The 245,812-nt window shown below is 42.6% G+C and overlaps 8 protein-coding genes, 1 long non-coding RNA gene and 1 other non-coding gene across 13 annotated transcripts; 5 read left to right on the plus strand and 5 right to left on the minus strand.

Moving 5' to 3' along the window:
* Window positions 1-30,605: 30,605 nt before the first annotated feature.
* YWHAB (tyrosine 3-monooxygenase/tryptophan 5-monooxygenase activation protein beta) lies at window positions 30,606-50,526 on the plus strand. The gene is made up of 6 exons (XM_074347330.1): window positions 30,606-30,773; window positions 43,051-43,353; window positions 45,677-45,800; window positions 46,622-46,785; window positions 47,715-47,810; window positions 48,582-50,526. The coding sequence occupies exons 2-6, from the start codon at window positions 43,054-43,056 to the stop codon at window positions 48,636-48,638; spliced, it is 741 nt and encodes a 246-aa protein (XP_074203431.1). The 5' UTR covers window positions 30,606-30,773; window positions 43,051-43,053; the 3' UTR covers window positions 48,639-50,526.
* Window positions 50,527-50,666: 140 nt separating this feature from the next.
* PABPC1L (poly(A) binding protein cytoplasmic 1 like) lies at window positions 50,667-70,927 on the plus strand. Of its 3 annotated transcripts, XM_010958690.3 has the most exons (15): window positions 50,667-51,825; window positions 52,055-52,256; window positions 54,162-54,355; window positions 57,852-57,967; window positions 59,386-59,525; window positions 59,676-59,770; window positions 61,558-61,695; window positions 62,019-62,114; window positions 65,442-65,708; window positions 66,499-66,583; window positions 67,107-67,235; window positions 67,752-67,858; window positions 68,667-68,760; window positions 69,994-70,124; window positions 70,583-70,927. In XM_010958690.3, the coding sequence occupies exons 2-15, from the start codon at window positions 52,064-52,066 to the stop codon at window positions 70,649-70,651; spliced, it is 1,854 nt and encodes a 617-aa protein (XP_010956992.2). In that variant the 5' UTR covers window positions 50,667-51,825; window positions 52,055-52,063; the 3' UTR covers window positions 70,652-70,927. The 3 variants fall into 3 exon arrangements, with proteins under 3 accessions (XP_010956992.2, XP_045375305.1, XP_074203429.1); XM_045519349.2 differs by lacking the exons at window positions 66,499-66,583; window positions 67,107-67,235; window positions 67,752-67,858; ... (1 more) ...; window positions 69,994-70,124; window positions 70,583-70,927 and having other exon boundaries at window positions 65,500-65,834; XM_074347328.1 differs by lacking the exons at window positions 50,667-51,825; window positions 66,499-66,583; window positions 67,107-67,235; ... (2 more) ...; window positions 69,994-70,124; window positions 70,583-70,927 and having other exon boundaries at window positions 51,836-52,256; window positions 65,500-65,834.
* A 1,593-nt stretch (window positions 70,928-72,520) lies between these two features.
* TOMM34 (translocase of outer mitochondrial membrane 34) lies at window positions 72,521-90,206 on the minus strand. The gene is made up of 7 exons (XM_010958689.3): window positions 87,622-90,206; window positions 83,795-83,894; window positions 82,467-82,619; window positions 81,846-82,015; window positions 78,836-78,983; window positions 73,664-73,790; window positions 72,521-73,420 (listed from the first exon to the last, which is right to left on the minus strand). The coding sequence occupies exons 1-7, from the start codon at window positions 87,746-87,748 to the stop codon at window positions 73,316-73,318; spliced, it is 930 nt and encodes a 309-aa protein (XP_010956991.1). The 5' UTR covers window positions 87,749-90,206; the 3' UTR covers window positions 72,521-73,315.
* An 829-nt stretch (window positions 90,207-91,035) lies between these two features.
* On the plus strand, window positions 91,036-169,080 carry STK4 (serine/threonine kinase 4). The gene is made up of 11 exons (XM_010958688.3): window positions 91,036-91,186; window positions 96,245-96,325; window positions 102,330-102,458; window positions 104,962-105,076; window positions 108,813-108,977; window positions 112,379-112,546; window positions 114,619-114,756; window positions 117,260-117,388; window positions 118,083-118,269; window positions 136,795-136,952; window positions 164,970-169,080. Exons 1-11 carry the CDS (start codon window positions 91,152-91,154, stop codon window positions 165,126-165,128), a joined length of 1,464 nt encoding a protein of 487 aa, XP_010956990.1. The 5' UTR covers window positions 91,036-91,151; the 3' UTR covers window positions 165,129-169,080.
* An 8,845-nt stretch (window positions 169,081-177,925) lies between these two features.
* Window positions 177,926-182,221, minus strand: KCNS1 (potassium voltage-gated channel modifier subfamily S member 1). The gene is made up of 3 exons (XM_074346906.1): window positions 182,152-182,221; window positions 180,662-181,704; window positions 177,926-178,403 (listed from the first exon to the last, which is right to left on the minus strand). Exons 1-3 carry the CDS (start codon window positions 182,219-182,221, stop codon window positions 177,969-177,971), a joined length of 1,548 nt encoding a protein of 515 aa, XP_074203007.1. The 3' UTR covers window positions 177,926-177,968.
* Window positions 182,222-187,174: 4,953 nt separating this feature from the next.
* On the minus strand, window positions 187,175-192,678 carry LOC105071990 (WAP four-disulfide core domain protein 5). Its single transcript, XM_074346907.1, has 4 exons — window positions 192,541-192,678; window positions 188,395-188,535; window positions 188,161-188,301; window positions 187,175-187,789 (listed from the first exon to the last, which is right to left on the minus strand). The coding sequence occupies exons 1-4, from the start codon at window positions 192,623-192,625 to the stop codon at window positions 187,785-187,787; spliced, it is 372 nt and encodes a 123-aa protein (XP_074203008.1). The 5' UTR covers window positions 192,626-192,678; the 3' UTR covers window positions 187,175-187,784.
* A 13,397-nt stretch (window positions 192,679-206,075) lies between these two features.
* On the plus strand, window positions 206,076-208,994 carry PI3 (peptidase inhibitor 3). Its single transcript, XM_045519237.2, has 3 exons — window positions 206,076-207,490; window positions 208,327-208,595; window positions 208,833-208,994. Exons 1-3 carry the CDS (start codon window positions 207,409-207,411, stop codon window positions 208,857-208,859), a joined length of 378 nt encoding a protein of 125 aa, XP_045375193.1. The 5' UTR covers window positions 206,076-207,408; the 3' UTR covers window positions 208,860-208,994.
* Window positions 208,995-210,475: 1,481 nt separating this feature from the next.
* On the minus strand, window positions 210,476-214,110 carry LOC141573992 (uncharacterized). The gene is made up of 3 exons (XR_012500479.1): window positions 214,004-214,110; window positions 212,066-212,150; window positions 210,476-211,766 (listed from the first exon to the last, which is right to left on the minus strand). It is a non-coding gene; the product is annotated as an uncharacterized LOC141573992 (long non-coding RNA).
* Window positions 214,111-222,517: 8,407 nt separating this feature from the next.
* On the plus strand, window positions 222,518-224,097 carry LOC123617909 (WAP four-disulfide core domain protein 15A). Of its 2 annotated transcripts, none has more exons than XM_045519236.2 (3): window positions 222,518-222,746; window positions 222,875-223,033; window positions 223,615-224,097. In XM_045519236.2, exons 1-2 carry the CDS (start codon window positions 222,665-222,667, stop codon window positions 223,030-223,032), a joined length of 240 nt encoding a protein of 79 aa, XP_045375192.1. In that variant the 5' UTR covers window positions 222,518-222,664; the 3' UTR covers window position 223,033; window positions 223,615-224,097. The 2 variants fall into 2 exon arrangements, with proteins under 2 accessions (XP_045375192.1, XP_045375191.1); XM_045519235.2 differs by having other exon boundaries at window positions 222,560-222,746; window positions 223,611-224,085.
* A 4,664-nt stretch (window positions 224,098-228,761) lies between these two features.
* On the minus strand, window positions 228,762-228,833 carry TRNAS-GGA (transfer RNA serine (anticodon GGA)). Its single transcript has one exon. It is a non-coding gene; the product is annotated as a tRNA-Ser (tRNA).
* Window positions 228,834-245,812: the final 16,979 nt, after the last annotated feature.

Genomic DNA, 245,812 nt, shown 5'->3' on the forward strand with positions numbered 1-245,812 from the left:
GGACTGTGGCCCATGCAGGATGGTACAGGACCTCTTGAATTGAGCAGTGACCCAGTTATTGAAACACCAGCACATTCCCTGACAGAGAGAAAAATGGCAAAAGACCCAACCAGGCAAATTTCCAAATGAAGAAAAACAAATGGCCAATGAAAAAAAAAAAGAAAGAAAATGTTCAACTTCACTAGAAAGCCAGAGGACAATAAGGAATTTTTCCCCCTATCTGATTGGCAGGATTTCTTTTCTCTTTTCCTTCTTCTAGCTTCTTGTTCTTTCTGTCTTGCTCGCTCTTTCTTCCTAACGACGATACTCATTGTTGAGAGTGGGGAAAGGGCACTCTCACACACAGCTGGTAGTTCTGCGAATTGGCACAGCTTATCTGGAGGGCAATTTGGCAGACTATTAAAAACCCTACAGACAAGCATTCTTTTTGATCCAGCACTTCTACTTCTAGGAATTTTTCCTACGGAAAATAATTAGAAGTGAACACAAGGATGAATAACAGCAACTTAGCATTTACTGGGTGTTCACCCTTTGCCAGACAATATGCTAAGAACTTGACACTTTACTCATTTAGCCTTTGCAACAACGTGCAATGAGTATGCTTGTGTCCATTTTCAGGTGGGGAAACTGAGGCTGGAAGAGGCATAGTAAGTTGCATACATTCAAGCAGCTAGTAAGTGATAGGCTGGAGCTCAAATCCTGATCTCTTTAACCATGCTCTGAACCACCTTTGCTGTGCTACCCTCTAGAAAACTCTGTACTAATGATGCTCCAAGGTGAGGGGGAGGTATAGCTCAGTGGTAGAGTGCGTGCTTAGCATGCACAATGTCCTGGATTCAATCCCCAGTACCTCCATCAAACATAAATACACAAATAAACCTAATTACTTCCCCTCCCCATCCCCTGCCAAATAATAATGCTCCACATGGTACTCTTTAAAATAGCAAAAATTCAGCAATCATTTATTTGTGCAAGAATTGAGGGATAATTAAATAAATCATGTAGAATATTATGATAAAATACATAGTCATTAAAAATAAGTTTTGAAAAGAATTAGGACATGGGGATATATTTATGATAAAATAAAAAAACATGATGTAAACAAGTATGTCCCATTTTAATTTTTAAAATGCATATATGTCATTTTTATGAAGTTCAAAAATAGGAAAGACTAGCCTATGGTGATCAAGTTTTGGGGTGGGGGAGTCATCTGTTGGGAAGGATGCTGGGGCACTGGAAATGTTCTAGATCTTGATCTGGCTTGTGGTCAGCTTGGTGTATTCATACATAAAAATTAGTCCAGTTGTAGAGTTAAAATTTGTACTTCATGTAAGCTTACGTGTTTTATCTCACTGAAAAAGAAAAAAAAATGTATCATGCACAGGAAAAAATCCTGGAGGAAAAGAATAAAAAAATGTTAGCAGAAAAATGTTAGCAGAAAATAAATAGGAAAATGATTGTTGCTAAGTATAAGTTTCATTTGATTCTTTATACTATTCTGTTTTTTATTTTCTTTCTTTTTTAATAATAAGCCTGTATTACCCTAGTATTTAGGAAAAATAATGCCAAGTTTATTATTGGAGGGGAGTAAGGAAAGAGGACATGCACATGAGAACCAGTTGTGGTCCAGACCTGGGACTCTGAGGGTGGACAGAGTGTTCAAAGGTCCCCAGTCCTGGGTGCCCTCCTGAGTCTGGTCCTGCAGGCAGGATGCCGTGGTTTCAAGGATAGAGAGAACGGAGGAGAGAAGCCCAGTGCCCAGCCCTGCTTGATAGGTAAAGCTGAGTGACCGGCCCCAAAGATCCCAGAATGGACTAGAAGCTATACCCTTAAGACAAATTCCTCCAACTTTAAAATCCTGCTGAGTGGGTGCTGCACGGAGCCATCCCAATCGCAGCAACAACTCATCATTCTGCTGCCAGTTGAATGTCTTGTTGCTCACCGGTGATGACATCAGACCTCCAGGGAGCACATTGGCTGTCAGTCAGAAGCTGTTTCTGGTGGCAGTGAGCCACCTCTGCCTCCTCTCTCTTTTAAAGGGACAGCTTCTTCCTGGATAAGGGAACCAGGTTTGGGCTACCGTGATGCTTTCTTTCTATTTAGAGTCTTGATTCCAGGGCAGTGGAGAAATTAGGGTGGTACAAGGCAGGTTTCTGTAGATGCTTCCTGTGATCACCCTGACAATGAAATCCTGCCAACAAAGAGGAGAATCAAAGAATTTAGGTATAAAGTAGCTTTGGTATGTAAGATTATAATATTTAGTATTATAAATGTTAAATATACTGAAATAAAAAAAATAAGAAAAACTAAGAATTAGAAGTTCTTCCTTTCTTTCTTACTAAGAAATACCAATTTTATTGGGGCCATCAAATGTGCCCCAATAGTGGAAAAAAAATCCCACATTTCTTAGCCTCTGCTGCAGCTAGGGGTGGCATACAACACAGTTATGGCCAATGAGGTATAGACTAGGAATTTGTGGAAAGCTTTCCTTTCCTGATAGAGTCCTTTACTTCTTCGTTAGTGGAACAAGAACATGATGGCTGGAGCTGCAGCAGCTGTCTTGCAGTCATGAGGAAAATCCAAGAAGAATTGCAGAGAACCCAATCCTGACATCCTTGAGGCACTGAACCACTAACAGCATCTGCCTAACTCTTCACTATTTGTTTATTTAAGCCACTGTCTGCTCAGGTTGTCTGCTCAGTTTTTCTGCTCAAGTTTCATTACTAAAAGCAATCTTTAATTGACCAACCCAACAATGTAAAAATAATACAAACTAATATAAAACAAAACTAATACAAAACAAAATACGTAACTAGTACAAAACAGGACATTTAGGGGAAAGAGATGGGGAAAAGTGTAACAATGCCAATGTTTCATTGCAGGTAGTCACCATCTAAAATTGAAATATATGGTTAAAAATGATGATGGCTGCAACTTCTTGTTTTCCAGAGAGGTCTTTGGGAAGCTAATATCTCTTGTGGTAGAAAAATAGCTATCAAAAGTTCAGAAATTCTTTCATCTTTACTTTCATTTATAAAATACTGATATTTACAAGTACAATCAATGAAATATCTTTCAAAATTTAAGAAAAGTATAATATGAAATTTTTTTAAATTTAGGAAAAGTATTATAATATAAAATATTTTTGTATAAAATTATTTCTGATGATCTATCTAAATACATGCTTGAAAGATGTTTGGCATGATTGTTCATCTCATTTGAATTACGTAAACTTCAGACTTGTTTGCTTTTGTTTTTAAACTTTTAATTTGGATGATTGCATATTTCCAGAAGGGTTGCAAAGATAGTATAGAAAGTACTATCCTATTTACTCTTCACCCAACGTCCTCTGGTGTTACATCTTATATCAGCGTGGTACATATCAAAGTTAAGAAACTAACCTGGTAATTGGTATGCTGCTATTAACTAACCCAAAGACTTCCTTCAGATTTTTCCACTGATGTCCTTTTTCTGTCCCAGTTCCCAAATCCGGATACTACTTGCATTAGATGTCATGTCTCCTTGGTCTTCATTGCCCTGTGACAGTTTCTCCATCTTCCCTTGTCTTCCATTGCCTTGACACTTTCAAAATGTAGTGGTCAGATATTTGGTGAATAACCCCTCAATTTTGGCTTGTCTGATGTTTTCTCGTGATTAGACTGAGGTGAGAGATTTTGGAGAAGAAGAGCACAGACATGATGTGTTTTTCTCATCAAATCATATCAGGGGCACATGATCAAGACATGACTTCGCCACTGGTGATGTTGACCTTGATCACTTGATTTCTTTAAACTTCCTTCTTTGTACTTTTCCATATTGCTTTAATTCCTATAATAAGTATGTGAAAACAGTGAATCTGGAAGTGCTTCGTAAACCAAAGAGCTCCACAAATGTGAGGGTTAAATTTTTTATTTGAAAAAGAGAATTGATGTCCAGGGCTGGAAGAAGGGAGAGGAGATAAGTATAGCTAGGACATCAATGTTTAATTGCTCTGGAGGTTAGCCAGGGTAGCAGGGAAAGATGGAGATGACTTTGGCATTTATGTAAGTGCTAGCAGAGCAAAGAATTAGGGCCTCATCCAGATATTTTTGATATGATGTATTTCTCTTGACCCGATAGCCCTGGGTAAGAGTGAAGGCCACCCCACTCACTCAGGTGGAAATGGCAGAACAGAGGAGAGCTGATTCTGCTGGAAAAGCAAATGGGTTTGGGAACGAACACTAACTCAGCACCATCCATGTTCCAGATGCTTCCCCTCATTCGCTGAATCTTCACAACTCTGCTGGCTACATATGATGATCATCTCGATGTTATGGATGAGGAAATTGAGGCTCAGAGAAGTGACTTGCCCAAAACCGGTTAACCATCACATGCTGTTCAGGCAACGTATTGGGTGTGCACAGGAAAGCCACTGCTTGAACCTAGAACTCTCTAACATCCAACCTACGCTGTGTCTCTTCCTGGACCTGCTGCCCAGGATGAACTGTGGGTGAAAGAATTCCAATTGTGGGGACAGATGATTCGGTTTGGTGACTGTCCCTCATCCATAAGATTTTTCGTATTCTTCATGATCTCTGTCTCCTCATTGATCAGAGAATCACTTAGGCATGAATTCCTGGGTTCAGGGTCCCACTACCCTCCAGATACATTGAATAACTACCATTTGCATTCAGATGGGGCTAATGGTCCGGGGTGGCTGAGAAAGACTTCCCTTAGCCCCTCCTAGGCAGGATGCTAGTATGCAGAGAGAAACAAAGAAAGAGATGGAGAGAGGGGAGGGGGAAAGAGAGAAAGAGAAAAGAAAAATTGCTTGGTATTGGATTCCAGACTCTTCTTTCAGTCAGCCCTAAGGCTGGCCCAGGTTTACACCTCCTAAGAGTGGATTTGAACCAATGAAGAACTCTTTTTACTGAAGCTAGTTCAAGTTTGGTTTCTGCAACTTGAAACCAAAGTATCTTTATAAGCATGTTCTACTTACTCCAGTTTCTACTCCCTCCTGCATCACCGTGTCTGTGCTTTTTCCCTGTCTAAGCCCCCAGCTCTGCTTCATGAGTGGCTATGAATACAGGCTCTCAAGTCAGAAAGACAGGGGGGTTGAATCCCAGTTCCTCCACCGAGCTACGTGGTCTTGGGCAAGGACTTTACCTCCTTGAACTTGTATAATCTGATTAAAGGGGGTGATGATATTCCTACAGGGAGTATTATAAGAATGACACAAGATAATGCATGCAGAATGCTTAGTGCAACACAACTTTAGCTTAGCCTGCAATAAATGGTAGCTATGATTATTACCTTCATTCAACTCTACTTGCCAATTGACCACAGTTTATTGATTTCCCAATTGCATGAGACATCTGCTGGCCTAAGCCATTTTTTCTCACCAGATCACATAATTCATATGTCACTGGTAGCTTGTGGATAAATCTCTCCAGGGGAAGGAGTCTATCTCAGCCCCTTAAGTTACAACTTAGGGATGGAATTCCAACAAAGGTTTGGAATCATATGGCTGGCTTGTGCCTGGTAATATGCTGGTGCAGCGTATGTTTTATGGCACAAGAAAATGTTTTTGCCAATGCCCATGGTTTAAATACTCCCATCATGGCTGATTTCAAGCTATCAATGGGATGCCCCTGAACACAGAGTTGGTGAGAACGTGAGCGATTGGCCTTCACGAGCTAGAGCTGGCCAACTCCAGCACACCACTGCCTGTGCAGGCAGAATTCTCTCAAGGCAATCATTCCAAAGCATGTCTACTAGAGCAGTAATTCACATGGTGGTAGTGCGTCTTATGTTGGGTTTCTTGAAGCAAAGTCTGAAATGGGATTCTTGTACAAGTGATGGATCGAGGGACTTCTCAGGTGAAACCTGTTAGGAGATGATGGAAGCAGAATGGGACAGGGGAGAAACCGAGGCAAAAAATGTGGGTTCATCTTAAGTCAAGCCTCAGCCTCATCCTGCAGAGAGCTTTGGAGTGTGAAAACTGTCCTTACTTAATGATGGTTGGACTTATAGATGGTTCAACTTTACAGTGGTGGGAAAGCGATATTCACCCTGTAGAAACTGGACTTTGAATTTTGATCTTTTCCCAGGCTGGCGATACATGGTACAATACTCTTGTGATGCTGGGCAGTGGCAGAAGCCTCAGTCCCCAATTAGCCGTGAGATCATGAGGGTGAACAACCAATACACTTAGAACCATTCGACACAAATACCTCCATTCTGTTCTCTTTCAGTACAGTGTTCAACAAATCACATGAGCTAGTCAACACTTTACTATAAAACAGTGTTTGTGTTAGATGACTTTACCCAACTGTAGGCTCATGTAAGTGTGCTGAGCAGGTTTAAGGTGGAGCTGGCTAAGCTGTGATGTGCAGTAGGTTAAATGCATGAAGGCATTTTCAACTTACAGTATTTTTGACATATGATGAGTTTACTGGGATGTATCCCCGTCATAAGTTGAAGAAGATACTTGCTACCACAGAATCATCCCACCATGAGGCAAGGGGGTGGGAACTTATACAGCCCAGTTAGTCAGTCACTGGGTACAGGCTGCCTTCAGGGGTATGACTTCCCCAAGGCATGTCCTGGCAAGGAGGTCGGTCCCATTGGCTGAGGGGAATTCTCAGGAGAAGGGAGTAGCTGTGGCCTCTGAGCAACCAACTCTCACAGCATCTGGGGAATGAGTGTACCAGCCAGGTGGGGCCCCAGTCTCACTTACTATGTAGTGATAACAATGCTGATGACAATTTTTATACTGAAGGTGATGGAGATGCTAGATGTGGTGAATGTGGTGCTGGTGATTCTTCTGTCGCTGGGCATTGGGCTTGGTTGGGTTGCTGTTGATGGTGTTGGTGGTCATTGTGGCATAGTGGTGATGGTGGCAACACTGGTGGAGTAACTAGTGAGAAACTGGTGGTGATGGTGGTAGTAATAGCGGTGGAATAATAGTAGTGGGGGATGGTGGTGGTGGTAGTGGTGGTGATAATGATGGTGGAGTAACAGTGGTGGGTGAGGTGGTGGTGGTGGTAATAATGGTGGAGTAACAGTAGTGAGGGATGGTGGTAGTGATGGTGGTGGTGCTTCTGAGGATGTTGATGAATATGACAAAGGTGCAGGTTATTAAAGGGACCAAAGATACCAAAATCCCTATTTCTTCAAGGTTTGCCTCTTTCTTCTATGCTTTGTATTTTTGCCATGGCCCTGGGGAACAAAATTATCTTAGAATTTCACTTCATCAAGCCATGGATGAAAACATGACTGAGTTGACATCAGTGTGTGTGTGTGTGTGTGTGTGTGTGTGTGTGTGTGTGTGTGTGTGTGTGTGTGTTTAAACAATGAACACATTCCCCAGGGCTGTAATTTATTCTATTTGCCACTATATGTCATGGCTCACTGTGAATGTAGGGTTGTGATGACTTCAGACGTCTTAACCCATCAAACCTATGACTTGAGTTTAACATGCCAACATTATGCCAGGAAGTCCTGAAGACTGCTAGACTGGATCTACCCCACACTCAGTGTGGGGTGGTTTTTTAGCTAAAGAGCCTTGCTTGCAAGGATGAGGGCAGGTGACTGTGATGTCAGGATGCTGGTGGGAAACATGTCAGGGAAGAGTCTACAGAGTGTACATCCTTTGCTCCATCTCAGTGTCTGCCTGGATCTCCCCCAGCTCTTCCTCCCTCCCCAGAGTAAGGCAGTGAGGCAGGAGGGGGTGCTTACTTTCCACTCCGAGTACCTCTATCACATTATATTTTCAACAAAATAGCTCACTATCTAAGAGGTATTCTGGGGCAAATGTTCACTCGTTCATTCAATAAACATACATTGAGCATCAACTACAAACCACACACTAGTCTGGGCGCTGGAGATACAACAGTGCGGGGGAAAGACAAAAATCTCTGCCCTCAAGAGCTTATATCTTGCTGGATTTAAACATGTCTCACTCCCATCACACACAGATAAGGAAATTGATACTTAAAGAGGGTAACTGATTTGACCAAAAACAGATAGTAAGCTACAGAGCTAAGACCTTAACTCAGGTCAGCCAGCTCCCCAAGCCCATGCCCTTGACCGATTCTAGATTATCTGCAGGGGACATTTTTGTTTGTTTTTACCACTCAACTTCTTCTTGTCCATCTTCTGGTACTTGAACCCTCGGGTTGCTGCAGGAAAACCACTCTCCCTGATACCATCTAGAAAGACGGTCAGTCGAGGTGTCTGGCTCTCTTGTAACTGTGGAGTGACCCCAGCTGTCACCCCAACACTTCTTTCTGCCACCCAGAACTCCTGGAGGTCTGTTTGCCTGTGTGTCCAAGTTAGTTTTGCAGCCTTGCCTGCAGTCTTGTGACCCATCTTATATTCTTCCCCCAAATTACTTTTTTCTCCAGTTACAGAGTCCACTTGGTTGCATGCAAATAAGTAACATAACACATGGTCACACCACCCTCTGGACCTCAAGCAAGTTGTATTGTCTGCTAAGTATGACACCCACCTTGCAGAAGGCAGGAGAAAAAGAGATCTTGTTTCCTAGAGCCAAGACTTGCCAACATCCCTGGGTTTAGGTCCTTTTCAGACCCGAACCTCCCAGAAGAAGCTTCCCCACTCTTCACTGGGGCTGCCAGACGTGAATATGCTGCAAACTCAGCAAAAGCAGTGGAGGAGCCTGAGCTATATTTGAGCTTCCCCGAGAATACACAGACGCAGCCTCCTGTGCTCTGGCTGTCTGGGGAGCGTGTAATTAACAGCACTCTTCGTCTGAGCATGGATGGAACAGGTGATGACTCAGCAAGTTCAGGATCACGTCCGTGGCCAATCCTTCCTTCCCCTAGGTCTATTTCTGGGTCACCAGAGGTGCTTATTAAGGCCACATGTCAGGGCTACAGTGCAGGGGAGAGGCTTTCTTGGAGAAATTGTCAGTTACCATGGCATAGAGTTGCATGTAACAGAAATCTGACCAAATAAAGCTTTCTTTTTCTCACATAACAAGAAGTCTAGAGGTAGGCAGTCCAGGCTGGTACAGAGGCTCAAAGAAGCCATGAAGGACCGAAGCTTCTTCCATTTTCCTGCTCTGCTATCCATAGCAGGTGGCTCTCACCCTCGTGGTCACAAGATAGCTGCTTCACTTCCAGAAATCTCACCTACATTCCTGGCAGAAATGAAAGCAAAAGCAAGGAGGAAATGGTGTGTGCCTGCTAACTTCCCCCACCCCTTCATATGAGGAAGACAATATGAGTCCAGGAAATCCCACCCAAATTTCTACTTACATCTTATCAGTCAGACCTGGATGAGAGGACCATCCTTAGCTGCAAGGAAGTATGGGGAGGTATTTTTAACTGGGCACATTTTATCCAAACAAAATTGGGATCCTTCTATATATAAAATAGATTAACAGCAAGGTCTGACCGTATAGTACAGGGAACTATATTCAATACCTTGTAATAGCCTATAATGAAAAAGAATATGAAAAGGAATGTATATATAGATATATAATTGAATCACTATGCTGTACACCAGAAATTAACACATTGTAAACCAATTATACTTCTAAATAAATAAATAAACCAAAACTGGGATTCTGTTACTAAGTAAGAAGGGAAGAATAGCTGTTGAGTAAGCAACTCGTAGCGTCTGTCGCAGAAGGTGAGATGAGGAATCGTAAAGGAAACCTCTGAGGGGCCGGGTCGGAAACACGAGAGATGGACCAGTTTCCAGATCCCTAATGTGGAACGTTAGAGAGAGCTGGAGGATGGCCTTAGGGCTGTTCGCAGCACACACACCCCCGCCCCTCGCATCATCCTTCCTACGACTGACAGGGAAAACCAGCAGCAAGGTATATGTGTCCTTTAACCATGGCATTTTCCTCCGAAACCTATGAAAGCTTTTTAAATCCCTGCTCTGCCCAATACCCACTCTATGACCTCGGGCAAGTCACTTAACCTCTCTGGGCCTTTCAGGTGTATCCACTATAGAAAATGGGGATGACATCTTGGCACAGTTTTTCTGTGGCTCCAACAAGACTATAGGTATAAACTATACATTGTAGGTATCCAACAAATGCGAGTTATTTGGGATTTAACGACCTCATTTTCTACACAGTCAAAATGAAGCCCAGAGAGGGAAAGCAAGAAAACCTAAGTCACACAGACAGAGACAGAGCTGGGACCAGAGCCCAGCCTTTCTGACGTCCAGCCTGGAGTGGGTTCCATTTCACCACCGCCTCTCCCTGTTAAAAACTGATTTAACTTTCACCAAAGTGTGAAATTAGGCTTAAGTAGTGGAACAAAGCAGCTGGTTCAGAATTTTTTTTTAAAAAAACTGTGAACAAAGTGCTTTCATATGCTTAGGATGCCAAAAGTGAAGCAGAAAAGGAAGAGGCATCCTGGTGTGCCCCTTCTGGTGAATTCCAGTCTTTGTTATTATCACTGTGCTGGGATTTGTTGAGCACAGGAACCATGTGTCTGACAGAATGCCAAAGGCCATACCTAACGGCACGAGCTAATCTTTATTGAGAACTGTGTCGGTTTCCTATCGCTGCTGTAACAAATTAACACAAACCTAGCGCTTGAAACACCACAAGTGTATTCTCTTTCCATCCTGGAAGTTGAAAGTCCTGAAATCAAGGTGTCAGCAGAGCTGTGCTTTTTTTGGAGAATCCAGGATAGAATCCATTTCCTTGCCTTTCCCAGCATCCAAGGGCTTCCCACATCCCTTGGCTGGTGGCCCCTTCCTCCATCTTCAAACCTAGCAGCGTAGCACCTTCAAATCTCTGATCTCTGCTTTCATTTTCAAGTCTCCTTTGCAGACTCTAACCCTATTCCCTCCCTCTTTCACTTACAAGGGCCTTATATTGAGTTCACCTGGATAATCCAGGCGCCTCTCCCCATCTCAAGATTCCTAATTACTCACACCCGCAAAGTCCCCTTTGCCATGGAAACAGAATGTGCCATGGAACGTGCCATGCCCTGTTCACAGGTTCTGGAGATTAGAATGCAGACATCTTCCGTGGGCCAACATCCCATGTACCACAAGAATGTATGATGTTCCTAGCACTGCTGTGAATTCATGTAACCCTCCCAACAAACCTATAAGGTAAGTACGGCTATTTTGTTGATTTTCAGATGACAAGGTGTATTAGTTTCCTATTGCTGCTACATCGACTTACCACAAACGAAGTGGCTTCACCAATATAAATACACTGTCTTACAGATCTGAAGGTTAGAAGTCTGGCACCGTCCTCACTGAACTAAAATCAAGGCATCAGCAGGGCTGCATTCCTCTCTGTCTGTCAAGGGGAACATTTAGTCCATTGAGTATATTTAAAATCTTTGAGTAGTAAGTCCAATGTCAGGGTTTCCTCAGGGATAATTCCCATCAGTTAATTTTGTTCCTTTGACTAGACCATATTTTCCTGTTTCTTTACATGCTTTGTGATTTTTTTTCCTCCTGAGAATGGGACATTTAAATATTATAATGTGGGAACTAGAAATCAGATTCTCCTCCTTCCTCAGGGGTTGCTGATCCTGACTGATGAAGGCTGCAGTCATCCATTTGCTTAGTGACTTTCCCAAACTATTTCACAAAGGCTGTATTCCTGGTCGTATGTAGTCCCTGAAGTCTCTTCCTTCAGCTCCTGTTCAACTAGTCCTCTGACAGAGCTTTCCTTGAACACTAGGTACTAAAAACCAAACAAACAAAGCAGAGCAAAACAAAACAGACTTCTCAGTCTTTGCAGATGGGCTCTGCCCTGTGGTACTCCTTCAACAGCCAATGGGCTATTTGCAACTCTGCCTTAGACCACACTCCCTGCTCTCACTGAGCCATCTTTGAGTTGCTTTTTCTTTTGATTCAGCACTCACTCACTTGGTTGCTGTAAACCTTGATGGTTTTCCAGAGGTCTGACAAAGTTGGTTCTGATAGTTTCTGCTTCTTTTTTCAATGTTTCTATGGAAGAGACTGGAGTGCCTGGTCTTAGCAGGAGTTTGGGCTGCTATAACAGAAATACTATGGACTGGGTGGTTATAAACAACAGAAATTTATTCCTCAAACAGTTTGGGAGGCTGGAAGTTCAAGATCAGGATGCCAGTATGGTCAGATTTTGGTGAGATTTCTCTTGCAGGTTGCAGACTGCCAACTTCTCACTGTATCCTCATATGGCAGAGAGCAGAAAGAGGAAGCAAGCTCTCTTGTGACTCTTATAAGGGCACTAATCTTATTCATGGAGGCTCCACCCTTATGACCACATCTAACCCTAATTACCTCCCAAAGGTCCCACCTCCTAACACAATCACATTGGGTGGGCTGGGGAAGTGGGGAAAGATAAGGTTTCAACGTATGAAGTTTGGGAGGACACAAACATTCAGCCAACTTGAATGGCACCTACTCCGCCATTTTGTCTTTTTTAAAGCTTCCTCCAGTGAGTCTAATGTAGCCAAGTTTGATAGCCACCATCCTGGGAACAAATCTTTAGCATCACTGCATTCAACAAGCTCCTCAGGTGATTCTGATGTAGCCATTCTGAGCTTTGAGATCCTGCTGATTCAATAAACCCTGGGACTGGGCTCAGGAAGTCTATATTCTCATCAGCCTCCAGTTTCCGGGTGCCAAAACGGAATGAAGAGCTCAACCTCGGTGGGAGTGGCGCTCCATCCACCAACTACAGCCCGCGGTGCCATGGAGACACCTAGTGGTGAGATACCGCACTGGCGGGTTAATGAGAGGAACTGGCTCACTGCTCCCATTTGCTTCACAGAGGAATCAGAACGGAAATAACCAGAAAGGAGCCCAGGATGCGCCAGATTCCTGCCTCCAAGTGTCACAAGGGTTGCGTTGACGTTTTTCAGCAGTAGATCTCTGCTGGGTCACAGCATGTGGGTCACCTGCACCGGAGCTAGGAATCCCCTGAAACCGCTAAGATTTCTAGTTATATAAGTGATGAACTTTCAGGTAAATACAGCCGAGTTGATGAAGGCGTCTCAGCCCAGCTGAACTCCAGGCTTTACCTCTTCACAGAATTGAGGTCCTTGAAGAGGAAGTAGTTCTGGGATGACCAGGAGATTTCTTCCTCTCTCACCAGGTGTGATCATGGACAAGGCTTTGATTATCCGAGTCTCATTTTCCTTACTTGTATAGTGAAAAAATGCTTACCTGCCTCAATTCTTATTATTGCTATAGAAGATAAACACAATATATTATTTAGTAAAAGAATAAAAAATAAAATAATAATAAATCCATACTTTGATCCTGTTTTTGTTTAAAATTGTGTATATATCTATACATATGTTTATGTTTATGTAAGTTTGTGTGGGCATATATGCATATTTATGTATGTTTGCATACAGCGCTATCTAGAACAGAGTTCACCAAACCATAGTGAGGTTGGAGGTGATTTGTGCTGCCCTCTTTGTGCTTCTCTAACTTATTTATAATGTGCATGTACTGTTTTTACAAAAGAAAACTGAACTTTGGGGTCAAGAGGGCTGATTAAGCACATCTATTCATTTCTCCTCCCTCCAAACATCCCACTGAAATGACAAAGTGAGCATTTCCAAGTACTAATGAAAGGTATCAAAATAATAATAGTAACACCTACTCTTAGAATGATGAGGATTAAAATCTGGCACATCATACTTGATGGCTATGACCTCCATTCCACCTCCACTTGTAGCACTAAAGAGACCATTAATACAGGGATCCTTGACCCTTTTTCTGCCATAGACCCCTTTGCAGTCTGGTGAAGCCCATGGACCTCTTCTCAGCATAATATTTTCAAATGAATAAACTTCCATAATAGGATTACAGGGGAAATCACTTATATTGAAATGTAGTTATCAAAACTGAATTTTTAAAAAAAACCCTCAAATCTGTCATATAGTAACTTATGTGCTTCTATATTAGAAGATTTTGCAGTGGGTCTAATAACTAGCATAATTTCAAAGTCATGATGGGTAGAAATGATATTCTGAGATACTTCAACAATTGCACTGTGATGGGAAACAGATGCACCTTCAACAGATGCACTGCGTGATCTGCTTTCTCTTGGTGATGAAGTCACAGGAACTGCCAAGACTACTATGGCTTGTTGCTTATGTTCATCAGTGACGGAAATGCTGAATTTAAGCTGAATTTAGTGAAAAGAAGGACCATTTTTCCTGTCCAACTTTATGGTCCCCCTACATTTAATAAAATACGTGCTTTCATAGGTCTTTGCCTAAGTCAGTTTGATCGCTTTCTTATTTGCATCTTTCCTCAAATATGTGATGATCCTTGATCATCTGCTCACATTGAAGGGCAGGGACCTAGACTAAAGTTGATTGGAAGCTGGATGCCCGTAAGGAGCCCTATGTTAACCATGAGCTTTGTGTGGCTGTCCGTTACGGAGCTCCCAATATCAGTATCCTTAGGTCTTTCCTCCTGAGCTGGTCAAATTCTCCAGAGATATCTCTTAATAGTATCTTTTTAGGAGAGTATAATCGGCATTTTGAAATCTAGGCTGGGAAAGCAGCCTGAGTGGGGAAGGTTGGGCAAGGCATCTCAATCTTCCATATGTAAATGTTCACTTAATCTCTCCACTTTCAGAAAGATGCCCCATGATTCACTGTGCATGGCGTCTCCCAATCCAGATCCCCTTCTGTTACTCTCTGCAGCTGCACTAGCCAATACGGCAGCCTCTGGTCTCATGCAGCTATTTAAATTTAATTAAAATAAAGTAAGATAATCTTTTAATTCCTTAATCGCACTAAGCACATTTCAAGCACTCAAGAGCCACATGGAGCTAGTGGCTGGCGACTATATTGGACAGTGCATGTCCTTGTCACTGCAGAAAGTTCTCTTGCAGAGAGCCGCTCTAGAGCAAGGGTTGGCACATGTTTTCCTGTAACGGGCCAGATAGTAAGTATTTTGGGCTTTGCACACCATATGGTTTCCATTGCAACTACTCAACTATGTCATTGTAGCCCGAAAGCAGCCATTGACAATACATGGAACACACATTGGAACCCATGGCTAAGTTCCAACAAACCTTGACTTATGCACACTGAAATCTGAATTTCCTAACATTTTCATGGGTTGTAAAATATTATTCTGCTTTTGATTTGTTCCCAATCATTTGAGAATGTAAAACTATTCTTAGCTTACAGGCTGTACCTAAATAGGTAGCAGGCTAGATTTGGCCCATGGGCCATAGCTTGTTGACCTCTGTCTTAGGGTATTATATTATTATTTTTTTAAATCCCTGTACTGTTATTTTAGTAGGTTCGGAGAGGAAGCAGAGGCTGGTGTGCAGTCTTTTTTCTTTTTTCTACCTAGAAGTCTCATTATCTGATCTGGGTTTGTCTTCTCTGTGTAGCTCCATCTCTCCTATGGAATATTCTCCACCTTGGGTCCAGCCTGGTGTCCAGCACAATGCTTGACATGTAACAGGCTCCTGGTCAGCAGGGCTAAATGGTCAGATGCTCACCAAGCCATCTTCTCTTCCTTTATCTTACATAAATTTACTTTTCACTTAGATCTGCCTTCAGGAAAGAATGTCCTGGTCATGCTGATGAGAAAACTGCTGTCTGTTTAACAATGCTGTTTCTTGTTATCAGTGAATCCATTGACGTTCTGATTTTCCACGTCAGTCCCCCCCATGAGCTTGGTAAATGTAATTCCTCCTCTGAGAGAAGACATCAACCCCTAAGCTGGTGTAGAATCAAACAAATCTTGCTTATAGAAGTGTAGGTCTCAGCTGAATCTGATAAAAGACTTGTAAAGAGAGGGGAAGTAATCTGGCGAACACGAGCCCTTGGAGATTTTAAATGCTAGGCTGAAATTGCCTTCTTAGCAAGATAAGGAAGAGAAGGTTATAGAATGTTAACATTGCCATGACAGTAAGAAGACAATAAACCAAGGGCACTTTTGGAAACCCGTTGGATGGGGGCAAAAGCCACAAGTTAGATTAAAACTATACATGCCCCTAAATTTCTACAAGATAACAAGACAAACCTTGGGTATAATAATAACTTTTTGGATAGAACACCAAAGGCACGATCCAAGAAAGAAAGAATTGATAGACTGAACTTCATTAAAATAAAAAACTTCTCTGCAAAAGACAATGTGAGGATAATGAGAAGACAAGCTACAGACTGAGGGGGGGGGATATCTGCAAAAGGCACAGCTGATAAAGGACTGTTATCCAAAATATACAAAAACTCTTAAAAACTCAACAATAAGAAGACAAACAATCTGATTAAAAAGTGAGTCAAAGACCTTAACAGACACCTCACCAAAGAAGAAATACAGATGGCAAATAAGCATACAAAAATACGTTCCATATCCTATGCCATCGGGGAAATGCAAATTACAACTACACACCTATTAGAACGGCCAAACTCCAAAACAGTGACAACGCCAAATGCTGGTGAAGATGTGGAACAAGAGGAATTCTCATTCATCGTCAAAAGAAATTGTTCCTTTCCTACTTAGTGGCTTTCCGTCTCCCAGCCTTCCCATGTCAGATCCTTGGACTATAGGCTCTCTGATTAACAGATGATATGACATCTTTTTATGCCATAAGTCCACCACTTGTGCAAGTGATTTAAGGTACAATGACATATACAGATTTAACACACATATACTGAGTACCTATAATCTGCCATGTTCTTTCAGTTATATTTTTACTCCCAATTTACAGCTGAGGAAACTGGAGCTTCAAGAGGATAAATGACTTGTTTATGATTCCATTTACTTAAGTTTCAAAAAACAGAAGGAACTAATTGACAGTGTTAGCACAGGAGAATGGATAACCTTTGGGGAGATAGGTGGGTAGTGATTGGGAGGGAACACTAGGGGGCGACTACTTGCTGGTTAATGATCTACTTCTTGACTTGGGTGTCATCTGGGTGTGTTCACTTTGTGATAATTCATCCATTTGTACACTTATGATTCATCTTTTTTTCCTTTTTCTTATACTGATATAAATATTATTAACATTTCTTAAACATATATTATTGCTAAAATGTAAACTTTGATAGATGACTGAAATTTAAAGTTGAAGAAAGTCCTGCCAACATAGAACAAAAGGAGAGAGAAGAAAAGTCCAGGAGAGAGAAAGTATGAGGAAAAGTTAAGACTGTTTCAGCTGCAATACATTTTAAAGATTTTAAGTTTCCCATGGGTTTAAAAAATATTCATCTATGAATGAAAAAGACTCTGAGCAGAATCAGATACCTCACCAGAATTCAAAACCCAGTTGCCAATAGTGCAGTATTTTGAAAGTTTTGAAAGATTTTTAGCCTAGAATTCTATCCTATTTTAGGTTAGAATTCTATTCCCAGCCAAATATAGTCAAGTGTGGAGGCAAATAAAGACATTTTCAGACTTGCCAGGACAGAGATAGTTTGTCTTTTTGTAATGTTATTGTTTAAAGTATGGACAAAACATTGTCTTGGTTGTAGTTGTAGGACAGAATATAATGTCAACTGCATCAGTTAGAATGTGTTTGGTTATGCTGCAGCAACAAATAATCCCCAAACTCTCAGAGGCTTAGAACAACAAAGATATATGTCTCTCTCATATTACATGTGGACTATGTATTATAGGGGGTGGGTTGCTTTGCTCTCCTGGGACCCAGGCTGACAGAGGCTCTTCCATGTGGAATGGCAGCAGGTGGGAGAACATGTGTGTCTGGATCTGGGGGGAAGGAGCTCACATCCACCATTAAATGCTCCAGCCCAGAAATAACAAACATATTGGCCAGAATTAGTCACCTGCTTACATGCAACTCAAAGAGGTAGGGAAATATAATCCTCCATGTGTCTGAAAGGAGAGAACTGGATAGAGGGGAACTTAGGACGTCTCTACCACATTAAATAAAATGACGCTTTAAAAATAAAAGGGAGGCTGACAAAATGTGGAAAATAGAAGCAGCGAGGAAAGGCGGAGAGAAAAGAGATACCGCGCATACCTTCATGTCAGAAAGTGGAATGTCAAAAGATACGGTCCATGAGATAAAATAAGAAAATAGAGGTAATGTTTATTGAACCTATGGAGGAGAAATGAGAACTACAAATAAGTGTATAAATGCCAAGCAGTTGAAGATGGAGAAAGCAGGGATTACAAGCCACCTTTACAGATAATAAATATTGTTGAGCTATTATTTATAGTTAGGGAGATAATCACAGAAAATTAAAATGATTAAAAGAGGTTGCCTCAAGGGAGTTGGGAAATGGGGGTGAGAGTTTGCTTTTCATGGTAAACTTTCCAGTGCTGTTTAATTAATGTTATCCTGTATATAAACGTATTAGAGCTCTCCAGAAAAACAGAATCAGTAGGAGATATATGGGTAGAGATATACAGATACAGATACAGGTGTGTATATCTTTATCCACAAAGAGATTTATTATAGGACTTGGCTCACACATGATCTGCTGTCTGTAAGCTGGAGGACCAGGAAACCCAGTGGTGTGATTCAGTCACTGTCCAAAGGCCTGAGAAACCGGGGAGGTTCCAGGGTACGATCTGTTCTGAGTCTAAAGGCTTGAGAACCAGGAATGCCAGGAACCAAGGGCAGGAGAAGATGGAGGTCCCAGCTCAGGAGAGACAGCAAATCCCTTCTTCTGCCTTTTTATGCTAATCGGGCTCTCAGTGATTGGAAGGTGCCCACCCACATTGGTGAGGGCGATCTGTACTCAGTCTATTGACTCAAATACTCATCTCTTCCAAAGACACCCTCACAGACACACCCAGAAATAACGTTTTGCCAGCTCTCTGGGCATCCCTTAGCCCAGTAAAGCTGACACGGAGAACGAATCATCACAATCAGCTCCATTTCGTTTCAGATAGCATCCCTTTGGAGGTCAGACATACAAGCTTCCCCAAATTGGGCAAGTTGCCGTCACTTAGCTTTCATGGACTTCAGCTTCCTTCTCCATAAAGTAGGTGAGAATTTTACAAGGATTATGTGAGATCATGCATGATGAGAGCTTGATACAGTGCCTGGCACGTAGCATGTGCTGGCTGCTGGACGCCATCATGGAAGTCGGGTCACACTGGCTCTGTGTGCAAGAGATTTGGGCCCTGCATCCTGACAGAGAGGGTTCTGCGAGACCATCCAACATACTTGCCTGTGCTACAGTTGGGCATGTGTGGCCTGGTCTTATCCAAGGAGGCAGGCCTTGGGACCAGGATGAGAACCAGCTCCTGACTTCCAGCCCAGGGCTCTGCGGTCCACCCTTGGGGTCTTGGAATCATAACTGCATTTGTTCTGGGCTTAAAAGAGAGCCCTTTGGGAGGAACTGAAACATTACCTCCTGTGCAAATTGTTTCTTTTTACCCTGGCAAGGCCAAGGTGTTCTGACAAAGGTCAAAAGTATTTATTTTCTATGTAATTATTTATTTCACTCTCTAGGGGTGAGAGTGAAACACACAGCGGTGGGGTGAGGGGAGGAGAAAGAGGAATTTGCCAACTTTGAGAGCTGAAAGGGCTTTTTATCTCAAGAAATGGTTGTTTTTTGGGCACAGAAACAACCTCTGGTTTTCTAGCAGAAATTACAATGTGGCAAAATTAAGAAACAGTTGAACAGACACCAGATGTGGTCAAGGCCACTTTCCCTCCCAGCTTCGTCTCACCGGCCCCCCACCCCCATCGGACCCAAAGCTTTGTCAGCCTGCTGGGTTCCTGACCGTGAAACTCTCCTGGACTATTACCTCTGACGGGACCCCCCCACCCCCAATTTCTTGGCCTGCTGAGTCCTCCTCTAGGACTCAAATCAGGTGCCATCTCCTCCTCAAAGATCCCCCTCCACCCCAGCCTCTCCTCTGTGCCCTATTACATCATGTCTTTCTGTCTTTGCACTTATCAAGCTGTGTCAAATCTGCCTGTACACCCATCTGTCCATCCCTCCCATTGGGCTTGGGCTCATACACTGGACCCTCAGGTGCAGATCCGGCACTCAGACAGACTCACCTTTTATGTGGCCCGTGCTGTTTGGGCCCACATGGTGTTTTTAATCTTTTTTTTAAATTTTATTTTGCATTCATTGCCAAAAATTAAAAATCAAGAGATTTCAAGTAAAAGTCCAGATTTCTGGCTTCTTTTGACAAATTCGAAAGCCAGCTACATGAGTGCACTTCTTCACCCTTATGACAGGGGTCCCCTTTGGAGAGAGCATGTTTTCTCCATTTCTCTGCAGTCCCCACCATGCCCTATTGTCTCAGCATTGAAGCCTTCTATCAGAGCCATTTGTCATAAATCTTGCAATATTGTGTGTGGGAATCTTTTCTTTTCTTTTCTTTTCTTTTCTTTTCTTTCTTTCTTTCTTTCTTTCTTTCTTTCTTTCTTTCTTTCTTTCTTTCTTTCTTTCTTTCTTTCTTTCTTTCTTTCTTTCTTTCTTTCTTTCTTTCTTTCTTTCTTTCTTTCTTTCTTTCTTTCTTTCTTTCTTTCTTTCTTTCTTTCTTTCACAGTGGATTGAAGAAGAAAGTAAACATTTCTTTTACCCATGTTCCTTCCTCATGCCTGGTCTACTTCCCTCATGTACATCACCGGACTAGATCCTGTGGGTACCTGGGCTCGATACCCTTGCTTTCGGCTGGAAGCTCCTTAAAAGCAAACACTGTGCTTTGTTCATCTCTGTGGCTCCAACAGCAAGCACAGTGCCTGGCCCTAAATGTTTAGTGGAATTATGTAACTCTTGCTGTTAGAAGAGATCCTCTTTCTAAATTCTTTCATCCCTTTAGGGGATATTTAACAAATATTGACTGAGTTCACCCGCATGTCAATTTCCCAGAATTGATGTTCTCCTCATCTTTGGAGTCCTGGATCCTCTCGTAACCCTGAAATAATCAAAACTGCCTTCTAGATTGCTACACCAAGCACCTCTTATAAAACCTTGTTCTTGGAGGTTACGTAAGAGAAGATCATAAAGAACCATTGATAGGTAGTGGTTGTATTAATATCAGTAATAAGTAGTTATGATTTATTGAGCGCGTCCCACATACCAGGAACTTTGCATGCACTTCCTCATTCAAGCTTTACAACCACCCTGTGAGGTGTCATTAGTCCTCCTATTAGTCAGGACTGTCAGATGCACAGAGCAAAACACACAAAACCAAAACCACCATCTCTCAAAACAGCTTAAGCCAAAAGGTTCATATAACTGAAAAGTCAGATCTAGAATTCATTAAACCATTATAGGGCAGACGCAGTTCTGAGAATTTTACACGTATTCGTTCCTTTAATGTTCTAAACATTGGCTAAGTCTGGATTCCCGGCCCACCCCTGTATTCAGAGCTGGTCTCACCCAAATCAAAGGGAGTCAGGTAGGAGCTGGGTGGGGTAATTCTGAAAAAGAAATGAAGGGGAGAGATACCAGGCAGGCAAAAACAAAAGCTGTCCACTAAATCCCTGCTTTTAAAGGGAAGAAACTGAGGCTCAAAGAGATTAAGTAATTTGTGAATCAAGCAGCGAATGGAGGAGTTGGAATTTGAATCCTAAAGTCTCAGCTTTTGTTGTTACTTTTCCCATTTGGCTTGCAATAGTTTTCTTGGTTTTGTTTTTTTTTTTTCAATCCACTCTCCTGATTTAAATATTCTCTACAAAATGTTTACATATATTAAATTATAAGAAAGAAAGTAAAGTCCCTTGTTATCTCATTATTGTATGATGGCTACTGTTAATAGTTTAGCGGGCATATTTCATGCATGTTTTTACATGCATGGGCAACAGAAGTAACCTTTTATATAAATCAAAACAAATAATAAATTTTTTTTAAAGAGAAAAAAATTACTGCACTGAATCTATAGACCAATTTAGACAGAACTGACATCTTTAATACCGAGTCTTCTAACCCATGAACAAGGAATGTCTATTTATTTAGCGCTTCCATTTCTCCCAGTGATGTTTTAAGTTTTTCAATTCATGGATCTTACACATATTTCTTTAGATTTAGTCATAGCTATTTGGCTTTTGTGATAACAAGTAAATGGTACTTTTTTTCTTTTTGTTGCTATTAAAGTTTTATGTTAATTTTTTATGATAAGTAAAAATATAATTGACTTTTTACATTGACTTTGTATAGGGTGACATTGCTAAATTTACTTTATTGGTAGATTTTGCTTGTTTGTTTTTTCCCTCATATGTAACTATGTTTGTAAATTTCTGTTTTTTTGAATCTTTTATTTTTGCACTGGCGAGGATCTCAAACACAATGATACATTGAAATGGACATACCAGAAATCTGTTTCTTTCTTGATCTCAGTGGAAATGCTTTCAATATTTTTCCATTAAAATGCTGGCTGTACATTCTCTTTAGAAAATCTTTGTCACATTAAGGAAGTTCCTTCCTACACCTAATTTCTCAAGTTTTTTTTTATTCATAAACTTGTATTGAATATTTTCAAATGCTTTCTTTGTATCTACTGAGATAGTTGTATGACATTTCTCCTTAATCTGTTAAAGTGCTAAATTACATGAGCTCATTTTCTAATGTTAAACCAACCTAACTTTCCTGAAATAAAGTCATATTGGTTGTGATGTAAAATAATAATTCTTTTAATCATGACATATTTCTTTAATGTGATTTTTTTCTTACTTATTCCTTTCCTTCTCTTTTCCCATACCCTATTAATCTTTTTAACTTACTCCCCACCTTGTGGCTCAAGATAACCCATGTTAACAACAGATGTGCACATTTATATACAGACTTTTCTCCAAGTTAGTGTAATCACACACACATACACACACACTTCTATATAAAACTCCTGCTCTTCATTCCTGCAATATTCTTTTTAAGGAACTATGAATCACTAATGGCAGCATTTGAGGCCCAGAGATGGGTTGTTGAGAGAGAGAGAGAAGGATTTCACCCCTGGAGGGAGCCCTTCTTGGCTGAGGTGATCTTCATGTTAGATCATTCCCCCACTGCGTTGGGGTGAATGAGAGGAGACTGAGGGCAAGCACCCTCTGTCCTACCAGGATCTCAGCTAGGACCCAATCTCATGGCTTCCAGGAATGCTTGCTGGCTGCTGCAAAGCTGAAGGAACTGCAAAGTCACTTCTGTCAGGAGCTTCTGAATCCAGGCCAGCTAACTCCTTCTCCCCGCTAGCCCTCAACACCTTCTTTATGGATTTTTTTTTTTTCTTGGCAATTTTAACCAGTCCAAGGACCAGTTGCTCTGCCCTCAGATCAATAGCCCTTGGGAAGGACTGCAGATGGTCTCTGGGGAGGCACCTCAGCTGCTCCTGCAGAAAAATCATTTCCTTCTTGACTCAGTTTCACTCAAATCAAGCCTCCTCCGCTTTATTGCTTTATTAAAGCAGCCTCCTTCAAGAACGTGAGTTGGCATCAAGTCAGGACTAGAACAAAATCAGTGGCTAAAATTTGTCTTTTCATCTCTAAAAATCCAGCTTTCCAGGGGTTTGGAATTTTATTTTATTTTATTTTACTTTATTTTGTTTATTTTATTGTTTCTTAGTCAATGTTTTAGAATGTTTTAAAACTGCTCTTTGGCTGGAATAAAGTAGCATGTGTTGAGAAAGGGGTGAAAGAATAAATGATGGAATAGTCAGCATTTGGTAAATGGTTGCTGAAGGAGAATCAAATGAGATAACGCATGTGAAATTGACGTGTAATCTGAATAGTGAGAATTCTAACTGAGCTGGACAGGACTGCAGCCTTAGCCCCTGGCGCCATCTGCTGGAAATAAGTTAGCACAACAGATTCGTTTTTGCTTTAGTGAGACTGGCTTTTGGAAATGCAGGCAAAGAGCTGAGTAAAAAGGGAATACATTTCAGCAAAATCTAACATGTGCCAGATACCATGTGATTTACATGCATTATTCCTTTTCATCCTCGTAATTATCAGAGACATATAGTATTATTATTTCATCTTTACAGGTTAAAAATCTGAGGTTTATTGAGGCTTATAGTGGATGTATAATGTCTAAGGCCACATCACATAAGCTGGTGGATATTTGGGATAAGACTCAAAACCCAGTTTCATCTGACTTCAGAGCCTGTTGTGGTTTGGGTTCCCCAGGAATCAAACTCCAACGTGGAGATATGCATGCAGGAGGATTATTACAGGATCATAGGTGGAAAGGGAAAATCAAATTACATGCATCTTCAGCAGAGGCCTCAGCTGATGCCAGGGAGAAGTATGGAGCTGGGATGACAAAGAGGTTGGAATTTGAGATTCCCAGTTCATTCAGTCATTGGATGTGAACTTGGGCAAGATGCTTTCTTCAGCCAAGGGCAAATTCCCAAAAGGGACTCAGTGGAGGGCTGTCAGCAGCCTATGCTCCCAGCAGCTGGGGGAATATAAGGCCCTCAGTCCTGGAGTGGGAGGTCTGAGCAGTGTGCCACAGTATCCCCTACATAGCCCCTGTATCTGTCCCACCTGTGCTGCTGCTCAGACAGGGGGGAACAGCTGGTAGAGAGCCAATGTCAGTGTCATGAGTAGTGGGAGGGGGGACTTAGAGAGTGAAAATGGTTCTGCCCACTGTCCACTCAGTGAACCCGTGACCCAGTCCATGCCTGCCATCCAATCACAATACCAATGTCTTTTGACTAATTCATACAGAAATAATGCATAGATTATTTTATGGATTTCAAGCCATTGACAAAGAAGTAAAATGCAATGTGCAACTACCTGGGCAAGGGGTTGGTGATGGATTCCTTGACATCTTCAAATAAGAAATGGAAGAATTTGGGACCACAAATTGACTAATGCATTAAAGCAATTGATTTTAAGAATCATTTTGTGGCAAATTAAAAACATCGCACTCCCTCTCCCACACCACCTCTATAGGAGGAGTGAATTTTTTAATGTTGGGGGATGTTGGCCTTGGTCATGTAATTTATTTAGCTTGGTAGAAAGTGGCATATACTTCCCCACCCACTGAACTTAGGCTTGGCCTTGTGACTTGCTTTTCCCAATGGGACGTTAGCAGTTATAGAGATAAGCAGAGGCTTGAAATGAGCTTGCGTGGTTGGGCTTACCCTCTTGTGCTTCTGCCATCGTAGAGAACATGCCCTGGCTAGTCTGCTAATATAAGAAAGAAGAGAGACACATAGAGCAGAACTTGACCCAGCCTGTTGCTTGGAGCCAAGCCCAGCTGTATAGAGCCTACAGCTGAGCATAGCCAAAATCAGCCAAACTGCAGAAGTATACATGAAAGTAAATGATTATTGTTTTATACCACCGAGTTTTGAGGTGGCTTGTTATGCAGCTTTGGCTAATTGATACACATTTACAAAGTTATGGAGGATAACACACCTGGATGTAGCAATAATAATTTTGACTGTATATGATTTTTTTCTTAAGAACTGTCTTTAGACCTTAGTCTCCATATAGGATGTGACTCTTGTGCTTAAACATGGGGGAAAAAATGAGCCAGACTTAATTCTCAACAACTGTGGCAGAGACCACTAAACGTCCCCTAATCAAGGTCACTAAACTTATTTCCTTTATAAAGCGATGAGAAAATTCAGGGTCCCCAAACTATCAGGAAACAGGGCTATAACAACTGTGCAGTCCCCCAAAAGATGACACTACTGTCTATTAAATTTGGCCATAAGGATATTAGACAAGGGAGAGTGTCCTCAAGGGAAGAGCCAGAGGTCATGGAGGTCAGAGGACAGGGACATTCCTATTAGAAAACAGGACCAACTCACCTGCCTGAGAAGGATGTCTGTCCAATTCCTGAGCTTTTAATAGTATTTATAGGTCATCTTTCTTGTGCCTAGGCACATGGTCCCCCAAATAAATGCTAATCTTCCCAATCTTCCTTATAGACAATTATGGCTATGTAACTGAATTCTGTCCAATGGGATGTAAATCATAATGACATAGCAGATTCTAGAACCTTCGTTAAGAGACAGCTAGGTTGCACCCAATACCTCCACCTTTTCCCCTGGTCTCTTCCTTTTTTCCTTTGGTTTGGATGTAGATGTAATGGCAGGAGTTGAAGCAGCCATTTTGGACTATGAGATGAGCTTGGTCCAAATGAGCAATTAATGTAGAATGAAGCAACAGGACTAAAGGATCCTAAGTCCCAGAAGACTTAATGGCACAAACCACCAAATCAACCCTAAACTTCCTATCTCTAACTTTTACAGGAGAGGGGAAATATAACACCTTCTAATTTGTTAAAGTCAATGATATTTGTCATCTCTGTTATTTCAGACAGACCTAACCCTAACTGAAGCAGCATCCAATTACTGACAGTTCATAGTCCTTACATTTAATTAAAAAGAAATAGATCTTTTTGTTGTTGTTATTACTGTTTGTAGAAACACTAACACTCTGAAATTTTATGTTTGAAAGTGGTTCAGTGTGCTGGAAGAAAAGGCTATACTGGAGTTTAAAGAGCCAAGTTCTTCAGCCAGAACTGTTGCTGATGAACTGTATGCACTTTGCCATATTTCTCTCATTGGTGAATTGAAGGGGCTGAATAAATATGGGAAAGTCAATCAACATAGGAAAAGATCCTTACCATCACTGGTAATAAGAAAAATGCAAATTAAAACAAGCAGATACAAATTCATGCCAACCAGATTGGCAAAATTGAAAAGCCTAACAATTCCAGGTGTTGGTATGGATGTGGGGGAAATAGGAATTTTCAGGTGGAAATGTAACTTGGTACAACCAATATAAATTAACCATTGTGGTAAAGCTGAAAACGTGTGCATATCTTGGGATTCAGCAGCTCAACTTTTTAAAAAAAATTTATTGAATTATAGTTGATTAACAATATTCTGTTAGTTTCAGGTGTACAGCAAAGTGACTTGGTTATAAATATATATATATATATATATTCTTTTTCAGATTCTCTTCCATTATAGGTAACTACAGTCAACTTCTAAATATATTCCATAGAGATTCTTACTACTGTGTCCGTGAGATGCTCTAGGATGTTCGCTGCAGCATTGAGGAAAAGACCTATGATCTCAATGTGTATTACAGAAATAAATTAGGTAAGTACACTGTCATATATTCAGGCAATGGAGTAGCATCACGATATGAAAATGAACCATAGCTGTGATTTTTGAGCATGTTTAGGTCTTGAGAACCTAATGCTAAGTGACAAAAGCAAAGCACAGTGATACATTTATTTAGTTACTTTAATGCAGATACTGGGGATTGAACCCAGGACATCATGCATGCTAAGCATGTACTCTAACCACTGAGCTATACTCTCCCCCTTCAGAAATGCACTTTTAAGTACCACTTCTTTGTTTATAATATTGGTAAACAATTAAGTCCTTTCCTGTTCTTGGGTAAGAGAGTCGGGTGGATATCTTCTATTTGCTCCTCCAGGTTGACTTTCTGTCCTCTCCACCTCCTCTGTGTCCCGGGAGGCAGGCCAGGATAGGCCAGATAAACAGATTCCGTGGCTGGCTGTCATCTGGTTGAGGTCAGCCTAGTAGGAGACCAGAGGGGAGAGAGCGGTTTGAGGCATTTATTCCCTTGGCTCCTTCCCTCCGGGGCCATATGGGGCCGCTTCGTCCCTTTCCACGTGACTCTCCTCACTGCTCTCTCCTCCTACTCCTTGCTGTTACCAGTCCTGGGGTACTACACTGTTCTTTGTAAATTGTCCTTGTATTAAACTCTTTGGAATTCTCCTAATGGGTGTGCTGTATTAGGATACAGAGAGAAAACTGGCAGTTCCTTTGGAATTATTCATGAGCCTTTCATGAGCAATTCCACATCTCTGTACCCACCCCAGAGAAACACTTGCACATATGCACAAGGGGCAAGTACAAGGATATTTGCTATATTTTGTTTGCAATTATAAAAAATTAGAGACAATTTAAATGTCTTCAAATAGGGACATAGCTAAATAAACTACAGTACATCCATATCATGGCATACTCTGCAGCTGTTTAAAAAGGAGATGGATCTATTTGTATAACATGGAAAGACTTCTAAGACATATTTTTGCATAAAGAAAGAAAAGTTCAGTATCATAATAAATTATACTAAAATGATATCTATTTCTATAGTTTCATGTACTCTATAGGAAAATGTTCACTGCCCTTCACTGTAGAAAGATTATCCCTACCCAACTGAAGTAGGCTTGGCCATATAATTTGCTTTGACCAAGGAAATATGGGTGAAAATGACATGAAACTTCCAAGCAGAAGCTTTAAAAAATTCCACTATTGTTTCTTTTCCCTTTGCCTTGAGATTAGCATATCTTACCTACTTCTTCAACCTGTGTCCAGAGATACAGCTAAAGCCACCCCATGACAAACATGTGTGAGGATCAAGAAATAAACCTTTGTTGTTGTAAGGCACTGAGATTTGGGGGCTGTTTGTTATTGCAGCAAAACCTAACTTCCCTTGACTAATGCATGCTGCTATATAATTGATACTTGGTTACTTTCTGGGGAGGAGAAATGGCATTGGGGGATGATGATCACAGAGGACTTTAGTTTTCATCTTTAATATTTTCATTTTCTTACAGTGAAAATATATTCATGCATCACCGGGTAATAAAAATACACAATTTAAAATGAATACAGCAGGTGTTTTCTTCCTTAAAATTAAATGCTAAAAAATATCATTCTTAAAATATGCACACAAACACCCCAAAAATTAATGGTTCTTTTTGCCCAGCTGGCACTCTGAGGAAAGAGACTGGAGGCGGATAGATCTGTGAACCTTCTAAGGCTGGAAGACGTCCTGGAGCCATGACGATGCCTCGCCAGTTTCTCAGCAGGTACAAACTTGCAAAGCCTAGACACACTAAAACTAATTTCCAGTTCCCAGTTCAGCTATCATGGATTACTGATCTTTGGTTTGCCATAGATGGATTCCCATAGGGAAGTTTTGCACTTAGAAAACTTTCCCAGGACTCAAATCCCGTAGTTTTGGTGTCAAATCCATGCTATTTACATTACACAACACTGTCTTTCAGTCTTGCTCAAGTTAAAAGATGGCATAGTACAGGGGTCACTGGCACAAGTGCCTATATGACAGACAGTGTAAATTAGGAAAGTGGACTCAGGTCAGGAAGGGACCCTGGCACTTTGACAAGTCCATGCCTAATCTAAAGTGGGCAGCCCCTCCTTGGCTTCAGCAAATTGTCCAGCACAGAAATGTGGACACAGGGTTGCCAGACAAGGCAGAGAGGCAAATTTCTGTTCAGACAGAAATCTCTCAGTCCTTAAAAAATGTTGGCAACTAACACAAGTGGTTTAGAAATCGTGGAGCTGGCATATTGGGAGGATAAGGACTCATCCAACTGAATTGGGGTTTTATGATGGGGGAGAAATAGGGGAGGCTGAAGAGTTAGGGCAGCTTCTGGAGAACCCTGATTGTCACATTCAAGGAGCTTATCAATGTCTCCTAGATCTGAGTAATCACTGAAAGATTTAAGCAAGAAAAGGACACAATTAGAATGGGATTTAAAAAAAACAAAAACCTTTATTGTGGTATAATTCCTGTACTGTAAACGACACATATTTCAGATGTACAATTTGATGAATTTTCATAAATGTATACATCTATGAAACTACAACCTGGCAAAGCTGTGTTCACATTTCTGTGCTGGACTGTTGGCTGAAGCCAAGAATGAGATTTTTAAAAGATCACTTTGGCAGTTGATAGGGGTAAGGCTGAGGGCAGGGAGATGAGTTAGAAGTCTATCATTAAGCTAAGTAAGGGTACATGAGAACTGACAAAGGCCAATTTACTTGGTTCTGTCTCCAACGACTGTGAACTCCAAGACGGCAGGGCCCCGTCTGTCTTGTTCTTGCTGTGTCTCCAGCACTGAACACAGAGCCTACTCAATAAATATTTGCTGAAAGAATGAATGAAAGGGAGGGAGTGGAGGTGAGAGACATTTTGAGAAACTAAGTTTAATAATCAACTGCCTGGGGAAGAGCGGAATGTTGATAAAAGATGAGATCAGTCACGGGAGTGGGAAGCCTGGATGCCTGTTTCCTTTCCTCAAGATTCCTCTAAGGAGAGAAGGAGTATTAATTAAGAGATCGGAGACACAGGCTTGCAAAAAAAAAAAAAAAAAGACCTTCGCCGGTTGATTCCTGGCTTCCTCAGTCCTCAAAAGTTGGAAATTTTCAGTACCTTAAGAACTGAAGGCAGAATTAAGCGAAAATTTAGAGGTGAGCAACTTCCGTCCTCCCCTAAATCCAGTATTCCCAAAGCACCCAGCACACTGACTTCAACCTCCGACCCCGTGACGATTACTTATTGGGTAGGGTGGGAACCGATAACCTCGGAGACTCTGGGCCTGGCCCCGGCGAGTTCCGAGCCTAAACCTCAGGCCGGCCCAAGCCCAAACCTTGCCCAGCCCACCTAGTTCCCACACGTCCTCTTTCTAGATTTGCGTGGGCCCTCCCCCAACTCCGCCTGCACTCCTCCCAACTCTTCTTTCCGCTCCCCGCCCCCATTTCCGTCCCCCTACGCCCGCCTCCTTCTCCCTCCCGCCCGGGACCCCCGCCCTCCCCCGGCCTCAGCGTCCCGGCCCTTCACTCCCCTTCCTCCTCCCTCCGTCGGCGCCCCTCTCGGGCGGCCGGGGCAACCCCGTGCCCCTCTCGCCCAATGAGGAGACGGCGCAGGGGCGGGGCTCGGACCGGAGCGGAAGTGGTGATCGGAGCGGAAGTGGAGCCGCCGCCACCACCGCCGCCGCCGATTCCGGAGCCGGGGTAGCTGCCGCCGCCGCCACTGCAGCCGCCGCCGCCGCCGCTGCCAGAGGAGTGGGCTTGGGAAGGAAGTGGTCACCGCGCTCGGAGCCCCGCTCACAAGCGTCTTTGCCCCCTTCAGTCCTCCCACGGTGAGTTCGGCGCGGGGTCCGCTCGGGGCCCCCGGGGGCCCGAGCCCAAACCCTCCCCCCTACCGGCGGCGGCGACGAGTGCGACCCCGTGGGCTGGCCCGGGAAACAGCGGCGCGCGGCCTCCTCGGCCCCGTGCGGCGGCCTGAGGCGCGGGCTCTGCCTTACCGCGGCCCCTCCCTGTTTCCGGGGCCGGGCCCTTGGCTCTGGGAGAGGCCCGGGCGGCCCTCGCCGCCTGCGGCCCTGTCCGGCGGGCGGGGTCCGGCTCCGTACCGGGCCAGGAGGGCACCACACCTCAGACCCCCGACCCTCCTTCACTACCCATCTTCAGTCCCGGCTTGACCCCTCCCTGCGCCTCGGGCGGCCAGTACCGACCCTTTCAGCCCTGTCACCCTTGCTCTTCGCTTTCCAGTTTCCAGAAATGAAAATATAACCAAATGCGGGCGAGCTGTCGGGCCCCGTAGCCCCTGCTCGACTCCCTCTGTATGGGTAAGGGGTTTAACCTTGGGAGAGAGCAGAGGGAAGCCCCCCTCCCACTTTGCAGTAAAGCCATTTCATCATCGTTCGCTGTTCTGGGAGCCTGGCAAGACCCGAGATTCCTTGGGAGACACAGGGTTGAGGTTTGAATCAAGAAAATGCATTTGTTGAACCCGGTAACTGAGTCAGGCCGGATCCCCAGAAAAAATGCCAGAGGCTGAGAATCGAAAATTTTTCCCACGATATTTACCGTCATTTAATGGCAGTCTTTTTGCCCTCGCCCCAAATTCCCCCATACTGTGTGTTAGCACGTTTTTAGGACTAAAATTTGCCTCATGGCCTCCCTGGTGGTGGCCAAGGGGGTGGGAGTGATTAGGCCCTTTTCCTGCACAAGATGAGTACATCTTTGTCTATTGCAAATGGAGAACTCGCGTGTAATGGGGCGTTCAAAGGTGGCAGTATTAGTAAGACAGTTTGCCAACCTTTCTGTAAAAATTCATGTCTCTTGTCCTTGCTGTTGGTGCTTTTCCCTTTGGTAAGGCTGGATAGCATCAGGTTCTGATTTTACTTGCCCTGTGTGGGAGACAGAATTTGGCAAGATGGTGTTATGAACATATAAAATCTAGCGGCCACAGGAGCTAAAATAGAAAAACGAAGCATTTGGAAGAATATGACAATTGTCTGCATTTCTCTGTCTATCTCAGTTGTTCATATGAAACCACACACATATGCAGTTTATAGAACTAGACATGTGAGTACTCAGCTTTTTGCTTTTTCACATTAGAAATTTATATGTGTTAATATTACTTGGTTCTTGGTCATTTCCTTCTTAACTGCTTCCAGGGCACTTCATTTCTTATTTAAGAATATGTCGGTTGTCTGAGCCCTCATTTTTCTTGGATCTATGTCCTTAGCACACGTGGTGAGGGTAAAACCTATCAGTTTTACTGGACCCAAGTTAGAATTTTATAGGTGATTTTCAAAATGGAAGGCTAATAACCCTGTAGCAACTGCTGAATTGTTTTCTAGCCTCTCCTTTCAGTGAGATAAGAAAACCATTCACCCATCTTTCAGATGAAGTCTTTATGAGAAATGAGATGATTTGGCCTAGACCACACCCTTGGTTTTCAGGTTGAATATCCTCGTTCATCAGTAGCAAATATTTATGGCCTGTCAGCCCCTGGAGTTTGGCTCCTACCCTATAATCTTCTGTACATTTCCCATCATGCAGTGCTTGTGTTACGTTGAAGCCATTTTAGAATTGCAGCTCTATAGATCAGGGAGGCAGCCTCCATAAAACCAGGCTGAGCACATTCCCATAGTGCTTGTTCTCAAGGCAGAGTCTCCAGAGGTTTGGGCCACTGCAAAAAATGCATTTTACCTATTTGGCTGTAGATACAGAAGGAGAAAGAGCACTGGACTTGGAGTCAGATAAATTTGATTCTGGTCTTGCCTGCAGCATTTTCTAGCTATGTGAGCTTCAGTGTGCTGCCTAATCTCTGGCTCCTGGTTTCTCTAACTCCAGAATTGTCAAGAGACCTTTTTACAAACTGTAAATTGTTAATTATAAGCTTTTGGTTTTGTGTTTTAATCACAGAGGTCACTATTAAGGGCTTTCTTTTTTCCTTGGTTGCATTCTGATGAGACCCAGTCCTACTTTGTATACATGTTGCTTTCCGAAAATGATACATTATGATATAACTTGATTTTTGTGTAGAGCATCTCCAGTCTTTCTGAGCCTATTTTCTTACCTGATCAATGCAAGTGGTAAGTCTTTGATGTGTTATTGTGACAAACTAAGTAATTAAAATAAGGGTATGAGATACACTCGCTGTTTAATAAATATTATTTGACATATTCATGAATATACATGTATGTAGATTAGACATGCATATATGCTATAGAGTATATATAGAGTCCATCCATTTGTGATTTATTTACCAATTGATGAGGTAGCATCAAGCTATAATAATAGCTGCCATTTATATGTGCCAAACTTTGTTCTGAGTACTTTACACATATTAACTAAGCCTTCCTAACAACCAGTACTGTTAGCCCCATTTTACAGTTGAGGCACAGAGAAGTTAAATATTTCCCAGGGGCATACACACAGCACTAAGTGCTGGAGCCAGGAATCAAACCCAGGCGGTCTGGCTCTTTGGTAGAACAAGACATGTATATCTTTCATGTTAACACCTCTTAGTAGTTAATTTTTCTTTGCATGTGTCATGAAAGTAAATATGTTTGGAGAGGAATTTTAGCTATTTTTGAAAACAGATATAATGCTATTTATTGGGGGTAATATATATATTCATCCTGCATGCAGCGAAGATAACTGCTGGTTTATATTAGGAAGCAGAGCTTGTGAAAAACCCAGTTTTTCTAGTATTTGCTTCATAGTAGAGAGAAAATTCATCAGTTACTTTGTGGCCCACTGTTTGATTTATCCAATCCTAGGTTATTCTAATAGAATTTGGTCAGGACTCACTAGATCTGCATAAGTGGAGGAAAAATTCTGCATTATAACATCTTTTTATGCTGCCTGCTGTTTCAGTGGCATCAAACTAAGCAGTTTTTCTTTAAATGAGGATACCTTAGAGAATGAACCAAATTTTACTTGTAAAGGGAATTTAAGTTCCTGGGTTCCTGCGTTTTTCTAGGGACAAGTAGCGACAATTTACGCTAGCTAAGAGGCAAGAAATTCGTTGTATAACAACAATTTTAAGCTTTAGAACCATCTTGGTTTCTGCACGAATAGGTCCTGGTCTTCTATATGTTATGATGGAGAAACTAACAGCTGGGTTCTAAGGGGATTTTTCTAAAAGGAATACTTAGGAAAAATGGATGAAAGTACATTCTGTTTTGTCATGTATATGCTAAAAGCCAGTCACCCTACTGCTTTCTCTGCTAAAACATCTTCTGACATAGGCATAGTTATCTGTTTCTCATACTTACAATGAGATGAACTTGATGGATGGCCTTGAGATCAAGGCATTTCCAGCTGACTGTAGGTTAGTAAGGTGACTTTTTTTCTTTCTTAAATAATCAGGCCAGGCCTCTGTTATGTAAGTTTTTTTCCTGCACTGGTTAGTTTATTTCATTGTTTTCCCTAAGAGACCCAACAATAAAAGTTATTTCTGAAAGGCCTTGACCAGGACAGAGATTGGTGGCGACAATAAAGTAGATATGAGCCCTGGCCATTGTTATTGTTTGCCTAGAAAACTCACCTTAAAGCTTGTTTGAAAAATCTGATGAGTTTTTGGCATTTGCTGTTTGATTTTGATTTTTAAAACTGGAGAAATTAAAGCCAATTCTCAAACCTCACTGTAATAACTGTACGGTTCTTCAAAAAATTGTTCATTCTATCTTTTCCTGAAGTAATAGTTGAGAATCATAATTGATCATTAGCAGATGCTGCTACATAGATGAACGAGCGTGTACCAAATAGACCTGTGTGACACTGGACAGGTTATTGGCATCTATAAAAGGGGGTGATGACACCTACTTCATAGAATACTGAGGGGTTTATATCAACTCCTTTAATCCTAACCGCTTTGCACATTTAGGCAAACTGTAAGTGATGAGTATTTTTGTTGTTGTTTACTAAGCCAGTAAGCTGCTATGGCTTTTTGTATAGCTAATTGGTTGGACTTTTGAATAGAGGCGTCCGAGGGCTTTTTGAAACTCAATTTGAATCTGTAACTATAACAATTAGTACCTAAGAAACGATTGGTCAAAAAGCATGGTATTGTCTCCTGATTGGAGCTAAGATGGCTCTTTTCAAAGAGTAGTTTTAAGACAGAGTATAAATATATCTGTATTTTATAGGTCAGGTGTGGTCTGCTTGCCTCTGTCCGCAAAGGAAGCAGCCTGTTCACTTCTTTAAAAAAAGTTGACCAGGTAGTTTTGCATTCAGCGTGGCAGGCATCGTGCTGCATGTTGGGTGCCCACAGAGAAAAATCTGGGTTCCTGCATTAAACTCAGTCCAGTGTGGGAGCCAACAAAGGCGTTTACATTAAACTATGATAAGTGCTACTTTAGAAACAGGCATAGGTAACTTAACATGTGCATTCCTTTCAAAAGTCTTAAAGAAAGCCATCTGGGTTTAAAAGAAATGGGGTATGTAGTAAGTGTGCCTTCACTGGCTGACCATTTGTAGACTTTCGTGGGGAATACACTGTAGCTGCCATTTTAGTGCTCACATTGTGCAGAGACTGTGCTAAATGTTTTGCATCATAAACTAATTTACTCTTTAAAAGAACCCTGTTAGGTAGATTTGCCTGTTGTATGCACGAGAAAATGGAGACTTGAGTTGGTGTGGTACTGGTAAATTGGACTGGGTCATACCATTATGTTGGTGAGCCCAAAGGCTTTGTCTAGTCACAAGGTTGACCAATTGGATTATCTTTATGGGTCAGAATTAGCATATTTTAAAATTCTGTTTTATTGATCACTTCAAGCCAAGAGATCTATTTATTGTCATCTGCTCTTGATTCACATTGTATGACTTTGGACATATCACTTGACACCTCCATTGTTTTAGGTTTAATTCTGTCTGGGTGTAATTAACAGTGATAATAACTGAGATGAAAGAGGGAAGGGATTTTGAGATAGACATGATGTTTCACTCCACAATTCAGCGTTTGTTGGACATCAATGATACTGTCTTTGTGTTTCAGACATACTGTATTTCATTTTCTAACAATGCCTGCAAATGTGTGAACGGAATTACATTTATTACAGGACTCTGAATTTTGTGTGTAGACTGGCACACAGACATTTTTAGAGCGGGTGTTTTCAGTGAGTAGTTTTCTTTAAGAGCCAGGAGTACTTAATTTTTTCTGGGTAACACCTGCTAAACACCTGGTCCTACTGACTTTCTCAGTCCCTCCCACAGTAGCTTGACATCTGTTTTTTCCTTCAGCAGAGTCACTCCACAGCTGTAACTTTGACTTCATGGTGCTATGCATGCTGTGTCTGGGATGACACATCAGTGAAGTCTATTCCGAGTTTACTGTCATTTCCTTACCCCGTGGAACCTTTTGAGCCTGGATTTTAAGATGCTCCTGTCAGTTTCGTCTCTCCAAATTTATAACTATTCTCATTTCCTCATCTACTCTGGCCTATGATTTCTGTTTCATGTAGAAAAACATACATGCTCTTTATTAATACATCTGTGTTTTGTGTCTCTACCTGGAGCCCCCTTTTTCTCTCCTACATAGAACCCCTCCAACTCATAAAACCAGTCAGGACCAGCCACTTTTAAACTAAACCTCTTCCCTCCAGTTCTATGTGGTTGCTTCTTCAAGGAGAAGCTTTGTAACCCTTAAATATGTGCTCCTTTCTCATGTTCCTATAATGGGAGTTTAAGCTCTGAGGGGAGGACCACACTATTCTGAACTCCAAAAAAAAGTTCTTGGAAATACCAGTAGATTTTTCATTTGCAGTTATTTCAACGCATGTTGAATTGTATACATTATATCTTTGTGAAGTAGCTTGAGAGTAACAACATATGCCTGTTGAGCCTTTACTCTCACCAGCACTAACTAGGCACTTTATGGATATCAGCTTATTTGATGGCTGTTAATATTTCATTTTAACACTTGAGAATTCAGAGATGTTATTTTAAAAATCACCCAATTTCTCCTTAGAAGCCCAAATTTGTTGCATGTAGGGCTTTCCTAAAAACAGGCCCCATTCAATGTGTTTCACGTTAGAGCTTTGGTAATTCTGACATATGATAGATAATGGGATCCTCGTTTTAAAGTTCTAGCAAATTACTCAACTTAATTAAAGGTCAGTATTTTATAATTGAGTATGTTCTTTTCCTTGAAAACAAAACATAGCTGAAAGTTAATACTTCTGAAGGCCATATTTCATAAGGTCCTTTGCAGTGCTGTGTGTGTGTGTATGAGCAATGGAGAGTCATTTTTATCTTAATCTTTTTCCCCTCTTATTCTTGGATGTCTGCTTCAGGCCACTGGGAAGTGACCTCTTGATATTCTGACCCTGGCTAGAAAGATATCCTTTAGGCAAAAAATTGAGATAGAGAGGCTGGGTTGGCTCGTATATACTCTTCTTTCAGCATTGACTGTCTGGTTAAGGGTTTCGTTTATTTGAGGGAAATCCCATTATTTCATGGGCACCTATAGAATTATTCTTCATAGTATTCTTTATGGGATATTTTACAAAAATGAAAGACTGTTGTGCAGCAGCCCACCCCCATTATATCTCTTTAACAAATCTTTCAGTGACATTAAATCCCTTCGTTTGATGGCCATGTAATCTTGTACCAAATATCTCTTTTTAACAGCTCTTCTGTTGGATGTTTAGATTGTTTCCCGTTCTTCACTAAGCAGTTACTGGTTTAATCAGCAGATGCTTCCTAGTCCTCTAAAAGGCTGCCCACAGGGGCTGAGGATAGATAGACGCCCATTGTCATCGTGTGGCTGTGCTTGTGGACTCCTGTTCTGAGGCGTGTCAGTGTCTTCCTGATCCGGGAAATCTCTTGGCCCCGGGTTAGACCTCTTGTGGCCTCTTAAAAGTTTGTTGGCTCTGGTATCTTGACTGCTGTTAGTGCCAGGTCTGCTGATGAGACAAGTCTTTTAAGGCTTCTTAGGAGCAGACGAAGGCTCTCTTGCTGATGTTTTTCTTGATGGGACCTTGGTTCAGAAGTCTCAGGAGAGAGGTAGGACCTGATTATAAACCATCACTGCTTGCTGTCTCCTAATTAAATTAGGAACTGATGAGTGAAAGTGTTACAGTTAACAAGTGTGTCCATTTTTTCAGGATGTTGAGGGGTGGCGTCTTATCTGGGAATGTTAACATTGTAGCATATTCACTTCCTGTACAAGATAAATCTAGACTTGCTTTTGCTTCTCAGGGGTTGTATAAATTTTTTTTTGAATTCCAAGCCCACATTTGTGAGCCAAACAGTGACATGTAGGTCTTGTGAGAGGAATAATAGTACTTCCAGTTTGTTTTACACTATGTGCATTTTAAAAAATATCTCCACGTGTATCATTCTGTGTTTCCCTGATGCTCATCTTCAGCACATCTTCGGAGGTAGATGCCGTTACCTCCAGTTTATAGATTGGAAGACTGAGGTTGACCCAGCTCGCAGGCTGTGTAGTGGCAGATCCCGCTCTTACACACAGTCCTGGTGCCTTTCTGCCCTACCACATATAGGTGGCCTGTTTTCTTTGTTCTCCCAGGAGTGACTTGTTGAAAAAATTCAGATACTTATTTGAGTATTAGTTTGTACGTGGCAAAATTTTAGGCATTAAATGAGAAAGAAATGTGAAGCTTTTCTTTGAGAACATACATGTGTGAAACTGTGGTGGTACACCAATTATCACCCATCCCGTAGAACAGAGAGAATGTGAGCCTAGGGAAGCCCTGGGCTTTGTGAGGGGCTACAAGTGTATTTGGATTCATAGTAGAGTAGCCCTGGGTGGATGGACAGAGTTTGCATAGGCAGGAAGTAAATAGGAGAGCATTCTAATTTGTTCTTTTTTTCAGTGGAGGTACTGGGAATTGAACCCAGGACCTCATGCATGCTAAGCACACACTCTACCCACCCCACCCACCCACCCCTTCCCTGGAGAACATTCTGGATGAAGGGAACTACAGAAGTAATTTCAGGCATGTGTAAGCATGACATTTAAGGGTATTGGGTGATTGATGTCCACACTGGGGGGAAGGTGCATATTGGAGAATAGTGGGTGAGAAAGCCTAACAGGTATGGAGAAGCCAAATTATGAACGACGTTGCAAGCCAGATGAAGAGTTTAGATGTGATGGAGTAGCCAAAGAGAGTCACTGAAAATTACTAAGTAAGGGTGGCGGCATGACTAAGCCATTTTGAAATAGGGTGCACAGGTACATGGAGTGAAGTACAAAAGTAATGAGGATTTAATGTGCTTGTGAAGAACAGGTGTTTTGAAGAAGAGGGAGAACTCTACCAGATTTGCAACTTTAGGATCTGTTCCTTCATTCAGCAAAAATTTGCTCATACTGATTATGTGCAAGGTGCTGCGGGGGATGTGCCTTAAAGGAGTTTGCAGTGTAGGAAGGGACTTAAGGGATATATACAAATAATTTTGGTACTGGAGAAATGTGGTAAGACATTAAGAGAGGTATAGATGAAAGGCTTTGTGAGACTCTTTTCAGCTTAGAGCAGGGCTGTCCAGTAGAAATAGAATGCAAGTCCCATGTGATTTAAAATTATCTGGTAGCTACGTTAAAAAAAGTTTTTTTCAAAAAAAAAGTAAAATTAATTTTAGTAATTAAAAAAAATTTAACTCCATGTGTCCAAAACAATTTCAACATGTGGTTAGTGGCTGTCTCACTAGACAGCTTAGGTTTAGTGGCTTCAGAAAGGCTTCATGGAGGGGATGCCATTGGAGGCATGCTCTGAAAAATTTTATATGCAGAAGAAGTGGGAAAGGACATTCCAGGTAGATGGAGTATTTGGTGAGCAAAGACAGAGACAAAAAAGCATACTTTGTAAGAAAACCATTTTGGCAGAAGCTCACACTGTGGAAGGCATGTTTTGGGAAAAGGCTGGGAAGATAGCTTGGAAAGCCTTCACTGATGGGAGGAAATCTGACTTTAAGTGACTTCATCAAAACTTTAAGAATGGTTCTGATAACAGAGAAGGGGGCTAATGAGAGACCAAAAGCAGTAGGACTAGGGAGATTATGGATGGGAGGTTTATTAGAGATGTAGAAATAGGAACAATTTTATTTCTCCCATGTCTGCTGCCTTCCTCCAAACTGCTGGGTGTTGTGTAACCCGTTTCCTGTTGCAATTGGTCTGGCTGCTTCAAAATCCATGTTATATAAGTCAAAAGTTACATAAGCAATAGGCATCAGGACATTTAGCTATGGGTTTTGTTTGTTTTAAGTTGTTTTTTTTCTGTATGTATGTAGTTAAACATCTTTAAACAGATACAGTATTTAAGGCATGCATTCAGTCTTACCATATCATGGTTCTCAGTCTCCAAGAGCTCTTGCAGTGATCCCAAAGAAGCTTGAGAGAGTTGGCTCCAAACCAGAAAGGCTGCATTTTATTTTGAGAAGTAGGGCACGTACGTTTGGGAGGTCCCAAGGAGTCAGGATTCTTCAGTAGGTATGATTTAACTTTCAATGTTTTGGAAAAGAAGTGTGGGGGTGAGAGGACCCTAATTTAAGGGCCTGGTAAGGCCAAAGAGTTCCATGGCATCCTTTAGCTGTGCGATCGTTCATGTGTCTCTATTACTCTATTGAAAAACTGCATGGGATAGTTTAGCTTTTTTTTTTTTTTTTTTTTTTTTTAAAGTGGAGGTACTGGGGATTGAACCAGGACCTCGTGCATGCTAAGCATGCACTCTACCCAACTCCCTTTTTTGGGGGGAGTGGGTGTGGCTCAGCTTTGAATTGGCCTTGGCCAGTACTTTGATTAATTGAAATCTTTCCTAGGTAGAGTCGCGCAGGTGCTGTTTTATGAACTTTGGAGTGGGCCACTAAGTGACTTCTAACTTTGCATTGGTCTACGGTTTGGAAAATTTCGAAAGTTCATTGAAAGTTGGCTTCTGTCTGCCTTTCGCTTTTATTAGAGACAATGAAGTAGGGTGATTTAATGATGGAGATAGTATCCTGATCTGTAAGACGTTATGATCAAGAAAGTTAGACATACAGAGAACATCTACATTTTCAAGAGGATGAATAGTGTATTTTTGTATAAGAGTGGACTAGGTTGTGTTGTGGTAACAAACTGCCCTGACCTCTCAATGGCTTAAACCAACAAAGGTTTATTTCCTTTTCATACTGCATGTCCCCAGTGCAGGTCTGCAGGAGTCTCTCCACAACACAGTCACTTGGACTCAGACTACAGAAACTACTGTTTTGTGACAGCACTATTAGATCACATGGCTGCTGTGAGAGAAGAGAGCCTGGTGAACCTCACACGGCTTTTTGCATTTCAGCGCCTGGAAGTAGCATCATTTATGCTTAATGTTTCGTATGACCCGTCCTGAGTGCAGGGAGGTTACTGGGAAATGTAGGCAAGTAGATGGATTATTATCTCTGTTATAGTCTCATTCTAGTGATGTGGGTGGTGTCAGCCAAATCAAGGTGAGACCTGCTTCACTGAGTATAGGGTTAGGATTAACAAGCTTTATCTAGGACACAATTCCGAACATGATTTAGGTAATAAGTGGTGGGAAGAAAAATCATAGTTCTGAACCAGAAGAACCAGCTCTTTCTGAATTGTCTAGATTTGAGGTATATCTTAAAATTGTGCTCTATCTAACAAAACATTTTTATGTGGTTAGGGTCCTGTCTGTAGAATTCCTCCCTTGGAAATACAGAGATGACTTCTGAGGCGAAACCAGAGTCTTAAATTATACCATATATAGAGTAAGGAAAGAATTTGCCTTAAAATTCTTGATATCCCTACTACTGTTAAATTATACCATATATAGAGTAAGGAAAGAATTTGCCTTAAAATTCTTGATATCCCTACTACTGTTTAAAGTAGTATTTTATCTTTTCACACCTTTAGATATTAGTGTATTTTTACACTGTGGCACAGATGGATAAGCTGTTGAAATTTAAACCAGCAATACATAAAACTAACTCTTATTGGTTAATAAATAATTTTTTAGCTATGTATTATCCAAAAATTACTGCATTCTCTCAGTGGTGATTATTGTAGTGGGGAATTGACTAAGGTGAGGTGAATAATTTAAGAGGTTATTCACTAAGAGGTGTAGAGGGCTTGATAAAATGATAAACTGAAGTCACTAAGATTTTTGTCTATTTCGGAAAAACTTTTAACTGAATTCAATTATGGTTCAAAGTTGTGTTGCTGTGCATCTTGGTGAATACACCCGTATCTCTTGCAACGTCTGTCACGTACAGAATTAGTGCCTGGTATTTGTAGATAATACTCTACGCTTTTCACAGTGCCTTCACATAGAGGTCATTGGCTCCTCACAGCAGCCTCGTTGGGGGTTGGTAGTGTTCTTACTCTCCAGCTAGGAAGTGGAAGCTCTCAGAGGCTAAGTGCTTTGCCCAGGGTCGTACCACCTGTAAGTAGCAGTGCTGGTGCTGCATGGGGCCAAATCTGCCCACCCTCAGTCTGTGCTCTTGTGGACAGTGTGTCCTTGTAGCAAAGTTACTGAGTTGCAGAAGATAAGGCTCCTGTTTTTTAGGTACCAACTGTCTGATGGCACTGCAAATATAAGACTGGAAGTTATATCTTTTGCTTTCAGGTTGATTGCAGCACTTGTCACACCTAAGCTGTTTACCTCTAGACTACGGGAAAAAACAGATTTGGTCAAAACCAGGCAATTCTTGAAAGAAGTAAAGAACATGTATTTACCTAAGTTTCTAAAGACAAGCAATCTCTGTGTTTTGGAGGCAGATTAGGAAAGTGGCAGAAAACAGCTCTAGAGACAGAGACTTGGAGTTTGAATTCTGGCACTCCACCATCTCCCAGCAGTGTTGTCCTGGGCACGTCACTTACCTTCTCTGAACCTCCATTTCTTCACCTTAAAAAGGGGGAAGGGATTGTTGTGAACATATCTACCCTATAGGACTGTTAAGAAAATTAATTGACCAAAATGATAAAAAGACCTGAGCAAAGGTCTTTATATAGGCGCTCGTGGTCGACATTGTTGAGGGCATTTGGAGGTAGATGTTCCCACTTAGGTGTGTTTCTTTCCAGATGAGTTGGAAGGAGATTTGCACATGGATTTCCTTGGCCCTGAAGCCTGACATTTGCTTTCTCACTCTTTCTCTCGCTCTTCCTTATTCTAGGGAATGACCATGGATAAAAGTGAACTGGTACAGAAAGCCAAACTCGCCGAGCAGGCTGAGCGCTATGATGACATGGCTGCGGCCATGAAGGCGGTCACGGAGCAGGGGCACGAGCTCTCCAATGAAGAGAGGAACCTGCTCTCCGTTGCCTACAAGAACGTGGTTGGCGCCCGCCGTTCTTCCTGGCGTGTCATCTCCAGCATTGAGCAGAAGACGGAGAGGAACGAGAAGAAGCAGCAGATGGGCAAAGAGTACCGGGAGAAGATCGAGGCTGAGCTTCAGGACATCTGCAATGATGTTCTGGTAAGAGGCCCGTGTTTCTGTTCCAAACAGCAGTTTCTCAGTAGCATTCCTTTAATGTACAAATGCAAACTCTCAAGCAGATAGTGCGAGAAAGATGTCTGAATGTACTGGAAAGCTGCAAACCACTTGCAACAAATTTTCAGTATATGATTTGATTTTTTCCTCACCTCTTACCTGGTCAAAGGTTGCTCATCGCTTAAGGAGTATTTTCCTCTCTCTTCCAATGACCTGCAAAAAACAGGAACATTTGGTCAACATCCCTTCATCTTGTCTTTAGAAATAGAGGCTAAAGGCAGAATTTTTGATAGATGCAGCCACAGAGAGAAGCTATTCTCTATGTTGGTCCGAGTCACGATGCCATCCCTGGGAGGGGAGATAGAAGCCAAAAGCTGACCTGCCTTTCAGCCTCGCCCCAGTCATGCCTGCACAGTGGAGAGTCCTGTTTCTGTCTGAAAGTTACCGTGCCCGTCAGTTCGGCCTTGCATTCCGAGGCCAGAGCAAAAGTGGTTTGGGGATTCTCTCCTGTGTTTTATAGAAACCTTAGTCAGATGATTGATTCCAAACTGCGTTCACTGTAGCCACTACCTGGGGTTGGATGGGAGGGGTGCGTATCCTAGAGCAAATCATGATGGTGCTGTCTTTCCCTCGCATCCTGAGCCCACTGGGAACTTTCTTTTTCTTCCAGGTGAAATCAGGTAAAAATGAACGGTGAGGGCTGCTTTGAAGGGAAAAGGAATTCACACTTGTGGATCTACCTCCTCCCCTGCTGGCTGCCTCTCTGAATTACTGCCCATGACACCTTTCTTTTGAAAACCAGTACAGAGCTTGTCAGCCATCAGGCAGTACTCCTCATCCCTAACCCATAAGGAGTTACACCCTGTCTGTCCGCAAAGGATATTAAAACGGCTGCTGCCCCTGCATCTTCTCACTGCGATTGATTAAATACCCTCACAACTAAGCTTTTGCCTTGAGCTGCTCTTTTTGTTAGACTCATGGTGTAAGAGTGTCATGGCTAAATTTGTTGCCTTGTTGGTAATTTGGGGTTTGTTAATGGTGCACTAATTCCTGAATGTTAGGTCCATCTGGTATTCAGATGACGTATGGCATGCATTCCAAAGGCAAGAAAGTTCCATACTTCCTGAACTGCAGCTTTTAAGAGCATCTGAAAGAATGTGAAGAAAGCATGGTACTTACTGCCTCTTAACCAGTTTTTCAGGATGCCACATTCTAAAACAACTCTTCGAAAATATTGCTCTGTATACGAAGCGTGGACTCCTTCAGAACTGCTTTTGTTGTAAGCATAAATGTTTAAAGGAATTTATTGTTAATAATAGTATTAGCGACTTTTGGAGTGCTTACTACGTGCCCAGCAATGTGTTAGGCACTTTATGAACGTTGGCTCATTTATACTCATGACTTCCCTAGGAGATGCTGCAAATGGCATTATTTTATTTTATTTTTTTATGGCTGAGTAGTATTCTGTTGTGTGTAGCCGAGGAAGCTGAGGCTCAGGGCGATGAGGTCATTTGTCCAGGGTCATAGAGCTAGTAAGCAGCAGAGGAGGGATTTCTTTCCAGGTCTGACTGATTCTTAGTTCCTGTCAGTTTTGCTCTGTTACCACCTTTTTTCTCCCCAAATGGAAAGATTTTTTTTTTTCTTATTGCAGAAATAATAGAAGTTCATTGTAAAAAAAAAAAAAATCACAGGGCAGAAGAGTATAACTAAGAAAGTAAAAAATCACTTCTAATCCTACCACTTAGAGAATCATTAATAACATCTTGATAAATATCCTTCCAGACTTTTCCCTCAGGTATTTGTGTGCGTGTACGCATATATGTGTTGATATTAAAATAGAATTCACAGGGTATTTATTATCTGCCTTTTTTCCCCTCCACTCAGACTTCTTTTTTGAGAACCTTCTCATGTTACCAGTGTAGTTCTGCATCATCATTTTTTAAAGCTTTTTGAGGGTGGTTAAGTTTATTTATTTATTTACTTATTTATTTAAATAGAGGTACAGGGGATTGAACCCAGGACTTTGTGCATGCTAAGCATGCACTCTACCACTAAGCTATACCCTCCCCCATCATCATTTTTAATACTTTAATCAACCCCTTGTGGATGGTCAAGGTGATTTTTTTAATAGACATCTGTTATGACCTGGGCTAAAAACCATTTAAAAGCTTTGGATGAAAAATACGTTTTTTTCGATCTTCCCAAAACATTATTTAGAAGTGGTAGTGTGTATATCTTGACTCTCAAACGTAATTTTAACATCTTGTAATATTTCTAGTTTCTTAACAGAATGTGAATCATTTTTTAGGAGCTGTTGGACAAATACCTTATTCCCAATGCTACACAACCAGAAAGTAAGGTGTTCTACTTGAAAATGAAAGGAGATTATTTTAGATATCTTTCTGAGGTGGCATCTGGAGACAATAAACAAAGTAAGCAATTTTTTTTTTTTTTTAAGAAATTTGACCAGTAGTGGTGCCAGTGTTCATAATAATTTTAAGTTTTTGCTTTGTCTGTGGTCAGAATTTAAAGGATCACAGCATTGTGCTGACCAGTGACAAACAGGCTCATGGGGGTTGACAAATGTATCTAAGGGGCAAATGTGGAGGGCGTTAAAAATCCAGTGCAGTGGTGCATTGAAAGAGATCTTTGTTTTAAGGACTATTTGGTAGCTCTCTTTTTAGAGGTGAAACTTTAAAATGTTTGATAGAATGAAGCCTCCATCGTGAAGTAGAGATGCGTTCCTTCTGTCACGTACGTGCATTACTGCGGTGGTGATACTTAGAGCTGTGCTGTGTCTCATTTAGTCCTCACACAACGCAAGGAGTGTAGGTCCATTTTTTCTGCTAAGGAAATCAAGGCTCGTGGGAATTTTCACTCAGTCTAAACCACACACCTAGCAAATAAGAGTTGGGAATTCCAGTTTTGAGCCTGACTCTGAAGTCCGTGGTCTCTCCATTAGAGCATGCTGTTTTCCCTGTTCTGTCTTGTCCAGGGTTAGTTCTGTATTTCCTAACTGCTTTTGTAGACCTTGTCATCATTGTCTTTGTTTTCCCTCAAAGCATTTAAGACAGTACTTAGACTAGAGTAAACATTTAACAAACGATTGTTAATCGACTGGTAGAGACTAACTGACCCTTCATTCGATAGGGTATTTGCTCCAGCCCAGTTTGGTAAAACAATTTGATAGTGGAACCAGTGTATGATGCAAGTGATGAAAGACCCAACCTTTAATATTTTTTCTTTCTTGTAGCCACTGTGTCGAACTCTCAGCAGGCTTATCAGGAAGCATTTGAAATTAGTAAGAAAGAAATGCAGCCCACACACCCAATTCGACTGGGCCTGGCACTTAATTTCTCCGTCTTTTACTATGAGATTCTAAACTCTCCTGAAAAGGCTTGCAGCCTGGCAAAAACGGTGAGAAAAATCCTCTGTGGTTTCTAATCATAGTAAAACTGTTTGTGCTTTGTAACACCTTCTTTTTATGACCTGAACATAACTTACTGTCTCGGACTTTTGTGAAGATTTTTTTAAGGGTAGGAGTTTCTCTTTTATGAAATAAATACAGACCTATTACTTCTTAATTTCTTCTCAGTGCCACTTGCTGATTTTCCTTTGTATTGTTTGATTACTGTTTGGGGGGATGGTTGTGGACAATCCAGGGTGAGGGTAGGTGGTTGTTTCTTGTCATCCTTGGGGCTTTCGGCCTCTGCTCTACATTGTCATGCTTGCACCAAGATGTGAGGTTGCCGCTGTGTTAAGTGAAAGAAATCAGACCTTGTCTTCTTTGTGCACTGATTTTCCTCCTTTCTTCTTTTAGTAACTCAACTGCCTTTTCTACATATTTTTGTAGTCTTTCACCATGCACACTAGTTAAACATTTTTTAATTGGTAAAAAGTGTGTGAAATGAATGCTCAAAGTTCTATCACTTAATTGAATCAGATTTAGTGGTGTGAACTTCTGTTTTCCCTTTATCCCTTGTTATCCAGACCTTTTGAGTTTCAGCTTAAAGAGGGGGGAAGAGGGGATTACTAGAAAGGCCTTTGGTAATTACAAAATCATGTGAATTTGCTTAGAATGAGTGTGCTGGGGTAACAGTAATGCCTGCTGACTTAACAGGTACTGTACAGTTCTTATCTGGGCATTTTTGTCATTGTTGGTTGATGCTTTATAAGCCAGCATTGTATGTTTGCTGACCTAACTAGCAAACAAGGTAACAATGGCCTGAGTTTGCCCAGAGTACTGTACAGGAAGAGAAATGATACTCACTTGTTAGCAGGAAAGGTATTGGACTAAACTGGCTCCAGAGAGCCTGTGACTTCTTTCTAAAGGCTCTTTGTTTTAGGCATTTGATGAAGCAATTGCGGAATTGGATACACTGAATGAAGAGTCTTACAAAGACAGCACCCTGATCATGCAGTTGCTTAGGGACAATCTCACTGTAAGTACTGCTGATTCCGTGACTGCCTCTGGAGGGTTTATAGCTCGTTCCTATCCCTCTACCTCATAATTTACTATTGCCCAAGACTCAGGAGGGGATTTGTACCCTGTAAGTATAGTTAAATTCTTAAATTGTTGAATTGATTATAAATGCTGAAGTTTTTTTTAAGTATAGTCGGTTTACAATGTTGTGTTAATTTCTGGTGTACAGCATAGTGATTCAGTTATACGTCTATATATGTATTCCTTTTCATATCCTTTTTCATTATAAACTGTTACAAGCTATTGAATATAGTTCCCTGTGCTATACAGTAGGACCTTGTTTATCTATTTTGTATCTAGTAGTTAGTATCTGCAAATCCTGAACTCCCAATTTATCCCTCCACACCCTCCTCCCCTCCACATCTCTGTAACCATAAGTTTGTTTTCTATGTCTGTGGGTCTGTTTCTGTTTTGTAAATAAGTTCATTTATGTCATTTCTTTAGATTCCACATATAATCGATCTCATATGGTATTTTTCTTTCTCTTTCTGGCTTACTTTACTTGGTATGACAATCTCCAGGTCCATCCATGTTGTAGCAAATGGCATTATTTCATTCTTTCTTATGGCTGAGTAGACTGCTGAAGTTTTGACCTTTCCAATCACTGTCTACAGTGATGTGGGAAGAATTTTAAACAGTTGAGTGAGATAAGATGATACAGACTGGGCCACCTCCCTGAGTACATTTTTAGTAGCCCTACATTGATCATAGCTCTGTTTTTCTCTTGCAGCTGTGGACGTCGGAAAACCAGGGAGACGAAGGAGATGCTGGGGAGGGAGAGAACTAATGTCTGTTGTGCTTCGTGATCTATTCAGTGTCACTCTGTACCCTCCATATATATCCCTTTGTGCGATAAAAAAAAAAAAGAATTGTACGTCGACTTCCAATTTTTCACAGCCTCAGCCTAGCAAAAACGGTCCATGGGATAAACAGCTGGTATTTGTATCTAAAACTCAGATTGGTCACATAAATGCCACGGCATTCTGAAGTTTTGATTTTGATTAACATTGACAGGATTACTGTGTGTTTAATTTTTAAAAAAAAAAAAACTGAACACTGTGATTATGGGGTTTTGTAATTTAGCAGAACTCTTACTGGTAGAAAAAAAATATAGACCTGAATTATGTATAACTTTTTCGAAAGTTTAATCTGATATCAAAACAGTCACTGAAATACAGTTCCATTGTAAAGTTGTACAGAAAGTTATAGAGATTATATGGTGACACTGGGACTTGGAGTGAGACCCTGCTCGTTTGGCATTCGAGTTTCACAGTGATTCATGTTCATTCTCTGCCTGTTCTGTTCAGGGCTTGTAGACACTTGGCCTGTTGGAGCTGTCGCAGCTCAAAAGTTCGTGCCCACAGACATCCAGTGTCTTCCTCTGAGGAAACTCGAAGCCAGAAACGAACATTCTTTGTGGCAGATACCTGGGTTCTAACACCATAGAAAGGTCCTGTGCTCACAGACCACACGTGACTCAGGCCCCTCCTACAGCAGCAGTACGTCACTGATTGGCAACTTGTGCTTCAGTAGTGGAATCTGTTTTCTGTGTAACCACAAGCTAAAGAAGGGGGAAAAAAAAAAGCCGTGTATCTTATGAATGGCCTTATCTGTTTCCTGGGCAATACCTTTAAGAATAATGTTCTGCAGAGATTGCCTTTCACTTGAGGAGTAGTACTCCATCTTTGGGTTCTTCCTAGCTCGGGGCTTTTAAGTTTTGAAATCTGAACATTCTTTCCCACTGTCCTTTTTGACCATTGCCTTTGGTTTTTTCCTTCCCTCTGTATATTTCTGTCCTTCTGCTTCCTTGCCTTTTGTTCATGGTTTAATACTCTGGGCAGGGACAGGAGGCCTGGAGGGGGTGAGAGATGTTGGTGAGCATGTTGGTGAGCCGGCCTCGCTTCGGAGAGTTGAAAAGAGCTTCCAGCATCACGGCTCTGACTTCCTCCAGTTCTCAGCACAGTTGTTGCTCTTCAGTGACACCAAGATCTGAATCAAAAAGAATAGTCTTAAATATCCATGATTTCTCCTTGTACTGCCATCAGCCCTTATGATGCTTGTTAGCACCTGTCACCAGCTCTCCCAAGTGTACCCATCCAGCCAAGTTCACAGACATGTTTCCACAAGACCCTATAATGCAGGGAAGTTGCATGCACACTGCAATGGGGAGAGTCAGGAGTAGCCAGGCCTACCAGTCTCACAGTACCCCGCTCCCTTAACATTCCATGTAGCTCTAGTGTCCATCTGTTTGTCCATCTGCTGAAATGAGAAAAGAAACATTCATGCACTGATTTCAAACAAACCAAAAGAAAAAAAGAAAAAAGCAACAAAAAAATCCCTCTCTCCTTTCTAGCTGAACAAAAATGTGCAGTTAATACTTGGCGCTTGGAAATGCAGTAGTGAATGTGGAACGAGCCTGTCTGTATATCTGGTAGCTCTTTCTCGCTTTGTTTTTCCTTACCAGTATTCTGCCTCACGTTTGCTTCTGTGATGGTTATATTGCCTAGCAAGCACACCCGTGGTTGTGAAAATAGTATAGCAAAAAAGAAAAAAAAAATGTTTATTGATGTACTAGATTTGTGTATGTCTTTTAAACAGTTCTAGTTTCCACCTTACACGGAATAATCAGGAAAAGTGTAAAAACTCAAAAGTGAAATAAAAACTTTTATCAGTTAGTTGTCTTGTGCGTTGATGTGTGGTGCCACCCGTATCACTACCAGAACTAGCTGACTATTCTGATCACACTTAAACTTAGGACTCTAAAAGTAGGCAACTGCTTTGTTTCATCCTTTAGAACCAGAAGTCAAGGTGGTGTAAAGGGGAAGAAAGTGCCACGAATTAACACACAGCCTCTCCACCTTCCACAGCAAACTGTCCAGGGCTTAGGTCTGCTTTTGTGGCTTCTAAGATTTGGTATGGACTGTTTGCACCCCATTCACACACCACTCCCTCTACTAAAAGTCTGAGGTGTAACCAAGCCAGTGAGAGGTGGTTGCCTAAGTCCTGGTCATCTCCGAGGTCATAACAGCTGTCATCTGCCCTAATACTGTTTATGGTAGCCTGCAGCACGGAGTTTCCTCATGGGATTTCCCCCCCTCAAAAAAAAGAAAAAAAATCCACACTCCCACAAGAAGAGGGGAAAAGATAGGGAGTTATTCAAGCCCAAGATTAGAATTGGTGCTTTCTTGCTGTTGTAGGCTGGGCAGCCAGACTAGCTCCTGCCCCTAGTTTCCCAAGCTGTTCACCTGTCACACTCAACCAAAGGTCAGTGGGAACCTACCTGTTTTACTGAAGCCGGAAACCAGGAGAGGCAGTGAAGTATGGATCCATAATGAATGGGACTCGTTTTTTCAAAAATGACCCTACACCACAGATTGGGGCTGTAGGCTCAGACTGACAGGGGGTCTTGATGCTCAGTTTGGGACCACCGCCATGACCTTGTTCTGTGAGGTCCCTACTGTTCATTTCCCTTGAGACGGGGCCCCAAGGGACTTGGTGAACCTTCCTGGTGGAGCGGAGGGAGAAGTGGATTCCTTATGAGAAAGAGGTGCTCAAAGACTAGCCCACAAAAAGGTCTTGTCAATAGAAGAGCCAGTGTCAAAAGAAATTCTCACATGGAGCCTTCAATCCTAAACCACCAAGCAGGTTCCAGAAAGGTGGGACTGGATCAGGCAGGCTGTCTTTGATGAGAAAAAGATCCCTTTTAGGAGGCAAGGTACACAAGCTTTGAAACTGGGCATCCGGCTCGCAATTCTGTGTGTAAAACGTATAGAGCACACGGTCTCCTTTAATTTTTGCGAAGAGGGAGTCCTCCCCATTTCACACAGAAGGGAAACGGAACTGGCGCAGATGGACAATTGACATAACTGGAATTAGAACCCAGGTCTCCCCGCCTTTCCGGTCCCCGCCCTCTCTGCGCTGTTGGCAACGGCTCGGAGCTCCCCCCAGGTCCCGGCAGCCCTACCCTGGGCCAGGTGAGGGCTTTCCCCGCTCCTGTCGCGGGGGCAGAGATGCCCCCCACCTGGGGCTTCTAGAAGCCTGAGAGGCCCCAGGTGCGGGGCGGGACCCGAGCGCGTCCGCGATTGGCGCCTGGGGCGGCGTGGGTGGTAAAGGCGGGGGGCGGGCCTGGGTAGGAAAAGCCCCTCCGCCCCGCGCGCCCCCGCACGCCCTTTCGGCTCCTGGATTTACACGCAGTCCCCGCAGCTGCCCACCATGAACGCCAGCGGCCCCGGCTACCCGCTCGCCTCGCTCTACGTGGGCGACCTGCACCCCGATGTGACCGAGGCCATGCTCTACGAGAAGTTCTCACCCGCCGGCCCCATCCTGTCCATCCGCGTGTGCCGCGACGTGGCCACCCGCCGCTCGCTGGGCTATGCCTACATCAACTTCCAGCAGCCGGCCGACGGTGAGCCCTGGGAAGCGGGTAGGGGGAACGCATGGACGGAGAGATAGCATCCCGGCCACCCGCGCTTTCATCTCTGGCTGCTGCGCCTTCATCTTCCATTTTGCAGGCAGAGAAACTGAGGTCCAGAGATACAGGGCGTTGGAAGGGATCCTGAGGGGGCCCCTGAAACAGGAAGTAGCAATTAGCGTGCGCCTATTGTGTGTTATACTGGTGCTCCTGTTTACGGAGTAGAGGTGTTAAGGCTAAGTGCAAAGAGCCAAGGGCTTTGGGGTCAGCCAGACGTGGGATTAGAAAGCCTGCAGCTCTGCAGTTTTTGAGCAAGTAAATCAATCATTCTGAGCTTCACTTGCCTGTCTGCGAAATGGGGATGGTACCTGCCTTATACAGTGGTTGGGAGGGTGCGAAATTCAAAGCACCTGAAGAGGATGCCCCGAGACAACGAGTAGAGAAGCCAGGCGGGCTGGGCTTGGGGCTGCAGGTGTTCCCGCCCGGCAGCGTTTCTACCTTCGGAAACCGAAAAAGCTGCCTTCACTTCAGGCTCCACAACCCATTTCTCAGAGCTGATAGGATTGATTAGTTTGCCAGCTGGGTGTGTCCCCACTTCGGTTGAGTCGATACATTTAAGAGCGAGCCTGGGGTTTTGCTTAATCTCTGCCACTAGGGTGCGAGCTTGAGCAAGATTTCACACTTGGCACCTCTTGATCTGTAAAATGGGGCTAAGGCTTATTCTCCAGTACCACAAAGGAATGGAGAACTGTGTGAAGTATCTCCAGTATCACGTGGTGCATTGAAAGCTCTTAGTAAGTGCTAACCTAAGAAAAATCATAGTAACTGTAGCGGTCAGGTGTAAGACTCCAGAAACCTAACTAGGCCTCCCCTAGCCAAGTCCAAAAGGGGGCACGTTTACTCTGAGTCTGCCGGGAGGATGGGGAGGTTCCCTGCGCTGGGAGTTTGCTGAGGTGGTTCTGCCAGTTTCCCAGCAGGTGGCTGAGCTGGATTCTTGGGAGCCTTCTTACCCACCCACTGCCTCTTGCCACCTTCCTCCAAGCCCTGCAGCACCTGACCTCTTTTGCCAGACTTCATAGATGGGGATACTGAGCTCCAGCGAGGGGAAGGATTTTCCTCCTGGGTGTTTATGGCAGGATCAGATGGAAAACCCGGACTTCTCGAAACCTGCCCACTGAGTATTCCACAGTTCCCCTCCACGCATCTGAACCAGAAGCATCCCTGAAGCAGGGGACAGCGTACCACCTGGGAGGGGGACAGGCTGTAGCAGTGGCAGGAGGATGGGCATAGGCTGCTGTTTTTAGACACAACCATTTACCAAACACCTAATGTGCCGGTTATAAAGTACAAGGCGCCTTGCACACCTTGTTGCCTTTCAGCCTGTCTGATAACCTGGAGGCAGATGGTATTCTCTCCCTTTGTTAGATGTAGAAAGGTGGGTCATATCATCATCCCCTCTTTACAGGTGTAGAAATGGGCTCAGAGAGGTGATATTTACTTTCCTGAAAGCCATACCCCTTGGGATCAAATCTCGACTCTGCTGCTCAGTACCTCTGACCTTCAATTTCCTCACACTGCTGCCACCCTTGTCACAGGGGCCCTCCTGGTCTTTCCCCTTTCTGAGCCTCAGTTTGCCCTTCTGTAAAATGGGAATAGGAAGTCATGCTCACATGGCTATGGTGAAGAGTTGAATGAGATCCTACCTGGAAGGTGGGAGGAGTGCCATACACGTTAATTCTTCCTGTTTATCACTCCTGAGCCTTCAGGCTCTTATCTGAAGTGAGACCCAGAGCGTGGCTCCTTTTTTTTTTTTTTTTTTGGCTCAGCTCCCAATCAAGCTCTCTGGGGCCTGGGGAAAAAAAATCTCCTCAACTTGCCCCTTTCTCTCTCTCTGTCCAGCTGAGCGGGCACTGGACACAATGAACTTTGAGGTGATCAAAGGCCAGCCCATCCGCATCATGTGGTCCCAGCGAGACCCAGGACTTCGCAAGTCGGGTGTGGGCAACATCTTCATCAAGAACCTGGAGGACTCCATTGACAACAAGGCCTTGTATGACACCTTCTCCACCTTCGGGAACATCCTCTCTTGCAAGGTGGGTGTGCCTCTTGGGGGTTCTGTGTCAGACACCTGTGTGCTAGAGAGATACCCAGCAACAGCTCACTCTGTAGTTTACAAGATCTTGTCAGTAAAGTTCCAGGTACAACAAGCACTTGAATGGTGGTAGTTCTCAGTTTTATCTTCATAGAACTATCCGTGGTCACATGTGTATCAACTTGGTATTGCTGTGTCCCCACCTTATAATTTAGTGGCTGTCAACAACAACTGTTTATTTTGCTCTTAATTCTGCAGTTGGCAGTTGGAGCTGAGTTCCAATGGGCAGTTCTTCCACTCTTGGCTGGGCCCCTTCAAGTGCCCCCTGAGAGCTGGATGGCTCTGCTTTTAGGGAGTGGGTGGCTGTCAGCTGCGGTGTCAGTTTCCTCCCTCTGGGTTTTCATCTCCAGCAGGATAGTCCAGGGTATTCTCATGGCAATGACAGGGTCCCAGGAGACAGAGAATGCAAACTTGCTAGGCCTCTTGAGACCTGGGCTCAGAACTGGTATACTGTCACTTCCACTCATTCTATTGGCCAAAGCAAGTCACAAGAACAGCCCAAATTCAGAGTGAAAGGGCAGCAGAAATTATAAGACAAGGCGGGTGGATACAGAAAGGCCATTGATTAGGGCCATGGTGGCAGTGGACTACGCCTTGTATTTGACATTTCTCTTACAGTAGAATGAAGTTCCATAAGAGTAGGGATCTTGTTCTTATTCACCACTGGATCCCAGTACCTAAATAAGATGTGAAAACATAGTAGGTACTTAATAAATATTTGTTGAGCTAATGGTGTATAATTTGAGAAGGGCCATGGTCATTCCTCTGACTTTGTAGTTGAGGGCTGGGGGCCACGCAGCAGGTCAGTCAGACCTGACTGAGGGCTTAAATCCGGTGATGAGAATAGCCAGTCAGTTACCCTGCAGCCTCTGGCATGTCCACCCTTCTGGGAAGGTCGGGGGGGAGGAAGGAGTTTGGGGGGTGATGGCTCCTTGTGTGTCATTACTCCTCCGTGACTAGGACTGCGCCTGACATGTAATAGTAAAGTTCTCAAGTGAGGCCTCACCATCTCCCTGTGAATGAGGGGATATCCCTCAGAGGAGCAGACAGACTAGAAGAGCTGCAGTGGCTGCTGTGGGCTCCCCATGATGGACAGAGAGGGGACCAATGGAAGAATCAACTTTGTGCTAAGTGCTTACAATAATAATAGCCGATACACATCCTCACTGAATTGCCCACAACAGCCTCTTAAGATGTAAATAGGAGGATCCCTGAGTTACCTTTGAGGACAGAGAGCCTGAGCTGGGGTCCCTTGTCCACGATGATATGTTATGGGGGTGGAAGATAAGAGACCAAGCCAGGATCCGAACCAGTGGATCTGCCAGCTTAGTTGAGGTTAACTCGACAGGGAATAGTATGTCTGTCCCCCATTATTCAGGCCTTTGAGCCTTCCTCTGGGCCACTGGGGGTTGGACAGGAAGCTCTGTGACTCAGGCATCTTTGCAGGCCTAATGAAGCCCTGTTGTGGGCCTGGTTAGATACAAGGCGTACAGCGTGGTCCGTCCCCCTGGGCGTTTGCCTTTAGATTTCATGAGGATGGCTGGTCAGTTACCCTCTAGCCTTTGGCGTGTCCACCTTTTTGGGGAGGTGGTGGGGGGAGAGGGGTTGTGGAGCAATGGCACCCTCTGTCTTAGAACTCCTCCTTGAGAGCTCCTGAGTGCTCTCGGGCGGGTTGGGAATGGTGGGACTTTGAGGAACAGCTGGAAATTGGGCTCTGACGGAACGGCACAGTGGCCCATGGAGCCAAAAGCCCAGGGAAGAGAGTGCTCCATGGCTGAGGAGAGGTTTCTGAGGCGCACTGGGATGCCACGAGGCCTGCAGGCCAGCCACCTGAGAGCAAAGGCCAGCCCAGCCTACTGAGCAGCGTGGCAGCATGGTGTAGTTGGTCAGAACTTGGACTTCGGGGCAAAGTGTCCTGAGTTCAAATTCTGCCCCTTTCACTTCCTGGCGGTGTGACCTTGGGCTGGTTGTTTAACCTCTCCACCCTTCAGTTTCCTTTAAAAGGGGGCAGTGGTAGAACCTACCTCATAGGGCAGTTGTGAACATATGTGAACTCAAGTACCATCTTCACAACACGGATGGCCCTTGAAAGAGTAGCTGGCACCCCATTAAGCATCTAAATGGTAGCTACAATAATAATCAAATAGTTGCTTCTACTGGCTGGCTGATCTCAGACAAACCATTTATTCCCATTTTCCCCAATCCAGCAGCTGGGGTTCAGAGATTAAGAGTTGCTTGAAAGGATTCTTAAGACAAGCATAACAGTATGTGATGCCCTTAGCAGGTGCTTGCCCCCAAGTGGGGCCCCATTGATGTGATTAAATCTGAATGAAGGATCTGGGCTTGAGTTGAAAGTGGAGTGACCCTGCTTGGAGCCGGAGGGGTGCATGTTGGGTGTGGATTTAGAAGCAGGACTTGTGCGGAGCCACCTGGAGCGCCTCAGATGCCAGGCTGGTGTAGTTCTGTGGATGGTGGGAGCTACTGGAGGTTGTTTCCCGGAGGGACGTGGTCACAATTATATTTTAGAAAAAGCGTCCCAGTGGTCAGGTTGGAAGCTGGGTTGGGAGCTGGCGTGGTGGTAATGGCATGAGCTGGGGCAGTGGCTGCAGGGATGAGCGGAGCTGTGCACCCCATGAGATGGTCGTCAGGGGTCTTAGTGCAAGTTCAACCAGAGGGATGGGACCTACGTGAACTGAAGAGCTTTCCCGTTCGCAAGGTCTGTCCTTCAGACGAGTCAAGAGCCTTACAGAATGGGGGTAGGATGTGTGTGGGTCTTTTAAAAATTTGAAACAAATTTGCTGTTGAAATAATAATGGGTAAAGTTTAAACAGTGTGGAAAGGAATAAGGTGAAAAAGAAGGTTCCGTTCCTTTCAACTCTAGTTCCCAGAAATAATAATTAAAGTTTTGTGTGTGTCTCTGTAAAATTTCCAAGGGTAGATGCCCACTTTAACCCAAATGGGCTTGATTTTTTTTTTCCATTTAACTACCTTGCAGATAACTGTCAGCTGTGAAACCTACCATGCTCTCTTCAGCTACGTACAGTGTGAATGTACTGTGATTTGTTTAACCAGTCTCCTCTTGGTGGATACTCAGGTTGTTTCTAATTTGCTGTTAGAAACAAAGATTCAGGAAAGGGGTTTGAATCCAATCCTTTCATCTGTCGCCTTAAGAAGATCATTAAAAGCTGGTCTGTGGTATAGACGAGACATGTGCAATTTGAGGACTCTATCCCTCCTTACCGTGTGATCTTAAGCAAGTGGATTGACCTCTCTGAGCTTTTGTTTCCCATCTCTAAAACAGGGCTGTTTTGTGACATGGGACTGTCTTCACAGGCACAGAGCAAGCACTCGGGTGTTAGTCCTTATCACCATTGTCATTCTTTTCTACGTGAACCTTATGATGGGTGCTCTCCATGTTGTTTTCCCCCGTGGCCCAGGTGGTATGTGACGATCATGGCTCCCGAGGCTTTGGCTTTGTCCATTTTGAGACCTATGAGGCTGCGCAACACGCCATCAGCACCATGAACGGGATGCTGCTGAATGACCGCAAAGTGTGAGTGGTGGGATGTAGGGGCGGGGCCGGGGCTAAAGAGGCAGGATCATGGCACCACCAACTGGAGACTGATGCTACCGCCAGTCTCCTGGGCCCCAGGCACTGAGTAGCTACCAGTACTCTTCCTGGCAGTGTGACCTTGGACGACTCACTCTATCTCTCAGGGACTCCCTTTGCTCAAGGAAAAATTCGACTCCTGGTGTGCATTAGAAGGTGGTTCTAAGCAGTGCATCAAGTGATGCTTTTGAAATTCCAGCAGGAACAGCTCATGGCCAGATCATCAATGGACTTAGTGATTTCATCTGTTTTCCAGCCTTCTCAGTGTCACTGATTTTTTTTAAAAAAAATCTTTTGTTTCCTGGGATTGGGGGACAGGAAGGAAGGTGGGCATATGCTTAGCCTGCTATCTTCATGCCTTTCAAGCACAGATGGGAAAATTGAGACACAGGTGCTGGAGAGACTCCGCTCTGGCGGTTCCCTCCCTCAGTTCTGGTTCTGCCCATCTGATGACCCAGCCTGGTGCCCAAGGCTGAGCAGTGGAGGAGGCTTTGAGCTGGAACAGGCACCGAGAGTTATTCTGTCCAGAGTTTCTCAGGAGAGGCTCCTGTCAGCAAATCTGAACTTCAGTGGGCTTTTCCCAATTCTCAGAAGCACTTTTTTTATCTTTGTCAGCTTCAATTTGTCCAAGTTTTCTTTTGACTCAGTTTCCTTCAATTTTGGGGGCCAGCTACGACTTATTTGTGCTAAATGTCTTATAGATACCATCAAATTTTCTTATGCTTGATTTTTTCTTAATCTAGGATACTTTCCTAGATGTGTTTATATGAACTTGAAATCACAATTTAAAAAATTCATGTTGTATTTAAATGATCTCATTCCCCGCCCCCGGTAACACTGGCATAAACCACATCTGCTTCTCTCACAACTGCTTCTCTAGAGCACCCAGTACGTGCTAAATGAATAAGCAAATCCCCGTGATGTGAGCTTGACCCCTAGTTTTATAGGAATGAACACTGAGGCTCAGAGAGCTTAAGTCACTCGCCCAGGGTCACATAGCTAGGTAACTGCAGAGAGAGGATTCCAGCCCTTGTCTGTCTGACTCCCAAGTTCATGTCCATATCTCCGGGGCACTTAGCTGCCTGGTGTGCGGGAGGAGACCTTCTGCATTTGCCACAAGATTGAAGTCATGTTAACCTTACGCTGGAATGTAGAATCTTAGCTGTTGGAGGTGATCGGGCCTTGGATATATTCCATCTAAGGACTATTGCTCTGCCTGGTCCCCTGATGAGGGGTACAGAGGCCTAGAGACCGGTGGCAATTGACCCAAGTGACTCAGGGTTGCTGAGTGAGCCAGGGTTGGGATGGGGGTGGCTGGTAGTGGCCATAGGCAACTGCCTACCCTGTTTATGTGTCCCCAGCTTTGTTGGCCACTTCAAGTCCCGACGGGAGCGAGAGGCAGAGCTGGGAACTCGGGTTATGGAGTTCACCAATGTCTATGTGAAGAACCTCCACGTGGACGTGGATGAGCGGCGCCTGCAGGACCTCTTCTCCCAGTTTGGTAGGCGTGTTCCCCAAGGGAGTTGGGATCACTGTCTCTTCCGCTCCCAGCTCAGGCTGGGAGGGGGGCCCTCCTGGGGTTTCCTGAAGACCTAGGGGGACATCTCTGGGCTTCCCCAACTCCCCTTTGAGCCACTTTGGCCCTTCCCAGGGAAGATGCTGAGTGTGAAGGTGATGAGGGATGACAGTGGCCACTCCCGCGGCTTCGGCTTTGTCAACTTTGAGAAGCATGAGGAAGCCCAGAAGGTAGGAGTCTCCCCCTGGCCCTGTACAGAGGAGGCGTGGAATCAGGACTGGGAAGAAGGGAGATCAGGAACAGAGGGCTCCAGCTGCCTGGAGAGGAAAAGAAAGTCGCTCTGCAGCCAGGGCCCTTCCTGCCTACCATATAGGCAGGAGCCTTCAGCCTCCTCTGGTCGCTTCCGTACCTTGAGGCCGGCTGGCTTTTCATAGATTCTTGCTGTTTAGGAAGTAGTAGGGGCCTTTGAGACAGTCACCAACCTCTTCTTGAGCTGATGGTGCGATTGAGGCCAGGGAGGGAAAGTGCCATGTTACTATTTATTATAAGCTGTTGAGTATAGTTCCCTGTGCTATACAGTAGGACCTTGTTATCTGTCTGTTCTGTATGTAGTACTTGGTATCTGCTAATCCCAAACTCCCAATTTACCCCGCCTCCTTTCCCCTTTAGTAACCATAAATTTGTTTTTTATGTCTATGAGTCTGTTTCTGTTTTGTAAATAAGTTCATTTGTGTCATTTTTTTAGATTCCACATGTAAATGATAAATATTTGTCTTTCTCTGTCTGACTTATTTCACTTAGTATGATAATCTCCAGGTCCACCCATGTTGCTGCAAATGGCTTTTTTTTAATGACTGAGTAGTAGTCCGTTGTGTGTGTGTGTGTGTGTGTGTGTGTGTATCACAAATTTATCCAATCATCTGTTAGGGGACATTAGGGCTGCTTCCCTGTCTTGGCTATTGTAAATAGTGCTGCTATGAACATTGGAGTGCATGTATCTTTTTGAATTAGAGTTTTCTCTGGATATGTGCCCAGGAGTGGGATTGCTGGATCATATGGTAAGTCTACTTTAGTTTTTTAAGGAATCTCCATACTGTTTTCCATAGTGGCTGCACCAAATTGCATTCCCACCAGCAGTGTAGGAGGGTTCCCTTTTGGATAATGACCTTTAAGACTGATGTAGAACAGGCAGTTATTAGGGTACCAGAGTGTTTTTACATATATTTACATATATTTGCATGTTCAGGTAGGGAAGCAAGTTGTCATTATGTGAAAATGTTTACTAATGAACTGACCACTTAATAAAGTCAGTGCCCTTTCAAACATTTCTCCTCCCTAACACCAATGTCTAATCTGGACCATTGAGTCAGTATACACGTGGGACAGCCTTTTGCTAATTCTTGCAGATAAATCGATGCAGATTCAGTTCAGTATAAATGGATTGCAGAGAATCATTGCACGTTTTGGCAGAAGATGTAGGATTTCATGCAATCAAAGCCACTGACAATTTGGGATCTGGCAGGCTTAGGCCAGTTAACTGAAGAAAAGAAAAATCAACAAGGGTTAAGAAGCCAACGTTTCTAAACCAAAGCCCTCATAGTTAGCCAGGAGGGTTCTTTGTGCTGTGAAACCCAACAGGAAATGAAGGATGTGGATTATGCTGTCACGCCATTTTGAAAGAATTAAGTTTGTTGCTTTGTTCAAACCATTGGTGTGTATTTACAGTTGAAACGTAAATATTAAATATGGCAAACTTGGCAAATTTCAATTCCACTTTTTAAAGTAGATCAAAAGTTTTTAATCCGTAATTTGCTCTGAAGTTTTGTCCCATGTCTTTAAAAAGTGGGTTCACTTTAAATGGCCTTGATCCTCGTCCTAATTATTCTCAGCTAACGAGGATGGCCTGGCTTGCAGGTGGCCCCCTCTGGGCCCAGAAGACGGGACTGGAGGCCACGGCTGAGGCCAGCGCCTCATCAGGATGGTTACCAAGCACTGTCGCTGCCTCTTCTCTGCACAGGCTGTGATGGACATGAACGGGAGGGAGGTGAGTGGGCAGCTGCTCTACGTGGGCCGGGCCCAGAAGCGGGTGGAGCGGCAGAATGAGCTGAAGCGCAGGTTCGAACAGATGAAGCAGGATCGGCTGACCCGTTACCAGGTGATGGTCAGCTCTCCTGGAGGCAGCTGCTTCCATGTGAAAGTGTCTGTATGTGATGGCCCTGAGTGTGACTCCCTCCTCTAGCAATCCCACTTCCGGGAACGTGGCTTTGGGGATGGTTGAGGGGGAGCGGGCTGCAGCTTCCAGGTGATGGGAACGCTGGGTGATGGGTGGGGTGCATGGGTACTTCGGAAACTGGGGACTGGAGGCTTGGTGGGCGGGGCTTCCAGTGCCCCCATGGCCCATATTGGTCCCTCCCCCACCCCAAGGCATTCTGGGGCTTGGAGGGGAAGGGGTACATCTAGTGTATCCTTGGCTTCCAGGGCGTGAACCTGTATGTGAAGAACCTGGATGACTCCATCAATGATGAGAAACTGAGGAAGGAGTTCTCTCCCTATGGGGTCATAACCAGCGCCAAGGTGAGGACCAGGGGCACCTACAGGGGGTAGCTTTCCCCTCCCATCCTCACTGCCTGCATCCCCCCATCCCCGCCCTGTGGCTTCCCGGCAGTTGGTGCTGTGCTGCTGCTTCTGGAGTTTGGGGGATGTCTGATTCCATTGGAACTTGTCACCCATCTGCACCCTTGTCTGGGCTGCAGGGGAAGAGGGTAGAAATACAGTCCCAGTCACACAGCTGGACTTACTGGACCTTACTGTAACCTAGGTTCATTCAACAAGCATTTATTGAGTGCCTTCTGTATGCCAGATTCCAGAAACTTATGTCTCTGAAATTCCACTGACTTCTGTTATCTGGCCTTGGCCAGTGACATAAGCCCTTCTGGGCCTCAGTTTCCCCATCTGGGAAATTAGAGGGTTGGGCTGCATCATTCTTCATATTCTTCCCCATTTATTGAGCATCTACGTGTGCCCAGCCCTCTTAGCACCTGAGATGTGATGTGGGCTCCATGATCTTGAGCAGATGTCTTTGGTGCCTCATCTATAAGATGATGGTGGTGGGCTTGCTGGTTGGTTCTGAACCCTGGCGTCTCATTAAAATCCCCTGGGGAGCTCTTAAATAGACACTTAAGTCAGATAAACAATGTAAATCTCTGAGAGTAGGGCCTGGGCATTTTATTTTTAAAAGCTCCCCCAGGTGATTTTAAGATGACCCACTGTATGTCCATTCCATACTCAAGCACCTGCTGTTTTGCCAGGCCCCATAGGAAGCACACAGGACCGAGTCAGATGTGGTCCTTACCCTTAAGTAGCTTGTAGTCTAGTCGGATACATCACTAACTCAAGTCTATTATAAGGTGTGGTGGGGGCAGGGCAGGTATAGGAGGCAGAGCTGCGGTAGCTCAGTGGAAGAGAAAAGAGGGCTTCCTGTAAGAAGTGGCAGTGGCAGCAGTGTTTGACTTGGCTGTGAGGAGGTAGGGAGCTGCAGGGAGGAATAAAGAACTTTCCAAAGAGATCGGAATCCGTGATAGGGCTGGGGGCCTGCACCTGTGGTGTGATGGTTGGGTTCTTAGGAAGTGGTCTAGAAGTTCTTTGGCCTGTTGAATCCCATTTTAAGCGTCCTTTAGGGAGCCTGAGTAAATTTGATTCAGTTTATCAATCAGTAAACTGATAAACTTGATTTATAAAAAGCTCTGAGCCCTCTTCCCCAGCAAACGCATGCTTGATGTCGTACTGTGTTTGGAAGCTGGGATTATAAAGTTAATCAGAACTAGATCTAAATCCCAGTCCTACCGTTAACTAATCGTAGAGCCTGAAGGAAGTGATTTTGCCATTTGGACCCTATACCCATCTGTGAAATGGGAGTAACACTACTCACTTCTAAAAGTGTCCTGAGAACTAAAGGGCCTGCATGTGGAGCACCTGCCCACGATAAGCAGTGTAATGATCTAATTTTTCACACACGTTGCATGTAATTTCAGAAGATTCACCAACCTCCTTGAGGACTCCTCGGTTGAAGGGAACTGTGAAAATCCAGATTGCTTACAGTTGAGGCACACCTGGGGTTACTATCATGTTATAAAATGGGGATTTCATATAAGTTTATGTATATTTATGTAATTTAATATAGTTTCTATTATAAAATAGTGATTGTCTCATTTTCAATCTATATAAAGTGCTTACAACACTGTCAAGTTCATAGGAAGCTCTGCATAAGTGTTAGTTGTACTAATTTTATCTTTTTTTAACTACCTAAGAGAAGTTCTTATTAACTTAAGACAATATTTTTGTGTCAAAAAATTTTGGCTATCTGTTGGAGCCTATGGATCCCTTCTGAGAATATTTTTAAATGCACAAAAGAAGCTCATAGGATTACCAAAAAATCATATTGAAATACAGTTATCAAAATACTAAGGTGACAGCAGTAGGTGCTGCTTTATTAATGCATCAAACTATAAGATCTAATAAAGCAGCAATGAGCATAAATGAGATTTTGAGATCAGCAATAATTAATGATATGAAAATATTTTATTCTTCCTGACAAAGTCACACGCACAGAGAATACTATATTTTTCATTGCTAATATTCAAAGTAGAAGGAAATGCTAAGGTGAAAAAAGGCCATTTTCTCCCCTATCTTGAGTTCACAAACCCCCAAATTCTATCCACTGACCTCCCCAAGGGCATCTGTGAATGCTCAGGCAAGGCCCTGTATGAATGGGTAGAAAAGTGCAGTTGAAAATCATTGGTGGAGAGCAAGGGCTCCAATAGAGGAGATTTTAGCTAAATGATCTCAGCTCAAGTCCTTATGGAGTGATGGAGTCAGGCCAGTGTCTCGACCCTAAAAAAAAAATCAAGAATCATAAATGCAATTTGGATTAGATCCTTGAAGAGAAAAATATTAGAAAGACCAGTGAAATCCAAATGAAATCTGCAGTTCAGTTAGTAGCATTGTATTAAGAATCTCTTCCTCAGGTGCCTAAAGAACTTGGCTTCATGCCAAGGGAGGTTTACCAGAATGGTGCATTGGGTTTGAGTCCTGGCTGATGTGTGACCCACTGGCTAGGTGACCCTGGGTTTCACTTTTTTTTTTTTAAATGGTAGTAAGGTCTTTTGTTTCTATTAAAAAAAAGAAAATTAACATTATAAAGCACCAAAAATATAAATTCAAATTATTTTCCTATTCCATACAAATTTCTTTATTGGAGTTGCTAGGAAATATAGCTCTTAGGAGCATCTTATTTTGTCCATAATCCACAAATGAACTAAAGAACTGTATGAGTAGTTTAATAAAACCCAAGGAGTAGTTGAAATGCAGACTTTCATCACAGTGACCTCAATCAAAGGGTTTAAGATTGTGGCCCTGGCCGAAGACCTCTGCCCCATTCTTAGATTTTAACCAGTCCTGGACTACCATCCCAGTTCATCATAGCGGATATTGTAACACTTGAAGCTAGTCTTCCATCACAGCTTAGGAAAATCCTTTAAGAAAATTTAGAGATAACAATTAACTCTGAAATGCAGCTGTTCTTACTAACTCTGGGGAATGGTCTTGTAAACAATGAGCAACCCTCAGTTAGTGAGCGGACGGGTCTCGGATAAGTCACTCTGAGCCTCATTTCCATCACCTGTAAAGCGGGTGGTGGTGCCTCCTCGCTCAGGTGGCTGTCCCTTTGGACTTGAGAAGGTATCTCAAGCATCTGGCATGCAGTGGGCCTCAGTAAATGTGGGAGTGACAGGACCCCCTCACCTTGACTGCAGTTTCTCCTGGGTCCCCAGGGAGGGAGGGGAGCATGGCCCTTGGAGTCTTCCTTCCCCACCCCGAGCAGCCCTTGTCTTGTCTTGCTTTTAGGTGATGACAGAGGGTGACCACAGCAAAGGGTTTGGCTTTGTGTGTTTTTCCTCTCCAGAAGAGGCGACAAAGGCCGTGACAGAGATGAACGGGCGCATCGTGGGCACTAAGCCACTGTATGTGGCACTAGCCCAGCGCAAGGAGGAGCGGAAGGCCATCCTGACCAACCAGTACATACAGCGCCTCTCCACCTTGCGGGCCCTGGGCGGCCCCCTCCTGGGCTCCTTCCAGCAGCCTGCCAACTACTTCCTGCCCGCGGTGCCCCAGGTGACCGCCCGCCCACAGCCCCGCCACACCCTTTCCCACCAGCCAGGTAGAGCAGGACGATCAGAGTGGCGCAGGCGGACACAGAGAGATTCCTAACTTGCTTCTGCCAGAAACTCGCTGGGCAGGCGGCTGTTTCCTCCCCATCTCTAAAAGGGGTAATAGTGTCGCTGTCAAACAGCGCTTCCTAATCTGGGAGAGATTTGTGCAAAAGATTTGCTGAAAAAGATTCTCCGCGCTCAGATACGTTTAGGAAATGTTGCATTAAACTGAAGAAGCCTAGATCTCTTTACTTCTTCTGCCCTAATGTGCCTAGTGTGTATGCACTGTGACTTTCCCTAATTGGCAAAGAGTGTGTAGCATTTCCCCAACTTAAATGATCATTTTTGTGGGTTACTTGCTAACGTCTCTCCTGGATGTTAATGTTCTGAGGAGCATGGTTTGGGGAAGGAGCTTGTGTGATCTAAAGGGAGTGGGAAGATGTCGGTTGAAAGATGAGTGGCTCTGAGGATGGAAACGTTCCCTCCCCCTTTAGCAGTTATTTTAGGTGGGACAAGTTACCGTGGGATGCGGCCCCCTTTATCCAGGTCGTTGGACTGGTAACTGATCATCAGGGGCAAGTGCTCAGCCTAAGATCTTGCCCTGAAGGGCTCCGGGCTAACAGACCTCCTGAGACAGGAGGCAGGAGCCCTGTTTTGTGGTCTTTACTAACCAGTCCCCTGCGGGGACGGGAGTTCCCACAGTGGTGTCCCCTGCTGAAACCCCCCTCATGCGAGATCTTTTTCTCCCAAAGCCCCCAGCCCAGGCTCCATACTACGGCTCTGGCCCACCAGTCCAGCCTGCCCCCAGGTGGATGGCCCAGCCACTCAGACCCTCATGTGAGTGACCCAGCCCCTCCCCCCATGTGGGCCCCACAGAACAGTGTGTCACACAGACTTGAGGGCCAAGCCTGGCTCTGTCACTTCCCAGGGTGTTAATCTGGGTGGATAACATCACCTCCACTGTAGCCGTTATCTTCAGTGAACTCCGAAGGCTCTCCTGATTTGTGATGGAGATTCTTGCAGAGCTCAGAAAATGTCACTCCTTTGGCAGTACTGTTGATGAATGGCTCTTCTCTCAGAGTGAAGTTCACCCTGACCTGAAGCTCCCTTAAGCAGGGAACAGGGCATGTGGTCCTGGTGCCTATGCCTCTTGGGGCTCTAGGTAGACATAAGTTGGCTTTGTAACTGCAGATTTCCACACCCCTGCCCTGGGGTTCTGGGTCTGCCAGTGAATTCACCCATCTAGACTGTTCTAGTTCTCCTCCCCACCCACTTCCTCACCCTAGAACCATCACAGTGCACTGTGCCCCTCCGACTGTCCCCTCCACCCAAACTTTCTCCATGTTTTCTGTGTCACCAGCCACCTACCCACCAGCTGCCTCAGTGGTCCGGCCAGCAGCTGTGTCTCGGCGACCCTCAGCCCATGTCGGCGGTGCCAGGCAGGTCTCCACCCACGTGCCTCGCCCGGTGCCCCACACCCAGGGAGTGGGTGAGTGTGGGCAGGGCTCAGAGGAATGGAGCGACAGGTGGGCGGGCTGGGGGCAGGGGCTTGCTGCTGGGGGTGGTACTGGAGGGGTCAGAAGCAGCCTCCACGGTGATCCTGCCACCTGCCCTCTTGGAGGCCATGTAGTGCAGCAGTCAGCATGGGCGCCGGGGTCCCACAGACTCAGCTCCGGGGCTGACTGCTTCTGTGCTCTTGCTGACTACTGTACCCGATCGCCCCTTCTCTACAATCGGAGTGAGAACGGCCCATTTTGTCGTGTGGGTGAACGTGATCAGGGGCTCAGCACCAGATCCGATCCTGAGGAGGAGCTGCAGCAGCTGTGAACAGGGGCACAGGTCTTGGCTGTAAGGCAGGCACATCTGTGCCTTCATCTAGCAGATGTTTGTGCATCGGTGAGCCGGCCCCGTGCTCGGCATTGTGGGTTCTACGTGAATGCTGGTCTTGAGGTTTTATGCCTTTAGGTTGCTGCCCGGCCTGACCATCCCTGCTTATTTCTTACAGCCAACATTGGTACCCAGACCACAGGACCCAGTGCAGCGGGATGCTCTACTCCAAGAGGGCCTCTCCTGGCACACAGATATTCCTGGGCAGCACACAACACCCCCAGGGTAAGGCTGGCCCAGCTGCCCTCTTAAGTCTGGGCTCCCACGGGCCTGGCTCAGAGGGCATTGGCCCTCTCTGGGCCTTCGTTTTCTTTTCTTGACTCGTAAAGTTTCACTTACTAACCTGTATCATCAAGAGATTCCCCTTACTAACTGAAGGGAAAAAAGGGTGAGGAAAATATTTTGTTTATTCATCATGATTTGCTTTGCCTGGATTATTGTCAAAGTTAATCTAGATTTCTTTAGTATTTATGCAGTGAGTAGCAAGGATGTGATTAATCTGCAAAACAACTGAAAATATCTCCTGTAATTAAATTAAAAGCTTGTGTATTTATCTCCCAGCCCCCTGAAAAAGTCTCCAACTCAGCATTTTCATATCCTGCCTAGAATTCCAGTGTATATACTTTGAATTGTTTCTTGCAAAATGAGTAAGAGTAGTCTTTAGGGAGCAAAATAGTTTTAAAGTTACCAAGATGTGAAAGGGTCAGAAATATGCTAGGGATGTGGCCAAAAAGCTACTTGATGAAAAGTGCTTTTTATTTGGCACCAAGTGATCAGTAACACGTGGCTTTCACTTGGCAACGTGCATTTGGGTTCCTAGCACCACGGAAAACGTCGGCATTAGAGTGTAACTCTGTCGTCTAGTCCCCCATGCCCTTGTTAGGGATTCTGTCCCACCTGATGGTCCATACCCTGCCCCCTGCTCCCCCTCCTCCAGAGCCTTCCTGGAGGCCTGTGCTCACCTAAAGGGTAAGTGTTTCGAGGCCTTGCCCATCCCTGTGGTTAAGGGGTGTGTCCTTGGCACCATGTGCAGGTCCAGGAGCCCGCTGTGTGTATCCCCGGGCAGGAGCCCTTGACTGCATCCGTGCTGGCTGCAGCCCCGCTGCACGAGCAGAAGCAGATGATTGGTGAGTGGCTGGTTCCCCTACCCTGGAGCAGGAAGGGGCACTGCAGCCTGGCTCACCTGGTGGGAAACACCCTGAGTGGAGGTCGGATGTGAGAACAAGGTCCAGCCTTGCCAGTAAACCACCTGCCGGATGACCTTGCCCGAGTCGCCTTCACTTTCTAGGCCCCTGTTCTCTGGTCTTAAAACACTGATCAGATCAGATGGTCCTCACGTGTCTTCCAGCTCTGCTGTCCTATGATTTTGACTCGGGCTGGGAGAGACCCCAAGATGTGAGGCGATCAGGGGCCAAGAGGAGGAGTAGGGTCTTGGGTTTCTACCAGGAAATGGCCCATCGGGTTCCTCACACCTCTCCTGGTGGGATGAGCTGTCAGCACATTTCATCAGTCTCTCAGTGCCCACTGCAGAGAGGCAGGAAATGAACATGCATTGGGGAAATAAATTGTGTTCCCTGCTGGCCCCTGAACGCCTGTGCAGTTCATCCCCATCCCAGTGTCTGCGGCAAGTCCTGCTAAACTCGCTACCTGTTGAGTGAATGAACGAACTTGCTACTGGTTCACCAGTTCTTTCCTGCACCAAGCTCTCCAGACTCTTCTTGAAAGGCCCCCGTTGCCTCCGCCCCTTTGTTTCCTCAGCTCACTTGGGGTTTTGCCACTTTACTACTGGCCCCTCAAAGAAAAATTCTGAGTGGGCTTAATAATGGTCGAAGGTTCTATAAGCCATTCTCTGTGAACATCCTCACTCTCCTCGTAGGAAAAGCCCTCCTACTCCCACTGAAGGCACCCGGCACCCCATCCTGGTTATACCCCCTACATGTGGCCAAGACGGGCTGACCACCAACATGAGGCCCTGTCACTAGAGGTGCCCAGAGGTGGAAGGTGAATTTATCTTGTGTGTATGGCTGTCGTATCCTGTCTAGAATTTCAGTGTGATACTTCAAATGACTTCTTGCAGAATGAGCAAGAGTAGTCTTTGAACAGCAACCAACTTGGTGTTAGATGCTACGCAGTGTACTTTACGTATATCAAACTGACTCTTCAAACTAGTCTCCAAGGTGGGGTTTGCTATGCTCGCTTTATGGTTGGGGAAGAGGCTCCTGAGAAGGAGCAGTGACACACATAGGAGGGGCAGTTCTGGGACCAGAACCCAGATGCCTCTCTGCCCCGTTCCATCCCACCCCGGGATGCTGGGCCGTCCGCCAGGTGTGTGCCTAAGCATCAGAGGCTGTTCTGCACAGGTGAGCGTCTCTACCCGCTTATCTACAATATCCACGCCCCGCTGGCTGGCAAGATCACGGGCATGCTGCTGGAGATTGACAACTCGGAGCTGCTGCTCATGCTGGAGTCCCCGGAGTCCCTTAATGCCAAGGTGGGCTGGAGCCTGGGAGAAGCAGGCAGCCCTGAGGGCGGTGGGAGGAGACTTAAGGACAAAGGCATCTCCTAGATGCGTTAGCAGGCTGCTGCTTGGACAGATGATGCTTATCTTCTTGCTCAAACCAGCTAATAAGTCCTGCTGAATCTGGGAGGGGGAGAGGGCCTTAATGAAGGGCTGGCTATTCCAGGCCCTCCACAGATTCCCTGCAGCTCCACAGGCAAGAGCTGTGTTCCAACTCAGTAGAAGGGTTAGGACTTTCCCAGCTGTCTAGCAGTGTAGGTGGTGGCCGTGCGTCTGTGTCACGGGAGCTGGTGAGCAGTCAGAGGAGGGCTCTGCAGAAATGGGGTGGCGAGAGGGGAATTCTCGGATCTGGCTGAGGCAGGGGGAGGGCAAGGCCCTCCCGGGACCCCACTGGGGCAGCTGCACGGGCCCCTCCCACTTGTGTCCCGCAGGTCGAAGAGGCTTTGACAGTGTTGCAGGCACACCAGGCCCCGGAGCAGACCCGAGTGAACGTGCACTGAGACCAGGTGGGTGGATGGAACGGTGACAGCAGCTGAGCCCAGAAGCCATAAGGAACTGGGACAAACTCACAGCAGGCCCTGTGGTGTCACTGGTTTTCTCAGAGTCACCAAGGAGGAGTTCAAGAGAAGCTGTGAAGGTCAAAGGCCAGGAGGACAGAGTGTCTGGAATGGGCGCTGACTCCGGTGCAAAGTGAAGGGAGTGTTCTGCCAGCTGCCCGCCATGGTGGCCTCTCTGAGAAGCTTGGCTTTCCCCAGGCACCGCCTGCCTGGAGGCCTGGCGTGGTCTAGTCTATGTCCTTACTTAAAGGCTGGGGGTCTGCCATACTTAAGAAACATTTCTTTTTTTCCATCCCCAGAAAATGGACTCGTTTGGCTGACAAAAGAAAAGTGTTTCCTGCTCTTGGCTCTAATGCCCTGTGAACTGTAACTTCCCAGCTGGGCCGGATCTGTACTTGAGCTTCCTGTGGAATGAAGGCTGGTCACCCAGCCAGCCTATTACCTGTTGCTTTGTGTATTAAAAGTGCTGCAAACTCCATCTTGTCTCCCAGGAGGCCTCCTTGTGTCAGAGGGAGGTGGGCGGAGCCACGGGTAGGCTCGACTGGGTGGGGGCTTGGGCTGTAAGGAACAGAACCCCACAGTGTGCCAACGTACACAGAGTTGTGCGAACCAGGCACCCGAGCAGGACTACCTGTAACAGCCCGGGAGGCGCAGCTGCCCCCCACCGGCGGTGCTGAGCAAGTGAGCTGAAGCGCAGGGGCCCAAGTGTGACGTGCAGGGCAGGTGAACACCCTGGAGGCAGCAGCTGCTTCTATGCTCCAGGCTGGCGGACTGAGGGGTTGGGTGACAGCTTGACTCCCGCAGAAACACTTTAGGATGCCTTCCCAGGGCGTGATCTTCCTCCCCTACGGGAGGAGGATGGCTTCAGGTTGTGCTGGCCTGCCATTTATGTTTTCATTAGTAAATCAAGATACTTGCCTTATGGACCTCGTGAAGAGAAAGGTAGTCAGTTGTGATGAAGTGCCACCTCTAAACCTGCCTCAAATCAGGTAAGAGTCACACCTGCTTAGGACGCAGCAAGAAAAGGCATGCAGCTCCCTGCTGTGAAAAGGTCCCCAGGCCAGGCCCACGGAGTTTCTGTGACTCTAAAGTCCACTTCAGGATGGAGGCCTGATTGTCAGAGGGCAGAGACCCGGCCCTCAGACAGGGCGGAAGCTTCGTGCTAACAGCTGACTTGCGCAGCACCGAATATGACGGGGCAGCAGAGGGACAATAAAAACCTTGTTTGCTCTGCTTTATGGAGTGGTCAAACCTCTACTCCATTAAGGAGAAGACAGTTTAACCCAGGACACAGCCCAGGAAGGGGAGGTGGCCCTTTGTTCTGCCCAGATCCTCAAGCCTTAACCCCCACCGCCTTCTGTGAGGTTGAGCCGCACTTCCTGGTCCCAGGCCTCCCACAAGGGCCTTCGCAAATGCTGCTCTGTCTGCTTAGATTGCTCCTCGCTCCCCTGTCTTCAGCTGCTGGCCCCCCTACAGCAGAACTCAGTTCAGACTTCACTGCGTCAGGGACCCCTTTTTCTCCACAGAGACACCTCCCTACTTAGGGAAAGTGTTGAGTGACCCCTCCTTTAAAACATGTAAGTCACTGCAGTTTCACTCGTGTGATGAACCTCTGATGCCCCACTGGACCGTTGGCCCCCCCAGAGCAGAGGCCGTGTACCTGTCCCCTGCTGTCTCCCCAGCGCTATACACAGGGCCTGACCCACGCAGACATTCCAGTAAACTTGTTCAAAGAATGAGTGAATGCTCAATAAGCAGTTTTTTAAAAAATTACTGCAAAGTTCCAAAATGAACCAAAGTTGAAAAAGCATAAAAGTTCAACAGACATTTATGTAGAAGACGTTTGATGCAACAGCTTAAACACGCAGTTCAACAAAATCAGTCAGTTCAGTTCAAATTAACTTCAACATATTACAAAGAATGAACAAGCCCAGAGGGGCCAAAAGGCAAGTCCCTGCAGGGAACGGAGGGACACTAACTTCAAGGAGGCCTTTCTCCCCATCCCACCTTCAGAAGCAGCAGCCTCACCTCTGGGCTCTTGAAACAGCTCAGGCACCTCCATGCAGGCAGCGGCAGCACACAGCCCCAGACAATGCCAGCCAAGAGGCAGGGTCTGCATCCCTATCAAAGGAGGGCTTGGCCAAAAGGCACTGGGGCTCAGCACACGGGGCACTGTGCCAAGAGGAGCAGCCCTGGAGAACCAGCTCAACAGGCTGCTTTGGGTAGAGGTGGGCCAGGGTCTGTAACTGCCCTGCCCCTTACTCCAGCTCAGGCTGCTCAGATGGACCATGGTGAGGGGGCCTGGTGATGCTCGAAGGGCAGCACTCGGGGAGCATGCTGGGCAGAGACAGAAAGAATCAAGGGCTCTGCTGACAAGGACCCGTGTGACCCGCGAGCTGTCTGCAGCAGAGAGGAGTGCAGAAAAGGGAGACCTTTCCAATAGAACATCTGGTTTGTGACTACACTGACCTTAATCTGAACAAGCAGAGCCTCTTAAGGGGTGGGAGGCCATCACCTCTGAGGGGCCAAGGAGGGTGCACGCTGGGTCCTGGAGCAGGCACAGAGGAAGGAGGTCAGGCAGAGGTGTCCTGCTGCCCCTCTGAGTTTTTACTTTAAGCTCCGGTTAACTTCCTGCCGCAATTTCTGTGCAGGGCCATTCCTGGGCTCAATTTGCAGGAGGCTGTTGATGTCTGCGAAGCTGGATTTATAGTCCTAAGAAAAGAGAGAGGGTGTGAGGCTGGAGCCCTGGCCGAGGCAGACCAAAAGGCATGGGCATAGCTGCTGACGTGGCACAGGGTTTTCACACCCCAGCTTGGAGACCTGCCCTGAGTACCTGGGGCCCCTGGACAAGAAGGGACGCGGCAGGTGCCCCTCACCTTGACCTGGCTCTGGAAGTGGCACTGCAGGCACCACTGTCTGTGGCTCTGCTGGTGCCTCCAGTCGGGGTCTTTTTACCTTGAGTGCCTTGTAGGCTTGAGCCCGTCTGTAAAACGCCTTCACGTTCTTTCCGTCCAGCTTGAGGGCTTCCGTGCAGTCCTGCACTGCCTCCTTGTACTGCTTCAGCACCAAATGGCACAGCGCTCTGAGGGGAAAGATGGGGCAGAGGTTCCAGGGCACCCTCGGCCTCGGGGCCGCCCACCAACCACGAAGCAGTCTGAGGAGTGATCTCCAACACCTACTGTGCTGGTTACTTCACACCTTCTCCAACCCTCACAACCGCCTGATCCCTCTGACAGACAGGGACTGCTGGCTCAGAAGGGCGGAGGGACTTGCCAACATACCACCAATGAGGGGCAGACCTGGGGCTCAAGCCAGGTTAGAATGGTTCGAGATCCTGACCATGTTCAGCACTATCCTTCTGTCTGCCTCACACTCCTACACTATACTCTTTTCAAGCAAAAAGCAGCTTCCTGAAACCTTCCCCTTGATTAAAAAAAATGTACATACATTTACCTTAAGAAAAAAACACAAATGCTAGACTCTAGTTAATTAGATGCATGCTGACGTGTTGGGGTGAAATGTAAGGATGTCTACAACTTACTCTGAAATGCATCAAAGGTGATCTGATGGATCAATAGACGGCTATGATGAGAAAGCAAATATAATACTTTTTAAAGATGAGGTACAGTTGATCTCATAACAATGTTGATGAATTTAACTGGGAGCTATACAGATGTCCAATGTATAATTCTTTTAACTTGTATTTTGAAACTTTTCATATTCTGCATCAGTAGGGGAAAGGTATGTATGTGTATCTTTCTCATTCAATTTTAGTCCTTTTTCCAAAAGATAGTCACTAAAAACAAATCAGTCATCCATTTCACCTCGCTGTTTTCAACAGGTGCGGAGTATTCACTTGTATGCACCATAATTTATTAATTCCTTATAAGTAGATTTTTTTATTGCTTGCAGTTTATAAATGATGCTACCATGATCATCCTTGTGCATCAATCTTAGATGCCTATTAGAAGGCACTGCTGGGTCAAAAGATACATGCATTTAAAACTTTGATTATTACCAAAATGCTCTCCAAAAGAGCAGCTGACTCTTCAGCAACATGGGTTTGAATTGCACAGGCAACTTTTTTTCAATACTACTACAGTACTACACGATCTGCACTTGGTAGAATCCGCGGATGTGGTAGAAGTGCAGATGTGGAAGGCCAGGCCGACCGGAAACTAGAGACTTTCTGACTGTGCAGAGGGTCAGCGCCCCTAACAGCTGCCTTGTTCAAGGGGCAAGTGTGTTTAGGACAGTTACTGACTGAGCCTATTTTCCCGCAACTACACCAACCCTGGGACTCAACCTTTAACTTCTGCCAGTATGAAAGAAAACAGTGTCTGTTTTAATGTAGCTGCTTTAAGTATGGGTAAAGCTGAACATCTTATCTTTACATAAGGTTTCTGTAATCTTATGAAATAAAATTTATCCACCTTCCCCTTGAATGACTTCAGTGGGTCCTCTGTCCACCACCACCACATGTAATACCTTCCCCACTGCAAGCTAATTAACCCACACAGCATTCTAGAACTTAATGGTTTTACTTTTTACATTTGAAACTTGAAGTGATCCCTTAGAATTTATTTTAAAATAAGGAGTGAGGGTAGGGATTCAGGTTTCTTTCCAGCCAACCTGACACCATTCACTGGATAATCCTTTTCCCCCACTTTATCATACACTAAATCCTCTTCTGCTATTATTTTTTTCTGATAAACTAGGGAATTAAGACCAAGAATTAAGAAAAAATGTAGTTATTTTTAATAAGAGTGCATGGAATTTATAAATTAGAAAAAGCTTCCCCTTGTATCAATTTAAAAGTGGGCACAAATTCTGTGGCACTCTTCCCATGGAAGGGGTCCTCTGTTCCCTCTCCTTGAATTTAGGCAGGTCCCGTGACTGCTCTGACCAGCAGAGTATAGAGGAAAGGACCCAGTGTGAGTGCCAAGCCTGGGTCACAGAGGTCCTGGAGCTTCTGCCCTGGTCTCTGGGAACACTTGCTCTCGGAGCCTTTAGCTGCCACATCAGAAGCCAACTACCCCGAGGCCACCATGCTGTGAGGAAGCTCAAGCCAGCACATGTGTAAAGGCTGTCAGGAGAGAAGAAGAAGGTTCCAGCTCGCTCCATCAGTTCCATTCCTCAGCCACTTCCGCCATCCCAGCCGTGGTACCAGATATGCAAGGCAAGACCTGTGATGACTCCAGCCCCAGCTACCATCTTATGGTAGCTCCTGAAGGAGACCCTCAGTAAGGACTGCCCTTTCTGAATTCCTGGCTCACAAATCAGGAGCGAAACAGAATGGCTGCTGTAAGCCACTAAGTTTTAGAATAGTAGTCCCTGATTTAAATCTGAACATGGAAGTCTAAGGAAACTGAAGTGTTCCCCCAGGGGGCTCTGACAACTTAAAGAATTAGCTGAGTCTCTGGGAAGTGGAGGAAGCACAGTATAAGCACTACGTGCTATTTGGTGACTTCAGAATATAAATGTCGTTAAGAAAATGATTACATACGCGTTCTAAAGATTATATTTATGATGTTGAAAATGCATAGCTTTGGCCTATAAAATAAACAGCCTTGGTTTCTGGTAAACAGAACTGGATTTTGTATCCAGTCAGAAGGGCTGTCATTACAAAGGAGTCTGGGAGGTAACATGAGTGAGTGAAAAGAAGCCCGAGCTTTGGAGTCATAAAGACCCGACCCAAATCCCAGCCCTCCCAGGTATCAGCTGTTTAACTTTATGATCACTAACTCTGAACCTGTTTTGTCTTAGGTAAAATGGGACCACGACCTAACCTGAAGATCTGTTGTAAGTATTAACTGAGACCCTTCTGGAGGCCCATTCGGGGCCTGACAAACTGTAGGTGCCAAGGACCTGAGTGGTGATGTCTGCTCAGGTATCAACTGCACAAAGCCTGACGTGATGCACTGGTCCATGCAGGTGCGTACGCACGAAGTGGAGCACTAAAATGGCATCCAGGACGTGGTGTAATTTCAGCCACAATGGACAGAAAATTCAGTTATGTATAAAGCTATCAGTCTCCTAAATTAAATTTATAAAAGCAATGTAATTACAACCAAAAGCCCAAGATATGGCTTGGAATTTGTCAAAGTGAGCCTAAGATTTGGCTAGAAGAACAAACCTGGGAAAACAGCCAGGGATGCTCTGATTAAGAGTAAGGAAATGACCAGTCCTACAAGATATTACAAAGTAATAGTAACGAAACAATGTGGCACAGACACATCTACATGAAAACCAGTATCTGAACAAGACACTGTCCTGAGTGTGGTAAAAACCCAGGAAAATGGGTTACTAGGGGTCTCTAGCAGTATGAGGCAAGCCCGGCCAGAGAGCCCCCAGGAAAAGGAGCTGGAAGATGCTGCTGCACAAACATGGAACAAACAGGCTCCAGTCCTTTCTCCCAAGTTAGCCTGGCGGAGGACCCCTGGGTTCAACAGTCAGTAAAATCAAAATGGTCCAAATTCCAAAATTCAAGCTTTAAAACTAAAAGTTCCCTTTGCAGCTCATTTGGCAGCAAAACCTGACCTGCTCTTAGATGAGGCTGCTTAGTCTTTCTTTAAACCACCCCACGTGAGTGTGGAGTTTCCCTGGAGGAATACTAACAATTAACTTCAGCAAGCTGCCCCAGACCCTACCGGAGCATTACATGACTCAGTCTAAGGACCACTGTACTGTACCAAAATCTGAAACACATTTTATCCTGAGTTTTGGATAAGGAATGGTGAGCCTACAGGAGATCCAAGATTTTTTGAACTAAAGAATAACATGTGTATGTTGGTTGGGAAGGAGGAAAAGACAAAATTTATTCATAAATGTTTTATAAGAAATGTTCAGGTCAGATCTGGTCCCTTGCTGAATGTTGCAAGCTTCTGACAATAAAATTAACGGACCTCACTGGAGCCAGGTTCCAATTCTGTCTCTGCCATTTACTGGCTGGGTGGGTTGAGGCAAAGCCCTTCGTGCTCTGAGCCTTGGTTTTCCCGACTTTAAAACAGGAAGAGCACGTACTACCAATACCTTTGAGCACTGATGCAGGGCAATGACTCCCACGCAATAAAAGGGCGGTGCCCGCAGTCCCAGGCCTCACTGTCAGTGGTAAGAATCACTGACCACTGACGGCAGCTCAGGGCACAGGCACTTTTATAGCCCCTCAAGTCCAACCTCTCAGGCTAGACTGGACCCCTGTCTCTTGCTCACATCAGGCAACAGTTACTTTATACCCTGGGCTCTGCCCTGGTGCTCCCAGACAGCCAGTCCAAAATATCTAACCAGAGGGTCTTGGAAAAGCCGTGGGGTGAGTCAGGGAAGGTGCAAAGGCTTTGACACTTGTGTTGAGGTTGTGTTTCCACAGTAAATCCACAGCTTTTACTAACATCCTGTGCTTATCTGAGTGGTTAATGAAAATTTGGAGGGTGGGGGCTAACGAGCCCTGGCTCCCCGTGGGCATCCCTCAGTTTCTACCTCTTTGAGAAAGTGAACGCCACTGGCAGCGCCCATCTCATGGTGACCGAAACAAGCGTAAACGTGCATTTTGAGCTGTAACATACAGGCATGCTTTGTTTTACTGTGCTTCACCAATATGCTGAAGATACCAAAATTGGAAGGTTTATGGTAACCCTGTGTCGAGCAAGTCAACTGGTGCCATTATTCCAACAGCATTTGTTCACTTTGTATCTGTTTCACATTTTGCTAATTCTCACAATATTTCAAACTTTTTCATTATTATACTTATGGTGATCTGTGATCAGCGATCTGTGATGTTACTACTACAACTTGCTGCTCACACGATAGTTGGCTATTTTTAGCAATAAAGTATTTTTAAATTAAGGTATGTACGTTGTTTTTTAAGACATAATGCTATTGCACATTTAACAGACTGCAGTATAGTGTAAACATAGCTTTTATATACATGAGGAAACCAAACAACTCGTGTGACTTGCTTCACTGCGGTATTTGCTTTACTGCGGTGGCCTGGAACTGAGCCCACAATATCTCCGAGGTGTGCCTGTACTGACTAAACGCTGGGATGCAGAGCCCGTCACAGTCTCAGAGAAGACTATGGAAGAATATCCGGTGTCCTGAAATCCCCCAGGCCAGCCGTGTGGAAGGTACCTGTTGCTGTACGTGGCGGATTCCAAGTTACTAAACCAGAGGCTCTCACTGTACTTCTCAATTGCTTGCTTATGGTTCCCCTTCTTTACAAGCTCATTGCCTTCCTCCTTCAGAACTTTGGCTCTCTCCACATCCCCAGCAGAAGGCACTAGATACAAATTCAGAAGAGGAAAAAACCATGGAGCAGGTGCCCAGCTGAGATCAAGAGCTCTTGGACACTGTTCTAAGCTGTCTACAACCCTCTGTCCCCAGAGGTTTTCTGCTCTGCGTAAAGCATCCTTCCTGAGTAATGATTACTCCAATCAATGGCTTCTGTGAAATTAAACACAGGTTTTCATTCAGAAGAGACCGGGGACTCTGATATAAACATATTTACACACACACAGACTCCTGATATAAACATACACACACATACACACACGCACGCACACACTCATATATACACGGTAAAAAGTAACCCAGGTTCTGGCCTTGGCACTGCCACTCAGTAGCTGGAAATCTTGTGTAACCTACCTAGCTCCTTTGGACCTCAACCTCCTCACACCTATACGGTGGGGGCAATACCTATTCCACACAGGGCTACTGTCAGGGTGAAATCTGAGACTACTCGAGAAAGTGCAGAGCTCCCTATAAATTTAAAGCAGGAGAATAAACATTTAAATAAACAAACATCTGGTAAAGAAAGGGTGTAGCTTCCAGGCTTTCAGAAAAGGGCAGAGGAGTCCGCTACTCCTCAGCCGTTTTGGTCTGAGACTTTGGGTGCCCTCCCGCACCTGACACCTGCAGCTCTGCCCCCGCCTTCAGGAGAGCAGGACAAGGTGAACTTCAAGCCCCTGCACCTGGCCTCAGGGCCCTTCACTGCGAGGCCCCGATTAATCATTCTAGCCCCAGCCCCTGTATCACTCACGTTTTCAATTTTTAAAAACTATCTTTATAAAATACTGAATATTTATGACAAGGGTAAGGTTTTAGGAATAGAACTAATATCCTTGAACTCTCCCCTCATGTTAAGAAACAGAACATTTACTAAGACCTTTGAAGCCCTGTGAGCCCCTCCCTAATCAATCCACCCTTGGAGGAAGCCATTATCCCCAATTCTGTGCTCCCTCCCCATCCTCTTTTTTTTTTAAAGTACATATGATAGTATCTAGAAACCACTTACTGTTTACTTTGCTTCTTAATTTCAAATAAAGGAACACATAATTCTGTGTAGTCTGCTATGACTTGGTTTTCTTTTCACTCGAGTTTCTATTCCTGAGAGTCACCCATGAGGGTGCACACACCTGTAGCTCCTTCATTCTCACTGCTGCGATGCAGCAGATTTATCCGTTCTCCTGTTTACAGATTTTTGCTTTTTGCTCTTACCAACACTCTGCTCTCAACATCCCTGTACACGTCTCCCTGTGCACATGCGTATGAGTTTCTCTAGAAGCAGAGCCAGTGGGCTGCAACATGCCCCACGCCACTGGCCACCAGCGATACCCTGCACTTCATCCTCTAACTCCTTCTACTGTTTCTGCCAAAAGTCCCCTTTCCTCTCACCTGAAGAACTCACTCTTTAAGGTCCAGCTTCACTTGTCACCTCCACTGCCACCTTTTCCACGAACCTTTCCTCTACTCCCCCAAGCACACTGATATCAGTTCCCAGTCTGAACCCCTCAAACACTGAAGCCCCTAGCGCACGTGCTCTCCCTCCTGTTTTAAATCACTGTTTACGTATCTCAGTCTCTCACTGGACTGAGAGCTCCCTGTGGGCCGCTCTGCGCCACACCGCTTAGTACAGAGCCTGGGACACACGTGGCTGCGACTCTGAAAGAATGAAATAAATGGTAGGTGCACCGAAGCCGGCTAGTTCACTAGTGCCCCACCGTCTCACGCTAGGGAGGAGTGGGGAACACTTGCCAGGCTCCCACAGATCAGAGGGAAGGCTCCCCACGGCCAGACAGGCTTCCCCCTGGGAAGGGGAGTGACTCCCACCCCGCCCATACACCCGTGGCAAGGCTCCAGCCCCGACCCCTCTGTACCTCCTACCCTCAATACCTAGCCTGCTGGGCTGGGAGAAGCCCCCGGGAGCACTGTGAGAGTTTCTAGAAGCCTGTACCTGAGGAGTGGCCTCTGTTTTACAGCCTAGGTGGACGGTCTCCTGTTTTGGGCCCCCTGGCTTTGCTCTCCCTTCTCTTGTTCATCCTCTTCCAGGGACGCATGCAGTGCGTGTTCCTGGGGAAGCGTCACCCTCGAGCTACGGTAGATACTTCAGTGGAGCAGACGGCTGAGGGCTGAGCTAATCACAAGATCTCAGGCTCCGATCACAGTGACTGGTTTAGGGAGTGGCCTGTGACCACAGAGGCCAGAATAAGATGAGCTAGGGATTTTGGGGAGACACTCTCTTTCTCAGGGACCTATCAGAAAAAAGCCCTTTTCCTCTCCCTCTAGGTCACGAGGCATGCATGGCACGTGGGCGTGAGGCCGGGAACCGCCACAGCTGCTGCACTTCTCAGGAGGGAAGGCTGCCCGGAGACAAAGCCGACACACCCCGGAGCAGAGAGCGGAGATGTGCAGAGCAACGGAGTCAGGGTCCCATGAGGCAGGGAGCTGCGGGAGCACACCTTGCCTGGACCTGAACTCTTCAACACGAGCCAATAGGTTCTCTTTCATTTCACCACATAGAGTTTTCTGTTCTTGCAACCAAAAACATCCTAAACGATACATCCCAAGTGCTGCCAGAGGAATGAGACAGGAACTAACAGCCTCCACCTGTGTGCCAGGGTGGGCGCTCACCATGCCTCAAGTCCCCTAATCCTTACACCTGTGCGGCAGGCGTTCTCATCGCCTGTTAGAGCTGAGCAGACAGTCTCTTAAGAGGTTAAGGCTTTTTTGTTTTGTTTTTTACTTTGTTCACAAGATTTTAAAAATAACTCTTCTTAAATGAGGCCAGTTTTTACAGGATTACTCTAAAGAAAGTGGCTATGGAGAGACTGCACGTCTCTTTGGGCAGGAAGTCACAGCTTACCTCTGCTCTTTGCAGCTGTGGTTTCTTTGGACTTGCTTTCAGCTGTCTCTTTGTGGTTTTCCGAAGGCAAACACTCCCACCTCTTCTGAACTGAAACAGGCACCAAGGGGATAGAGGGCAGCTTCAGGCGCCACTCGGGCCCGAATGAGTCCATGAGAGCTCTGGTCATTCTGGAAAGGCAGGGAGGATTACAGAGAGGTTTCCAGCTGGGTCAAGAAGATACTCCTCCTTTTAAAAGCCCAAAGGAGGTGTAGGAGAGCCAGAGTTATCTTCCCTGGTTTGAACCATCTCTTTATATCGTTCAGACGCACAGCAGGAAAGGCACCGGAGCCTGCCACCCGTAAAGTCTTCTCAGGTCAGCCACCACGATGCTCCCTCCTTGTCTGGCCTGCGCTTGGTCACACGACGGCAACTTCAAAGTTAAGGGGTCATCTTCTGACCCCTTAAAAACCTGCCAAATAGGACAGCAGATTCTCCTCCCACACTTTCTCTGCGTGACCACTAGGAATTTCTAAGCCTGGCCCAAAGGGATGCCCCCAGAGGACGACCAAAGCAATGTTCCAAGTCAATCAGGGACGACAGGACGTCCCAAAGAGACTGCCCGCGGGGACTTGGGCTCACCTGCTGCTGCCTTCCAAGGCCGATGTCACACTGTCATTAATCTGCAGCACCGTCATGTAGTCAACATAGGCCAGGGAGTACTTCTCCAGGGCCTCATAGGCCGACGCTCGCCGCAGCAGGGGCTTCATGCTGAAGGGAACCAAGGCCAGCGCTCTAGGACAGGAGGCAGAAATGTCATCTGCCTGGTGAGTCACCAGGGCTCCCCTCGCAGCATCTTCCAGGCAGGGTCATCTGCAGCATTCAGTACATGGGAGGTCACTTCTGGCGAAGAGACACTGCTAAGAATGTCAAATCTTAGAAGAGGGACTTTTCAACTCAGACTGAAGCGGAGAAGGGAAAGAGGACAGAGACGCTGTACTATTGTGAAATGTGTGTGCACATGCACCAATTTTCACAGCTGCGATCCCTCCGAAGTCAAGAATAAGTGTCTTGTAGCTTTCATGGTTCTATGTTTTTACAGAGTGCGGCCAGGTCAGGATAAAAAAAAAGAGGCTTTGGAGTCAGAGGGACGGCTGTTTGAATTTCACCTCTGTCACTAATCATGTGACCCCAGGCAAATCACTTTATCGCCTCAATCTTCTACAACCCAGTTCAAGGCTGGGAAGGATGGGAAACTTACCCCCCACCGAATGGTCATGAGCACTCCAAGAAGGAAACCTACACAGGGCCTGAGACAAAGCAACCGAGCACAGGCTCCACAAGCGTGCACACCTCTCCCCTCCTCTCCGGTCTCCCACCAGGGCATGACTCTAAGGCAGTGTCACAGGGGGTCAGATATGAGAACACATTAAGGTATGTGTGCTAGTTTAGCAACAATCAAAGGAGGCAATATCAGACTGGCTTGAAGAAGAAAGAAGTATGAAGAATTGTTTAACGTCCTCTTCGTCTGGTCATTGATGGATACCATCTTCTCCCCTCTCCTTGCTTCTTTCGAGGCTATCTATTAACCTCTGTCCCTCTTTCTCTCCCTTCCTCCCCCTCTTCCTCTCTCATACACATCAACCCCAGAAAACACCTGAACAAGCTAGTCACTAGTCTGCAAATCCACCTCATCCCCAGGTCCCAAATCTCACAGAGACTTTAAGGCCTACCTCTAACTGCCCACCCTACTCCCTTTCAGCAGCAGAGCTGAGACTCCAAAGACATAAGTCAGGGGCCACAAGGGCCAAGGAGAGCTTTCTATTCTCAGTGAGCTGGTGACACTCAGTGACACATCCTGATATCTATCACAGATGTAATGGGTGGGACCAGCCCAAAGAAAATGGCCAGATAAGCCCAGCCCCCTCTTCCGAGCCTCCAGGCACCCCAGGTGAGCCCCGCCCACTCACGAAGTACAGTCTTTGATGCAGTCTGTGCAGTTCCCGTCCTTCAAGTGGCATGCTGCCCGGTTGGAGTAGAGAACACTTTCTTTTTCTGGGTCCAAAGAACCTGCCCAGGAGCAGAAAGGGTGTGATTATCAGGCTGGGAAATGGATGCCTCAGGACATCAGGGGTGCATTTCACACCCTGAGCTCTCTGGGCTTTAGTAAAGGCAGCAGAGATGACTGTAACCCGATCAGGCTCGTTGGTCTGATGGACTGGCAAGTTTGTCACAGGAGCGAGCTTCCTGTTATTCCCAAGGATCCAAGCATCTGCTCATTCAATTACTCCAGCACTGAACTTGGTACCAGGCAAAAGATCAAAATGAAACAGCTGGCTTCTGCCTCAAAGAAATCCATGCTGTTAACTACTTGGCGTGTGTGTCTGTGTGTGTGTTAGTTTTACTACAAGAAGCATGTAAACCCAATATAGAAAAAAAAGAGAAGAAAACATGATAAATGCTATGATAAATGGACTGAACAACTGTTGCAGGGAAAAGTTCTCTGGGTCTGGCAGGACTGTGGAGAACTTAATCAGGGGAAAGACTCAAGTTATCCCGTGGGCAGGAGAATTATCAAACATCTCCCTGAAGGCAGTCCTTATCCTCAGGAATCTCAGAAGCTCAAGTCCTTTACTGTTACCACAACAACTTTCACTTTTAAAAATATTTTTTCAACCACTTCATATCCCCTAGCATGGGCCATAATGAAAACAAATTAAAAAATGGAAATAATCAAGTGTCAACCCAGTGATTCCATTCCTAGGCATATACCCAGAAAAACTGAAAACACACTCTTTTGAAAATCGTAAACACGTAGAAAACAGTGTAACAGATACTTGATATCCATCACTAAAGTAAGCAGACATTCCATTTGTTTCCCATCTTTTTTATTTTTGATATGGCTAAAGCTCCACTCATTCCCACCCTTATCCTTCTGCTCCCTCCCCAGGCCCCCAGAGATCGGCACAATCCTGAAGTTGTATGTCACACCCTCGTGTGTGTCTGTACACCTTTATTATACAGGTATTCACAGGAAAGACACAATATCATTCTCTAATTTTTAAAGCTTTTCCTAAGTGGCATCATATTGCCTCTTCTTCTGCAACCTGCTTTTTTCACTAAGAATCATGTTACCCTACTGATGCATGATATCTTTCATTCAATACCAAACATCATAAAATAATAACTTTTTTTTTTCTTATTTTGCCAAGCCCTGAGTGAGACAGCAAAGTACAGAGATAAGTAAAATATACCCTTGCCCTTAGGGAGAAAGCGCAGGTATTCAAAACTTGTGATCCATCTCAAGTCGCCAGAGCATGGTTGCTCAGAAACAGCAGTGGTGCAGTACAAAGGACATCAGACCCTGCAATCCAGCCTGTGGTCCTGCGCAAGTCATTCAATCCCCTTGATCGCATGTGCTCACTTATCACATGAAGATATCATTTCAGACTTGCTGAAAGGGTTCACTGTGTTAGGTTGCTCTCTGCTGTCCTTCCAAGATCAGGAAAACTGACCAGAGAAATCAAGGGACTTGCCCATAAATTACAGAGAAGCAGGATCAGAATCAAATTCTGGTCCCCTCCTAAATCAAGACATCAGGCCAGCTCTTCTCGGGACCCAGAATAAATCTATAAAAAGCCACAAGTTTTTCCAGACCAGCTGGCATAGGATGAAAGAAAAAGGCAGAAATATCAATACCTCAGACTCCTGAGCAATTTTAACAAGTTGAGATGAGGAGGTGGGCCTATAGAGAAGTGTTCTAGGAAAAAAGACCAGGGCAAAAGAGTGGCTCGAAACTGCAAAAGTTCAAAAGAAAAAGACTGGAATTTGAAGAGGATTTGGGAAGAAGTCCAGTAAAATGATTTAAACTTTGGACTTGGGAATCACTGAGACCCATATTCAAATCCTGCCTCCGACACGTCTTCATTGTGTAACCCTAGAACAGGCAATTTAACTCTTCTGGATCCTTCATTGATAAAGCATCTTACCCACAAGTAATTATGGAAAAGGGATAATATTTGATAAATACTCAACAAATAGTAGGCAAGGAAATGAGAAAGAGAAAGAAGACAAGGGAAATAAGAACTACAGAAAAGGGGTTCCAATGAGGGCTCTAGGATAAGACATTTTTGGAGAGGCTTTGGGCAAAAGGCAATATGGTCGGCCAAAATGAGCTGGAGGCTGGGAGAACTGTAACAACATGCTACTCCTCTGTTTAAAACTCTCAAGGGCTTCCCATCAGGAAATAAAATGCAAAGTCTTCACCTTGAACTACTGTGAAAAAGGTAATAAGGTTCTGTCTGTGAAAATGACCTCAAGACTTACTACTCCCTCCAGTGGCTCCTGAAATACACGTCACTAATTCTGTCTGGGACCTTTGTAACTACAGTTCCCTCCACCTAAAATGTTCAGCACCCAAAACTGTGCACTTGGCTTCTTCTCACCACTCAGATATCACCTCAAATGTCACTTTTTTCAAAGAAGTTGTCCTTGACCTCCCACTCTTTATAAGGAACTCCCCAGTCAAATCTATCACATCACAACATCTGTCTTCTTCAGAGCCTTAATCCTTACAGCCCAGTTCTTGTTTACTTCTTTACTAGCTTAAGAGCCACACCTGTGCCCCTCCTCTCATGCATGATCCTTGAAAGAAAGGACCTGCTCAGTCATATTATACACTCTTTACATAAATGTGCAGAACAAATGTTAATTAAAGACAGAAAGTTGAAGAGGAGGAGGGATCACAATGAGGCTTGAATATTAGAACAGCGTAAAACAGGATGGTTAAAAAGCAGGCAGCTCACACCCCTATCAGGAAGGCCGCCATCAAAAGAATAGAAAATAAAGTGTTGGTAAGGATGCTGAGAAGTTGGAATCGTTGCGCCCTGTTGGTGGGAGTGTAAAATGGTACTGCGATTACAGAAAATGGCATTAAGGTTCCCCTCCCCACAAAATAAAAACACAACTGTCTGGTCCAGCAATCCCACTTTTGGATATACACTCAAAAGAATTCAAAGCAGGAATCTTTCAGATATTTGCACGCTAATGTTCATCATAGCCAAGAGATGGAAGCAATCCAAGTGTCCATTAAAGGATGAAAAAAGAAAATGTGGTATATCCACACAATGGAATATTATGCAGCCTTAAAAAGAATGAAATCCTGCTGCATGCTATGACATAGCTTATAATGTCAAGGACATTATCCAGTCACAAAAGACAAATACTGTATTATTCCACCCATTTGAGGTATCTAAAGTAGTCAAGTTCACTGACACAGAAAGCAGAAAACTGGACAGCAAAGGCTAGAGGGAGAGAGGAAATTAGTTTAGTGGGTACAGAGTTTCTGTGTTGCAAGATGAAAAAGTTCCAGAGATTTGCTGTACAGCAACGTGAAGATACTTAACACTACCGAATTTTGCACTTAAAAATGGTTAAGATGGGAAATTTAATGTCTTTTTACCACTATATAAAAAGTGATAAAACATCTATTAATATGGCAATGTTTCTGTTATGTCTTTAAGTAAAAAGAACCAGTAATAAAAGCATATTACAATAATAAAAAAAAATGCGGAAAGAAAGGCCAAGTAAGTTTCTCCTAGAATGCCAAAGGTGGGGGTGGGAGTGGGGTGAGGCCACGGGTTAATGGGCAGGTGGTGGGAGGGCCTGGTGGGCCAGCTGGCCGCGGGGAAAGGAAGCCCCAGGCCTACCGGGCCAGAGCGAGGTCCGGGTACCTAGGGTCCAGGGAGACAGGAGGGAGAAGCAGGCCTGACGGAGAAACGGGGGGCTGGGGTCGTACCTTGCGCCTGCAGCGCCCGCAGCGCGCGGCTGTAGAGCGTGGCGGCCTCAGCGAACTGGCCGTTGCGGAAGCTCTGGTTGCCAGCGGCGCGGAGCTCCTCCACAGAGTCCGGGCGTTTGGGGCCCATCCCGGGGCCGGGCCGGTAAACTAGGGGGCGCCTCCGTTCCTGGCGCAGAGACGTACCGAACGGCCTCCGGGCGGAACCACAGGCTGCAAGTACTTACGTCCCACTAAGCGCAGCGAGGGTGGGGCCTGTGGGGACCCTAGGCCCCGCCCCCTACGCATGCTCAGTTCGGAACGTTCGTTTCTGAAGCGCGCAAGGGTCACTGGAGTGCGCTGGGCACCGTGGGGTGCTAGAACTTTGGGGATGAAACCGTGAACAGGTCCCTGCTTGCCTGGAGTTTATATTCTAGTGGGGACTGACAGGTGATTAATTCATGAGCGAATGAAGACGATAATCTTATAATGTGATTACTGCTATAAGGAAAACAACAGTAATGCAATAGAAAGTGACCACGTGGGTACTTTTTAGGCAAGGGGCAATGGGGAAGTCCTCTTGGAGAGACTAATAATTGAACTGAGACCTGAAAAGATTTAGGCAATTGCTTTTTCAGAGAGTTAGCAAGTATAAAGGCACTTAGGCTAGAAACTGCTATCTGGTCATCTAGAGACAGTCATCTTATGAAGGAAAGCACTTACAGATTGATGTGATATTTTGCTGAGGGAAACTTCAGCTTATCTTCAGCCTCATCTGACTTCACTCTGTGTCCCAGTTAATACTCCAATTTTTAAAAACTGCTTGTTGCTACCAGTGCACATTAAGCTGTTTCTCTTCCTTTCTAAACTTTGCTTATGCTTGCCCCTCTTCCTGGAATTATTTTCTACTTTTTTTTTCTTGCCTAATCCCAATTCAACCTATAATCAACTCAAGCATCATCTCCTCCATCATCTCTCTCTTCTGCCCCTATAGCTTTTGGGTTTTATTCCTAATTTAGCACTTATACTGTGATTGTCAGTGTCAATGAAAATTAATCAATAGCCAATCTACAAAAGAAGTGGAAAATTTTATTTGAGCCATAATATAATTTGAGGATTATAACCCAGGAACAGCATCTCAGAAAGCTCTCAGAACTGTTCTGCCTGCTATAAGTTTTTTGAGATAGAGGACTGTACATTAAATGATGTATTATTAACAGTTACACAATGCAGATCTAAGTGCCTATTATGGCCCCTTGTAAGATCAAGAAGAAATGTTATCTTTTAAGGAGTTGTCTTGTTGATGCTAGGAGAATGTTGTTCTTTATGGTAAGCAGGTGTTTCTGCTGATGGGGGAGGTTTGGTTGATGCAAAATGTAGATACACAGTGCACAGTAGGGGGAAGAGAGGAGGCCAAAGGGCAGAGCAAATTTTTTATGTTTAAAATTTTCTTGTCTTGCTATAAAATATGAACTTTATTTCACATCAGTCTACAGTTTTTCTCAAAGATTGTGAAGTCTTTAAAGGCAAGAAGGAGGTCTTCTTTATCTTCCTCTCCCTAAGCCTAACAGGATCTGGCACCCAACATGCACTTATAAACGTCTGTTGACAAAAACTTGGTCTCTGCTATCAGGTATTTAGTTATACAGTTGACCCTTGAACAAGGAAGGGGTTAGGGACACCAGCTCCTGCACAGTTGAAAATTTGTGTGTAACTTTACAGTTGGCCCTCCTTGTCCAAGGTTCTGCATCTTTGGTTTCAACCAACCTCGGATTGTGTAGTACTGTACCGTATGCATTTATTTTAAAAAATCCACAAGGACCCATGCAGCTCAAATCTGTGTTGTTCAAGGGCCAACTGTAATTATTTGTGTAAATTCATAACCCAAACAGACCGTAAACTTTCTGAGCGTTGGATGGCTGTTCCACCTGAATCCTCTCAGCCCAGCAAGAGCAAAGAATGAACACTTAGTGTGGTGGGGAAACCGAATGGGAAAAACGCACTGCTAGTTATCTACTCAACATCCTCCATCTTTACTTCCAGAAGTCTGAATATTGCCTAAGATTCTTCTGGCCCAGGAAATGAATCGAGATTTCTCTAAACCAATCACAATATCTCATTCTCTTTTGCCAGTGATTGGTCAAGGGGTGAGCATGTGACCTTGATCTGGCCAATGAGATAAGAGGATGTGTGCTGGGTAGAGAGAATTCTTACTTCATAGGGTTTTGAGAATTAACTGACAGTCTATAGATTTGTTCCTGGCACATAGCAGAGTCTCAATAAATGTTTTCCTCCTGTCAGGAGAATGGCCCCATTACTTCATTTTTAGCATATGGAGTCCCAAAGTTGGGTAACTCTGAAAGGTGGCTGCTCAGGTGTTAAGTTCTGTCGTTGGCATACCTTTAGGGAAAGCCAGACAATTAAAAACAGTGAGAAGTTGCTTTGCGTCAATTTTCTCCTGTAGCTTTCTCTGTGAGGAAATTGTGTGGAATCTTCCGTTTTCTTAACCCTCATTGATGGTGGTGGCAACGGAGGATTGACGAATTTCCCTAGCTGGAACTGGAGCTGTACTGGAGAGGAAGCTCTGACTCTCCTGCCCAACCAGAGGCCACAGTGGTTGTCCAGTTTGGTGGTGCAGGCTCTGGAATCAGACCCATCTGGATTTAAATCCCCAAACCTATATACTTTTAGCTTTGTGATCTTCACCTCTCTGACCTTATAAAATCAGAGTAATAATAGTAGTTACCTTACAAGGTCGTTAGGAATATTAATTAAGTTAATACTGGCAGAGCACAAGAGAACGTGGAAAGTAGTGTCAACTAATATAATAGATAAGATTGGGGATAACGTTACAGGCTTGATATGAGGATTAAATTAAGTAATATATGAAAGCAAGTACATTGTAAGAGTTTAATAAACATTATTTTACGTCCACAAACTGACTCAAGGGTGACGCTGTTAAGAGGGTGAGGCAATTTGCAGGCTGATGTTCTGTGACATCCAAGGAGAGGTGATGCACGTTCCAGCCTCCACTTGGAACAAGAATTCAACCAGGTAAGAACGGTAGAAAACCACAAATACCTGCAGGAGTCCCTGGAGCAGCGCTTCCCAGGAATCCCGTAGAACTTGGCTGGTTAAGAATCGACAGTTCTCACCACGCCGGCACTTAGCAAGAAGCCTTAGTATCTTCCCCTGAAAATTGAGGGGCCGGGTCTAAGGCAGAGATGGGCTCCCGGTCTGGGCCCGGGTGTCTTGGGCGAACACTATCGCAAGAAACAACGACACCGTCTGGATTCGGGCTGAGGACACCGCCGGGAGCAGCCGCCTGCACTCCTCAGCTCCGGGTCATCGCCCGGGGGCATCACGTGAGCTCACCGCGCCACGTGACCCAGGCCCGGACCTCGCGGCCCCGCCCCGCTCCCCGCTCCCCGCTCCGCGCGCCGCTTCCGGTAGGGGCGGAAAGCGGAAGTGTGGGAGGGTCTGCGGGGCGGGCTTGGGGAGGTCCTGGGGGAGGATGGAGCAGTGAGCGGGTCTGGGCGGCTGCTGGCAGCGCCATGGAGACGGTGCAGCTGAGGAACCCGCCGCGTCGGTGAGGGACCCCTGGCCAAGAGGAAGGGGGTAGGGGAGGGAGAGGCGGGATCCGGTGGAGAGGAGACACAGGTGTGCGAGCCCCTTGAAGGGATGGATCTGCGGGGCGAGGAGACCCCGCTGATAGGGCACCTGCTGAATGGGGGACCTTTGGCGGATGGGGGTTCAGCCGATGGGGGATAAACGTGGGGCTAGTTAGGGAGACTGCTTGCTGTGGAGGGACATCCAAGCGGAAGAGAGGATTGCTGAGGGGCGGAGTTGCTGAGGAACGTAGGGACAAGTTAGGGAGAGCACCTGCTGAGGGCGGGGGCCGCTGGGTGAAGGCTATACTAGAAGGGATTCAATGAGGTAGAGAGGATGCTGGAGCAGGATGAGAACCTCCGAGGGGATCTGTCCATGGGATGGGTCGGGAGCAAGCAGAGAGAAAGGGTGGATAGACTTTATAAGGGAGAGAGTCCCACCCGAGGGGTGCAGTGGGGAGGATCTGTTGAGGGGAAAATGTTTGCGCCTGAAGTGGAAGCTGTACCAAGAAAGGCTGACGGTCTAGCAAGGGAGGCTTGATGGAAGACAGCATTTAGGAAGATGTTTTGGGTAGTGCCCCCACTCTAGGATGATGATGGCACCTTTCATTTCTGATGTCCAGTCTCTTCCTAATTTTCCTCACATCCAACCTTGGGATGTAGATAGGGAAGTAAGAGAATATTTTCAAGATGGGCAAATTGAGGCCCAGAAGAGTTGAGACCCAGTCCTCTGTGTTTCCTTCCTTGCTCTAAGTCTGGGTCACTGGACCCAGCCAGACTGTGCCCTTTTCAGGCCTCTATTGTTTTGTATCAGCTCCAAATTCTACTGCTACCTGGAATTGTTTTAAAAGTCAAGATCAGGGAGATGGCTGATCCTAGAAATTCTGATCTCTTGGGTTGGTTGCAGTCGTATCAGTGGTTTGCTCTGTGGACACCAGGGTCTTCTATCAGTCTGCCACATCTGGAGAAAAATCGAGAGTGGAGATTGAGGTGCTAGTGCAGTTAGCATCTGTTTCACAGAGACCTCTGACTTCCTGCAGCCGAATGAGCTCTAAAGTAGGAAGTGCTCAGCGTGCGGGAGTGCAGGGCAATGAAGAGGTGAAGAAAGGGGTTGACAGCCTGGGCTGCCTGTTGGATTTGTTTAAAGTGCACAAACAGTGCAGAAGGCAAATGGCACGCTGGGACAGACTCAATTCACCCTCCTGTAGTGTGCTGAGACTGAAATTAAATGATTATTACACTCATAGCACTTTCTGGGTGCCATTCTCAGCACTTTCCTGAGCACTATATGAAGTTACCAATATTTGACTGTTTTTGATATATAAAAATGGTGGTTTCGTATGGTTCAACTTATCATTTGACCCTCACAACAATCCTATCACCTGTATCTCTATTTCACAGGTGTTGAAACTGAGGCACCGAGAGTGATTTGCCAGAGATCCCACAGTTACTAAGTGACAGAGCTGGGATTTTAATCCAAGCAGTCAGGTCCAAAGTCCATGCTCTTAGCTGCTTCACTCTGATGCCTCTCTGGAAGTACCCGTTTGACAGGGCCTTTGTGCATTTTTTGCTATAGGACTATAGGTCCAGTTGTAAAAGTACACTGGCTGTTTTTCTTTCTGAAATATATTCGTTCTTTCTCCGAGGCCCTGGTTTAATTGAAAAGAGAATTAGGAATCTGAGTTTTGTTTTTGCCTTTGCCTTGTATTGTACAATCTTGGGCAAAAGAGTAAGCCTTTTTGGTTTTTGATGCACTCATTCCTGTGCCTTTTGGATTTTAAAATTTTTATTAAATACGCAAGAGAAAAGCATTGCAGGGCTTAATTCTTGAAGGACTGGTGCTTTCCTGATCATCACAACTGGTGATCTGCCTCATTTGCAGCCGATTAACTTTATTACCATTTGTATTGGTTTGTTACTACTGCCATGTCAGTTTCACAGACTGGGTGACAACAGAAATTTATCTTCTCACAGTTCGGGAGGCTGGATGTCTGAGATCAAGGTGTCAGCAGGGTTGATTCTTTTGAGGCTTCTTTACTTGCCTTGTAGATGACTGTCTCCTTCCTGTCTTCACATGGTCTTCCCTCTGTACCAGTTTGTGTCCTCATCTCCACTTATAAGGACACCAGTCATGCTGGATTAGGGCCCGCCCATTTGACCTCATTTTTTACCTTAATTACCTCTTTAAAGGCCTTATCTCTAAATACAGTCACATTCTGAGGTATGGGGGGGGTCACATCCTTAACATGAATTTGAGAGGGTGGAGGGGGAGACACATTGATTTTATTATCGTTAAAAAAAACTTACTTATCTTATATATTTGTTGTAACCCACATCAAATTCTGTATGGAAAGAGGGATAGTTATATATAAATAAAATGAACCTTACAAGAGTTCTAAGATGGGAGAAAGAGGTTTGAGAGTTAGCCAAGCCTGTGAGTAACTACTTCATAGACATCCTTATTTGTGTTTGGAAAGATAGAGGTATCTTTTCAGAGATTAAGACGGCATGCGTTTCCAACAAGGGATGGCGATCCCAATGCAGGAAATGATCTCTGTGTTCATGAGTTTGACATTGTGTGTGACTAAGTGAATGGTGATGGATCAAAGTTGATGGTTTAAATAGGAGTTTATGATTTTAAAAAGTGAGTTGCCATGCATTTCTGGGATGCTGGCCATCCACGTGGCCATCTGACTTAGGAGAGGAGCATCCACCTGTATCTGGTCCATGGAGGCTGTGCAGGCCAGGCCTGTTCAGTTATTAGCAAGCAGTGAAACTACGTAGGACCTGGGGAAGTACAGCTGGGAGGGCTGACTCATCAGAGTTGGGCCGTTTGGTTATAGTGCTTCTTCCATGAAGACTCACCGTAGAAATCTTATGTGTTGATAACACAGTAATACTTTTAGAGGCGGGCAGAGAAGGTAACTAGTTTTATTTATTTATTTACTTATGTACTTACTTACTTATTTAACAGAGGTACTGGGGATTGAACCCAGGACCTCATGCATGCTTGGCATGCACTCTACCACTGAGCTATTCCCTCCCCTCCCCAACACAGTCATACTTTTTGGGGTGAAATTCTTTTTTATCTTGAAGCCTCACAAAGATTGCCGAGAAAGGTTTATGATTCTCCTCATTACATTCATTAGTCCATTTACCGAACGTTTTTATTGACCACCTCTGGGTTATCAGGCACAAGAGATAAAAAGATCCTTTAGTCCTCAGACCAAAACCAAACAAAAGCCCACTTAGATTGTATCTGAGCAGTCATATAAAGTTTGTCTGTCAAAGTATTATCGGAGGCTCACAGCTGTCTCTCATGGCAGTGGCCTGTTTCCTTTGTTATGCTGTGGTCCCCATAATGGTTGAAATAGAGTTTTGCGTATTGTAAACCACAAGTCAACACTTCAAAGGAACATGTTTGATCTTCCTTTATATAAACTGTTTATAAAACTTTAATGATACTTGAGAAATGAGGTATTGTCCTTTGTTTATGTAGTTATAAACTCAGTGCTTCACCAAAAAACCCCGTAGGTTATGAGATATTCATTCTCGTTTCTGAGGTCACAGAAATTTCACTTCTGGAGTGTAAGAGGAGTTTCACTTCAGCTCTTTTTGTCTTGAAGCTGGAAGTTTTGGTGATGTCATTGGACTTTAATTTTTAGGACCTTTTGATTTTCAAAGGTCAGCATGGTCATTTTTTTCAAGTTACGGCAAATATTGACTTGGAACAGTTCTCCATTTCTCCAGTCTTTTGATGTTTATAAAATTCTATAAGATTGACTTTTTGAGATCAGCATTTATTGGTAGAAGCACTTGATGTGTTCAGGTGTATGGGTTTTGTTTGTTTGTTTGTTTTGCTTATGCTTTTGCTGTTTCCTCTAGAAAGGTACACATTTGTGTGTGCGTGTATTTTTTTTAGTTCAAGTCTTTTCTTGTAAAAATTGATATTGTCCAGTTAATTTAAACATTTTTCTTTACAAAGAAACCCCCAGAGGACTGTTGCCATATTTCACCATTTCCTGAGCTCTCTTTTCTTTGTTATGCCTTGTAGTTTCAGGAAGCCATTGTGTAGAAGATACACACACACACACACACACACACACGCAGACTCACATACATATTCCTTAGCAAGCTCCTTCTTTTAAGCCTATTAATAATTTTCAGAGGTCTCAGAGTTAAAAAAAAAAAAACACCCCATTCTTAATTCATAACCTCCCATGTTTGTCATGGTTTGTCATAGTCAGAAAAATCTGAATTATCTGGAAGTTGTAAGCAGCATATATCTTTTATTTGGGGAAATAGTCAGGTGCCCGGCTGCCCGTGGGATAGTCTTTGTGAGACTGTTTGAAACGCCCAGCTGCCTGTTTTTCACTTAGGATTACACCTAAAGGTATGCTCTCCACTTTCTGTTTCTATGATACCTATAGGATCCATGTGTTTTGACAAAATGACCAAAATCTTGCCAGTGGAGAGCAAGACTCCTTTACTACGTCTTCCTTGGCCTCCAGTCTGAGTCTGTGTTTCATTTCATAGCTAAGCTTGTGTTAAACATCTTTTCTGACCAGATAGTTATGCCGTCTTAATTCCTGGAATCTCAAGATTTGAATAGATTTTGAAGGTTATAGTTATTGCTTGAAACCACTCTTCAACATTCCAGCCACATCAGGACTCATTTTCTATTTAGATTCTACAGTAATAGGGATCTCGGGACTTCTCAAGGTGGTCTAAACCATTTTAGAACAACATTTATTGTCAGAAAATTCTTACACCCATGGAACTGAAGTCAGCCTCCTGGTAGCTCATCACCCTCTGGTCTTGATTTTGGTCATCAGGGTGACCCAGAACATGTGTAACACTTCTGTAGAACCACCCTTCAGCTTCCCTTAAAGGTCTGTTCACTTGGCTTTATTGTCATCTACTAGTAAAGACTTTGTAGAGAAATTCCAAAGGTGCTAATTATAAAAGAAATAATGCATTTTGTGTTCTAGTTGCTAGCAAGTAAAATGTGTTTTGTATTTATATTTCTTCATTCACAGGCAGTTGAAAAAGTTGGATGAAGATAGTTTAACTAAACAACCAGAAGAAGTGTTTGATGTCTTAGAGAAACTGGGCGAAGGGTAAGTGTACAGAAAATATGGGTGGACTAGTGGGTCCCAGTCTTTCTCCTGCCCCAACACCAGGGGGACATGAACCTTTGTCATGACAATTAATTTGCAAACCTAAGGAGAAGAAAGGGGAATGTTGCATAACAGCACTCTTCTGGGTGGGATGGGAGGTAAACATATGGTTTGGAATGCCCTTTCCCTCTTCCCCCAATCACTACTATAGACAGATTCAGTGATCCTGGCCTTTTGAACAAGATGGGCATCTATTGTTTTCGCTCTTGTAAAATCTGTGGTTTGTATGATTTTATCTATTTAACAGATAATACTAATCAGTTTGTACTTCATTTTAAAATTTTTATTAATCAGACATATTTTTAATTTTTTGTTCATGGCCTCTGAGAGATATGGAATAACTTGTTTTATTTAAAAAACAATGAGGGAGGATATAGCTCAGTGGTAGAGTGTGTGCTTAGCATGCACGAGGTCCTGAGTCCAGTACCTCCATTTAAAAAAAAATTACTAAAAAATAAATAAACCTAATCCCCCCCCCAAATAAAGAAGGGAAAAAAGAATGTATAAAAATAAATGGAATTCAGTCTTTTAGTTAGTACAGCTTTGTGAAATACAGTACATAAATCAAGGACTGTCCCTGCCTTTACAGCTTCCTAAGAGATCCAGAATCCCACGTTGGGAACCAATGGACTTCTTGAAACACAGATTTGTAAATGAGTTACTAATGAAATACTATTTGGTAACAGATAATAGTGGACATCACTGGCTTTCATGATAACAATGAAGGTTCCATCATAATTTTTTGTACTTTTACATGTATTTTTTATTTAATCTTTGTATGTTTCTTTCTTTTTCTGTAACGACCAAGACATGAAAATATTAGAGACATTCTTTCTTAAGTTTTTATTCTTCCTTTTTAAGTAGGTAATCAAGTCATATGATTCAAAATCCAAAAAGCATAAAAGTGTGTACAATGAAAAAAATCCGCCTCCTATGTCTGTCTCTCAGCCACCCAGAAGTAACCAGTATAGCAGTTTTTTATGGCTTCCTCAGAGATTGTTTATGCCTATATAAGCAAGTAAACGTGTGGATATTTGGATATTTTTAAAAAATCTCTTGGGAGTACTTCTGGTTCAAGAGAAGACCTGAAATACTAATTTATAAAATGTCTATTGTCTAATTAATGTATCTTCTTCCAAATAGGCTTTTATGCATCATTAGATTATTTTGAAGTTTAGTGTTTTTTATGCCTAATATAGATAGCACAATGTTAAACCCAATCCTGGATCATGTGGAATAGGTTTTCATGGATTATCTCCTCGTAAAAAACATTAGTCATCATCTTTTTGTAAGTTGGAAAAAAACTCTTTGGAAGCAAGCAAGAGATCAAGCAGAGAAGGGAAGTAAAAGATGACACCAGCTGTGCTGCGAAAAGACAAGTGCAAGATGAATCTGAAACCACAAGTTGACCTGGTGTCGTTAAAGGTAAGAGAAGAAAAAACAATCCCTCTGTGTCTCTTGCCTGCTGTTTTCAGCTTTAGCTTGATATCCTAGCTTGATATCCCTAGGTATTTTCCTCAAGGCAGAGTTCGAAGCCCTTAATCTCATCATGCTCATATGTTATACTTGAAATAAGATAACGAGTGATGGGCATAAGTGATTATGTGTACAACTGACTTGTTTCTTTCATCTTTAACAAAAGAACATAGACTGAAGTCAGACATATCTGGGTTAAAACTCTTGCTCTACTGTTTATTGGTCATAAGAAACAAGTGAGCCTGAGCAAATTGCTGAATATTTTGAAGCTTCACAAACCTGAGCTATGAAGTGGGGATACTGGCATCTCCCTTACACGAGAAAATGGGAGTAGAGTACTGGGTACAGCTCTTGTCCCCTGATAAATGCTCAGTGAACAGCAACTATTACTATTACTATTTTATTTTTAAAGGTAGCAACTGAAATATTTTTCAGATCTTCTCCTGTTAAATCAAAGTTAAGTCTTAAGTCTTAAAGTGTATTTAGGTGTTCTTGAAGGGAGCTCTGTTTGGGTTGATTGGGTTTGGGGAATGTCACAAGAAAACTACAGGTAGAGAATTACTAGGAATATAAAATAAGGAAAAACTAAGCTAATTATGATTATTTTAAATTATATTTTAGATGTATGGCTGTCTTCATTGAGGATCCTGGAAATTTCCCTGGAAGATATCACCAGGGAGAAAACAAATAAGGCTTCAAATCATCCTGTGTTATTACCATATTGTTCTTTTAAATGATACCACAAGTGCTTGGATTTCTGTCATCCCGATTGAATGAGCCTGAACAAGCTTTATTTAACTAGTGGAATCCCAAAGCAAGACCTGCTCTGCACTTCCTTTCCAAACACAAACTTGCCACGCCATCCTTACATGATTCTGGAAAATGAGTAGATTGTAAGCTCTCCCCGCCTTGTGCCTTGTGAAGTGAGCTCTGGCTAAAGGATTGTATGGGATTCCTGAGGCTGCAGTCCTGCATTTTGAGGAAATCATGTGGATCTGTGGCAGAGCAGAGCCAAAGCTCCAGACCAGGATGAATGGACAGCATTTGGAAAGTGTTTTGAATTAGAGCCTACCACCTTTTTTCCTTCTGTTATATTTAAAGTTTTATGCATTGACTTACTATGTTTTTATCATAGGATAACAAAAACATCTTGCCCATGGTTTCCTAGCTGGTGAATAGTATTGTTAAGACTTGTGTCTGGTTGATTTGGCCTCAGATACTGTATGATTTCTATTTTTCTGCATTGACCCTTGCCTTGTATAGCTTGGGTGAAACACTTACTTCTCCGCCATCTTTGCTCTCTGCCAGTTCAAATTCATTGAGTCACTGAAGTTTTTGTTGTAGGGAATCAAGTTTTAAGGGACCTGCCTATAAGGTAGCATGATTGCTGAAGCCTTCTAAATCATCTGTACTGTAAGTGCAGTCTGTGGAATCATGAATCTTAATAGTTCATTTGAGCTCTTGGAGTTTTCTTTGCTGTCAAGATAGCATAGTGGGCGTGGAGGGTGTTCTGATCAAGACTGCTGAGTAAGTGCATGCAGAGACCTCTCCTTTTGATTTCAAACATATAAGAATAATGAATGAAAGTTAATTTTTTATATATAAGAATACATAGCCAGCTACAGACCAGGGATGGAAAAGGTAGCTGTAATGAGGAGGGTAAAGCATGCCCTGCCCTTGCCGGGAGATTATAGGTGGGCTTCCTGTGTGAGGTTGTGCTGTTATTTGCCTGTGGCCTGGGGAAACAGCAGAGGGACTGGTCTGACTATAGGAACTGGGCCTGGACTGCATTCAGTTACGGTATCATGAGGAACAAAACCCCCAAATCCTCGTGCAAGACCTGGTTTTAGTTGTATGGCCTAGATGACTGGGCTAAGGGAACCATGGAACCTTCATGACATCATGAAACACTCTTGACAGTGGGCATTGTGTAGAGGAAAATTATTCAAAATGAAAGGAAACCCATACAAGGAGATCTACTGCCACGAGATAATCAGCAGACCTAACAAGCGGGAGAAAACTCACAGCCAAGGAAGCAGAAATAATGGAGCAATCTCAAACAGGATTTAACGTTTGTTTATGATTTTCAAAAAGATAAAAGGAGGGAATCACATCCTTAAAAGAAGAACATGAGATTATTAACATAAACATTTAGCCCCAAGAAAAAGAAAAAAGTTGGGAATCTTGACAATGAAAATACAATAATTGATGTTCTAAAGCCCAGTAAATTTCAGGACAAGCTGAAAAGAGAATTTGTGAATTGAAAGCCAGAAATGAGACTGATCACAAAAGCCAGGACAGAAATATCTTGTTGGAAACCAGGAAGACATCACGGATTGAGGAGGTCCAGGATCGGTCCAATAGGAGCTGTACAAGGAGATATTAGAAGAGATAGGAAATACTGAGAATTTTCCAAACTCAGAGAAAGACATGTGCCTTCGGATTGAAGCAGCTTAGAAAGTGCCAACTAAATCGACTCCTAGTAATTGCACAGTAAAATTATGTAATATTAAGGGCGAAGAGGAAATCTTAAAAGCTACAGAGAGATTACCTATGAAAAATGATAATCTGGTGATAACTGACTTCACAACAATAGAAGCCGTAAAACAACAGTAAAAGTGCTGAGGGAAAGCTATTGTTAGAGAATAATTCTCCATTCAGCAAAACTCATTCCAGAGTGAAATAAAGACATTTTCACATAAGTGGGACCTAGGCTATCAAGAATAACTTTGGATGAAAGTAATAGAATACCCATCTAACAGCGGCTAACCGAAAAGGGCATTTAATAACCAAGTAACAATAAATCTGGAATAAAGATTCCAGAATGGCTAACTGGCTTGATAATGGTTTAGCATTTGCATAATTCTCATAGTCTCAAGATGGCCATGTTTGTTTCAAGCATCATGCTTCACATGATAGTGACCAAAGCAGAAAAGGAAGAGGCAGTTAACAATGGACTGCCTAGTTTACTTCTCTGTTATCAGGGAAGAAAGTCTTTCCCAGAGACCCAGCAGCAGAATTCCCTTCAAATTTCATTGGCCAGAACTAGGTCATATGCTTCCTACTAGTTCAGTCACTGGCAGAAGGAAGTAGAAATCCTGTGACTGACTTGGTCCCCTGGGACTAAGCATTTGCCACCCTCACAAATCAGGGGGTTATCATATCAAGGAGGAAGGGTCAGTGGTTAGATCTCCCACACATGGTCAGCAGTTGCCTTTCTCTGGCAAAAAAAAAAAGTTCTATGCAAAATTTAAGAATCATAATGCTAGTTTTCCCCGTATGAGGGATTCTGATGGAATGGAAATTTTTTATGTGCTCTGCATAGACTTTTTGAAGACTTTTATGTTACTTTCACATTGAAACAGTTCTTGAGCATCTTTTTGTTAGCTAGAGCACTCAACGACTTTGATGTATTAGTTGGCACTCTTTAATCTTTTCTTCACCAAGACAGTATGAAGAAGCAGGTGTATTTGGGAAATATGAAAGACAGTTTACTCATTATTTCACTGCCAGCTGTCAAGGATTTCAATGAAAATATAACCTATGTAAGATGATGATGATAATACATTTAACCATCACAATTGCTTTGTAGTTAGTATTTTTGCCATGAGAAAATTGAGGCACAAGGTTAATAATATGTCTGTAAATGATAGCTAGTATGTGATGTGGTAGGACTCCAATCCTGGGTGTTTAGATTTTAAACCTACTGCTCTTTTAGCACCCAAATTGAATGGATACACAAGCTTTTTATTTATTTTGATAATAAACTCTTAAGGAAAGATGGAGAAAAAAGGCAAAAAGAATTTGTATGTGCTCTGTTCACCTGACACTAGCATTAAAGAGGCTTACAGTTTTAGTTTCCATCATATTTTAAGTATTATTGCAAGTAAGAGGAGCAGGGTCTAAAAGACATCGTGGTACTAGGGTGAATGCAAGGAAACAGAGACCCCCATTTTTGTGCCCCAATGTAGATGTGGAGAGAATGTAAGCTTTATATTCTGATACACCTGTATTTATATTGTGAACTGACTACTTACTTATCACTTCTGTGACCTTGGGCAAGTCACATAACCTCTCTGAGCCTTTTCACATTTATCTGTAAAATAGAAATAATGACCCTCTTCTCTGCTTTTTGGTAAGGGTGAACCTCTGATGATGCACAGTTTCTAGCAGACATCAGACATACAGTACATGGTAGCTACTATAATTATTATTATTATTTCATACCAATACATTCAGTAAAATTTAAATGTGGTTTTTAAGGTACCATTTTAAGGTACCATTTTTAGTTCTCTTACTGACAATTTTTTTCCCGAAGTGCTTTAGCTATCTCAGTTTTGCAAGTGTAACTAGGGATATATGTCTTGGGCACTTAAGGATATAAATTAGAACTGTGAGTTGCTTGTGTTTTACCACTTTTTGTCTCTTGGCTTTGACTTTATGAATGTTCTCCTTCCCCCAATTATAGGTCCTATGGCAGCGTCTACAAAGCTATTCATAAGGAGACCGGTCAGATTGTTGCTATTAAGCAAGTCCCAGTGGAATCAGACCTGCAGGAGATAATCAAAGAAATCTCTATAATGCAGCAATGTGACAGGTAAAGGTATCTGGTGTTACCTTGGAGATAACCTGGTTTTGAATTTGCTGTGATTATTTAGAGCTTGACACCTGGAATTGCATTTACTTAGATATTTTGCAGAAAGGAGACTTAGTGGAATCACAATGCATGTTCTTTTCAGAAAAAAAAATGAAAAAGCTTGTGTGTTTAAGTAGCTAAACTTTCATAGTTTCTATTTTTGCATAGTTTTGTTTTGTTTTTTTCAAAACTAGGAAGAGGCAAAGAGGCAGAAGGTGGTGTGGCTAGCCTTTTTTTTTTTGATAATGATCTCTCTTACTTCCTATTGAGAAAACATTTCTGCAGAGACAGCTAAGAAGAGATAATTTAAACGCTTTTAGCTTCAGAAACCTTAGACTATCAAATGGCCCTATAGAAAGAGAACACTCATTTATGTATTACTGTTCGGTTCGTTCCATCAGAATTTTAAGAAATTATTCAAGCTAAGAGTAGTTAAGCATTTTATTTTTGAGGAACTAAGATTTGTCAAATGCTGCAAGCAGGAAGTCAGGCCAACAGGCGACCGCAGAAAAGCACGTGGTTTGCTCTGAAGTTCCGTGACAGCATGGGAGGTCACTGTGATGGCGCATCCTTCCTCAGTTTAGATTGGAGAGAAACACGAACTGAGGGGCAGTGCCAGCTCCAGAGAGTTGAAAGCAGAATGAGAACATCTTGCATCCTGAGGCTGCCCTCATCCTTCTGAAGCTCTTTTGATCAGCAGATCAACTTGGTACCTCCTGTTTATAAAGCTTCCACATTAAGGCTGGTGGGGCTCCCTGCTGGCAGACTTGTCCAGGAGCCCTTAGGTCTTGCAGACTTGTGAGTGCAGTCACTTCTTTTCTCCCTCCCTCCCATTCTTTTATTCTTTATACTTTTGTGGTTGCTCTCTGCTGGATAAAAACCCTCCTATTTCTTGATTGGATGGAGCAGAGTAAGGTAGTTTTTCTTTTCTTCCTTCCACATTATGGAAGCTTTTTCCAGTTGGCAAATTGGAACTTTGCCACTTCCGATAGACTGTGCAAGAGCTGTGTTCCAAACAGGGTGTGCAAATGTCTCTAATTAACGAAGAGATATTTCAAAGAGCCTACTCTGTGCTAAGCACCGTAAGAAATACAAAGAAATACAGGGCAGAGTGCGGGTCCTCTTGGAGTTTACAGACTTTAATTAGACAGGCCAGGCTTATATAGGTACAGGAAAATCTAGTTGACAATACATGGTTGTATAGAATGTATTCTATTCAACCAGCAGTAAGTACCTGACAGTAATTGCCTTGTAGAGGCAATAAATGCTATAGAAATTTAGGGAAGGGAGAGCAGATGTGATGATCTGTATCTTAAGAGAATTATTCATTCATTTCTTCATTAATGTTCATTTTGTGAGTGTGTGTGGTTTTTCCCTGCTGTGCTTGTTATTGGCATGTTTCCCAAGGATGAAGAAGCATTTGAAATTCTGAGAGTTAATGAAGCTGAGATGGTTTTAGCATCTTCAGTTACTGTTTTATGCAATATTTAGCCCTGGTAACAATCTAGCTAGTTAAAGCTGGTAGCTTCAGAGGATGGATTATTTCATTTTCATGAGAGGTTTGACTTTTTTCTGAAATCTCTCTCTTTTTTAAAAAAATATTTTATTTATTGTTGTATTATTTATTTTATTTTGGTAGCAGGGGAGGTAATTAGGTTTATTTTTTAGAGGAGGCACTGGGAATTGAACCCATGACCTCGTGCATGCTAAGCATGCACTCTACCACTTGAGCTATATACCCTCCCCCCGAAACCTCTCTTCAAGCCCCCAAATTCCATGTCTGATCCTGAATATTTTTTCTTTATAATAATAGATTGTAGTGTGATTTTTATTTTTTTCTTATTATAAAGTGTATGTGACTTCTTGGGAAAATGCAAATAAGAAAAAGAAAACCACTTTTCCCTTTGGAGAAATAATCATTGTTAAATACAACTTGGTATGCACATCCTTCCATATCTTTTTTGGAGTTACACTGTGCTTACTATTATGTAACCTGCCTTTTTTGGTTTATTTTTTTAGGAAACAATATCTTCTCATATTATCAAGTATTCTTCTATAACATTTTCTGTGGCTTCATGGTTACTCCATTATATAGATACTTTATTATTTCTTAAATAAACTCCCTAATGTTGGACATTTAGGTGGTATCAAAATTTTCTCTTTTATAGACAGTACTGTGATGTTAACTGTTTCTTTTTGTGTATCTGTAATTCTTTTCTTAGGATGAATCATAGACTTAGAAATTCTAGGTTAAGGGACCCACACAATTTTTGCACTATTATTACTTATTGCCCTCCAGAAATCAAGACTATTTTACGTTCTTATCAAGAGGGTGTCCATTTTAACCTTAAATATGGATAATTGGTCTTTTGAGCTGAGATATTAATTTTTATGTATTTAGCAGCATGAATTAGTAGAGATGTTTGAAGGCTGTTCCACTAATTTGTATTCTCTCTCTCTCTAGCCCTCACGTAGTTAAATATTATGGCAGTTATTTTAAGAACACAGACTTGTGGATTGTGATGGAGTACTGTGGGGCTGGGTCTGTTTCTGATATCATTCGATTACGAAATAAAACGGTAAGTTTGCCTTCTAGGATAATGCAGCTGAGCTGGTCTCTTACACCATCTTCTTCTCTCCGCTTTTTATTCATGTGCACTGTCTGACTTCTGATGACTGTCAAATTTCCCCCTTTCAGTCGTTCTTTCCCCCTCTGCTTTTTGATGTCTCCTAAATGTGGGAGTTGTGATACCAACCAGCCCAATCCAGTGAAATGCTTTGCTAATTTCTTACTCAGGAGAAAAATTACTATCAAATCTTGGTTAAGCAATGAGTTCTGAGTGTTTAAATTTGGCATGTGTAAAATTCCTCCTCCTACCCAGCATGTCACAGATTAACTTTCACTAAATCCTTGTAATCAGAGAATATTCTCTGTGAAGGAAGATTTACTGTTACTGTGATTGCTGGGATAAAAGCTAGGAGTCGTGGGTTTAGTTCGGGTCCAGTCGCTTAAACTCTTTGTCTGTTCATTCAGTAAGTATTTCTAGAACCCTGTTCTAGGCCTCAGGGGTCCAGTAGTAAATAAGACAATGACCCTGCTCTCATGGCAGTGCATTTTCTAGTAGGGCAACAAAAAGCCAATTAATGGTAACCAGAAAATAAATACCAGATGGAGATAATTGCTGTGAAGAAAAAGAGTGAGAATAAAGTGATGGAGCATGCTCAGTGGGCTACCTGAGAGTAGATGGTTGAGAAAGATCACTCAGGGAGCTGATATTTAAAGTAAAACTTGAATGACCAGAAGGAGCTATGAGTTCTAAAAGAACATTCTTGGTACGGGAATGACCAGTGCAAAGACCCTGAGGCTGGAATGAGTTTGGCATGTTTCAGATCTGGAAAGAAGGCCACTGTGACTGGAGGGGACTAGGTAAGGGGGAAGCTGCAGGAGATGAGGTGAGGCAGGACTGGAATCTGTTGGGTGTTGTCGGCTGTGACAGTGAGTTTGAATTTTATTCCAAGTTTAATGAGAATCCATTCTAAGCAAGTGAATGAGCCATCTGATATACATTTTTAAAAAGATAAGTGGCTTCTGTTTGGACTGTATATGAATGAGTAGAAACAGGGGATATGTTAGCCTTTAGTTTTTGTTTTGTTTTCTTTTAATAAGAAACATAGGAACAATAATACCTATATTAAGTATATGTAGAATTTTGAAAATTAATTTTGTGAAAATTGTGAGGTGCTATACAAATTATGAGGTGGGACTATTTTATTTTATTTTTTATTGAAGTGTAGTTAATTTACAATGTTTCACATGTACAGCAAAGCGGTTCAGTTATACATATATGTATATATATTTTAGATTCTTTTCCATTATAGCTTATTACAGGAAATTGAATATAGTTCCCTGTGCTATACAGTAGGTCCTTATTGTTTATCTGTTTTATATACAGTAGTGTGTATCTGTTACTCCCAAGCTCCTAAGGTAGGAGTATTTTAAAGCTCAGTGTAACTTGGATTATCCATACTACTATATATCCTTTTCTTAATTTACATCATTCAGAGTTAGCATGCTTGTCTAATTAAATAGCAAATTCATTAACTGGGAATCTTTAATTATTATGTATTATTTTGTGATATGTTTTAACTCTGCATTGTCCAGCCTGGTACTCACTAGCCCCTGTGGTTATTGAGGACTTGAAATGTGTCTAGTCTGAATTAAAACATGCTGTAAGTATAAAATGCCAGATTTTGAAGAATTATTACTAAAAAAAGAACATAGAAAATCTTTTTTTTTTTGTATATTGGAATAATAATACTTTGGATAAATATGGTTAAGTAAAATATATTATCAAAATTAATTTTGCTTCTTTTTTTTTTTAAATGTGGCTCTTAGAAAATTGAAAGTTCTATTTGTGGCTCACATTATATTTCTATTGGGCAGTGCTGCCTTAACTGATCAGCCCAGCTAGTTAGAAGAAGGAGTCAGTAAGCAAGTCACGAGCTTTGTTCTCTTTGGCCACAGAAGGTACCACAGTCTCTCACTTGCCACTGTGCCAATAGTGTCTGCTTGGATTTTAGTGAAAGCTCTGCCACTTACTAGCTCTGTGACCTTTGGCACAGATTACTTGTCTGTGTTCAGTTTCATTGTCTATAAAATGGTGATGATAACAATACTACCTACCTCATTCAATTTTTATAAAGATTAAATGAGATTATAAAAATAGTGTCTAGCATAAATAAAAATGCTTAATAGTTGTTAGCCATTTTTGATAATATTAGCATAATGCCTGGCTCATAATAGATGCTTATTAAATATTTGGTGATTGATTGATAGTATAATAGTTACTAAACCACGTGTAGTCTTGCATGCCTTATTATATCATTTGATTTTCATGACAGTCTTGATAAAAGGTGATTTGCGTATTTGATAGATTGAGAAACTGAGACTAAGCGACATTAGATAACTTGCTTATGTCACACAACTAGAAAGTAGAGCCAAGAGTGAAAAATGAGATCTTTGTAATCCAAATTCCATGTTTTTTTGCACCACAGCATATTCCCTTCTAAGTGTGAGTTGTTCGTCATAAGGGAACTGATTGAGAGTTTGTTGATTGAGCTTGTTTAGGACTGGGGTTGAATCAGCACAAAGTTGGACTAATCAGATATTCTGTGTCAGTCTCCAGCATTCTTGCTTACATTTATTTGCCATCATTCAAGAGCTACTGTGTGCCATGTGGCTTTCTTGGTGCTAGGGATACAATAGTAAGCAAATCAAAGACATTTTAAAATGGAGCTTATGTTTCTAATAGAGAAGACATCACTTAAATAGGTATCCAGATAATGTATAACATGTCAGATGGTGATAAAGCTACGCTGACCAATACTTAGGATAAGGGGATAGAGATGATTCAGGGATGGAGGCAGCTAGTGAAGGCCTCTCTGATTTTCTGATGAGGTGACATTAGGTCAGAGACAGTGCGTAAGGGACCAAATCATACAGAAATCTAGTTGAAGACTACTGTCCCAGAAGTGGGAGTGTGTTTAGAGTGTTCAAGGAGCAGCAAGAAAGCCTACGTGGCTGAAACAGGATGAGCAAGGGAGAAAGTGGTAGAAGATGAGGGTAATGGGAGCCAGATCACGTAAGACCTTGGTGAGGACTGGCGTTAATTCCTAGTGACTTAGGGAGCCATTGGAGGGTTGAGAAGATCTGGCTTACATTTTAAAAGGTTCATTATGGCTGCCATGTGGAAAATACACTGTAGAAAGTCAAGGGCAAAAGCAGTGAGACCAGTTAGGAGATTATTAGAATAGTTCAGGCAAGGAGGGCATGATGGTGGCTTGGATGAGGGTCATTACCAAGGATATGGTTGCGTGTATTTTGAAGATAGAGAAGAGTCAAGGATGACCTCCAGGTTCTTGGCCAGAGCACCTGGAAGAATGAAATTGTCTTTTATTGAGAGAGAGAAGACTGGGAAGAGTAGAGTAGGGTAGGTAAGGAGAGGGGTGTGGCGGTGGTAGAAATAAAGAATTTGATTTTGACATGTTATGCTTAAGATGCTTGTTAGGAATTCAGTTGGAGGTGTTGTGTAGGCAAATGTATTAATCTGATATTTGGGGAGAGATCTGGGCTGGAAATACAACTTTGGGAGTGAGCAGCCTAGCTATGGTAATAACAAGCTGTCAAATGCTGTTCACAAGTTGAATAAGATCTTATATTTACATTCTAGGAAAGGAGTTGTATCAATTTTTTTTTCCTTTTACAAATGTGCTTATGTGAACTAATATAATTTTAATCTCTCATTCTTTTTTCAGTTAACAGAAGATGAAATAGCTACAATATTACAATCAACACTTAAAGGACTGGAATACCTTCATTTTATGAGAAAAATACACCGAGATATCAAGGCAGGAAATATTTTGCTAAATACAGAAGGACATGCAAAACTTGCAGATTTTGGGGTAGCAGGTCAACTTACAGTAAGTAAAAATGTTACTTGTGTAAGTAACTTTCAGCTCTGTCTTGAGAAGGAGCTCTTTTTGTTTATTAAAAATTATTTGAAAACAAAACCAAAAAATATTGATTTAATTATATTAGTAAGAAAATTAAAGAATGTACCAATAGGTTACAAAAGAGCTGGTAGATTATTTTAGATTCTTTCCTAGAGTTCAGATACCATAGTTTAAGTTTGTTTAACTTTGACAAAAATAAAAACGAAAACCAGAAATGAGAGTAGAAGTTTAAATTCTATTGGGCTACAGCATTATGTTTATAAAAGGAGGAAAAATTAAATCTAAACTGCTTTCCTTGAAAAAGACATAATGTCATCTCATTCAGCCTCCAGGTAGCAATTGCTTTACTGAAAACACTTTCCTCATTTGGTTCCAAAATGCAAACCCTTGATTTTCCTCTTACTTCAGTAGTGCATGGCAATTAAAAAAACCATGTTTTCAAAACAGGAAGTCTAAAATTATCTGATTTTGTAAAATACATAAGTGTATGTGAAGTGTATATGTAGAAAAATAGAAACAGTTCTAGATATATGCTAGAATTTGCAACATTACAAATCAGTTTTCTTGGGTAGTAGAATATGTAAATATATATATATATATATGTTTAGAGCTGGTGTTATGTACAGGTTTTTTTTTTTTTTTTTAATTTTAAATCTGCCTGAAACATGTTAGGGAATTTCGAAGTATTGTAACAGCACAAAAATTGGATTGATGTTAAAAAAGAACCCAGAAACTTACTGCATATTGTGATTTGTGGGCCTTTCAAAAGATTCTGTGGTTAGCGCATAAGTAAACAATACTAAACAGTATTATCTAAATAAGGAATCTTAACTAAGGAAACCAAATTGAAAAAAAAATTCTTCTGGTACTGAGTAAAAGGTATATTATAATTTAAAATATCAATTGCATTTAGTAATTAACATTTTTTCACAAAAGTAGAAAATAACAATCTTAAAATTCACATGGAACCACAAAAGACCCCAAATAGCCGAAGTAGTTCTGTGAAAGAAGAACAAAGCTGGAGGCTTCACATTTCTTGATTTCAAACTATATTATAAAGCTAACATAATCAAAACAGTATGGTATTGGCATAAAAATAAACCCATAGACCAATGGAACAGAATCAAGAGCCCACAAATAAAGTCATGTTTATATGATCAACTAATATTTGACAAGGGAGCCAAGAGGAAAAAGATGGTTTCTCTAGTAAATGATCTTGGGAAAACTAGATATTCATATGCAAAAGAATGAAACTGGGCCTCTTTCTTGCACCACTCACAAAAATTAACTCAAAATGGATTAAAGACCTTAATAAAAGACTTGAAACCTGAAAGCTTCTGGAAGAAAGCATAGGGAAAAAGCTCCTTGACATTGGCAAGTGATTTTTTTTTTGGATATGTTACTAAAAGCACAAGCAACAAAAACAAAAAAAGCAGGTGGGACTTCATTGAGATTTTGGCTGGGATTGAATTGAATTGTATTGAGGTTATGTTGAATCATAAATCAATTTGGAAAATATTGCCATCTTAATAATGTCATGCTTTAAAAGTTCTTTTTCTGCTCCAGCATTATGTAACTATTCCTCTATACTTTAGTACTTTTTGGATTTTGTTCTTTGTATATAAATTTTCAACCTATTTGAACTTACTCTGGTGAAAAGCTAAGATAGGGATTTAAGTGTAGAGTTTTACAAGTGAGTAGAGAGATGCCCAGAGCTTTTTAAAAAATAATCTGTCCTTTGCTTGCTGATTAAAAATGAGATTTTAATCATGTCTTAAATTATACATATATATACATATAGGGGTATGTGTGTGTATGTGCGTGTGTGGTTGTGTGTGTGTGCATGTGCCATTATCTGTTTCTGGATTTAATATTTCCCATTGCTATGCTACTATACTAATATAACTTTGTAGTACAGATCTAGTTAGGTTAGTATCTACTCTTTACTCTTAATTTTCAAAAAATGTCTAGTTATCCAAATATCCATTTCTAATTGGAAATAATCCTTGAGAACAACTTTGACTACCACCATGAGAATGGTGCAAATTTGAAGTTTCAGAGCAAAGGAAGCGACTTAAGCAGTAAGTTAGTTTCTGTGTTAATTCTTTACATAGGACTGACAAAGTGAGACCAGTTTAAAAATATTACCTGTCATTTGCTCCTGACTGGCATAACCTAACTTAAGCCATAGACATTTCAGAAGGAAGATGGGCGATAGTGATGAGAAGTCCTGTTGTATATTTAGTTCTGTTTAAAAATCTTTCTCTTCCTAAAATACAGGAATTCTAGAAAGGTTCTCTTTCATTAGGTTCATGCCATTCTGGGGAAGTATGCAAATAGTTATCTGCCCATGTGTACTATATCCATATATTCTTTAAGCCCCAAACTAAGATCACATATATATAATATTATATAAAATATGTATACATATTAGAAAATTATATATACATAAATATGTGCATACATATATATAATTTTTTCTTTTTTAATTTCCTGATTGCACATGTAATACACAATCACATAATCCATCCAAGTGTTAGCAAAGTATACGGGATGGAAAATAGCAGTCCTTAGTGATTCTATCTTCTAGATATAACTGTTGTTACTGGTTTGGTGTATGTTATTTGGATACTTTTTTTGCTCTCCATATGACAACAATATTATTATTGCTTGTTTTATTGTTGTTCTGATTATTCTTTTTTTTAAAAGACAAGGCTATATTATATATAATCTTGAACCTAATTTTTTTCACTTCACAATGTATCTTGTACATTTTTCCCATGTCAGAAAAATGTGCCTAGCTCCTTTTTTTTTAAGGTGCTGTTTCATTGTACGGATATTTACTGTATTAACTTACACCCTTTAATTGGTCATTTGTGTTGTTTCCTTTTTATTTTCTCCCCTTAGAAATATTCGTATAATGGTTTTGCATGTATCTTAGGGTACTTACACATTGGACACATTTCTAGAAATAAATTTGAATCAAAGGATATGAACATTTAAACTTAACAAATATTGCCAAATTGCCTACTAAGCCACTTTACCAGTTTACACTCCTGTAACATTGTATTTCAGTGCCTGATTTTCTATGCTATTTATCAGCAATAGTTATTATTAATCTGTTATGTTTTTGTCAGTCTCATTGTAGTGTTTTATTAATTGATTGATTGTTATTTTTTGTGTTTTTATAATTGATTGAGAATCTTTTATGTTTCTAGGTCATTTGAATTTCTTTTGTGACTTGCTTGATCGTGCTTGAGTATGGTTTTTGTGTGTATTTCAAGACAAGACAGTTCTTATCGTTGAAAAGGACTCCTTTTCTCATTGGTTTTAGTGCTTAGTGTTGATTTCTCTCCTTCCTATTTTAGGATACCATGGCCAAGCGAAATACAGTGATAGGAACACCATTTTGGATGGCTCCAGAAGTGATCCAGGAAATTGGGTACAACTGTGTGGCAGACATCTGGTCGTTGGGGATAACGGCCATAGAAATGGCGGAAGGCAAGCCACCTTATGCTGATATCCATCCAATGCGGGTAAGAAGATGGATAGAAAACCAATGGGCTGGCTAGTTACCAGTGATCAATGGAAAGTTAAGTTAAATGACTTACTTGGTTAGGTGCCAAACAATAAATGAATTAATTGTAAATAATTGATAAATGTCAGTCTGGACTCCAGATGAGATACTTCCACTGGTTGTAGTGACTGATTAATTCAGGTTTAATCTACTCTTCTCCATTCCAGAGGTTGTGTATTGATAGCTCTCTGGCAGGACCTGGGCCAAGAATTGCTTGGTTTGACTTGTGCAGCATATAAATTTTTTTTAATGGTTTAGGTGCTCACATTTGAACATAACAACATTCGCTGGAGCTGAGGAGCAGTCCTCTCCCTTCGCATCTGCTTTCCACCTTGTCAGTCTCCATGAGTCCCTCTTCATCAGGTGTCAGTTGTCACTCATTTCTGTGTTTTTCTTCTAGTAGTATGAAGAGGAAACAGACTATTGTTTGAACTCATGTCACCAACACCCAGCCTGAATCGTTTGCCTTTTTCCGCCTGGCCCTCCTAGGGATTTACAGATGTAATTTCTGGAGGCTCTGTACTCTCCAGCCTCCATCCATTTCTAAAGGATGAAAGGCCCATAGATTCAGTCTCCATTGAAACTTCTTCAGTGTTGATACGCTCAGCAGTTTCTAGGCTTTACCCGCCCTCATCACAGCATTGTTAGGACCTCGACCCTGCCTTCCTCAGGGGCTCCGTAGTCCTGTCCACACCGCCCAACCCAGCTCCTCCTCTCCTCTGATTAAGTAGTCCTGTTCTGTTTTGTTTTTTTAATGGAAGTACTGGGGATTGAACTCAGGACCTTGTGGATGTTAAGCACACACTCTTCCACTGAGGTACACCCACCCCTAAGTAGTCCTTCTATTAAGACTTACGTTTTTTTAAAGTATTCATGAGCCCAAAGATAAGCTCCCCTCTCTTTTGAGGGGCAGAAGTGGAGAAGGGTGTGAAGATTTACTGCTTATATTTTTAGATTTAAAAAATATAGTTTAAGCTGCTTATTGCAAAGAGTTTTTTTTTTTTTAAACTGCACCTCTTTTATTGGAAACTCAATAAATAAACCAGGTAAACCCCATTTTATTGCCCTTCACTTTATTGAGTTTTTAATAAATGGGATGTTTGTGGCAACCCTGTGTTGAGAAAGTCTCTTGGTGCTGTTTTTCCAACAGCGTTTGTTCATTCCATGTCTCTCTGTGACATTTTGGTAATTATCACAGTATTTCAGATTTTTTCATTGTTATTTTATTTGTCATGGTGACCTGTGATCAATGATCTCTGATGTTACCATCACAGATTATAATTCACTGAAGGCTCCAATGATGGTCAGCGTTTTTAGTAATAAAGTATTTTTTTAATTAAGGTATATACATTGTTTTTTTAGATATAATGCTATTGCACAGTTAAGAGACTACAGTATAGTGTAAACTTAATTTTTATATGCACTGAGAAACCAAAAAATTCATGACTCGCTTTATTGTGATATTCACTTTATTGCAGTAGTCTGGACCCAAACCCTCAATATCTCCAGTAGTTTTATTTTTTCGAAATAGTAGACTTTAACTACAATGTAGTGGGCCAATTTTTTCCCAAGTATGCAGAATTGATATGGCTTGGAGGTTAGTGAATCTCTTGTGATTTAGATGATTTCTGGTTTTACGTTCTCCTTGCAGTCCCTGCTTGACACTCAGGGGTGATGGTAACTTTTAGGGAGGCCAGAAATTTGACAACTAGGGGGCTGAGGTTATCATCTGTAGGGTATTGATGCTCTTAGGTCTTGCCTTTTCACTTTGAAAGGCAATGTACTGTGGTTAGCAAAAACCAAAAAAAGCTTGCTGGAAATCATGAGATTCAGGAGGGCAAGAATACATACGAAAAAGAGGGAGGAGGAGAGTGAAAGAGAGCTGTTTCAGATTCTCTAATTGTCATACCTTCTACTTTGAGGTAGACTTTTGTTGCAATTTGGGTGGGCTTATAGTGGAGAAGAGAAAAGTCATTTTATCAAATTTTATTGGAGCATCACTTTTATTTTGCCAATTTTTTTTTAAACTAGGCAATCTTCATGATTCCTACCAACCCACCTCCCACATTCCGAAAGCCAGAACTGTGGTCAGATAGCTTCATGGATTTTGTGAAGCAGTGTCTTGTAAAGAGCCCTGACCAGAGAGCTACCGCCACTCAACTCCTACAGGTATGATTCGCCCTGAGATGCTGCCTCTCTCTGTTTCATTCACATGCTGACCCCAAGATGCTGTTAACTCAGCCCCAAGGAGACGGTAGAGGCATAAGACATTTGCTGCCTCTAGGGAGGTTAAAATGTGACTGCTTAAGAGAAGACACAGAAAAGAGTGTTAAATCACTGAACAGGACAATGCAAGAAAATCCAGGGCTCCGTGGGATTAGAGAACAGTAATTGACATTTATTGAGCACCTACTGTGTGCTAGATACTTGGCACATTATGCCATTTAATCATCACGTACACCCTGTGCAGGATGACTGTTATTTGACTTTCATAGGTGAGAGAATGAAGGTTTAGAGAGGTTAACTCATTTAGAGCCACTCAGCTGGTAAACAGCAAAGCCAAGATTAAGACCTAAGTCTTTTTGATTCCAAAGCAAGAGTGCCATCACTTATAACCAATTCTGACAAAGAACTGGCATTAATGGTAGGTGCTGTTGTAGCTCAGGGTGGGAAGAGACCACTTTGACTAGAGATACCAGGAATGCTTTCTTGGAGGAGGTAACCTGTGTGCCTGGGCTGTGAAGGATGGCTGGGATTTGGCAGGCAGTATGCTTAGTGGTTAGGAGCTTGGATTCTGGAGCCCGACTGCCCAGGTTTGACTCCTGGCTCCCTATTTACTAGCTTTATGCCCTTGGGCAAGTAACATGACCTCTTTGTTGCTTTGGGTTTCTTATCTTTACAGTGGAGATAAAGTACCTACCTCATATGCCTCTTAAGATCACTTAATCTTAAACCATATAGTATGTGTAATTTCAAACAATGATTTACACATATTAAAGATAGTGTATTATGGATCTGACAAATATCTGCTGTTGTTATTGGGCGGGGCCGATGGTTTTCAATCACGTCAGATCCAATGCACCCTTTTTATAACCTATATATATATTTTTAATACTCATTATCCTTCTGGAATGAAACTCATAGATGGTAAAATCTGTGCTTATAATTTATAAAGAATCAGCATAATATTCATAATATAATGGAGAAGTATAAAGATAATAATTTATAATAAAATAGTACATATGTTAATAAAGAAATGCTCCAGCTTTTCAACTTAGACATAATTAAGTAGTTTAGTTAGACACCTGTACCTAGCATCATGAATGAGTTTAGATTTAAGAGCAGTAAGAAGAACAGGAACTATTTCATTCAAGAAAGACAGGAAAATGAGTGAGTGGACACTAAAATAAATCTAATGTTAAGTAATATCACAACAGGCTCATTTGTATATGACTTAAGAGGAGGGTAATGATCTTACAGACTTCCCCAGTGGAGAGAACAAGGAAATATGATATTCTTGTGCAAGCGAGCTGGGTCTTATTTCTAAGAGTAGCGGCAAATTCTTTTCCTGCCTGGATGGGGTACTGATGAAGTTCTGTGGAAAAGCTATCTCCTGTATTTCGATCCTACCACAAGTTGAAGCATACTGTCCATCTCTGGAGTACTCGCCAAGACTTTGGAGACCATATCCTTTGATGGGTGGTGGGTAGCAGAGACTGGATTGCAAAGAGAAACACTGGGAACAATATCAGAGTAGGTTTGGAAAACAACAGGTAACCCCCACCCCTGCTCCCCCAAAAGAATTTCCATATGTAACTTTCACAGCATAGATTTCTTATCATTGTGTTACAAAGGCAAACAACAAAAATGTAAGATGGCATTAATTTTTAAAACTTTAAGCCATTTCTATAAATGAAATTCAGCAATATCCCTGGGTCTCAAGTATCTTTGTGGATTGAATAATATCTGGACCTACATCTGTTACATATTTGTGACCAGTTTTAGTATTTCTGCAGTGCATTTTGGCACTAAAATCCTTTTTACCTAAATATGTGGTTGGAAATGCTATAGTGCGTTGACTAGAAAGAATAAGCAAGATGAGTAAATTATTCAGTGATTTTTAAACACTGTCTTTATTCTGTTTAAGCCCCCTCTCCAAAGTCATCTCCCAAATTACTAGACTTTTTTTTTGCTTATCTCGAGCAAATTTGTCAGTATTATTTATCAAAATGTCTTTGTACTATGAGATATTTGGAAGATGTGCAGAACGTGCTACAATTTATAGTTGTGCAGGACTGTTGCCCATTTTTGCAGGATTGCTTGTGCCCCTGCCCCCGCCCGGTATTTGTGTTCTCCAAACTTTCTAAGAAGCTCCCAGCACGTTTACAAAACTTCCTCTAGGGGGCGATACCTGCCTGCTGAGAATCTCTAGAGCTGGTAGAGAGAAATGGAGGCAACGTTCCTCCCAGCCGAAGAAGGTGGGCAGAACTTGAGTGCATACGCTCAGAGTTACAAAGGGAGTGTGGGTTAGCTGTTGTCCAAAGCATAAAGAGAGAGAGCCATCCGATTCAATGGTTCAACAAGGATTATAAGTACCTACCGTGTGCTAGTCCACGTTTTGGCACCAGTGCGGTATAAACCATCTCAACCGTCTTCCACTTTCTTGTTTAAGCACCCATTTGTCAAGAGTGCTAAAGGAGTGTCTATACTGCGGGACTTAATTAACGAAGCCATGGACATGAAGCCGAAACGCCAGGAAGCCCAGCAGCGGGAGGTGGACCAGGACGATGAAGAAAACTCGGTGAGCGACGGGCATTGGGGTGGGCTTGGGCGTTAGCGCTTGTTATTTCGCGATTGCCAAGCCAGGTGAGACAGTCGGAGATGTTGGGTCAGCCTGGAGCTGGAGACTCTTCTGGGACGACTGTGTCCCGCCCTGGACCAAGGCTTGCCAGGTCTGGGCTTGATCTTCTCACTGTGCTTCCTAAGACACTTCCAAGTTTTATCCTTTTGCCTCCGTATCTTCTCTTCAGTTTAACTCATTATTCGGGAAGGAGAATGCTCAGGTCTGAGACTGGGTTTTTCTGTGGGGCATCTAGGATCCATACTATGTATGTAGCTTTTACACTTAAAGACTCCCTCACAACCCCAAGATTCCAAGGGTGAGAGCTATGTTACAAGATTCTATTAAGAAGGAGGAAGGGGAGAGGGAGGGGGTCCTTTAAGATTGCAGCTCTCATGTGGGTAAATTTATGACCTTCTTTGGTTAAATAAGAGTACTCTTAATGGAGTATAACCTTTAAAAATTGTGAAGCAATTGTACACCTGTAACACATATAATACTGTACATCACCTATACCATAAAGAATGTTCTCAGTTCTGCAAGGTGGGTTTAGAACCTGAATAAGTGTCACATCCATAAATATTTATACCAAGATGAGAAAACTCACAACCTTTTGATCACATTAGCCCTAATTTGAGATTTTGTCCTTTCACAGGAGGAAGATGAAATGGATTCTGGCACGATGGTCCGAGCAGCAGGGGATGAGATGGGCACCGTCCGAGTAGCCAGCACCATGAGTGACGGAGCCAATACCATGATCGAGCACGATGACACGTTGCTGTCCCAGCTGGGCACCATGGTGATCAATGCAGAGGATGAGGAGGAGGAAGGCACTATGAAAAGTAAGGCTCTGGTTAGACAGACTGACTTCTCAGGCAGACCACACACACCCCAGAGGAAGCAGGTTCTCATGGCCCACGTGGTCCGCTCAGCCTTGAAGCCCTCTTCTGTTGCCACTTCCAAAGGGGTAAAAGCATTGGAGGGTGGGTGGGGGGTGAAGGGTCTGGGAGCAGGGAAACTGGCACATGGAGTCAGAGGCAAAAAAGCATCAGCAACAAGAAGGGATTTACTTTTGAACCTGAACGGCCGTTCTCTTGTTGAATGTTGTCATTTTTTCCGTCTTTCCCTTGATCTGCGGAGGCAAGCACATGCATTGTTTTGGTGCAGAGTTCAAAGCATAACAAATTTCTGAGCTATTTACTGTACATATTCTCTTTAGTCTGTTTTCATGATTCTCTAACTCAGGTTTACCAATTCTCAATCCTTTAAGGATGACCGTACAAATTTAAGAGTCCAATCAAATTCCTTCTAGTTTAAACCCATCTCTGCTTCTTTTCTTATCCTGGTGATCCTTTTTTTTTTTTTTTTTTTTAAATCTGTGACTGAGGCCTCACACCTGTGCTCAGTTCCCATTACAGAGGACCATTCTCTCCTCTCCCCTCAATGGTTTTCTTTCCCCTTACTCTGTGCATTCCAGACCAACTCACAGAGGAAAGGAATTTGGGAATACAAAGTGGTAATAATTGAGCTTTAAATGTACAATTTAGCCTGAACTTTGCGTAGGTTTAAAGCATTAAGTCTCTGATCTTTTCATCATCTTTTTTTCCCCCTGCCTTTTTTTTAAAAATTAGAGCTTCTTCTAAATCAGGCATTGATTGGCAAACTATGGCCACAGACCAAATCCAGTCTGCTACCTGGTTTTGATAATAAAGTTTTATTGGAACACAGACATGTCCATTCCTTTGCATATTGCCTATGACAGCTTTTGTTCTCCAGAGGCAGAGCTGAGCAGTTGTGACTGAGATCGTGTGGCTCCCAAAGCCTGAACTATTTGCTGTCTGGTCCTTTACAGAAAGGAAAAGTTCTTTCAGCACTGCCTTAGACCCTCAGCTTTGTGTTTGATGAATTCATCAATAAAGCTACCTTCAGTGCCTGCTGTATCCCAGGAACTTTGCTAGATGCTGAGGATACAGCAGGAATGAAGATGCGATCCTTGCCCTGAAGGAACTCATTGTCTAGTGCGGGGGACAGACTGTTAATTACACTTTGGTGTATGAAATGAGCTTTAAAACAGAGGTAATCCAAGGGTGTTGGCGAAGCAGAGTGGGAGAGTATTCAACTTAGACTGGGGCTTACTGACAAATTCCTGGAGGAAAAAGAGGGCAGAAAGTTTGGCAGTGAGTAGGGTGGGTGGAGATGTTCCAGTAGAAGGAGCTGTGTCCACAGAGTCCAAGAGGCGAGTGAGCGGTGCCTGGGTTCAGGGGAACTGTGGCTGGTTTATTGTGGCTGGCACAGACCGTTCCAGGGCTGTGGCTGTCAGGCAGCCCCCTCTAATTTTCACCTTTCAGGTCTGTGTATATAAATAATCAACCCTTTGTTTTTGAAGGGAAAAGATTTTCTTTTTCTTTTTTTTTCCTCCTGTTTTGGGGCCAAGGCTCATCATCCGTGCTTGGCTTCTGGTCAGAATTATACAGACGGTGAAAGACTACTACTGTTGATGGATGTGTAAATTGGTGTAACTTTTCTGGAATGCAGTGTGTAGTTAGAGTTTAAAAAGTTCAAACCTATGACCCAGTAAATTCCACTTCTAGGAATTTGGTCTAAGAAAATAATTGAAGATACAGACAAATCATCTGTAAGAATTTTTCAAATTATAAGTGTTACTTATAGTTATAAAAAAAATCTGAATGAACTTAAGTGTTTAGTAGCAGTTGATTGATCAAATAAATTATCATACATCCATAGGATGGAATGTTATACCATACAAAAACATTAAAAATCCTGTTTTTGAGGTGTACATAATGAGTTGAGGAAATACGTTGTTGAGTGAAAAAAGGAGGAGTCAAAATTATATCATGACTCCACAAAAAACAAAAGAAAAAAAATTACAGCATGACTCCAGCTTTACAGAAGTAAAAAGATAAATTAACATGTTAATGCGTGCATAGAAAAAAGACTGAAAAAACAATCAAAGGCTGGAGAGAAATAAACCAAATACTAAAAGTAGGTAATGGGATTATAGGTATTTAAATTTTTATTTATTTTCCAAATTATTTTCTGGAGTTGTTATCAGAAAAAAAATCTCACCAAAAATATTGCTGGTGTCATAGTGTGTCCTGTAAATTAGGACTTTGAATTCTGCGTTGCCTTAAGAATCCTTTTTTTTCCCTTCCTTCTTCCTACTTGCACTGTCTTTTATGGCCTTAAAAATGGTTATTTACAAAGAGTTTATAGAAACATTGTCACTCTCTGCTAGTCTCTTTAAATTCTTATCCTATCAGTGTTTTTAGGGTCTGTTTCATCCCCTAGACTCAAGATTTGTTGTTACATAAATTATCCAGTGAATGCTATGTACTAAATTTAGTTTTTCATTTGCTCTTTTAAGTTGCCAGTGTGATTTGTTAGGAAGGTTTGTTTTGCAGTAATGAGCTGCTAACTTCTAGTTTTTTCATTGACTCTGAATGCTCTATCTTCTACTTGTTTTAAGGGCTTTAATTATGCAGATGATTATAATCCCTGTGTAATATAACGAGGCTGACCCGCTAACTTGTGTTGTGCCTGCACGTGTTATGCAAAATATGCCTTTTTTTTATGTTAAGAATTTTGTTCCAAATATAGTTTTCATATTTCAAGGACTCATTAATTCAGTGGGTTGTTTGTTCAGTTTCTGAGCTTGGATAGTTTTAGCATGTCTAATGAGAAACATATGTGTTTAATTACAGTCATGAGTTTTAAAAACCCATTTAAAAACCTCAGTAGTCACAGCTGAGTGACATTAAATAAACAGTTCATAATCTGCTGCAGGTCTTATAATTCAATTTTTGAGTCACAAGTTCAATAGATTTGCCACTTATTTTGAGATCTTTACTCATTATTTTAGGGGTTATTTAAAGTTTTCATTATGGAAAATTAAAATATCCACACAGTTATACAGAATAATATTATGACCCCTATGGACATATCACCTAGTTTCAGAAATAATTCACTACCCATCATATTTCAGCTCCCCCCACCCCAAAGAAAATAACAAACTGAATTAATTTACAACAACTCTCAGACATTAAATCACTTCTTCAGAATTGATTTTTAAACATTTGAAGAAGGCTATCTGACCAAGCTTGGCTCAGCTACTACCTTAATCAATACAATTAAAAGGTTATTCATCTTATTTATCTTACTTGTCCCTTATAGCTTTAGTAATCCACATGTTTATAAAACTGTAAGACTCATGACTAATACAGAACTGGAGTTTCTTTCTAGTTAAAATTTGTGTAAATAGGCTTTCTTCTAGTACCTTAGAAAAGATATTTCATTTGCCTCTGTTCTCATTTGCTATATTAAAAATTATTATACCAATGCAATGTTAGTCCACTGTTAGAAAAGAAAGTAGTTTATCCCCAAGTCCACTCACTCCATCAAAGAACCTTAAAACTAATCTTGATGGTTCAGTTTTCCCAATGGGCCACTCAGCTTAGTGCTGTGGGTTCCCTTCTTGCTTTTGCCATCTGCAGGCTTTTCCTGTCCTGGTTTTGAGCACTACAATAATTTTGGTTAGTTTTGTTTTTTAAGCCTGGGTTATCTATATTGTTGGGAGTGAGAGGGGAGACCTCTAGTGCTTCAGCGCATTTGATCACCTTGACGTGTCTACAGCGATGATATTTCTAAACTTTGTAAGGGAACAGTTTCCGAGAGGTTGTCGGAATCTGTTTGTGATCATGTGCCTAGTAAACACTGGAGCTGGGAATTGAAAGAACTCAAAATCTATGCTCTTTTCATTCTACTGAACTTCTGATTTGTTTTGGAAGCCTAACCTTGCATTCATGGGCATTCGATCCATAATACAAAACTCATCAAAATTCACAGTAAGACAGGTGCTGGCTTCTGAGGAGATTCCAGAGATACTTTTTTTGAAACAATTTTCTTATATATAAGTTATGTATTATACTCAGGAGGTTAGACATTATAACTGTTAATAATAATCATTAATCATTAGGCACTTAATACATACCAGGCAGAGTGCTTAATCCTTTATAAGCATTTCAAATATTTTAATCATTACAACCACGCTGTGTGGTTTTTCACAGCCACTCCCTATTTTATAGCAGCAGAAACTGGATTGCAAAGAGATTAAGTAACTTGCTCATGATTACATGGTAATAGAAGAGCCAAGACCTAAAGCCAGATTCATGTGATTTCAAAGCTCATGCTCTTAACTATTACATTATCCTGCTCCCCAGCAGAGCCCCTTTATTAAGTTGTTGGGGGAAAGGACTAAGGTTCATGTTAAAGGGCATCTGTTGGCAAGTCTCAGCCTGCGGTCATCTACCTCTCTTTGCAAGTTGTTTCAATAACTGGCACCTCTACCTGTTGCCCCAGGATTTCCAGGGGCAGTGGGCACGTGGTTTCCAGAGGAGACCTGCCTCTGATGATAGGCTGATGATTTTGTTACATCTGACATAGTATGTTTTGGTTGCGTGTACGTGAGTCTACCCTAAAGAGTCAGAGTGCAGCTGGAGGGAGGGGGTTAGAGTCGCGTGAGATTCGACTGCTTTATAAGAGACCCCATCTGTAACATCTGTAACAACCAGAGAGGTAAACTGCGGCCCACACTACTTTGAAAACCCACATCTGGATAAAATATCAGTCTGGAAATTTTGGAAGTCGTCTTTTATTTGTCTATGTCAGTGGTGTTTTTGGGGTAAGGGCTTTAAAAGAACTCTGTCTCCGTGATTTGAAGGGCATGTAAGTGACTTGGGAAGTTCTGTCAGCTCTAGGATCCTTGTACTTTTTCTGGGCCAGCAGAGGGCGCTCTGTAATAGGTTATGAGTTAAAATGCTGTTCCTATTTGTGTCCACAAATACCCTTTCTATGTATGGTAGGCTTCATTCTAGATCAAGACTATTATTTATTTATTTTAACATCTATTTTAAGTAACCACAGCAATACTAGGGCAATGTCTCTATTTTATTTAGGTAGGAGATTGGATACCTCATACTTGGCAAAGTTCAAATAAGACTGAAGTCAGTCAAGACATCTCAAAATAGTTTAAACTTTTCCTCCCACTTTCCGGATTTCTCAGTAGACCTTAACCAGAACTGATGTTTTTTCTTTGTGCGACAAGGTACCATGCATATAGTTTTGAAACTATCATCACCTAAAATGGCCCTAACAAAGTAATTGAATAAATTTTAAAAATAAAACTTATAATTCTTGTGCAGAACTGACTTAAGGAAAGTTATTTTCTGTATCAAAATAAACTAATGATGACAATTTATAGCTTTTGTGGCATAGCCTTGTTAGTTTTCACCTAATTTATTTCCACGTTGACTACACAAAAGTCTAATGCTTTTGGGGGGAATAGCCTTTGCTTTTTTTGTTGTTGTTGTTGTTACTCATTTGCAATGGTTCTTTATGTGTTGGATACTTACTTTTTGTCAGTTATGTGCATTGTAAATCTTTTCTCCTAGCTTGTGACTTGAGCTTTTAGTTTTGCAGGGTCTTTTCTTAGAAAGCAACTTTCATTTTCATGAAGCCACATTTGCCTCAATTTTCTTATACCTTATGCTTTTTGTGTCTTTAAGAAATTCTTAATAATATTGCAATAATTTTGTATGGCGATAGATTGTTACTAGACTTATCATGGTGATCATTTCACAATGTATGCAAATGTCAAATCATTATGTAATACACCTAAAACTAATACAACATTGTATGTCAACTATATTTCAATTAAAAACAAAATTCTGTGCTATCCAGATGACTTAACAACAGTCTTATATTTTTTTTTTTCTAAAAGTTGTAAAGATTTACTGTTCATGTTTAGGATTTCCTTAATATATCAGGGATTTGTTTTTTATTTACAATGTGAGCTACAGTCGTCTAATTTTATTTTTTCCATCTGAAAGACTTGCTTTGTTCCTCCATTCAGGCCTGTAGTCCTGTTACCTTCTCAGGCCTTCCTAGACCATTTATCAAAAATAAATTGTCCTTCCCCTTCTTATTTTTCTTTCAACACAGATTACTACTTGAAATGTATATATCATTATTCTTCCGTGTAAATTTTAGCATCAGTGTATCACATTTTGAAAAATACCACTGGAATTTTGACTGAATTGCATTGATTAATTAGGCAGAATTGCCATATTTATGATGTTAATTTTTTCTATTCATGAACATAGTTTATCTTTCCATCTGTTTGGCTTATATGTTCTATTCTTAGATAACTTTATAGTTTTATCCACAAAGATGTTTTAGATCTTTTTGTTAAATTAATTTCTATGGAATGTTTTATTTGTTCTAATAGGTTTTCTAGAGATTTTTAAAAAATGAAAACAGTCGAATTGTGAATTACAACCTTGGTTTTTTCCTTTTGATCTTTATACTTAAATATTTTACTGTCTTACTAAGACCTCCAATAATAGAGGTGGTAGTGGGTGTTCTTATTTTATTCTTCATCTTAAAGAAAAATTCTTCTAATGTTTTACCATCAAGTCTGATTTTGTAGCAGAGTTTGGTATAGATACCCATTATCAGGTTAAAGAAGCTCTTGTGTGTTTCTACTTTAAGGGATTTCTTTTTTTAATCAAAATTGATGTTAAATTTTATTGTTTGTTTTTTGAGTTGAACGCTTAGCTGTTTAACTTTCTTGCTTACTAATGTATTCAGCTAACATTGTAATTTTTCCTCTAAGTTCTATTTTCACTGCATCCCCTAAGTTTCACATGTGACACATTGTAAACATTTTTTCCCAGCTTGTGGCACTTTGTGATTTTTATATATTTCTTTTGTAACCCATGAATTTTTCAAAAGTATTTTTTAAAAGCCAAATCATATGAATTTTTTTTAACTATTAATTTTAAATCTTCAGTTTCAGAGAATTGTGGCTAAAGAACATGGTCTGTGTGATATCAGGTCTTAGTACTTTCTTGAGACACTTGTGGCCTAATGTATCAGTAATTTTTGTGAAGTGTTGTTTGTGTGCCTTAGGAAGAATGTGTGTTTTCTAGTTATTTGGTGCAGGGATCTATTTGTATCCAGTAGACTTAGATTGCTAATTGTCTTCAGATTTAGCTATTCCCCACTAATTTTTGATGTTTGATCTTTTGGTTTCTGAGGGAGATAGGTTAAAGTTCTTATTCTGTGGTTGTGAATTTGTCTATTTTTGTTAATTGTGAGATACATATTTTTTGAGAGGAGGACTTTTATATTTTGAGGCTGCATTGTCCGATGTGTGTGTAGATTAGAATTGTTAACTCCTCCTGGGAATTGTTCCTTTTATATTCGACTTTCCCAACTTCCCTGAGATATGGGTCCATTAGGTATGAGCTTCCTGCCATACAGGATTGAGGAAGTTCAAGTTAAGAGAAAAGTTCAGCATCTTGTTTGAAGTCACACTAGATCCCAAGCCTTTGACTTCTCATCCTCGTTGCTACTGTGGTGCAGGGCTTCTTGTCAGATATTGTGAAAAGCCTGACTTTCTTGTCTTTTGACACCTATTTCTAGGATTTTCAAACCTAAAGCTTTTGTGATGTTAGTGTTTGGGGTTATCTAGACTTACAAATGTAATAATGAACAGACAAGGTTTTATAGCTAGCTAGCTAGCTAGATTTATTGAAGGATGATAACGGAAGTGAGATAAAATATTAACATTTCAGGAATCTGGGGTGAAGGGTATCTGGATAGTCTTTGTAATACTGGAAGTTTTTGTACATCTGATATTATGTCAACATGAAACATTAAATGATTTTTTAATTCATGATTTTCAGTTCTTAGGAATAAGCCTGAAGAGGCTAATCTGGGATAGTTCATAAATTGAAAGAGTTTCACTTAAGAGTCTCCTAATAAAATAGTATCTTGAGTTGTCGGTTTTTGCTGATTCAGCTATTATATCTGTCATTGATATTGATAGAAATATGTTCTTCAGAAAATAAAGCATATCACACACATTTAGGAAAATGTTAATTATTAATATATGTCATTCAGAGTAATATATTGGATGCTGAATATCATTAGTAGTGCTGTGAAAATAATGAATATTTGTACATATTGCCTTTTGTGTATTTCATATTAAATTATATGTGGGGGTTTTGGGTGTGTCTTAATGTGCAGAAAAACAGTTTTACCATTTCATTCTCAAGCAGTCATCTTTTTTTTTAAAGGAGGAGAATTTCTCCTGTTTTACTTGGTCATTATCAAATAGGATGTTAATATTTAGGAGCTAAAATGAGAACTTCTATGCTGGAAGTATAGAGAGAATCCAAGCTTTCAAACACATACTAGAATACTTTGTCAAATAAAATATATTATTATACTTTAATAATAAAGTATCTTTGAAAAAAAAGAATTATTTTCAGAGGCAGAGATAACTAAAAAATCTTGAATCAACTGAGATAGCCTGATTTGCACAAATTTGTAGTTTAGCAGTTAAATGCTTTTGACTCAAATGAAGAAGTGACAGGCCAAAAGTGGCCACTTAAAATAATATGTACCTCATCTTCTAAAGATTTGACACACAACAGTTCTCCCTCCCAAGACCCATTGGCTATGATACCGTGGTTTTCTTGTCCTCATTCCCAAGAAATGCATAGCAACCAGTTCCCCATCCCTGTCTTGAGGCTTATTAGGCCAATGGGAAGCAGAACATGGACCACTGCATTGAAAGATTGTTTCCACAGACTCAAGCCTTTCAAATTAGACTCAGTGAACTAAAGGGAGTGAGTGGATGATTTCCATTTAAAACTTAAATTTCTAATTGTATTCTAATTACTCTCTTTGAAATGGAATTTTAAAGCATCACGGCATAATTAAGTTAGAGCAACTCAGAACCAGATTTTGGGGGAACTACTGTGACTGTATTATGTGGTAAAAACTTTATGTATTTAAAGTTTCCCAGAAAGTCCTGTGTTTCATGAAGGCACCTATTGTTGCTGTCAGTTTCCTCGTGTTAAAACCAAAGTCCAGGTTCTTGTTGAAATGATTTTATTTCAGCACCATCCGTCAGATGCTAATTTTGGAGCTGCATAAGATGGAAATTTTTGATTCACAGCCTGTTTTCTTTCCACCTGCAGTTGTTTGAAGGGGATCGTCATTACATCGCCTCCCTTGTGTGTTCTCTGTCTCGTTCTCTCTGACTCAGGTTATAACATTTGCAAGGACTGTAAATAGGACATAAAGTACTGCAGGTATTTTAACACTTCTTTTGCTGCAGTAACCTTGCTGTCTGATTTCACATCCCCTCAGGATGTTTAAAACGGTCATCGGAGAATATTAAGTGTCTGTGTATCTTTGCCACTCACAGCATCACATGAGAGATTCAGATGGCATTAGTGTGCTTTACATACCAAAGCTAAAACTTAAAACATTTAGTTTTGTTAGAAACATATCTCTCAATAAGGGTAAGAGAAAGACAAAGGAGTAGTGGAAAAAACATTAATTTTTAGAATCAGTCTTTGAAACTTGGCTCACATCTTACAAACTTTGTCAGCTTCAGCAAATCATTTCCTTTTTTTTGAACCTCAGTTTCCTAGTCTGAAAAAAATGGGGCTTAAAAGTTCCTATTTTGAAGAGTTGTTAAGTTAATATACGTAGAATGCTTAGCACATAAATGCTTTAAAATGGTAAGTAGTATAGTAATTCTATGGATCTTTTAATGTATGAGAGTAGTTTTTTCATTGGACCTAAAAATTCCTTCAACCAGAGATACTCTTCTGCCTCCTAATTCCTTTTCTTTTGCTAGTAATGTTTTTTGTGTTTTTTTTAGTTTTTATTCTTGATGTTAATGGTGTTTTATAAGTGTCACTTCTGTGTCTGAACACTGGCATGAAAATGGTTGCTCTAAATAAAGATCACTTGTCAGTTTCAGTAATGTCTATAAAATGGGCTGAGGAGAGAGAGAGATTGATTTGAATTCCTTGGCAACAAGATGGCAGATGTTTTGAGAATCTGTTAAATAGCTCAAAATACAAGATGATAGATTTTAAAGAAGACTTTGGATTCACGTGAGCCTTCCTTTGTGGAGTTTCAAGCTGTTCTCTTAATACCGTGAAATTTATTACTGACTGGGTTTTTTTTTTTCCATCCCTGAAAGATAATCACTGTGGTTCACTGTGCATTTATCAAAAGTCCCTTCTAGGGTGAGATTTACGATAGAAGAGCAGAGATCTTGGTTCTTAGACTTTTCTGACAGTTGCACAAATAATTCAAGGTCATCCTGCCTGAGTGGAGACTAAATCCTAATTGTGCAGTTGTTCTAATTATGTCCAGATGTTGGGCTGACTTTTATCTTTGGAAACCAGTTAACATTCTTGATTCTCTTGGGATGAGCCAAAAAGCACAGAAACGTGGTGCCTGAAAATTCATTTAAAACACCCTGCCAGACCACATATTAGGATATGAAAGTATTGGATCTCAGTGTAGCTTGACTTAAGGGCTCAAAGCCTGTATTTCGGGCAAGATAAGGCGCTGCTCCGTTCTAGTTAAACTGGTAAAATGAGACCTGAGAATAGCCACGGGGGAAATATATTTTCCAAAAGAGGGCGGTAACATGGTTGTCATGAAGAACAAACGAAAGAGTCCAAAAGATATACTTTGGCTCTTATGCCTCAGAGGGAGATAAATCAGCTTTGATCAGTTAGGGGAATCTACTTCTCTCGAGCTCTGAGCTGTTCTGACCTGCTTACTCTTATTCAACAAGAAAATAGAGATACATTTTGATTCATTTAGATGGGTCTTTTTTTTTTTAACATTTTTTATTGAGTTATAGTCATTTTACAATGTTGTGTCAAATTCCAGTGTAGAGCACAATTTTTCAGTTATACGTGAACATACATATATTCATTGTCACATTTTTTTCATTGTGAGCTACCACAAGATCTTGTATATATTTCCCTGTGCTATACAGTATAATCTTGTTTATCTATTCTACATATGCCTGTCAGTATCTACAAATTTTGAAATCCCAGTCAGTCCCTTCCCACCCCCCCGCCCCCTTAGATGGGTCTTTAAAGAAAAAGTAGATGACTTTCTCAAGTGTTTATGCTCTAAAAAAATATCAACTTGGAACCAGTGTTTGTTGAAAATAAGTATGTAATACCCACCAAGAAGTGTTTATTCATCAATCACTATGTGTCATTACCATGTAGTATATATACAAAAACCAAATGATATGTTTACTGCCAACCAGGAATTTACAGGTTAAGAGGGAAAGGTGACATTTGTCATTATCATTACCTAATATTTATGGGGTGCCTACTTTCTAATTCTTTGTATGTCTGGAACATCACCCCAGGGGCTCCAGATAGTGGCATTTGATGTTGACATAAATTAGTTGAGAAGATAGGACCTCTACATATGAAGATAGTAATATAACATTAGGCCAAATGCTGAGTAAGTGATTCAGAAACGTGTTAAAGGATTTGTGAGAACTTAAATATACAGAAAGGCTGGGGGAGGATGGCTGTTCCAGGCAGGTGCAGAGTCAGAAAGGAGGAGATATGTATCGAACATTCAGTTTGGCTGAAGTGGATGTTGCCCAGATATTGGAGGGCCTTGAATACCATAGTAAGAACTTTGAACTTGATTTTGTTGGTAATAGAGTAGTATAAAGACATTTTGACCAGAAAAGTGATATAACAAAGGTTTTTAGGAGAGTCAGTTAGATGATATAAAGTTTGAAAAGACCAGAAAAGGTGAGACCAACTAGGAAATTATTGTAACAATGAAGGTGTGGATCATTCTCACCTGTGAACCTTTTGTCTCTCTTTGAATGTGCTGCCTCTATTACTCTAATTAGTAACCCTTTGAAATTCAGATTTAGATCTCTTTGAATAGATATAGGGTAGCACCCTAGACTTAAAGAACCAGAGCATCATTGCCCAGAAATCAAGTTAATTTACATAGAGGCAGTTACCAAAACAGGTTACTGGAAGAGTTATTCTAATTGGACTCCAGGGAATCTTATAACTTATGATTCCAGCAATTCTTAGTGATTTTAAAGAACATCCGAAGGAATATTTATGGCCATATACAGAAACTTGGATAATAACTTGCATAATTAAATGAATTAATACATGTAAAGCACTTAGGTGGCCAGTCACAAAACCAAAACCAAAACCCACACATACATAATAAATGTTAGATTAAAAAAAAATCATCATCTGCCACTTGGGAGGTGCCAATAAGTGCAAATCCTCTTCCCTCCTGCTTTATTTACATGGTGTTTGTGAAATTTAGATGGGAACGTCCTGTGGAATCATCTAGTAAAAAGCCTGAAACTTAGAAAGTATTCAATAAATGTTAGTTGAATTTGAACCTGAGTTCCAAAAGAATGGAGCTCTTTTTGTAGATATAGATTGATGTGTGTGTGTGTGTGTGTGTGTGTGTGTGTGTGTGTGTGTGTGTGAGTGTGAGGGAGAGTGAGAGAGATAGACAGACACTGTATCAGTTAGTTTTTGTTGTGTAACAAACCACCTGAAACCTTCGTGGTCTGCTGGGGCTAGCTGACTGTTAAAGTCCTCGGCTAAGACAGCCTCATCAAGGCTACTCTCCACGCAGCATTTCACCATCCAGCAGGCTCACTGGGTTTATTTACATGGTAGTTGGATGTGCAAGCACTTTTTGAGCCCCTGCTTGCAATCCATTTGCTATTGCAATGGCCAAAGCAAATCACCTGGCCAGACCTAGAGTCACTGTGTGAGGGCACTACGAAAGGGCGAGGATCCTGAGGCTACTGGGAGGGAATTGTGGAGGCCATTTTTGCAAGCATCCTGTCTTAGATGCCAATTAATGATAGTGATGCAGATCTGTTTACTGAGAATTATTGTCAATCTATAAAGTCAAACTGAGAACAGGTGCTATAATTTAATTACAGTGTTACTAAGAAAATGTTGGTCACAACTGGAGTGCTGTCCCTATACACTTAATACATGAGTGAAGCACCTCCACATATAAAGAAAGAACCATCATGGTGTAGGCAGTTAATTTCTGGAATCACCAAATACAGGGATCAAAAATACACCTTTTTTTGAATGCATGTTGTTTCTTGCCAGTTAAGGTGTCTTCCCCCTACCAGTTGATCCATTCATTCCTTCAGCTTTAGTTACACAAAACATTTTTGTAACCTGCATCTCTAGATGATATTTTTATTACCATTTGGGCTAAGGAGAATTTAGTCACCTCTTCCATCTATTTAAAAAAAGCGCCCAACACACCACTAACAACAACAAAAAGAAACTCAAAGAATCAGAGACAGCCTTGTCACAAGTATTTGTTGAGTCCTAATGATTTTTCAGTTTGGTCTGGTCTTTGGCTTACGCCCATACAAGTCTAATTTGTGGCGTATTTCAGATTAGAGTCTATCAAGCATCGTAATCCCTCTTCTTTTGAATGCTTATCAGTAACTAGGCATAAAGATGTTTTCATAAGCTACTGTCAAGTGACAGAATCATAGAATTTTCACAGCTGCGATGGGACACTAGAAATAATGTGGTCCATGGGCTCTTTTTGTAGACTGGAACCTGTGATTTTCCCACAATCATATAGTCAGGACCAGAATCTGGACCTCTGAAACCCCAAGACAGGGATTTTTGTAGCGTATTGTGCTGTCTTCAAAATCAACTTTAGCTATTTTGTAATCTGGTACATGTAACCATTTAACTCATTTCACTATAGTTAAATCTCATATATGTGGTTCCATTTTATTCCTAGCTTATACTTGAATGTTGATTCGATCAAAACTACTCTTATTACAAAAGTCACTATAGATTTTGGAACTTCGATTTCTAATAAATATTCCCTGATACTGATATCAAAATGAAAGTAAAGATATTTTAGATAGAGTTTCTTATTTCTGACCCTTAGTTGTTGAAAGGGACAAAGAATATTAGGTATTTTAACTCCAGAAACATTAGAGATCTTTGAGTTGCCAAGGGCTGTCGACATCAAATAGAGAAGAATTAAATATGTAGCAAGTGTTCTCATTTTCTCATCTAAACCAGGATAGAAATTAGATGAATGATTATACTCTAGCTTAAGAGATATTTCTTTGATCTTTATGACATAGTTTAGAATTAGACTGTAGAAATGTCATCTTTAGTGTTTCATAGCCCTGGTTTAAGGGCTTGAATTTCTAAAATCCATCTGTGTTGCAACTGAAAGGAGTTACTGAAGCATCGCAGAAGTATATTGTACCAATTATACAATTTTTATTGTTAGATATGATTTAAAAAAATTATGTCTATGATTTTTGTAACAATTCCACAGAAGAACGTATTTTAAATTACCTATTTTATTTCTCTTGCTGCATAATAAGTTACCATTTTTAAAAACTGAAGTATAATTGTTTTACAATGTGTCAATTTCTGGTGTATAGCATTATAGTTTAATCATATATATACATACATATATTTATTTTCATATTCTTTTTCATTATAGGTTACTACAAGATATTGAATATAGTTCCCTGTGCCATATAGTATAAACTTGTTTATCTATTTTATATATAGTAGTTAGTATCTGCAAATCTTGAACTCCCAGTTTATCCCTTCCCACCCTCTTCCCTCCCCATAACCAGAAGTTTGTTTTCTATGTCTGTGAGTCTGTTTCTGTTTTGTAAGTTACCATTTTTTATTGATGTTACCATTTTTATTAATGAACTCATTTCAGTTGTTTCTCTGTGCGTATATAAAGATGGCTGTATAAACAGACATGAAATGGCAGAAGTAATAAGGAGAGGTTGGTGCATGGTATATGCAACTCACCCTCAAAAACTGGGTGTATTTTCTAAGAAAGGAAATATTCTGTTTTGTGTGTATTTCCTGAGAAAGAGGGTACAGTTGTGCCTTGGAAAGGCGGGGGCTTGTTTCCAGGCCCCACCCCCACCATGGGTACCAAAATCTGCAAATGCTCAAGTCCCTTATATAAGATGGCATAGTATTTGCATATAACCTTTGCACATACTCCCATATACTTTAAATCATCTCCAGATTACTTATAATACCTAATACAATGTAAATTTTATGCAAATAGTTGTAAATATAATGCAAATGATATGTAAATAGTTGCTGGCTTGCAGCAAATTCAGTTTGCTTTTTGGAACCTTCTGGACTTTTTTTTTTTTTTTTAAATTTTTGATTCCTGGTTGGTTGAATCCACGGATGCTGAACTTCCAGATACAGAGTCAGCTGTAGTCTCTTGTTACCACAATACAGTTGTCAAGTGGTGATTTTTCAAAATAAGGGCTTTTCCCTTCTCCCCTCACCCCTTTCACTTTTAGATTATTACTCTGAGCTCATGGATTCTTTTTATTCAGTGTTTTTTTTCTTTTTTTGGTGCTCAAAGCATCCCAGAATTTACCAATGGGAATCCCTCAAGGTGGTTTCTGTGTCCTACTGATATGTCCTTATCGGTCTTTGAGTGCTTGTTTGCTTTTTTTGGCACAAAAAGATGTTGCGGGCTCACTTTGTATTTTTCCTGCCCGAGACCTGGAATCAGCTATTTCTCTTAAGAAGCCTTAGTTCCTTTTAGTGGGGAATGGTACTTGGAAACCAAGATCCGAGCAGGGTGTGCTCATTGCTAACGGGATGCTGTTGACTCAAGACCTTTTAATGAAAAAAGCTCAGAAAAAAGTTGATAAATTGTGAGTTCATGTTAATTCTTCTGTTTAAATACAACACACCAGCATTTTTCTGTACCTTCTTCAGTCTCATATTTCGATATTTAACTATTGCCAGTCCCCTTCATAAGGCTTGTACTACTTTGCACTCCAATTCAGCAACGTGTGACGGTGCCGGTGTCCCCACAGCCTTACCAGCAGATAGGGTATTGTCATGCTTTTGAATGTGTCCCAAACTAAAGTGTAAGAAAGCGCATCTCTAAGTAGTTTTGAGTTTCTCTTATGAGTGAACCTAAGCATTTTTTTCATATTTAAGGACAAATTGGGTATCTTTGTGTGTGTACCATCTTTTCAGGTCTTTAGTCCATTTGTCTACCTTTTTGGGGAGTCTTCCTGGATTTTAGGAATTCTTTATATATTTGGGAGCTTATCTCTCTAAGAGATAAAGAACTCTAAAAAAAATTTTTTTTAATTCTCTTAAAACTTTTATAGTATTTGTTGCAAATATTTTCTTCCAATTTGGCTTACAGTGTATGTGTGCTTATTAATTTTTTAGAATTTATGATGTTTTCATCATACAAAGAAAACATCTCTTCCCTTTTATTGCATCTCGGGTTTTATCATGTTATGTTGGAAAGCCTCTTTCCACATCCAGATTTTAAATTAAAGTATTGCATTCACACATGTTTTCTTCTAGGACTTGTGGTTTCCATTTTTACAGTTAGAGCTTTTATCCATCTGGAGTTTTCCTGGTTTAAGGTATAAAATGTGGGTACAATTTAATCTTTTTCCAAACAGCTATCCAGTTGTTTGGCTATCCATTTGGGCTTTCTATTTTTGTTTCTAGGCTTCCTATTCTGTTCAGCTGGTCTGAACCTAGGATATAGTCAGGATATTTTGTATGAAAGTACACTGTGCACTGCGTATGTTAGCCATCCATAGCACGGTTCCAGTTGCTCGGCTCAAGGAGGCTCTCTAAAGCCCCCTTTCATGTGTCAGATTATGGATGGGCTCTCTGCCCAGTTGTCTCTGAGCCAGCCTTCTCCATTGGTGGTCCCAGAGGAAGGGACTGATCAAAAGGACTTCGCATCCTAACTTGCCAGGAAACCCAAAACACCCCCGTTTTCACAAGTTTTATTTTGTTGTAGTTCCTCCAGAGCTGTATAATGAAATAATACCTTAAATTTAATTTAAAAATGAAATAAAATAACCATGAAAAGCACTTAACATCGTACCTAGAACAGACAAAATAGACATTCAGCACCTAATAATTGACTAGTCCTAGTAAATATTGTGTTTAATCCCAAATAAATGAGGAGGTAACAGTGAAGTAAGCGTTGGCAGTGCCTGGAAGTGGACAGATCTGGGATTGAATGCTGTTGAAATTGGCCATGGTGAGAGTGAGTAAGATGACCAACATCTGAGAGGCAGTCAGGGTGCCGGCTTGGAACTGGACTAGGCAGATGTCAGGAGATAAGACTGCATGGAACAAGACTGCTTGGAGAGAAACGCTTGCTGTTCTTTATCCTCTGGACTCCTCCCTATTCACTTCTTAAGACTCAGAACCCTAGTCTTTTTTTCTGGTTACTAGGGGAAAAGGGCAATATAAATGCATGATCATGGAAAGTACTGGGGGAAAAAAAAAACCTTCTGTACTTCCCAGTATGAGTACTAATCACAAGTACAAAGCAACTTTACCACATGAAATAGTTACGCTAACTAGGTTTTTAAGTCAAGGTAGGTGAAGTTATTCTTCTTGCGATTATAACTAGTTCTAAGTAGTAACTGATCTATTCTGCTCCCATATGGTAACTGCTGTTCCATAGCTACTGATTCTGCTCTGCGGTTGGGCTGCCCTGCTCTATGACTGTTGATTTCAGTTCTCAGCGATGGTTTGAGACCCAGCCTAAGGTCTTTTCTACTTGTCTTCCCTGACCACCCTGCTTACAAGAGCTCTCCATCTTCTGGGCACGTGTAGCTCTTACAGTCAGTTTGATCTATTTAATATTTATCCTATACTATCTTCTTTTAAAAAATATTTAAAAGAATTAAAGAAAACATCTATAATCCTACTATCAGAGACAAGTGCTGTTAACATTTTGGTATTATTTTTTTCTAGTCTTTTTTTTTCTCTTATATATATCTGATTTTACAGAGTTGAGATCTTATGTATATATATATATGTATCCTGTTTTTTTCTTCTTAACTTTATCATAAACCATTTGTAAATAGTATTTTAAAAGTTTCATCATATTTCATGAAGTGGATTGTGATTTACTTACTTTTTTATGTACATTTTTCTCAGTCAAATTATATCATGTGGTTACCAAGGGAAATTACTGTATGTTATCATCCCCTTTTCCCTATTCCAGCGCCTGTAGAACATACAATATATGTAGATGATTAATAAATATTTGTGCTTGCTTCTGTTTTCAGTCTAAAGGAACTCTTTGCTATAGGGGATCCAAAAAGTATTCCTTGCACCTGACTCAGAGTCAGTACCTCGCCAAGTCTTTCCATTTAGAAAAAAGGACCCTAGGAATATCTTTGCATGTATTTTAGGGGGGCCATGAATCCTCTGAAATTGAGAAGCATTTTGAGTGAGCACTTGTGCATTTTCCTGTAGTTTTCATTAGCATCTTAAAGGGGTCCTTATATGACAAAAAGCCACTGATTCCGTGACGGTAGCCCATCTGGACATAGGCCTTATCTGAACCGAAGAGACTCTATTTCACCCTTTATTTTTCTGGGTTTTCAGGAAGAGATGAGACCATGCAGCCTGCAAGACCATCTTTCCTTGAATACTTTGAACAAAAAGAGAAGGAAAACCAGATCAACAGCTTTGGCAAGAGTGCGCCTGGCCCCCTGAAGAACTCCTCAGATTGGAAAGTTCCACAGGATGGAGACTATGAGTTTGTAAGTAGTGCTGGAGGCAGGTGGCCACGTCTGCCGGGGAAAGTTATTTGAAATATCACACGTCCAATTTTGTCGTTTCACTGAAAGTGCAGAGTGCCTGAGCATTTTCTTGTGCAGCTCACGTCTCCTCTGAATGCCCCCGGCGGCAGCTCTGGGGCTGAGGGCCTCAGGAGTTTGAGACATTTTGACTGACATTTGAGCCTTTCCAAGGCCCCCTACTAGTGGCATCTTTTTTGATTTAAAAATTATTTATTCACTTGCCACTTTTCTTTTTGTTGAGTTTGAAATTGTTAATGATAAAAGGAATATTCAGTCATCACATGAAGATGCACCGTCTTTGATAGTCTATCTGGGATTGTGATTTTGTATTTGAGTTACACTGGGGGGCAGTTAATGCTGTTGTAGTGTGTTAGTTGTTTTGCTAACCATTAGCCTAATTTTAGACTCTCTGAGAGGATTATTCTGAATTTTGTCTGAGGATGAATACTAAATTATTCCAAAGTTTCATAGGAAAAACTGGGTGTGTTTTTGCTTTTTCTGCTGTGGAACACTCTCCCTCAACCACAGACACTTGTTAACACTCACAGAGACTTAATGAGTAGAGGCAGTAAAAATTTTGGAAAAAAAATAAACTAAGGAGTCTGCATTCCTTTTCTGAATATTTTTAGAGAAGAATTTTCTCCTTAGGAATATTTAATTTTTACATTCATAAATTTTGTCATAATTCTGTTGTTTATAAGAACATAGTTTGGGCATTATATTTGGATTTTGGGAGGGCTTCCTAGTCCTGGCTTGCTTTTGGTCCTACTGATGGGCCTAGAGGAAGTGATATCATTCTTCCATAACATAGTTTATGCTTTTGTAGAGGGGCAGGAGTGTCATCATTTATACAACTAATGATAGACATCTTCTGGGGACCAGAATAACTCACCTGAGGTTATTTAACCGATTAGTCACTGAACCCACGTTAGAACTCAGGTTTTGTGTATTATCTTTTTGCTCATTCACTATTTATTCATCGTCTACTGCTGTTCACCATCATCTCTTACTATCATTTATTTGTTCAGTTAATTATTCATTTTTTGAGTGCCAATATGTGCTTGACACTTTTCTAGGGATAGAGTAGTGAACAGAACAGCCAAAAACCTATTCCTCATGGAGGTTTCATTTTAGATGAAGGAAAATAGGAAGTAAAAATATTTAGTGTGTCAGATAGTGGTAAGTGTTGTAGAAAATATAAAGCAGTTAGCATGCACGAGATCCTGGGTTCAATCCCTAGTACCTCCCCTAAAAATAAATAAACCTTAATTACCTCCCCCCTCAAAAAGAAAATATAAAGCAGGAAAGCCAGATTGAAAGGGGAGAGGAGGGAGAAGGAGAGAGAGAGAGAGCAGGTGCCTACGTGTGTGTGTGTGTGTGTGTGTGTGTGTGTATGTAAAGGTGTAGCAATCTTAAATAATGAGTTAAGGAAGGTCTCATTGGTAAGAAAATGAGGGAGTGAAGTATGAATATGCAGAGGAAGAGCTTTTCAGGCAGCTGGAATAGCAAAGGTAAAGGTCCTGAGGCAGGGACTTGCTGTTTTTGCAGAACTGTGAAGAGAATAGTACGTCTGGAATGGCATAGGGGGAGCAGGTAGCACTGAGATAAGAGACATAATGGGGAGTGAGATAAAGTAGGGCTTTTTGTGTAATAATAAGAATGTTAGCTTTTACTCTGAGTGAAATGGAAAGCTATTGGCAAGGTGTGACTTGATCCTACTTATGTTTTAAAAGTATCGTTTCTGTTGCTATATTAATACACTATAGGGCTAGATTTTCTGAACACAGATGTAGTGTTGTTATCTACTGTAGAAAGGAGTTCAAATAAGGGGCATGTCTGCAGCTGTTCCTCCCTTCTAGGTCTTTGGCATTCATAGTTTTCACTGAGTCAGAATTCAGCTTCAGAATCCTCCTTAACACAGTGTTCCAGGCTGCCACTGTTAATTAGAGTAGATTCATGAGATTTTGAATCATGTTTGTTGTTCCATGTTGCCTCTGTAGTTGTCTTGAACATATTTGAAAGGACTGATTTTCTCAGTTTAATGAGTCTTTAGGTAAAGATGAAACAACTTCTGGGTACCAGATCACATCGCCATTGTGACAGAATGCTTAAGAATCCTCAAATTTGTATTACGTGGTCTAGTTAGTGATCCTGAAAGTCCAATCACTTTAAGCTGATCGTTAATTTTGGATCAGTGGTTCCAGTATTTGATGAATTCACTTCTCTCTTCCATAGTTTTCCTGTATGAAGATCATTGGCAGAGAACTTATTTTGATGGGTAAGCTACTTATGCACATAGGCTTTAGTAGGCCTTTAGAGAGAGTGCTTTTTATTTTGGAAGTAGATGACTGCTGGAGAGAGTGGGCCCATGAGCGCAGTGACGAGGTTAGCACGTTGCCCAACCTGTTTTATTCTTGGTCCATGCAGCAGAAGAGTCCTGAGACTCACCAGAGGTTATAAACTGGCATCATCCAGCCCATAGACCTTTTTGTGTGTCCTGTGCAGTGTTTAATAATTTTAAATTCTAAATCACGAAAAAGAACACAAATAACAAGTGTGGGCGAGGATGTAGAGAAAAGGGAACAGTTATGTGCTGTTGGTGGGAATGTAAATTGGTGCAGCCACTGTGCAAAAACAGTATGGATGTTTCTCAAAAACTAAAAATAGAACCATATGACCCAGCAATCCCACTCCTGGGTATAGATCCAAAAAACCCTCAAAAACACTAATTTGAAAAGATACATACACCCCAGTGTTCATGGCAGCATTATTTACAGTGTCAAGATATGGAAGCAACCTGAGCATCATCAACAGGTGACTGGATAAAGAAGATACGGTGTATATCCATATGGGTATATGGAATACTACTTAGCCATTAAAAAGAATGAAAATTTTGCCATTTGCAGCAATATGAATGAACTTGGAGGGTATTATGCTAAGTGAAATAAGTTGGATAGAGAAAGACAAATACTGTATGACATCACTTATATGTGGAATCAAAAAAATAGAACTAACTAGTGAATATAACAGAAAAGAAGCAGACTCAAAGATACAGAGAACAAACTAGTGTTTACCAGCGGGGAGAGGAAGGGGCAGTATAGGAGTAGGGGATTAAAAAGTACAAACCATTATGTATAAAATAAGCTGTAGTGATATATTGTACAACATGGGGAGTATCACCAATATTTTATAATAACTGTAAGTATTGTATAACCTTTAAAAATTGTGAATCACTGTGTTGTGCACATATAATATTGTATATCAACTATAACCCAGTGAAAAAAACTGGGAAAAAAATACTGACATTGAAAAAAAAAATTTTATGTAGTTGCCTGGGTTTAAATACTGAGAGCTTTTCCATAAAATGTTGGAACTCTGGCTTATTTTGAAAACTTGGAAGATCTGGCCATAAAAGACCTACATTTTTGATTGTTAGTTTTCTGGAACTGAGGAGCAGCTGCCCTCTTTGGATCTAACCTACTTCGTTCACTTGTAATAATTATCTGACCTGTTTGTCATTTAGGGCATTTGATATTGGGACTCTTGCTCTAAATTACTTAGATTTGTGTATGTCCACATTGTGCCTTAGCCAACTCATCCTGACCTATAGATTTTATTCTATTTTTACCTTCAAAATTTTAAGAGAATTCACTTTTAAATTCCTGTTGTATTTATAAAATTGAATTGCCTTATTTGCCAAGTTGAAAAAAACAGCAAAGATTTCCTTTGATGTTTGATATATAGTGATTAAAGAGTAAATAAAAGGTGCTTGAAAGTGCAGTATTCTCTAAAATTAGTATTTCATACTCTATAAGCAGATTTCATTTTTGAAAATGAATGTTGCCTTTATAAGAATTCAAACCCTCCCATTTTGCCATCGTGAATTCACAGAAAGCTGTAAAGCTAAGCCCAATTTGGCTCTTGGATCTTCCAAAAAAACACTGCAGTGTTTTAGTGTAAGAAGGCTGGAGTGCCAAGAGGGCGAACAGGACAGACAAGTCCCAGGCTCTCCTGGAGTTGACAGTGAAACAGACATTAAGTCAGGTAATATACCAGTTCAGGTAATCATGGCTATTTTTTTAAAAAGCACAGTTAGAGATAGTGTGAGAGAAGGCCTTGCAGAGAGACAGGTCATTGAACAAGACCTGAATGAAGCAGGGAAGCAAAGAACAAGTACAAAGACTCTGAAGCAGGCCTCGGTAGGTGTCTGTGAGGAGCAGAGTGACACACGATAGTGGTCCATTGTAAACACATCAGTAATCACAGTACTTGTGAGCACATTCATATCACCTATTAAAAGATGGAGATTCTTTGGATAAAAATAACAGTCAAAATTCAGCTAGATGCTGTTTGTAAGAGATCTAACTAAAATAAAAATATCACTGAAACGCTTAAAACAGAGGAATGGGAAAAGATACACTAGGCAAATACTAGTGTAGAAAGAAAGTAGGTGAAACTATATTAATATCAGATAAGATAGAACCCAAGACGAAGGAATATTACGTGGGGGAGAGAGAGATTTTATTTTGCTCAAAGGTGTGCTTGATCCCAAGGAGGACGTGAGTCATGAACCTATACAAAGAACCTGTATGTTTCTCCCAAACTGATAGAAATACAAGGAGCAGTGAGAAAATGGCAGTCATAGTTTATGGCTTACATATTCTTCTCTCAAAATTTGACATTTCAATTAGACAAAAAAAAAAAAAAAAGAAGACTAACACAATTAACAAGGTTGATAAAACCAAAAATAGGAACACATCAAATATTCATGAAACTTTGAAAACATAACTCTAGCTGGAGAGGGAGGGAAAGGGGAGAGAGGCTAAGAGAGGGAGGTGTGTGTGCCGAGGCATTAATGGCCCGGAAGCCCTAGGTGACTGTTTTTGGAGGGTAGAGGGTGTGGGTGTGTGAGGAAGCGGGGAGGGGGATGCACACATGCTCAGTGTGCCCTTATTTTTTTCTGGAAATATTTAGTACTCTTTAGATTTTTTTCCTGGTGTATCAGAGAAATAAAAATAGAATCCTAATGCAGCACAAAGAGCTAAACTGATACAGCTCTGAAGCTGTGTGATAATGGGTCCATCAGGATATAAAACCACCAAACTGTTCATTCAAAATTAATTCGATAAAACTGACAGAACCTGAACATGATTGCTTGTTTGGATTGCGTGGAGAGTTAACAAGCCATTCAAATGGCTTTTTGTGGTAAAGAAGGATAAATTTTAGCTCTGATTCTTTCCTGGAGGATGACAACAACCTATGTTTATGAGACTTTATCTTAACCATTCTCTCTTGGATCAGGGCTCAAAATATGATGGTTAAATAGAGATTTCTTCCGATTTTTATAAAGGAGCTTTCCTGAATTGTCAGGACATGGTCAATTAGTCATTTTTTATTAGATTGCACTTTTTGCTTTTGGCTATACACTTAGAAATTAGACACTTGGTGGAGATGAGATTTATTGCTACCCTATTTATAATTTAAATTCATGATTGATATGGTGGCAAAAATGTTTTATTTACTCATGTTTAAATTAATACTCTCAAGGATGCATCTCAGCGTTTTCTGGGAACCCAAGTATTTCCAACTTGAAACCTTATCTGCCATTTTATAGAAATAAAGGAGACACTCCCAAGACAGTCTGTCTTTAAATTTATTGTTCATTTGTTTCAAAACGAGTTTTAAAAAAAAAAATTGTGTGTCCTTAAATACCCCAGCCTCCATTGCTAAGATAGAATCTAATGAAGTTCCCATTACTCAGCTATAACAGTCATCAGCTCTTGGCTATTCTTATTTCATCTAATCCTCCTCTTCCATTATTCTTGGGACATGAAATGTTGAGAAGACAGGGGAAAGATGCCAGTTTCCTTACCCCCATCCAGAGACAGAATCTCTGTTAGAATTCTCAAAGTAGTATTTGCATTTGTAGCCTAGTGCCTTTGAAGGAGAAAACATGATGTAGGACTTTTCTCATTCCCTGAGATGTAATCCTCATACCACTTCCCTCCCCTAACACGACCACATTTACCTAAAAATCCCCACACTCTGCCGCTGAAACGAAATACAGCAGAATTGCACATCTTTTGTCTTTGACGACATTTTCTCTCCAAGCACAAATCATTCTGAATGGACAGTGTGTGTTTTCCTTTCTTCTTCTCAATGTTGGAGTTCGGTGCTGATGTTACCAAGATTTTGAGCTGACACTGTGAGGAAGAAGGGGTATTGAGAAGAGGAGGAGAAAGCTGATGGATGATAATTTATTGTGTTGTAAAGACACACCTCGTGTGTATTGGTTGTTCTGTCCATTCATATTTTTGCAGGAAAGTGTTAGATTTCACATGTATTTAGAGGGTCTTACAAAGCTGCAATTGGGTCTTTTTGTAAGGAAATATATTATGCCTGGGTGTACTAGGTGACTGCTGTTTTGGTTGCAGTGATATGCCTGGGTAGTTTAGATCACCAAAATCACGCTTTTAGGTTTCTAATCCTTGACTTTACCATCTATTGATTAATTTGGGGCCATTTTCTTCTCTTGGTGCCTCAGTTTCCTCACTGTAAAAATGGAGATCATACTAGTACCTATAGGATGGATTTCGTGTGTGAGTGAGAATTGTGTGGTAAGGCTTATAAAATGCCTTCAATGTAATAGGCACTTCATAAATGTTAACTTCCTCCTCTTTCCTCCCCTCTCCCTTCCTTTCTTGAAACATTGTCCATGGAGTAAATTTCAGTAGCCTAAACCCCTTTCCCCAGTGACTTGCTGTTATAAAACCAGGGATACATTCCCAGAGAAAACTTGCTCCCAAAGAGACTGATTTTAAACTACTCTCAAAGAAAGGAGTCAGAACTGTTACCAGCTGGAAATTGATTCCCCAGAGTGGTTGTGGGTACCGTTTCTAGAACATCCCCACGCTTGCTTGCTGTCTCTTGCTTCTCTGTTCCATACAGTTTTTATTTGTATCCACTTTCATTTCATAAACTAATTAACATTACCGATTGTTTTCAAATCTTGAAGCACTCAGATTACTTCCACTGCAGCAAACACTTTTCGCCAATAGATGCCACCCCCTCACTGCTTGTGTGTGAAGGCCTCCTGGGTGGAATTTCCTTGTGGTTTGGAGAGGTTAGGGGCTTTGTAAAATTAGTGATAATATTACCTCATCAGGCTGGAGGTTCAAAAGACATTCATATTTTCGTCTTTAATTTGGTGATTCTTACAGTGTTCCTGTGAGGAGGGCAAGATGAGGTGGGTTTTTTCTTTTTAACCCCTTTTATAGTTTGAGGAGCTGAAGTCTAGACACTAAAAGGCAACCTTCCTACTTAATGCCAGAATCAAATCTAGAACCCAAATCCCCAGGTTGCTTCCTGAATCTGTTAACTCTTGGGTATTTTCCCACATGAAAAACAAAACAAGCAGATTGCAAGCTCCAGGGACATCCTAGGTACTTAATTAACATTACAAGCCAGGTGAAAGAATCCTCTTTCAAATAATATGTAATGGAGGCTACAGTGACCAGGAAGAATGGTTGCAGGTTGATCCAGTCTTACTGGGAATTTTGTAATATTTAGAAGAGTATTACTGACTTGAATGGTTTTTTTCACACTCATTGAGAACATAATGCAGATTGGCAAACTTTGCATTTCATTAGTTACTTACGTAAATCCCTTCTTGGAACAATATAACTTTTACCTTATTTTGATGTTCTTTATTAATTGACTTTCTAACCATGGGTTTTACAGTAATTGTGCTGTTGTTCAGGAAATGCCATGCAGACTGAAAAAATGCATTATTATTTTAAGAACACTTTGATTTTTGACCTAATATAACCTGTGAAAACAAACGTCTCTATTGTAGAGGCATCTTAATGGCCACAGCAAACGGTAAGCCTTCTGGGGACATCTCTGTCACAGCGTGCCACACAGTCTCCTTCAGGCACTTACTACGAAACCTTTCCTCCCTCATAGACCCTGTTATCTCTTTAATATTAGCTTTTCTGTAAATTTTCTTTTCTTACCTTAGTGGTAGATATTGTATATTTTTAGTAATCTTCATGTTGATTGCTCATTATCTTGTTTCATTGTATTTTTCTTGTTTCCTCTCACTCTCACTATTATTATTATTATTATTATTATTATTATTATAAAACCATTTAACATAATATGTACCCTCTTGGCAAATTTTTAAGTATATACAATACAAGATTGTTTACTGTAGGCACCATCCTCTAGAGGAGATCTCTCAGACTTCATCTTGTGCACCTGGAACTTGTACCCTTCGACCAATACTTCCCCGTTTCCCTATTCATCTCGTCTTATTTTAAACTAATCGGTAGGAATACTTGCTCTCTTCAAGTGGTAGAATTTGAGACGAGTTGTGGGGAGGGTATAGCTCAAGTGGTAGAGCACATGCTTAGCATGCATGAGGTCCTGGGTTCAATCCCCAGTGCCTCCCCCATTAAAAAAATAATAATAAACAAACCCAATTATCTCCCCCCGGGGGAAAGTAATTTTAAAAATTTAAAAAAAAAAAGTTTGAGAAGAAATGATGAAAATAGCATTACTGAGTGCTTATCGTGTGTTAGGTCCCTGCCAGTGTCCTGTCCCATTCGCCCCTCACTGCATCTCAGACAGAGAGGCTTAGAGACTCTGAACCGTGTCTCCCACCCACGGCACGTGATTGGCGAGGGATGAGGTTAGGCTTTAAATGTAAATTTTCTGATGTCAAGACCACTGTTTTTCTCAGAACAACCTGCTTCGGTCATGAGAAGTGTTATACATGTGCTGCTGGTGAGTGTTCATCTGATTCAGGTGCTGAATTTTCTTCCTCCGAGGGGCCCGGCACTTGGCAAATCGCCACAGCGCACAGGTGCGCAGAAGGTGGTATTTGATTACCTTCTCTGAGCCCATTGTGCCTTTGAAAAACACTCCAAATCTTTTCATATTTTCTCCCTATACTATCCACTCATCTGTGTGTATAGGAGCGTGATAATCAGCTTGTAAATTTGACAGATGTGAAGTTTAAGCTTTTTCCCCCTTCCATGATAAATGTTCTTATGTTCATCAGATGAACTTTGATGGGAACAGCAGTGTTAGGAATCCCGTAGGTCAGCATTGGATAAAGTATGTTAGGCATTTAGCAAGGTGCCTGGGATTCCTCCTCTATTATTAATTTGTTGGTTCCTTTCAGAGTGAGACTTTATAGTTAAAGAGCACCCTGGGTTGGGAATCAGATCTCAGCTCTGACAATAACTAGCTTTGTGTCCTTGAGCAAGCCATCCAATCTTTCTTGGGCTCTTGTTGCTTCATCTGCTAAATGAAGGTGAAATTAAAAAGTCTTCAAGAGCCTTCAAATGCTCTCAGCCTTTGTTTGCTAATCTTTAAAGTGGAGATCCTGCATACCTGTCTTAGGGGTTTTTTGAGCCTGAAACAGATAGCCTGTGTGAAGATGCTCAGTATAAAAGATGCTCAGTAGAGGTAAGGGTTTTCCCCCTGCCCTTTTAAAATGCAGAGAGGTGCTCTGAACACCCTGGAGAGGGAAATGAATACAGGTGGCAGAAAAACATACTGACCAAGAGTCAAAGAGACCTGGACTCAATCCTGGCTTAATCATTGATGAGATCTGTAACTCGGGGCCAGTCATTTAATCGAGAATGAAGATACTAATCATATTTACCTCAGGGTTATTGAGATTAAATTAGAAAATGTGTTTAAAGTGTTTAACAGTGTGCCTGACACAGAGTAGGCATCCAGTAAATTTTATGCACGTGTGTAATACTTAGGTGGGAGAGAGGAAGGAGCTACCAGGGGAAGAATTAACGATAATGAGGTGGGTTGCCCAAAACAAGAGGGATAGGAGGCAATCCCCAAACTTATTTCACAGTTCTGTCTAGAGCCCTGCTACTGTGTCTCCCACTTCCTAGTTTAATGGTGTTTGCTTTGAAGTGTTTATTTAATACCTAAGATGAGCTTAATTCTTTTGTGACTTTCTTGTTCATGGGGTTCAAATATCAAACTTACTGATTCACACTGACCTTTTGTGCCTTATCTGATCAGATTGCTTCCCTTTCTGTGCCTGCCTGGAAGCTTTAGGACTTGGAAAGTCCCCACATCTGTGTTCTTTTTCAAAACAGTTTTGAAGGGGTTGGGGTGGGTAGAGCACAGTGGTAGAGCGCATGCTTAGCATGCATGAGGTCCTGGGTTCAATCCTCGGTACCTCCACTAAAAACAAAAAATTGTAACCCTGATGAGTGCAGTTGTTAATATGAAATAGCTCCTGTGTATGTGTGGGAGAGAGAATGAAAGAGAGAAAAAATGAGATAAAGAGACCCAGACAAACCGATAGCCATATCTGAGAGCCATCACCTGCCACCTGAGTGCTCCTGCTTGTGTAGTTGAGTTGATGTTGCACACGTCAGATCCAGAGGTGGGCGGCTGCTGAAAGAGTAAACTCAGATCTCCTTTACAGACCCACCAATTACTTCCATTTGCTTTTTACCTAGGGCAATCATAGTCAAGACCATTCTAGGATTTTGTAGCCTTCCGACACAGATGTATCTTTTAAAAAATCTTATTTATATTCCTTTTCCAAAAAATACTAGACTGTGTATTCTGAGATAATTATGGATTCACATGCAGTTTTAAGAAATGATGCAGAGAGATCTGTGTACTCTTCACCCAGTTTCCCCAATGATAACATCTTGCAAAAATCATAGTACAGTTTCACAACCAGGATACTGACACTCATTCAAGATGGATGATGCTCATCCATGAAGATGAAAGAACAGTTTCATCACCATGGGCACCCCTCCTGTTGGCTTTTATAGGTACACCCTCCCCACCCCATTTCCTAACTCATGGCAACCACTAATCTCTTCTCTGTTTGATGTATCTGTTTGGGAATTTAAAAAGTCTTAAGGGAGTGGTGTTTAAAATGAAATCAAGGCAAGAAATTGGCTGTCCTCTCCCAAATGTTCTTATTCCCAAATATGGCAGGACCAAGCACCAAGTTATTTCCACTGGGAAGACCTGTGGAATCTGGAATGGATTCCAGATCCAGGTGGGCATTTTCTGCTTTTTGAAGAGACTATAATTACAAACTACAACCATTCTAGGATGAATTTAAACCAGTTCGTGGGATGAATTAAGATCTTGTGATAAAAATACCATAGATCATCTGTCACATGATTGGTGACAACCCTTCTCTGTACCAGCTTGGTCCGTGAGGGCAACAGCTGCCCACAAGTTAATTGCTGAAGGAATCTTTAACGTTGGTGCCAGGAATTCATTTTATGTGACAATTTTAAGAAGTAGTTCCTCGTATTTGATCAGTATGTGGAGTTTTATGTACAGATACATAGAAGATATGTGGGTCAGAGGATTTTGTCTTTTTCTCATTGCCCAACCTCTCCTCCTATCTCAGTTTTGTCCTTATGGGAAATGAAAATCCCACAGGAAAGCCTTATTCCTGGACTACTGGCCTTCCACCCCGTCCCTGCCCTCCTCTTCCCCTGTCTGCTTTCTGTACCTGGGCCTGTTCAACAAGGAAGAGTGACTGTAGCCTCAAGGAAACATGTAAACTAGATGACCTTTAAGGTCTGGTCCAATCCTGAGGGCCAGTGATGCTGCATCAGTGAACTCTTTTGTAGCTGCTCCAGTGTGATGGAATAGACGCACATTCCACATCCACAGTAAAGGGATGAGACCAGGCTGCAGTACATCCGTCCGTCCCCCACAGCTGTGGGTCACACATCTAACCCTGCGGGGCTGCGGGGACGGGGTAAGGGAGAGCCAGTTTGGCCATGGCGCATGTAATTTTTACAAATTGAATTACCGAAATGGTTCTGAGTTTGCCACTTCACCACAGATCACACCACTTCCTGTTTCCTCGTTTTGAAACTGGCCAGTTGAACTCATTTTTCTTGCCTGTGCCAGCCCCTGAAAACATCTGCATTTGTGACCTCTAATTTAAGTAACCCCTGAATCGTGGACCTTTAGGTGGCTTTTGGCTTTTTAATATTAAACATTGTTTTAATGAACATCTTTGCATGATTTGTGTCCCTTAGAATTCTTTCCTGCAAGTAGAGTGCTTGGGTCAAACTTTATAAATTTGAGATTGTCAAATACCCTATTGTTTTGGTGTGCTATTTATTCATTGAATTATCAATGGAATTCTTATTTTCCTTATTAATTTCAAAGAGTCCTTCATATATCAGATAAGGTGATGAACCTTTTAAACTTACATGATGAAAATACTTGCCCAGTTTTTAAAAACCTTTTAAGTGGTGTCTAACCATTCAGGTGTTTTAAGTTTGTATGTATTTTGATTTAGTTTTTATGTACTTCTCCTTTGTGGTTTCTGGCATTTTATGCCATGTTTAGAATTTTTTCACATCCCAACATTATAAAAATATAATTTTACTTACTTTGTTTTAGAATGTTTATTTTCTTTTTCGTATTTATCCTGTCCAGAATGTGTCTTGGTGTAGAGTAAGGTCACAATCCAGCTTCATATTTTTCTAAACAGCTAGCCAATTTTCCTGACAATCAATGATTTTTAATATACATGGTGAATTTGGAATTACCAAATCTTAATGGCCTCTAGTATCTGCAACTGGGTTGTTTTTACAGATAACAAGTTTCCACTTCAGACTTTGAGTTTCAATATTTTTCTACTTTTAAAACCTCTCGAAAGGAGCTGTGAACAGAACACCATATTGGTTTTGGCATTAACTGTAATGCATCTCAAATAGGCTGATTCTACAGATTTTGATCCAAAGTACTTCTCTGTCTTGATGCCTTTTTTGCCAAGGAAAATGGATTCTTCCTGACCCAAAGGCTTTCAGTGCTGGACCAAAAGGAGTCAGTGTGTCCTCTTAGGCTGGTTGCAGGTTATATAATTTGGCATCAAGTACAATGCTTTTTATTTTTCTCCCAAGCTTCTTTCTATTCTCTCGCCTCCAGGGGCCAATGCCTCTTGTCGCTGGGGACTTTACATTTGGGGGGCAAATTCAGATCCTCTCTGTCCAAGTCCTAGTAATTATAACTTTAAAATGCTTTTATTTTTTCTTGGAAGTTTGATGAAGAGATGGCAGAGGGCTTGCTTTGACAGTGACTCCCAGCTTTCTCTTGTGGAATTTAGCTGTGGGTTGTTTTCACCTGCAGTGATGATTCACTCTTTCACATTGGTTCTCTTTATAGATTTAATTAGAAATGCTTTTGGTGCCTCTGTGGAAATTTACTTGAGTGTCCTGTTACCTTGGCGGATTCCTCCTCATCATATTCTCCTAAATTATGATAGCATCTTTTAAAGAAGATTTTATCATTGATGCTGGTTTTTAGGTCAAGCTTACAGGCAGGGAGCAAATTCTGTCGTTGTGGTCGAGAGGCAGTACAGGGAGTGGTTAAAACCACCAGTCATCATGTAAGGCTTCCATCTTCCCCACCCTTATGTCACTTGGCTAACCTTCAATTTCCTTATCTGTCAAATGTGGATAAAAGTCACACCCATCTCATAGGGCTGTTGTGAAAACCAAATGTCATCACACATTTAGAGCACTAAGGACAGTGCCTGGCAGGTAGTAAACATTTAATAAATTATTTCTTGGGGGAGGTTATAGCTCAGTGGTGGAGTATGTGCTTAGCATGCACAAGATCCTGGGTTCAATCCCCAGTGCCTCCATTAAAAAAAAAAAAAAGAAATAAACCTAATTACCTAAAAAAAAAAAAAAAGACTTCTTGTCTTCTTTTTCAGTGTTGGTTTGTTCTTCTAGGACATTGCTGTGCTATTCCACCCCCAACCCTTTAGTTGTAAAAAGATGCATGCCCCTTGGATAAAGTTTAGATTTTTTTTTAACATTTTTATTGATTTATAATCATTTTACAATGCTGTGTCAAATTCCAGTGTAGAGCACAATTTTTCAGTTATACATGAACATATATATATTCATTTTCACATTTTTTTCTCTGTGAGCTACCATAAGATCTTGTATATATTTCCCTGTGCTATACAGTATAATCTTGTTTAATCTATTCTGCAATTCTGAAATCCCAGTCTATCCCTTCCCACCCCCTGCCCCCTTGGCAACCACAAGTTTGTATTCTGTGTCTATGAGTCTATTTCTGTTTTGTATTTATGCTTTGGTTTTTTTTTTTTTTTTTTTTTTGGATTCCACATATGAGCGATGTCATATGGTATTTTTCTTTCTCTTTCTGGCTTATTTCAGTTAGAATGACATTCTCCAGGAGCATCAATGTTGCTGCAAATGGCATTATATTGTCGGTTTTTATGGCTGAGTAGTATTCCATTGTATAAATGTACCACTTCTTCTTTATCCAGTCATCTGTTGATGGACAAGATATTGAAAAGCTTAGAGAAGAAAATTTCTCCCACAGTTCCACCACCCTCAGCAATAATCACTGTTTATATTTTAACGTATTTGGTTCCAGTTTTTTATGCTTATATATTATTGCACACAGCTGAGATCATTCTGTGTGTGTAATATGACATCTTGATTTTTTTCACTTAACATATCAAACATTTTCTCATATCATTAGAAACAATTATAAAATTATCATTTTGATTATTACATAATGGTTCATCACATTATGGTATTTTGCTTGACCTCATCATTCTCCTTTTATTTGGTATTTAGTATTGGGAGGTATTTTTGGTTGGAGTTAGGTTGCTTTGAGATCATTCTAAGTTACTTAGCCAGGCTTTTTCTTCTTGTCAGTGGGAGGCTTAGGGGTTGAGGCTTCGTATTTGCTTCTGTTGGTGGTTTTTGTCTGTTGAGTGTGTGAATGAAGCCAGGATTTTAAACCTCAGATGCAACCCTCTCTGTCTCTTGCCATCTTTCTGTTCTGGGTATCTCCATACCTGTTTGCTTTTTAACCTTCCTCTGGTGAGTTTCTTTTCATAACCCTGGGCTGGAAGAAAGATGAATGGAGACCATAATTAGGGCTTTGGTCTCTGACTCAGGGCATTATGAGTGCCCAGGAGCCAGCCAGGATAAACACCATCAATAGATCTTTACTGAGTTACCCAGGCCGAGCGGTTCCTGGTGAGAAGACTGTCCTAAATTGTTCCTGACAAGGTATATACTATTTTTGTCTCAGATTTCTTATTTTTCCTGTAAAGCTGAGCTTAAAGTATGTTAAGGCTGAATTCATTTGTACTTGGGAATATAACGAGGTCTTGTACTTTTTACTTTCAGAAAACCAGCCAAGAACAGCAGTTGGAAAAAGAAATATGTATCCAAAATTGCCAGGGAAACCTGCTGTTTAGATCTGCTTTCTGAGAAACCACATGGCAGATGAATGTCGCCTTTGTCTCGAGTCACAGCAGCCTCGTTCTGCTGGTGAATTACACAGGCTGATGGAAGCTTGGTTTTTAACTCAGTTGTTGAAAGACATTGAGGGCAAGACTTAAATGCCGTGGTTTGTGACCCCAGAGGGTTGCTTAAAACGAAATCAGCCTGTGTGCGCTTGACATTGGTTCTCATTTCCTTTGTTCGGTTCTCACACTGCCTGATCCACAGCTGCTCAGCAGCCTTCTTCTTTCAAATTCCTTCTTTGTGACCGGTTATTCTCTGCTCTTATAATACAGGATGGTTTTATCTCAACTACGTGGTAAGCCAAAGAGCTGAGTACAGACTACGAGTTTCATGAATTTGGGGAGCGGCAGTATGAGCAGTGGTGAGAAATAGTTTAGATCCAGATGGCTGAGAACAGAAGATCAGAAATGGCTCCCAAGACCTGCAAACAGAATCTTGGCCCCTTAAGGCCTAGGAAGGGCTCTCCTGAGGTCACTTCATGTGGCTTCACTGAAAGCACAGGGGACAAATGACATGTGTCTTGAAGTCCTAGAAGTTACCATCTCTCTCAATTAGCTGTCTGGTACTGTATCAGTCAGAGGATGCCAGGCTCAGGATGCAAAGGGGCCTCAAAGGACGTGTGTTCTAGCTCCTGGTACGTCTCCAAGAGGCATCATCCAGCATTTTTTTGAACCACTTCTGGTCATTTCTGAGAAGGGGGGATTCCACAGTTGGGAAGTAGTACATACCATTGCTTGCAAAGCTCTGCCTAAAGATACTGTTTTTTTATTTCAGCCAAAATTTGTCCCCAGGGAACTTCTCCCCTTGAGTTTATTTTGATTATTATTCACAGAAACTGTACAGAAGGTTAGTTGGAATTATCTGGACTTTCCATCTTACAGAGGGAGAGGACTAGTTAGTTTTGGTATCTGCCCCTTGCTGACTGTGGAAACTCAGACAAAGTATGTAGTTCTGCGAACCTCAAATTCTCCATCTGTAGAATCAGGTTAGTACTTATAGCTATAAGATTTAATGAGGGTCAAATGAGATAATACACAAAAAGTTCTTCATGTAGTGACCGGCTAATAATAGTTAACAAATATTTCATAAATGCTGGCTTATATTATTATTATTGTTATTATTACTATAATCATCATACAACAAGGTCCTTAAATCCTGCCCTCTCACTGAAGCAACCCAGGAGGGCTTCTGCTTGTCCTTGTATCTTACCTTTCTTCACGTTTTCTTGATTTACCGGGAATAACACTGTTAGTATTATAAGAAAGTGGAGTGAGCGTGCAGACGATATTTCTGGCCCCTGGAGATATCCCTTCTTTCATAGGAGGAAGTTTCGGGAGTCGTGTCAGCAGTCCGCCTTGTTGCTAGAACTGGAAATTAGGAGTTAACTTTTTCCCCCTCTGCTAATGGAGGAAGCACCTTTGCTCAGTAATATCACGGTTGTCTCTGTTTTCAAAGAGTGTTCCATCCTCTGTGGCTCTACTATGTAAGTATAAATTTTAACAGTCCAGTTCATCCTTCATCCTTGTGGTCCAGATTTCTTACTGGATGGCCTTTTTCATTTTATTCCAGGTAAATCTAGGGGTTTTCCCCCTTAAAATCTTGATTTCATGTATGTTTTGTAATTTTTTGGCATCAAATTTTGGATTTTAAAATTTGTAGGATCTGTAGTTCCAGCTTACTTTTTGGCCCTAATATTTGTTTCTTTTCTTTTTCTTGTTCAGACTCATCAGAGACTTTCTGGGGTTTTTTGTTTGTTTTGTTTTATTTGTTTTAGTCATTTGAAAGAATCAGCATTTCGTTTTGTTGATCCTTGCCATTAAGCATTAGCTTTTATATTCATAAATTTATATGCTTACTTTTATCTACTTCCTATGGGTTTATTCTGGTTTTTTTCTTCTCTAATTGGATATTAAACTCAATTTTAAATCATCTCTCTTTTCTAATATCTGCATGTAAGTTTATAAAATTCCCTTTAAGTATTACTTTAACCACCTTCCACGATTTTTTGTATGTAGTTTTTTGCTTTGTAAAGTCAGGTTTATTGAGTTTTAATTTACATACCATAAAATTTGCTTATTAAGTGTACAATTTGATGAGTTGTAACAAATGTATATGGTGTTTAAACACCACATAATCAAGATATAAAACATATCCATCACCCCAAGAGTTCCCTCACACCGTGGTTTTTGTCCTGATGGTTTTGTCTTTTCTACGATGCCATGTAGGTGGACTCATATCGTATGTAGTCATCTGTGTTTGGGTTCTTTTATCCGGCATGCTGTTTTGAGATTCATCCATGTTGTAGCATGTGTCTGGAGTTGTTCGTTTTGATTGCTAAGTAGTTTCAATTACATGGATAAACCACAATTTGTTTATCTATTCACTATTAAGACAGTTTTCAGTGGGAGCAAATGAGAGTATTTTAATTCTGCAGTTGGGCTGTAAATAAACACACTAGACTATTCTGGATTTGAAACTGAGCATTTTTCACATTGAAATTTTTCTTTGGGGTTTGGCAGTCTGGACGTTTTTCCATTGGTGGGCAAACATGTGCTCATCCAGTCAGGAGATAGAAACCACAGAGTAGGTTAAACAGAGGAGGTTTCATGCATGGAATTCTTACCTTTGATAAAAGAGGAACTGTAAGGTATGGTTCCCCAGGGCTGGGGGAGTGGACCGAGGAAGGACAAACTACCAGGGCTTCAGATGTCAGTAGAGAAGGTAAGGTTCAGCCCAGGGCATAGCAGAGGAGTTTGCTGGTTTGATGAGACCCGAGCTGACCTAAAGGCTCTGGTCAAGTATAGACAGCCTTCTGGAATGCAGGCAAGGAGCATGCGGTCAGCAGCCAGGGCCTTGGACATGCACTAGGGGTCTGGTACTAGCAGGGGTAGGAGGCCTTCAGAGCTGATGAGCCATTCAGGGGCTCTACTGTCCACATCGACTGGGCTGCTGGAAGATTATGGCCAGGCCGAAGCTGCAGGGTCACATGGAAACCAGGTTCTGGGCTATGGCTGGGCCACACTCTGCTGACTGTCCTCACATCCACACTGCCTACCCCGGTGCTGGATGCCCCTCTCTATCTAGACCAAATTTTTTGTTTGTGACACTGCAGGGAATTGAGGTCCCAAGACTTGGTGGCCATTGTAGAAAGATTCTGACATGCCTTGCAGATAGAACTTACCTACTTTTGTTGCAGAATTGTTTTTTTCTCAAAGGATATTGAGAGAATATTTCTTTTGGGGTACTTAGGTTGTAAATCTCGGACCCTTCATTACATAGGAGTGTCCAGCAGTAAGGCTTACAGAGGTTTTATATACTTTCCAGAAATTGAGTGCTGTTCACTTACATGCTTTCCCACTTTAGGAAAGCCCAGAGTGTTAAAACAAACAAACAAAAAACAAAAACTCAGGCCTGCAAAGGAGCTTATTACTCAGAGAGCTTTTACTTTCCTTCTTGACCAGTTTTCTGTGAACATTTTGTTCCTTCAGTGTATTTAAATTGGATCCCCTTTATGTCTGAAGATACCTTTTAAGAGTACCTTCATTAAATCAAGTGAGATTAATTTGTATTTCAGCTCTCAGATTTTTCTTGGGATTCTTTGGGCTGCTTTGATTTGGCAAGATGAGAGAGACAAAACCCGGACTTTTTGTTGCCTTGGAAATTTCCAGCCCAAGAAAGTATACAGAGGCACGGCTGACAAGGGTTCTTACGTGATGAGCTAGCTTTTTTACTGATCCAGCTACATTAAAATAGCAGCTTGGTGCAGTTGGTGTTTTAGGTTTTCCTATCATCTGAAAGATTAATATCCCGCAAGAATGATGATACTGTTGGTGTCTCTCTTTCATGCTCCAAGTATCAGGAGCATCCTGTGCTGCTCTATTCCCACACTCTACCTTCTGTGGACATTTACAATTACTTTGGGACGTTTAATTATTGTAGGAGTTGGGGAGAGTACAGCTCAGTGGAGGAGCATGTGCTTAGCATGCACGAGGTCTTGGGATTCAATTCCCAGTACCTCCATTAAAAAAATAAATAAACCTGATTACCTCCCCCCTAAACAAATAAAAAAAAATTTAATTAAATAAATAAAATTTAAAAAACCAAAGATTGAAAATCTTAGATTAAAAAAAAAGATTATTCTAGGAGAGTAGATGTTTGCTAACTTCCTGAAAGTTTTCCTCTGTAGTTTGGCTTCCTTAAGTGTGAAATTAAATTAGAGCTACTCTTAAAATAGAATTTTTCTTAAAGAGCAATCATTAGCAGTCAAGACTAATGTGAATTTTTATGTCCATTTTTCCTTGTAACGTTTTATTTGGTGAGGGGTGGGGAGGTAGTTAGGTTTACTTATTTATTCTTAGAGGAAGTACTGGGGATTGAACCCAGGACCTCCTGCATGCTAAGCATGCACTCTACCACTTGAGCTATCCCCTCTCCCCCCATTTTTCCTAGAAACTGTATTGTAATCATGACACTGGACGAGCTGTTCATTTTGACATGGGCGTGCAGGGATCAGTTTGGAGTAACTGACATAATATTATTTAACACACTTATACTCTGAGGCTTAATTATTGAAGACTACATATTTTCAAAGCTTCCGAAAAGCCCAGTGTCTCACCAGTCATTGAGGGAACACAGTAAAAAGTCATTTTCAAGTGAAGGCTTCAAGATTTATGAGTATATTTCATTATTAAACATTTATGGAGAACTCTCTTCTGCTGTCCTGACTCTGAAACTATATTAGATATTAGATATAGTTCTACTCTGAAATAGCTCCCACTCTAGTAAAAGGAAAAGGTAGTTGGGGAGGAGAGGGGGTGGAGCTTGAACTGGGTGGCAAGCTCGAATGGGCATTCCCTACACTGAAGACAGAGAGAATTCTATTCTGCAGAAGCATGGAACTGTGAAAAAATGGGGCACCCGAAGGAATTTTGAGTTGCTATTAGTAATATTGACAGATGAACTCATAAATCCTTTCATTTATATAATCTGATTTTATCAGTTCCCTGTATCTTAAAGTGTGATAGTTACTTGAAATGACAAGACTTGCATTTCATTTTTCTAAATTCTACAGTTCATACTTTTCCCTGAATTTGAGTGAGTGCCCCTTCTTTGCACTATATATGTATAAAAAGGCATGGTCTCTCTCTCAGAGACTCTTGATTCTTCCTGCTCTCAACTGTAGTACATGTTGCCTTGACATTGGGCTGGCTCGGCTTTGCACTCAGACACGCGAGGGCTCATATCCTAACCCAACCACTTACACCTCCTGGCTCTGGGGTCGTGGGCAAATTCCTGTTTCTCTCTGAGCCTCAGTTTCCACCTCTGTAAATGGGTACTGCTACTTACGTCATGGACTGTTCTGAGGATTACAAGAGCTGATGCATATGAAGTGCTGAACACAGTGCCTAGCATATAGCATTCAATTAAAAGTAGCTCTAATTAGCATTGGCAATCACTGGGCACTTACTCATAATGCCTCAGTTTGTAGCTTGCTTTCATGACAGATTTACCTCGTTTATCTCTACTTCTAGTGTGAAGGGACCCTGCCATACACTTTCTGTCCCATACACACCCTTACTTACCTAGACCCTCTAAGACCCATCCTCCTGCCCAGTCCGGGCCAAGCCCCAGTGTCTGACACAGAGCAGATATTCATTGCATCTTTATAATTAGAATGCTGCATATTAGCAGTGCAGTGCTTTTTGAGATCCATTATTCTTTGGTATTTGGGGTATGAAATTTCTTTATGGGTTCTTGCTATGGAAAGCCAGAGTCATGATGGTAGGGAAAAAGCTGGGTTTGGTCAAAACTTTACTACCTTTGGCCAATGGCTATTGTAAAACTCACGGAACAAAACCAAACCAAAATAACCATAAAAACAAAAAGCAGGTGTTTTGTGATTTTCAGAGTCAGTTGTGAATGTTCACACCAGAAGAGAGCTAGAGTAAATTCTAAGCATGTAAAAGTACTACCTCAAAAATTAATTTTGTCATGGAATTTTCAGGATGACTCTCAATAAATCACAAATAACTAAGAGAATGCAAGTTTTATACTTCATATTTTAGTAAAACCCCATTGTTTAAAGAAAAAACCTTTTGCTTTTTGTCTTTTTGTTTATGTCATTTATCAGATTACCTCCTTTGTACACACACAAGCACACACACAGTTCCTACTGAGTCCTGGGTAGGTGGGAGTCTGTCTGGATGTAGTCTTCGGGTTGTTGGAGGCCAGTCTTCTCACCCACATCAGAGCTCTTGTCTTTATATTCCCATGTCTGCTTGGAGCCAGATTTCTTTGTTTTACTCAGGCTGAAAGACTGCATTTCATTCCGGTCATCTTGTTAAATATTTTATATGCCTGTGGTCATGTTTCCTTTGGTTGGAATTCTAGTAACATTTCCATGTATTGATTCGAAGTAATCATCAACTCAGAATAGGACTGAAGTAATAATTCACTGTTAACAGTTTTGCAACTTTTCTTCCTTGTTGGAGAAGCATTAGGAAGATTTTATAAGGGATTAATGAAAGCATGGCTTGGCATGACCATAATTTGAATCAGAGAACTCTCTCATTAAAATTTTCACACTTAAGGAGCAAGATCTTTTGAAATTGAGTGGTCTAGTGCTTAGTTCATCCACACAGGCTGTGATTTGACTTCCTTGCTTCTCTGCTTGGCTATCTTCTCACTTATCTGCTGAAAGATGACTGCATCACCTCAGAATCTTAATCTTACTGGAGTCACCTCTCCCCAGCCTAGACCCCACCCCTGGATAGAGACAAGGTCACATCGAGAGAGGGTACTTATTTTTGGTGGCACTAAATCAGTGTCCTCGATGCCTTCTGACTGACCTTCATGTGTTTTTTCTCTGTGGCACTTTTGCTAACCTTCTCGTGGTAGGTTTTAAAGGTATGGGGTGCCATGCTGGTGGCATCATCTGACTTTTCAGCTTCTGTCAAGCTTCCTTGTCATCTTGCTAAATTCCAAAGGTGTGTTCCTTCCTCATTCTTGGCCACAGTAAACCATCCCCTGACACTGGGCATCGGCCTGACTTACCTGCCCAGAAGGGATGAGGTGTTTGAGAAATCCTGCTTGTGACACTGGAGGCAGAATTGTGCGTGCCAGTATGTGCAGAATCGAAGCTTGTCCTCAAAAGCTTTGGCAAGGCTCTCTGTGAAGGTTTTTGAGGGGCAATCATGACACCGTTTGCACAACAGACCACAGAGAGTTTCCAGCAGCAGAGGAGCAGGACTTTGAAATAGGTCTAAACGCTGTACTTTGGATTGTTTGTCACCGAGAGCCCTGTTGCAAAGCTCTGCTGTACGTTCTGATGTGTTTACTTTAGCCTGACTCTGCTGATTCAAGATAGGCTCGTTGTCATGTGATTCCTCTGATTTATCACTTGTGATGGAACACCAGCCGGATCTTCTCGGTTGTTCTCCAGGCCAGTTGTGCAACTGCCATTGACACGGTGTGATCCAGAACTTCTGGGTTGCTAAGGCTATTTGAGAAGAAGTCGGTTCCCATCAGACCTCTGTATCCATCCTAATGTTAGGAATCTGAGGACTTTGCTGTCGTTGGGCTGAGAAGAAATAAGCCAGGTCCATCTGATTCAGGGTTTCACACACAGTGTTCACAAGAGACGCCTCTGTGTGTGTGGTATGTGTCCTACACCACGCTTTGAGCTCATCAAGCTCCGTTCTTACAGCAACAGCAGCTACTATTTATTTAACTCACATATTTCTTCTATTTTCCAAAAAAAAGGATTTAAGGTGGTGGCTCCCACTTACCTGCAACATATGTGTCAACAACACCTCTAAACCTCATAGCTTCCCTTGTAGGAGAAATACTGTTGTCCTCTATTGAAAAAGCAGGAAAGTGAGGCATATATTAGAGACTTGCCCAGGGCCACCCAGCTGCCAAGGGCAGGGCTTCCATGGAACCCCGGGCCATCTGACTTGAAGCCAGTGCTCATGCCCTAAACCCAGCTGCTTCTCCAGCAGCCTTTCTAGATAAGATGCTCAGAGAGGGCTTGCTCGAGTTCTCTGAAGTGTTCACATCTGAGCTAAGGCCTGGAGGATAAGGAAGAACTGGGGATGAGGCATCCAGACAGAAGGATCATTAACTGCATAGCCCTTGAGGCTGGAAAAAGTGTGGCCCACTTGAGGATCTAAAATAAAGCGTGGTTAGAGGGTAGGTAATGAAGTTGGAAGGGACGATGGACCAGAGATGTAGGGCCTTTGTAACCCTTGATGAGCTGTTGGATTTTTTTCCAAGTGCAGTAAGTGACAAACAGGTGACTCATTTCTGTATTTTTGATTATGTTTGTTGCTGTGAGATGATGGTAGCCTGAATTGAGGGGTTGGAGGCAGAGATGAAAAAAGTGGTTGGGTTTGAGTTATACCAGTAGTTCAGAGATTAGATCGAAGGATTGGATGTGGGCAAGGGGGTGGTGAGAGAAAGAGGGAGAATCAGCTGATTTTGAGCACCTGGGAGGGTAGAGGTACCATTCCTGAGATGGAGAAGGCTGAGAAGTAAGGAGAAGAGGTTTGGAGATAAGGGAGGGGTGGGACTAAGAGTTCTGGTTTAGATGTGTTAAGTTGTGAATTTCCGCAAGATACTCAGGGACTAAACTATCCAGTGGGATCTGACTCAGATGTGTGAGTCTGGAGTTCAGAAGAGAATTTGGGTCTGGAGATATAAATGTGGGGGTCGCAGCGTGGAGAGGATGTTTGAATCCTGGGGGACAGACGAGATACTAAAAGGGGCTGTTTCCTTTAGCTAGTGAAAACAGCTCCAGCTCCCTACGTGGCCGGTGTGAGAATTTGCTCCATCAGGACGCTGGCTGTAGCCAGTTGTCAAACCACACCTAGTTTACTGCAGGATATACATTTGAAATTGATTTATGCCACCGAGGACCGGGAAGGTGAAATGCTACACTGGGCGCCATAAAACCATTACCTGAGCTTGTTTTCGGAAAAAACCATATCTGGATGGTGTGACTGGCTGGCTGGCTGGCTGTGTTCTAAGAGGTCAGGTGAAACTTCAGCCCCAAAGGCCCTAGGGCAAACAAATTAGTCTGAAGGTGGTTGAGATAAAGCCACGGTGCTTGCTCTTGCCCCCAGATTAGAATCAAGGGCGAAAGAGCTGCATAGAAATTGGAAACCTAGGAGAAGCTCTGACCAGAGACAGGCAGCAACTACTTTGTGAGAATGAAGGTCAAGTTATTTGTCCCGGGTTCAGGTTACATAGCCAGGAAGACAAGAAAGAAGATGTAGGATCATGCTGATCCAACTTGAGGGCTTAGAAGAAACCCCGAAATAGCTTCCTTAACCTTCGAAGATCTGTGCCTCTCCTCCTAGGAAGCCTGATCAAGTAGCTATGGGTTAGGGCTCCGGAGTCTGTATTTTAAACAGATGATTCTGATGCAGGTGATCCATGGATCACACTTTGAGAAACACTGACTTTCAAAAGACCTTTGAGATCGTCTAGGCAGCCCTCTCCTAACTCGTGAGGAAGCTGAGGCCTGGGGAGGGGGAGGGGCTTGCTTAAAGTGGCAGAACTCACTGGAAAGCCAGTGCAGGTCCACACACTTTCATTCTTCGTTTGACAGTTGAGTCTTTCTCCTAATGGATGTATCAGAAGCAAGCCTTCCCTCCCAGTTCCCAAATCCCCTTCCTTCACTACATTTTTTTTTTCTTTTTCATATCACCTTCAAATGTAAGAGTCATTTACTAATTTACTGTGTTAATTGGGACTTGTCTGTCTTGCTTCACTAAAAGGAAAGCTTCATGAGGACAGTGATTTTCATTTTTGTTTTTGTTTTTGTTTTCATCAGAGGATCCTCTGTGCCTTGGACAGTGCCTGGCCTGTAGGAGGTGTTCAGTGGATATTTGATAAATGGACGGATGAAAAATATTTTGTTAAACTCTAAAGAAGTTAACCAGCACTGTGGGAAAGTGCCCACCCTTAGGCATTATTAACCCAAAATAGAGTAGAATATTTTCTTTTTCACTTGTTTGCCTCTGGTTTGGATCAGAGTTTACAGGAAGAGCTTGTTCATGGGAGATAGAGATTTTCCAATATTATTAATAATGATGATAACTTAGTAACAGTAACAATAGTAACAGTGACTAATAACAACAGTGATAACCACCATTTATGGAATGCTTGCTGTCCACCAAAGACATAATGGTATGAGGTTCGGTGCAAAGAATGTCACCCCTGTCCTGAACTCATCTAATTCTCATCACAGCCCGAGGGTGGAGGAACCTGTCTATTTTCCAGAGGAGGAAAGTGAGGCTCAGAGGTTACACAGCCAGTGCCGAGTTAGGATATGTAATCCTGAAGATTAAGTCCTTAACTACCAGTAACGTTCAGTGTTAGATTTGGGACGTCTTCCCTTTGGAGAAGGAATTGAAAAGGCAGAAGACTAGGCAAGCATCACTCATCGGAGTTTCCCTAGGCCAAGAACACCAGCCCCCAAGATGGCATAAAACCACACAGGCTGGAAGGCAGGATGGATTTTCTCAGCCTGACTTTCCATCGTTTCCCCACACCCTCGAGTCTTTCCACTCTCACGTTACAAAGACCCTTTCGTCTTGAACTGTGGGGCTTTTCTCACATCTCGGAACACCTCCCTGAAGCAGGCCAAGGAAAATTCCTGTGGCAACAGGTCACTAAGCCATTTCTGGGGAGACCACTATGGCACTTCACATGCCTTCACACCCCACCCTCTGAAGGGAGGAGGGACAGAAAGAGGCTCCTTCACCCACCTTTCGGTGCCTCTTCCCTGGGGAGGCCTTAGGAAGGGGCTGAGGGAGCTGGTGATTCTATAAATCTCCCGTGATACTTGGGGAGCCTTGTGAGTTCTTGAGACACGGTGCCTATTAAACTGGCTGCAAGCTTACAGAATTTATCACCACTTGTGGTGGATAATGTTAGCATTCATTCCGCCCCTGCCAGCCCGGACTGGCCTCGCTTGGAGGCAGTGAACACTCTGCACAGACGGCACTGGTCATGAGGCCACCTGCCTGACAGCTGCAGACACGGGGGCAAGATGGTGCGCCCCAGGGCTGCCACAGAGATGGAGGTTGTTACCTGCACTGCCATCCTTAAGCACACAAGGCACCATGCGCTCTGCCAACAGCCTGACAGCCACGGTCTATCACAGCCATGTGATAAACATGATGAGACACTGTGGTCCCACTTCTGTAGATAAGGAAGACCTGTGGAGATCCTAACTTGCCTGAACCTTGTAGCATCTGCACAGGCAGAACCACATTTCAAACACAGGTTGAGTCGGTTGAAAACCTGTGCTTTTGCGAACCTGCATTCCTCCAGTACTGGTTCAGAGCATGGGCTATGGGTTTGAATCCCGACTCTGCCACTTAGCTTTGAGACACTGGGCAAGTTACTTAGCCACCCTCTTTCTTGGCTTGTTAATCTGTAATGTAGGATAATAATATATTCAAATCGCAGGACTGTCATGAGAATGATGTTAATCAGTATATAATGTGCATAAAGCCCTTAGTGTCTGGTGCTTACAGAGCATTATGGAAGTGCCAGCCTTTATTTTTAATTTATATATCATGTCCTCTTTTTTCTCTCTGCATGGTGGAAACTTCATCTCAGGTTTCAGGGCTGCTCCAACTAACCCCTTCTCATAAAAGATTGTGTCTGTATTCCCAAGACAGTTATGTGGATGATCCATATAAAATGCTTAGAGTGGTGTCACCGATAAATGCTAGTATGGCAGTGCTGAGGAAACATTGCAGCAAAGTGTGTTACAGCTCAGTGTTACAGCTCAGTTGTGACAGCAACCTGCATCTGGGTGAGAGACCAAGCAGCACTCGGAGGGTTGGAGAACTCAGGTTTATTACGCTGGCAGGCCCAGAGGAGTTAACACTCCAAGCTCTGGACCCCGTCTGTAGGTTTACACAGGCTTTTATAGGCTGCCGGTTTATACTTTGCAGCATCATATGCAAATAAGGTGTAACAAAATTGACTAATTAGGAACGAGCTTTGTAGAAATGGACCAATCAGGAGTGATAGAAATGGACCAATCAGGAGTGGTAGAAATGGACCAACCAGGAGCGAGCTCCATGCAAATGAAGTGCTACAAATGGACCAATCAGGAGTTAGCTCAGGGATCCAATAGAATCTTAGGGGTAAGTTCCACTTTCCTAGAAGTAAGCCGTTTCAGAGGCTAAAAGTGAGATAATGGGGCAGGGCCCGGGAACGGGATGGTGCTGGCAGGAAAGTAGTGGCCCTGCCTGGGGGTCCTGCTGGTCTTTTTCATGGGGCTTCCCACCTCAACACTGAGGGTGTAAGTGAGGCAGGGCCAGAACTAGGAGGCAAGTATTATATCGCATCCACCAAGTTACTGTTATTTTAGTGCCCTAATAATGAACCTACATGTAATTAATTTACAAGCTAGGGGGGATGAAAGTATTATTGATTAAGTTCCTGGTCAAAGAACAGTAAATTAAAGAGATTAGCACTCAGAGCTCTTCCAGGGATAAGTCATCTCAAGAAAGCTTAGTTGTATGTTCCTCTTCCTGCAGGGTGCCTGGAAAGGCTGGGCTTCTCAGCCGTCCTGTCCCTGCCCTGGGCTTTGTCATGACTATACGTTCCACTTCTCTTCTAGCTTAAGAGTTGGACTGTGGAGGACCTTAAGAAGAGACTCTTGGCCCTGGACCCCATGATGGAGCAGGAGATCGAAGAGATCCGGCAGAAGTACCAGTCCAAGCGGCAGCCCATCCTGGATGCCATTGAGGCTAAGAAGCGGCGGCAGCAAAACTTCTGAGCGAGGCCGGCCCGGGAGGGCCCCGCCTCCACCCCAGGCCCGCAGTGAACTCTGGACCACTCGCCCCTCCAGCCAGCCACCACATCTGCTCCATCGTCTCTCCAGAGCACCTTTGTGAACTCAGGAATGTGCGCCAGTGGGCAGGGCCTCCTTGACGGTCAGTGCACCACCCTGATGTGTGAATTTAAATTGGTCAAGTAGATTGTTTCAAAGGATTTATGTTGGCGCTTTTAAACTCAGAATTTTAAACCCCAGAAACAGAGACTCCTGGTTGAGTGAAAGCTGGGAAAGTTTCACATTGTCTTTTGTTTTTTCTTCTCCTAATAGCTTTCAGTGGTTCTTTCTGGAAGACTTTTTAAAAATATATAAATATGCATATATATATAAATTATAACTAGATTCCCCACTTGGCGTGGTGGCATCTCTGTACAGGTACAGTTTTAAACAGTTGCCTCTTTTCTGTAAGATTATGGTACTGTGAGACATGAAGGCAGAGGACACCAGGAGGAGGCTGCCGGGGCCACTTAACCCCCCAGAGCAATCCTCACTCTTTTTCAGGGCTGCATTGACAAATTAGGTTGGGGCCAGTTCCTTTACGATGCTTTCAGCCTTGTGTGGGTCATCCCTGGCCTCTGGAGCTATTGGTGATGTCCAAGGGAAAGCCTTGAGAGTCTGTGTTTACTTTCTGAGTCCCAGGAGAAGCCTGCCACCCTCTTTGCAACATTGGCCTTTGTGGTTTCAGGGCCTTTCATCCACCTCCACTCTCCCAACTGCCTAGAGTCACAGCACAGACACTGCCCAGTGCCTTAAGAGGAGATGTGATTCAGCGAGGGGACAGGCCTACCAGGAACTCCCAGCAAAGTGGGGCTGTGTTCAGTCTGCAAAACGGAAAGGGTTTTCTCATTGTTCATGTGAAGATCCCACACGTGGCATTTTGCTCCACATTGCTTACAGACAAAGGTAGAGGGCATTGCTTTTGTGATCCACATTCAAACATGTGACTGTTTTCTCTTTTCTTTTACTGCTACAGGGTCTAGAAGGGGTAAATGAATATCAGACTAAGATTTGTTCTCCAAGAGACTCAACCCAGACATGTAGAATACCAGACCATAGACATCATCTGGTCTGACGGAGGCTTAGAGAGGGGAAGTGACATGGTCCAAAATCACAAAGCAAATTAAAGCAAGAGCTGGGGCTAGACTTTGGGGCTCCTCACTCCTGCTTCACTGCTGCCCCTTCTCTGAGGGAAGAAACTTGTGTCAGTTTGGGTGAAGTTATCCCCGGGAACCCTGCTAATGGAAACAGAGTTCTTGCTTTGTCTCTAAAGTAGGCAACTGGCTATGATGAGATTCCCAAGGGGAGCCAGATCGTTCAGTTTCAGCCATTCCATGGGCTCTGCAGCATCTGCCTGGTTGCAGACAAGCATTATGCAGGCAGCAGTCAGGCCTAAAGGAGATCAGAGGGCTTTCCAACAGACAGCACAGAGCCATCCCTCTGCAGCCTTGGCTCAAGGGCAGGTGTCACTTAGTCACACAGCAAACAGCAGACAGTTGGGAAAGGCAGCTGTCTTTTTATTTTCTAGTCCCTCTTCCCCTCAGATAGGGAAGCCCTGACCGGGTTGCACCTAAGGATACTGTAATTTGATTCCATAATTGCTTTTGCTACCCAAACCTGGGAATCAATGGAGAGGCAGGGAACATTCCTCTTCTGTGGCCGGATTCTGTTCTTTGCAATTACAGCAAGTTTTTAAAAATGCAAGAGGCTGTTGTTGTTGGTCTGCAGGGCTTGGCCAGCTAAGCAGCTATGTGGCAGATATAGAGAACAGAGGACAGTTCGATGATCTTGCTACAGTAATGAATGGCAGCTAACAATCATTGACCACTTCATATATGCCAGGCACTGAGCTAGGTAGGTAGGCTCTTGATGTATATCAGCTCCAAACTTCACAATAACTCTGTGAATTAAGTATGTTGTCTCCATTTTATAGATGAAGAAACAGGTTTAGAGAAAAAAAAATTCCCTCCCAAAGTGGTACAGCTAGTAAGTGGTAGAATCAGCATTGATAGCATTGCCATGTGAGACCAGTATTCACAAGGAAAAGGAAAGTCACAAATCTTCTTAAAATGAAGTGACCACTTTTCTTGCACAGACTAACTCTAACTAGCATTTTTAGATTGGGAAGCCACTAAATTAGTAGTCAAGTCAGCCAAGTGAGTTTTAGAAACGGAAGTATGGAACGTGCATTTCCCCACGCCACCTGCTGTTCTGATTCCTGCCTCAGTCTCTCTCGCTATTTTTTTTTTAAAACAACTTTGCCCTTGGCCAAGCAGGAAGGGAATGCCCATTTTCTCCCTCCTTAAGCTAGATCCAAGTAAAAGAAGGCTCACTTTTTCCCCATAAATATTCTTGGGTCATGAATCTTGATCTGGAGTTTATTTTGTTTCAAGCATGTATGCATCCAACATGCTGGTCCAACAAAGGGCATTGCTCTCCAGTCTAGCTAGACAGGGCCCTTCGGCCAGAAGTCCATTTATTTTGGATAAGGTAAATTTCCTGACCAGGCATGTTTGTTTTCTTGTGACAGGAAGGCAGAGAAGCAAATCCTAGTCATTTTTTCCCTTAAGTTCCAGATAGGTCAGTTAGCTGCCATTGAGTCCTGAGCATCAGTCATTGCTTGAGCATTTGTGACTCAAGCTTCTAGGGGACTCTGGGTCTCTCACTATTCCTCTCCTAAGAAACAATGACCCAGACCTAACTGTATCTTTTAAACATCTCAGAGTCTCTAGGAATATCTTCATTGCTTCCTCATCTGTAATTTTGAAGCAAATTTCTATTTTTCTTTTTCCTTGCCCCTTTTCCCAATCACCAATTGGATGGATGGATCGATTGGTAGATGAATGTTTGACTTGATGGTTGGAAGGATAAATAGATAGACAGACAGAACTGTCTCTGAAGCAACTTAAGGACAATAGCCTTGTCTCCTTGAGACTGTAGATTCTGATCCAGGAAACATTTATTTAGCACCTGATGCAAGAAATTTATTATACCATTAAAACTCGATAGCAGTTACCAATATTAGGAATGAGACAGGTGACATCATTATAGATCCAGCAGATACTAAAAGGCTAATAAGAACTTTATGAACAACTTCATGCTAATAAATTCAGCCACTTAAGATGGACAGATTCCTTGAAAGATACAAACTACCAAAGCTCAGTTAAGAAAAAATAGATATTCTGAATAGCCCGGTATCTATTAAAACTGAATAGCTCTGGTACATATAGGTCTTGTTGTCCTCATTTTACAGATAGGGAAACTGAGGCTCAGAGAGGTCAAATCTGTTGCTCAAGGTCACATAACTAGAATACGGCAGAGCCAGAATTCAATTCCAGGTCTTCTGATTCTTATTCCAGTGCCCTTTCTAGCATACCAAGTTGCCTCTAAAGATTGCAGCTCCTTATTTACTGGAAAATTGTTCCTGCCCAGTCCACATCCTCTCACCCCATCCTTTCTTAAAGCACCATGTCTGTGTTTTCATCAGAATTATAGTCATTGTATTTGGAATCCATGTTCTTTTTGTGTGTGGGGAAAAAAAAAAAAACAAAAAACCTCTTCCACCAGCTTGCACTCGGACCAACTTGGAAAAAAGAGCTTAAATGCTGTTGCAAATGTACAACTTAAAAATGTGAAGTTTGTAGCTTTAACTTTTTGTAACAAAAACTAATAACACTGGCTTAAGTGCTGACGTGAAATGCTATTTTATAAAGTTTAGATGTAAATAATCAATTGAGGTCAGCAGTTTGTATATGTATGAGACACAGCTCCCTGCGTTGCCTTTTTAAAAAAAATTTTGAGATGCTTCCTATGTGCTTTTATGTTAGAATTGTTCTCCCTCCTTCCTCCTGCGTGCACCTTGTCACCTTGTTTTAAATAAACTGTCCTTTGGACCAGAGTCTGTCCTCTTCTTAAACATGAGATCCTCCATCTACAGCCTAGATAATGGTGCTGTGAACCTTTGTGACATTGACACTGTGGTGTGTTTATTCTGGAATCCAAAGCCAGGGGAGAGGTAGGTGGTGGAGAGAGTAAACTTTTGTTGGACACCTACTGTGTGCCAGGTACTGAGCTAGTTGTCAGGGATCTAAAGGTGAACCGGACACAGCTCTTGCGGACCCCTTCGGAGTCAGTCCAGCTCACAAACACACAACATTGGAAATACTGTGGTACAGGGAAGTATACAGCCTGTGAACACATGAGGACAGAGTGACAATCGGTCCTGCTGTAATGTCCAAGGAAGCTTTTCTAGAGGACGTAATATATCTGGAACTTAAAAAAATGAGGAAGAGATGGCCAGGTGGAGAAAGGGTGGGCAGTGAAGGAGAGGAGGCATCGTGGGCAGAGGGACCAACCTACACAAAGGATCTGGTTTGAGAGTCTGGATACAAGATCACCTTGGCATCCTTCATTCCAGTCTCTTGTTGATGAAACCGGGTCTGGCATTGCCCAGCATTCCAAGAGGATAGGCTGGGTTCTGCCCTAGTATGGCTCATCCTTCTCCAGAAAAAATTCCCTAGCTTGAGCCTGGGTTCTCTTAGCCCTACAAGTTTACTCCCCAGCCAGGAGGGACCAGAGTTACACCAAAAGTAAGTGTAGGTCTCGAGTCAGATTGCTCGAGTCCAGTGTTTCAAATAATAGTTTCATCCATTATCTGTTTGTGTAACTGTCATCCTATTCTGCCAGCTCTTCTGGGAGTTGAGGTGATGTGTTTCTTGTTGCCTAATGTACTTGCTCGCTCCCTGAAATATTCAGCCTACCTTCCTTCCGTTGCCAGGTTTGATAGTAGCTGTTCCCTCTTGGTCAGACTGAGAACTTTTGGCCAGAAGAAGGGGAGGAGAGATGAAGTAAATTCATGTTTACTAAGCCCCTATATGCCAGACACAATACAGAGCCTTTTAGGTTATTTCATTTTTTTCTCACAGACGCGAGGTACGTAGTACTACACCCTTCCTATGGCTTTGCAATTCTCCCAGTGTGCAGTACTGGAGATGTGTGAGGATTTTTTTTGTGACAAGGATTACAGGGACCTATCAGCATTTAACGGGCAGAGGTGGAGATGCTAGAGGTCCTGCCATGCGTTCTGGGACAGTCCTGCACGACGAAACAATTGTCCTACACCCAGCAACACATGCAGGTGTCCCGCTGGATGTGTATGTTGGTGAGAAACTCATTTAGAAACACCTGGTGCTAAGCCAAGCCTCACTGACATCTAAATACAAAGCACTTTGGACCCATTTTTATTAGTTTCCCCCAAATAAACCTATAAGGTTTTGTTTGGAGATTTATCAAGAGTTGGTCTCCATTTCAGAAAGATCACGTCATGGGTGGCACGCCTGCAACATCTGAGTCACTGGTGCAAAGCAACACACTAAGATGCGTGGAGCTTTGTAGCTTACATTCCCAGTGACCCTCTGTAACATGTAAACAAGTAAATGATCATTTCAAAGAATGAGGAAGTGCCATAAAGAAGAGAAAGCAGAATAATGAGATTGAAAGTGTGTGTGTGTGTGTGTGTGTGTGTGTACACGCAGGGAGACGCAGCTCTACACAGAGTGATCTAGACAGGCCTCTGGAGAGACGACCTCCAAAAGTTTAGTTCATTTACAGTGTTATGTTAGTTTCTGGTGTACAGCATAGTGATTCAGTTACACATATAAATATACACTTTTTTCAGATTCTTTTTCATTATAAGTTATTACAAGATGTTGAATGTAGTTCCCTGTGCTATACATTAGGACCTTGTTGTTTATCTATTTTATATGCAATAGTTTGTATCTGCTAATCCTAAACTCCTAATTTATGTCTGAGTCGCTTTCTGTTTTATAAATAAGTTCATTTGTATCATTTTTTTAGATTCCATATGATATTTGTCTTTGTCTGACTTACTTAGTATGACAATCTCCAGGTCCAACCATGTTGCTGCAAATGGTATGATTTCATTCTTTTTAATGGCTGAGTAATACTCTGTTTGTGTGTATGTGTATATATATATACATACACACCATGAGACCTGAATGACAGGAAAGAACTAGCCAGGCAGAAGACATGGCTAACACACCTTTCAAGCTGAGGCAGCTGCAAGAACAAAGTCCCTGCAGGAAGAACAAAAGTTGGACTTGCTGGGAGGATGGCCACCAGGCCTGGTGCAGAGTGTACGAAGGACACAGTAGAGGGCAGTGAGAGGTGAGCGAAGACAAGAGCATGCAGAGCCTTGTGGTCCATGGGATGGGGTTTGGGTGTTATTCCTGATGAGATGGAGAGCCGTCAGAGGGACACTACCCACCCCCGGGCAAATGGAAGCGGAAGGTACTCTCAGCCCTTAGCATTTGTCTCAGTCAGCATCCTGCTTTGACAGATGATATTAATGAGACCCCAGGTTTGGCCATATCGAGTCTGAACTCAAATTCAGGTTTCTTGACCCCACTGTTCATTCTGAGATCCCAACTGTGGCCTCCAGGACAAGACTGAGTCTGGTTTGTGATCTCTGGCCATGCAGACTGCTTTCTTTCCCAATGCCCTCCACTCAGAGTTGCTTTACCGTTCCCACAGAGAACAAGAGCGCTGGTGGGGACAGCCAAGCTCTCTTTCCTTCCTATGTGTTTTTGGGGGGTTAATATTTAACACTGATTGTACCAGGCATTTTCACATACATTATCTCACTTGAGCTTGATATTAATGCTCTGAGTTGATATTAACAACCCCTGTTGATTAGATCAAGGGAAGTGAAGAAACAAGCTCAGAGAGACAAATTCAACCCAGATCACACAGCTCCTAGTAGTAGAGATTTAAGCCCAGGACTCTCTGGCCTCGGGGCCCACATTCTTTCCTCTGCACCACGTGGTAATGCTCACAGTCTCCCATTATATTCAAGTAATGCCCATAACTCCCCACCTGAGAGTGAAGCCAACACAGGAATGCAGGGCAGACAGAGCAGCAGGGAGAGAAGACCCGACGACCTCAGTTGAACCTCCACATCGCCTTGTTCTAAAGCCACCTTGCTGGGTTTGGGTCACGTGTAACTGAAAGATTCCTTACCAATCCAAGAAGGGAGGAAAAGGCGGGCAAGGGCTTTGGATGCCAGCCCGATTGGAGGTTGGAGGCTGGCCCTGATCAACAGGTCCCATCCAAGGTCATGCAGCTGGTAAGTGGCAGGACAAATATCTGAACCCACATCTGACCCCAAGAACAAGGTGTGCACAGCCCCTCCTGAATGCATGAATTTCTGAGGGTTCTGCACCCAGTCCTTCTGAACAAAGTCAAGCACCAGTCCTCCTCATTTCTGGCAGCTGTGCTTCTGAAAGACACTGTCCCTTTCATCTCAAGCTCCTAACTTATGAGATAAGCATCTCAATTTATTAAACTTTCTGCAGAATTCTTTCCACACTCAGGCACAGAGCCGAGCTGGCCTGAAATAGGAGGGCTGGGAGTCATTAAGAACCATCCCAGCCCGTACCTAAGGGCTGCATCCAGAGCCTGAGGAGAGAAGAGTTTCATAATTGGACCCATATTTCAAAGCCACTTCCTTCAGCGGTGCCTGGGCAGTTCAGTTTGCCAAACAAAATGATAACAGTGGACTGTGAGGCCAAGGGTTAGGAAGTTGGTGTAACACTGGTTACAGTCCAGTGTTACGAAGCCCAAAACTGACTATCTGACCGTGGGCTATGGCTTCCTGAATCTGCCCAATAATGATCATACTATTTGACTATTTTTGCTGTGGTCTTGTTATTGTTGTTGTGAGAAGTATATGAGATAAAGGGTGAGAAGTCACTTTGTGAACTGTAGTGTGCCACAGACACGTGAAGGGTGGTTATTATTATTAGTTGATAGGTCATCGTCCATCTTAGGAACCTCAAAAAATACCTTATGAGTCAAATAGATTCCCTTCCAACTCCATTTTCTGGTATGAACACCCTGCTTGGCCCTTATTTCAGCTAAAAAGCTCCTCTCCACTCAAATGGACTCAGCTATGACCTTGGATCTCTCTGGGTCTCTGTTTTCTGATCTGTAATATGGGGCTGTGGAGGGGGCAGAGCTTAAATCTGATCATCCCTAAGGAGCATTATGTCTCACCTGGGAAGTCCCTACCCTGAGGTCATAGCAAACAGGGAGACACTATTGCAGACGTCACATCCCAGAGCTCTGGACATCCTGAGCCATCCCATGTGCTCTGCAAGCCACTGTGATGGTTACAGAACAACACCCAACACCTGGGCTTGAGTTCTTTCACTGATCTAAAGCCCTTTGAATGAAGGATACACTACTTGTGTGGAGGAAAGATTCTGCCGTAATACTGCATGAGTGTAATGTGAACACTTCTCTTTTCTCCAAAGGACCTGTGGCCGTTTACTAGGGTAACTGGATGCTTGAAGAAAGGGAAATACCCAAACCTTTCCGGGAAACTTGGATGAAGACTTTGAACTAATACTAATTTCTTGGGTCTGAGAGTACCACTATAGGTCCACCAACCATGTGAAAAATAGAGTCTTGACCTTCGTCTATGTCACAGGAGGTCTAATGGGATCCCAAAGCTATCCCATATCTCCATTCCTGGATGATTAAAAAAGATCCCCACATTGGCTCCTTGACCCTTGGAGGCCATTGTAATATAAAAAAGGTCAACAGAATCCAACTGAACAACCATTTAGAAATAGACAACTCAACAGCGGTACCACATCTTTGGGCTGCAGAGATCAGTGGTTCCACCAAAGCTCCTGCAGGGGGATGAGACTATCAAAACACTGTTAGTTCCCCCTGTTTGGCTGGTGCAAAATTAGACGGGTCTTAGAAAATGGCAGTGGATTACTTTAATCAAGTGACGATTTCGATTTTACCTGCTCTTAAGTACAGTCCCTGGAGCTCATATGCATCTACTGGTTTCATTCTCTTTTCCAAGAAACAGAAACCACCGGAAGCATTCTGCTATTAGCTAGACGGGCTAACAGTTGTCCTTTACTCTTCAACTCAGGGATACCTCAGTTCCCCAGCTCTGTACCAGAAAGACTTCAATTCCCTGATTATCCCTATTCCGCACGAAATCAAACTGATCCACTGCGTTGATTAAATCACACTGATAGGGCCTGGAAAGCAAAAAGTATATTTTTGATTATCTACAAGATAGTTTTCTTATGTTAGAAACATTTATAAAATTGTATGGGAAGAAGAGGTGAGCGTAGGGTGTGCTGGGCAGCTGGAGGTAGGTATGTAGTAGACACCTACTGTTTTTGCCTATTAACATCCCTTCCCTTTCTTCTGGTGACATCACCTGGCCTTTTCTTTGGGTAACTACCTTTCTTCCATCCCATGTGGTCTGCTGTAGATGTTTACCCAGATACCCAGCCCTCCATCCCCATCAAGGAAGAGGCATGACTCAAGCTGGGCAAATCTACCTCTCTCCTGGGATAGGGAATGTGAGCAGAATGATACTGGGAAGGACAGTGATTGGAGGGGGGTCATTTGAATAGCAGTGTCCTCAACAGAAGGTTCATGGATCCTGCTCCTGAGGCCCCGAGAGCTCCCCTCATGCCTATATTTCCTGAGGCCTGGCCAGTCAGCTTTTCCTAAAGCTGTCCACATCCTAACCCCTGGAACCTGAAAATATTCCCATACTTGGATAAAGGATCTTTTTGCAGATATGTTGAAGATAATGATCTCGAGATTAGATCATCTTGGATAATCCGGGTGGGCCCCTAAATGCCATCAAAAGTGTCCTTTTAAGAAAGAGGCATTGGGAGATTTGACACACACAGAGAAGGCAATGGGATGACAGGCCAAGAATGCAGAGACCAGCCAAGGAATGCTGGCAGCCACCAGCAGCTGGAAGGGGCAGGGGGAGGACTCTGCCCTGGAGCCTCTGGATGGAGTGTGGCTGGGCTGACATTCTGATTTTGGATTTCTGGCCTCCAGAACTGTGAGAGAATACATTTCTGTTGTTCCAAGTTTGCTGCATCCAGTTTGTGGTAATTTGTTACAGCAGCCACAGGAAACTAATACATCTTCCAATAAATTTTTTTTCTTAAGGTAGTCAGTTTCTGTTGTTTGCAAACAAAGAGCTGGAACTGTAACAGCTGCTCATCACTTCAGTTATTTATTCTAATAAATTACCCTCTTTGACCAAGTTAGTAACCAGCTGGATCCCTATCACTAGCAACCTGAGCCAAATCCAAGATTGGAACCAGAGAAGACAGATTCTGAGTCACTCCACGTCATCACCCACCATCCACAATCACCCAGAAAGCACACCAGGCAGCCAGGTTCGTGCAGGCAGAAATGGGTACCCGGGCCCAGCCTCTTTATTTGCATAGTGGTTTTTATTGATACACGAGAGTGGAGATGAGTTGTTGCTTTTCTGCCAGGACCACACATAACCTCATGATGGATGCAGGTTGGACGAGTCTCCCCTGAGCTCTCCCCACACCAGCTCTAGGGGATTCAAGTCTGGAAGCTATCTGGCTCCTTGGTATGTCCAGCAAGACTATAAGGGTGGAGTATGCAGGCCTCCTGGTCTCTGTGCCCCAAGCTGGACAGAGCTGGGCCTACACGTTATGAGGTGAATGTGCAGGAGGGCCAGCGCGTGCAGGGTGAATTCAACAGCGGCCCCTTGGCTTAACTCCAGTCTCTGCTCCAATATGGGGACTCAGAATCCATCCACATGTGGGGATCTACTAACAGGTACCAGGCCCTGTGTATGACACAAGGCCTTCACACATACTGTTCCCTCTGCTTAGAACACGCTTCCAGGAATCCTCATTGCCTGATTAGCTATTTAACCGTATGATGGCAGGTTAAATCGTCACTTGCTCAGGGAAGTCTTCTCTCACCTTCTCAGCTACATTACACGCTTACAGCTCCCTTTACTTCGTAGAGCTGTTACATATTTATGTGATTATTGGATTAAAATCCATCTCCCCTACTAGTCTGTAAGTCTCACATGTATAGGGATATATATTTCCTTCCCCCTGGTATCTCCTGAACCTAGTAAGCAGTCAATAAATCAGAGGCCAGGTGGGTAAAGTAAATCTGGCAAGTGGCAGGGCTGACACAGTGGTGCCTGTGTGTACGGTGGGGCGGGGGACGCCATGGGGAACTGGAGAGTGCATGCCTCTCCCAAAGGCATTTGAATTAAAAAAATATATTAAAAACACTGTTAAGCTAAACAAAACACATCTGCAGGCCACACATGAAGCCCCAGCTCATGACTCTTCTGAAGGATATCTGTTGAATGAGTAAAATGCCTACAAGGAAATCATTTTAAAAGCCTCAAGAAGCAAAGAGGAAGAGGGAGGTAGAACGGAAAAGACCACCTTTTCGGTCTTGCCCCCGCCCTCTTGAGGACGAAGTCTCTCTTTGGCTATTTCCTTTCTCCCCAGTGCTCAGCTCGCGGTAGGATGTACGAATTGGTCGATCCATTTGACGTTTCCTAAATACCTACCCCACACCAAGCTGGTTCAACCAGACAGCGTCTTCCATCTTGGAGCTCAGTGTGGTGGGTCAGTCCGAGCCACAGTCCAGCAATGACAGCACAGAGAAGGGTGTTCCAGCCACAGGATGTGAAAAGGGCTGCGGGAACCCTTCCCTCCCAACTTCCTTAGAAGCAGAGAGAGGACTCAGCAGGAGGAGTATTAGAGATGTGGCCAAAAGTGACAGGAGTCTCAAGCATTTGCCAGGATGGTAACCCAAGGGAGGGCTGGAGGTCTATGTTGTGGGCAGAAGGGAAATGCCAAGATCAGACTTGGGGGGGGGTGCCCAGGAAGCGGCGGGGACAGGTATCCAAGCATGGCAGCTCCTTGCCACCAACACTTCAGAGCTGAGCTGGCTTTATATCAGTGCTACCCCTGCTCCACTGAGCTTTCATCTCCCCCTGGGGCAGAGACGGTGACTATTTGATAGAAGAGCTGGAATCTGGAGATGGAGTAGATTCCAGCATAGCTGGGTCTGGACCTAGGCCTCAAGCCAGGGACCCTTCAAATTTTCTGTACTGCAAGTCCGCCCTGGGAGGAAGATACAGGACTGTCACTTAGCAAGTCTTATCCATCTACTAAGGAGGCAGGTCCCTCTTTCCTCCTCTCGGACCTCATCTCTGAGAGCTGAGTCCTGCTGGAAGCTCCCAGAGAGGAACCACAGCTGAGGTCCAGGGAACATACATCTGAATCCCCTGCCTGGGCCTTTCCTCAGCTCTCACAGAAGGTTCTACCCCTATGAACCAACTCTGGGGGACCATGAACCCCCTAAAACCACATGCAAACTTTGTGAGGGTAGAAGAAAGACCAGTGGAATGAACACTGGTCTTGGTGACCAATGAGCTGGTATTCAAAACTTGGCTCCGCCACTTCTAGTTGCGTGACATTTGGGCAAGTCACTGTGCCCTTCCGAGCCTCAGTTTCCTCATCTGTGAAATGGGGATGACTCTCATCCTCCAACGCAGAACCAGCGTGACATGGCTGAGAGATAGGAGATGCTCAGGAATTGTTGCCTTTTGACTTTCCCTCTTTGGCTCATGCCTGCTTCCTTGGTGACCTGGAGGTTTGTTTATAAAGGTCTCTGGATTGCCCCAGGCTCACAGAACCTAGGGTAACACTATGTTGCCCTGTGTCTCTGGAGGAAGAAGCCAGCCTTTGGGTGTCATTTCCAAGGCCAGAGTGAGTGATCCTGAGAGGTCACGCTATTATAAAGAACTTAAGCAGGGGAGGAATCTCTGCTCTGTTTCAGCTGACTGCAGGGGTGTGGGAAGGGGGACCTGGAGCCCTGGTTTTAATAAACCTGAGAGTTAGGAGGCCCATTGGAGGCCTAGGCCTCCAGGTCTTCAGACTTTCCCTCCTGCGAGGTCTCACGGGATGTTTCCAGCGATCCCTCCGACACCCCATCGACGCTGCTCAGCAAGTCCTCAAACTCCTGGTGGCCGCTGTTGCGCACGGCAGCCTCCAGAGCCTTCTGGCGCCGGTAGAAGTGGGAGAACTTGTTGAAGATGATGGTGATGGGAAGCGCCACCACCAGGATGCCCCCGAGGATGCAGCCCGAGGCTGCCAGCTTGCCAGCCACCGTCACCGGCACTATGTCCCCGTAGCCCACCGTGGTCATGCTCACCGTGCCCCACCACCAGCAGGCTGGGATGGTGTCAAAGCCCATGTTCTCCTCCTTCTCGGCTGTGTAGGCCACACCGGAGAACACAGACACCCCCACGGCCAGATACAGCAGTAAGATGCCCACCTCACGGTAGCTGTGCTGGAAGAGAATGCAGGAAGCCATGTCAGAGCTGGCTGGGCTTACAGACCTGGTATGGGGCATATGGGGAAACTGAGGCCCAGAGAGAAGAACAGACAGGTCTGAAGTCACAGAGCAAAGCAGAGCTGGTGCCAAGACCTAGGTCTCCTGCCTGCAGACTGAGACCTTTCAACTACAAAAGCCAGCAAATCACCCAGGGATTGAACACAGGCCTGATTACTGTCCAAGGTGCCTGCCTGCTAAGCCATGGCTGTTTCTTCAACCGCAGGGGGTACTGGTGGCACCAGCTAGTTAATGGAAAGCTCGCGGTTTTTAAACTGCTGCGGAACCAAGAGAGAACCATTTTATATTCCACAATGCAAAGAGTTGGTTTCATGTCCTTTGAACTGGTCTGTCCCTTTGCTGATAAGTACAGAAATATTTTCTGCCTCTCAAGAAAGCCAAGAGGATGTGCAAGTTCCCCAGACCTCCCACTGAATGCACTTGCCTCTGGATGTGTATATTTGTCCTGCCCCAGATCCAAGCCCTAGGGCACTGGTTCTCAAATAGGGAAATTCTGCACCCCCACCCCAGGGGACATGTGACAATGTCTGGAGACACTTTTGGTTGTCAAAACTCGGACAGGTGTGCTACTGGCATCTAGTAGGCAGAGATCAGGGATGTTAATCCATATCCTACAATGCACAGGACAGCCACCCACCCCAACAAAGAATTATCTGGGCCCCTAATGTCAACAGTGCTGAGGCTGAGAAACCCTAGGCTGGAACAGGGCTCCCAAATTGTAATGTGTGGAGAAATTATGTTGGGGAACCCAGTTGACTAGGTCTGGGGTAGGGCCAGAGATTTTGCATTTCTAGCAAGATTCCAGGTAATGAGAAAGCTACTGCTGGCTAGGGACCTCGCTTTGAGTAGCAAGGTTCTCATCTGGAGTCTTACACCCAGGTCTTGGACCCTGCAGCCTCGATCAATACTCTTCTCCTTCCTGGCAGAATCAGCTAGCAACATCAGGCCCTGGTTCCCTGCATGGTGGAGGCAAAGCAGAGTTCTGGGGGAGGAGGAATCTTCCCTGGAGAGATGCTGAGTTCAGGGAGTCTGGCTAATGGAATTCCCTGCACCTGCCCTAGCATTCTGCCCAGGTTACTCTGCCTGAACCCAGCATCCTGGCTGCCCTGGCAGAAGGGCACACAAAAGGCTTTCCTATGCAACGGGTGGAAGGCATCTTTCAGCACCTTTCAGGGATTCTTAACAGGGTTGCTTTAGAAGAAAGAGCACGAGAGGCTGGAGTCAGGACTAGCTGGTTTCTTCTCTGGGTTGTACCCCTTACTCACTGAGGAACCTTTGATAAGTCCCGTCCTCTCTTGGGGCCTCAGTTTCCACACCTGCAGAGTAATGACAAAAATATTTGCCCCTGCTTAAGCCCCTCACAGGATCTCCCATTCCCATGAGATCAAGTCCAAAACTTCCAGGCCAAGAGTTCATGGCCCTTCGGTATCCAGCCCCAATCACCTCTCCAACCTCATCAATGGGCACACCCTTCCCGCGATGTCCCCCTCCGGGTATCATCCTGTTCCCTCTCCAGCCCTTAGTGCAAGCTGTTCACATTTCCTCCCTCTCCAAACCAGCCAACTTCCCCTTGAAGGTAAGCTTGCCAGGGCTGTGATTCGCCCCCAGTGCAGAGCCTGACACAGGGCAGGCACTCAGTAATTGCAACCAGGCTTAAAATAAAGCTAACCCTCCAACCTCAGCTTCTTCATCTACGGGAAGGGAATACATAATAGCATCTTCCTGAGGAAGTTGTCCTGAGGATGAAATCAATAACGGATATGAAACTGGCACAGAATTAGTATTCAGTGTTAGCTCTGAGGCTATTGATAGACCTAACCTATTAAGGGTGACCTCTGATAACCTGTGCTCCCCAATAATCTCAGCGGAGAAGCCAGTTAGCATCCTGCTTTGTGTATTTTTGTGATGTTTGACAGATAGATCCAAAGAGACCTTTGTCTTGGTTTTTTGTTTTGGTTTGGTTTTGGAAAGAAAGACAAACAAAGCTCTGCCTCGATTTTCAGTTTCTCCCCTAGGAAACAAAACAGAAAGCCCTCCTTATAGGGCCACTGGGAAGGTCTGATTAGACGTGAAATTCACACCTGGTGTCTAGCCCTGTGGGCCTGGACGCCTCAGGCTTGTAAGTTCACCTGCTAACCTGTCAGATGGTTACACCCACCTCCCCGCAACCTCCAACAGGGCCTCAGAAGCCCTACCTTGAGCGTGGCACCCAGCGAGCGCAGCCCAGTGGAGTGGCGCGCCAACTTCAGCACGCGGAAGATGCGCATGAGACGGAACACCTGCACCACCTTGCCCAGGTCTCCGAGCTCCTCGCCGCCCGCACCGCCCCGGTCTCGGAGTGCCGCGCCGGCCAGCAGTGTCAGATAGAAGGGCAGCACAGACACGATGTCGATAAGGTTGAGTGGGTGGCAGAAGAAGTTGCGCGTGCTGGGCGCCAGCAAGAGGCGCGACGACACCTCGAAGCTGAACCAGGCGATGCAGAAGTACTCGAGGTGCCGCAGCACCGGGTCGTCGCGCACGCCTTCTGCGCTGCGGCCCGCGGCCACCGCGGCCACGGCGGCCGCCGCCTCGCGGGCCTGGTACTCGGGCAAGCTGTGGATGCACATGGCTGCGATAGAGGCGAGCACCACGCCGATGGAGACGCAGCTGAAGAGCTTGCTAGGCAGCGAGTAGCCCGGGTTCTCCATGGTGAGCCAGAGGCGGCGGCGCAGGCGCCCGCAGCGTGCCGCGCCGTAGCGCGCCAGCTCGCGCTGCACGTCAGAGATCTCGTCCGGGCACGGGTCCACGCTGCTCGGCGTGTCGCTGTCTTCGTCCCAGGCGCGCGGCCGTGCCACGCGCCGCTCCAGGTAGCGCGCGCGGCAGCACGTGGCCAGCACGCTCTCGCCCAGGCCCCAATAGTCGGCCTCCTGGCTGAAGGCGAAGACGCACAGCTCGTCCAGCACGTGCAGGTGGCCGGTGCGGTAGAAGTGCAGCAGGCTCAGGAAGAAGCCCGGGTGCCGATCGAAATAGAACTCGCGCGCCGCCGCGTCGTAGTCGTCACACAGGCGCCGCGCCTGCTCCTCCGACGCCGCGGCCTGCAGGCGGCCCAGCCGCGTGCCCGGGAAGCGGGCCACGGCACGCGCGCTCAGCCGGCGCCGCACGCCGCCCACGTTCACGCGCAGCACTTCGTCGCCTCGCTGCCAGGAGGCCCTGGCGCCGGGCTCGGGGAACTCGCTCACCGTGGCTCTGGCGCGCCGGCCTACGGACATGGGAGGGGGCTCTGAAGGGAGAGAGGGAGTGTCCCTGGATCACCAGCTGCATCCACCACCAGCCACGGGTATTGGAGGCTCTGTATGCAGCGTCTGATAGGCCGCAGGCGCACAGTGTCAAGTGCCCTCTGGACTCAAGAGTCACACTTGAGCTTGAATATTCTTCCCTTCCGACCGGGGTTCTCAGCCAAGTCACTGAGCCTCCCCTCCCGCCACTTCATTTACATAAAGCAAATGCCAAAATCTACCCTGGAGGATTTTGAAAGCTACTGCTGAATGGCTGAATGGCAGGATGTCCTGGCACTCTTGGGTGCTCATATAGGACGTCTCCTTGCCCAAACTTGGATTTTCGTATACCAGAGGCTTATTGTGGGATCTTGGACGAGCCAGCAATCTGAACCTAAATTTTCTCTGCAAAATGAGGTAGTAATGCTTACCATCTAGAGTTGCTGAGAGACTCAGTTTAGACCGGAAGTTCTCACGGTGTGTTCCCTGGACTAGCAGCATCACCACCACCTGGGAATTTGGCAGACATGCATATTCTCAGCCTGCTCTGCACTTGCAGAATCAGAAACTCAGGGGATGGGGTCCAGAAGTCTGTTTTAACAAGCTTGGAGAGTGAATCTGATGCATGGTCCAGACTGAGAACCATTGGCTTAGACTATTTAAAGCATCTGTAGAGTCAGTCAGATTGAGTTTTGGCACTTTTGCGTGACCATAAGCAAGTCATGTCTCCCACCCCACCCCCCAGCTTCTGTCAAATGGAGATAGAAATATCCATCTCCATGTGTGGTTAAAAAGATTAAATGACCTAATGTCTTGATCAGGCCTCGCTCCCAAAAGGGGTGTAGTAAATCATCCACTAGTTTTACTGTCTCCTGGAGTCAGGCAGACCTGGGCTTATCTCCACCCTTGATGCATCTGAAGCCTTGAGGAAGATGTTTTCCTCCAGCTCTCAATTTCTGGCATAAGGCACAATTCACGATACAGACAATATCACCTGCTCCCAAGGAAGGCTGGAGGGTTAAGGTAGGTCATGGAAGTGCTTGGCTTTAGTGGATACTCTGGAAATGTTAGATCCTTCCACTGCTCACTGTCCCCAGGCTGTGCTGGAACTGAGGGCCAGTGACTCACCTCCTGGCCTTCAGTAGCTCATCTGCACTGTGGGTTCAGTAATGCTTGCTTCCCAGGGTGGACAGGGGATCAAGCAGCTGGCCCAGTGCCTGGCAGGAGCAGGCAGAGTGCCCCTCACTTACCCTAGGCTTGGCGCTTAAGAAGGTCGGGGTTTTGTCCTTAGCTCTGTCACGTGAGTGACCTCCAGCCAGTCTCCTCCAGTTCTGAGTTGTAGAGCTCTTATCTACAGAATGGGGATAACAGCACTGCCAGTGAAGGGTTATTGTGAGCATGTGTGCGAAGCCCCTGGAACACATTAGGCGCTCAATAAATGTTAATCCCTTGCATTTCCCTTATCCGACCTGGGTTCAGATTCTGAGTCTGCCACTTACTGACTGTTGACCTTGAGCAGAATCATTCCCCAATCTGAGCTTCAGTCTCTTTATCTATAAACTGAGGAACATTGTACTTTCCATGAGAAGTTTTGAGGATTAAATGAGGCAAGATGTTTATCGGCAGCTCAGTCCCTAGCATATAGTTTGTGCACATATATGATGCAACGCCACTCTTACCCCTCTACCTGGCATCAAAAGGTGGAGTTTTTAATCCAGTTCCATCACCCATTAGCTGCATGACTTTGGGCAAATCCCCTTTCTCTTTTTTCTGGAACTCACCTTCCTCTATGAAATGGGATTATTAATTCAACAAACCTTCCTTGACAAGAATCTGAATATCAATAAGAAAAAATTAAGTCATTTTCTCAAAATTAGCCAGCTAGCTCAAGGCCCAGTTGAGGTTGGAAACTAAGCTTTTTGATTCAAGGTTCTCTCCACACATTTATTTTGAGCACCTACCATGTGCTGGTCACTTTGATGGGCTCCAGATACACTTCCCTCGGTTTAAACCCTCTACCCACCCTGACAGAATTTTTCAAATCCCTTTGCACGAATGGGCAAACAGGACAGCCCCCAAATGGCCAGTCCCACGCTGCTCCCTCCTTGGGGGTCTCATCGAGGGGGCACGGATACCGAGAATCTGAGGCTGCCTGGCCTCCCACTCACGCAGCCCCTGCCCCTTTCCCAGATCAGGCCCCTCCTCCCAGGTCCCTTACCTGTCGCGGCCCCTCTAGGGCGCCCACCAGTGAGTGGTCCCTGAAGGCGCTGAGGCTGGGGAGCCGCTGGCCGCACCCACACCCGGGATGTCTCTGCCCTGCCGCCCCACTGAGCTTCTCTGCTGCCGGATGCCCCGCTGCCCCCTCCTTCCCTGTCTTCCTCTGTCCCCCGAGGCTGAGGCCGCATCGATCGGAGCCGGTGCTGGGGGAGGGAGGGAGGCCGCGGGCTGCGGTGGTTTCTATTCCTGACTCAGTTGGGGAGTGAAGGCGGTGTCTGGAGACTGGGCCCAACAGCCGAGGCATCCCCTCAACTCAGGGGCCAGGGGATGAGGGGTAATTTAGGGGGTGGGGATTCCCCTAGAAAGGGATTTCTGCCGGAGCTTCTCTGACAAAGGAACAGCAACAGCAATAATAGCTTTCTTAATTGAGTGAGTCCTTAGTACCGGCCAGGCACTCGCCTTCAGGTGACTTATCTGAGTTATTCCTGACAAAAAAGACTAAGACCCATTTCACAGATGAGGCCTGGTCACTCACTCAGGACACTTAGCTGGGAGTTGTGAACCTGGAATTGGAACTCACATCTTCCAAAATTTTCTCAGGGAAATCTTGAAACAGATCAAGCCTGAAACTGATCATCCCTCTTCCCCACCCCACCAAGTTCAGTGTCCTCACCCACCCATAGATTGCTGATTCCTGCCATGCAAGTGGTGGCGAGAGTAAGAGAGAACCGTGCCAAAGAGCTTTGTCAAGGTCGTGTGACCCACAAGCATTTACGAAACACCTACTGTGTGCCTGGCTGGGGAGAGGGTCCTGGAGATTAGAACCTGGATACAAGAAAACAAATATTAATTGTTACTAATAATAATTATTTATTGAGTGCTTACCTCGGGCCAAGTATTCTACAAGCCTCATCTCTTAAACTGCAAATATATCTGTGGGGTTATGTGCTAGTGTTATTCAATCTTACAAATACAAAATGTAAGACTTTGAAAGGTGAGATGATTTGCTCAAGGGCGTATGGCTGTCTTTTGAATCCTTTAGGCCATCACTGTCCAAAGATGTAATGTGATCCACATAATAGAATTTAAAATTTTCTGAGAGCAACATTTTAAAAAGTGAAAAGATGAGAGGATATAGCTCAGTGGTAGAGTGTGTGCCTAGCATGTATGAGGTTCTGGGTTCAATCCCTAGTACCTCCATTAAAATAAATAAATAAACAAACAAACCTAATTACCCCCTAAAATAGAATTTCTTTAAAAAAAAAAAAAGTGGAAAGAAACAGGTGACATTGCCATAATATATTTTATCTAACCCCAAATATTATAATTTTAACATGGAATCAAAAAAGAAATTATTAACAAGATAGTTTACATTTTCATTTCAAAATCCAGTGTATTAGTTTTTTATTGCTGTGTAACAAATTACCACAAACCTAGCAACTTAAAACAATGCAAATTTATCATCTATAGTTTCTGTGGGTCAGTAGTCTGGGCATGGCATGACTGGATTCTCTACTCAGGGTCTTACTAGATTGAAGTCAAGGTGCCAGCCAGGGCTGTGGTTCTCCTCTGGGGTTTGGGGTTCTCTTCTAGCTCACAGATTGTTGGTAGAATTCACTTCCTTGTAGTTGTAGGACTGAAGTCCATCTTTTCCTGCTTGCTGTCTGCTAGGGGTTGCTCTCAGCTCCTAGAGGCTGCCTCTGCTTCCTTGCCACGTGGCAGGTGACAACATGGATGTTTGCATTCTTCTAGGCAAACTGGAGTGCTGACTTCCTCTTGTGTAAGCAGCCAGAGGAAATGCTCTACTTTTAAAGGACTCATCTCCTTAGGCCAGGCCCATCCAGGACAATCTCCCTTTTACCTATACTCAAGAGGAGGAGATTGTACAGGGGCGAGGGTCACTTGGGAATCATCTTAAACTTCTGCCTACTACATCTGCCAGCAGTAAATGTCAATTTGGATTAATCACATTTCACATGCGCAGTAGCCACATGTGGTTAGTGGCTGCCATATTAGACAGTGCGTCTCTGGGCTGCACTCCTTCAGCTCTTCCCTCCAAATAGAAAGTAGAGCAGGAAGATGCTCTTGTCTTATTCCCTCATTTTACCAATGAGGAAATTACCAATGAGAAAACGGAGGCCTCCTGCTATTCATGCCCTTGTGCAGTCCCTTCCCCATGGGTGTGGGCAGGATTTACTGACTTGCTTCTAATGAACAGAATATGGCAAAGGTGATGGAATGTTGCTCCCAGGACTAGGTTACATAAGATTGTGACTTCCTGCTGGCCTTGATGAAGCAGGGTGCCATGCTAGAAAAGCAAGGGAATGGGGCAACGACCAGCTAGGAACTGAAGAAGTTACTCCCACAGCTCTCCAGGAACTGAAATTCTGCCAACAACCATATGAACTTGAAAGTGGGTCCTTCTACCATCGAGGCTCAGATAAGACCCCTGCCCTTGCCAACACTGTGATGTCAGCCTTGTGAGACCCTGAAGCTGAGGACCCAGCTAAGCTGTGCTTGGATTCTTAAGCCACAGAAACTGTGAGATAATTAAATGTACGTTGTTTTGAGCGTGGTAATTTGCTACACATAATAGATAATTAATACACTGGATTTGAATCCTGCCTTTACCGCTGAATTGCTGCAGGATCATAGTCCAAGAGATGTCTCCTCTTGGATTCTTATCTACCTCATCTGTAAAATGGGAGCAATGCCTACCTTTCAGGATTGAGGTGAGGAGTGACACATGCTGTTCCCTCTTCATGACCAACTTTTCCTGCCCTTTCTTTACCCAGTGGATCAGTTAGGATTTAATTTAGCTGCAAGAACAAAAACTGACCGCAGAGAGGAGTGGACTTTTTTTAGGCCGTCCAGGGCTGGTGCAGTTGCCCATGAGTGGCAAATGTGGAGAAAATGAAATGATCTTAGGATGTGCGTGGACACAACGTCATACAACCCTGACTCTTGGGGTGAGAAAGTTCTTTTGTCAATCCCTCTGATTACACCAGGAAGAAAGTCTCAGTTTAGAGATTTGTGTCCTTAACACTTCTTTAACTCTTGTTAATTTTCCTTTATTACAACAGAGACAGAGAGTAGGCTTCAGGCTCACAGTCTTGGCAGGTGGCAGTGTCTAGCCAGAATTTAATACTATTATTTAATATCAGTGAATCTGACATGATTTACTTTAATGGAACTTAGCTGTTTTCATGCATCTGCTTTCACAATTACATCTTCCTTGTGACAAGTGATCTTTCTTATCCCATTTAGTGACATCAAGTTTTTCTTTTGAAGTAAATTTATTCGTATACAAAAGTGAGTCCATTTAAAGAAACACCTTAGGTAAATGGCAGTACAGGCACTACACAAAATGCCGTGATGCTGTTTGGCAGGTATGGAGAAAACTGTGAAACGGGTATGTGAATAGGTTGACGTTTGGAAAATTCTGCTAGAACATACGTTTGGGGTCGTTGTGCTGCCCGAAAGAGGGGTCAGGACTCCACAAAAAGGGGCCCACCTGAGCTGGGCATTTCAGGTGGAAGGAATACATCTCCAAAGAGATGTGAAAGAGGGTGTTAGGAAGGCTGAGAAGCTCAATGCAGCAGTGGTACAGGACGACAGAGAGGAGTCCTTGAGGTCTGGCTGTAGACCTTGACTCCCAGGAGGAAGTAAGAGGGGTGGGGGATGGGTGGCAGGGGGAGTGACAGCAGATCAGTGTTTATCACAAGGTTGGAATTGCCACTGGCAGAGGGTGCTTTCTGGGTGGCAGGATCCCAGCCCCCCACCTTCATCGTATCTTCCTGCTGGGAACCCCATCCTGAGATTCAGAGCAGTGACTCCTAAACCAGAATTAGCCTGAGGAGAGAAAAGGAGAGAGTTAATCCCCTCCTATAATAAAGCTCTGGGCTCGGGGCTTGTCCAGACCCCATCAGCCCAGCCACTAAAGCAGATCTCCCCACCCTCCTTCACAAGGGCAAACTGAAGCTTAGAGCAGTGTAGGGTTGTGGTCCAAGTGATGCAGCAAGTTCATTCAGTAAGACAACAAGGATCTCCACTTCTTCCATCATCCTGCCAGGGCCCCTCCCACCCCATCCACTTCCCCAGATCTGGCCATGGGAGGCCCAGGCTTCTTGGAAGGGACCTGTTGAACTTGTTATACTGAAGGGATCTGTAGAGCTGGGGCTCCGAGAGGGAAAGAACTTGCCCCAAGCACACAGGAGCCATACCTCTGACAGGGTTTCGGCAGTCCCGGCCACAGGCGCCAAGGCAGCATCGCTTGAGGCCCTGGCAGTCTGAGTCCTTGGAGCACAGGTGCTGCACGGGGCCGAGGCAGCGCGTTCGGTCCTCGGGGCAGCCGCCCTTCTTTACTGCAATACAGGGGCCCGGTGAGCGCCACCTGGGGCCCGGCCCTGGGGCTTGCGGCTTGGCCGGGGGTCAGCAAGGTGGAGAGGGACACTTACGTGAGACCTTCCGGATGCACTGGCGGAAGCAAGCTTGGTGGCAGCACTTCATCCTTAAGGGACACTGGCTGTCGTCCACACACTGGTCAGGCACAGAGAGGAGGCAGGGCCTATCGTCCGGTGGGCAGCCCCCAGATTTCTCTGTAAGAGGACCCCCCCCCCATATTTTGGAGCTGGAGTCAGTTTAGAATGTTGTATAAGCGCCAACCTGGGAATCACAAGATCTAAATTCTCTGCTCGTTATTTCTTTCCTGTCCTTTGGCAAAATTTTTTTTTTTTGTGCAGACTTGCTTATATTTATTCATTTATTATTTAATTTTTTAAATTGAAGTCTAATTGACATGTAATATTACATTAGTTTCAGGTGCACAACATGATGATTTAATATTTATCTATACTGTGAAATGATCACCACAATAAGTCTTGTTAACATCAGTCACTATACATAGTTACAAATTTTTTTATCTTGTGATGAGAACTTTTAAGATCGATTCTTTGAGCAACTTTTCAAATATGCACTATAGCACTATTTAGTACAGTTAAAACGCTGTACATTACATCCTCGTGGCTTATTTATTTTAGATCTGGAACTTTGTACTTTTTTACCATCTTCATCCATTTCACCCCTCCACCCGCCACCCCCCACCTCTGGCAGCCACCGTTATCTGTGTATATGAGCTTAATTTGGGTTTGGTTTGATTTGGTTTGGTCTTTTAGATTCTACATATAAATGAGATCATGTAGTATCTGTCTTTCTCATCTGACTTATTTCACTTAGCATAATGCCCTCAAGGTCCATCTATGTCATCGCACATGGCTCGCAAGTTTTTTTTTTTTTTTACTTTAAGCCTCAGTTTTCTGTCTGTGAAATGGGAAGCTGGACTCCTTCCTCCCAGGGCTGGCTTGAGACTGAGATGACATAAAAAACGCGAAAAAAGGAAGTTCAAAGTCTTCATCTAGGCCAACGAGACCGAGCCTGGCCTGGCCCCTGCCCATCTCTCTGGTTGCATCATGGACACTCTGTCTACTTGGTGGCTCCTGATTCACTCCAGGCCACTTCTCTGCTGTGCCCTTTGCCTGGCGCTGTCTCCTCTACCCTCTTCCTCAGTTCTCAGCTGAGACCCTGCTTCCTCAAGAGGCCCTGTTATCAGAGTGCAGATTCACTAGGTCAGCCTCCACCCACACCCACACCCCAAAGGCTCTTTCCATCAGTGCTGGTGACTCTGCATCTCTTTGCTCACCTAACTTGGCTGGAGGCTTTGAGAACAGCCCCTCTGCCTGCTTTGTGCATCATGAGGCTGAAGCACAGCCCTTGAGGCAAAACACTAGGGGCGCGATAGAGTTTTGAAGGGAGATCAGCATCACGGTGTGTCAGCTGTTGCCAGCCTGGTGCATGTCACGTGGCCACAGTCGGCCACATCTGCACTGTGGGCTCGTCACCGTTACAGGTGGCCTTGTTTCAGGGCCCTGTATTAATTCAGTCTTTGAGGCAGTCCTCTGAACGGCTCTAGAATGTTCTGTCCTGGAGTAAGATTCTGAGTCATTTCCAGATTTCATTCAGAAGGACATATCCGGTCAAATATGCAAACACACTTAGATGTTTACACACAATTAGCTAGGGGCTTACCCATAGGAAATTGCTGCGATTCAACTTTTTTGATCTACAGAAGTAGCAATTTCCAGACTATCAGCACAAAAGCCACGTGCTAACCACCTTGCTACAGGCACTGCTTGTCAGGTTAACTGGTTCCACTAACCTGCATCTACTAAAGCAGGAAAGCAAACTAACAGACTTTATGAAGATAATTTTTTTAAAATAAGGATTGGAACAAAGGGGCTTTATGAAAAATTCAACAAATCAAGACCCCCCCCCATTCCCATACTAACTTGAAAAGAGGTCTTGCTCAATTTAAATAGTCAAAATACATGTTCACTGTTGAAATTTTGGGCATTATAAAAAGTATAATGAAAAAATAAAAATCATGGTTTAAAAAAGAAGCAGCAATTTCATATGGTTTGACCTATACATATACATACGTATGTGTGTGTGTGTATATGTACACACACACATATATATACCTACATACACATCCAGACATTCACAAGATAGTTAACAGTTACATACATGTATAAACACAGTCATGTATGTACGTATGAGCTGGGATGTATACATATAGTCAAAGAGGCATACTGTCATATATACATGCCTACACATGTAAATACATACATACAGATAATTACACATACACTCAGACATACACAGTCATATATGTAAGTACATAGCATATGTGTGGGTGTGAACAGGGAGACGTACGTGGACACACAGTCATACACACACAACCACATGTCCAGGGCTACACAGACACAGATCTATTTATACAAAGACACAGATCTATTCATACAACCACTGAAAACATTGTCAGGCACTTACTGTTTACCAAGGACTGTGCAGGCTCTTTATGTCAGAGGCAGGGGTTGCGGGTGGGGATAGGGTGTGTCTTTTAAACAGTGGTGTCTGTGCTTCTACAGACAACAAACCAAGACTCCCCTGCCCTCAGCCCTGTCACTCCTCCACTGTCTGAATTTCTACCGAGAGCCAGACAGACGTTTCATGGGAGAGAATCTGGGGAGATCGAGATGCGTGAACTGGTGGGGAGACCAGCGTGTCCCACTTGGCCGTAAGGCAGGTTCTGTGCGGGCTCAGGTTCTGTGGGTTCCAGCTCCCATCTCTGTGCAGCTAGGCTGAATATTGGGGTGTTGTCTCCCAGTGCCCCCAGCAGCTCCCCTGAATTGCCCACTTAGGCTGCACTTACTGGATGCCAGGACCTTATTCCTCAAGACATTGTTTACTCCTGGGACGGAGCCATGCGTCTGCATTTTACAGACTACATTGGATTGGTGAGTCTGCCCAATTCCACAGACCTACACTGAATGCCACCTTTGACACTAACTCAGAGTCATGTCTTTGGCCTTGGGCAGGTGGTTTCCCACTAAGCCTCAGTTTCCTTATCTGCAAAATGGGGGTAAAGATAGCCTTAACCTCACAACATCACAATGAGGAGGAATGTGGTGATGCCACATGAATCACAGCCAGCACTGGTCTGGCCTTCGAACTTGCCAGCATCCTTCCCTCCTCAGCCTGGGGGCCTCTACACAGTCTCCTCCCCAGGCCAGCTCACACTGGGAGAGATCCTCACCTCCGAGGTTAGAGGGGCAGAGAGGATGCAGGGAACTGCTCCCCAGGGCCCCCCATTATTGCCTCCAGGGCCAGGGCTGCACAGGTGTATGTAGGTCAGAGGCTTACAGCCCCAGAAGGGATGGAGGTGGAGGCATTGCCCAGGTGGGGAGGCACCTGTCTAGCAACTCTGGCAGACCCAGCTTCCGTTGCCTGTTGACAGGTCAGACCCAGCCTTTTGAAGGAGGCAGGGAAGAAGAGGGAGAGACAAGGGTAGAGCTTCCTCCCAACAGATCCCAGCTCCCAGAAACCACACCCCCTACTCAACTCTGGAGTCCCTTTCACAGGTGGGGCTGGGGATCAGAGAAGGCCGGAGAAGGACAGAAACAAGATGAGCAGAGGCCCAACTAAGCCTGGTTGGTCACAGAAGTTGACAGAAAGGCTCATCTCCCTGCCATGTGAACCCACAGGTCCAGATAGCCCCATGGAGACAACCAGAGAGCAGGTGCCCACGATCTCTCTCCTCCCCTCCCAGGGGCACAGGGAGACACGTGTTCACACATGTCCATGCACACAGGCTCAGACACACATATTGCAGTCATACCTAAGTATCCATGTGCAGCACAGATCCCACAGACAAGCAGGCACAAAGATACACATCCATAAAGACAGATGCATGGGTGTAAGCACAGTCTTATACTCAGACGTGTAGACAGGCACAGACCAGCACCAAGAAACTGGCAGGAAGACATTTACAGCTACAGATGCAGGAAAGCTGTCAGGCAGAAAGATGTACAAACAAAATGTAAGCTGCTGGAAACACTAAGAAGCAGGTACCTAGAGGCAGGTGCGCGCGCGCGCGCGCGCACACACACACACTCTGCATCGCCTACCTTCCCCCAAACATTTACTCTCCCCTAAAAGCAGAAACCACCTCTGTCCCTGGGGCAGAGGAACCTACCCACACTCACCTCCCTTCCTCCTGCCCAAGGCAGCAGGCAGCTGGCTCCCCAAAGCCAGGAGGGCCACCAGGAGGAGGAGGCTCTGCGCCCTCATGTTTCTGCTGCTGACACCTAATAAGGTTGAACCCAGAGGCCCCTAAATTAAGACCTGCAGCCTCAGGGACGTTAGAGCAACTGAGTCAGGGGAGGAAGGATGGGGTGGATGGACGTGTCTGTCTTGTCCTGGCCACACCCCCTGCCCAAGAGCCTCAGTGGAAGGGCACTTGTGCAAGAATTGATGGTGGGTGGGGGCAACCCTGGGTGTTGGGGGCTAGAATCCAGTCCTGCCTGTATCGCTGACTTGGGCTGTGATTTGGACAAGTCCTGTCCCTCTTTGGGCCTCAGTTTTTCTCATCTATATAAAGGGTGAAGGTTATTGAGTCAGATACTCCCTTTCCTGGTTCTCTAGATCTCGAAGCCCCAGTAATGGCTCAGTCAGAGGGTAGAAGTCAGCTCTGAATAGCAAGGAGGGGTTTGCAGAGTTCGGATGCCTAGGCAGCATTAGGATTAGGGTCAGAGCTCTCTGCTGGAGAAGGCTGGCCCGGTTTGGCACGGTGAGTGGAGAAGCCCTAGCTTCTCCTCTTGGACTCCCGTGGGTGGGAGAGTGAGAGACCTCCCCGCCTTTGGTGAGGTCACCTACAGTGGCATCTGCTGGAACTGCCCCCTGCCTGGGGCTGGCTCAGTGGTCAGGGGTGGATGGAGCAGGGGTTTTGATTTAGCTGAGGTAGCTGGTCACAGCAGGTGTGGGTGGCCTCTGGGACCCCCTTCCCTGGCCTTAGGGGATCCTGAGCAAAAAAATCAACTCAGCTAAGGACCCCACCTTAGATTTCACATCATCTGGCTCCAGTATTTGGTAGAAGGCAGACAGCTGGGTGCTCAGAGTACTAAGGGGCCCCACACAGGAACCACATTGAACCACAGTACCTTACCCGGACCGGAAGAGATCAGGACCATCCTCCCCACCCTCCCATTTGAAAGTTGAGGAAACTGTAGACCGGAAGTGGGAGGAGACTGGCTCAAGGACCCACAGTTAATTCCTAACTAGACTGAGACCTGTCATTATCTCTCCATGATCCCCATCCAGTTCCTGGCCTTGGAAGTGAAGCAATACCTCATCTGATGCTGACAGGGGAAGAGGATGTTCCAGTTCAGGACAACCCTCACAGTCGGGAAGTTTCTCCTGGCTTTGACTTGAATCCCTCATGCTGTCTTCTAAGCTCCCAGGAAAAGAGAGGTCCTGAATTCTATGATCAGATGTTACTTTTGGAATTCTAACATCCCCTTGGCAGCTTTATTTAGATGGACAATTTAATGAGGCTAATTTTTTTCCTGATTGCAAACTACACATGTGTATTGAAGAAATGCCTTTCAATTAAGATTATTTTGTAGACATTTTCCCATGTCATGGACTGTCCTCCAATATCATCACTTCTAATGGTTACATGGTATTTTGTAAGACTGATATGCCGAAACACTTATAATCAGTTCCCTACTGTGAAACATATAGGTTTCCATTTTTTAGCTTTCATAAGTAAAGCTGTGACAAAATCTTTGTACATACATTTTGAGTCACATCTATGACTGTTTTCTTAGGGTAAATCTGTCAGAGTAGAAGTGCTAGTTGAGTCAAAAGATACAAACTTCCAGTTATAGAAATAAATCAGTCCTGGGGATGAAATGTACAGCATGGTGACTATAATTAATAATACTGTATTGTATATTTGAAAGTTGCTAAGAGAGTAGACCTTAAAAGTTCTCAATACAAGAAATATAAACATTTTGTAACTATGTGTGGTGACAGACATTCACTAGACTTATCGTGGTGATCACTTCACAATATATACAAAAACTGAATCATTAGGTTGTACACCTTAAAGTAATATAATGCTGTATGTTAATTATACCTCAATAAAACAAAAACAAACAAAAATAAATGCTAGATCAAAAGAAGTTTTTCAGGCTTTGAATATTCAGTCAAATTACATTTCAGAAAGAAGGAAATGAGTGTAGGAGAACCTCCACCTGCTTTGCAATAGACATCTCTTGTTTTTGTTTGCCAAGCATCCCTTCCCTTGGCGGAGTCATTATCCCCATCTTCTGTAATTCTAGTTGGCCACCAATCACCAGGTGATTTCCGTATCACAAGTGAGAGCACTTGACCCAGGTTAGGGTCTCTGGACTCTTCCATGTCCTCTAACCTGCCCACCCCTCCATTCACATCCTGGACAGAGAAGGCAGCTCTAAAAAGAAAAGTCTAAAATTCAGTTGCTGACCTAAATGTCCATCAACAGATGACTAGATAAAGAAGTTGTGGTATATATATACAATGGAATACTACTCAGCCATAAAAAAGAATGAAATCATGCCATTTGCAGCAACATGGATGGACCTGGAGATTGTCATTCTAAGTGAAGTAAGCTAGAAAGAGAAAGACAAATACCATATAATGATATTACTTATATGTGGAATCTTTAAAAATAACACAAATGAGCTTATTTACAAAATAGAAACAGACTCACAGACATAGAAAACAAACTTATGGTTACCAGTGGGGAAAGAGGGAGTGGAAGGATAAATTGGGAGTTTGGGATTTGCAGATACTAACCACTATATATAAAACAGATAAACAAGGTTCTACTGTATAGCACAGAAAACTATATTTGGTATCTTGTAATAACCTATAATAAAAAAGAATATGAAAAGGAATACATATGTATGTGTCACTGAAACATTATGCTGTACACCAGAAATTAACCCAACATTGTAAACCAACTATACTTCAATTAAAATAAAATAAAATAAAATAAAATAAAATAAAATAAAATAAAATAAAATTCAGTTGCTGTTGCTCACAACTGAAGATCCTTAACAGATATACTCACCAGAAGCAGGACATTAAAAAAGAAGTAAATAAAATCTCTGCCAATGGAAAACGTTGTCTCATTTTAATTTGCCTTTCTCTGAATATTGGTGAGGGAGAGCATTTCTTTCTATGTTTATATCAACTGACTGACCATATTTCTTCTTTGTAAATTGCTTGTTTTGGTACTTTCCCCATTTTTATTGGGAATACTTTTATTTTTATTATTGAGTTTTAAGAGCTATTTAAATGTTAAGGATACTACTAATTTGTCATACAAAGAGGCAGTATGATAAAGTGGTTAGTGGGTGTAAACTGGAGTCAGGCAGACCAACCTTTCTTTCTTTTTTTTTTCTTTCTTTCTTCCTTCCTTCCTTTCTTTCAAGTTTTTAAAAACTTTTATGCAATTTTAAAGTTTACAGTCCATTTACAGTTATTACAAAATATTGGCTATATTCCTCATATTACATAAAACATCCGATGCACACACACTCCCCCACCTCTGCCCCCTTAACTGGTTTGTTCTCTGCATCTGTGAGTCTCCTTTTCAGGCAGACCTACTTTTGAATCCTAGTGCTGCCAGATTCTAGCCATGTGACTTTGCACAAGTTACTTAGCTTTTTTCAAACCTGAGTTTACTCTTCTACAAAGTAGAGATAATAATATTTATTTTATAGGATGGTTCTGAGGATTGAATGAGATGAGCTTGATAAATGCTTATTTTAATCCTATCCTGCAAATTACTGTTTTCTTGTTTTTTGCTTTGTACCAAAGTTTTATATTTCGGGGTAGTCAAATCAGTCTTTTCATTTGTGTTTTCTCCCTTTGCTTTTATGCTGAAAAGAGTCATTTTGAGTCGGATGTCAGATGCATGTTTACTATATTTGCTTATAATTCTGTTGTGGTTTTTGAAAAGCATGTTAATTCTTTAATTCATCTGAAATCTAGACATAGGGGTATGAGATAGGGAAATACCTTTTTTCTAAGTTATTAAGCAATTGTCCTAGTATCATTTAGTAAATAATTCAAACTTTTGCTGTTGATTGGAAATCAGAATTTTACTTTTAAAAAACCCCACAAGTTTTATATATAATAGGGGCTGTTTCTGGACTTTCCTTTCTTTTTTGTTGGCTGTTTATTATCATTGCTTTTGTAATTGTAGCTTTATGATACGTTTTAGTCACTGGTGGTGTCCATTACCCTTCATTAATCTACATTTTCAATTGTCCAGGTCACGAGTATTTCATTCTTCCATGTGGCTCCAACAATCATTTTTTTAAGTCTCAAAAATAAATTGTTTTTTGTTAAACATATTATCTTAAAAACTTTCAAAAATATCCCCACAAAAAAGCAGTAAATACTTCAGTGAGGTCCTGTGTACCCATCATCCAGATTCAACAATCAACATTTTCCCCAGCTTTGTTGAGATATTAATTGACATATTGTGTAAAGTTAAGGTGCATAATGTGATGATTTGGTACACATATATATTATGTTTCACCATAACAAGGTTAATTAAGACATGCTTTAACCCACACAATAACCTTTCTGTGGTTGTTGTTGTTATAGTGAGAACATTAATTTTTTTTCTTTTTCTTTCTTTCTTTTTCTTTTAAATTTTAAAATTTATTTTATTTTTTGATGGAGGGACTGGGGATTGGACCCAGGACCTCGTGCATGCTAAGCAAAAACTGTACCACTGAGCTACACCCTCCCCCTCTTTTGTTTAATCTGGGATGATGAATGTTAACTAAACTTATTGTGGCTATCATTTCATGATGTTTGTAAGTCGAATCATTATGCTGTGCACCTTAATCTTACAGAGAGTGCTGTGTGTCAGTTATCTTAATAGAACTGGGGGAAAAAAGAGTGAGTATAATCCAGCAAGGAAAAAAAAAGCTCTACTCTCTTAGCAACTTTCAGGTGTGCAGTACAGAATTGACAGCTACAGTCATCATGCTATACATTAGATCCCAGTAACTTACTGATCTTATAACTGAAAGTCTCAACAATGAACACTTGACAGCACTTCCTTCACATGTATTCTGACACCTTTTTGGCTGAAGTATTTTAAAGTAAATCCAATGCATCTCCCATTTTACCCTTAAATACTTCAGTTTGCATCTCAAAGAAATAAGGACATTTCTCAACAATACTGTTGTCATATCTAACAAAATTAACAGCACTTTCTTAGCATCATCTAATAGTCTATTTTTTTTACTGTCTCCAAAAGGACTTTGTACACTTGGTTTGTCCAAGCAAGTTGCACACACTGGTTGTGTGTCTTTAAAGTTTCTTTTAATCTAGAACATTCCTTCCATCTCCTACCTCTCTTCTTCCTTCCCGTCCACCTCCTCCTTCTCTATGCTATTTATTTGTTGAACAAAACAGATGATTTGTTCTTTAGAGTGTCCCACATTACTTTCCTCTGATATCTTTCAAGTTATTTCTCTATCCTTCGTATTTTCTGTAGATGAAGCTTGTTGAGGTTCAAGTTCAATGTCTTGACAAGAGCATATTATGGTGATGCTGTGTGTTTGTGTTGCAACATCTCAAGAGGAACACTTAGTGCAGTGAAGAGAAATTAATGCATTTTAGGTGGCATCCCCTCATACTCCTGTCATAAAGTGGTGCTTTCTTTCGTACAAACTGCAAATAGCCTGTGGGGTCATGATTTGGCCCCCTGTAAATATCCAGTCCCAGTCAAACTTGCACCTAATGATTTTAGAAGCCATGGATGATCAGCACCTTAATCAATCACTTCATTAGAGGTTGGAAAACCCACTAGGTTTTGATTTTGATTATATTTAAGGTATAAATGTAGTTGGCCAAGATGGACATCTTGACCTTGTAGAGACTTCCTGTTTAGGGCAGACCATATCTTTTAAGTAAAAGCTTTTTTTTTTTTTTTTTTTTTGCTTATGGCAAATTTCAGTCTGTCTATTTATTTATTTATTAGTAAAGGTAGATTTATTTAGAGAGATACATACTGCATAGAGTGTAAGGCAAGAAAAAGGCAAGGAAAGAGGTGTGGGAATTGGGTGCTCAGGTTACAGTAAAAGTAGGTACACAGCCCATAGACAGAGTGCGGGCCGTCTCCAAAGGGGAGAGAGCGAAAAATTCAAACAGTCTGTTTAACTGTATCTTTTTAAAATGTCATTTAGTAAAGTTTTGTGGGTTTTTTCCAGAAAATCTGTACATTTCTAGATGTGTTTATTTGTAGGTATTTTATGCATTTTGATAATGTTGACCAGGAATTATTTTTACCTTTAATGTTTTTTCCAACTAGTTATTGCTAGTATTTAATGATATGAATTACTCCTACTTATTTACCCAGAGAAATCTGGAAATTATTAACCTCTCTAAGTCTCAACAATATGTTTTGCTAAACTGGGAAAATAGTAGATGATACCTACCTGATTGTTGATAGGGTTAAATGAGATAATGCATATATTGTATTTGGTACAGAGCCTGCAATATAGAAAATGTTTATATATATACATGAGAATAACGGCCACCACTATGGCATCTTTTTATTTGCCAGGCTTGGAGGTGGGGCACTGGCCCTGGCTTGGACTTAAGGTGCCCTGGTGTCAAGGTTCTACCCCAGCCCAGTGCAGCCCTTTCCCTGTGTCCCCAGAAAATGGGGGTGGGGTGGAGCCATGGCTAGTGTCTTCCTGGAGGGGTGAGAAGAGACGTGGGGCTCCTTGTTTGCCCGCTCCCATCCATTAGCCTCTATTTCCCACCTTCAGTTACAGAAGGAAGCCAACCTCCCCCAAAGTTAAATGTTTAAAAGCCAACTTTGTTCAGGTATAAGTTCTTTTTATTCATTTTTTTCAAGAGGAGTTAATTTTATTCTTTGTAGAGGAATTGACATATTCAGAGTCCCATAATGTCAGAGCTAGTATGGCCCTTTGCATCTGAGCCCCTCAAGTTCAATAAAAACTGAAACCAAAATCTGAAGCTCAGAGAGGGAAAGCTATTTGCCTGGGGTCACCCAGCAAGTTGGCGGCAAAGCTGAGGCTGATTTCCAGGCCAGTGTTCTAGAAGTCACTCAGAGTGGCTCCTCCTGGGGCACTGGACTTCCTTGGCACTTCCTTGGAACAGGGCAGTGAGGCCAGTGCGTGGACAGCAAAGCTATGAGGTTGTTCAGGTTTGTCTAGGAAACCCCTTTTCCACTGTAGTTCCCTGCCACCCCCCCAGTCTGCCCTACCCCCAAGTTACAGGTGTCAGGAGGAGACTGCTCACTCCACTAAATTATCCTGAAGTGTCAGAGACTCAGGCGGTTTTGCCTCATCATTTATTTCTTAAAAGAGACCAAAGGAAGGGGCTACTGTGTGATTCAGGGGGATGCAGCACCTGCCAGTGGAGACTGAATCTGACTCCAACAGAGGAGATGCTTAAAGAGCTGGGACCTCCCAGTAGCTGTTGCAGCAAAGCTTTCTGATATTTCTGGGACATAATTCGGTGCTGGGAGTCCCTCCAGAGCAGGTCTTGGGATTTGTCTGGTGAGATGGCAGGACTAGCAGAGCTGAGGATAAGTGGTTGGAGATTGTAGTGAAGGTGGCTGTGCCTGGCAGGGAGCTGCCTGCAAATATGTGGACGGCATTTCCAGATGTGCAAGATCTAGTGTGGAGACCGCATTTTCCTCGACTATCTGTGTTGGTTTCTGTGCATCAGATAAAACAGCCGCATCTCCCAGTCTTGATGGTGTGGCCGCGTGCAGAAGATGAACCTTATCTTTCTGCCCTCCCAAGCTCTTGGTTGTCTCTTGAACCTTTGTGTTGTCCAAGCTGCCTTTTTTTGTTCTTAGTGGCTCCTGGTAGTTGAGGGTGTGCCAAGACCCATTTCAAGGTGAGTGTTTTCTTGCCTGCCCAATATGTAAAATTGGCTCAGCTAGCTTCTGGATTTCTTTCAGAAGAGTGGCTCTGTGTGTAGCTGTAGACTTAGTGTGACCAAGGGTGGAGGGGAGCTCAGGAGCCTCCTATGTCTCAGTCATGGACTGGAACTTCCTGTTTGCAATTCTTTAAGGTATATATCCGGGGGTGGAATTGCTGAGTCATCTGGTAAGTCTATCCTGACTTTTTTGAGGAACCATCAAGCTATTTTCCAAAGAAGCTGCACCATTTTAGCCTCTCATCAGCAATGCACAAGGGTTCCAGTTTTTCCACCTCCTTGCCAACGCTTGTCACTTTCCATTAAAAATGTTTATTACAGTCAGTCACACTATTGGGTGTGAAGTGATATCTTGTCATGATTTTGATTTGCATTTTCCTAATGACTAATGATGTTGAATATCTTTTCATGTGCTTACTGGCCTTTTGTATAGCTTCTTCAGAAAAACGTCAAGTTCTTAGCTCGTTTTTAAATTGTGTTGTTCATCTTTTTCATGTTGAGTTGTAAGATTTCTTTATATATTCTGAGTACTAGGCCCTGATCAGATACCTGCTTTGTAAATATTTTCTCCCTCTCTGTACGTGATCTTCTCACTATCCTGATGATGTCCTTTGATGCACCAAAGTTTTAATGTTGTTGAAGCTTAGGTGTTTTAAATATCCTTTGGCTTGAAGTTTTTATATATAAAGCAATCAGCAAGCTTACTCTTTGATCCACCTTCTCCCTCCCTCATCTTCCTGTTTGATGGGAGTTTTGCTATTTCTGCCTTTTCACAGCAGATCATATTTACATACTGTTTGTTACTCCTTTGTCTTAGACTTGGTTCCATGGTTAAAATGTTCAGTGCTCTGTAGTAATCATTTTGTAATCCCCACAAATATTTCTTGGTTGGATAAATCTTGTCTCTTATGAACTCCTCAGGAAAGCTCTTAGAAATGACATTCCTTAAGTTTTTGCACATTTAGAAATACATTCTTGCAGCCTTTTACGTCAAGGACAAATTACTTGTACAAAAATCCTCAATACACACTTTCTTTCCTTCAGTGTCTAAGTTTTGCTTCATAACTTTCTGGCATTGAGTATTGCTGGCATTCAATCTGACTTTTTTTGGATTTTGTTTTGGTTTTGGTTTTGGTTGGGGGTGGTGTTGACTTCCTAAAGTCTTCCATTTTTATTTTGAAAATCCAAAAATGTTACTTGCCTACATTTTATGTTTACCACGATGTGAATTTTTAATATGTGGACTCTTTTATTTCAGAAATATTTTCCTCAATGATAGTTTTAAATAATTCTCTTTTGTTGTTTTGGTTTTCTTCTTTGTGGGACTTGATTTATGTGTCTGGTGGGTCTCCATTGACTTTTTAATATTTAAGACTTTCTTAGTAATCATATTTAGACTATTTATTTTGATTTCATGTTCTTTGCATTTCTTTTTTCCTTTTTCTTCCTTATTTCTGAAATGTTTTTGTCCTTTTCTTCAATTTCTCCACTCTCTGTCAGATTACATTTCACATCTTCCTGTTACCTTACTATCTCTTGAGTTTCTGTATTTCTACTTTATGAAGGTTCCTAATGCTTTCAATTTGCTTCAGTAATTTTAAACATTGATTTTAGAATATCAACTTTTCTCAGCTTTGTGGTGACATTTTCCTGGGGATTTTTAAAATCCTGTTTTAAACGCTTTTAAGCTTTGCTATTCATTTCTGTTTTTAAAAAGGAATATTTTCACATGGTTTGTGTGATTTCCAAACTTCTTTCTTTAAAATCAGATTTTCATGGACCAGCGAGTGAAAGGAGTGTCTTACTGGACGGGGAAAGGGTAGAGGTGAGAATAGGTTTCTTAGTTTCTTAGCTCAAGGGCTCCCTCCTCTGTTGCTACAATAATGGGCAGTCTCCTTAATACATATTGTGGATTTCTGATTCTTAGCGACTCCTCTGAAACAGAAGGACTTCCACCAACAGCCATTGCCACAAAGACATATTACTCCAGCATTTCAGTGTAATAACCTCTCTCAGAAACACCCCATCTTCTTTTCCCCGATGCATTTTCTCTGTATCTCCCAGCACTTGTGTTTTACCTTTCTTGTTCTCAGACCGGCTCACTTCAACTTCCATTCAAGGCGGGCACTTTACCTTTGGGAGGTGAGTTTTTGCTGATGTTTTGAAGTGTAATGGGGGCGGGGGGAGCAGGCATATGGCATGTACTGTGCAGTGGCTTAATCAACAGGCATTTCAACTGCTCCCAGAATGTCTTCCTGCAGAGGCTGTAAGTCAAATGCCTGTCTTTCCTAGACTCTTTCCCGTCCAGGATTTCAGGTGTGATTCAGGTTCTCGGAATGAAATGCACTGATACAAATAGCTGAATTCTTTTCCTCTTGAACTCCCTAGAGTAATTTCTTCTGACTGCATCTGAATCATACCTGACACACACTATTAAGTTTTTACATTGCAACACTTAATATTTTAAGCATCTCTTCTTGACACGTACATTCATGGTTACATGTAGTCATTTATTTAGATCCAACTGTCAATTATACTTTTCTTCACTCACATGATTCCTTGAATCCTTTATTCTAATTTATTAATTTTATTTTCTTTATTAGATATGTTCAGATCACAATGGTGGTGAATTTTGTTGTGATGAAATAAAATTTATATTTTAAGGCAGGAGAAGAAAAATTAAACATAAAATTCTCTCTCTCAAGTGACAGTAAATTAGACCTGCCCACTTATTTGGTATAACCTATAGTTAGGCCTATACTTAACCAAATGATTGGAAAAGAATGGAACTTCCTGCCATTAAGCTAATACTGGATAAAGCATCTTGTTTGAATTTTTAATTATTTCTTGGGCTAATAATATATTTTTATTTGGTGTTGTGGTTTATGTATTTTAAATGGAGTGTTATAAATAATATTTTATAAATATTTGTGATTTCAGGGTGTTTTTTCCCTGAGATTGGTGGACTTTTCTCTGATGACATTGCCAAACCCGCAGTGGTGTCAGTGTTTCTAAAACCAAAGTCATTCTTTCATCTGCAAGTAGTGCATAACGAGATAAAGCCAGAATACTAAATGAAAATTAACAATGTATTTAAATTATTCTGTAAACTTTGGAATTTTCATTGAAGGTCAATTCTTCATTATTTAGCATCCTAGAAATAAGAAGAAGAAAGACAAATTCTACAACATTCTATTAAAAACAATTCTTTCTGTGTGTCCGTTTGGGCCTTTTCCCTCCCTACCTAATGTGCAGTAAGCATCTGCATTACACGTTAACCAAACTTCCCCAAAGATAGGAGTGCCTGCTCAACCATAAAGATAAATATTTTTCCTTTCTTCTGACGCTAGCAATGTAACTTCTTAAAAGAACAGCGTTCTTTCCCAGCTCTCTAGGGGGTCAAGGACTTGCTGCTTGCTTTGTGCTTACCTAGACGACATATCCTTGGTGAACTTTTTGTAAAATATCAGCATGTCATTTTGATATATGATCCGTTGTCTCAGAAATGTTCATGCCTTTGCCTTCGACTTCTGCCTGGTGGAACAGTTCTTAGAGCTTTCTGAGAATCTGTCTTCTGGATTATAATCCTCAGTTTGGCTCAAATAAAATTTCCTTTTTTCTTCTTAACTTTATTGTTAACTGAACTTTCATAAACAGTGTGACAAGTGAAAAAATGAAAAACTAATATATAGAAAGGATTGTCTCCTGTCCACTCCCAGCATTACCATGGAACCAGTGTTAACAGCAGTGTGTATTCCTTCAAACGCTTTTCTGTTGTCATACTTAAACATAGTCAAATACAGGAGTTCTATGTTCGACTGAAATATTATCGAAACACATACACTATTCTCCAACTTCTTTTTTCTGTTGGTAAGATTTCATGGACATCGCTAAGAAGTCAGTAAACAGAGATCTAGTGATATTCATTCTTTTTCTAATGTACTTATAAATGTAATAGGATAACATCAGGCATGATGAGATTTTTGGTATGTATGAATGTATGTATGTATTTTTATTTGCTATAAACTACCTTTTATTTGCCTTTTCCCTTCTTCCATCTACCTTCTTAACCTGCATCCTCCTATGAACCACTCAGGGAACCTATGTTAATATTATTATGTGCAGTCTTCTTAATATAACTGTAGCAATATTTTTAACACAACCAAACTAAAAACATGCTCTCACATGTACAATCATCTGTTTTTGGACTCTCTAGTGTTTCCTTTACATATTTATCTATCATTGTTCTAATACCACTTTATCATAATTATTACAGCTTTAATATAAATCTTGATATCTGCTGTATCAATTCTTATTAAATTATTATTCTTCAAGAGTATCTTGACTATCTTGCCTTTGGCAGTTTTTGTATACATTTTAGAATTATGTTGTCAAAATTTTTTTTGGTTTATTTTATAAAAACCTTTCTGGAGGTTTCATTGCATTGAGTCTAAAAATCACTTTGAAGACAATTGGCATATATATTGATTCTTTCAATCCATGAACATGGTATACCTTTCTGATTTAAGGGTGCTAAAAATATCTCTCACTAATGTTGTATAATTTTCTATGTAGTGGTTCTGCACAAAAGTTATTAAATGTATTTATAAGTGTTTTATATTTTTATATGATTATAAAAATCATTAAAATTTTGTTTACTGATTTGTGTTGTTGATGTATAGAATACAATTGATTTTTGTGTATTTTCTTTGTATGCCATGATAAATTCTCATTGATTCTAACAATTTATCTGTAGATTTGTTTGAAATTTTATGAATGCAATTGTATAATCTATGAATAATGACAGTTTTGTTTTTTCTTTCTAATACTTACACCTTTTATTTCTTCTGTTTGTCTGAATTTATAGAATAGAGTGTCCAGAATAATACTGAATAGAATTGGGGATAGTTCCTGATTTTACAAGAAGAGGTTAAAACTTTTCACATTTATGTATGATGTTTGCTATAGGGTAGTTTTTATCACTTTAAAAGAATGATTTCTACATACATGTTTTCATAACGTTTTCCATCACCAAGAATCTAATTTGAAAAGAATACAAGGGAATGAAAAGTGATCTGGTTCAGTACAAAACAGAGGCTTGTATAAATGTCCACCAAAAAAAATTATTCCTCATTCCTAATTTTGCTATTTCTGTATCACAACTGCATCTTGAATTTTATTGAATGCTGCTCTGTATCTAAGCTTATATTTTTTTTCTTTAATCTATTAGTGTGGAGAATTACATAAATTGAGTTTCTAGCATTAAGCTACCTTTGTATACCCATATGCACATGTTCAATTTTACTTTCTGATGTCAAATTAATTTTCAAATGGTTGCATGAATATATACTCTCACTAGTAATGTGTGAGATTTTATTTTCTCTATAAATCAATAAGAAAAAGATAACCCAATAAGAAATGGACAAGATGCTTGAATAGGCCTATTAAGAGAAAATCCAGGAAGGTGGTTACCTCTGGGGAGGATGGAGAGGGAAAAAAATTGGGGAAGAGCAAGGGTCAATATGGCACAAATACAGGAAATAGGCTTTTTTTTTTAAAATCTGGCAGGTGAGTACAGTCTGCCATTTTGATGCTTTAATTCTTTAAAGAATAGAGATATGTTCTACACACATTTTTGGTTTGATAATTTATTTTGAAATGAGATTTTTTTTTTAAGTAGTCTACAACCTCCAATGTTCTGAAATTTGTTTATATCTCCTTAATGTTTCAGCATTGGTTGACATGTGGTCTGAGTCCAAAGAGACAACGAATAGAGATTTCAACAACTGGTTTACTATAAAATAATTAGTTTGCTTTCATTCCTGTCTCACCAGGAACTCAACTCAGTCATTTCCACACTTCAGGTTCTGGCCCTGATAATACCCAATCTGGGTATTTTTATTACTCTCAATTATGGTAGCAGTGACCATATACCAACTCAGACTAGCTTAGGCAGGAAGCCAATTTATTAAGTCATAATTTAACTGACAGAAGGGTGTGGAAAGAGCTGCTCTCAAGGTAAAGGGGAATGAAGGCTGATGCCTTTAGAATCCTCTCTTTCCATCATTCCTCTTCTTTTCTAAGTGAATTAGGTTCATTTTTTCCTCAAAAAGTTGATCCCCCTCCCAGACTGGAACCATAGCTCCTGGAGTTCCCAGGCTCATTTCTACCACCTTTATCAAAAGGAGGGACTTCACTCTTCCCCTTAGTGTCCATTCAAATAAAGGTGTCAAGCTTTCATGATTAGCAGCCCCCACTGGATTCATAGGTTGATGGTACCAAGAAACAAGAGTTCTTCAGGAGAAACAGAGTACTGTTCTAAGAAGGAGGAAGGCAGGTTAGATATAGGCACTGCAGATGTCTACATTATAGGTGATTTCTGTTTTCTTCTTCTTATCTTATGAGTGTTTTCTCCTTTCTCACTGTGATTCCAAGGGCATCATGCCATTCCAGATCTAGAATTCCACCTTCCCTATTACTTTGCTGGTGCATCTCAGAGACTACCTGTGAAATGGAAAAGTACAGTGATCAAGTCATTAGATGTTCAAGGCAAACTTGCCTGCAAGAGTTCTTCTTGGGGTCAGGGTAGAATGAAAGGAAAGCCCAGGTTCATGCTGGGAAGGGTAAACTGTTCGAGTAGGTCTGGCTGGGGCTTGCGAGAACAGGGAGTAATGGGGGAACACCTCGGCTTTGAAAACAGAGCTGGACCTACTGCTGACTTGTTGAATGACCTTGGGTGATTTCCTTTCTCTTCATTGGGCTTCATATTCATTCTAAATATGAAGAATTTGATCTTAATGGGGCCCAAGGGCCAGCCAGCTCTGCTTCTTGGTGAGAAAGTGAGATAGCTCTTGGGGCTCTCAGAGATGGTGTAACACTACCTGCCATCTCTCCCTGTTAATAATCCTTGAGGAAAGGCACAAGATCCCTCCCAGGATGGAGGTAGGTATTTCCTGGTAGAACTAAAAAACCTAGGTCTTGCCCCTTGTGAAACCACAGACCCGCCCTTGGCACCAGGCCAAGCTGGGGCTGCATAAAACAGAGCTTGACCTCAGCTCTTAGCCATACACCTTCCTGACAACATGAGGTCCCAAAGCTTCTTGGTCCTGGTGGCGGTGCTCCTCGTCCTTGGGACACTGGCAGCCGAGGCAGCTGTTGTAAAAGGTGAGTGGCCCAGACAGGGCTGGGTTGAAGGAGAGGCTGCTGGGGGCAGCCTGGGTCCTTAGAGGGAGCACTTCTGGAGCAGCAAGCCGGGCCAGAGCCCAGACTTCAGCCTGGACAGCAGGTTTCCAGTGTATCCAGAGAAGTAGGAAGTTGCCCAGTGGGCTCCACATGCTTTCCACCCCAGGACTGAGATATCAGCGCTATTTGTGGAAGAAACATGGTGATGTAGACTTGGCCTCAAGTGTTGGTACTTGGACAGAACGTTTGGTGAAGTGAGGCATCGCCTGAAGCTGGGCCGTTGGTATGGAGTCTGTCCCCTGCCTGTCTGCCCTGTAAAATCACCTAAGTCATCAGTCCTCGAATAGGAGGTTAGGGACTATCAGGGACTCAGAAATAATGTAGTTTGAAGACTCTTATTTTCCTAAGGAGGACATTGAGTTCTAGAGAGGGGTGAGGAATTGTGAAGGCAATCTCCAGGACCAGGTTGGAGCTCGGGTCTCCTGGCAGGTGTCTCACAGCTTTTTCCCTCCACTCAGTTCCCTCAAAGATGACAATGTGTCCTTGTCACCTTTGGAAGTCGCTCCAGTCTGGAATCTCCTCATGAGAGTCCCAGGACCCAGAATGGAGAGAGGGGAGAAGTGGACCCATAGACCCTTTCCCCAAGGCCCAGAAAAGCCTTCCAAGAGCGCAGACCTCAGCTAGCGCTGGTGACCCTCCTCTACCATGAGTCCCTGTCTGAGGGACACTGCAGTGAGCTGTGGCTGGACTTGGAGGAAAGACTAGATAGTTGAACCAGGCACCTGGTCTAAATGTGAGGATATTTCTTCTTTCAACAGGTCGTCCTAAAGGTCAGGGTGTTTATAAAGGCAGAGGTCTGGTCAAAGGTCAAGATCCAGTCGAAGGTCAAGATCCAGTCAAAGGACAAGATCCAGTTAAGGGACAAAATCTAATGGAACTCTACACTAATCCTGGTTTTTGCCCCGAGATGCTGGCCGAGTGGGATGATTCAAATCTCCCTAAGCAGTGTGTGAACGATTCCGATTGTCCATGGCCCTACAAGTGCTGTCCGATGCGCCTTCGCGGGTGGCGATGCTCCCCAGCTGAGGTGAGAACTGGGTGGAGGGAGAAGTGACCCCTGAGGGCACAGGGAGGCTGAGTGGTGGGGAAGGATCCCACATTGGTGGGGAAGAGGATAGAGGGAGGTGACGGAGAGACTGAGGGGACTCAGAGGCTCTAACTGGGGTCCCGAGAAGGGTGATGTGTAGACTCAGCCCTGCCCCGCACTGCCTCTGAGTGCTCTGACTTGCCGAGTCACATCTCTGATTCTCTCTTCTTCTACCAGATGGAGTCCATTCTTGCTGCACATTGAAGTCCCCAGGGAAGCAGGCCCTGGTTCCTGCAGCACTAACCTCTCCTACATTACCCCTCTTCTTCTCATCCAGGATGCCCAAGCCTAGGCTGCCTCTCTCATGGACTTTCCAATAAAAGACCACTTTCAGATCCATTTGTTTCTGGCTCCTGTGACTTTTGGGCTCTTAGAAGCTCTGGGGAGATGGGTGTGGTGTTGGGACTTCCGGTCCCTGGAAGAGGGACCCGTTGGAAGCTGAAGGAGAGCCCAGGCAGGAACGAGAGGCCCATTCCTGGGGATCACTCTAGAAATCCAATAATCAACCCAAGAACTGCAGTCTCCGTTTCACTAGGAAATGGGAACATTTTGCCTTGGGCTGCAGACCAGGCAAATAAAACCCAAAAAGTTGTGTAAATTTCAGGCAGTTCCTTTCCTTCATCATTGACCCCCTACTTGTGACCTGGCTGTGATCAGCCCCGTCAGTGCGACCAGCAAACCTTCATGCCTCCACCTGTAGCTCCCTCCTTCCTTTCATGTTTCCCAGGGATCTGTATCCTTCCAAGAAGACAGATGCTGGAAAATCCTTGCTAGTGAAGCATTTCACCTGTTCATGCCTGAGATGCCTCCAGTAACACATAGTTCCTTTGGGTTAAGCAATCTCCCCTCCCAGCTTTCTATTTTAAGATGTGAGTGAGGAGGCAAGACACATTAAGTCCTTGACTCTTTCTTGTGATTGCTGAATACTGTTCTCTGGAGACATGCACGCTGGGATAGAGCAGACTCCGGGAGTGAAGAAAGAGGAAGGTTTTGTGAGGCGAACTTGAATGACCTCGCGGCTCTGCCGTTGGCTCCCCTGCCCTACTGCCCTTGTGCAGTGAAGTTCTCGGGGAAGGCCAAAGCCAAGGAGGGGGAGCATTTTGGGTTGAGAGGGGCGGGAAGGACACAGGTTTGGGAGTCAGGAGACCGGAGTTCCAGCCCCAGCCTCCTCTCCGCTTGCTGGTTGACCTCAGACAAATCTTTCTCCCACTCTGAGCCTCAGTAGTCTATCCAACTTGAGGAGGGTTGGATGAAATTATTCTGGAAGTACAGTTCAGCCCTGATTTTCTGGCCCTGAAACACTTCTTTTGTGTGTGTACGTGTGTGTGTGTGCGTGTTTGTGTATGTGTGTGTGTATGCACATGCGCGTGCGTGCGTGTGTGTGTGTGTGTGTGTGTGTGTGTGAGTGGGGCTCCTGCTGTGAGTGAAGGTTGAGGGACAGAGGCTTGGAGTGAGAGAACTGAGGGCACAGTGTCCCTTAGTCCCTCTTCCAGGAGCTACAAGCCAGGGGTCTCCTCTCATTCTCCAAGGGATTGGCTGGACTGTGCATTCTGTATGTAGGCAAAAGCAGTGTCTGAACTTCTGGCATGACAAATACATAATATACCATTGGTGGTTAAGAATCATTTCTGTATTTCAATGTTTTCTCTGTTCCAGATCTTATAATAAGTATATTATATGCATTGTCTTATCTTTTTTCTCATTAGCCCTCTCTCAGACAGGTAGTATATACATCTTTACTTTTATTAAAAGATTGAAGCCATGAAAGTTTCGCTAAACACCCAAAGACACACAGTTAGTAAGTGATGATAAATCCTACTTTTATTATAAACTGGCACTAACTAGAAAATGGAAAAGGAAAATATTCCCACTTATAATATCAACACAATTAAACCACTCAGTAAATCAACATAATGAGAGACAGGCAGAACTTTAAAAGAGAAACCTAAACAAGTGTTCATGTTGCACAGAAAAAGGTCTTGAATAAATAATTAGTGTGTTCCTGAATGTTTAGATTCTCTATAGTGAAGAGAGCAATATTTACCCCTTCAGGGTTGTCCCCCCACCTCCGCTTTATTGAGATAAAATTGACATATAACATTGTATACGTTTAAGTTGTATGATGTGATTACTTGATACATGCATACACTGCAAAATGTTTACCACAATGAAAATAGTTACCAAATCCTTCACCTCACATAACAACCATTTTGCCAGTGGTTGTTATGGTGAGAACATTAAAACTCTCCTTTCATACCAGCTTTCCAGGATACAATAGTTTTGGCACTGCACAGCCTCCATGATTTTGGCACCAGATTAACAAAACGATCCAAGCAAGGGATAAGAGACAACAAAAAGACTGTGGGTAGATGAACTTTCCCCTTTTGCTTTATATCATTTTACAGGGAGAAATTTAGGGAGAAATCACTTTCCTAATTTCACTCAGCAAGTCAGGGCCACCAAGATCTGGTTCCCTGCCTCCTAGACCAGTGTTCATCCTACCTTTCAATGAAACTGGCTGATCTGATTAAATTGTTGCAAATAGTGGGGGGATGGGTAGAGCTCAGCAGCAGAGCGAGTGCTCAGCATACATGAGGTGCTGGGTTCAATCCCCAGTACTTCCATTAAAAAAAATAATAATAAATTTAAAAATACATAAATAAATAAAACTATACAAATTCTATTTTATAACATTATTGCAAATGTACATTTCTGTGATTCCAACTGATACGTGATCATTTTTCTCCTGACACCTGGAGCCCCACCAGTATTTTTCAATCATTTATAGTGTCAAGAGGAGTTATTAATTCAGAGAAATAAGGGGGTTCACAGAATGATGAGGGCCCATTTTGACTTTGGACCAAGAATCCACTGATTCCATGTCCGCATTTGGGCTAGGTTCTGCCCACCTAGAAGGCTGTATCTAGGCAAGGAAGAGTGTCTTTTCATCCCCATTCAGACATCAGGCCTCAGATTCCTTCCAGGTACCCTCTGTTGTCTGATTTCCTCCTGGACTTCAGAAGCAGGCAATCCTGTGTCATCAGTCAAACCTCCGTTCCAATCCCCTTAGACTCGGAGTTCCGCACACTCTCCGAACCTCACCAACAACACCTGTAAAAGAGAAGGCCAGAGCACGTGGAGGTTTCTGAGCCCTTTGCACTAAAACTCCAACTGACCTAGAACTCCGTAGAGGCACATCTGTCTATGTGAGTAACTCTGGGGGGAAAGTCAGGAGGGTAAGAAAGTCAATTTGTGACTTCCAGGCACCATGAAGGTCACACACAAAAAATGTCGTTTGACATACTCACAGTAGCTTGGTGAGAAGAACAAGTATTAGACACTCAGTGCCCATGGAAAGACCCATATTCCTGCTCACAAACTTCCCCCTGCTGAGCCCAGCATCCACCGACCTCGAGCGCCTCTCCGAGGTTGCGAGCCCTCGGCTCCTCTTTGACTGGTCATGGCCATCTCTGAGGCAGAACAGTTGAGCGGTGGCTGCAAAGATTATGAGAAACTCTAAGGACTTCTCATGCCCTATCTAGAAGGGGAACACGGAGACTCTTTTCCCGTCAGGCATGTGTGTCATCCCTCTAGGGGTACCAGTCCTGGGGGGTGAAAACATGCACTCACGTTTATCAGCTCTTGGCAGTTTCCCTGATCACACAGCCTTCCATCTCTCTAGAACAAACAGTACACTTTGAGATTATCACGAACCACTCTTTACATTAAACATGAAAAATGCGAGGCCCAGAGGGGACAATAAAGAGTTTCCCAAAGTCACAGAATGCGTCACCGCAATGCTTAGGCCCAAAACCAAGATGTAGAGCTAACTTTTTTTTTAATTGAAATATAGTCAGTTTACAATGTTGTTACACTTTCTGGTGTACAGCAGAGCGATTCAGCTATATATATATATAGTGTTTGTTTTCATATTCTTTTTCATTATAGGCTATTACAAGGTATTGAATGTAGTCTGCTATGCTATACAGTAAGACCTTGTTATTTATCTATTTTATTTATAGTAGTTAGTATCTACAAATCCCAAACTCCCAATTTATCCCTCCCCACTCCCTTTCCTTTCTGGTAACCATAAGTTTGTTTTTTATGTCTGTGAGTCTGTTTCTGTTTTGTACATAAGTTCATTTGTGTCACTTTTTTATATTCCACATATAGGTAATATCATATGGCATTTTTCTTTCTCTTTCTGGCTTCCTTGAATGATGATTTCCAGGTCCACCCATGTTGCTGCAAATGGCATTATTTTATTCTTTTTATGGCTGAGTAGTATTCCATTGTATATATAAATACCACAACTTTAACCAATCATCTGCCGATGGACATTTAAGTTGCTTCTGTATCTTGGCTATTATAAATAGTGCTGCTATGAGCACTGGGGGACGTGTATCTTTTTGAATTAGAGTTTTCTCTGGGTAAGTGCCTAGGAATGGGATTGCTAGATCATATGGTAAGTCTGTTTTTAGTTTTTTAAGGAATCTCCATACAGTTTACCGTAGTGGCTGCACCAAACTACATTCCCACCAACAGTGTAGGAGGGTTCCCTTTTCTCCACACCCTCTCCTAGAGCTAACTTCTTGGTAAGGTTGCATTGACAGTTTTACAAGGTCTGGACCATGAAGGGTGGTCCCTAAGATGAGATCAATATTCTTGAGTGATGGAACAGCACAAGAAAATGTGTCAATGGAAAAGTACAATAAATTGGGGAAGATGGTGCCGGTGGAAGCAATTTGGCCAAGATGATCTACAAATCTGTCAAGTTCATTTTTCAACAGGATCTTTAGCACCTACTCACTTTTCCTTTTCAATAATCTCAACTCTCTGTGTTTTCTAGTTTTATCTCAATATTCACAACAATGGCTCTGTATAGTATTTGCCTTTCTCTCTCTGACTTATTTCACCTAGCATAATGTCCTCAAGGTCCAATCATGTCACAAATGACAGATCTCCTTATTTTTTTATGGCTGAGTAACATTAGTATAATTACAGCAATAAAAATGAAACACTGAAATAATGACAAATCAAAATTTCAACACAAAGAACTAAAAAAGGACAAAGGAAAACTAAAGGAAAGTAATGCTAAAGCTAATAATAATAATAATAATAATAATAATAATCACAAATTGATTAAATCAAGAAATAGATCTAATTCATACAGCAAAATCTTATTTTTAAAAAATTTACCACATAATGAAACCACAAGCTACTTAACCTAGATTTTAAAAAAAGAAGGGAGCAGAAATAAAGAAAATACAGTGTAACGGTAGATATCATCACTGAAAGAGAAAAAAAATGATCCTGAGGCTACTTTGCAGACCAGCTTCTTTTCTCACCGCTTTTGACTGCTGTCCTGACCCCAAGATCCTCAGGACAAGGAGGCTGTGAGAGGAATGAGGCTGCGAGTGTCATCCGCATGGTTGCTGTTTGGGTGACTTTGTACCTTCCCTGGTATAGAGTCGAGCTGTTTAATTTCAAGGCTCACAGTAAATAATGTTTCAGCTTTACTAAGTGGACTGCAAACAAAGTTCATGAGATTTAGAGCAGAGACTCTTTAAATAGCTCACCTGCCAAACCAATCAGAAAGGATCTTTCCTAACCTTGAACTGGATCTCAGAGAGGCCAGGCAGAGCTGGGGGAGAGCAGTGAAGATGCACAGAGAAAAGGCACAGTATCTTGTATACCTTCCCTATGTCACCGTGAATGGATCAGCGTGCAGCCACCATGGCCTGGGAAGGGTGTGGTTACCCTTAGGAATGAGAGTTCGGGTCACACCACCAGGTAAGCCACGGAGAGTAGCAATGATGGTAGCTGAGGGCAAGGAAGCTAGAACAGGGTGAGAGGAGGACTCTTAGGAGGAGCAGCTTAGCCCCAGCACCAATCGCAAGGACTGAGGCTGTTGTTTGCCCCCACTGACCTCCATCCTCTATGGCTTCCTGCAGAAAGAGAGCCCCCTAGAGCTGTTTCCAAATGTGTATGGAGATGTGAATCCCCACAGCACAAGGAGATGTGTGGCTCAGACCTCCTTTAAGAAGCCATTCGCCAGCCAGCCGCGAGGAGTGTATGAGCTGATCACTGACAGCAAGTGTTTTGCAGGTACTTCCTGGTACTCGAGCTGAGATCCCACTATACCCGGGGACCCCTGGGCAGGGACAGAGTAAGGCTGTGGTTCAAGGATCCTTCCTTTTCTGCCCAAGGGAGGACCCCTCTGATGGAAAATGCTTGCTCCAGAGTTTCCCCACTGGGCTGGCAAAGATGAGGTCAGGTCAGCATGGTGATGCTCCCAGCACCCAGCCCTGCTTCCTCTCCTCTCTTTCACAGATGTTACTTTGCCATGAAACTTACCCTCCTTTGCCTCAGTTCCTGCTCCCCTGAGAAGGCAATCTGAAAAATGTGGCTCACGGAATGATGAGAATTCAGGCTCAGGGCATTGTAAGAAGGAGAGTGTCCAGGCAGCGTGATCACAACGAGAACCACAGCTCATCGACTGTGTGTGTGATGCAGACACTGCTGCTGTGGTCCTGGACACTCACTGTAGTGCCACCAACGTCTCTGATCGGGTGCTGCTGTGGACGACAATACTGCATTGCTCTGGGAAAGGCTGCCCCTTTGTCCTCACAGCTTTGGGTCACTCAGTGGAGATTTAAATGCCAGGTGGGAGCATCACATTTGCCAAATATCTTAGCGCAGCCCTAGGTACAGGGGTAAAAGAAAGTGACACTTTGATTTATTCAGTTTCTGTAGTCGGAAGCCAGAATGTCTTTCATAACCTTATGAAATAGCTAAGTCTTCATTAAGAGCCACTCTATTTTGGGAGCCCAAGTATTTAACAAGCCTTCTATAATCTGAAGAAAGCTCTTCAACAGCCTGCTTCCCTAGATATCCCTAACAACAACAACAACAACGACAACAACAACAGCAACAACAACAAACCCTTTTGTCAATTTGTACATGAGTGTTCTAGACACACCTTGGGGTTTTAAGTGGACTTCATGAGAACCATCAAAAACTCATCACTTTTTAAAGTGTGAACTTCATTACCAGTATAGTTTTGCAAGATGTTGCCTTTGGGGGATGCAGAGTTAAGGGCACATGGGATTTCTCTATATTATTTCCTGCTACTGCATGAGACCTATAATTATCTCCGAATAAAAAATTAAAGTTAAGAAAAAAAAAAAAAGACTTAAATATGGACTCAAAAGGGAGGTGCCAAAATCTAAAAAGAGACTTCCACATAGTGGGCAGTGAGCAAGCATTAGATACCCACTGCACACGCTCCATGAACTCCAGACTCTTCACATTGGCAGTTACAAAGGGCAGCATAAATGTTGCGACTTCTGAAATAGAAAGCCACACTCCCCTCGTCACCATGGAAATGTCCCTGGGAAAGTGCCTTCTCTTCTCAGGCTAGATAGCAAGACACCTCTTCCATCAGTTTCTCAGAAGTAATTTCTTTCACAAGGTCACTTTCAGTGGACCTGAATCATTTTTCTGCCCCTGTTTCCACCCCAGGTTCTCTTCCCAGCTTTCCCACACTAGATGATACTTGTCTTCCCTCGTCTGCGACTTAGTGTTTTTAAACACGAGGACACTCATTCTTCAATAATACCTGCCCCACAGTCATTTACCCCTGAATCACAATAAAGCACCCTACTGCTGCCTCCAGGCCGGATGATGTCACATCTTGTCCAGCCAGCATTGCCACAGCCTTGGCCATCCCTTCCACTTCTCTCCCTGGAATTGAGAAGCTGCAGCCATTGGCTGCCGGGAGAAATTCTCACTTCTTCCTTCTCTGTGTCTGCTTCTTACCATCACTAGTCCTCGCATCCATGACAGCGTTTGAGCACATGTTCTTAAAACAAGCACTCATGCACATGCAGTGGCTGCAAAGAAGGTAGGGGGAGCAGACATCTGGACTTCCCAGCTTCTGTAGGGGACATGGCCTTGGCCTCCCACTCCTAAGACTGTGTAGTTGGATGCGCCTTCATTAAGTAAGGATATGTATATGCTTAGAAGTCAAGACACAAGAGTTGTCTAAACCATTCTGAGCACTCTGAGCTGCGATGCACTCTCCTCTGCATTCTGTGTTCTGGTCCCAGCTTCTGGCCTAGAGTTTAAACAGCTGTTAAAAGGAAGGGGACTGGACTGGAGGACCTCCAGGGCCTCTCAGCTGATATTCGCTAAAGCACCAACTGCCTCATCAAGGCAGGTGCCACACCGCATGGAGGGGTGAGGCGAGACAGTGGATCATGGGAGAGATGAGAAGTCCTAGGGCTGCATGATGTTAGTGAAACCACCCAGAGATGCTCGCTTGAGGTGCCCAGAATGGGCAGTGCAGCCAAAAAATAATTGTTAACTGGGGACAGCTCAATGCTGCCATGCTCCTCCCAGAGATGTGGTGTTCTCCAACTGAGGAGTTTTATTTTTGCTGAGATGAAGCCCTGACATCTTATCTGAAGGTTCTGTGTGCACCTTGGGGTCACTGATAATCTTGGGACGTTCTTTGGCCACTTCTTAGGCTCTCCTTGCCCAGAACGTCCTCAGATGTGGAGGCTCTATTCTAGCCATGTGCGTCCATTCCCAGGAGTCCAGTGTGACAAGGGTCATGCACAAGCACCAGGTGCTTTTCAGTTTGTCCCAGAAGCTTTGAGCCACATTCCACTGAATTTGGAGTTGGAGCCCCCTTTGACATCATCCAGACAAACACCCTTATCTAGAAGACAAGAAATCTGAAGTCTAGGGGAGTCAACAAAGTCCACACTAGAGGTCAAAGGCAGAGCTGGGGCCGGCAACCACCTGTCCTGACATTATGGTTGTTTTTTTTTTCTCTCTCTCTCTCTTTCTATAGGGTGTTGAATAAGGCGGGAGGACTAGTAACCCCTCAAAAAAAGACCTGTTGATCTAGTTATCTTACCTGAACCAGAAATCAAATTCATAGAAGAAATTCCAGGCTAACAGAATTTCTCAAGCCAAAGTGTAGAATCAAAGAGAATGGAGATTCGGGGAGAAGATGAGAAGAAGGCAGCTATAAACTGAAGCGCCACAATCTGCCAAGTCAGCCATTATCATGCGTGTCCTGCATCATTTTGGTGTCCTCTCAATGATCTTTTGGCTCCTCTCTTGTCAATTTACTCCTCACCAGGAAAGACACCTTTGCTTAGAATCTTGGAGTCTTTCTCAAACAAGATGGGTCCTAAGACACCAAGCCATCCATTTCACAATAACTGAGACAGAGACCAGTGGTGGTGGAAATTGCCCAAAGTCAATCAATGGTGGGAAACCAGTCTCGTGGGGGGGGGGGGGGAAAGGGGATTGTGTTTACTTTAGTTTGCATTTCTTTAATTACAGGTGAAGTTTTATTTATTTTCATATACGTATTAGCCACTTGCGTTACTTTTTCTGCAATCCATATATCCGTGGCCCGTGTTCATGTTTTAATTAGGTGCTCTATTTTCTTTACTGTGTTGTAAAAGGTCTTTCAATATATTATAGAATATATAGTCTTCTCATATGTGTTTACTCAAATTTTTCCAATTTCTAATTATTTTTCCTACTGTTTGATTTTGCCCTACAAAAGCTTTTCACTTGTATGTGGTTAACTGTTATCAATTGACTCTCAGAAAAATCATCCCCAAATCCATATTGTGTAAAACTTCAGTTACGTATTCTTTGAGTATTTTTATGTTTAAATCTTTGATCATTTAAAACTTATTTTAAGATAATGGGTGGGACAGAAATCCAGTATTTCCCCCTGAATTGCTGACAATATGTCTCAATATCATTTACTGAATTATCTAACATTTCTCTGGTGATGTCGAATTCCGCCTTTATCATTTATAAATTCCCATAGGCACTGAGTTTCTCTTTTCTTCAGTTACATTGTCTATAGTCCCTCGCCATTACTGTATGTTCTAATTATGTTGATATATTTTTATGACAACTTTAGTGGCATTGAAATTGGTTGTTAGGCTTATTGTGGTGATCATTTTGCGGGGTATGTAAATAATCATCATGTTGTACATCTGATGCTAATGTAATGTTATATATCATATCTCTATTTAAAATTAAATTTTAAACTAAAATGAAATTTCTGACAGTGTCTAGCAGAGGGAAAAAAAAGTGTCATTGTGTAACTCTTTCTCCCATGATAATTTATCAGCAGTATTTTCCTGGCAAATCCCAAATGCGGACTTCACCAGGTGGTGTTTAGAATAATTTAAAATCATTTACAAACCCCAACTATTGGTTATTTTATTGCAATGACATCAAATTTATAGTAAAAGAAATATTGCATCCATTTTTGTGAATGGGATCTTATCTTTTACTATATTTTCTCGCTGGTTATTGATTGTAGGAAAGTTATTTGATTTGTGGTAGAAAGTAATTTATTATATAATATGGCCTGGAGAGTACCAGAAAAGAAGGAAACACACTGGGGTTATTCTAGAAGCCTTTCTCTCAAAGGTAAATTGCACAAAGAATCAAAAGTGTAATAAAATAAAGATAGCCTTTAAAAGTAGAGTTTGAAAATTTTAAACAGTTTTATGGGATGGACTTAACACCTGAAGTAGAGTGAGACATGACTTGTCTCTTCATAAACAGGCTTCAACTTCAGAGATATATTGTACAGCAATATTTTTTGTAATAACTTTAAATAGAGTAGCAATATTAAAAATATTGCATCACTATGTTGTACATCTGAAATTAATATAATATTGTAAATCAACTATGCTTCAATACAAATTTTTAAAAATAAATAAAATGAACAGGTTTCAACTTGAAATAGGGCCCTTATTACAAAAAAAATTAGTTGCAAAGGGAAATTACAATTAGAAGAGTTTCAAACACATTCCTGAGATGCTCAATGGATTCTAAAAAAGTAAGAAAACTAAAAATCAAATCAAATTCCTGATTTAAAAAAAGACTTTTAAAATAAAACAAGGGAGAGTGGGTATAGTTCAGTGGTAGAACCCATGCACAAGGTCTTGGGTCCCATTAAAAATAAATAAATAAATAAATAAATAAATAAATAAATAAATAAATAAATAAATAAAAGCAAAAAAAAAAAAAAAAAATTTAAATAACACCAAGAGCTGAAGTTCTTCTGCTGAGAATCTAGAATCTGTGCATTAGGACCTTTGGTATTGTGAGCAGAAAAGCCACTGGAAGAACAGCTATTTCACAAAGGCTAAGACTCAGAAGGACAGCTCACTACCATCTGCTTGATGATGCTGCTTTCAGGGAGGACTCAACACCCAATCACGTCTTTCCTGTCCTTAAATTTCCCCAAGGGAATTGTCCTTGATGAATACAAATACTGGCCCCATATGTCTAACCCAGGATATTTTACCTTTGACATTATTAACATTTGGGGCCAGATACTTCTTTTTTTGTGGGGATCGGGGCTTTCCTGTGCATCTTAGGACGTTTGGCAGCATTCCTGCCCTCCCCTGACTAGATCATCCCCCTAAGCTGTGACAAAACGTCTCCAGACATTGCCCAGTGTCCTCAATGGGGCAAAATCACTGTGATTGAGAACCACTGGTCTCTCCCAGCTCCATTACCCCAGAACACTGGCTCCCTCGAAGTAGGAAACACACTCAAACACCAGAAAATTTCCAACAAGCTTAAGTCCCTTCCCACGTGCCAGCCTGTAACTATTACTTTAGGAAGGTCTTCATCGGACAGTCTCTTTCTTTTTCTTGATTTTTCCAGGAGGAGCTTTTCCTTCCCCTATTAAGATACCATATCTAGGATTTATTGACCAATCATTAGCAAACTGAATTCAACAATATATTAAAAGGATTATACACCATGATCAAATGTGATTTGTTCCAGGGATGCAAGAATAGTTCAATATCTGCAAATCAATCAATATGATATACCAATTACTAAAATAAAAGATAAAAATTATATGATCATCTCAGTAGATGCAGAAAAAGCATTTGACAAAATTCAGCATCCATTTATGATAAACACTCTCTCAACACACTGGGTGTTGAGGTACATTTCCTCTGTTTATTCCTTGTTGGAATAATGACCGTATATGACAAACCCACAGCTAGTATTATACCCAATGGTGAAAAGCTGAAAGCTTTTCCTCTAAGATCAGAAATAAGACAAGGATGCCCACTCTCACCACTTTCATTCAACATAGGACTGAAAACCCTGGCCATAACAGTTAGGCAAGATAAAGGAAATAAAAGGCATCCAAATCAAAAAGGAAGAAATAAAGCTGTCACTATTTACAGATGACATGATATTATATATAGAAAACCCTAAAGACTCCAGTAGCATTACTTATACCAGCCAAGATATGGAAACAACTTACGTGTCCACCAGTGGATGAATGGATAAAGAAGATGTGGTTTATATACAATGGAATATTATTCAGCCATAAAAAAGAAGGAAATCCTGCCATTGGTGGCAACATGGATAGACATAGAGCGTATGATGCTAAGTGAAATAAGTTAGGCAGAGAAAGACAAATACCATATGATTTCACTTATATGTGGAATCTAAAACAAAACAAAACAAAACAAAAACAAAGTCATAGATGCAGAGAACAGATCAGTGGTTACCAGAGGGGAAGTTGGTTGAGGGGAGGGCAAAATGGGTGAAGGGGATCAATTGTATGGTGATGGATGCTAACTAGACTTATGGTGGTGATCCCGTTGTAGTGTACACAATTATCAAATTATAATTTATATAATGCTAAAAATTTAAATTTTTCTATATAACAAATTTACCTCAGTAAAAAAAACAATTTTCATATGCAGCTTAACTCTGAATTTTTTAAAACTGTCTTTACTTAGAAGAAAGACCATAGAATATAATTTCTTTCTTAAAAAAAAAGAAGAGAGGAAGGGAAGGAGAGTTATAGGAAGAGATGGAAAGAAGACAGAGCAGAGCAAAAGAAGGAGAGAAGGGAAGGAGGGAAGGAAAGAAGGAGGGAGGGAGAGAGAGAGAAAAGGGCATTTGCAGTGCTATGGAAAACCAACTAAGACCTGTTGTTCTTTTTGTAAAATGCCAAAATTTGCAGCAATTATCGCTAGTAACATTTTTTTGAAAGCGAGAGGAAGGGGAGGGAGGATGGGAGAAAGAGAGGGTGGGGAGGAAAGGAAGGCAGGCGAGGAGTCAGTGGACAGAGTTGCTGCTCCAGGAGCCATGTTTTTTCTCAGCATTTTCTGCCTCCCCCATCTGGTACCAATTCCCCTGTGTGCATCCCTAAATCTGTTTCTCACCATTGCTTAAGATAGATATGTTCTTTGCCACCAAGCAAGTAGAAACAATACACACTTTACAGGAGTGCCAGAAAGAGCCAGAAGGGTTTTTCCATCTGGGTTTCACATTCCCAAATGACCTCAAGGTAGACCTTTCACCTAATTAACAAATAAAATTTATACAAAGTCATGGAAATATAAAGACACGTGTTTTAAAGCAGAAACCACTCATCATACAACTTAAACTTGTGCAGTGCCCAGCGCATGCTCTTATTCTCCATAAATCTAGATGCGATTTTGCTAATAGCTCCTTATCTTGTCTTTGTGCCTGCGTGTGTTTCAAATGTTATTGGATTCAAAGTAAACTCCTCAAATGTGCCCATTTCTCATATCGGTTGGGAGGAGTGGGGTTTAAATGGTCCCGGACACATAGTGAGAAGGCGGAGTTTGCCAGATCTGATAAATGCCCTGGGAAAGACAAACCCCTCCTCTTGCCTCCAAATCCACTGCGTAAAGCAAGAATCATTGGGGGCCAGTCCAGTCTCGACACTCCCTGAAGAAGAGGGAGGACTTGTGGGCTCTCAGAAGTTATGCCCCCGAGGTTATTACAGTGCCTTTTTCTTGGGGTAGGAGGGCTGATATTTCCTGGTCAAATTCAGGGGCTTTTGACCTTGGGCCCTGGGAACTAGAGAGCCCCCTGCTGGCGGTTCCCTGCCAGAGACGATATAAACAGAGACGGAGCCTCAGCGTTCACCCACACACGTTTCTCACATTATGAAGCTGAGCAGCCTCTCTGCGCTCACGATGATCTTCCTCCTGCTCTGCCTCCACACGGCACAGCCTGGATTTCAGAAAGGTGCATGGAGGGCGTGGCGGTCCTCTGTGTGGTTGGGGTTGGGGGTACCCATCCTCCGAGGAGTCCAGGGGACAAGATGGCACTGATGCTCTGGTGCCCCCACCTCACTTCTGGCATTTTTCCCTCAGATGTCAATAAACCTGGATATTGCCCAGAGTTTTTTCTGACCTGCCCTTTCACCCTCTTACCTCTGTGCCGGCGCGATAGAGGTTGCAAGGGCTCCAAGAAGTGTTGTTTCTACAACTGTAGACTTCAGTGTATGGATCCGTGGTCGACTTTGGACTGAGGTGAGAATCCCTGCATCTACCCTGCTCAACTTTGCCCCAGAAACGTTCCCAAAGAGCCAGGCGCCCCCAGAGGGAGTCGAGGGCTGTCAGTGCCCTGAGAAATCATTGCGATAAGAGCTTTTCAATTAAGCTCTGCCCTGAAATTTGCCTCAAGGTGAGTCAAGAGAGAGGCCCAATAGACCTCCTTCCTCAGAAAAATGCAGTTTCTTTCATGTAATGGGCATCTTTGTCCTGTGAAATGATGGGGAGATGTGGATAAGATTATCTCTAAGCGTCTCAGCTATTATTGAATTTCTATCATGGTTACTTTCCGTTGCCACTGTGTTTTCTTATAGCTCGCCGGAAGGGATCACATTCCTCTTCACATTTAAACAGTGAGGAAAGGGATTCTGAGATTATAATTCTTTAGAGTGGGTTGCCTAGAATTTCTGATCCCTGATTCCTTGGAAGCACATCTCAGCGCTCTTGGGAGGCGAGTACCTGGCAGGATTCAGACCACAGTGGTCATGGGACCCAGTGCGTGTTCCCTGCATAGTTTATAGCTCCCCACATCTCTGATTCTCTCTTCTCTTCCCAGGCAGAAACCCCTCCTTAACCAGGCCCGAGAAGACGCTGGGTGGTCCAGGCTCAGACTTGGGTAATTCATCTCCAAGTCTTCCATGTTCTCCTCATTCCCCGAATTTCCTTTCCTCAGGGGTTAAATGCTTCTCAGTATGAAAGCAACACAAAGAAATAAAGTGCTGTCTATTTAAAACTACATGAAAATCTGACCATTCTTCTCTGATATAATTGTTGCCCATTCTAAAAAGGAGTTTCTGAAAGCCTTAATTACCTTGTCTTATTTGGGAAGAATTAAGCAACGAATTTAGTTTAATATGGACATAGAAAATTTAATAAACATTTAATACGGAGATAGAAATTTTTTCTGTAGCCACTATATAATTCTTAATTTTCAGATTGTTTTGGCACAGTATAGATTATTTTCTGCCACTAACTAGAAAGCAAACATTTTATTTCATTTTATTTTATTGAAGTACAGTCAGTTGGAATGTGTCAATTTCTGGTGTACAGCACAGAAAATAAACATTTTAAAAGTAAAAAAAAAACTATATGAAAATCTATAACTACTGGATCTCTCTCCCTCCTCCACCCCCTTTCTCTGTCTTCAGTCTTTTGTGGGAGATTTTAAGGGTTTGTGAAAAAGGATGGAGTCATTGTTTCACATTTAGTTTTGACCAGTTCCTGCACTTTGTTTTTCTGATAGGTTTTTTTAATGTCCCCTGACACTCAGATCCTCTGTTTGTTAGCTTCCAAGGGCATTTTTTGAGTCATAGTTTCTGTGTTTGGATCCGATGAAAGAGGGACATTCTTACCCTGAGGAGGAGGGGCAAATCTTTTTGCTACATTGTCTCTGGTACTACTGCTGGTGGCCTTTCCACGTGTGGGAGGAGTATGATCTAGGACTGGATTTGGGACATCGGGCTGGAAATAGACCAGGACGTGGCCTGAGCTCTAGGCTACTTTAGGGTCTAAAATTTAGGCTGTCATTAACCAGAAAAAGGAAATCCTGTCTCTGGCCCTGCTTAGCAAACCTGAATCTTAGTTTGGGGTTTGAGGCTCTAATCTACCTAATAATGAAGTGTTATTTATTTAGCCTTGCATTTTCTCATTTCTGCTATGGAATTGAGTCTTCTTTTTTTTTTTTTTTTATTGAAGTATATTTGATTTAGAATGTTGTGTTAGTTTCCGGTGTATAGCATAGTGAGTCAGTCAAACATATACATATATTCTTTTTCATATTCTTTATCACTATAGGTTATTTCAAGATACTGGATATAGTTCCCAGTGATACACAGTAGGATTTTGTTGTTTATGTGATTCAGTCTTATTTGGGATCACACAGGGATTTCAGGTCTTGGAGAGACATCTTCAAAAAAGGTATTTTTCCAACAAACTAGTGAATATAACATAAAAGCAGCAGACTCACAGATATAGAGAATAAACTAGTGTTTACCAGAGGGGAGGGAGGGGTGGAGCAATATAGATGTAGGGGAGTGGGAGGAACAAACTATTGGGTATAAGACAGACTCAAGGATGTAGCGGACAACACAGGAACCATGGCCAATATTTTGAAATAACTAAATGGAAAGTAACCTTGTAAAATTATATACATTTTTTAAATTGTTAATGTATTTTCCTTGACACATATATCTTTAATTTTTGAAGAAGTACTTATTTCCTAGAATGTTCTAAGTCGACATATAGTATTTTTTCATCATTATTTGTATCATTGCAAGTGATACATTTTCAGGTATATGGTGACTATTGTCATTTAAATAAAACGGAGACCTCACTCTTTTTAATGCTTCTAGTAGAATCTAATAACCCTCTTTATTTGATAGTAATGTCTATGATAAAAACAAAAACAAAAACATGTTCTTTCTTTTCCTAATCTTCTCCTCCCCACTGCCTTTCCCTTCACTGCCTGAACAATTCAAACCAAAACAAACAAGTGATCGGGTTAGCTGGGGTCCTCCGGAAAGCAGATGCCTTCCTTTGGTCTCTGAGGAGTGCTTTCACCCTCCCAGAAAGATGATCTCTTGTGCCCTTGTCAAATCCACCTCCTTCCTTGTCTGCGTTGCTTCTCCTCCGAGGGAGAGAGAACTGAAGCTGCCCCTCCCCCGGCCCGTACCCGCTCACTGCTGCGGGGTCTGTCCGCCCCCGCGGTGCCCGGGTGACGCGTAGTGCTCGGGGAAGTAGCAGTGCTGTCCTAGTGCTGGTGCAGGCAGCGCGGGGATCCTACAGCCGTTCTGAACCTGCCAGAGGTGCCTACCCACAAGGAAGGGGCAACGACTGAGGCTGAGGGCAGAGAGCCCTGGGGTGCTGGTGGGGACTCCCTTTGGATCAGCTCGGGGATTAGGCGGGCCTAGCTAGGTCTCAGCCACGCCAACCTTGTCAACCTTATTGGTCATTTGATCTGCTCTTAGAACGGATAGACAGCCTGACTGCAGGTCAGCCGCCACTAGGGGGCGCATTGGATTAAAGGACTCGGACCTTCCTTCGTGAGGTGCTTAGGTCTCAGTTTGGGGACGGGTGTAGGCTGGGGGGTTAGTTTCTATGGAGCAGTGTAAGGCTGGGCTGTGGTCATGGACAGCAAGAGGGTCTCAAGCACTGGACCTGCTCTCTCCAGTTCAGGCAAAGCCTGGGAATTGTTCAGTGATGAGAGGCACTTGTAAGATGCCCACCCTCCAAACTCTTGCAAAAATGGTACTCAGCACTGACAGAGCTTGAAGGGCGAGTACTGGAAGTGGTGCATTGTCCCTAAGGAAGTCGGAAGAAGGTCCAGGCTCAGACCTATGGTCCACCTGCCATCATTCTCCCTCAGTGCAGCCTAAGTCCCCTGGAGCTCCGCCCTTCTGGGCAGGGAGCGGGCCCACATGTAACCCTCAACAGAGCCTCTGCCTTTCAACACCATCTCTCACTGTCTTCCGGGCACAGAACCTGAGGATCACAAAAGCAGTGCTTCTACGCCTGATCCCCGATCTGTGTGATCTCTGAATTCTTTCTCCTCTAAGCCTGCTCAACATCACGAATCACCAGGAAAATGCAAATCAAAGCCACAACGAGCTATTACCTCACATCTGTTAGAATGGCTGTCATCAGAAAGACAAAAAATAACAAATGTCAACGATGTGGAGAAAAGGGAATCCTCATGTACTGTCAGTGGGAATGTAAATTGGTGCAGCCTCTATGGAAAACTGTATGGAAATTTTAGAAAAATTAAAAATAGAGCTACCATATGATCCAGCAATCCTACTTCTGGGTATTTATCTAAACGAGATAAAATCGCTGTGTAGAAAACCTATCTGTTCTCCCACGTGCATTGCAACAACACTCACAATAGCCAAGACATGGAAGCAACCTAAGTGCATTGACAGATGAATGGATGAAAAAGACGCTGTACATGTACTCAACGGAATATTATCCAGCCATAAAAAAGGAGATTCTAGCATTTGAAACAACATGGACGGACCTGGAAGGCATTATGCTAAGTGAAACAAGTCAGACAGGGAAAGATAAATACTGTATGAGCTCACTTATACGTGGGATCTAAAACCATTGAACTCATAGAAACAGAAATTAGAATGGTGGTTGCCAGAGGCTGAGAGGTAGGGGAAATGGGAGATGGTCAAAGAGCATAAACTTTCAGGCACAAAATGAATACGTTCCCCACGAAAGATGAGTAAGTTTCAGATAAGAATGGACAGCATGGTGATTGCAGTTAACAAAACTGGATTGTACATTTGAAAGTTGCTATGAGAGTGGAGCTTCAATGTTCTCACTATAATACAACAACATGGTAAGTATGTGAAATAAAGAATGTGTTAACTAATCTTATTGTGGTAAACATTTTACAGTAGATAAGTGTATCAAATTGTCACATCATACACCTTAAAATCACATAATGTTACATGTCAAGTATGTCTCCATAAAGCTGGAGGAAAATCAAAATTACATAAAAAGATACAGTCATAGAAGTCTTTTCCATCCCTAGGTTTCACTCTACTTCCACTCAACCCCTATAGGTAACAATTTTATTCCTTTCTGGTGCATCCTTCTTATGTTTTCATTTGAAAAAAATACATATGTATTCTTATTTGCTTTTGTCTTACCTGAAGGTTAGCTTACTTTATGCCTGTTTACACTGAACAGTATACCTGCCAATCACTCCATCTGTGCTCACAGAGAACGTCCTCATTCTATTTTTTTAATAATATCATAATATTCTTTTGTGTGGCTAGATCATAGTTTATTTATCCCATTTCCTTGTCCTGCACAGATAAGCAGTCCTTGGGTATTACAAATGAGGTCACAAATTATGTTAGCATGCTTGTTGACATCTGTTTTCAGGGTAGATTCCTAGAAGTGAGACTATGGAAGGGATAAAAACATCTGTATTTTGGTTAAACATTGCTGAATTCCGATCCTCAGGAACTGCACTATTTTGGATTCCTACCAGCTATGTCTGAGAAACTGTTTCCTCACAGCCTTGCTGATGGAGTTTATTGTCAAGCTTTTGAATTTTTGCCAGGCTGGAAGGCAGAAAACAGTATGGTTTCAATGTGTAACTTTCTAGTCAAACAGTAATACCACAATACTTTAACTGTAATGGCATTATAGTATCTTTTAATGTGCTGTAAGGCCAGTCTTTTTTGATGCTTTTCTTTTTTAGGAGCTTCCTAGCTTTCTTGCTTGTTTACTTTTTATATGAATTTAGAATCAGCCTCTCTAAGCCCTGGAAGGAAAAAAAAAATATTGGTACTTTACTGAGGTCATATTAAATTAACTGGGAGAAATTTGACATTTTTATTATGCTGAATCATTCCATCCGAGGACGAGATGTCTTCTCATGCAAGTATACTTTTAAGTCTTTCAGAAGTGTTTTAAAATTTTGATAATTTCTTATGGTGTTTATTTCTAGTGTTTAAAATTTTTGTTGTATAATAAATGAGATACTCTCTTACACTAAATCTTCTAACTTCTTGTTTATATGTAAGAGCATCAGTGATTTTTATATGATAATATAGAATATTGTTGAATGATTTCATTGTTTATACACACGAGATTTAACTTGGAATCTTTGTCTTTTATACATACACGATCATGCTGTCTACAATGATAATTTTATTTCTAACTTTTTGTTTGTTTCTTTGTTTTTTCCCCTTAATGGAGGTATTGGGGATTGAACCCAGGACCTAATGCATTCCAAGCATGCACTCTACCACTGAGCTATACCCCCCTACCCCAATTTCTAACTTTTATGTGTCTAATTTTTAAATCTATATTGGCTATTTCTTCCATTACAGTATGAAATAATAATGAAGTTAGTGGCTATCCCCACCTTCTTCTTAATCTTAATGGAAAAGCCTTTTCATTTCTCCATTAAGAAGGTGTTAGTCAAGCTTTTAGTTTATCAAAAATATATACAGTTCTTAAAAGTAATAAATGAGTGTGTACTTTTCTGAAGTTCTTTGTAGCATCTATGAGAATAAATTCTATCACTTTTTTTCTCCTTAGATATATTTATATAATACTTTATATTGAGGATTTCTTAATATTTAATCATCTTGTATTCATTTGGTTGTGATGAATTAGTTTTTAAAATATATTTTGTATTCTGCTTACTAAATTTTATTTTGGATTTTTGAGTTAATATTCGTTAGTGAAATTGATCTGTAGTTTTCTCTTTTTATGTAATTTTTGCCAAGTTTGGAGGGGGTCAATATTACACTTCATAAAAAGAACTGGAAAATTATTTTTCCTTTCCTTGGGAGTCATTTGAGCAGCACTGGAATGACGTGTCTTCGAAGGCTTATAGAGCAGCCCCTGTGGAACCACATGGGAGAGTTTTTCAATAATGTCTATTGCTTCTATAGAAATTGGTCTGTTTTCACTTTCTATGTCTCTTGGGGTAAATGACATTTTCCTAGTAAATTGTTTCCTTCATCTACCAGCACTGCTTGAGGGGGCACTGGTGAGAACGAATCAGTTGATCCTCCAGGAGGCTCAATTTGGGGCCTGAGATGTAGAAGGGATTGATTCCTTTGCTAAAGCTCTGACCTAGGGCTGGGGTTCTGCAGCATGAAGGCAGCAACCAGGACTTCCTGTAACTTGCACCTCTGCTTTGTCCAGTTGACGTGAAGTCTGGAAAATGTCCAGGAGTGTCTGGCAAGGGCGGGAGACTCTATCCCCTGCACCAATAGAAGAAGTGGTTCCAACTGCAAACTCGTTCTGCTCACTGCACAACAGGCTAATAAATCAGGAGACAAGATGTTGGGGCAAGTCATAACGACTTTATTCGGAAAGCCGATAGACTGAGAAGATGGGGGACTGAAGTCCTGGAGAACCATCTTCCTCAAGTCAGAATTCAGGATCCTTTTATACTAAAAAGGGGAGGGTGTGTGGTTGGTTGGTGCAAACTTCTTGGTGTCAGAATCCTTTGTTTTTGTAGCTGTCCACTTAGGTCAGGTCATGATGTTCCTGTAAACCTCCAACAAATGTTATCCTCTGTTCTGTAATTTTTAATCTCCAGATGAATGGAAAAGTGTTACACCCTTAAAGATCAGAACCTTGAGAACGGGCTATCTTGTGTATTTCAGGCTATAGGCAGCATTCTTTTATAAAAGGTACAGAATCAGCATGACTCAGCACAGGAAACAGAGCACAGGGTTAGAGCCAAAGGAACAGATCTAATATGGAGTCACACTTGTTCTTCCCTGTGACAGAAGGACAGCTAGTGCCAGGGAAACCTTGAGGCCCACAGGCACATGTGGGCACATGTGTGTTCCCTCATGAAAGCTAAAGACGAGGTCCAGGCTTCTTTCATTGTCCCCAGTCCATCTTCCACTCAGTCTAGACCAAGGAAGGGTCTCTCAGCCCTGTTACCTCTGCCAGGTTCCCTGCCCTTCAGTATTAACCTGCACTCCCAGTCCTTCTCCAAGAGCCCCATGGAGTCACTCTCTAGGTGGGTTCTCCTAGAAACACACTTGAGCCAAGGGCTCAAGGGCACCCAGGAGAAACTGGTAAGGGAATGAGGGAAAGAAACCAAACAATGGTTTGATTTCAGATGGAGTCCCAGCCTCAGGCCAATCCCGCAGGGATCTCTGAAGCATAAAGTGGGGATTTTGTACTCCCATCCTGGTCAGACTAGTGTGGGAAGCCCCCTGAAAAGACCAGCAAGACCCACAGGCAGGGCCACTGCTTTCCTGCCAGTGCCATCTGGTTCCCTGGCCCGGCAGCATTATCTTGCTTTTTGCTTCTGTAAAAGGGCTTGCTTCTAGGAAAGTGGAACTTATCCCTAAGAGTCTATTAGCTCCCTAAGCTCACTCCTCATTGGTCCATTTGTAACACCTCGTTTGCATAAAGCTCACTCCTGATTGGTCCATTTCTAAAAAGCTCATTCCTGATTGGTCCACTTTGTTCCACCTTATTTGCACATGATGTTGCAAAGTCTAGACTGGCAGCCTATAAAAGCCTGTGTAAACCTACAGACAGGGTCCAGAGCTTGGAGTGTTAACTCCTATGGACTTGCCAGTGTAATAAACCTGAGTTCTCCAACCCTCTGAGTGCTGCTTGATCTCTTGTCAGGATCCAGGTTGCTGTCACAACTGAGCTGTAACACTGAGCTGTAACACACTTTGCTGCAACAAGACATTACCTAAGAGCTGACAGGAGAGGACATAAACTTCTGGGTACTTCTGGTTGTCTGTCTGGACAAGGGGGCTACAATAGCTCAGAGACACGCCCCTGAAGAAAGTCTCCAAGTGAGCCCTTAGTCGCAAAACACTAATCTGGGTCATAGCCATCCAGAGACAATCAAAGGTATTGAAGGAACCTGGGCATGGCAACAACAGTGTTCAAGGCAGGCACTTGGGGCAGTGCTCCCATCTCAGACATCTTTGGTACCAGCCCTGGAAGAGAGAGTAGCTTTGAGTAGGTCAAATATCAGGCATTCCAAACTGAAGCCTTGGTTCTACCATGAATACTTCCTTTGTGCCTGGTCTTGTGTATCCCTGGCACCCAGAAAAGGCTGGGCCCAGAAAATGTGTTTTGATCAGAGAGTGAGTAAAACACCTGCTTCTCTCTGTATACCCAGCATCTGTGATTCATGGAGTCTGGGTGGCTGGGAGTGGGTGGGAAACATAGACTCTCCCTCCTCCAGATGAATCCTCTTACCTGCAGATGTATTTTTCCCCTAAGCTATATATGTCATAGGTGAGCAAAATTTGCCACCTCAAATTACATCTCTTTGGCATGAAGATTAATTTAGGCTGATTGTTTTTAAGACCCAAAAGATTCAGGAAGAATCTTTGACCTTCCCCCTATCTGCCTGGAAGAAATGTAGAGAGAGGACCTGTTCCAGAGGTGAACTGGAGAAGGAATTGGGTGTGTAGACAAGAAGGAACCCAGCAAAGTCTGTTAAAATTCCTCTCTGTGTCCCAATGTTCCTGTATGTACCCCCCTCAAACTTGTTTACTGAACATTCGCTTTTCCATCTCCACATGAACTGTCTTCCTCCTCTTTGAGGTCCCAAACCACTGTCGCCAACATCCTCCTTGTCTTTAGCTGAAGATGATATTTAAGGTGAAGTCCTCAGTGATTTTGGCGAGTTACTCGGGTGTTCCTGAGTCTCTCCCGTGGATATATGTTATTAAATTTTTGTTTGAGTTTCTCCTGTTCATCTGTCTCATGTCAATTTAATTCATAGACCAGCCAGAAGAACCTAGAAGGGTAGAAGAAATTTTCTTCTTCCCTGACAATACTCAGAATTCAATTTGCTTTTAAGTTTTCCCTTTTGGCAAAGCTAGGTGGTTCTGGTAGAAAAAAACAAGTAACTCTGCCAAAGGGATGGACCAGTTTCCCCTCCTGTCAGCAGTATATGAGTCTCTGTTTCCCCATAACTTATTCAATGATATATTGTCAGACTTTAAAACTCTTGTCAATCTGGTGTATGAAAACAGATGTCCTATTTTGATTGCATACATGATTATTTATGAGGCCAAATACACATCCACGTACACAGAGAATCATGCTAGGATTAATATTCATGTATTCGGTGCTGCATTAAGAAATAATTGTGAAGTCTCAGTGGCATAACACTGTACAACTTTATTTCCACAGACTCAGTAAAATTGTGGGAATGTTTGAGAGGGCGTTCCAACCTTACATAAACTTCAAAAGATCCATCTGGAAAGTGCTGGGGAGGGAAAAGCCCCATCACAGGAAGGAATTCAGCTGTGAAGCTCATTTCTGATGGGAGGAGATCTGACAGCCACAGTTGTCATTCATTGTCACTGGTAGAGACAGCGGGGTGTGGTTGGTGTGTCCCTCCCTTGGTTTCACCATATTTCCCAGTCTCTAGCTTCTGGCTCGATTCAGCAGGTTTCTGCCCTGTCGCCCACCACCAGCTTGTTGGCACAAGGTCACTATCTCAAGCAGCCAGCCTCCGGGTGAAGGGGTCTTCCTTGGCTGTGGAGCCGGCTAATGTTCTTAGAAGTCCAGTCCATAACACCCCAAACCCCATTCCTGGGCTCTCCATGTGCCTGGAGCTGACTACCATCCTTAACCCCAGACTCCTGGACCCCTGTGTGCCTGCATTCTCTCACAAGAAGATGGAAGAGCATTTTTCCTTGACATGTTCTTGCCCTAGCAGAACTAACGGTCCCAAGAAATGGCTAAACTCACATTACCCCAGGCAGACAGGCCTCACTACACACCCCGCTCTTACCAGAGTCATAAGTCCTACTTTGTTGTCTTTTTTTGGGTGGTGGTGGGGGGTAGGTTTATTTATTTATTTATTTTTAGAGGCGGCGCTGGGAATTGAACCCAGCACCCTGCACATGCTAGGCATGCACTCTACCACTTGATTTATACCCTCCCCCATAACTCTTATTACTTAGAATAGCCCCTGACAAGTCTTACCTCACTTGTAACCAGTTACCTGTGAACAAGCTGATCACGCAGCCCCCACCCGTGTGCACAACCCCTTCCCTAGTCACAGACCCTACACATTCACCCCAGTGTGCACACTGCTCCTCTTGCCTGTGTGGCCCGCTGTTGCCTACAGTAGAGTATCTATTAAATTTTCCTTTGTTTCTTAAGCTTTTCTTTGTCTCCGGTAAGTTCTTTTACCTCCCACGCACCAACCCACCGTGTCCCTCAACAACTCCCCTTAGAGATGATTGGAATTTTGCAGAGAACTTTTTCCAAATTGTGAAAGGAACAGTGTACAAATTTGGACACACGTGAGTGTCCCCAGTGACGACCACAAATTGGGAGGGAGGGATTGAAGCATGGCTAATAGGTCATCTCAGCGGCCTCCTTGGTTCACGCAATGAATCATTCATTGTCACATTCACCCAACACAGACTATGGTGTCAGGTTCCCAAACTATATAAATATGTCGTCCTGGTTCTGACGACTGTGGCTGCCCACACGTGCCTGTTACTGAGTTACATGCTGGAATATCTTTGGTTGAGTTCTCCTGAAAGCAGACCCTGAGGCAATCATTTGAGCACAAACAATTCTGGGGGGGAAGCGATCCAGGAAGCATTTTTCAGAGAATGGATTTGTGAGACAGGGAATGGAAAGAAGCCAAAAAACGGTGCAGTGATGAGAAGTCTACTGCTGCAGACCACCGGGGCTCATCCTGCTGGGAACCTCTGGCGGATCGTATAGAATCTGCCTAGGGATTCCCCACCCTGGAAGAGAGAGATGAGGTCTTTATCCTCCAACTCCCATCTGTCATGTTTTGCATTTGCATGGTTTTCTATGTACACCTCACCTATTCAACCACAAAATCTTCCCTAGCTGCTAAAATCACCTCTCCATGTGTGAACAGATGTGAACGTGTGTGCCAGATGTTCTATTAATTTCACCTTCCAAAAAATGAATTTCCTGGAGCCCTCTGACTCCCTCCAATCTGGGCTGGTAGCTCTCTCTATTTTTTTCTTTTTTTAATGGCAAATTTTGCAATGGTTTTATTTTTAATGTTTCCCAAATTTCTTTTAAAATTTTTGTTAAAGTATAGTTGATGTACAATATTATATAAGTTAAAAGTGCATAATATAGTGATTCACAATTTTTGAGGGTTTTTACTCCATTTATAGTTATTATAAAATATATTGCCCCATGTTGTACAATATATCCTTGTAGCTTATTTTATACATAATAAGTACCTCTAAGTATTTATTATACAAAATAATTTGTACTTCTTAACCCTTTACCCTGACATAGCCCCTCCCCAATTCCCTCTCCCCACTGGTAACCACTAGTTTGTTCTGTCTGTATTCCTGGCACTCAGCTGTCACTCTGGAATCTTCTCTCACCGTTATCAGTGGGGACTCTCTTCTTTTCCTCCCCTACATTCTATTTTCTGTATTTCATGCCTTTTTCCCCCTTTGTTTCTTCTTAATAGGCTTTCTTTTGATATTTAGAACTGTCCTATACAAACTTCTCACCACATAGTCAATGTTCAATAGATGAGAACCTTCAGTATAATCATGAAAGAGAGTGCGGGTAACTTGGGAGACTTTTTTGAACGTGTTAAATGGCACTTCTTTTTTAACTGACTGCTCAGATGACTGCTGGAAAGAGCCCCTTCAGTTTATCTCAGGAAAAGTGGCTCAAATGTGATTCGATTCACATCAACTTCACTTCCAGCCGCAGGGCTAAGGGGAAGTGTGTTCCCTCTTCAATGTCCTTCCACCCTTTTTATCCCAAATCCTCCTCAGTGACCTGGTCAGTTATTATTATTGTTCCCACTTCACAGCTGGGAAGGCTGAGGCCCAAAGTGGTTTTGATTGCTGTCCTCTCTTCACTTGTCATTCACCAAGGATCCTTTGTGTGACTGGCGCTGCACGTGTTACCTCAAAATGAGTCAGGAGAGAGCGAGAGAACATGTCACCTGACGCCGAGGGAAAGGAATGACCCGAGCAATCTGGCAGCAGTGTGGCCAAGAGTCCAGGGGTGTGGGAAAGTCAGGGCACTTTGAGAGGACACAGCTCTCTGACTGTTCCAGGTTTCTAAGAAGCTTCATTGTAAAGTCCTTCTGTTTTGCCCTCTTTGCCCCTCCCCTCACCCCATCCCCAAGGCCCGTGGTTCAGGGTCCCCTAAGGTGTTTCAGAATGGCTTCCTGACCAACCTGGCGACACGTCCCCCTCCGAATCCTAGGTTCCCCTTCCCAGGTCTCGGGCTCTTGCCTAAGGGCTGGAAAGAGCTGTCAACATTCTGGGTGTGGGGGCGCTGTCCTCACGTGAATTTCCTGCCTTATGAAATAGCAGCTGGGAGGGCTGAGGGCACTTCTGGTGGGACCACACCCATGGGAGGAGGTATAAAGGATGAGGCCAGCACCCATCACCACAGTCCCAACCTACCCTCATTATGAAGTCCTACAGCCTTGCCATCCTCCTGGTGATGTTTGCCTCTGGATTCCTGATGTCCTGGGCTGTGGAAGGTGCCAGCAAAGGTGAGTAGGGGGTCTCTCAGGCCATATCCAGGTGCCAGAGTCAGTGATGGCTCAGGGTGGGAATAGCCTTTCCTTGCAGCCTGGGGGCTGAACTTGAAGCCACCTTTCCAATGGTCTGGCCTGTGGCCCCTAATTTCAAGCACCCTTGGAGGACTTCAACTAAGAGAGATTCTGCACGTCCCAAAATCTGCCTTTCACCACATGGACCTGTTTACTCCAGCCCTTGTCTGTATGTTCTTTCTCTAATAGTTCCTTCTTTACTGGGTTTGTTTTGTTTTGTTTTCCTTTTTCTCTGTCACATTATTTTGGTCACCATCTGTTTCGATTTTCCAAATTGTTCTCTTTTTTCTTAGTATTTCTTTTTTAATAGTCACTCTTTCCCCGTTTACTTCTCAGTTGACCTGTTCTCTTTCTTTTAATCTCTAATGGGTTGCCTCTCCTGCTCTCACTCCCCATCTCTGCCTCTTTCCCAGCCAACCGTGGTCCAGGAACACCTGACTATGAGCTTTATTCAACCGCTTTCCAGAGCTGGCTTATCCTGGCTTGCAGTGGCTGATTGTGAAATTTTCAAGACTTTTGTTAACTAGCTGATGTCACATTGGTAGCTTGAAATTAGCCATGGTGGGAATATTTGCGCCATGGAAATTGGCAAACTCTTCAAAGTCTCCTTAAATCATCTAACACCACATCATCATCTATACATTCTTTTTTGTGCCATTGACTCCCTCTTTATAGGGTGGTTGGCTTAATTTGGCATTGCCCCACACCTGCCTTAAACTGGGATTCTAACTGCTCCCTCCAATCCTTTGGGGTTCACCACTTGGATTAGGTTTCTCTCCTCTCCTGGGAAGTAGGTTCCTTGTCCAGAATTGTGGTCAAGACTCAGCAACTTTTTCCTCTTCCTCCTTTGTTCTTACCCTTCAGAAAAAGCTAAACGTGGAGACTGCCCCTTCAGACGTCCTGCAATGTGTCTTGTATATGAACCCCCTCAATGCCAGAGTGACTGGCAGTGTCCAAAGAAGCAAAAATGTTGCCCCGACTATTGTGGCATCAAATGTTTGGATCCTGTAGGCACATCAGAGCCAGGTGAGGAAGTAGAGTCCTGGAAAAGGGGGACCAGAGAGATTTGAACTTGTGGACATGCATCTTGAAGAAGTACAGGGGGGTCCTCTGAACTCAGCTGGAGGGTGGGGTCAGGGCTCCTCCAACCCCTGTATTCTCCAGTAGTCCGTTGGTCAGCTGGTGAGCCAGGCAAGCAGCCAGCTGGTCAATCAGTTAATGAATCAGTCTGTCTGTCAGACACTTACAACCCTCTTTGGGGTCCCCTTGGTGGAAAGGAGTCTCGAGACATGCATGGCCTCAGTTTGGGTCCTGAGGTTGGGGAAGAACTGATTTCCATGCACAGGGTAGAGACGGGGATGGGTGGTATCTGGGGGTGGGTCAAGCCTCTGGGTTGTGGCTTTGTTTTTACCAGATGAGATCTGGCCTAATGCCCTCATTTTATCAGTAGGGACATTGAAAAGCCTGGATTTGCTCCTGCTTCATAGGTCAAAGACCAGTGCTGTTTCAATCATTCCAGCACCGAGCTCTCTCTCTACTTACCCTGAGGGACTTTGGGCCTGGTGGTAGAAGGACCCTCTCAGTAGGAAGGATGTAAGGGTCACTGCAGTTGTTTCTCTGCTAAGGTTCTGCACTCTTTTCTTTCCACAGATTTATTCTTACCAGTTCAGTGAGATTAGGACTTCCTGGTCTGTGTGATCTAGGATTCCATTTTCCCCAAGCTTGGAAAAAAATGCGAACAGCTGGATGAAGATGTGGCTTTGTGACCAATACCTCCTTGGGGGCCAAGTTTTGGCCTGTTTGATCTCTGTACTCGCAGCATCCACCGTGAGGCTTGGCACACAACAGGAAATGTCTGTTGATTAGTGAATAAATAAATGTACAAGAGTTTCTCTGCATTTCCATCTTTTTTGACTCAGTGGATCTTGTCTAGGATATGAGGGGTGAGATAAAGAGTAAAATATCTGCCTGTGTGGGGTTTCTCCCCAGACCTCTAGAATAGAACGAAGAGAGTGTTCTGGAACCAAGCAGATAATGGGTTTACATCCTGTACTTGTTGGTGACTGGCTCTGAGATTTGGGGCAACGACTTTGTCCCACTGAGCCTCAGTTTTGTCATCTCTAACATAAAAATGATAATAGCAGTGCCAATTTCATAAAGTTATGAGGGTTAGAGGTGACAGCATGTGAAAGGAATAGCCCAGTGATTGTCACATAAGAGGTGCTCAATAGATGCTAGACTTACCTCAGGGTAAGCACGGCGCAGAGAGTTAAGAAAACAACAAATTTGACTACATCAATTTCAAAGTTGACAAACACAAAGAGTCAAAAGGTAAATGATAGCCTAGAAGTAAATATTTGATAAACAAGTTTATATTTGCAACGATATTCAATATCTTGTACCTAGAATGAAAAAAGAACACGAAAACAAATACATGTATGTATACGTATGGCTGAACTATTATGCTGTGCACCAGAAACTGACACAAAATTGTAAACTGACGTGCTTCAATAATTTAAAAAAAAAAAAAGAAAGAATAAGTGAAAGTTAAACAAGCAAACAAAAAAGAAGTAAATATTTGAAATGATTATAACAAAGAAATAGAATGAAAAATATGTGAAGAATTTCTATAAATGAGTAAGAAAAACAACCAAATTCTTAGAAAAAAATGAACTATGAATAGATGAGCAATCAAATAAGATATTATAGCAGATGGTCCATATAGACACATAAAGAGCTTCCACTCACTAGGTATAAGGAAAAAGCCACTTAAAGCAACCAGACACCATTTTTCATCCCTCAGAATGGCAGGAATTTAAAGTCTACAATAAAAACACTCAGGGACTCTCATAGTTTGCTGATGGACATGTAAATTGGTGCAGCCACTTAGAAGAGTGATTTGGTTATGCCTAATAAAACTAAAAATTCACATAAGCCATCATTTAGCAATTTTCTTTCCAGATACAAAGGAGGGGCAAAATATTTGCCAGTGGGAACCTAATACATGTGGTAGGAGGTTTATTGTAAGATGGTTCCAAAGAGTCACAAATTGAAACCAATCAAAATGGCCCTCATTTGTGAAATGGTTAATTTTTCATACCTTGGTATGTTTCATATGCTATAAAAAATAAATTTACATGAATCAACATAGAGGCATATCATAGAAAAGTTTGTTGGAAAAATCAGATTGGTGATATAAATATGTAACGTGAAGTATTCATATTTATTTAAAAATCACACATAAAATGGCAAGCTGTTTATGGGTACATACCAGAGAAGACACACCAAATGTGTCTTCCTCCATAGAAGAGAAATTGAAAATGGGACTGGTAGTGTTGACCATGGAAGCTGATGATTTATCTTCAAGATTTAATACTTAAAAACAAAACAAATATAAGCTGTCCTCACTTTAGGGACATTTGTATCAAATGTTAGGGTAAAACAAATCTTTCTCTAATTTTCCTTCCAAAAGCCACACCCAACAACATGGAGAGCAAGAAACAGAAACTCAAAAGCCATCTTGGATGAAACCAGAAATCATTCATACCCACTGGCTACAACATAGAACTGGAAATCAAATTTTCAAATTGGAGAAGTGTGAAAGCGAATGGTTTGCAGCAGGAAATATTTATGAGAAGCCCTGCAGAATGTTTTAAAGTCTAAGAAGTTAAGAAAAGGAAGGAGAAGGAGGTTGTTTCAAGACAGGTGCAGTTTTAATAGCTGTACAAAGAGCAGTTAGACTCCCAGGTCTGCACCCATATCTTAGGCATCTCTTAGAGAAGTTGGAGGCGTTGGTCTCTGGAAACTGGAAGGTAGGAACCTCTAACTCAGCCATTCCAGGCACAGGGAGGGAACTGAGTCACGGCACTGACAACGGGAAGAACTGAAAAGTTCTTGTGAATAGTGAAGTCCCCCCAGTAGTCTTCCACTCTGACTAGAGCTTACCGTCAACTAGCTTCTCTAAAATCAAATATTTGGACCGCAAGATTAATTTTTCTCTGAAAGCCTCCCAAGGTCTATATGGAAGAATCCAATCTTGTTGCATATAATCCACTAATTCTGCTTGCTGTTTTAAAACAGCATCTCCCCTTCCAATACTCCGAGTACATTTTGAACGTGTCCTACCCTGAATGACAGATTTCTGTGTTCAATTCACTTCTTCCTAGTCCCTTGGTTTCTCACTTTTTTAAGAAGACTGTGGGAGAAATTTGCTTTCATGCAGACTCTTTTCAAATAGCTCTTCTTTCATGGAGGTTAGCTTGAGGGGGTATCTCTTCAAACCAAAGCAAGCCTTGACTTAGTCTTTCAAGGAACAGGCAATGTAGGTGTTGAGAAACCACTTGGCCAGGTTTTAGGAACAAGGGGTGATTCCCAATTCTGCTGCTGACTCAGTCGGTGACATGGGGCACATTCCTTGACTCCTTTGTGTAATAAAGAGATAGTCCAGTTGACCTTTAAGTTTCCACTTTGTTCTGCTCTTTTACGAATGATTCATAGAAGCACCTTAGAGGGAAAGCCCCAGAAGCATGGGCAACCTCATCTAATTCAATGAAATCCCTGCGACAATAGGTTCTCCTCTTAATCTTTCAGCCTCATCTCAGACCATCTTCTACCATTGCTGTGGTCAGCTCCCAGGGCACCTGCTTTCCTGGTGATTGCAAATTATGAGTGTCCCAAGGGGTTCATCTAATAACACTTTCTCAGTATACAGATGGGGAAACTTGGGCCCAGAGAAAAGATGTGCCCAAGATCATATAGTAAGTCACTGGTGGATCTCAATATCTTTTATCTCCAAATCCCACATTCTTTTCTTTATTTTCAAGTTTATTTTTTTCAGATTATATGGTGAAGACTTAGTGGGCTGTCAGATCTCCAGTTAAGACCGAGGCAACCAGGTCATCACTTGCTGGGGTGTTGGCTGCTGACACTCCCAGCTGAGTCCCTCCCTGGGAATTTCCCTGGGCCACAGCGAGCTGTTTCATCCAAGGTTACACCCCATTCCCAGGGGCAACCTGTATCCACTGACTGGTTGATGTTGGGGTACAAAGGTATAGCTCCCTAGTTTGATTGGGGGCACCTCTGAAGGGCCCACCCAGCTCCAAAGCTCCCCATGGGACTGACCGAGACTTTGCTGCAACTGCATCACAATTCCACTTCTACCCAGCCTTGTGTCTCACCTCTCACAGATGCTGGTCCTCAGAATACTCCCCAGCAAACCTGCATGTAAGGATCTGCATCTGAGACCGTTTCCCAGGGAACCTGACCTATGGAAGATTATAAAAAATGACCATTGCTGCCCAAAATTCATCAGTATTAAACACTTCTGCAAAAGACAATGTCAAGCGAATGAGAAGACAAGCCACAGACTGGGAGCAAATATTTGCAAAAGACGGATCTGATAAAGAGCTTTTATCCAAAATATACAAAGAACTCTTAAAACTCAACACTAAGAAGTAAGTCAGGCAGAGAAAGACAAATATCATATGATATCACTTACATGTGGAATCTAAAAAAAAAAAAATGATACAAATCTTATTAACAAACCCAAAATAGGCACACAGACATAGAAAACAAACCATGGTTACCAAGGGGAAAGGATGGAGAAAGGATAAATTAGGAGTTTGGGATTAACAGAAACACATGACTATATATAAAACAGATAAACAACAAGGACCTATTGTATAGCACAGGGAACTATATTCAACTTCTTATAATAATATATAATGGAAAAGAATTTGAAATATATATGTATGTATAACAGAATCCCTTTGCTGTGCAGCTGAGACTAATATTATAAATCAAATACACTTCAATAAAAACATTTTTTTTAAATAAAAAACTCAACACAATGGTAACAAGCAGCCCAATTTAAAAAATGGCCAAAAGGCCAAAGACTTTAACAGACAGCTCATCAAAGAAGATATTCAGATGGCAAATGAGCATATGTAAATATGCTCCTTATCGCATGTCATCAGGGAAATGCAAATAAAAACAATGAGATATTAATACACACCTATTAGAATGACCCAAATCTGGAACCCTGACAACACCAAATGCTGGCGAGGATGTGGGGCAGCAGGAACTGCCATATATTCCTTGTGGGAATGCAAAATGGCACAGCCCCTTTGGAAGACAATTAGACAGTTTCTTACAAAACCAAATATACCTTAGCGTACAATCCAGCAATCATGCTCCTTTGGCACTTATCCAAAGGAGTAGAAAATTTATATCCCCACAAAAAAACTGCACACAGATGTTTTGAGCAGCTTTATTCATAACTGCCAAAACTTGGCAAGCCACCAAAATGTCCTTCAGTAGGTAAATGGATACATAATTTGTGGTGCATCCAGAGAATGGAATATTACTCAGCTCTAAAAAGAAATGAGCTCTCAAGCCATAAAAAGACACAACGGAAATTTGAACACATATTAATGACTAAGTAAAAGAAGCCAGTCTGAAAAGGCTACACATAACTGCATGATTTCAGCTGTGTGACATTCTAGAAAAAGCAAAACTCTGGAGACAGTAAAAAGGTCAGTGGTTACCAGAGATTGGGGAGGGGGAAATGAGTAGGAGGGGCACAGAGGATTTTTAGGGCACTGAAAATACTCTATATGATAGTATAATGATGGATATACATTATTATACCTTTGTCCAAACCCAGAGACTGTACAATACCAAGAGTGAGCCCTGCTGTAAACTATGGACTTTGGGTGATTATGTGTCAGTTTCTGTGTACTGATTGTAACACACGCACCACTCTGGTGAGGAATATTGATAATGGGGAAGGCTCTGCTTGTGTTGGGATGGGAGGTATATGGGAAACCTCCGGACCTTCTTAATTCTGCTATGGGCCTCAAATTGCTCTAAAACAGTTAACTCTTTAAAAAAAAAAAAAGAATTGGGCTATGCATGACTGGAACATTGTGTTGTACACCAGAAATGGACACATTGTAACTGACTCTACTTCAATTAAAAAAGAAAAGAACTGGGGAGTCAAAAGGGATTTCTGGACTGTTTAAATATTTTTTAATCCATTGGTAAGAGTTTCATTTTTTAAAAAAGTGATCATTGTCAAACAATTGGGGAAATAGAAGGAAAAAAAAAACTGCCACCACTTCTTTAGCGTGGGTTCTGTGTGTAACCCAGGAGTTTATCTCCTTCCAAGGCTTGGCCTCCTCACCCTGCAAGGTGATATGTGGGCTGGACTGTATTTGCCTGAGCCGGGGGTCCTCAGTCTGGAATAGCCCTTGCTGTAGGAGACGGAAGGGTGCGGCAGGATGGTCTAGTGAGGTCTTTGGCATTTCATGTTTCCCAAAATAATCCACACTATAGTCACCCAAAGTCCATTAACACAACATGGTTCGGCCACCTGCTATGAATTGCAGATAATCTTTCTTTATTTGTCCACGTGTCCGGTGAATATTGGTTGGGTCAGGTGAGAGCCTGAAGGAGAAACAATGCTCAGACAGTGCACAGGCTGAACGCACACAGAGAGAAACATTTTCCTAAACTGCTTGTAATTTGCAAAGCCATCCTCTCCACAAAGGAGCTGGTATGGATAGTCCTTCACAAAGCATCCCTTTTGTGCTTCTCGAATTGTGACTCTTGCAATCGATAGGGAATCAGAAACAGCTTTTACAGAAAACCAGCCAAAGCTTCCACAGGACCCAGTGTACAGGCTCATCCAAGTTCTCAGGTGGGCCTCTTGCCTCCTCTTCATCCTTTGGAGGGAAGATGTGGCTTGTGTTTTTCAGATCCAAGTGCATTTTTTCCTTGACTGTGATTATACTGTATATATAAATTCATATCCTCATTTCTCGTTCACATTATAACACAATTTCCTAATGTCATACAAATTCCATGGATATCTTGACCTCATGAGAGCAGGACCACATCTGTCACCACGTCTGTTGGGTCTACCCACCTCAGGCACAACATGCACTGGGTGTGCAAAAGCTTCTCAGGAAACGATTGTTTTGCTGAACTCAGCCAATGGCCACGTTGTTGTCCTCTTCAGGGCTACGTCAGCATTTCTGTAACGCCACTGGACAAACCAATCGTTTCTAGTTCTTGGTTTCTATTGTAGATTTGTGTAGAGGTAAATTCTTGTGCATGAATCTTTTTTTCTTTATTTCAGATTTCTCTGTTAGGTCAGACACCTAGAAGTGGAATGTTTGGAATCAAAGACTTTAGATATTTTTAAGGGTTTTAACACAAATCATCCCCATTCTCTGCTTCCCTCTACGGCCTTTATGAAAATCAAATGAGGCAGAAGATACAGATGATCGTGTTAAGAATGTACAGGGAGCCTGGCATACAGTCAGCCCTCAGGGAACTCTCCCATCCTTCGAAAAAGCACATCACTCTTACGCAGAAAGACACGCACAAGTGTTCCTGGCAACGTGCCAGTCTGCCACCCAACACAGGCAACCTCTCAGTACTGACCCTCTCTCCTCCGTAAAGTGTGAACTTTCCCAGGCATCTACAAAAAGAAATGTCAGGCCTGTCAAACTTGAATGCGCACGAGAACCATAAAATGCAGATTCTGATTCAGTAGGTCTTGGATGGAGCCAGAGATGCTGTATTTCTCAAGCTTCTTTGAGTAGCTAGTATTTTCTTAGTCACTGAGAAAACATGTTTCTAAGGTCACAGACTATCAGAAATTAGACTTGAAATTGTATCTGTAGGAATTCAACAACCCATTTTTACCTGAAGGATCTAAGTTACTTCGACATAGAGAGGCAGCCTTGATTTCCAATCCAGGTACAGAGCTTTGAATAAGAGATTTCTTAACACATTTCATATCTAATTTGTAGTTTCCAAGGGTACAGGATACTGAGTTCACTTCACAGTCCTGATCTGATGTTGACCCACTGACTGCTGCTTTGCTTTGAGTCTATCAAAATTCTGCTTCATTTAAATTTCCCCCAACCTCTACCCTTCCCCCCAAATCATGTAACAGTTCTATCTTCACCTTTGTTGAGATGCTCCATCTTTCTCTTTGTATGTGATACCCTCATTGCAATGAACCAGCCCTCATGAGACTACAAGTTTGCTGGTGGTGGTTAGGCTGACTGGACTGAGTACTAGGAATTTTTCCAATTCATCTAAATTTTTAAATGTATTAACATGATGTTGTTCATAGTGCCTTATGTGTTTAATGTCTCTAGGATCTGTAGTGATGTCCACTTTTCATTTCTGATGATGATTATTTTGCCTTTTCTATTATTTATTTGACTGGTTTTGCCAGAGGTTAATTAACTATGAAAATCTTTTTAAAGAACCAGCTTTCAATTCTCAATTCAGTAAGCGGGGTACGGAGGCCGTGTTTTGGCCACAATCTCATAAGGACACAGCTGTCTATTGCGGCCAAAACTCGGCCTCTGTACCCCGATTACTAAATTGAGACTTGAGGACAGAATTTTAGATGAAGTAGAAAAGGCAGCTGTATTTCTTTGCCAGGCAAAGGAGGTCACAGTGGGGTGATGCTTCCAAAACTGTGAGCCTTCTGGGGAGAGAAGGCAAGGGTTTCCAGTAAAAGTCCAAGAGCTCAAGGGTGCTGGTTTTCACAGAGCTTGCATATAAGGTAACAAATTATTGCAAAGTTGTTCTTGTTTATGCAGATGCAACAGTTCCCCTTCCTTCTGCTGGGTCTGATGTTTTCCTCTGGCTTTAGAAATCTAATATTC

The sequence above is a fragment of the Camelus bactrianus genome, chromosome 19, assembly GCF_048773025.1.
Source record: "Camelus bactrianus isolate YW-2024 breed Bactrian camel chromosome 19, ASM4877302v1, whole genome shotgun sequence".
Classification (NCBI taxonomy): domain Eukaryota; kingdom Metazoa; phylum Chordata; class Mammalia; order Artiodactyla; family Camelidae; genus Camelus; species Camelus bactrianus.

Excerpts from the sequence above, each read along its gene's own strand:
- KCNS1 (XM_074346906.1), bottom strand. The coding sequence starts at position 182,221 with ATGCTGCTAGTCCAGGGAACACACCGTGAGAACTTCCGGTCTAAACTG. Across the intron at positions 181,705-182,151 it reads TCTCTCAGCAACTCTAGATG|GCCGGCGCGCCAGAGCCACG; the intron begins GTAAGCATTACT and ends CCATGTCCGTAG. Across the intron at positions 178,404-180,661 it reads CGCTGGGTGCCACGCTCAAG|CACAGCTACCGTGAGGTGGG; the intron begins GTAGGGCTTCTG and ends ATTCTCTTCCAG.
- YWHAB (XM_074347330.1), top strand. The coding sequence starts at position 43,054 with ATGACCATGGATAAAAGTGAACTGGTACAGAAAGCCAAACTCGCCGAG. Across the intron at positions 43,354-45,676 it reads ACATCTGCAATGATGTTCTG|GAGCTGTTGGACAAATACCT; the intron begins GTAAGAGGCCCG and ends ATCATTTTTTAG. Across the intron at positions 47,811-48,581 it reads TGCTTAGGGACAATCTCACT|CTGTGGACGTCGGAAAACCA; the intron begins GTAAGTACTGCT and ends TTTCTCTTGCAG.
- TOMM34 (XM_010958689.3), bottom strand. The coding sequence starts at position 87,748 with ATGGGCCCCAAACGCCCGGACTCTGTGGAGGAGCTCCGCGCCGCTGGC. Across the intron at positions 82,620-83,794 it reads TGCATCAAAGACTGTACTTC|AGCGCTGGCCTTGGTTCCCT; the intron begins GTGAGTGGGCGG and ends CTCCTGTCCTAG. Across the intron at positions 73,421-73,663 it reads AAGCCTACAAGGCACTCAAG|GACTATAAATCCAGCTTCGC; the intron begins GTAAAAAGACCC and ends CTCTTTTCTTAG.
- PI3 (XM_045519237.2), top strand. The coding sequence starts at position 207,409 with ATGAGGTCCCAAAGCTTCTTGGTCCTGGTGGCGGTGCTCCTCGTCCTT. Across the intron at positions 207,491-208,326 it reads CGAGGCAGCTGTTGTAAAAG|GTCGTCCTAAAGGTCAGGGT; the intron begins GTGAGTGGCCCA and ends TTCTTTCAACAG. Across the intron at positions 208,596-208,832 it reads GGCGATGCTCCCCAGCTGAG|ATGGAGTCCATTCTTGCTGC; the intron begins GTGAGAACTGGG and ends TTCTTCTACCAG.
- LOC123617909 (XM_045519236.2), top strand. The coding sequence starts at position 222,665 with ATGAAGCTGAGCAGCCTCTCTGCGCTCACGATGATCTTCCTCCTGCTC. Across the intron at positions 222,747-222,874 it reads ACAGCCTGGATTTCAGAAAG|ATGTCAATAAACCTGGATAT; the intron begins GTGCATGGAGGG and ends TTTTTCCCTCAG.
- LOC105071990 (XM_074346907.1), bottom strand. The coding sequence starts at position 192,625 with ATGAGGGCGCAGAGCCTCCTCCTCCTGGTGGCCCTCCTGGCTTTGGGG. Across the intron at positions 188,536-192,540 it reads CTTGGGCAGGAGGAAGGGAG|AGAAATCTGGGGGCTGCCCA; the intron begins GTGAGTGTGGGT and ends GTCCTCTTACAG. Across the intron at positions 188,302-188,394 it reads GTGCATCCGGAAGGTCTCAC|TAAAGAAGGGCGGCTGCCCC; the intron begins GTAAGTGTCCCT and ends CCTGTATTGCAG.
- PABPC1L (XM_010958690.3), top strand. The coding sequence starts at position 52,064 with ATGAACGCCAGCGGCCCCGGCTACCCGCTCGCCTCGCTCTACGTGGGC. Across the intron at positions 59,526-59,675 it reads GGACCTCTTCTCCCAGTTTG|GGAAGATGCTGAGTGTGAAG; the intron begins GTAGGCGTGTTC and ends GGCCCTTCCCAG. Across the intron at positions 67,859-68,666 it reads CAGCACACAACACCCCCAGG|GTCCAGGAGCCCGCTGTGTG; the intron begins GTAAGGCTGGCC and ends CACCATGTGCAG.
- STK4 (XM_010958688.3), top strand. The coding sequence starts at position 91,152 with ATGGAGACGGTGCAGCTGAGGAACCCGCCGCGTCG. Across the intron at positions 105,077-108,812 it reads TTCGATTACGAAATAAAACG|TTAACAGAAGATGAAATAGC; the intron begins GTAAGTTTGCCT and ends TTCTTTTTTCAG. Across the intron at positions 108,978-112,378 it reads GGGTAGCAGGTCAACTTACA|GATACCATGGCCAAGCGAAA; the intron begins GTAAGTAAAAAT and ends TTCCTATTTTAG.